Source organism: Pan paniscus, chromosome 5 (genome assembly GCF_029289425.2).
Source record: "Pan paniscus chromosome 5, NHGRI_mPanPan1-v2.0_pri, whole genome shotgun sequence".
Taxonomy (NCBI): domain Eukaryota; kingdom Metazoa; phylum Chordata; class Mammalia; order Primates; family Hominidae; genus Pan; species Pan paniscus.
This window is the reverse complement of record NC_073254.2, coordinates 154056336-154344693: the sequence shown is the minus strand read 5'-3', so window position 1 is coordinate 154344693 and position 288358 is coordinate 154056336. Positions and strand designations below refer to the sequence as shown.

The window sequence follows — 288358 nt, the reverse complement described above, 5'->3', positions numbered from 1 at the left end:
CTACGAGCCAAGGAGTGCCAAGGGTTGTCGGGAGCCACCAGAAGCTGTTGGAGGAGACCAGGGTGGATTCCTCTCTAGAGCCGTCAGAGGGAGCATGGCCCTGCCCAACGCCTTGATACCAGGCTTTCAGCCTTCCAGCACCATAAGAGAATACATTTCGGTTATTTTCAGCCACTTTGTTAAAACAGCCCTAGGGAACTAATACAACTGGTGAAATTAAAGAACTCTCAGGATCTCACTCTAGAGCTTACTTCTCACAGCTCCACATCACAGCCAAATAGCCTTTTTAACGATCCAGATTCCATATCTTGTCAATCAGTTAAAAAATAATAATAATTTTAAAAAGGTCCAGAAAGTGTTCAGCACTTTCCCACGGGTACTATCCCACCACCTGGAGTGCCCCATCGCTACCCACCCACCACTACATGTCCAGAGCTCCCTCCTTCTGAGCCCGGTGGAGAAGGCATCCCACAGAACACTACCTGATCCCCCAAATCAGACATAATTTTACTGTCTTCAGAAATCTCGCAGCACTTTCTTTGTATTTCACATTGCCCATTTCTACTTCGAATTAGTCATGTTTATCTGTAGCTTAATCTGGGAGAGTGGTCAGATCTTATACATTTTTATATTGACCACAGTACCTGGGATCAGTGCCTTAAATGAAGTTGTTACCTAGTACATGCTATTGAGGCAATCAATGTCTATTTTGCTGGCTTGCCTGTTCCTTGAGAATGAATAAGTAACCATAATCTAATTGTTTACATATGTATATATATATACACCAGTTTATTAGGGAACAATGGCAAAAGTGGAGAAAGCAGACCTTTATACTACAAAGTCTAAATGGAGATACACACACACACACCCCCGAAATACACAGTACATGTGTTTAAATTGATATAAAATATATCCCTAAATAATATGGTTCTTACTAAAAGGTAACAATACATCAATTTTTTATTAACCACAGTACTGCTTTTCTGAAAATCTCAAAGGACTAAGAGGAATGAGGTGAATAGAAGGTTTGAAGACAGTAGTTTCAGACTCCCACTGGAGTGGGCATGCTGAGAGGCAAGGCAGCCTGATTCCCTCTTGCAGTGGAAACATGTCCATATCACCCTATCATGAAATTCACTGCTGCATGGCTCCAGTCATTCTTGCCCTACTGAGAGCAGCAGAGTGAGAGATCACGAGGAGCCCGCTGCCTACTTCACCCGTGTCCTGGGGCCTCCATGGGAGCCACACAGGGACTGCCTCCCTCTCTCATTTCCTTGCCTGACACACTCTACTTTTTCTTTGTTTTTTTTTCTTTCTTCAATTTTTTTTTTTTTTTTTGAGATGGAGTCTTGTTCTGTTGCCCAGGCTGGAGGGCAGTGGCATGATCTCAGCTCACTGCAACCTCCACCTCCTGGGTTCAAGCAATTCTCCTGCCTCAGCCTCCCAAGTAGCTGGGACTACAGGTGCACACCACCACGCCTGGCTAATTTTTTTTTTTTTGTATTTTAGTAGAGAAAGGGTTTCACCATGTTGCCCAGGCTGGTCTCGAACTCCTGAGCTCAGGCAATCTGCCTGCCTTGGCCTCCCAAAGTTCTGGGATTACAGGCATGAGCCACTGTGCTGGGCCCACACTTCTACTTTCAATGGAGAGAAACATCTAGGCAAAGGGACATTCAGATATAAGTCAGGAGAAACTCACCACACCATCAGCTTAGCTAATCAGCGAGTCTAACTAGTAGGCTCAATTTATCTGGTTTCTGTGATTCAGATAAAGTTCCCTGTATGATTGTGCAAGATGGATTTTCATTCTGGAAATGACAATTTAGTTGTTGTGGGATGTGTTGTCGAAGTCCACTAGCTTTTGCCCTTGGGAGTGTCAGATGCCCTTGAGAAGCTATGGCCTATGGCACAGGTAATGAAGGCTCCTGTAGCTACTCAGAAAGCAGAGCCTACCCTGCTGCTAGGGAGAGGACCAGGGCAGCGTGAGAGCTTTAAAAGCCCCCTCAGGTCCTCCTGTTCTACGACTCAACCAACCAATGAAAGAGATTGCCTTCAGAGGGACCTGGGTCAGTTGACCCTGGCTGACGCAGAAGCTCATTTTTACCCTGGCTGATGTAGAAGGCTCTGAAGGAGAAATGAACAGATCTTCATTGCTTCGTACAAGGAAAATTTTGCCTATTGTCTAAAGGCCAGAAAGTCAAAGCATACATGGGAACACAGATAATTTAAATGAGATAATCTAAAGTATAAGTCTAATTAAATTAAATAAACCCAATCCCATGCACTTTCATTCTAAAACTCTATATCCATTAAATCCAATTACTTCCCCCGGTGGCTTTGGCTTTAAATGGATGTTAGCAATGATCACACTGGATGCCTGCTCTCTGCCAACCTCCAACAGCTTTTATGGCAAAGGTGCAGTTATTAAGTGATTGCAGCTGCCAAATGCAAGTGCCCCGGTTCCACAGGACAAGGTACAGGGGCAGGCTATAGATAAGGACACCATCTAAATGAATGCCTTTTAGAACAGAGTTTCTTTGTTCTTTTTGCACTCTTATTCCCCTTGTCCCTCACCCTCCAGAAAAGGTGTATTCCTTGGGCTCTCCAAGAAGTTCACAACTTTCTCTCATAAATTATTTACATTTATCCTCCACCAACATCAGAATCTAGCGATCGAACTCACACACTCATTACATGAAATTGAAGAGAGACAGCAGTCATTAGACACAAAGGTCTCACTACAGCTCTCCTCGCAGCTGAAGGTGTTCAATGAACCTGCCCTCCATCAAATGGAACCTGGTGGAATCATTATCCGAGGCAGTCACTGTCCGCAAAAGCCAAACCAGTCTCATCCTTGCCTGCTCTCGCTCTCATGAAAGTTATTAACTTAGCCGGGTGTGGTGGCAGGTGCCTGTAATTCCAGCTACTCTGGAGGCTGAGGTAGGAGAATTGTTTGAACCCAGGAGGCGGAGGTTGCAATGAGCCGAGATTGCCCCACTGCACTCCAGCCTGGACAATGGAGTGAGACTCTGTCTCAAAAAAAAAGAAAGAAAGAAAGAAAGAAAGTTATTAGTTTTATCAAGTTATTAGCTTTATTTTATTAAAGGATATAAACATATGTGGCAAGACAGAGGTTTCACAGCTTCAACTGGTTCTGTGGGCATAGATTTGCTGCAGACTAAAGTCCCCAAAATCAATTAAATGTAACCTAACTACAAAGATATCACAGCTGATGTTGTTATACTTGTTGGATTTCATAGAGGCCAAATCCTGTAAAGCTTTGAGGTTAGAAATTTTATGAACAAATTGCTTTCTCTAAGCAATTTTGCTGACTGAATTTCCTGTTGAATTCTGCTAGTGAAAAATATGAATATATAAATTTGGGGGCTGGGTGCAGTGGTTCATGCCTGTAATCCCAGCACTTTGGAAAGCCGAGGTGGTCAGGAGTTCGAGACCACCCTGGGCAACGTGGAGAAACCCCATCTCTACTAAAAATACAAAAATTAGCCAGGCGTGGTGATGGGCACCTGTAATCCCAGCTACTCAGGAGGCCAAGGCAGGAGAATTGCTTGAACCTGGGAAGTGGAAATCACAGTGAGCCAAGATCACACCACTGCACTCCAGTCTGGGCAACAGAGCTAGACTTTGTCTCAAAAAAACAAAAACAAAAACAAGTGTGTGGAGGGGATTGTTATTACTGTGTCACCGTAGTGTGATGGAAAATCTGGAATTTTACTTGTGTCACCTAAGTTGTGGAATGTAGTCAAATCTCCCAAAAATCTCAAGACAAGAGTAATGCCTGTACAAGCTCTTCAACTATTAGGATACTGTCAAATCAAATAGTTTTCTTTGTTGATGGTGGTGGATGGTTTGATTGAATTGACTTTTATAAGTCTTATATCATAAAGCAAGTGGTGGTTCTCACTTTTGGCTACACTTTGAATCACTGGGAGATTGGAAAAATATGATGCCCTGGCCCCACCCCAGACCAATTAATTTGAACTCTCTCTAGTGGTGGAGTCTGGGTGTTGGAATTTCTCAAAGGTCCCCAGATGACTATAATACTCAGCCTGGGTTAAAAACTACCTGTCTGGGCCGGGTTTGGTGGCTCAAGCCTGTAATCCCAGCACTTTGGGAGGCCGAGGCAGGCAGATTATGAGGTCAGGAGATCGAGACCATCCTGGCTAACACGGTGAAACCCCGTCTCTACTAAAAATACAAAAAAATTAGCCGGGCGTGGTGGCGGGCGCCTGTAGTCCCAGCTACTCAGGAGGCTGAGGCAGGAGAATGGCGTGAACCCAGGAGGTGGAGCTTGCAGTGAGCTAAGATGGCGCCACTGCACTCCAGCCTGGGCAACAGAGCAAGACTCCGTCTCAAAAAAAAAAAAAAATTACCAGTCTGTAGCCTGAAATGCAAATTTAAGAGGGGTTATATGTGAAAAACAGGAAAAAAAGCATAATTAACTGAACTGACCTCTATTTTAGGTACTTCAAATAAATTCCTAGATATCCAAGTCCCCAAATCAATATTTTTGGGAACAAAAAGAGAGCCAAAGCATTTTATTTGTGCAGACTATGTGGTGGCAGAGTAAACTCTTTATAGAGCTAAGTGAGGCCTTCTATTTCAAGAAGACAATAGGCATTCCCTTATTCAGTTTTCTCCTTCTAATGTTTGTTAGAGCTCAACAGATCAGTGGGAATTAGGAGACTCTGGTGAGGTGGTTAAGACCATCCCTTGACTTGAGATGGCTCCACTTGCAGAAGCTCCACCATTTTGGGCAAGGTAATAGTTACAAATGAGGGCTTCATCTGCTTCCAGGAAAGGGTTGAATAGCATCCACAGGATTTAGCTGAGGAGTTGCCGTTATTTCATATTTTAAGAGAACTCCTTTTAAAATTAATCTTATTAATCACTACAGTTATAAAAGTTGATTTTGAGAAATGATAAGACAACTAAAAGTTTAAGTAACATTATTGATGTATGTGTAACATCTCATTGTAATAGTATAGTCAGCCCTCTGTATCCAGAAGTTTTGCATCCAAAGATTCAACCAACTAAAGATCAAAAATATTTTAAAAACAATAACAACAATAAAAAGTAACAATACAACAAAAAATACAAATAGAAAATATGAAAACTATTTACATAGCATTTACATTATATTAGGTATAATCTGGAGACTATTTAAAGTGTATTGGAGGATGGTGTATGTTATATGCAAATACTATGTCATTTTATATAAGGGACTTGAGCATCTGCAGATTTTGGTTTGGGAGGAGGCCCTAGAACCAATTTCCTCACTGATACCAAGGGACTACTGTATTTTCTTGAGCAACTCCAACTTTACTGAATGGCACTCTCAGATAGGCAATAGGCCCTATTCAGGCCCAAACTCCAAAAGGCATTGACTCTCTAACTCTAGGGTGCATCAGAATCACCTGTTGAATTTGAAGCTGCATTTTAGAGGCATACCCCAGGTATCCTTGATGGAGTAGACAGTCCTCAGATTCCTGTTTTAGAAACCCATAAAGGAACATTGGGCATTTTGAGCACAAGGGCAACGACTACAAATATCAGTTATCTCTGTAAATGATCTCCTAAAAATGAATAGAATTCTTTGTCAGGACTTTATTATTAATATTAATAATATGGCCAGGTGCGGCGGCTCATGCCTATAATCCCAGCACTTTGGGAGGCAAAGGTGGGTAGATCACCTGAGGTCAGTAGTTCGAGACCAGCCTGACCAACTTGGTGAAACCCCGTCTCTACTAAAATAATAATAACAATAATAATAATACATTTCTGAGGCATCATAGCCCAGCTTAAGTCTCTAAGGGAAACAGTAGGAAAACCATTATCTTCAACCGAGGAATGCCTACAAGCCCCTTCCTTCATTACTATAAATTCCTTTCTGTGTTGTCCATCTCCCCATCAATCCCCCAATCAAGTGTTCCATGTCTGCCTCCTTTGGCTATTAGATAAGAAATTATAACAATATGCAGTATCATTAGAGTTTTCCTTTAACTGTTTCATTAACTGACATATGAGTCACAAACACATTGTTAGACATTTTGTAATTTGCATTTAAAAACCCATGTCTACATATATAGTAGTTTAATGAAGTTTTTTTTTTTTTAATTATTATCATGGTTGCCTTGAAGTGTTGCTTTTGTGGAGCCAAGTAGAGTGCACTTTCTGATGGCTTGAACATATGGACACTAATACAAATATTCGTGCATTGATTGCTTGTCAAGTTAGAGATTTGACTAAATGTTTCATCTGACATCTGAAGGAACTCTATAGACCCGGAACTGCAGAAGTCCGGGACCTGACTGTAGAAAAGATCAGGAGGTAAAGAAAAGCTCATGATGATAAAGAAAGGTTACTTGTAAAGTCGAGAGACCTAAACAGGATGTTAAGGGTGCTCCAGAAACCAAAAAAGCTGTTTTTTCCTAATGAAGAGGGAATAAAATGGGGTCCATGAAAGCCACTCAGGGGTCACTAGCAGGACAGGAGGAAGCCTGTTTCCCTCAGCACATCCCTGACAAGTGGATCTGAGGGAAATAGGTTTGGAAGATCAAGAAATAAAGAAAGAGTTGATCTACAGATAGAGATAGAGATGTGAGAGAAAGGGAGAGAGAGAGAAGGACAGTTGGTAGATAAAATAAAGATTCTAGAGCGAGACAGCTAAACCGATTACATTTTATTCTGGGCACTAACAGTCATATGATGCAGGGACTTGAAATAAGGCATGAAAAGCTTAAGCAATTTGCCCAAGGTCCTACTGAGCTGCAATTCTAATAAGCCAGGCGATCTGACTCCAGAGACTACTTGCGTAGCCACTCTGCTTTAGGACTGAGGAAAAGATAGCTCACAGAGCAGTAATGCACTATTATGTGCCATATTATGGTACCCCTGCTATCAAACTTATCATCATACCAGGGCACAAATAAATGGAGAGGATTTAAAAATAGTGATAGGCTAGTTTTTAAAAAATGTATAGATTGGTAGGATCTAGCAGCTATTAATTAAACAAACAAAATAAAACAAAACAAAAAGCCTTCTTCCTGCATCCCAATAATTTCAAAGAAGGGAACAGGCCAAGGTGGTGGCTCACGCCTGTAGTGCCAACACTTTGGGAGGCTGAGGAGGGTGGATCGCTTGAGTTCAGGAGTTGGAGACCAGCCTGGGCAACATGGCAAAACCTTGTTTCTATAAAAAATACAAAAAAAAATTAGCTGGGCATGGTGGCCCGTACCTGCAAGGGTTGCTTGAGCTTGGGAGGTGGAGATTGCAGTGAGCCAAGATCTCACCACTGCACTCCAGCCTGGGCAACAGAGTGAGACCTTGTCTTGAAAAATAAAAAAATAAGGGAACAGATATCAAACCACGAAGTGATGATGCTTTGTTTACCCAGACATCATCAAGACAGTTAAAACTGGACAGTTAAACATTTATCATATTCTATGATGAATGAATACTAACAGATCATGTTTGTTTATTCTAAATCAGTAACCCATGGAGCTGATTTATGTGATTTTTTTCTTAACATTTTATTATAGAAATTTTCAAATATACAGCAAGTTTAAAATAATTTTTCATCAAACCTCTGGTATACTCAGCACCTAGGTTTCCAATGCTGATTTATCCAGCACAGACCTTGGGAACAGCATGATTGATCCTCAGCTTCATCTCTGAGTCATCTCATTGTGCCCAGCATGATGCTTGTTATTAGTTGAGTCATTTGGATGGACGCTGACAATTTACTATGCCTTAGGCAGAGAGATAAGTGAAGAGCAACTGATCAAGTATAGAATCCAAAGAAACAAAACAAAGAATCCTTTGAATGCTGTGCATGTTATTACTAGTAAGCTCTCTATGCATACTTATGATCAACAGTCACCTGGTGGTACAAGTTTTGAAAAGAGATCAAGGTTATAACATTTGCACATCAAGCTAAGATTTCTTAGAACTCTTTTTCTCCTTTACTTTCACTCTTTCTCTTGCTTTTAGCTCACACTGGGTAATGGAATGGAACTCACATGGTGGATAAAGGGACATTAGCTTACACATGTATTGGCCAAATAATCCCAGTGCACTTGAACTTTTATTTCAATAATACTGTATTAATTCATTCTGACTTTGCTATAAAGAAATGCCTGAGACTGGGTAATTTATAAAGAAAAGAGGTTTAATTGGCTCATGTTTCCATAAGCTGTACAGGAAGCATGGCAGCATCTGCTTGGCTTCTGGGGAGGCCTCAGGAAACTTACAATCATGGTGGAAAGCAAACGGGGAGTCAGCACTTCATATGGCTGGAGCAAAAGGAAGAGAGAGCAGCGGGGAGGTGCCACACACTCTTAAACAACCAGATCTCATGAGAACTCTATCATAAGAACAGCATCAAAAGGAGAAATCTGCTCCCATGATTCAATCACCTCCCACCAAGCCCCACCTCCAACACTGGGGATTACAATTCGACATGAGATTTGGGTGGGACACAGATCCAAACCATATCAAACATTCCCCACTTGCAGCAGCCATTTGAACATAGAGGCCATATTTATAGACATCTCAGCCTCCTCTCTTTGGAGGTTGACATGATCAACCTCACTGGGTTACTAGATATATTGCCAGGATGACACATACTGTGGACCATGGTTCTGAGAACCGTTGCCTGTCATTCAGTGTGATTATTGGCTAGGCATAGATAAGGATTGTTATAAGTTGAATTGTGCCCCCCTCACCAAAAATATGTGTTGAAGTCCTAACCCCTCATTCCTTAGAATGTGGCCTTATTTGGAAATAGAGTCTTTGTAGATTTAAACAAGTTAAGATGAGGTCAATTGAGTGGATTCTAATCCAATATGACTGGTATCCTTATAAAAAGGGGAAATTGGGATGCAAACACAGACCAGCAGATAAGGAGAATGCCATGGGAAGGTAAAGGCAGAGATCGGGGGATGCATCGGCAACTACCAGAAGTTAGGAGAGGCTTGGAACAGATTCTCCCTTACAGCCTCCGAAGGAACCAACCCAGCTGACACCTTGATCTCAGATTCCTAGCCTCCAGAACTGTGAATCAATACATTTTTCTTGTTTAAACCACCCAATCTGTGATACTTTTTTGTTGTTGTTACAGTAGCCCTAGCAAACAAATATGGGGATGTTGGCAGGAGCTCGAAGAAAATCACCTTTGAGGATATCACACATGAGGCTAAAAGCAGCAGTGAGGAAAATAATCAATTAGAGAAAATCTAATTGTACAAATTTCCTTCCAACTGATGAACCCGCATTCTGAAGATCCGCTTTAGAATGAAAAATGTTAAAAATACATTTTAAAGTGAGCTTTAGAGACCATATGCAATAAGTGCATCTTTTTGTTTGTTTGTTTGTTTTACCTCTTTAGCATTTGAATGTGGCTTATTTCTGTTTTAGCTGAACAGGTGAATATGCAATGTTTTCTCTGCTGGGAGGATTAATCTATCAGATCTGAGAAGGCTCCAGATCTGGATGGAGGCAAGAGGTAACAGGTGTCTCACAGATGTTTGTCTCTTTTATTCTTCACGTTCTTTGTTTCCTTCAACAAATATTGATTGAAGGCTTGTTAAGTGCCTGGCACTTTTCTAGGTACTGGGGATAGGAGACAACATCCTCTCTCTTACAGCCTACGTTCTGGCCAGGTAGACAAGCAATGACAATTATACAATGATAGACAGTGGTAAATGCTATGAAGAAGTTAATCAGGGTAAGGTGATGGAGACAGGATCTGCTCTTTTATAAACAGCATAGTGAGAAATGGCCCCTCAAAAGAGGAGATGTTCAGTGAGAAGAAAATGAGGAAGCAAGGATAGTCAAGAATCTAAAGGAAAAGTATGTTAGTCAGGGGAAATAATATAGAAAACAAACATAATATAGAAGAGAACTTCTGTGATTAGGGAACAACAGCAAGTCCGGTGTGACTAGAGTTGAGTGAGCCGGACAGGGGAGGTAAGAGATGAATTCAGAGAAACTGACAGGGGCCTGATCATGCAGGAGTTTGGAATTTGTTCTGAGTATGATGTGAAACCATTAGAGGGCTTTATTTGTTTTACAAGTTTATTTTTATTGAGACAGAGTTTCACTCTTTTTGCCCAGACTGGAGTGCAATGGCGCAATCTCTGCTCACTGCAACCTCCGCCTCCCGGGTTCAAGTGATTCTCCTACCTCAGCCTACCGAGTAGCTGGGATTACAAGTACCCACCATCATGCCTGGCTAATTTTTGTATTTTTAGTAGAGACGGGGTTTCACCATGTTGATCAGGCTGGTCTCGAACTACTGACCTCAAGTGATCCACCCGCCTCAGCCTCCCAAAGTGCTGGGATTACAGGCGTGAGCCACCGTGCCTGGTCTGTTTTACAATTTTAAAAGATTGCTCTAGCTGCTTATCCAAATAATTTATTTCAAGTTACAAGATATCAGTTTAGAGGTTTTTTTCAATATTCTAGGTGAGAGATGATGGATTCTGGCACTAGGGTAGTAGAAGTGTAGGTGGTTGACTGAAGTCAAGGTAATTTAAAAAGTCAACAGGAGTTGTTTATAAATTGGATGAGGAGAATGATGAGGAAAAGATAAGAGTCAAGGATAACAACTAAGTTTGCAGTTGAGCAACTAGGTGAATAGTGGTGGCATTTACTGACATGGGAAGGCCTGAAGGAGAAGCAGACCCAAGATAATGGAATTAGGGTTTATTTTGGAAAGAAAGGCTCTAGAAGCTTTCCTGTATTCATGGAAAACTCCACCCAAGATGCATCTAAAAGGACCAGCACTAGCAAACAGACAGGCTACCCCAAGAGACTGGAGCCACGTCCCAAAACTTTCAAGTCTTCTCATTAGCTCCTCCAAGCTTTTTATTTTTTGCTGCTTCTAAATTGCTAAAAGTGGGTAATTATTTGCAAATGTTAAAGTGCATCCCAAGAATAAGAATTACTACTCCATACACCAAACTCTTCAAACTACTCATCCATTGGACCATAAACTACATTACCTGAGCATCAGGCTTATACTGAGTAATCTACAAAGCAGTAGAGTCTATTCTTTACAGACTCTCATATGCATTTATCTTATTTAATCATCACAAGACTCCAGTGTGAATAGACAGATGGAGAAACTGAGGCCAGGGAGTTAAGTCACTTCTCAAATTCACATAGACCCACAGATAGATATCCTGTGGAGCTAATGAAAGTCAAACATCAGGGCTGTCTTCTTGCATGGGCTTCTTCTAAGATCCTGGAAAGGGAAGAGGCCCACCAATGTGTTCATATCATCATAAAGTTTTCATAAAATCTGAAAGAGTGAGACATTCTATTCTCAATTTATGATTAAATCACAATTGGTAAATATTATTTTTCTTTCCACTCCGATTTCCCCCGCATCAGATTTCTCTTCATGTTGATGGCCTTGAGCATTTTAAGGAGCCAGCCAATAAAGTGTTAATTTGAAGGTAAGGTCGTTTTATAAGATCCATTTAAGTGGCCCAAAGTCACTTATATGTATAGTTATACCCTGTGACCCTTTCTGTGCCAACTCCTCTGGCTTCTACACAAGATTGTAGGGCTACAGGTAGTCCTATAGCATCTGGCACCAGAAGTGTAAGGATATGGGAAGTGGCAAAGAAACAAGGTTTTACTGACTTCTCATTCCATGCCATTTCCTGTAAAAAAACATTACCAAATCATTATCTTTTGAAGAGGCATTAAGGAGTATGCAGCCAAAAATGTCGGGAAAGAGTATTATAGAAGTGTGTCACTGGGGGCAATGGCTCATACCTATAATTCCAGCACTTTGGGAGGCTGAGGTGGGTGGCTCACTTGAGGTCAGGAGTTCAAAACCAGCCTGGCCAACATGGTGAAACCCTGTCTCTACTAAAAATACAAAAACTAGCAGGGTGTGGTGGCACATACCTGTAATCCCAGCTACTCGTGAGGCTGAGGTGGTAGGATCGCTTGAACGCACGAGGCAGAGGTTGCAGTGAGCCAAGATAGCACTACTGCACTCCAGCCTGGGCGACAAGAGTGAAACTCCGTCTCAAAAATAAATATTAAATAATAATAATAAATATAAATATAAAAAAAAAATTAAAAATAAAAAAAGAAGTATGTCAGGCAGTTGCCTAATAAAAGTGTTGTGTTGTTTTTATGGATTTTGTGATATACATGCCGTTTGCCAACTTTAAAAAAATTGTATTTCTTTTCTCATTTTAAACAGATATTCCATTTCAAATCTAATTTTGTACTTCTAATTTACATTCTTTTTCTTAAAGAAGACCTTCCCCAAGTGGTATAAGCCCTCACAATACTTGCAAAGAAACGAATTCTACCTCCTACTTGGACAAACCTTGCAGCCTTTCAGATCTACCCAGTCCATTTATATCATGTTAGAACCAGAAATTACAGTGAAGAATCTGAGTGGTAATTTCCACTAAGAGTAGGCCTTTTCTTTTTCTTAATGATTTATCCATGTTGAACATTTTGATGCCATAAAAAGATTGAGAAATTCTCCCTTCCCTACCCACAAACCACCACCCCAGTAGTTTTCCCTTTCACAAACGCCTCTTCATTTCCTGATTCTGGCCTGGACTTGAAGCAAAGGTACCTGAGTCCAGCCAGAAACACTGTTATTACAATAGTTTTGGCCTAATAGGGGCAGGAAATACCAACACCCTTATGTGAGCTCTTCCCCAATGGAGAGCCAACCTAAATGCATACACTTAGGGCCCTTGCATAATTCAGACGATGCTCAGATAAGAGCTGGACATTTGGAAACACTTTTCCTCCTAAGCGTCTGAGGTCACTGGGTAGATAAGGAATTCTCATGATGAAATTATGAAATAAGAGACTGTAGTAACATTTTTTAAAATGTGAGTCCTTGAAGAACAACACAACAAATAATATTCTCTTAGAAATATTGTTCCAAATACTGACTTTGTCAAACATATAGAAAAAAATTAAGGTATTCAGCAAAAACAGAAAAGATTCAGGTCGCCTTACTTAAGAAAAAGCATCAGATTTATGGCCGGGCGCAGTGGATCATGCCTGTAATCCCAGCACTTTGGGAGGCCGAGGCAGGCGGATCACGAGGTCAGGAGATCGAGACCATCCTGGCTAACACGGTGAAACCCCGTCTCTACTAAAAATACAAAAAATTAGCCGGGCATGGTGGCAGGTGGCTGTAGTCCCAGCTACTCGGGAGGCTGAGGCAGGAGAACGGCATGAACCCGGAAGGAGGAGCTTGCAGTGAGCTGAGATCGCGCCACTGCACTCCAGCCTGGGCAAAAGAGCGAGACTCCATCTCAAAAAAAAAAAAGAAAAAAGAAAAAAGAAAAAGCATCGGATTTATTATCCAGTCCTTACATAATTATGTTTACTTCCGTCCCTGTCTCCCAAGTAAAACAAAATAGAGTTCCTTTTTCTGGTTAGTATTATAAAGAAGAAATCAAAAAAGGGGGAGAGAGAAAGAGAGAAATTACCCATGCAAACTACCTGATCCCCCCTCAAAGACCATGAGCCAATTCATAAAGTACATACAACATCCCGCAATGCTATGCACCTTTTTTTCAGTTAACCATGTTAATGACAAACTGAAGTCCCCAGTATCTGTGTTATAAAGTCTGAAACTTAATCCTGCTTTTCAACATTACCTTAAATACCCAACGATGCAGGTGTTTATAAGCTCCCTCTTACTTCCACCTTAGGCAATTTTGAAATCTTGATTGTTGTTTGCACTATTTGACATAGTTGTTTTGTAGTTCTGTTTACTGTACTAGTAAATATCATTCTGGTGAAACAAACATTTCAGAATTTGAATTGGCCTTGTTGTGACCTGCCTAATGAATCATGCTGGGTTCCCAGCATTGACACATGGCTATTTCCCTCATTAATTGGGGAACCATGTTTACATGAATTCAAGTACATGCCTGGGCTGGGCTGTTGGAACTGCTTCAGGGAAGAGCACTAAGGCAAGACTTGTAGGTAGTTTAGACTCCCTCCTAGAAGTCTAAATGGTAGTGGGGGGAAGGAGTATGGTATAGGATTTTCAAAACCACTCCCTCCACAGGAAGCCAGTGCCTTTTCTCCTTGTATGATTAGTTCTGAGTATAATTTCATGACTTCTACTTGCTTAACTCCCAAATATTTTGGAGTTGATGTGTCTACCATTGGGGATGGTCACAGAGCAGACAGTGGGATTGGCCAGAGGGATGCCTGGTGACCAGAGGTGGCCCAGCTATTGTCCCTCTCCTGCAAAGTTCCTTGTGCAGAGTAAGAACCCAGCTCCATGTCTGTGAATAGATGATTGACTGAATAAACGAAGGAACACACTAAAGAATGAGCGAAATAGAATAAGGAGTTAAACTTTGTGGGCAATGAGGCCCTGCCAATTCCAGAGGCTCACTTAGACAAGAGCCTGCTAATCCTAATGGCATCTTGGTGTGTGATCAGGCCCCAACAAATAAGCCAGGTCAGAAGTAAAGAAGGGCATTTATCTTCTTGATTATATTATGGTTAAATCAATACAACTATCAGTGACCATCAGTTCTACTGAACATTATATGATTCATTTCATAATTTATGACCCCTGGCTGCTGTTCCTCCACCTTCCTGCTACCTACCTTTCATCCTTTTGACGATTCATTCCAATCTCCTCCCAAGTTAAAAGGGTTAGGGAGGGGTTTTTAAACCAGTTTTTATCTTCATTAGAAACTCTTATGAAAATGAGACCAGGAAATGGAGGGGGTAGGGTATCAGGGGAAATTCAGCCAGATATTGGGCAAAATTCACCCCCGATATTTCACGTAGGTTCTTTTCTATTTTCCCTAAGCATCGGCTGGTTTGAGAAATAAAGGGACAGAGTACAAAAGAGAGAAATTTTAAAGCTGGGCATCCGGGGGAGACATCACATGTCAGTAGGTTCTGTGATGCCCCCTGAGCTGTAAAACCAGCGAGTTTTTATTAGTGATTTTCAAAAGGGGAGGGAGTGTACGAATAGGGTGTGGGTCACAGAGATCATGTGCTTCACAAGGTAATAGAATATCACAAGGCAAATGGAGGCAGGGCGAGATCGCAGGACCACAGGACTGGAGCGAAATTAAAATTGCTAATGAAGTTTCAGGCACCATTGTCATTGATAACATCTTATCAGGAGACAGGGTTTGAAAGCAACCGGTCTGACCAAAATTTATAAGGTGGGAATTTCCTCATCCTAATAAGCCTGGGAGTGCTATGGGAGACTGGGGCTTATTTCATCCCTACAGTCTCGACCACAGAAGATGGTCACACTCAAGGGGGCCATTTTAAAGGCCCACCCTCAGGGACACATTCTCTTTCTCAGGGATGTTCCTTGCTGAGAAAAAGAATTCAGTGATATTTCTCCCATTTGCTTTTGAAAGAAGAGGAATATGGCTCTGTCCCACCCGGCTCACAAGCGGTCAGAGTTTAAGGTTATCTCTTTTATTCCCTGAACACTGCTGTTATCCTGTTCTTTTTTCAAGGTGCCCAGATTTCATATTGTTCAAACACACATGCTCTACAATTTGTGCAGTTAACGCAACTGTCACAGGGTCCTGAGGCAACATACATCCTCCTCAGCTGACAGGACTAAGAGATTAAAGTAAAGACAGGCATAGGAAATCACAAGGGTGGATTGGGGAAGTGATAAGTGTCCATGAAATCTTCACAATTTATGTTTAGAGATTGCAGTAAAGACAGGCATAAGAAATTATAAAAGTATTAATATGGGGAACTAATAAATGTCCATGAAATCTTCACAATCCACATTCTTCTGCCATGGCTTCTAGCCAGTCCCTCCGTTTGGGGTCCCTGACTTCCTGCAACAGTAGGGAAAGGCAGTGGTAAAGAAAAGAGGTTGTATTAGAAAAATCTCGTCATTTCGAAGACTGTGTGGTAGATAGAGCTCCCTCTCCCCTCTCCCCTCTCCCCTCCCCCCTCTCCCCTCCCCCCTCTCCCCTCTCCCCTCTCCCCTCTCCCCTCTCCCCTCTCCCCTCTTTCCACGGTCTCCCTCTGATGCCGAGCTGAAGCTGGACGGTACTGCTGCCATCTCAGCTCACTGCAACCTCCCTGCCCGATTCTGCCTCAGCCTGCCGAGTGCCTGCGATTGCAGGCGCGCGCCACCACGCCTGACTGGTTTTCGTATTTTTTTGGTGGAGACGGGGTTTCGATGTGTCGGCTGGGCTGGTCTCCAGCTCCTAACCACGAGTGATCCGCCAGCCTCGGCCTCCCGAGGTGCCGGGATTGCAGACAGAGTCTCGTTCACTCAGTGCTCAATGTTGCCCAGGCTGGAGTGCAGTGGCGTGATCTCGGCTCGCTACAACCACCTCCCAGCCGCATGCCTTGGCCTCCCTAAGTGCCGAGATTGCAGCCTCTGCCTGGCAGCCACCCCGTCTGGGAAGTGAGGAGCGTCTCCGCCTGACCGCCCATCGTCTGGGATGTGAGGAGCCCCTCTGCCTGGCTGCCCAGTCTGGAAAGTGAGGAGCGTCTCTGCCCGGCCGCCATCCCATCTAGGAAGTGAGGAGCGCCTCTTCCCGGCCGCCATCACATCTGGGAAGTGAGGAGCGTCTCTGCCCGGCCGCCCATCGTCTGAGATGTGGGGAGCACCTCTGCCCTGCCGCCCCGTCCGGGATGTGAGGAGCGTCTCTGCCCGGCCGCCCTGTCTGAGAAGTGAGGAGACCCTCCGCCTGGCAACCGCCCCGTCTGAGAAGTGAGGAGCCCCTCCGCCCGGCAGCCACCCCGTCTGAGAAGTGAGGAGCGTCCTCCCTCCTCGTCCGGGAGGGAGGTGGGGGGGTCAGCCCCCCACCCGGCCAGCCGCCCCGTCCGGGAGGTGAGGGGCGCCTCTGCCCGGCCGCCCCTACCGGGAAGTGAGCAGCCCCTCTGCCCGGCCAGCCGCCTTGTCCGGGAGGGAGGTGGGGGGGTCAGCCCCCCGCCTGGCCAGCCGCCCCGTCCGGGAGGCGAGGGGTGCCTCTGCCCGGCCGCCCCTACTGGGAAGTGAGGAGCCCCTCTGCCCGGCCAGCCGCCCTGTCCGGGAGGGAGGTGGGGGGGTCAGCCCCCCGCCCGGCCAGCCGCCCCGTCCGGGAGGGAGGTGGGGGGATCAGCCCCCCGCCCGGCCAGCCGCCCTGTCCAGGAGGTGGGGGGCGCCTCTGCCCGGCCGCCCCTACTGGGAAGTGAGGAGCCCCTCTGCCCGGCCAGCCGCTCTGTCTGGGAGGGAGATGGGGGGGTCAGCCCCCCGCCCAGCCAGCCGCCCCGTCCGGGAGGGAGGTGGGGGGGTCAGCCCCCCGCCCGGCCAGCCGCCCCGTCCGGGAGGGAGGTGGGGGGTCAGCCCCCCGCCCGGCCAGCCGCCCCGTCCGGGAAGGAGGTGGGGGGGGTCAGCCCCCCGCCCGGCCAGCCGCCCCGTCCGAGAGGTGAGGGGCGCTTCTGCCCAGCTGCCCCTACTGGGAAGTGAGGAGCTCCTCTGCCTGGCCACCACCCCATCTGGGAGGTGTACTCAACAGCTCATTGAGAACTGGCCATGAAGACAATGGCGGTTTTGTGGAATAGAAAGGGGGGAAAGGTGGGGAAAAGATTGAGAAATCGGATGGTTGCCGTGTCTGTGTAGAAAGAGGTAGACATGGGAGACTTTTCATTTTGTTCTGTACTAAGAAAAATTCTTCTGCCTTGGGATCCTGTTGATCTGTGACCTTACCCCCAACCCTGTGCTCTCTGAAACATGTGCTGTATCCACTCAGGGTTGAATGGATTAAGGGCGGTGCAAGATGTGCTTTGTTAAACAGATGCTTGAAGGCAGCATGTTCGTTAAGAGTCATCACCACTCCCTAATCTCAAGTACCCAGGGACACAAACACTGCGGAAGGCTGCAGGGTCCTCTGCCTAGGAAAACCAGAGAACTTTGTTCACTTGTTTATCTGCTGACCTTCCCTCCACTATTGTCCTGTGACCCTGCCAAATCCCCCTCTGCAAGAAACACCCAAGAATGATCAATAAAAAAGAAAAAAAAAAAAAAGAAAAATCTCTATGCCTACAGAGGTTACTCTTCCTGGAAGTGAGAAAAGAAGATACAAAAGATTCCAACAAGGAGCTTCCAGTAAATGAAACAAGAACATATTTCCCAGAAAACTGGATAAAACTGCATTACCGAATACCCTGGACTAGAGAAAGCTTAGATGTTCCTCGTGGCATCTCTCACTTGGTCTGGAAGTATTATCTTTAGTTAGGGGTATTTCCTTAACTAATAAAGCCTAGCATTGCTGTTAAAGAAAAAAAAAAAAAAAAAAAAGAATTTGCGTCAGCCACCCCAACCTTCAGCAACCACCATACTGATGAGTCAGCAGCCATCAACATCAAAGATAAGACCCTCTACCAGCAAAAAGATTATGACTCACTGAAGGGTCAGATAATTGTTAGCATTCATTAGCAATAAAATATTCTTTAATGAAGGTACTTTTTTATGCATATGCTATTGTACACTTAATAAACTATAGTATAGTAAAAACATAATTTTTATATGCACTGGAAAAAAAAAAAAAGAAAAGAGGTTGTAAAGCAATTTTGATGTAGCTGTGAATTTCGGGTTGTCATAGGGCAACTTCTCTCTAGATGCCAAGTTAATTTAAAATAGAAGAAGTGGCCAGGTATGATGGCTCACACCTGAACTCCCAGGAACTTGGGAGGCAGAAGAATACTTGAGCTCAGGAGTTCAAGACCAGCTTAGGTAACATGGCAAAAGCTCGTCTCTGCAAAAAATACAAAAATTAGCCAGCTGTAGTGTCATGCACCTGTAGTCCTAGCTACTCTGGGAGGCTGAGGTAGAAGGATTGCTTGAGCCCAGGAGGCAGAGGTTCCATCAAGCCATGATTGCACCACTGTGCTCCTGCCTGGGTGATAGAGCAAGACCCTGTCTCAAAAAGGAAAGAAAAAGAAAATAGAAGAAGTAAGGAATATACAATTCATTTACCTTCTTTAATAAACCTAGAGTTTATCCATCAGTCAGGCTCAACTTGGTTATAATCTCAATCCTACTAAACCTGTTGGTGGGATGGGATGGGGGGATGATGGGAGGAAAATGGAACTCACTTTATTACAAATGAATAACAAAACCACACCAAAGAGGTGGGGAAGAAAAGAATTAACCTGAATTAGGAAATAGAATTTTGTCTATATACTAAATGGTTAAAGACAAAAGAACTGTACATAAACATTATACTCGGCTGGGCGTGATGGCTCATGCCTGTAATCCCAGCACTTTGGGAGGCTGAGGTGGGCAGATCACTTGAGGTCAAGAGTTTGAGACCAGCCTGACCAACATGAGGAAACTCCATCTCTACTAAAAAATACAAAATTAGCTGGGTGTGGTGGTGGGCACCTGTAATCCCAGCTACTTGGGAGGCTGAGGCAGGAGAATCACTTGAACCTGGAAGGCAGAGGTTACAGTGAGCTGAGATCGAGCCATTGCACTCCAGCCTGGATGACAAGAGTGAAACTCCATCTCAAAAATTAAATAAATAAATAAATATTATACTCAAGTAAATTTGTGTCTTTCATGGGTATGAGTTAGCACTTCTGAAACTATTTTATATCTATACTAGGATTGAACAAAAGTAAACCTATTGTAGATAAAGAAGACTAGGTTTCTCACTGTGACACAAAGGAGTTACAAATTAGGAAAGAGGAGAGGAGGCTAGAATGAACCCTGTAGATCAGAAACAGGTATCAGAATCAGGATGAACTGGTGGATTTTAGTGTGTGTGAGTATGCACAGATGGACTATTGTAGCAGTGATGACCTACGGCCCAACTCCCTTACTCCACATCTTTTTTGGAGGACTCATCTAGAATCCTCAGACAGAGAAGAAAAACCTATTTTGTCAATGTTTTTAAAGGAAGTAGATACCAGGCTCACACGGAGAAATGCTATTCCAGGCGGGGCCGGCGAGGCACAGGGACTGGAACAGAACTGCACAAAGGAAGAGGGAAGCTGGAAAATACCAATCACAGATAGGAAGGACTCTGTTCCCAAGATATCTTCATCCAGCAAGCATGATCTAGGCACTGCAAGCTGCATTTGCTGCATTTCAACTCTCACAAACTGTCATAAGTTTAGAGACTACAGCTTAATTTTAGGACATACTCTTGGTCTGTCAAACTTGTGTAAAGAGAAAAGGTCTCCTATTTAAAATTTGTGGGAGAAGAGCAAACCTCAACGTTGAGGTCACATTTAAGCCATTTTTGAACTAATGAATGATCAAGATGAAAAGCACAGCTATTCGAAGCAGATCTCAAAAAAGGAAGGGTCTCCTGTTTAAAATTTGTGGGAGAAGAGCAAACCTCAATGTTTAGGCCACAATTTAAGCCATTTTTGAATTAATGAATGATCAAGATGAAAAGCACAGCTATTCAGAAGCAGATCTCAGAGATTCCTCACACGGAAACTCACAAGCAAGCAAGTTACTTTCTCCAGGGAACTTTCCCATCTATTAGCCACTTGAACATCTTAAATGAGAGATTAGTCAAACAAAGAGCCTCAATACCACATAGAGTGACTCACTCCTGGTTCCACAGAGTCTCTGAGGGGCTGACAAGCAATCCACTCCTCTGTTCCAAAGAAGAACTTATTTATGTGTGAGTTCAAGAAGAGAAGAGAACTTCACATCAAACTGAGACTCGAATTAGAGAATGGGCAGATACCCAAAGACCTACATTGATGGAGAGTGTGATGGCAGCTGCTCCCTGCAACTGGAGAACCATTATTTCTCTGACCTAGGATTTTCTCATTTCTGACTTACAACTGTGAGAAGTTCCTACTTTACAAAGTCTCCCTGTCCTGTAACTTCTCAATCTGACTTACAGCTCCAAAAGACCACAAGGGTTTAAATCAGACTTTAATGTGTTTCTTCCCTTTGCCTGACTGTGGTTAAGCTGTCTGAGAGGTTGACAACAGAAATATAATGGGAATTCAAAAGATATAATCACATCTAAATTGCAGGGTCAAAGACTTAGCCAGGAGCTAAAGTGATTGTGCACAGCCCTGTTTTAGATCTCAAAGCTGCAGACCTAGGGAGAGCATCACTACTTACAAAGTTTACCCTACAGTACAGCTGGGAGTTCAGATTTTTGAAATGTATTGATGAATTAATTTCAATGAAATACATGGAAATTTATTGAGTATAGAATAATTGCTAAACTTAAAATCTAGGATTCATTCACCCAAAAATATTGACTGATTATAATGTATCAGACTCTGTCTAGTTGCTAGGGAAAGAGAGACAAATCAAAAGGTGAGCCTTGTTTCCAACAAGCTTATGAATTAGAAGAGGACACATAAATAAAATGAACCAATGATCTGATACAACACAACATGTGAGAAGGACGCAGAGCAGCTTAAAGGGAGAGCTTTTAACCCTGGGGGTGTCAGGAGTGGTTAAGAAACGGCCCTGCAGAAACTGACATCTGAGCCGGTTCTCAGGGAGAAATAGCAGTCACCAGGCAGCCTTTGGGGGAGGGAGAGTGGAGGGAGGGGAAGCCACAAGGCTTTCTTGGAAGCAAAGAAAACAGCAGGTGCAAAAGAGGCATGAAATAATATCTTGTCCTATAAACTTGCAGTCAGTGTTACTGACGAGTTGGATGGGAAAGCAACAACAGGCAGCAAAGAGATGCCTGGGGTAATGGGAGTAGGTGCAGCTGGAGGGCTAGGAGCTGGCCAGGGCCCCCTGTGTCACACCAACTCTCATGCTCAACCTTGATTCAGCAGGCAGTGGGAGGCCAGGAAGAGGCTTTCAGAAGAGCTATGATCAGACTTGCGTTTTGGAGGGATGTCTCTGGGTGAAAAACAAAACGAAAAAACTATGCTGATAGCGTGTAGCTTTTATAGTCTGGTTAGAAGTGTCTCTCACCAGTATTTTTTTTAGTCCTCTAAGTCATATTTAAGAGCATTAGCCTGTCTTCTGATCCTTTGTGCCCTATGCCAATTGCTATATGATGTCTTTTATTCCCCCAAACACAATCAGCAGCACTGACATGGAGTGGAAGGGGGAAGTTTTAGGCTGCCACCAGCTCCAACCCCTTTTTACTTGCTTCTTCAGCTACCCCAAGTAATCATTTCTTCTAAATAAAGCTATTGTGCTTGCTCTTCAGGGGCAGCTTCAAGACAAAGTTCTGAGCCCCCTTTCCAGCCATGAGCAGCTCTAAGTCCCTTCAGCAGAGTATACAAATCCGGGAGCATCCACTGACTATCAGCAAACGACTCTTAGACTTACAGATAATTGTTAGGTTCTTCAAGAAAGCAGAGGTTTCATAACGTTCTTGTGTAAGGCCCTAAAGGAAACTTCTCATCAGAACCCCACTAGTCTACAATGATTGGGAGAGGCCTCCGCAGGTGGAACCTATGAAGAAAGTCTCCATTCTTCAACAATTAGGACCATTACTCCTGAAATTGGCAAAAAATGGTTTGGCCATTGGCTATATCCTCAGCTGAATTCCACAAGAGTCATTTCAGGTATGAGCTGCCACATAATCATATTCTATCTGAAAAGCCAAAAGTATAAAACGCAGTGTTGATGATTATCTGAAAAACTAGAATGAATTTCCTGTAGTGCTTTCAAACATAAAACTAATAGCTATTCATAAGTGCCTTTCTTTGTTATATACCTTTTATTTATTTATTTATTTTTGAGACAGAGTCTTACTCTGTCACCCAGGCTGGAGTGCGGTGGCGAGGTCTCTGCTTACTGCAACCACTGCCCCCTGGGTTCAAGTGATTCTCGTGCCTCAGCCTCCCAAGTAGCTAGGATTACAGACGTGAGCCCCACACTTGGCTAATTTTTGTATTTTTAGTAGAGATGGGGTTTTACCATGTTGGCCAGGCTGGTCTCGAACTCCTGACCTCAAGTGATCCACCCGCCTCAGCCTCCCAAAGTGTGAGGATTACAGGCATGAGCCACCGTGCCCAGCCTGTTATATACCTTTAAAATAATTTTGGTTAGCTATAATATCACTTCTATTTATTTTTTGAGACTGTAAATACCTTATGTCTCTTTACCTTTTCTTTCCTTCTTTCTTATTTATTTTTTCACTTTTATTTTCTGCTTAGCTGTTACCAAATGGTAGATTATTAATAAAAAGTTAAAATGACTTTCTTTTTTGAAAAAATTAGTAACAATTATGCAAAGTAAACAGGCCCCTCCCTTTTTCTCATTTCACTCATAGTGTTGCAGATTTAGCAAATAAAAATACAGGCCCAGTTAAATTTTAATTTCAGACAAATGACAAATAATACTTTGGTATAAAATATATATCCCATGCAATGTTTAGGACATACTTACATTTTTAAAAATTCTTGTTTTTACCTGAAATTCAAATTTAACTGGAGATTCTATATTTTATTTGGTAACTCATTGAAAAGGACCTTAGCTTTATTATTATTTTCATTTTTTATTCTCAATGACTCTATGTATAAGATGGAAAAGGACCTTTGTTTTATTTCACAATATTTTGGTTAGAGTATCTGGCCAGAAAAAAAAATTTCTACTCAGCTTTATAGAATAAAGTATGGAAATTTTTTATTAAAAATAATGACAGTGGAATATTTGGTGGCCATTGCAAAAGATGTTTTGTGGTAAGTGTATCTTAAAATAGAAAAATGCACATTAAGTAAACAGAGGAGAATGCACATATATAATATGTGCTATTATTGTATATAATAGTATATAGACTATATATGTAGTACTATTACTACTATATAAACTATATTATAATTATATACTATATTATGCTATATAGTAATACTATTAGTATTCCTAGCATAAAGATGAAAAATTTAAAGCCCCAAGCAGATTTTTATGCCTGCTAAATATTATATATTCATACATGTAAACAGTATGTTACCAAAAAGCAACACAAAGAAAAAAGACTAGAAGAAAATATAAGCTGTAACACTTATTATTTTGTATAGGCATATAATGATTTTCAAAATCTTCTTCTTATGTTTTCTATATTTTCCATAAGGCATCCATTGCTTTTCAAATATAACAATAATACAATTTAAATGAAAAAATTGTCTAATTGGAAAACTCATTTCACATATTTTAATGCCATTGGTCCCTGCCCACACCACACATTATGAAGATAGTTTCCTGGGGTTGTGTCATTCCAAGCTGTTTCTTTTTTTTTTTTTTTTTTTTTTTTTGAGATAAGAGTCTCATTCTGCTGCCCAGGCTGAAGTGCAGTGACTTGATTTCAGCCACTGCAACCTCTGCCTCCTGGGTTCAAGAGACTCTCCTGCCTCAGCCTCCCAAGTAGCTGGGATTACAGGTGACTGCCACCAGGCCTGGCTAATTTTTGTATTTTTAATAGAGACTGGGTTTCAACTTGTTGCCCAGGCTGGTCTCGAACTCCTGACCTCAAGTGATCCACTTGGCCTCCCAAAGTGCTGGGATTACAGGCATGAGCAACTGCACCCAGTCTCATTCTGAGTTTTGACTCCGCCAGATCTTCACTGGGCAGATATAGGCCTCTGTCTTTTACTTTTTTTTTTTTAACAGGGTCTCACTGTCGCTTAGGCTAGAGTGCAGTGGGCATGATCACAGCTCACTGCAGCTTCAACTTTCTGGACTCAAGTGATCCTCCCACCTCAGCCTCCCAAGTAGATAGGACCACAGGCATGTGCCACTATGCCCAGGTAACTTTTTTATCTTTAGTAGAGATAAGGTCTCACTATGTTGCCCAGGCTGGTCTCAAACTCCTGGGCCCGAGTGATCCTCCTGCCTCGGCCTCCCAAAGTGCTGGGATTACAGGAATGATCCACTTTGCCCGGTCTGGGCCTCTATCTTTTAAATTGAGGCTCTCTCTTTGTAATCAATCAGCTAATTCAATTCCATGCTCTTAGTGGTCACTACACATTCCAAAGTTCTCTCAAACAAGACCTGCTGCAGGAGATGAAATAGAAAACCTATCAGCCTAAAAAGAAAAACAACAACAACGATGGAGTTCTTGTGGCTTTTTGTAGACATTCCATTAGATAGAGCAATGCTGGCTTTACAGCCAGCAAGGAAAAGTACAAGCAATTTATTCATGCCTCTAGCTCATCTCCTCAGCGTGTTCTGAAGAATCATTCAGCCTTCAGAGACTCATAGACTCATCCACGGTGAGGTCATTATGTTGATGTTGGCGCACAGGGAGCCGATTTTGTCAGCATGTATTGGAGAAAGGGCCTCAGAAGGGCATGGGGCAGGCTCCAAGCTTAACCATGAGCGGAGATGGTTTCAGTGGCTCTTATGTCATCGCTAATAAGAGAGTTATTTTTACAGAAGACTGTCACTAGCAAAACGTAAGCTGCCTTTTACTTTAAAGGAAAGGTGCCAGCTTCTAAGCTCATCCTTTAATTACCTTGTACGTAACAGAAGAGGTTGTTAGTGTAGTGAACACGCCAGAACAGGGATGTGGAAGCCAAGTGTTCTCTATTCCAGCTATGGAAAGTTCAATGGCAGGTGTGGTCTGAAGCCAACCAGAGGATGCAGGAGATTGGAGAAGAGCTCTCCTTCCATTCAGGCTCACGGCAAAGCATGTTGCCTTCTTTCTTTTGCAAAATAACCACCGGATACTTCTCAGAGAGATGCTACGGAGATGCTTCAGCCTTGAACACCAGTGAGTCACGGTTTGTACAACTCAAGGGTGCTGCCAGCCCGCCTCTGCTCTCCCTCACAGTTTTTGTTTTCTTGGTATGATAATTAGTTGTTGGCTCCATGAATGTGTCTCCCAAGGAAGAAAAATGTGGGCACCTGTTATTTCTGGAATGAGTGTTCTATGCGTTCTATTGAGGTGAGCTATTCACTCAGAGTCCAAGAGGCGGCTGGCATATGGTCACCTAACACAGAGCTCCACTGCACTCACACTACGTGTTCACCAGACCAAGAGGAGGGAATGTGATTTTCACCTCCCACCTCCTGTCTTCTGTTGAGTTAAACAGAGTACAAGCTCTCTGGGTGGGTTGGGGGAGACTGGGGGAAGGACTTTTAGAGTTAGCAAAATCTTTAAAAAAAATACCAACGCCTGGGCCTTACTCCAGAGCCATGAGGCCAGCTGGGGCACTGGTGTTCTTTCTAAGTTCCCTAAGTACTTTCAATGAACAGCCAAGGTTGAGAAGCACTGAACTTGTCCATCAAGGTCCTTCCAAATGAAACAGAGCCCGGAGAGGCTGACAAATTGCCCCAGGGCTCCATGGCTTGTTAGCTAGTGTGCGTTTATCTGTGTGTCTGTCTTCTCACAGACTATGAAATCCTTGAGCACCTGAACCATGATGTTGATATTTAAATTCACGGGGCCTCCAGCTATAAATGTTTGATGAGGGCAAAAAGCTAGGAAGGAAAGGAGAACCAACATCTCTTTTTCCCTTGCTCCACAAAATCTCCCCAAGGACAATTATTGCTAACATAAACTTACTGTGAACTTTTTTAACCCCAAAACTAGTCATTAAATATCAGATTCCCAAAACATATGACCCATTCATTTCTGGAAAAATTGCATGAGTCAGAAAGGCCCCCAAATCCCAAGCCCAAAGACTTTACCCTAATTAATCCAGCTGTTTTAAGCTAAGCGCTTGACCTTGCTCACTACCTCATGCCTCACTAAGCTCTCATTTTGAGGAGTCTCATTTATTTCCCTAGTTACACTTGACACTTTCAAATTAATAGGCTGCTCAAAATGGCGTGTCTTCCTTTGGTATTAAGACTCCGAAGTGAAGGAAAGAATTATGGGAAGTGCATGCTGTGACTAAGGAGACAGAGGCCTAGAACCTGAGGTATTGCCGGGGCCTCAGCACAGAGTTCTAGAATGTTATGTGACTTTTCTGGTTCTATCCACCATCAAGTAAGCATCTTTCACCTGCTAGTCAGGTGGAATTCAAGTCAAATCCAGCCAATGTAGTGTGGTGTAGGGGCTCAGAATCAGAGCCATAGAACTGTTTGCAGCAGATAACTCAGTGCCCGGCCCATGTCCCCTCGCCCTGGCCACTCAGTGCATGCAGACCACCATTCCAAATGCCCAACTCTCCACATCTGCATTCCTTCACCTGAGAGCTGTCTCTGGACCCAATGTCCCCACCCAGGCAGCAGACTGGAAGTGCCAGACAATAAATATCCCCACCCCACCCCTACCGTGGCCTTCAAACCAGAACTAAACAGGAACTGGGCTTCCTGTGCCCTTTCCTTGCTGGTGTTTCGTAAGTTAATCCCCCAAATAATTGAATCCTTGTGTAATGATCTGCTCTGGGGAAACCCAAGGAAGACACTGTGGCCCGTCAATATACAGACATTTGAGTTTTGATATTTTGTTTATTTTTGAGACAGAGTCTCACTCTATTGCCCCAAGCTGGAATGCAGTGGTGCAATTACAGCTCACTGCAGCCTTAACCTCCCAGCCTCAAGTGATCCTCCCACCTCAGCCTCCTGAGCAGCTGGGACTACACCTGTGTGCCACTACACCTGGCTAATGTTTTTATTTTTTGTAGACACAGGACCTCCCTAGGTTGCAAGGGCTGTTCTCAAACTCCTGGCTTCAAGCCATCCTCCTGCCTCAGCCTCCCAAAGTGTTGGGATTACAGACATTACAGGGATGAGCCACAATGCCCAGCCTGATAGTTGATTTTAGAAAAGCCAGTTAACCTCTCTGACAGTGGCTGTCCTAGAGTATAAAATAAGGAAAGAATTTTGAAGTCCCACGTCTTCATAACAGCACGCAAAGGGCTGCATCACATGGCTGCCAATGCCCTCCCTCACTGACCCGCCTTTCTCCCTGGCCTCGCCTCCAAGTGTGCCTCTCCCCTACACTCCTCTCCAGCCACAGGAGTTCCTTTGAATTCTTGGAACATGCCCCATTCCCACTTGCCTTTGGGACTCACTCACGCTGTCCGTCTGCCTGGAACACGCTTCCTCCTTCTGCTTGCTTGGCTCAGTCTTACATATCCTCCAGCTCTCAGCTTAAATATCAGTTCCTGTAGGGAAGCCTTTTCTGTCACCCAGTCTAGGATTGCACTCATTATATGCTCCCAAATATAGTGCTCCCTTCATGGTGCTTGGTATGCCTAGTGCAATTCTCGTTTACTTTCCTGAGTCCATCTCATTTTCCAAGAATTGTCACCACTGGTCTTTATACTCCTGGAAGGCATGAACCCAATTTATTGTCTTGCTCTCTGCTGCATCTCTGATAGCCAGCCCAATGCCTTGCCATAATTGTTGAAACAAAATGCATGCTTATCTATTGAAAAAAAAATTTTTTTTTGAGATGGAGTTTCACTCTTGTTGCCCAGGCCGGAGTGCAATGGTGCCATCTCGGCTCACCACAACCTCTGCTTCCCAGGTTCAAGGGATTCTCCTGCCTCAGCCCCCTGAGTAGCTGGGATTACAGGCATGTGCCACCACGCCCAGCTAATTTTGTATTTTTAGTAGAGACGGGATTTCACCATGTTGGTCAGGCTGGTCTTGAACTCCCAACCTCAGGTGATCCTCCTGCCTCAGCCTCCCAAAGTGCTGAGATTACAGGCGTGAGCCACCTCGCCCAGCCTATTGAAAATTTGAGTTGGAGAATAAAAGGATTTTGGAATAAAAATTAAAACAAAGCTTCCCATCATAGGCTCCGCCTTATGTAGCTTGTACCTGTGGCAAAATACGGAGTTGTCTTCTATCAGTTCTTCTGCTTGAAGCCCAGGGAAAAGAGTGTATGTAAAAGATGTGCTTCCCTGTGGCTGAGAGCAGCTTTATCTTTTTATCCTAGTCTGGGCTATCATTTTTATTTTTATTTTTATTTTTATTATATTAGAGATGGAGTTTCACTACGTTAATGTTGTCCAGGTTGGCCTCGAACCCCTGGCTCAAGTAATCCTCCTGCCTCAGCCTCCTGAGTAGCTGGGACTACAGGGATGTGCCACCACACCCGGCTTATCATTTCTAACATGAAAATTTAAAAGTTAAATTTTAAATTTAACTGCGTTAAAGTAATCTAACCCAGTAACATGAAAATGTGAAGTTGGGCTGGGCACAGTGGCTTATGCCTGCAATCCCAGCACTTTGGAAGGCTGAGGCGAGCAGATAGCTTGAGCCTGGCAGTTCAAGACCAGCCTGAGCAACATGGCAAAACCCTGTCTCTACCAAAAAAAAATATATATATACAAAAATTAGCCTGGTATGGTGATGCACACCTGTGGTCCTAACTACTCCGGAGGCCAAAGTGGGAGTATCACTTGAGCACTGGAGACAGAGGTTGTAGTGAGCCAGATTGCACCACTGCACTCCAGCCTGGGTGACAGAATGAGACCTTGTCTCAAAAATTGAAAAAAAAAAAATGTGGAGTTGGAATTTGGAGAAGAAAGGTTAGTAGTTGGCCAAGCACAGTGGCTAATGCCTGTAATCCCAGCACTTTAGGAAGCTGAGGCAGGAGGATCACCTGAGGCCAAGAGTTTGAGACAAGCCTGGGCAACACAGCGAGACCCTACAAAAAATTTGAAAAATTAGCCAGGTGTGGTGATGTGCACCTGTAGTCCTAGTTGCTCAGGAGCCCAGCAGGTCAAGACTGCAGTGGGCCATAATTTCACCACTACACTCCAGCCTGAGTGACAGTGCCCAAGACCCCATCCCTCATAAAAGAAATAAAAATTAAAAATTAAAATTAAATTTAAAGGCTGGGTGCTGTGGCTCACGTCTATAATCCCAGCCCTTTGGGAGGCCGAGGTGGGCGGATCATTTAAGGTCAGGAGTTCAAGACCAGCCTGGCCAACATGGTGAAACCCTGTCTCTACTAAAAATACAAAAAAATGAGCCAGACACGGTGGCACGTGCCTGTAATCCCAGCTACTTGGGAGGCTGAGGCAGGAGAATTGCTTGAACCCAGAAGGTGGAGGTTGCAGTGAGCAGAGATCGCACCACTGCACTCCAGCCTGGGTAACAGAGTGAGACCCTGTCTCTAAATAAATAAATAAATAAATAAATTTTCTTAAAAGGGAAAAAAAATATTTTTAAACTCTTTAATGAACAGTTACCAGCAAACATTGTATGTAAGCAAGGTTTGCAAGCAGAAGCTACCATTTGTCAGCTGGTAAGGTCAATGCAACCTTCCTAGGTGATGGCCTTTCTGACATTCACTCCTTTACGCTTAAGGGTGTAATGGGCTTTATCTCAATAATCCCTAGATCCTCTGGGGATAGGGCTATGTTCATTTTTAAATTTTTTTATGTTTATTTTTATAATTTTTTAAATTTTGAGATGGGAGTCTTGCTACGTTGCCCAGGCTGGTCTCGAACTCCTGGCCTGAAGTGATCTGTCCTCTTTGGCCTCCCAAAGTGCTGGGATTACAGGCATGAGCCACCATGCCCAGCCAACGGATGAGGCTATGTTCAAAGTCACTCTCTCAGCCTTTTCTGACCACCAACAGACCCAAAGTCCACATTTCTTAGCACGGCATAGATGCCTTCTGGGGCCTAATTTTGCCTACCTTTCTCTCCCAGCTCGTCTTCCTCCATAGTCTGCCTCAGACTTTCCTTGTGTATTTATTTGCAGGCATAATGTCATTTCACGTCTCTGTGACGTTGTCCTTCCTATTCACCCAACCACAGAACTCTTCCCCACCCTTCCGTCAATTTTGCTTGCCAACTCCCATTCATCCTCTGAGACTCAACCCAAGCCCCAGGGCAGGCTTCTCTGAACGTCCAGATTTGGAAGCTCCTCTCTGGTTCCCACTGCCTCTGCTTTCTCATCAGCACAACATTCATGTGTTGAAAACATTCATTTGCTACGCCCCACCTACTCCATCCTGAACCACTCTCTAAGCTTTTAGAGGACAGGATCCATGTCTTCGTCTCATTAATGCCAAGCACAGTGCCTGTTACTATTCAATAAATGCTTGCTCAAATATATTATTTTGGTATTATCTAGCCCTGCTTGACTACCAGCAGACACACTTTCAATAAGTAACTGATGATTAATTTACTAAGAGATCATAATAAAAAAGTTTTTGCCAAATGCTCTTTATTTTAAGTACGTTCAATAAATTTGCACAGATTGGAAAAAGGAAATGTCTTGGCTTAAAAAATTTTCTCTATGATGTGCACTGGTCTTTCATTTTGAATGCCGTTTTCGCAGACAGCAGGCCTGATATGGAATACCTGGGCGAAGGGCACGCTTTCCAGGCATTGCACTACAAATCCTAACTTCTTTCTCACGTATGCGAATGTGTGGCAAGTATGTATGTTGATAATTCCTAAGAAGTCTGTATTCTATTTTAATCAAACTGAATAGGAGTAGTCCTTTGTTAAAATGAATGAAATCTGCAGTTAGGCACTGGAATTCATTTCCAAGGGAGGGGTTCTCCAAGAAGGCTTGCTCCAACTCCACCCTGGCGCCTGCCCTAAGGGCGCCTGCCCTAAGAGCGCCTGCCCAAGGCCAATGTGTCCACACCCCGGCCAGGAAAGGGTTGGGTCCCCTTCAAGGTTCAGCTGCAGCCCCTGGGGACAGGAGGCTACGACACCATTGGGCTAGTCCCAGGCTCTCTGCACAGCTTGAGGTTGGGTTTCTGGATCTCTGACGTTTTCAAACCTGGCACACTCTCCACATCCCCTGTAAACCGTAATACTACTATTTAGTGAGCTGTGATCAGACAGTTGCTGCACATTTGCATAATACCTACCCTCCTTGCACAGGTGGAGTAACTGAAACAATTTTTGAAATGATTTTCCCAAAGATGGTGCATAGCCATCCTGGGGTAACACCCGGAGGAGCTGATTCCAGACCTGCACAGGTGATGGGCGATGTATTAAAGCTGTGCTAATCATTATAGATTTTAAGTTTTTCACATATATCACCTCGTTTTATACCCACCAAACCCCTATTAAGAAAAAGGCGTCCTCCTCTTACTGATGAGCAAATTGAGACAGAGAGACAAAGTGAAGGCTGCAGAGGGGCATGGCCAGTAACCATGTAGTGGGGTGGGGACAGAAACCCATGTCTTGTCTTGATTCAGAACTCTGTCTACCCCTTCTCTCTCTCTCTGTCTCTCTCACTCTCTCTCTCTCTCTCTCTCTCACGCACACGTGCAGACACACACATAGAAATGCTTCGCTCCTGGGGAAAAAGGGAAGGGACAGGTAGGAAGAGAATCTGTGAAGAACCAGAAGTGTGATTTACATAAGACAAGTTTTTCATAAATATGCCAGGCACCATAAGAAATAAATTATAAAATCAGGCCGGATGCAGCAGCTCATGCCTGTAATCCCAGCACTTTGAGAGGTCAAGGTGCGCAGATCAATTGAGGCCAGGAGTTTGAGACCAGCCTGGCCAACATGGTGAAACCCTGTCTCTGCTAAAAATACAAAAATCAGGCCAGGCTTGGTGGCTCATGCCTGTAATCCCAGCTACTCAGCAGGCTGAGGCAGGAGAATTACTTGAATCTGGGAGGCAGAGGTTGCAGTGAGCTGAAATGGTGCCACTGCACTCCAGCCTGTGGGACAGAGTGCGACTCTGTCTCAAAAAAGAAAAGAAAATAAAGAAATTGTAAAATCACTCACTGATATTTGCATTACCAACTGAAGAGTCTGATAGGCCCCTAAGTTGGCTCACCGTAAAGATGGCTGAGTTTTCCCTTCTTTTCTATCCTAGTTTGCTCTCAAGTACAGACTACAAATATGATAAGACAAATGTGTTTGCAATTTTAAGCCATGCACAATGGTTTGCACCCGTAATCCCAGCTACGTGGGGGTCCAGGAGTTCCAGGCTATGTGAGCTATGATCCTGCCACTGCACTCCAGCCTGGGTGACAGAGCAAGACCCTGTCTCTTAATAAATAAAATAAAATATGTTTGCAATTTTAGCTCCATGAATAAAAGCATTCAAACTGAATTCTCCACTAACACCAGAAATTTGGCCTTAAATGAAGACTTACTGTCTCTTGCTGTGAAGTATGATATAATGTCTTAGATATATGAAGATCTCAAATGTCCACTTAGTTGAAGGCCCAACCGTTATTGTACTGTAGTAATAAGAGTGAGGCTGAGGAAAGAGTTTGAAGATAGCTCTTGTGAAATGAGCTACTGGTCTCATGAGACCTTTGCAGGAAGTGAAGTGCATAAGGAATGACTAAACCCTGCATAGAAAATGTTACCTTCATCCATGAAACAACATGGTTGGTTCCTATCACTCGCCCTAATGTGATAGCTGTTCGTCCTGGATTAACATCACGTTGATTAATGGTGCCAGTTAAAAGTCAAGGCATGCTGAGTGTTGACCCCATGGAAGAATGCAAAGCTATGTATATTTAATAAGGGGCATTAGAAAGGGCGCAGGACACTGAAAAGAGTTTTCTTGACACTCTTGGTAATTAAGGATTTACATCAGCAGGAGGTCAAGTCATGACAATTTCAGTCTTAATTTGTCAATAGGCAATCACAAATTGTAGTCACTGACTGCTTCACCACCAACTTCCTAGGTGGCAGTTGGCACATCCCTTTTCAGTATTAGAGAAACTGCCAATCAGGCTGGAATGACGTAGTACTCTATTTTCAAAGAAGAACATAATACATAGAAAAAAATTAGGTCAATATTTAGCTTCAGCATCTTCTGGCAGAAAATAATCTTAAACATAGAGGGGATGTATATTTACCTTAACCAAAGGCTCGTCATGTGTCATTTGCTGTTACAAATCGATCAGCCTTTATGTGCCATAAAGTAGCTCAGGGTCTTTGTCCCTGCCATCACCCTGTGGAGCTTTTCCCCAGTTATCCACATGGCTCATGCCATGGTCCTTCAGGCCTTCACTCACAGTCACCTTTCCAGAGGAGCCTTCTCTCCACCAACTGTAGCACTACCCATGCTGCTTTCTCATTTTCTTTTCTCCATAACCTACTCTGCTTATTTTGTTTCTTATCTTGCTCTCCTCACTAAACCATAAGCACCACGAGAGCAGGGATTTTTATCTTTGTTCCCCACTACTAAATTTCTGCTCATAGATGAATTCCTAATACATAGTTAGTCATTCAGTAAATATGTGTTGGACAGATGGATGGATGGATGGATGGATGGATGGATGGATGGATGATCACTGAAGCCAGGAATACTCTCAATTGGCTGGAATCTGACACTACAGATCCAGCAGCAAATAAAGGACAAGCATATTTCTCAATTCTTCTTTCTCTGCTTGCTGGCATCTATTAAACCATCCTCTGCACAAGCCAATCCTACCATTTCAATCCTGAATCCCTGTGTTGGTCATATCACTACATGGTAATTTCTTCACTTATCTAGGACAGCCATATGGTGATGATCCTTTGGGGAAATCCTTAAAGAATAGCATTATCTGATTTGGTAAAAGAGATTAAAGTGGTTACCAAAGATGTGTCTACATGCAATCTGAAGCCTTTACATGTGGTTGAACATAGTATCTGCCCTGCTGGGCCAAACTCTGCAGGTGGGTTAATAGTTCAATTATCAGTGGCACTTTTTATGTACTTAAGAACTATTCAAATTGGGCCATTCTGGCCAGGTGTGGTGACTGATGCCTGTAATCCCAGCATTTTGGGAGGCTGAGGTGGGTGGATCACTTGAGGTCAGGAGTTTGAGACCAGCCTGGCTAACATGGCAAAACCCCATCTCTACTAAAAATACAAAAATTAGCTGGGTGTGGTGGTGCATGCCTATAGTCCCAGCTACTCAGGAGGCTGAGGCATAAGAATCACTTGAACCTGGGAGGAAGAGGTTGCAGTGAGCCAAAATTGCGCCACCACACTCCAGCCTGGGCTACAGAGCAAGACTCTGTCAAAAAAAAAAAAAGGCCCATTCTAAATATATTTGATACTAGTTCTTTCTGTATGTACGTACCTAGGGACAGTGTGGCCATCAATGTCCTCACTCACAGGGGAATTCCCAATTGGTTGTATTGGGTCTTACTTTGAACAGAGGTTCCTGCAGGACACCACTCATCCTCATAAGATGTTCATGACCCCCTCACTCTATTGGAAGTGAGGTAGACTATGGACTTGCAGGAGTTTAGCACCCAAACATGGTAAGCAATCACAGGCAATGAGTAGGTGGGGAAAAAATGAGCCATTATTCAAAGGTTGTCAGAGAGTGGCTCCTGTAGGCCCTTATTAGACAAAAACCTGTGTCAAATCTGCTTCTGCTCAGCTCCCTGGTTCTGGAGGTGGAGTATCCCTCTTTTGCTCCCCATCCTTCTCCAGCTCTGTCCTCTGCAGTCCCAGTGACCCACCAGCCCTCTCCTCTCCCTTCTCCAGACCCAGTTTTTTTTGTTTGTTTGTTTTTGTCTTTGTTTTCTCTCTTTTGAGAAGGAGTTTCACTCTTGTTGCCCAAGCTAGAGTGCAATGGCGCGATCTCGGCTCACCGCAACCTCCGCCTCCCGGGTTCAAGTGATTCTCCTGCCTCAGCCTCCCAAAGTAGCTGGGATTACAGGCATGTGCCACCATGCCTGGCTAATTTTTTGTATTTTTATTAGAGACGGGGTTTCTCCGTGTTGGGCAGGCTGGCCTTGAACTCCTGACCTCAGGTGATCTGCCCGCCTCGGTCTCCCAAAGTGCTGGGATTATAATAAGCGTGAGCCATCATGCCTGGCCAGGCCCAATTTTATTTAAACTATGAGGTAAATTCTGCTCCATGAACCCTAAATGTTCCCGCTTAGGATGGTGTTTTCTTCTTCTTTTTTTAAATTATTTTATTAAGGAGCAACCCAGTTAGCTGATAGGACAGTGTTTTCTATGAGCCTTTGTTTCTGCTTCACTGTAGCTGCAGGAAGAGGAAATGGCACACCTAGAAAATGCACAAATTAATATTTCAAAATATAGTACTTCCCCATGCTTAATAAAATCATCCACATCCTTTACTCTGAGACCCATTTCTTCCTTGAGTTCTGCTCACTCTGCTCCAATACATGCCGGTCATTTACTCCATAGAATCACTTTGTCTGCAACATTCATTTGTCTCCATGTACTTGATCACCCCTGGCCTTGCTATAGTTTTTGTTTATTCCTTTTTAATGTATTTTTAATTAAGGTTTTGTTTAGTGTTTCTAACTATGTTATCAGCTCCTTCAGAACAAAGAACATCTCTAAAAATACTTTAGAAGCTACTGTGCCTTATACACAGTAAAAATATGCTGATTGATTGAGTCCCATTCTGGAAGAATCTGTGAGGTATACCTGACTAAGGGATGAGAAAAACTAATCAAAATGGATTACATGGTGGTTAATTTTATGTGTCACGTGACTGGGCCACGGGGTGCCAGATATTTGATCGAATGTTACTCTAAGTGTGTACATGAAGGTGTCTCTGATTGAATAAGGTATATTACCCTCTCCAGCGTGGGCGGGCCTCATCCAATCAGCTGAAAGCCTGAAAAGTACAAAAAAGGCTGAAGTGCTTGCAAGTAAGAGGGAATTTCCTCCTGCCTGCCTGTTTTCAGAACTGAACTGGGGCCGAATGCAATGGCTCCCACCCATAATCCCAGCAATTTGGGAGGCCTAGGCAGGCGTATCACTTGAGCCCAGGAGTTCAAGACCAGCCTGGCCAACAGGGTGAAACCCTATGTCTATATAAAAAGAAATTAAAAAAAAAAACTGAACTGGAACAGTCTTTTCCTGGGTCTTGAGCCTGCCGGCATTCAGACTGGAACTCTACCATCAGCTCTCCTAGGTCTGCAGTTTGCCAACTGTAGATCTAGAGTCTTGTAAGCCTCCATAATTGGGTGAGCCAATTCTGTATAATAAATCTATATCTATGTCTATGTCCATATCTTTATCTATGTTTTTCTCCTATTAGTTCTCTTTCTCTGGAGAACCCTAATGTACACAAAAGTTTATATTTAAAAGAACTTTCCTATCCTGAGTATTATCTTTGTTGCTTTTTTAAAAAAATATTTATATATTATATTTTTTTCCTTCGAGCACACCCTGATATTATTTTGTTTTATTTTGTAATGTTTTTATTGTTTTTTAAAATTTTTCTGGGTACATAACAGGTGTATATATTTATGGGGTACATTAGATGTTTTGATACAGGCATGCAATGTGAAGTAAGCCTGAGTATTATCTTTGGAGGTCCAGATACAAAATGTAAGGTAGGAATTACACAACCTAAAGAAACAAAGAGGCAAAGTTCGAGAAGAAAGTTGACACTGATGATGATTTTGTTTTTTTGAGACGGGTTTTCATTCCTGTCACCCAGGCTGAAGTGCAGTGGCATGATCTCGACTCACTGCAACCTCTGCCTCCTGGGTTCAAGTGATTCTCTGGCCTCAGCCTCCTGAGTAGCTGTGATTGCAGGCATGCACCACCACACTCAGCTAATTTTTGTATTTTTAATAGAGATGGGGTTTCACTATAGTAGCCAGGCTGGTCTTGAACTCTTGGCCTCAAGTGATCCTCCCACCTTGGCCTCCCAGAGTGCTGGAATTAGAGGTGTGAGCCACCGTGTCGAGCCTGATGATGATGATAATAAAGATTTGACAATTCGCTATGTTCCAGATATTGTTCTAAATCCTTTACACATTTGAGCTCATTTAATCCATACAATAAATAGTCTATATGATCTACATTCATGTTGAGAACGTTCATGTGTAGCATAACTGAATGTACTTACTATGAATAGTGTTGAGCAAAATAAAAATTGAAAGATAAACTTTTCGAGTGTAATTTTCCTATTAAAGGCCTTAATACTCACCTGGGGGAAACAGCCTATTGCATGATATTAAAGGCATTTGCATTTTGTTGTAGTGTTCTAAAGCTCTCCATTGCTGAAGAAAAGGATTTCCACTCAATTAAATCATGAAGCAGAAGATTATGCAGTTTGAATCTCAAGATGTAAAAGGTCTGAAGAGACTGCATATAGGTAAGAACTAATTGAAAATAAGAAGAAGGCCTGTGCTATGATATACGTTGATACAGTGGCAGTCAGGTTATTTCTTTTCCTTTGTTCCTTTGTTCCTTTGTGTGTTTGCCCTGAATGATACAACTTATTTTCAATAGAAATAAATCATGCATCCTCAAGTTGGATGTGGCTAACTGGGTGTAGAGGGTTTTGGTCCATGAGTAGCACACAGTCTAACATCTGCTGTTACACTTTGTTTACTTAGAATATAAATTAAATTCCTGAGCTGGTACACAAGCCAGTGTATAGACAGCAGGCTAAATTTGTTACGGTTGAAAAAAGTGAAACATGGTGTATCTTCAAAAAAGTTATTAAGATGTAAATTTGGGTAGAATAAAGCCTAGTGTATTGATTAGTAAATGTTGTTATTTAATCTGATTTTTTCAGTAAATTTCAGTTGATGCAGTTTAAGGGCTCAATGGAATAAAAAGAAATGGAAGGAAGTAGTATTAAATTCTCAGCCTACTTCGGTTGTTAATTTCCTTTTAGCTCAGGGAAAATATAATAACCTCTAGGTGGTTCATTTTATTCTATATTTGAAAAATAGAGGCCCTGCATGGTGGCTCATGCCCATAATCCCAGCACTTTGAGAGGCTGAAGCAGGAGGATCACTTGAAGCCAGCAATTCAAGGCCAGCCTGGGCAACATAGCAAGATCTCATCTCTATTAAAAAGTAAAAAACAAAATTCTCTAACAATTCAAGCATTTTAAAAAAGTTAAAAATAAAAGAAACAAACAAAAAAATTAGCTTTGTGTGGTGGCACACATTTATGGTCCCAGCTACTGCAGAGGCTGAGGAGAGAGGGTAGCAGGAACCCAGGAGTCTGAGGCTGCAGTGAGCTAGGACCGTGCCACTGCCCTTCAGCCTGGGCAACAGAATGAGACTCTGTCTTTTTTTTTTTGAGATGCAGTTTCGCTCTTTTAGCCTGGGCTGGAGTGCAATGGTGTGATCTTGGCTCACTGCAACCTCTGCCTCTGGGGCTTAAGCGATTCTCATGCCTCAGCCTCCCGAGTAACTAGGGCTACAGGCTTGCGCCACCACACCCGGCTAATTTTTTGTATTTTTAGTAGAGACAGGGTTTCACCACATTGTCCAGGCTGGTCTCGAACTCCTGACCTCAGGTGATCTACCCGCCTCGGCCTCCTGAAGTGCTGGGATTACAGGCGTGAGCCACCACGCCTGGCCTACCCTGTCTTATAGTAATAGCATTATGGTGAATTATGGTGTTTCATTTTCCAAGTGAGCCTTTGGTGATTAGATCATTTGATAAAGCCATGGAGTTCATTAGGATGAGTGTACCTCCAAAACCCATCTGAGCCCCCTTGCCTTCACTGAATATGTACCCCAACATATTCACACTGATCGCCACAAGGTAGGCTGATAAAAGAGCATAAACAGAGTGGCATGTGGTTGATGCTCATAAAATAGTTGTTGAATGAACTTTGTTCATTTTATTTTTTGAGACAGGCTCTCACTTTGCCACCCAGGCTGAATGCAGTGGCGTGATCATAGCTTACTGCAGCCTTGATCTCCTGGGCTCAAGCAATCCTGCTTTCTCACTTCCAAGTAGCTAGGACTATAGGCACACACTACCCGACTAATTTTGTTTCTTTGTTTTGTAGAGACAGGATGTTGTCATGTTGCCCAGGCTGGTCTCCAACTCCTGGCCTGAAGTAATGGCCCTGCCTTGGCCTCCCAAAGTGCTGGAATTACAGGGGTAAACCACCATGTCCATGAATGTTGGTTAAAATTGCAATCTCCAATGTCACATTTTTAGCTGGGTGTGGTGGCACGCACCCTTAGTCCCAGCTCCTTGGGAGGCTGAGGCAGGAGAATCACTTGAACCCGGGAAGCGGAGGTTGCATTGAGCTGAAATCATGCCACTGTGCTCCAGCCTGGGCAATAAAGAAAGACCCTGTCTCAAAAAAAAAAAAAAAAAAAAAAATTAACATTACATTTGGCAGTAGTCAGTGATAACCGTCATTGCTTTTTAGCTAAATTTGGTTCTTTTACATTATAGAATATATCTGAGTATAAAACAATAGGAATCTGAATGAAACTAAAAATAGTCATTTAACATGTGTAACTGATCTGAATGGTTCCATGACACTTGAAGTGTGATAAATGCTGTTCAATTACCAGACACACACACACACACACACGCACACACACACGCACAGGCTTCCAGGCCTAGAGGAAACCCACATCCAGGCTTCACTGCATAGCAGAGCTGCCCATTTTGCACCACCTGGGACCTAGACTTGAGAAAACCACAGCCTGTTTGAAATTGGCTCCCAAGAGCCTAACAATTTCTTTCTTTCTGCTGTCTTTTTGGTGGGGAACTTAAAAGAAAAAGCTGTTAGATATCCCTGGAGGCAATGGAGAGCCTAGAAGAGGACTCAAAAGGCTCCATCTAGCCCACAGATGGCTTTTTTAATAGCGTTTAAAGTTTTAAAAATTGGGACATTTTACGCAAATATATGGTTTTGCAACTTCTCTTGAAATGTCAGAGAATCTGGCATCCCTGGACCAATATTCCATTAGGCAATACTTGGAGCTGTTTTGCAGCCACCCTTTTCAAAGGTCCCCATTTACCTCGGTTTCTTACAGCGCCTAACTGTCTCATTCATTTCCTTTACTCATCCAGCCCTTAACAAGTGTTTTGTTTTGTTTTGTTTTGTTTTGTTTTGTTTTGTTTTTGAAACTGAGTCTCACTCTGTCTCCCAGGCTGGAGTCCAGTTGCACGATCTCGGCTCACTGCAACCTCTGCCTCCCAGGTTCAAGTGATTCCACTGCCTCAGCCTCCTGAGTAGCTGGGATTACAGGCACCTGACACCACACCCGGCTAATTTTTGTATCTGTAGTAGAGATGGGGTTTCACCATGTTGGTCAGGCTGGACAAGTTTTAAATTGCTGACCCAAGCCTAGACATTGGCGGTGAGAGTGGGAGTTCCATAACAGTGAGAAAAACCTCAAAAGTGTCAATTAATTTATCAGTGTGATTGTAGCATCAGTTCCTACAATGTCTAGTATATTTGCACTCACAACTGCCCTCTCTTTCAATTTCCCATAGTAAGAAGCAAATAATTGCATATAATTTATTATGGGTTTGGCATTGTTTCAAAATTCATATATTAACTCATTTCAGTCTCCAGAACAACCCTATAAAGTAGGTACTTTTTTAATCTCCATTTTCAGATGAGGAAACTCAGGGGCAAAAGTTAAGTAACTTGACCAAGATCACATTGCTAGTAAGTAGCAGGGCCAGGAATTGATTCTATATAGTCTGACTCTAGAGTCTTGGCTTTTAGCCACAACAGTATGCTTCCATGTTACATATGCATTCAGGGTTAAAAATTCAATTATTGGCCAGGCATGCTAACCCATGCCTGTAATCCCAGTACTTTCGGAGGCCGAGGTGGGAGGATCGCTTGAACCCTGGAGTTTGAGACCAGTCTGGGCAACATAGTGAGACTCTGGCTCTACAAAAAAAAAAAAAATTAATTTAATTCTTCAAAATATCTCTCCATGTCTATGAAAAGTACTCCAGATACCCAAAGCTGAACTGGTTTCTCCTCCTCAGGGCTCCCAGACACTCTGTGCTTACTGCCACCACAACACTCATCACATAGCCCTGAAATTGCCAGCCAGACTTGCAGTCTAACTCTTAAGCAAGGAGAATATCTTATTCACCAGCATGTGGTATGTAGCACACATCCAGTGTTTATTGAATGGCAAAGTAAAGTGTGTGCTTTTTCACTCTTGTATTGCTACCCTCTTGGACCAAATGGTCATCATGTCAAAATTGGACCAATTAACAGGATATTGAATGGTCTCATTGCCTCTGGACTTTCATCTTTCCAAAGCAAATTCTCCGCAAATGCAGATAATAATAGCTTGTTCTCAAAGATGTAAAAATGTAATGAAAAAATGCTTATAGAGTGCCTAACCCAGGTGAGTGCCTGGCACTTAAAAGTAATTAGCAATATAGTGCTTACTCTTGTAGGTAATACTGGAATATTTCATTCAAAATCTTTTATATGGAGTCACCCCCAGACCCAACTTAAACTCCTGCCTGCAGCCCTGTACATGTGACTCCTTTCTCATCTTCAACCTGTGTTCCTCCATCTGGCATAAATGAGACAGTACCAAAAACCACAGAATAAGTGGGTTTTGGCTCCCCAGGAGGAGAAGTTATACTTAAGGACTTGGGGTGCACTGTGAAGGGGGAACATTATTATATGTTAATGCTTATGAGCATACATTACGGAGTCTACTGCAAAATTTCCAATAATTTTTCAAAAGATAAAACATAAGACTTAAAGCATTCTTACTTGCAGATGACTACTCCAGGTTAATACCCTCAGACTTCTCTAGAAACTAGGTCAACTGCCCTATGAAAGTACTGTCTGGCACCCAACAGATGCTCAAAACCCTTACTGCCTGCCAAGCTCTGCGTCACTGGTTTCAATGAGAACTTCCTCTGTGCATGTTTTCAAGTAAGAATAAGAACAATAATAATAGCAATAGCCAACCCTTACTGATCTTCTCCAGTGTACCACGCTCCCTGCTAGGCAACTTATATATGTTATGTCTTAATTTTCTAACAATTCAGAGACATAGGTACAACTATTATCTCCTCTTTATAGATGGAAAACAGGCTTGGAAGGCTCAAATAACATCCCAATTCACATAGCGTAGCTGTCTTCTGGTGAAGAGAGATTCAGACCCCAGACTGAATCTTTTTGCCATTAGGCCACATTGCCTCCAGTCCTATAACCCACTGTTTCATTATTATTCTTTTTATTAAAAAGAAGTTTGTCTCTGCCATGAGGAAAGGATATTTCGCTATTATTCTCCTGTTTATTTAAATATACATGTTGAATCCTTGAGATAAAGAGGTGAAACCCTCATATCCTTAATTTAGACTATTTCTCCTTCCTCACCCACACATTGATGGTATACATCTAGTAGACTAAGTAAATACGGCTTAGCATATATACCATTAAAAACAGAAGAAAGTTTTAGTTCAGATCCTTCCTTTTTCCTGAAGACTTCATGTTTGTGCACTATCTAGAATGCCTTGCAAGAAAACATAAATTTATTTAATTAAGTTATTATTTTTATTATATAAAAGTATCATTTTTATATAAAATAAAAATTTTATATAAAATAAAAATTATCATTTTTATTATATGAAAATAATATATTTATTATTTTATTATTTTATTTATTATTATTTTTGAGACAGGGGCTTGCTCTGTTGCCCAGGCTGAAATGCAGTGGCACCATCTCAGCTTACTGCAACCTCTGCCTCTGGGGTTCAAGTGATTCTCCTGCTTCAGCCTCCCAAGTAGCTGGGACTACAGGCATGCACAACCATGCCTGGATAATTTTTTGTATTTTTAGTAAAGACAGGGTTTCGCCAGGTTGGCCATGCTGGTCTCGAACTTCTGACCTTGTAATCCGCCTGGCTTGGCCTCCCAAAATGCTGAGATTACAGGCATGAGTCACCGCGCCTAGCCCAAAACATAAATTTATATTACATTTTAAAAGCCTTTCAATAGTCCATTTCATTATAAAAATGGTACACACTGGGTAAAAATAAGAGTATTCCAGCATAAATACACTTTAAGCCCTTTCAGAAAGGCTGAAATATTGGCACTCTGTTCCACTAAAGCTGACAAGGAATACTAAGCAGCACTCTCTAGCAAAACCCTATACTAAATATTAAAAAAGTATTATAAAGTGATAGGCTAGATAAGCAATAAGTATGTTTAAATATAGATAAATAAATAAAAGAATTTTATAAGAACATTTGGTCTCCACCCACCCCATTCAATAGCTTCTGTCCAATTGTGAAGTCTGTACCTCAGTGACAGGAGAGTGTGAAAAGTAAAGCGAAATCAAATAGGAAACACAGTCACTTCAATGGGCTTAACTATTTACAATATCTGACTTTTCACAATTCAAACAATTCTGGGTTTCCTACATCTTTCCAAAGTAACCAGCTTCTATTCAGAATGTGCTATTTTATATACATACATACATATATATATATATATATATATATTTTTTTTTTTTTTTTTTTTTTTTTTTTTGAGACAGAGGCTTTCTTTGTCTCCCAGGCTGGAGTACAGTGGTGCAATCTCAGCTCACTGCAACCTCTGTCTCCCCGGTTCAAGTGATTCTCCTGCCTCAGCCTCCTGAGTAGCTGGGATTACAGGTGCGTGCCACCACGCCCAGCTAATTTTTGTATTTTTAGTAGAGACAGGGTTTCACCATGTTGGCCAGGATGGTCTTGAACTCCTGACCTCGTGATCCACCTGCCTCGGCCTCCCAAAGTGCTGGGATTACAGGCGTGAGCCGCTGCACCCAGCCAGAATATGCTGAATATGGAATTATTTTTCTGGTTCCATATGGAAAAGTTTAAATTTTTTATTCAATTTTTTGTAGGTCTCTTTACTTTAGGAACTGATGGAAAGTTTCATGAAAATCTTATGATGCAACTTCAAATTTTTCTAATCATTAGCAGATCCTTTTTAGATAAGTTTATCTCTTGATTAAGAGGGTTACTTTATAGGGAGAGGCTACTTGACTGATATTGCAATCAGTAATGGAAAAGAAAAAGTAAAAGAACAGTCACGAAAAAGAGTAGCTACAATCTCTTATGCAGATTTTGTATGTTTAGACTACTATAAAAATAAGCACTGAAAAATTAGTCAGAACCTAAAGAAGTGTGATAGACACTTAGTCCTGAACTCAGTGCCTAAGGAATAATTGAATTCCCAACAAATACTGGTTGTTCTATGGATTCATGAGTACGTTTTACCATATTTTCTATTTTATTCTGTGTAGATTTCATGTATATCTGTGATTGGCTAAATTTAGAATGGAAATGTCATTCACTATGATGTAACCTTGAGCAAGTCGGTCTCTCTCTGTGGGCCTCAATTCCATCATCTATAGAATGAAGGATTTGGGTGAGAATATCTTCAAGTTCCTTCCAGCTCTGCTACATTCTACAATTCTAGATACTGACTGTGGTCAAATACTGCTCTTTGTAAATTTCCTAGCACAAGGCATGGTGCCTAAAATTTATGAAATACACAATCAAGGATAAATGAATAGAAGCTTTCAAAGGAGGAAGTAAAATACCTGGTGAAAATGAGACGGTTTAGGTGCCTAGCTAAGCTATAGGATGTTAAATGTTTTTCAGCTTTACTGTAAGACATGCTTGTTGTGGTAAATGCATTATAGAAACTTAGAAAAAGAATGAGGCTGGACATGGTGGCTCACGTCTGTAACCCCAGTACTTTGGGAGGCTGAGGTGGGAAGATCACTTGCACTCAAGACTTTGAGACCAGCCTGGGCAACATAGGGAGATTCTGTCTCTACAAAAATTTGTGTTTTTTTTAATCAGCCTGACATAGTGTCTGTAGTCCCAGCTACTCAGGAGATTGAGGTGGGAGGATCTTTTGAGCCCAGGAGGTTGAGGCTGGAGTGAGCCATAATTGCACCACCGCACTCCAGCCTGGGAAACAGAGTGAGGCGCTGTCTAAAAAAAGGAAGAAAGAAAGATAGAGATAGAGATAGAGACAGAGAGAGAGAGAGACAGAGAGAGAGAAAGAGAGAGAAAGAAAGAAAGAAAAGAAAGGAAGAAGAAAAGAAATAGACTTCCCCATCTACCTCCTTCTGTAGTAACTAGTTTTATATTTGGTGATATATAACCTTCCATTTCTTTCTCTATGCTCATACAAAATAAAATGTTGTGTTTTTTTTTGGGGGGGGTGTTTTTTGTTTGTTTGGTTTAGTTTGGTTTTTGTTTTGTTTTTTTGAGACAGGATCTGGGTGTGTTGCCAAGGCTGGAGTGCAGTGGTGCAATTACAGCTCACTGCAACCTTGGTCTCCCAGGCTCAAGTGAGCCTCCCATCTCAGCCTCCTGAGTAGCTGGCACCACAAGCGCACTCTACCATGACTAGCTAATTATTGCATTTGGTGTAAAGATGGGGTTTCACCAATGTGGCCCAGGCTACTCTGAAACCCCTGGGCTCAAGTGATCCACCCACCTCGGCCTCCCAAAGTGCTAGGATTATAGGCATGAGCCACTGTGCCCGGCAACAAAATGTTTTTTCTTTAGAAAACATTAGGATATGTTTTTAAGTTGACAACATATTATGAAAATGTTTAAATTCATACTTTTTGATAGCTGCAAGATATTCTTTAGTATAGTTATACAATGTGTTAAACCATGACCTTATTTTCCCAAATTCTTGCTGTTCCAACCAATCCTATAGTAAGTATTCTTATACTATATTATTCCTAGTATTTCTATAGAGTCATGCATACTGGTGTTCATATTTTCAATTTATTCTTGAAAGTAAAGTTACCAGGTCAGTGGATAGGCACATTGTAATTTTATATAATATTGTTTGATTATTTTCAAAAATATTTCTACTACCTCCAACTATATGCAGAAATACTGCAGAGTTTTGCATGTTTTGAATGCATAACTATTTAATATTTTCCAGTCCAATAAGTGAAAAATGGTATCTCACCATTTTAAATTGCATTTTACTAACCACCAGAAATTTTAGTATCTCTGTATATATTTATTTGTGTACGTTTTTGTTATTCTGCATTATGCCTTTACTGATTTGCTTTTTATATCTTAAGCATATTTTCTATTAAGCTAGCTGTCTTTTTCTTATACATTTATAGGAGTTTTTTTGTATGGTAGTTATATCGATCCTCTGTCCCATGGGTTGACAGAGATTTTGAAAACTTTTCCCAATTATTATTTACTGAAAAAGCAATATAACAATATTCACTTTTGACGTGGAGATTAAGAGTGCCTTAGTACCAGAAATAGTTCCACATGATAAAATGACTGCTATGGACTGAATTATGTCCCCAAAATTCATATGTTAAAGCCCTAACCCTGAAATGTGGTGGTACTTAGAAATGAGGACTTTGAGAATTAGGCTTAGATGAGGTCCTGAAGGTGGGGTCTTTAAACTAGGATTAGTGCCCTTATAAGAAGAAACACACTCTCTCTCTCCCTGCCATGTGAGGACACAGTGAGAAGACAGCCAAATACAAGCCAGGAAGAAAGCCCTTACCAGAAGCCAACCATGCTGACACCTTGAAATTGGACTTCAGCCTCCAAAAACTGTAAGAAAATAAATTTCTGCTCTTTAAACTATCCATGCTATAGTATTTTGTTATGGTAGCACAAGCTTACTAAGACAATAAGATTCAAAACTCAGTGATTATATTGCCTACAAGAGAGCAGCACCTCTCAGCTTCTTCGCCAATTATTTATTTCAATTTGAATGCTTTCAATCTAAACTATTAGCCATTTACTAACCCAGTATGTCTTTTGGCATCCCCGTACTCTCATGTGTTGAGCATGAACCGTGTTCCCAGGAATGAGGAATGGGGTATGGGGGAGATATAGATGAGTGGATAGGTAGACAGATAGATAGATGATAGATAGATAGATAGATAGATAGATAGATAGATAGATAGATAGACGGACAGATAGATAGGATAGGATAGATATAATCTGCGTAATGAACTACCTTAAACTTTTTTTTTCTTTTTGAGACAGAATCTCTCTCTGTCACCCAGGCTGGAGTGCAGTGGCCCAATCTTGGCTCACTGCAAGCTCCAGCTCCCAGGTTCAAGTGATTCTCCTGCCTCAGTCTCCCAAGTAGTTGTGATTACTGGTGCCTGCCACCACGCCCTGCTAATTTTTGTATTTTTAGTAGAGATAGGGTTTCACCATGTTGTCCAGGCTGGTCTTGAACTCCTGACCTCAGGTGATCCACACGCCTCGGCCTCCCAAAGTGCTGGGATTACAGGTGTGAGCTGCCGCGCCCAGCCTCAAACTTGGTAACATAAAACAACACCAAGTTATTAGGCTCACAGAATCTATTTCTACTTCACAAAGTCTGGAACTCCAGGTGAAAAATCTCAAACAGTTGGGATGACTCAAATATTTCAAGGCTAGAATCATTGGAAGGTTTTCTACTCATGTATCTGGTGCCTGGGCTGGCATGACTCAAAAGTTGGATTCAGCAGAGACCGCCAACCCATCAACCAAATGCCTACTCCTGACCTCTTCATGTGACTTGGGCTTCCTCACATCATGGTGGTTTCTGGATAGCCAAACTTCTTACATAGTAACTCAGGACTCTAAGTGAGAATGTTTTAGTGAATAAGGCACAAACAACATGGCATTTTGTAACCTAGCCTCAGAAGTCACACAGCATCACTTCCACTGTACTGGATTAGCTGAAGTGGATAAGCCCACACAGATTCAAGGGGAGAAGACACAAACTTCTGTCAACGGGAGCAGAATTAAAGAATTTACAGCCATGTTTTAAAACTGTCACATATAAATATGTGAATAGACATAGTTATACGTTCACATATGTGTGTATATTAATTCCTTTTGAAATTCCCTTTAATTCTCACAACAAACTAATTATTAAGAAGTATTTTATGATTTTGTTTATTTTAGCTTGCTCAGGATCACATAGCTAGTAAGCAGGAGAGGTAGGTTTCAAATCCATTTATACTAAACAATAGTGACTTGATGGGAGAGACCCCATTAGTTCTAATGCTCTTTATTGCCACTCTAATAAATTTTGAGTTCATACTATATTTAGGATATCTAATTTCCCTTGAAAACAAAGTGGGCCAGATGAGATGAAATTGTGCTCAATTTAAATAAGCTTATTTTACAAAACAGATAAACCTCAGGTAGACTTTGAGAGAGTTTCAAATAGAGGACAATCATGTTCAGGAACCAATTCACCTGAAGGCGCAGCATTTTCTAGAATAGCAGCATGTGAGGCTCCTGGGTGGGTTCTTTGTCTCTTTGCTGGGGTGGCTGCTGCTACTAGACGTATCTGCCCAGCTCACGCTCCCTTCTCTGCAAGCCTCAGCTGATTTGAATTATCAGAGAAATTGACTCAGCTCTTTGTTTCATGGTGCACATGGAGAGATAGCCAAAGATCATGCCTGCAGAGTGGAGAAAACAGGACTCCAGCTACTAATTTCTCCCTAGCTTCTTTCAATCAATACCAATCACAATAGCCTATTCCATCATGTACATATAGCCTGGTGAGACGGTTGACAGGAGCAACCTGCCCACGTCATGTTTCATTTGTGCTGTACATAGAGAAGTAATTGACGAACACCTTTTGGACAAGTCAAGTTAAAAATATAACCTTCTGCCCTATCAGTTAAGAGATCATTTGAACCTAATCTCAAAGGTTGAATGTTGAAAGAAAAAAGAGAGGAGTAACTAATAACACCCCCAAAAATGCATCTTACAAAAAGGCTATAAAATTCACTCCATCTGTAGTTTCTACTTCATTTCTCAAGGTCATTCTCAAGGCAGTCCAATTCATAGATGATAACGACCTTAGCAGGATGTTCTGCTGACCTACTCTATTCAAACTGCATGTGTACCTATATGTGTGTGTTTCTGCACGAGAATGCATGTCCGTATGTTTTCTAGGTCTCTAGCAGTGAGATTTACACAATGACAAAGTCTTGCTGATTTACACAATGACAGTCTTGCTGCAACACTGAAAATTCCCTGACTGACGAGACAAGAAATCACTATAATAAGGAAGGTCAGATCAAAAGGGAATTTAAAGGAATAGATTTTCTTTAAAATAAACAATCTTTGCAGGTTCTAATTCCTTTGTATGATTTAAGCAAGGGAATAGAAATAACTGTGCAGATGTGAAATCTGGGAAAGCTGTAAAATTCATTGTTGATGTTGAATGAATTATCACTAATATTCAAATGAGCAATTACTAACAAATTGATTTGTCCCCTTGGGCTACATGTTGTCACATTGCCATAAGAAAGAGAGGATTTCTTTATAGCTTTGTGTCAGAAAAGGTTATGTCATAAACATCTTTGACACCATTTTACCATATAGAGCCAAGGAGGGAAAAAAGAGAGAGAGTGTGTGTGGGTGCCTGCGTGGGTGAAGGGGCCCAGGTGAAAAGCGAGTAACAGAGACATAGGGAGGTGGCATGCATTTTTAATCAGCTGCTACTGTTTCTCTTGAACTGAGGAACTAAATTTTCTAATTACATCAAAAACGTTTCAGGTAAGAGAGATAAATAAAATCCAGTTTTAGATGATCTGGCTAAAACCATATTTCTGGAAAAAAATGGAATGCCTTACATATGGATTAAATAGTATCATTAGATGAAATTTGCCAGGACAAATGCAGTTTGTTTCATTGGTTTGTTCTTTTTCTTGTAAGTGTAATGACCAGAACATACCTCATATTCAATAAGGTGTCAAATCAATTAACGCTGGAAATATTGCTTGACTTTTTGCCAATTAAAATAATAAAATAGTTGATAAATGCTGACTCTGTAAGAAAACTGTATATCTATAAATTGCCCTGTTTTTGCTAACATAGTGAAAATGGAAACAAACCACAAGTATGGAACACTTTAAGTCTTATTTAGTCTCTTATAGACAAAAAGGAGCATAATCCTTTGCTTCTTGCATCTTTTTGAAAAATTCTATGAATCAATTCTGGTATTGATTTTTTTTTAACAGATGGAGTCTCCAGGGTGGAGTTCAGTTCAGTGGCACGATCATAGCTCACTGCATCCTTGAACTCCTGGGGCTCAATTGATCCTCCTGCTTCAGCTGCTTAAGTAGCTGGGAAGGCAGGTACGCATCATTATGTCTTGCTAATTTTTAAAAATTCTGTAGAGATAGAGTCTCACTATGTTGCCCAGGCTGGTCTTGAAACTCCTGATCTCAAGCAATCTTCCCACCTCAGCCTCCCAAAGTGCTGGGATTATAGGCATGAGCCACCATGTCTGGCCTTTTGATTATTTTTGTTTCTATATAATTATTTCTTTCAAAGAAAACTATATAATGAACTGTTTTAGGGTTTTCATAATGTAACATTTCCTCTGATATACGCATACATTAAGTGAAAAAAGATCTAATTTGGTAAAACCAAAAAATTTCAAATTTTTTTAAAAAGGGACTTTTGGCCAGGCTTGGTGGCTCACACCTATAATCCCGGAACTTTAGGAGGCCAAGGCGGTCAGATCACTTGAGTTCAGGAGTTTGAGACCAGCCTGGGCAACATGGTGAAACCCCATCTCTACAAAAACCACAAAAATTAGCTGGGCATGGTGACACGCACCTGTAGTCCCAGCTACTCGGGAGGCAGAGGAGGAAGGATCGCTTGAGCCCAGGAGGTTGAGGCTGCAGTGAGTCATGATCACACCACTGCATTCCAGCCTGGGTGACAGAGAGAGACCCTTTCTCAAAAAAGCAAATAAAATAAAATTAAAAAGGGTCTTTTGCATGTACAAAAACAAACCCATAATCCCCAGCAGGGTTTCCTAATTCTTCATTAAATACATCACTACCACTGTGGCTGGAGTTTTAAGCATATGATCGAGTCACTCAGGCCAAAAAGGAATGTAAAACATTTCTCATGAGGTGATGTATTTTTATCCCTTTCTCCTTAGGGACATTTGTCACTAAACAGATACTTCATTGTTTGTTATCTTTTGTGTATTCTGGGGTGCTATCGAAAAAAATTACATTCCATTCAACAACTAAATGTATCACACAAAAACACTTTAATCTATGGGAAGATAGACTTTCTAAAAAGTATTACAGTGGCATATGCCTCTTGCTTTAGTGAAACAAAGAAATGTAGAGTTATTTATTATTTTGCAAAACCCTTTCAAATATAATTTGGTACTGACAATTCCTTTAGGAGGTAGGTGAAGAAGCATTTTATTATTATTATTTTACAGATGAAGAAACTGAGGCTTAGTGCGTTGAGGGAACTTGTTGAAGTTTGCACAATTAGGGAATGGAAGTGAGGTAGAAGATGTTCCAAATCAATACAGCAGTCTTTCCACCCCAGGTACATATTGGTAGTTAGTCCTACCTAGCTACTTTATTTTATTCTTTGTGTGACAGCCTAAACAATATTGTTGGGAGGAAAAGTAGGTATACCACAAAAAAAATCAAATAGAGGTTCAAGGGATTCTTTTTATTTGTTTGTTTGTTTATTTATTTATTTATTTTGAGAGAGTCTTGCTCTGTTGCCCAGGCTAAAGTGCAGTGGAACAACCATGGCTCACTGCAGCCTCAACTTCCCAGGGTCAAGCAATCCTTCCACCTAAGCCTCCTGAACAGCTGGACCACAGGCACGCATCACCACACCACCTATTTTTTTTCCTTTTTGTAGAAATGGGGCCTTGCTATGTTGCCAGGCTGGTCTCAGACTCCTGGGCTCAAGTTATCCTCCTGCCTCGGACTCCCAAAGTGTTAGCATTATAGGCATGAGCCACTGTGCCTGGCCCAAGGGATTCTTTTTAACATTGGGATTTTCCATCAAAAAGAAGTGTCATCCCAGGGCTACAGTGTCATTGAGGCTTAAAGAGGAAATGGTGAGGAGTGAGGTCATTTGCTCTTACTGGAGCTCAGCATATTGGCTATCATGGGAGAGAGCTTAATGACTGAAGAATCTTAAAGGTATTTAATGATTCCTGCAAATGGTCTGGTGCCAGGGTCACTGATGTCAGCTATACTTACTTTTTTATTTAATTCATTTGAAAACCATTTGTTGAGTGCTAGCATGGCCCAGGCACTCCGCTGTGTGCTGGTGCTACAAAAATAAATAAGTATGTTTTATGGGAACAAGAAGTAAGTTAATTAATTAAATTAAGTTTGATTTATAAACAAGATGTTGCATGAGTCCAGAGTTTTTTTTTTATTATAGCAGCAGCCTGTGCTCCTTTATAGGTATCAACAGTGGACCTGTCAAAGGAAACATTTAGTAAACAGTAGTCACTCTGGGCTTACCTGAGGGCAGCTTTACTTATGAAAATAGAGGTCAGAGTGAGATGAAAGATGCCTTCTTTTCCTGAATAACCAACACAGTGCAGTTAATGCATTTCTCTATTATTGCACCAACCAAAAGATAGTCCAAAATAATTGGCTGTCAGATATAGTCAGAATCCCTGCCCTATACTTCTCTTCCTTCATCTGACTGACCTACTCATTCTTTAAGGCCATGCACTAACATCATCCCTTTAGGTAAATTTCCTGGACCTCTCTTACCCATCCAGCCCCACCCTTCCCCCCTCCAAATTAAGGCAGGGTTGATGCATACACACCACACACACACACACACACACACACACATACACACACACAGAGTAGTATGCTCTTATCCATGGGGGATACATTCCAAGACCCCCCCATGGATGCGTGAAGCTTCAGATAGTACCAAACTCCATATACATTATGTTTTTTCCTATACATACATACCTATAATAAAGTTTAATTTATAAATCAAGCACAGTAAGAGATTAACAACAATAGTAGAATAATTTTAACAATGTACGATAATAAAAATGATGTGACTGTGGTCTCTCTCTGTGTCTCTAAAAGTATCGTATTGTACTCACTGATTTTCAGACCATGGTTGACCTTAGGTAACTGAAACTGTGGAAGGTAAAACCTCAGATAAGGGAGGACTACTGTATATAGTATTCTTACCACACTGTATATTTCTCTACTAGGCTGTGAGTTCCTTGGTGACAAAAACCAGTGACACTTACATGCACTGGACCTTCCATAGGATCTAGCATAGACCAAGTGACAGTGGCAGCATCTTCAAGAGGTGGCATGGAGTGAGGGAAGAGATAGCATTTAGCTTGTCTTCTCCTCCCTCATAATCTCTATTAACCATCCGCCTGCACCCCAAATGAACGTACATCCTACATGAAACCAGGGTATTAGTCTGTTCTCACACTGCTAATAAAGACATAGTGAGATGGGTAATTTATACAGGAAAGAGGTTTAATTGACTCACAGTTCAGCATGGCTGGGGAGGCCTCAGGGAACTTACAATCAGAGCAGAAGGGGAAGCAAACATGTTCTTCTTCACATGGCATCAGGAAGGGGAAGTGCTGAGCAAAAGGGAGAAAAGCCCCTTATAAAACCATCAGATCTCATGAGAAATCACTCACTGTGGGAACTACAATTCAAGATGAGATTTGGGTGGGGACACAGCCAAATGATATCAACCAGTATGCATGCTAGGCCAATGTGGGATTAAGCAAAGCCCCAGCACCTCCTTCCTAGCAGAGTGCTTAAAGGTCTCCTCCTGTATATTACTCAAATTCAATAAATGTCTGTTAAAACACTTTTGGGGGGGTGGCAATGGGACGAAAAAGAAAGAACTTGAATGACCATCATTTTTTAAAATGAGGTCCATTGAGGTATAATTTACATGCAGCAAAAGTTTCCCTTTTCCTATATAAAGTTTGATGAGTTCTGACAAATGCATAGTTATGTAACCACCACCATCATCATGATAGACAACACTTCCATCGTCTCAAAATAATTCCCTTTGAACTCCCATAATTTTAAATGTACTCTTTAGAAGAACCACAAAAACTTATCAATGTTGTAGATTACATAACATATACTTGCATCTTGGACAACTTAACATATCTCTCCAAAATGAATAGTTTGTTTTCCCTTGGTTATCATGCCATCATTTAGTTGTATTGCATTTTCTTTTTGGAAACCTCAAGGCATTTAGCAAACAGGATTTCATGTTTATTCCCAAATTCTCTGGCCCAACTGTAGAGATTTATAGTCCAATTCAATGAAACCCATGCATTTCTTTCCCAGTTTAACCTGATGTTTCTCTTCTTACCAGAGACTTCCATGTAAATACTTTAACAATGTTAGGTGTGTTATATATAATGAGGTCATAATCAGTTTCAAATTAGCATTGCGCCTTTCACTTATTTATCAATTATATTCCCTTGTGATGACTATGAAAAGGCTCCACAACCTGAGGACACTTGTCAGAGTTAGATTTATTAATGGAATGAAATAGCAAATAATGAATGACTAAATAAATGAATGAGTGAATGAATGAATGAGTGGCTGCCTCCATTTTACGGATGAGGCAGTGTCCGAAAGGCACAGTGAGGTCAGGTGATGGCAGAAAGCCACACACCGATGTTGATGGCTTTCTGCCAGGTCAGATGCCAAGTTTATTTTCTTTGCTTTCTTGCTTTACTATAAACTAATCTTTAAAATCATTCCCATAAAATATCAACATTAAAGAATAAAAATGGAAAAATAAGCCACATACAATTAAATGGCTTTTTTAAAAGGAGCTCAGTGTGCAAAGGATAACATGAGTAAGGATTTTTTGGGAAATTTTTCACCTAATAGGAAGAATGCTTTACTCTTTTATTTATCAAACCTTCCTCATCATTAAATGGATTCAGTAGTACTTTTTGGTAATAACTCGTGTGTGTGTATGTGTGTAATAAAATACTTTGTATATGTTCATTGTGTTCTTTTTTTAATAAGCTGTTTTAGTGAAAAAGACACAATTACCGTCACCATTGCCCACTATATAATGACAAGTAGGGGAGGGGAGGCTAAAAGAGCTTCTACATAGTGAGAGATCTTCCATTGTTATACCTACGCTTGCACTTTGTTTCATTTTCTTCCACGTTTGGACAGGTCGAGATTAAATGTGATTACATTTCTGTTGAGAGGCTTTTATTCAGAAACAGGATTCAAAAGAATGTCAATAAGCATAAAATAAAAACGGTGTGCAATTTATATGAAACTCTGATTTAAATGGTCCTAACCAAAAAAAAAAAAAAAGAAAGAAAGAAAGAAAAGAAGCTATTTAAAGTAGCCCTCCCAAGGGGAGTCAACTGCTCTTCAGTGCGCCCTGAGCCGGCTGTGCCTTCTCTCCATCCGCTGCTCAGATATTCATGAATCGTTGCTTCTTCCAGCCTCGCCTTCTCTCTCCCTCTGCCTTTCTGGCGCGGTTCTCCATCCCTCCCTCTGGGTTCTGCTCTTTCTTACTCCTTCTCTCAGCTGCTTAACTACAGCTCCCACTGGAACTTGCACAATCAAAAACAACTCTCCTCTCTCAAGCCGCCTCCAGGAGCGCATCACCTGGAGAAGAGCGACTCGCTCCCCGCGCCGGCCGCCGAAGAGCAGCCAGGTAGCTGGGGGCGGGGAGGCGTACCCTTCTCCCGCTCGGTAAGAGCCACAGCATCTCCCCGGAGATTGGCCGTATCCCACCGTCCGGCCCCCAGGGTCCTGCAGCGGTGATGCATATGTTTCGGAGCAATGATGGAAGGAGAAAAGCCGCTGTCGGTGGCAACTGAAAGTGGGGAGAGGTTGCTGCAGTAGCTGGTGCTGCAGAATGCGCGAGTGAAGAACTGAGCCCCGCTAGATTCTCCATCCCGCTCAGTCTTCATTAACTGTCTGCAGGAGGTAAACCGGGGAAACAGATATGCACTAACCAGGCGGGTGCCAACCTGGATCTATAACTGTGAATTCCCCACGGTGGAAAATGGTAAACAAAGACATGAATGGATTCCCAGTCAAGAAATGCTCAGCCTTCCAATTTTTTAAGAAGCGGGTAAGGACAGGTTTTGCTTATTTCTTTTGTTTTCTGTGCTTCTCTTAAATGCTTTTGAATGTTTGCCTGAAGTAAGCCTGAGGTTTTGTTGCTAAACCCTTAATGTAAGCCGTGCTTCTGATAGCAGTGGTAAAGCTGAGAACTATACCTGACTTGATTAGAATTTGTTGGAGGAGGGGCAGGGGGCTATGAAGAGTTGCATTGGGAGGAGGGGGTTGGGCTGAGATGCCTTAAACGGGTTTGAGCTGGGAATGGGGATTTTTCTCTCTCAAGCCACAACAAAGATTACAAGGCAGTCGCAAAGAGAACTGGCTTGAGTACAATTATGGCTAGTAATTTAGTCAGGGGCTAATTTAGCAGCTTCCTCTCTCTTATCTTTGAAGGGTTCAACTTTTCTACACCTTTCATCCACTCAGTCTCAAGTGATGCATTATCATCTTCATTCGTCAGAAGCAGCAGCTTCTGGTTTCCCAAATCCATTCAGCCAATAATTTGCTGTGTCTTTATCTGTGGTATAAATAGCAAAGGACTAGAATGACCTTTTACAGAAATGATGGAATCCAGCATTTAAAATTGTCTATTTTAAGTTGCCTCAATTTTTGCTTTTGCTTAGAATAACTGCTTTTTTTTTTTTTTTTTTTTTTTTTTTTTTTTTTTTTTGGGGAGAGAGCAGTGGGAGGTCTGTATTTGAGTGATAATTCAGGGTTATGTTGCTGTATGCATTTATTTCTTAAACTCCTTATTCTTCAACTCAAAGTATGAATAATGTTGCACTGGTTGTAGGTGAGAAAAAAGGATTTTTTTGCATGTATATTTCACAATAAACTCAGTTCACTGGGATGGCCACACTGGTGGTCTGTGTAAATCTGCAAATTTATACACAAGTGGGAGGTAAGAAATGAATGATTGTTAAAGGAATGACACTGACACTCTTAAGGACAGTGTTTCCTAAGCAATGTAAGAGAAGGAACATCCTCCAGTCCGCAGTTGCCCCATCCTATTTAATACCCTAGGGCAATTCCACCAAAATGGTTCTCTCCATTCATTCCTCCTTCCCTTCATTCAGGTCCTTTCTGTGCCACTCCTGAAACACAGCCCTTCAGTTAACTCATCCGCAGAACACAGTGAATTTCAGGGTGGGCTGGACTATCTCCCTGCACCAAATGGGCAAGCTGGGAAGGCAAGGCTAGAAATGCAGGCAACATGTCAGGCCCAGCTAGAGGGCCAGCGAAGGCTCCCAAGCACCCTTGACTGAGTTCTCATCAGTAAAGCAAAATCTTTCTCCAAATCTGTGGGCCAAAGCATATGCATTCAAACCAAAATGAAACCAACCTGTCCTGGCCCCTGCTCTTGGAGTCGGAGTACCATGTGAAATCTCACTAGTGAGCTGCAAGCTAAGTGAAAGCAAGTCAGTGCAACTTCACAGAGCTCCACAAGGCTTCTTAGTTTTTCTCTGTAGCTAAAATATTTCTTTCCAAGGGAAGAGCCCTTTATGAAAATTAATTTTCTTTCTTTCTTCTTATTTTTTTTAGAGACAGGGTCTTGCTATATTGCCCAGGGTGGTCTTGACCTTTTGGGCTCAAGTGGTCCTCCTGCCTCAGCCTCCCAAATTGCTGGGATTACAGATGTCCACCACCAGGCCCAGCCCTAATTTCAATAATAAACAAATGTTTTGCTAATTTTAAAAATGCCATAGCCCATTATCCAGTATTTAAACTCTATTGTCTTTTAATTACTGTATTTATTTCATGGTATTGGGGATATTCTAAAACTCCTCAGTCAGATGTTCTTAAGCAATGTAGATTTAAGTTACATAAATTTTAAATTGTCTTTTATTTTCTTTGTTATCAAAATGTACTAATAGAAATACTAATTTGCCATTTGGTTTTGTTTTGCTTAAAAGCAAGTTTACCAATAGACTTCAGTTGGTGACTCTGCAGACCTTGAATTTTGCAGAGAACCACCCAGGGTACTGATGTCTTATCTGAGTACATGCAGAAAGAAGTTTCTACCAAGATAACTGGCAGGCAGCTTCATCTACCTTCTAACCTGGGTCTATCAGTTGCTGGAGACAGGATCAGACATCTCTCCTGCCCCTGCGCTCTCCTTACTCCTCAAGGACAGTTAACTAAGTAGAAGGTGACCTTGTATCAAGTCATTGAATGCCCCAGGGATAAATTCTTTGATTCTTGTCTACTTTGGTTTATTCCACAAATTCTGTATTCTAAATGTTTATTTCTGCTTGTACATGACTTTGCTTTTTTTGTTTGTTTTTAATTAAACAATATGTAAATACATCTATAAAACATTAAAACAATAAGAAGGTATATCCCACCTCCTCTCCAATCTTTCTCCCTTTCCCAGATGTAGTAACTGTTACCATACTGATGTTTATACTTTCCAAACTTTTACTTCACATACACATTCATATACTATAATGCCTTTGTTTGCAGTTCAGAATAATTCATTTTCTTATATTCTATTGTTGAAGTTCCACACATTTCTGCATATTTTATTTTTAACCTAGCTAGACAGTCTTACAAAGTGAACCTTTGTCCATAGCCCACATTAAACTATGAATAGATTTTGGAAAAAAAAAAAAACATAGGGTCTATTAGGGCTAATTAAAAAGAATGATTTTTGATTGCAGGAGGCTTAAACAGTGCTTCCTATGCTTCTGAGACATTCCAGAGGGAGCATAAGAAACTAAAGGAGAATATAGGTTATCTGCCCTTGTAGCTGTCTGTCAGTCACTATTTATTAGAGCGGACTATGTTCTAGGTAGGAATGCTTTACATGTATTAGCTCATTTAATATTCACAGTAACCCTATAAGGTAAGAAACATTATTAAATGTGCAAAGTGTGACTTAGAGAGATTAAACCATTCGCCCAAGGTCACATAACTAAAAAGTAGCAGAGCTAAAATTTAAACCTTGTTCAACTCAAAGCTTGTATACGTAATCCAGACTTTTTGATTTCAGACCACTCTCCCCTTCTTTTCTTTTAGTTTCCACAACAGACTCTTCCGTCCCCGTACCCCCCTCCCCCGACCAAGTGAAATCTTTATGCCACTACCAAAAACCTATAAAGGCGGCCAAGCGTCTTCCAGCTCCTTTCTAGTCCTTAATACTGACAGTAATGAGAGGCAGCCCTGGGGAACCCAGATTCTAGGAACATAATCTGAAGAAAGGCAGTCCGGATGCTAGTTCTACAAAATCCTTTGGATTTATGCTTTTCATCCTCATATTTTAAAAGCTCAACTAAAGCAGCTTAATTTCATTTAGCAGAGAATTGCTGAACTAAACTGGATAAGAGTTCTACTTTCATTCTTTAAGTGTTCATGATAAATTAGCATTAGATGTATATGGATTATATTTTACTCTTAAGAGTCTCCAAAAATTCAGTTAAGATGAATGGAAAAATGTCCTTGTCAGTTTTATTCTCCCAATCCAAGAGTTTTAAAAGTTATCAGTCCAGCTAAAGGTAATCCATTTTCATGGATTTAAAGATTTGTTCTGTTTGTGGCTCAGATTCTTACATAATGACTTAGAAAACACAAACAAATGACATTGTCTCCAACTCGATAATCCTTTTTGGAAATACACAAGGTATGTGAAAAAAAACTTCCATAGCCATGATTACATTACCTTTTGTAAAATTCGAAAGACTATCTAAAGCTGCAGAATTTTGGATGTGGAATGAACCTCAGAAATTCTCCCTCTGACTTCCCTCTTTCAAAGATGAGGAAACTGAGTACCTGCGGTAAATCACCTGTCAAGTTAGAATGAGGTTAAGCCAGGACTCATGTTTTGGATTTTCACTTCCAGATCTCGTGTGCTTTCCTCTTTGCTAAGTTCTCAACATCAGACTAGTCAAGTCTTTCATGCCTCATTCATTCATTTTTCAACAAATAGAGTAGGAACAAAATAACCATGTTTTATCTTCATGAAACTAACGGCTAGTGACTACCAACTTTGACAAGACCGTTCCATTTTGACTCTGTATTTTTGTTGTTGTTATTTTTGTTTGTTTGTTTGGTTGGTTGGTTGGTTGCAGAGACAAGGTCTCACTATGTTGCCCTGGCTGGTCTCGAGTTTCTGGGCTCAAGGGAGCATCCCAAAGTGTTGACATTTCAGGTGTGAGCCACCCACTGTGCCCAGCCTTGACTCTATATTTTATGATTACATGCATTTGAACAATTCCTTGCATTATTCTTTAATAACAGTAGCTTTTCTAATAACTATGACTTAAATGGCATTAATATTGCTGGGCATGGTTCTAAGAGCTTTAAGTACATTACACATTTAAATCATCATACACAGGCTGGGCGCGTTGGCTCACGCCTGTAATGCCAGAACTTTGGGAGGGTTAGGCAGGCAGATCACTTAAAGTCAGGAGTTTGAGACCAACCTGGCCAACGTGGTGAAACCCTGTCTCTACTAAAAATACAAAAATGAGCCAGGTGTGATGGCAGGTGCCTATAATCCCAGCTACTCAGGAGGCTGAGGCAGGAGAATCGCTTGAACCAGGGAGGCGGAGGTTGCAGTGAGCCGAGATCTCACCACTGCACTCCAGCTGGGATGACAGAGTGAGACTCCATCTCAAGGAAAAAAAAAAAAATTATCATATATAAAAATACCTGAGATAGGTACTTTTATTATTGTGATTTCATAGAGGTATACAGAAGTTGAAGAACTTGCCCCAAGTCACATAGCTAGTTAGTGACAGGATCAGGGTTTGGATCCCAGCACCAGGCTCCAGGGCCTGTGTCCTTAATCTCTATACATCCCGAATGCCTGTCAACATTAAATAATCCAGGGTGAAGTTCAGAGAAGTGAAATGATATGACTTCTCTGGTCTCCTCCTTTCTCTAATAACAGCGGGAACAAAGGAAAGGTTTTTAGTCTGGTTACAATGTTTACTCTAGCAGAGCTGAGAAGTTAAATTAAGCTCCTCTGAAGTGCTTATTCTTCACAAGTGTTTCATAAACAGCATCCCTTTACATTTGTTTTCCTTTTACTGTTCTATTTTGCCTGCTTAAAGTATCCAAATTGGAATAACAAAGGCCCTTTTCTTATGGGAAACTTTCGATGTCTTCTCAGAGGGATAACATTATTGAGCAGCACCGTTCAAAGCACTTTACTCAGGTAACTCTCCCAATCCTTCATTATGCCCATTTTATAGCCAAGGAAACTGAGGGTCAGAGGTTAACTAATTTGTTAAAGATCGTAGACCTAGGAAGAGGTATAGCCAGAATTCAAATTCAGGTAGTTCGTTTACCAGCAGCAGTCTTTCCATTTGCGTCACTGGAGTGCACTGCGATGATGCCAATACTGTTGCAGGATTGGCTCTACCGAATTGGAAACTACTTGTGAAGACAACCCAAAGAGGTGTTTTGTTGTTGTTGTTGTTGATGTTGTTATAGCCTTAGCTATGAAGAGGTAGATTCTCCAAGTGACTACTGAGAGCGGTAGGAATGCTTTCTAACAAATCTGAAGTCTGCTTTAGATTTTTTCAAGACATATTTGATCATACTTCCCGGAACATGGCGGAGACTCCAGTGGCTGCTACTGTGCTTTCTTCGGAATGGCTAAAATCTAAGCTGTTTGAGTTCCTCTTGAGCCTGCGCCCACAACACAGCACACGGTCCCAGTGACACTGCACTGTTACATTAGTACTGCTTATTCCTCTGTAGCTCCCACAGGGCAGGAAGGTTTTTTGTTTTGTTGTTTTTTCATACAGTCTCACTCTGTCACCCAGGCTGGAGTGCAGTGGCACCATCTCATCTCACTGCAACCTCTGGCTTCTAGGTTCAAGCAGTTCTCCTGCCTCAGCCTCCTGAGTAGCAGGGATTACAGGTATGCAGCACCATGCACAGCTAATTTTTTTGTATTTTTTTTTAGTAGAGACGGGGTTTCACCATGTTGGCCAGGCTGGTTTCCAACTCCTGACCTCAGGTGATCCACAAGCCTTGGCCTCCCAAAGTGCTGGGATTACAAGCATGAGCCACAACAACTGGCTGGAAGGTCTTTAAGGACAGAAAACCAGTTACCTTGTTCACTGTATCCCCTACTTGTCAAAACATATTTGTTGAATAAAAGAATGCATAAAATAAAAGAACAAATCCTTCTATTACTTGCCCCTAAGTCATTGCCCTCTTCTCCTTCCTCCTCCTTCTTCCTTTAAACAGGCTTTGGTGGCTCAGAAATCTAATGCATTTTATTTCTCTCTATGTTTAGATATGGATTAGATATAAATTAAGACTGAAATGTAACCTAAATCTGGCTCAAAGACAAGCTGTCACTTCCCCTTCAGAGCTGGTGGGTACTTAGGGAAGCTTGACCTCAGCTTATTTGCTGATCCAATGCCCATAACACACCTTCTCTTCTATGATACTTTTCTTGTCAGGCCAAACAAGACAGACGTAGCAGTGATTCACTAATCTCCTTTTATTTTGCATTAATATCAATTACTAACTTCAATAATATATAGTAGGCTGGGCACAGTGGCTCACACCTTTAATCCCAGCACTTTGGGAGGCCAAGGCAGGCAGATCACCTGAGGTCAGGAGTTTGAGGCCAGCCTGGCCAACATGGTGAAATCCCGTCTCTACTAAAAATACAAAAATTAGCTGGGAGTGGTGGTGGGCACCTGTAATCCCAGCTTCTCAGGAGGCCTAGGCAGGAGAGTCACTTGAACCTGGGAGGCGGAGGTGGCAGTGAGCCAAGATCACGCCATTGCACTCCAGGATAACACAGTGAGACAGCATCTCAAAAAACAAACAAACAAACAAAAACTATATAGTATCTGCATTATGTATCCTCCCAACTAGAATCCTAAAAATGTCTTCCAATTATTACTTATCCTTACTTTTCAGCATGGTCTTAGGAGCCACAGAGTGTGAGTAAGACGGATGCCTTTGGCACTTTGACCACTAAGTCTTAGAGAGTTTGGATGAGGGAGTTCAGCAGTCTAGGTTTGGCAGTGCTGGGGAATTAGTCTCAGTACCGCAGAATGTGGATGATGAGCCATTTTCGTTAGATAGATATTTTGCCTCCCCAGCAGCTCTCAAGAAAATCCTGAGATAGGCTCTTAGCTACAGTGCTTGGGAGGGATTTTGAATGGAAAGTGTAGCTGAGTTCCTTGAAATTCTGCACCATTTTTTAAAGGGCTGGTGCTGAAATGCGGGTGCCATATGTAACACTGGAGTAAGAGATATTCTGAGCTCACCCATATTTTATGATCTGTAAGTGCTTAACAAGGTAAAGCAAAACCAAAATGAGGGGGCAGGAGTGAGGAACGTGGGGGGTGGAGCCATCAAAATGCATGTTGGAGATTTCCGAATATGAAAGCATAAAGGCAGGAACAGTAATGGGAATTGGATCAATAGAAAAGTTTAATTAGTAATTTAGGTCAAGCTAAAGATAGTTCGCTAGAGCAAATATTGTAGAAGCATATTTTTAAAGTGTGATTTTTTTTTACATACTAGTTAATTTTTTTTAGAAATAAGTCCAAAAATAAGGGTAAATATCAACATTCCTAACATTGGCAGAAAAGACTCCTGACTTATGAGTGGGATGCTGTTTCCTGCCTGCTAAGGAAAGCTAGGATTCCTAGCTTGTCAGCTTGTTTGAGCGTGAAATCATTGACTCCTCACCAACCTGGGGATGAAGATTTTTATCCATTCTACGGGGCTCAAGAAAGTTCAGCTCGCAGGGTAAAAAGAGTCTTCGAAGAGCTTTAACTGAAGGGATACGCAGTGTCTCTATAGAGATCCACATCCTCTGTAATGGGAAAGCAGGTGGTTCTGGACCTCACTCTCAGTGAATCCTTCTGGCCCAGAAATAAGGACAGCAGCAGTGACCTACCCTGGTCCTTGGTCTAAGAGCAGGCTTACCCAGCAAGTGGCCAGGTTTCTCTGGCAAACTGCACAGTGATGCTGGCAAATTTATAAAAGACCATGTGGGAAAGTGGAGGAGAAGGAGGTGGAGGAGGTGAAGGAGGTGGAGGAGGAGGAGGACAGGAAAAGCAGACAGTAAGGCAAGTTCGGTGCTGCGTTGGCATCCTCCTGCAGCTGCCATGGCATGTGGAGAAAGGATTATTATTATAGTTTATTTACTCTCACATCTATTTCTCTGCAGCATTCTGAAATGACATTGTAAGTATTTACAACAAAGGGAAATGAAAATCAAAGATGTAACTAGAGCAGTAGAGGAATCTTCTATTTGGTAGTTCGAGGTGCCAAAATATTACTCTAATTGCTTTCTAGAGCCTGCTGTGACATTTTTCGGAGAAGAATTCACTTAGCTACTTCTGTAACATTAGGGTAACCTTGGCCTCTTTTTCCCTCCTAGGTCAGGGCATTCACCCAAAACGCCATTTGCTTCGGGAAATGACTGGTCATGTGGTTCTTCCACTTTCTCTCTCCTGTCTCTCTCTCTCTCTCCCTCTCTCTCTCTCTCTCTCTGTTGTCTCTGGAGGATAAGCTTACAGCAAGGCAAAAGAGAAAAGCATGAAGTGAAATATTCCTAGGCTTGCCAGGCACGGTAGCAAACGCCTGTAATCCTAGCACTTTGGAAGGCTGAGGCGGGTGGATCACCTGAGGTCAGGAGTTTGAGACCAGCCTGGCCAACATGGTGAAATCTTGTCTCTACTAAAAATACAAAAATTAGCAGGGTGTGGTGGCGTGCACCTGTAATCCCAGCTACTCAGGAGGCTGAGGCAGGAGGATCACTTGAACCCGGGGGGTGGAGGTTGCAGTGAGCTGAGAGGGCACCACTTCACGCCAGGCTGGGTGACAGAGAGAGACTCTGTCTCAAAAAAAAGAGAAGAAACATTCCTAGGATTGTGCCCATAGAAAACAAAGGATTCTTGTTCTAACCCAGTGGTTTAAGGAACATCTTGCTATCTCTGAGTTTGTTAGAGTGACATCAGCCAGTTTGAAAGGCCTTGGTAGCTCAAAGATTTTAGTCTCTAGAAATAGTAAGGTGAAAAAAGAAAAGTCCCCCAAATTGTTAAAACATAGTTAGACTCAAGTCCCTGTAGGACACAAAATTAAAATATGCCAGAGGGGAAAAAAATGAAAGTTAATAGTTTGAGAATTAAAAATAAATCGGAATATGTATTTATAATGTTTATTACTCAGAAATGTGATCTTTCCCATAGAATGATCTTTCCGAAAGCAGCTGAATTTTCTTTGAACTCTGAATCTTTCTGGGCCAGTATTTATTTAGGTTGTACTGTAAAAAAAATTACAGGAAAAAAACGATGAGTACATAGCTTCCGGTGTGGTTTAAAAGATTGGGGTAAGGCTGTGGAGGGGTAGTATAAAAATAAAGACATTAAAAAAGAATCCTCTTCACAGCCTCACATAGCTTCTCTGAAACCTAGAATATACACGTGCTGGGTGCAGGACCTTGTCTGCCTTGTTCACAGCTCTGTCTGTGTGCCTGGTGCATAGTAGACGCTCAATAATATATGCTTGATGAATCAATAAAAACAATTTAATCAAGGGGCTTGGGGAAGAGCTACCATGTGTAATTATGATATCATTACTTGGTGGAATAGAGAGAGTATTGATGAAGAGAAGAATTTAAAGAAAATCTTGGAGTGATTTTAACTGCTTCCAGGTATTCACGGGTTCCACATCTGTGGATTCAACCAACTGCAGGTCAAATATTTGGGAAAAAAAGAGGATGGTTTCATCTGTACTGAACACGTACATACCTTTCTTCTTGTCATTCTTCCCTAAGCAATACAGTACAACAACTATTTACATAGCATTTATATTGTATTTGCTATCATAAGCAATCTAGAGATCATTTTAAATGTTAGGGAGTGTATGCATTGGCTATATGCAAATGCGATGCCATTTTATATCAGGGGCTTGAGCATCTATGGATTTTGGGATCTGCAGGGGTCCTGGAATCAATCCCCCGCAGAGACTGAGGGACAATTGTAGTAACAATCTGTAAATGAATTTCTACAACGAACGTCAATATAATTGCTTTCTCCTTCAACCACTTGCCTTCAGAGATTAAATGTTACGTAGAAACAACCAGGACTTGGCACTCATTGTATACAGGGCCTTAGTTATCAGCTTTGGCAAAACAGTCATATCTAATTTATTTGTCTATTAGTCAGCTTTTACGTAAAAGGGCCCACACCTTCTCTACGTTGTCACTAATAAGTTGGTGAAGCCATTGCTAATTATTATTCATCTGGTGCAAAGCAAACACATTAAATCAGGCAATTGAGATTAACCCTTCAGAACTGATCTCTATCAGATGGAATTTCAGAATGTATAATTTTTTTTTCATCTAGTACCTTGGCAGTTATGTCTTGCATTATACATTTCATTCTTTTACAAAACTCAGAGCAATGCAAATTTCTAATGTGTCTTCATTTCTAAAGTTAATATCCTTTGAAATAACAGATTCAGAATTTATTTCAGAATTAGTGTTGAAATCACCCCCCCCCTTTTATTTCTTTGTATTCTCATCATCAACAGCCAACATGAATTGAGCACTTTGATGTGTCAGGTTTTAAGGTGGGAAAGAGAAAATAAGAAATCATAAGCTTCCAGGTCTAGCTCAGTGGCTAACATCTGTAATCCCAGCACTTTGGGAGGCTGAGGCGAGTGGATTCGAGACCAGCTGGGGAACATGGCAAAACCCCATCTCTACAAAAAATTAAAAAATTAGCCAGGTGTGGTGGTGAGTGCCTGTAGTCCCAGCTACTCAGGAGGCTGAGGTGCCAGGATCACTTGAACCCAGAAGGTGGAGGTTGCAGTGAGCCATGATGCCACCACTGTACTCCAGCCTGGGAGATAGAGTGAGACCCTGTCTCAAAAGGAAAAAAGAAATCACAAGCTTCCTTCACTCCCCAACTCCCTTCCCCAGAAACTTGGATTGTGTCCCTCCATAACATGCTCATTATAGCTCCTTGTGTGTTTTTTCTTTTTTTTTTTTGAAACAGAGTCTCACTCTGTTGCCCAGGCTGGAGTGCAGTGTTGCGATCTCGGCTCACTGCAACCTCCGCCTCCGGGGTTCAAGCGATTCTTCTGCCTCAGCCTCCTGAGTAGCTGGCATTACAGGCATGCACCACCATGCCCAACTAATTTTTGTATTTTTAGTAGAAATGGGGTTTCACCATGTTGGCCAGGCAGGTCTCGAACTCTTGACCTCAGGTGATCCACCCACCTCGGCCTCCCAAAGTGCTGAGATTACAGGCACTTTGAGCCACCGCGTCCGGCCTTGTGCTATTTTTTATGGCACCCGTCAGTTTGCAATTGCATATTGGTAAAGCTTTTTAATGAATGCCTTCAGCATTAATTAATGTCCTCCTGGACTATGAGCTCTATGAGGACAAGGACTTTCCTTCTCTTTTACATACAATTAAACCCTCAGGACCTGGCCCCTGGGGGGTTATCAATAAGTATATGTTGAAACAGAAAGCCAAAAGATGGTGAAATGCCTAAGGTCTATGGAGGAGAAAGAGGGGAGTTAATCTGAAAACTCATATAGAAATTGAAAGTTCTTTGCATTTTATTCTGTTTGGTTTATGTTAAAGTTCCATCATGTGCTAGACATGATGGCTCATCCCTGTAATTCCAGCACTTTGGGAGGCTGAGGTGGGAGGATCACTTGAGTCCAGGAGGTGGAGGCTGCAGTGAGCCATAGTCACACCACTGCACTCTAGCCTGGGCAACAGAACAAAACCCCATCTCTGAAAAAAACAGTAAAATACATTGAATAAATTTTTTTAAATTCCATCATCTGAGACACATCTGTATTGTAAATAACTTTTTTTTTTTTTTTTTTTTGAGACAGGGTCTCGCTCTGTCACCCAGACTGGGGTGCAGTGGTGCAATCATGGCTCACTGCAATCTCTGCTTCCTGGGTTCAAGTGATTCTTTTGCCTCAGCCACCCAAGTAGCTGGGACTATAAACACACACCACCACGCTGGGCTAATTTTTAATTTTTGTATTTTTAGTAGAAACCGGGTTTTCTTTTCTTCTTTTTTTTTTTTTTTTTTTTTTTGAGATGAAGTCTCACTCTGTTGCCCAGGCTGGCTGGAGTGCAGTGGGCGCGATTTTGGTTCACTGCAACCTCCGTCTCTGGGGTTCAAGTGATTCTTGTGCCTCAGCCTCCAGAGTAGGTGGGCCTACAAGCACCAGCCACCATGCCCAGCTAATTTTTGTATTTTTAGTGGAGACGGGGGTTTCACCATGTTGACCAGGCTGGTCTCAAACTCCTGACCTCAGGTGAGCCACCCGTCTTGGCCTCCCAAAGTGTTTTGGGATTGCAGGTGTGAGCAACCGTGCCTGGTTAAATATCATCTCTTCTGAAGTCATTGCCTTCTCTATCATTCACTGTTCCCTGTAAAGGGATCCATGTAGTAAAGTGCTCTTAATAATTTAGTAGTAGGTTAAAGATTTTTCTTTTCTGAAGGAAATCACATTTAGCATGATATAATCTCTTAGGTTTGCCTCAGTTGCCAGGAAACTCAAAGGTAAATTTAAATATAAATTTCAGTGAACAAATTGGACAAATCTTTAGAAATAACTTCTTAGTCACTGAATTTGGTTTTAATCTTGTGTTTTTATTTTCACTCTCCTCTTATGTGTTTTTCATTGTAAACTGCCTTTTTTTTTCTCTTTGTTCTTTCCTTTTCTTTCTCTTTCTCTCACTCTCTCTTTCTCTCTCTCTCTCTCTCTTTGAGACAGGATCTTGCTCTGTCCCCCAGACTGGAGAGTAGTGGTGTGATGATTGCTCACTTTAACCTTGAACTTCAAGACTCAAGTGATCCTCCCTATTGCCCAGGCTGGAATGCAGTGGTGCAATCTCCACTCACTGCAACCTCCGCCTCCCAGATACAAGCGATTCTCCTGCCTCAGTCTGCCACCGCACCCGGCTGACTTTTATATCTTTAGTAGAGACGTGGTTTCACCTAGTTGGCCCTGCTGGTCTCAAACTCCTGACCTCGAGTGATCCTCCCACCTCAGCCTCCCAAAGTGCTGGGATTACAGGCGTGAGCATCCGCACCCAGCCTGTATTTCTTTCAAATTGTGTCCAACGCTACTAAATTTATGTTACTATTATTGCAAAGCAAACTACCCAGAATTTGATGAGCAAAAGCCACTGTCATTTATTTACTCATGATTCTGTGGATTAGGAATTCAGTGTCACTCATTTGGAGGGTTCTGCTCCCTGTGACGTTGGCTGAGTCTTTCCTTGGCTGCATTCAGCTGGTGGTTGAGCTGAGCCAGAAAGTCCGAGAAAGCTTCTTGTTTGGTGTCAGTGCATCTCTATTGGCCTCTTTCTCTCTCCACATAGCTTGGGCGTCCTCACAGTAACATGTTCTTAAGATAGACTTAGATGGCTGCCGGCTTCTAACAGGGAGTGCTTCAAGAGAGCCTGTGGAAGCTGACGATCTCATAAGGCCGAGTCCTGGATGTCATATAGTGTGACTTCTGCTGCATTTTATTAATCAAAAACAAAACAAAACAAAACAAAACAAAACAAAACAAAACAAAACGTCATAGGGCCAGCCCAGATTCAAGGGGAAGGAAAATAAACTTCACCTCTCAATATGAAGAGTGGCAAAGAGAAACTGTGTCAAAGTTTCTTTCTTTTCTTTTCTTTTCTTTTTTTTTTTCTTGGAGACAGAATCGTGCTGTGTCGCTCAGGCTGGAGTCCAGTGGCTGGATCATAGCTCACTGCAGCCTCAGCCTCCTTGGCTCAAGTCATGGTCCCACCTCAGCCTCTCGAGTAGCTAGGACAACAGGCACCCAGCACTACTACACCTGGCTAAAACTTTCTATTTCACTAAAATATAAAATAATTTTTCAAATTGTATCCAACTGTACTGAATTTATCTATGATCTTTTTTTTTTAATCTGAATATTTACAGGAGAAGAACATTAAGGACTCCTAATACGAGATCAGACAAACAGTGTTGGCCTCTTAACTAAATTGTTTCCGAGCATGGTAACATCGGGCAAGGCATTTAATATTCTAAGCCTTAACTATCTTTTTTTTTCTTTTTTCTTTTTGAGACAGAGTCTTGCTCTGTCACCCAGGCTGGAGTGCAGTGGCGCCATCTTGGCTCACTGCAAGCTCCGCCTCCCAGGTTCACGCCATTCTCCTGCCTCAGCCTCCTGAGTAGCTGGGATTACAGGCGCCTGCCACCACGCCCCGCTAATTTTCGGTATTTTTAGTAGAGATGGGGTGTCACCGCGTTAGCCAGGATGGACTCGATCTCCTGACCTCGTGATCCGCCCACCTCAGCCTCCCAAAGTGCTGGGATTATAGGCGTGAGCCACTGTGCCTGGCCTCTAAGTCTTAACTTTCTAAGGCTTATCTGTAAAATGGATTTAATAATAATACCTCAGGCTGGGCACGGTGGCTCATGCCTGTAATCCTGACACTTTGGGAGGCTGAAGTGGGTGGATCACTTGAGGTTAGAATTTCGAGATCAGCCTGGTCAACATGGTGAAACCCTTTCTCGACTAAAAACATAAAAATTAGCCAGGCATGATAGCGCGCACCTGTAGTCTCAGCTAGTGGGGAGGCTGAGGCAGGAGAATCGCTTGAACCCGGGAGGTGGAGGTTGCAGTGAGCCAAGATCACCCCACTACACTCCAGCCTGGGCGACAGAGTGAGACTCTGTCTCAAAATAATAAAATAATAATAATAATAACAATAATACCTCAAAGAACTGTTATGAGGATTAAATGACCTAACGCATGTAAAGTATTTAGCCCCAATGCCTGGTACGCACTAAGCACTCAAAATATGTTAGATATTATCAAGACAGACCTCAAAATTATGACCTACCTCTATAGCTTACTTTTCTGAACGTTTTGTTGTGGTGTAAGTTGTGATTTTACTGATGAGTCGGTCTGAAGACAAGCTGCTATGAAACCTCTGTGCTCTGGGATTTTATTGATTAAAGGTCATTTCTCAAAAGACCTGCACATCATCAACAGGTTGATTCTCTCATTTAGTTATTTAGTTGTTTCTATAGGCTTAGGAAGTAGTGAACATAATTAATTTATCTTCTATAGATAGTTGTCCCTGGAGCACTGCAATGGTCTAGCTTCAGTGTTAAAAAGGTATTTCATTTGCGCAGGATCTCATTAAATCAAATGACACCAAATTACTCTGCTTTTTTAGTTACATATGCACAAGGCACTGAGGGACAAAAAGATATCGAAATACTTATGTCCAATGTATAATTAGTTATTGATGAGTTTTGACCTAATTTAATCAATTTAATGTTAAATTTTGTTTTCTAATCTGTCTTACATAAAGACTTAAAATCCATTTGAAATTCAAAATCATAATCCATGTAACTCATCAACACTCTGATTAATCTTTAGAATCTCTTTACTATTCCCCATTCACTAAAATATTTCTCATTAAGGCCTCAAAAACTTGGAGGGCATTCCATCCTTCTGTTTTCTTTACTATCAAGCTCTTTTGTTTTGTATTTCTTTTGCCTTCTTGACACTTATCCATCCATATCTTAACTTTCCCTTTCAGTTTACCAGAGCAGTGGTGGCTCATGCCAATAATCCCAGTGCTTTGGGAGGTAAAGATGGGAGGATTGCTTGAGCCCAGGAGTTCAAGACCAGCCTGGGCAACACAGCAAGACCCTCAGGTCTCCAGGAAATAATAATAAAAAAAATAGCCAGGCTGGTGGCACATTCCTGTATTCCCAGTTACTCAGGAGGCTGAGGTGGGAAGATCGCTTGAGCCCAGAAGGTTGAGGTTGCAGTGAGCCATGATCACACCACTACACTCCAGCCTGGACAACAGAGTAAGACCCTGTCTCAAAAAGAAAAGAGAAGAGAAGGGAAGAGAAGAGAAGAGAAGAGAAAAGAGAAGAGAAGAGAGAAAAGAGAAAAGAGAAGAGAAGAAAAGGTGGTCCTTCCTGTGGACCGCTCCTCCTTGGAATACTCAGTTGTGGCTTCTGTGGCCCAGCACTCCAGCCTCTCCTCCTACTTGTGGGTGATTTCTTAGTTTCCTTTCAGGCCTTCCTGCTCTGTCTTACCAATAATGTGGGAATGGCTCAAACTCAGTCCTTGGCTCACCAGCCTCTGAACATCTTTTTGCCCTTTCCCTCTTACTGTAGTTCTCCATCTTTCTCACTTTCCCATCCACTCTCCCTCCTCCTCCACACACAGGTTCATTCATTCCTGTGCTTTAAATGTAATCTGTTATTCAGAAACTTAGTTGCCTGAATGCCAGACCTCTGTTCCCAATTGTTTACTAAACATTCCCATTGAAATGTCTCACACACATCTTGAGCTAGTCCTGTTCAAAACCCAACTCTTGATTTTTCTTCCTATTTTTCTCTATTTCAGTAAATGATACTACTACATAACTCATTTGTGAGAGTGAGAAATCTAGAAATTATTTCTCTTTCTTTTCTCCCAACGTCAGTGCAATTCATCAGCATATTCTACTGTGTTTACTTCCAAAATACATTTCTTGGCCAGGCGCGGTGGCTCACGCCTGTAATCCCACCACTTTGGGAGGCCGAGGCGGGTAGATCACCCGAGGTCAGGAGTTCAAGACCAGCCTAGCCAAGATGGTGAAACCCCCCTCTCTACTAAAAATACAAAAATTAGCCGGATGTGGTGGCGCATGCCTGTAATCCCAGCTACTCGGGAGACTGAGGCAGGAGAATTGCTTGAACCCAGGAGGTGGAGGTTGCAGTGAGCCGAGATCATGCCATTGCACTCCAGCCTGGGCAACAGAGCGAGACTCCATCTCCAAAAAAAAAAAAAAAAAACCAAACATTTATTTTTAACTCCTTTCTCTTTATCTCCAGGGCCTATCCCTTGGTGCAAGCCACCACCATCTTTCTTTCTTTCTTTTTTTTTTTGAGACAGAGTCTTGCGCTGTTGCCCAGGCTGGAGTGCAGTGGCGTGATCTAGGCTCACTGCAACCTCCGCCTCCCGGGTTCATGCCATTCTCCTGCCACAGCCTCCCGAGTAGCTAGGACTACAGGCGCCCGCCACACACCTGGCTAATTTTTTTGAATTTTTAGTAGAGTCAGGGTTTCACCATGTTAGCCAGGATGGTCTTAATCTTCTGACCTCGTGATCTGCCCGTCTCGGCCTCCCAAAGTGCTGGGATTACAGGCGTGAGCCACTGCGCCCCGCCTGCCACCACCATCTTTCACCTTAACTCATCTCTCCCCATCTTCTTTCTCCCTGCCTTTCCCTCCTTAACATCCCCATGAAAAAATTACAGCACTTTAGACAAATTAACATCTTTCTCATAGTAATAAGGTTTTCCTGAGAGAAGAAGGCATTGAGAGAGAAAAGTACTTCCCTAGAGTCACATAGAGAAATGGCAAATATGATGTTAGAAGCCAGGTTCCTTTTTTAGTGGCAATAAACTCTCTTATTTTCTCAGTTATCTGCTGTGTGTTTTTTTTTCTCTCTCTCTCTTTTGGACTTACTTTCTTTTTTTGAATTAAAAAAGCATTTTATTTTGTGAAGAACTGAGGTATTTGGACCTTCTTGAGTATAGGTGATGCTAACATGCTTTAGTTTAAATTTCATTATCCGACTCCTCCAAACTCAGGGCAAAAAAAAAAAAAAAAAAAAAGTCACAGGGATTGGAAAAGCTACCAGAGGCTCTAAAACCCTGTCAGGAGGAAATGCCTAAACTAGAATGAACAGGCATATCCAAACATTGAGTATTTCCACATTGGAAATCTTTTTTTTTAAGTGGTTTACTAAGCCAGAGTTTAATAATTATGCTAATGAGCATACTTGTTATGAGTTTTACTGTATGTCAGCCAACCACTCTGCATAGTTTTCAAAGTCCTCCCTGTTCTGCACACATCAGCATACCTTGCCTCACTCCCTTCACTCCTTGGCATAACTCCCCACCTCTGATCTCTCAGGAAGCTTGTTTTGCTCACAATTTCACCCTTACTCCACACTTAGCTAAATTCTGCATGTTTCCAGAGCCAGCTTTTGTTCCATGTGATCTATGACACTTACTCAGCTATTATTTTTTTGTTTTGTTTGTTTTGTTTGAGATAAGGTCTAGCTCTGCTGCCGAGACTAGAAGGCAGTGGCACAATCACAGCTCACCGCATCCTCGACCTCACTGGCTCAAGCGATCCTTGCACCTCAGCCTCCAGAGTAGCTGGAACTATAGGCATGAGCTGCCATGCCTGGCTTTTTTTTTTTTTTTTTTTTTTGTAATTTTTTTGTAAGGATGAGGTTTCCCTGGGTTATCCTGGCTGCCAGCTACTGTGAATTGCACAGATTGCTTTCTTTAAATGCAATTAAATTAAGAGCTGAGAGCTGGGTGCTGTGGCTCACACCTGTAATCCCAGCACTTTGGCAGGTCAAGGCAGGTGTATCACGAGGTCAGGAGATTGAGACCATTCTGGCCAGCATGGTGAAACCCCTTCTCTACTAAAAATACAAAAATTAGCTGGGCATGGTAGTGCATGCCTGTAATCCCAGCTACTCAGGAGGCTGAGGCAGGAGAATCACATGAACCCAGGAGGTAGAGGTTGCAGTGAGCCGAGATTGAGCCACTGCACTCCAGCCTGGGCGACAGAGAGAGACTCCATCTCAAATAAATAAATAAATAAGAGCTGAATGCTATCAAGAAGCAGCTTCTTCACTCCTTCTGGAATCTCTGCCTGGTTCAGCCCACCTGCCTCCACTCCTGCCTCCACCATGTCCATCAGGGTGACCCAGAAGTCCTACAAGTTGTCCATCTCTGGCCCCCGGGCCTTCAGCAGCCGCTCCTACACGAGTGGGCCCAGTACCTGCATCAGCTCCTCAAGCTCCTCCTGAGTGGGCAGCAGCAGCTTCCAGGGTAGCCTGGGTGGAGGCTATGGTGGGGCCAGCGGCATGGGAGGCATCACTGCCGTCACAGTCAACCAGAGCCTGCTGAGCCCACTTAATCTGGAGGTGGATCCCAACATCCAGGCCTGCACACCCAAAAGAAGGGGAAGATCAAGACCCTCAGCAACAAGTTTGCCTCCTTCATAGGCAAGGTACGGTCCCTGGAGCAGCAGAACAAGATGCTGGAGACCAAGTGGAGCCTCCTGCAGCAGCAGAAGACAGCTTGGAGCAACATGGACAACATGTTCGAGAGCTACTTCAACAACCTTAGGCGGCAGCTGGAGACTCGGGGCCAGGAGAAGCTGAAGCTGGAGGCAGAGCTTGGCAACATGCAGGGGCTGGTGAGGATGAGATCAATAAGCGTACAGAGATGGAGAATGAATCTGTCCTCATCAAGAAGGATGTGGATGAAGCTTACATGAACAAGGTAGAGCTGGAGTCTCACCTGGAAGGGCTGACTGATGAGATCAACTTCCTGAGGCAGCTGTATGAAGAGATCGGGAGCTGCAGTCCCAGATCTCGGATAGGTCTGTGATGCTGTCCATGGACAACAGCCGCTCCCCGGACATGGACGGCATCATCACTGAGGTCAAGGCGCAGTACGAGGAGATCGCCAACCGCAGCCGGAGTGAGGCTGAGAGCATGTACCAGATCAAATATGAGGAGCTGCAGATGCTGGCTGGGAAGCACGGGGACGACCTGCAGCACACAAAGACTGAGATCTAGGCCGGGCGCAGTGGCTCACGCCTGTAATCCCAGCACTTTGGGAGGCCGAGGCGGACTGATCACGAGGTCAGAAGTTCAAGACCAGCCTGACCAACAGGGTGAAACCCTGTCTCTACTAAAAATACAAAAATTAGCCTGGGGTGGTGGCGCACGCCTGTAATTGCAGCTACTCAGGAGACTGAGGCAGGAGAATCCCTTGAACCTGGGAGGCGGAGCTTGCAGTGAGCTGAGATCGTGCCACTGCACTCCAGCCTGGGCGACAGAGCGAGACTCTGTCTCAAAAACAAGACAGAGATCTCCAAGATGAACCGGAACATCAGCTGGCTCCAGGCTGAGACTGAGGGTCTCAAAGGCCAGAGGGCTTCCCTGGAGACTGCCATCGCAGATGCCGAGCAGCATGGGGAGCTGGCTGTTAAGGATGCCAACGCCAAGCTGTCTGAGCTGGAGGCTGCCCTGCAGCGGGCCTAGCAGGACATGGCGCGATAGCTGCGTGTGTACCAGGAGCTGATGAATGTCAAGCTGGCCCTGGACATTGAGATCGCAACCTACAGGAAGCTGCTGGAGGGCTAGAAATGCCGGCTGGAGTCTGGGATACAGAATGTGAGTATCCGTACGAAGACCACCAGCGGCTATGCAGGTGGTCTGTGCTCAGCCTATGGGGGCCTCACAAGTCCCAGCCTCAGCTACGGCCTGAACTCTAGCTCCTTCAGCCACATCAGCTCCACCAGGGCTGTGGTTGTGAAGAAGATCGAGACCCGCAATGGGAAGCTGGTGTCCAAGTCCTCTGATGTCCTGCCCGAGTGAACAGCCACGGCAGCCCCTCCCAGCCTGCCCCTCTTGCGGCTGCCCCAGAGCCCAGGAGGGAGGCCCCTGTGCAGGGTAGGACAGGGAACAGGAGACCCACCTGAGGCTCAGCCCTAGCCCTCAGCCCACGTGCGGGGAAGTTTACTGCTTGGGGACCCCCCCCCTTGCCCATGCCTCCAGCTACAAAACAATTCAACTGCTTTTTTTTTTTTTGGTCCAAAATAAAACCTCAGCTAGCTCTGCCAAAAAAAAAAGAGCTGAATGCTTCTTCAACTCTTAGTAAATACTGATTTCTACAATAATTATCCTTTACTGATTGATTATAATGAACAAGTAGCATTTCCAAAACACTTAATTGACAAAATGGGCCAGGCATGGTGTGGTTCACGCCTGTAATCTCAGCACTTTAGGAGGCTGAGGCAAGAGGATTGCTTGAGTCCGGGAGTTCAAGACCAGCTTGGGCAACAAAGTGAGATCCTGGTGTTGGCAGTGTAGTGGTGAGCATAGCTGCCTTCCAAAGTGAGATCCTGTCTCTACAAAAAATGAAAAAGTTAGCTGAGCACAGCAGCATTGGATGCCTGTAGTCCTAACTACTTGGAAGGCTGAAGTGAGAGGATTGCTTGAACCAGAAGTTGGATGCTGCAGTGAGCTAAAATTGCCCCACTGCACTCCAGCCCGGCCAACACAGCAATATCTCGCCTATAAAAACAATAATATGATAAACAAAATGAAAAATTTACAAAATGTCCAATGATCATCTCTCCCTTGTGACTCACAACTCAGGAATGCTGGTGTCCTTAGCCTTGCTTCACCAGTGAGGATACTGGTCATGAGGAAGCATAAGTAACTTCCCCATGGTCACACAGATAAGAAGACTCACGTTGACTGATGACATTTGAGATTCTCTTCCCATTACATCACATGACTTCTCTGGCAACTACTGTGGTTTTTCGCTGAGCATTCTATGCTGACCATCTGTTACAGCAGGAACTTGAGAAAATTGAAGTGAACTTCTTTGTTCTCATGCTTACATTCAGATTCTTCATCCTAGGAGTAAAAGAGAATCCACTTTTAATTCTACCTTCTAAATTGCCATGGGTTCCCACTCCCATGTCCTTACTGACTCTCTGCATTGCCATTTCCCAAGCTCAGGCCACCTTGAACCTTACCTGGAGAACTGCCACCATCTTTTTAATGGCCTCTTGCTACTGTCCTGCTCCTGGCCTCCTGCAACTATTCCCCATAGAATCCTCCAGGTTGCCATCTATAGGGCTTTTTTTTTTTTTCTGAGATGGAGTCTCACTCTGTTGTCTAGGCTAGAGTGCAGTGGCACGATCTCAGCTCACTGCAACCTCCATGTCCCAGGTTCAAGTGATCCTCCTGCCTCAGTCCCCCAGTAGCTGGGATTACAGGCACGCACCACCATGCCCAGCTAATTTTTGTATTTTTAGTAGAGACAAGGTTTTGCCATGATGGCCAGGCTTGTCTCGAACTCCTGACCTCAGGTTATCCACCTGCCTTGGCGTCCCAAAGTGCTGGGATTACAGGTTTGAGCCACCACACCTGGTCCTAGAAGGGCTTTCTAAAATACAAGTGGGACCTTGATATCCCTGTGCTTAAAATACGTCAGTGGTTTATCGTGACTCTCAAAACAGAGCCCTAATTCCTTACCCTTATATTTATATAGCTGAGATGGGGCCCTGGCTCAGCTCTCTGCCCCCTCGTCTCTTCTTCTTTCTCCTGCTTCTCCTTCCTCATCCATTGGACTCCATTCTCCAACCATGCAGAATAGCTTACTCTTCCCCAACTGCACTATCCAGCTACCCAGCCAAGGGCTCTTAACCCAGCATCCAGACATCCCTTGGGGGGCAGGAGAATGTCAATGGAGGAAATTCAGAACTTGGATGAAAAAAAAATTACATATTCATTTTCACTCATCTCTAGCTGAAATCTAGTCTCTCCAATTATAAATGTAGCCAAAAACCACAGTCGTTTTACCAGGACCTGCAATTTTGTCACTAATAAAAATCATAGATATTTTCATGTCATATGACAGTTGTTCAAGGCACCATATCGTTTATGCTCATCATTACTGAGAAATTTACAGTAATTATTAGCTTTCCTCTAGACTTTGTTAACTAACACATTAATAAAGATTCACTGGCTGGGCGTGGTAGCTCACGCCTGTATTCCCAGCACTTTGGGAGGCCAAGGGGGGAGGATCAGGAGTTCGAGACCAGCCTGGTCAACATGGTGAAACCCCGTCTCTACTAAAAATACAAAAATTAGCTGGTTGGGGGGGTGGTGCACGTCTGTAATCCCAGCTACTCAGGGGGCTGAGCCAGGAGAATCACTTGAACCCTGGAGGTGAGAGTTGCAGTGAGCCAAGATAATGCCATTGCACTCCAGCCTGGGTGACAAAGTGAGCCTCCATTTCAAAAATAAAATAAAATAAACACAAATTTATAAGTAAAATACTTGGTCACAAAAGGACAAATGCTGTATAATTCAATTTACATGAGGTACTTAGAGTAGTCCCATTTATAGACAGAAAGTAGAATGGTCCTTGCCAGGGACTAGGGAAGAAGGGGGATGAGGAATTACTATTTCATGGGTATGGAGCTTCAGTTTGGGAAGATGAAAACAGTTTTGGAGACTGGATAGCGGTGATGGTTGCTCAACAACGTCATTGTACTAATGTGACCAAACTGCACACTTAAAAATGGCTAAAGTGGTAAATTTTATGTGATGTGTATTTCATCACAATTAAAAAAAAATACAGCACAGTATATTAGATGGGAAATGTGCTGAAGAAAAATAAAGACAGGAAGGTGAGTAGGAAGAACCAAGGGATCAGAGGCCAAGATAGGCTTCACTGCCAAAGGGTTCTTTGCTATTGTTTTTGCTCAGGACCTGAGCTATCTGCACAGCCACATGTTCAGAAAAACTTGCAACATGACCTGAATCTTCATCTGATTGTCAGTGGGTGCAAAAGTGAACCTTTTCTCATGTGTGTTGCTAAAATCCTAAAAACCGAATGCCTTTCATTCACCTAGCACCTTCTGGATGTACACAGGTGAAATCCTCAAGAGGAATAATGGGATGTCAAATTGTTACTGGGATGGGGCCATTTATCTTTCCATTTGTCTGCATTTTAGTTTGACATGAGCACTTTTCTGCCATGCGTCATCAAGGAATTATGAGGCCATTTGAGGAGGTGAAATGACTAGTTTTTGAAAATCAGATAATTATATCTGATTTATGTCTTCAGTGTCTCCATAAATCATCTTAATATTCAGGCTTCCTTGAGTTTGGCCTTATACTATTAACTTTTTCCTAACTCACGAAAGATAACCAATGTGGATTCCAAGTCTGCTTGCTTTTAGTAAGTGGTCTGATTTCTGTTCTTTTTGACATTTAGGTAGAAGATAGAAGTTCTTATTAAAGTAAATATTATCAAATCTTGAGGTTTAAAGGTTTGATATCAAAGTTTTATCTACACAATGTCAAAACCTGTTTGTAAAGTGAAACTTCTATCTAATCAAGGCTGTATGAATGTCAATCATACAGCCTAGGTGTTTTTGCTTGTTTTTCTTTTTAATAGTAGTTTGGCAAATAAATAAACACAGATCTAACTCTCTCATTTGCCTCTAACCTTAAGTTTTTACCATTTGGGGACATTGACCAGCAAAGCCTCTTGAAATATTAAGTCTAATACTCCTTTGCAATGTTATCTTGGTAAGTTGTAACTATTTAAGACATTTTTTGAAGTATACAAATTGTTTTCAATGTAATAGTGAGATTTGTACAGCTTATTAGAAACTGGCAAATTATGAGCCATTTTACATTATCTAGATCCTAAAGTACAGATTGCAGGAGCTTAATTCTTCAGAACTTAAAAATATTCTCTCCCTCTTCGTGTCTTTTATGACACACAGATGAAAACAGGGAGTTTATCTGAAAGCACAGTCTGGAAACAAGAGAGTTATCCAATTATGAAGATGATATACGATTTAGGGAATCACCTTCCGTGCCCATGGTGCTGTCATTTAATTTCCCTCTTTTGTCTTTTTTTATTCTGTCAAGTGAGAACTCTGACATTTTGATCATTGGGAAGATGTATCAGTAGTACTTCCAACCTTCTTTAAAAGACAGAAATATTTAAGTGACTGTTCAAGTCAGAATTCTTGATAGCGTAAGTGACTAGCTTAAGTGTTTTAAGGTCAGTCACGTCTACTGCCAAAAGCTTTTTACTGCCATTTCTTTCCTATTCAAATGCATTTTGGATCCTTTTCATCTTTTTCTCTCGCTTTTCTGTATCTACTTAATCTAATGTTTGTAAAATAATTCCTTCTCCTAGAACATATAACCTATTCCTGGGCTTCATTTTCTTTTTTTTTGAGACAGTCTCACTTTGTCACCCAGGCTGGAGTGCAGTGGCGCAATCTCGGCTCACTGCAGCCTCTGCCTCCCGGGTTCAAGCTATTCTCCTGTGTCAGCCTCCCGAGTAGCTGGGATTACAGGCGCCAGCCACCACCCCCAGCTAGTTTTTGTATTTTTAGCAGAGACGGGGTTTCACCATGTTGGCCAGGCTGGTCTTGAACTCCTGACTTCAGGTGATCCACCCGCCTCGGCCTCCCAGAGTTTTGGGATTACAGGCGTGAGCCACCACGCCCGGCCCCCTGGGCTTCATTTCAAAACAAATTCCATTTGTGCAGAGTAATGAAGTCTTTGAGGTTTCACTAAAGGAACTTCTCTGGGTGTCACTTTCCTCATCTGTAAAACGAGTCTCACTTTCTTTGTCTATAAAATGGCAAAAGTTTGCTTCACCTCTAAGAGTGTACAATTTCTACAAAATGATTTGTTGTCTTGCCATAATATGTGTCAAAAAACAAAATTTCAAAAAATCTAGTGTTTTTTTGTTTTTTTGAGAGAGAGTCTTGCTCTGTCACCCAGGTTGGAGTGCAACGGTGCGATCTCAGTTCACTGTAACCTCCGCCTCCTGGGTTCAAGGCTTGTCCCTCAGCCTCCTGAATAGCTGGGATTAAAGGCACGTGCCACCATGCCTGGCTATTTTTTGTATGTGTATTTTTAGTAGAGACAGAGTTTCACCATGTTGGTCAGGCTGGTCTCGAACTCCTGACCTCAAGTGATCTGCCTGTCTTGGCCTCCCAAAGTTGTTGGATTACAGGCGTGACCCATCGTGCCTGGCCGCAAATGTAGTTTAAAGATTTCAGTTGGCTTTATTGCAATTTTAGAATCAGGCAACAGTTCATCCCATAAAATAGAATAAGTGTTCCAATCAGCTAAGCAAAGGGGATTAGCTTTATATAGACAGAGGAGGCCTGAAGAAAGAAACAAAGAACAAAGAGTTATTCGTCATTTTAAGGCTACTTTCCTTGTGAGGCAGAACAGGGAGACAGAACAATAGAAAAACAACTGATTAACATTAGGTGTCTTTAGGCCACTTTTCTTGCATAAGGATCAAAGCAAAGAAGGCTTTATTATCATGCCAACTGAAGACTGAAACTGGGCTATGTGGGATATTGGCTGTTATCTCTCTTTGGATTTCTCGTAAGGTCAGATAACAACTTAGTTTGGGTTTGCTGATGTGGAACTGTAGCATAGGTGACTCCATTTTGATTTTTAGTCCGGTCTGTTGGGGCCTTGTGCAGGAGCTTAGTTCAACAGCCTCCTGTAATTTTTATTTTAAGTGTGTAACTAATGCCTACATCCACCGCTCTCCTACAGTAAGGGGGCCTGATTGATTCTCCTCTGGACTCCTTCAGAGGGCTCCTAACAGGGCGCTTCACTGCCTACCTTTCACTCCAAATCATCCCACACGTGGCTGAGCTGCAGCTCAGTATCTAATATGCAAGTCCTATTAAGATGTAGATTAGAGGCATGGACCTGGTTTGCTCACTGAATTCATTGCAAACCCTTAATGTGGCACCCAAGGCCCGCAGCAACAAGCCCTCAAGCAACCTTTCCTGCCTTCTCATCTTCTTCTTCCCTACCTGCCTCTCAAATCACTCATCCATTCACTTCAATATATTTTTTGAGGACTGAATATGTGCTGAGCCCTCTGCTAGGTGCTGGAAACAATGATGGGCCAAACCAGATAAGTTCCAGGCAGGGCCCTGCACATGTAAAGCCCTGGATGGGAAGACATGAGTAGTTTATAGGAGGTGGCCCAGAGACTTCTGTGGCTCAAGCAGAGAGCCTGAAAATAGGGAATATGTTTGAACAGCAAAGTAGAAAATAAACTAGCTAGGACTTCGCAGGCCTCCTTAAGAAGTTCTGTCATTATCTGAGGCACAATGAGAAGCTCCATGTATTGAACAGAGCTGCAGCGCCCTGCCATTTTCCTCCCCTAAGTTATTGCTTCTACAGGTCCTTCACTGTGAACTACACTCTTCATTTTTTCTGTCTCTGCTTGCTCAACTCACAACCATTATTTGGAACATTAATTTCAAGTGCCATCTCTTCCATGGAAAATGTCCTCCTCATCCCAAACCAAATGGAGCTTGTATTGCTGTCATTTGTCTTTTTTTTTTTTTTGACAGAAAATCACAGATTTATTGAAACAAAAGTACACTCCACAGAGTGGGAGTAGGCTCCAACAAGTCTTTCTCTTTTCTTTTCTTTTCTTTTTTTTTTAGAGGCAGGGTCTTGCTCTGTCACTCAGGCTGGAGTGTAGTGGCAAGATCATAGCTCAGTGCAGCCTCGAACTCCTGCGCTCAAACAATCCTCCCACCTCAGCCTCCTGAGTAGCTAGGACTACAGATGTATGCCAACATGCATAGCTAATTTTTTTTTTTTTTTTTTTTTTTTTGAGAAGGAGCTTTGCTCTTGTTGCCCAGGCTGGAGTGCAATGGCGTGGTCTCGGCTCACTGTAACCTCCCCCTCACGGGTTCAAACAATCCTCCTGCCTCAGCCTCCTGAGTAGTGGGATTACAAGTGCCTGCCACCACGCCCAGCTAATTTTTCTATTTTTTTAGTAGAGATGGGGTTTCATCATGTTGGTAAGGCTGGTCTTGAACTCTTGATCTCATGTGATCCACCCACCTCAGCCTCCCAAAGTGCTGGGATTACAAGCGTGAACCACTGCACCCGGCCACATAGCTACTTTTTTATTTTTTGTAGAGACAGAGGTCTCACTGTGTTGCCCAGGCTGGTCTTGAACTCCTGTGCTCAAGTGATCCGCTCGCCTCAGCCTCTGTGTGTCTTTTTCTCTGCTACATATGAGACCTATAGGGTCTGATGTGGTAGCCACCAGCTACATGTGACTATTGAGCACCTGAATTGTGGCTAGTCTGAATCGAGATGTACTTTAGATGTAAAATACATACCAGATTTTAAACACAGTATGGAAAAAAAAAGAGAATATAAAATATTTCATTAATAATTTTATATTAAGTACAATTTAGAATGATAATGTTGGGGGGTACATTGAGTTAAATAAAGTATATGATTGAAATTAATTTCATGTTTCTTTTTACTTCACTTAATGTGTCCATTAGAACATTTACAATTGTGTCTGTGGTTTATATTCTATTCCTATTGGACTGCACTCCTCTAGACTATACACTTCCTGAGTAGTAAAGGCTTATCCAATTATTCATCTGTTTATCCCCCAGGGAACACTAGCTTGTTCATAGTGGAAGAATCAATGAATATTGTTTAAATTCATTGCCAATTAAAAGAAATACTTTGCAATTTTAGTACACTACCTCCTTTCCACCTGAAATGTGCAGCCGAACTCCACAGTGAAAATGGGTAGACAAGGGAGACAGAGTTTTTTCCAGCCCCTATGAAGGCTAAAGGTATGGAACATGTGGTGTGGTCATGGAGGACACAGCAAGCCAAGACTGCTGATTCAGACAGGTTTCTCTATTTCCAAAACAAGAACTTTTATTGCAGAGTATGGAGGGAGCATTTGGACAAGAGGATCTTTGTGGTTTCTCACTGTATCTGTGGAAAAAATCTGAGGTTAAGGTTTAAATTAAACTGACATTTAAAAGAGGCTTTGTAGGCTCTTACTATGTGTGTGTTAGCATCTGTTGCTATAGCTAAACTGACACTGATTATTACGAATGATGCTTTATGAGTGATGGAATAAAAATGTGGTTTCCTGCTTATGGACATTTCCTGGTGTTGGTTTCATCCTCTTTAATGATGAGATCAAGACCAGGGAAAATTACTAAGAGTATAGAAAACGTATCACAAAGAAAATATTATTAGGATACCAAGCATTTCTGAGATGGAAAAAAAAAGTATTTAGAACTTCCGAATACCGCCTCTGTAATTTTATGAATTGTTTTGTTTCTGCTGGCTTCTGGTTTTGCAATCAGTTCTCCTTATGATTCACAGAGGCTCCCTCATGACTACCTTCACATGTGTTCCCCTTTTTGTTCAGAGACCTCTGAGGATGAACCAATGTATTTCTCATCATAAAATGGTTGAAGACATCTCTTTGCCCATTAGAAAGCCTAATTTCAAGGATTTTATGTTTTACCCTTGGAAAAGATGTTTAGGTTTAAACAGGCTTTTTCTCCAGGCTTATTTTCTACTGATCTCACAAAAGAGCTTCTGCTTCAACCAGACCTGTCTCCTCACTGTTCCTTGAAATGCCGCTAGTTCTCTGTGTTTATTGCAACCTCTATCCTGCTACTGACCAAGGGTTCTCTCTGAATGTTTTACATTCAGACTCCACTTAAAAACTTGTCAGATTGCTACTGAAGTTTAAGTATGGAAAGAATTCTTGTAGTAGCCCTTCCCATAGGGCAATATCTCTTTTTACCATAACCAAGTTGCTCCTGTTTTAGCTTAGGCTAAACTTAATTTGCCTTCATTTTCCCCAGCTGTAAGAAGGGTCTTGGTAAACACTAACCTTCCGGTCTGAGTCATGTTTAGCCCTCATGATCTGAAGACATCCCAAGAGATCTCGTCTTAGTTTATGTTCCTTATCATTTTATCTATTAGAGTCACATCTTAGGTTAGGTAAGGAGATGGCATCTTTGTGTAAGACAAAATAACAAACATGAAAAGCTATGTTTACTCATTTCTGCTTGCCAACAAAGTAACTTCACAAAGCTCCTGACTCTGTGACAACATACAGCTCTCCGAAAGATACTTTAACAACAAAACAAAATAGAGCACAGGGTCCCCTATGTCTCTTGCATAGTACAAAATTACTTTCCATAAAAAAACTCTAATACATGTAAATACAAAAACACACAATTCATCTTAAAATGTACAAATTGATATTCTAACTTTATTAAGTCATTATCACATTTTCCAATCTACAACTCACTTTAATACTATTAAATATATACTATTATACACAACCTATACTATCCTTATAGTAGTCTTATTAAAATATAATATTAAATATAAAAAACCAAATCACAGTAAATAAAAAATAAATACAATCCAAAACATATTTTCCAATAAATAGACAAATATACACACTAGGCCCAATACTCATTCCTTACTCCTACAACTCAAAATTACCAATCTTCCTTAAAAAAAAAAAAAGCCTTCCTATCTATATAAACAATTATTAATCTTATAAATACAACCAGACAATTAATTTATAACAAAAAACTTTATAGGACAAAATAACAAACATAAAAAAACTATATTTATTCATTTCTACTTGCCAACATAATTTTACAAAACTCCTGACTCTATAACATATAATTCTCCAAGGCTGGGAGTGGTGGCTCATGCCTGTAATCCCAGCTATCTGGGAGCCCGAGGCAGGTGGATCATTTGAGGTCACAAATTTGAGACCAGTCTGGCCAACATGGTGAAACCCCATCTCTACCAAAAACACAAAAATTAGCTGGGCATGGTGGCATGTGCCTGAAGTCCCAACTACTTGGGAGGCTGAGGCTAGAAAATTGCTTGAACCCAGAAGGAGGGGTAGCAGTGAGCCAAGATGGTACCACTGTGAGACTCCGTCTCAAAAAACAAACAAAAAAAAAACTTCTCCAAGAAAATACTGTAGAGACAAAACAAAATAAGACATACAACTCCCAAATGCCCCCAACCTCTCTTTACCTAAATCACTATATTCCTTAAAAAATAAAAAGCCCTAGTCCTTGTCTTTTCCTACACACAAAATAATGTCTAACAAAATTAATAATTATACTTCTATAACCTATAACCAGATAACTAAATATACTCTTTTTTAAAAATTTGTGTTTTTAGGCCAGGCACAGTGGCTCACGCCTGTAATCCCAGCACTTTGGGAGGCTGAGGCGGGTGGATCACAAGGTCAGGAGATTGAGACCATCCTGGCTAACACGGTGAAACCCCGTCTCTACTAAAAAATACAAAAAAATTAGCCAGGCATCGTGTCCCAGCCTGTAGTCCCAGCTAATCTGGAGGCTGAGGCAGGAGAATGGCGTGAACCCGGGAGGCGGAGCTTGCAGTGAGCCGAGATCGCGCCACTGCACTCAGCGAGACTCCATCTCAAAAAAAAAAAAAAAAAAAAAATTGTATTTTGTTTTTAGACAAGGTCTTGCTCTGTGCTCTGTCACCCAAGTTGGAGTGCAGTGGCAATCACGGCTTACTGCAGCCTTAATCTCCCAGGCTCAGGAGGTCCTCCTACCTCAGCCTCCCAAGCAGCTGGGACTACAGGTGTGCACCACCATGCCCAGCTAATTATTTTATTTTTTGTAGAGACAGGCCTCCTAAAGTGTTGGGATTACAGGCATGAGCCACGAGGCGCAGCCCAAATATACTCTTACATTCAAACCTTAATATAATTCTACTTTAATATAACTTCTAAACAAATCTAATACAATTTTATACATACTAAACCTCCACCACCTGTATATAAATAGATTAAAATATTAGCCCAAACAGGTTACTAACGAAACCTCTCTACAAACTACTTCCAGACTGTAGTCATCAGTCTATAGCCTGCAATAAGACTTCTAAAGAAAACTCACTTTAATTCTTTAAAAACTTATTTTTGTTTGGTTTGGTTTTAGTCAACACTTTTCACAAGAAAATTACTGGTGAAGTGGGACAGTCCACCTTGGAAGGCAAACTCTTCAGCAACTCCGTCCTCTCAGCCAATACCAGTCAGTTGTTCCTAACATTTGTTTCCCAGCAAATTTTATCTTTTTATCCCTTAAAAAAAATACTGACCTTTAGCACAAGTTAATGGTCTCTTGTTTTACAGACATCTTTATCCTTACAGAATAGATGTGTTACAAGGAAACGAAAACTGAAAGAAAAAAAATACCCCATCAAAAAGTCAACAAAGGACATGAATAGACAATTCTCGAAAGGAGATATACAAACAGCCAGCAAACATATGAAAAAAATGCTCAGCATCACTAATTATCAGGGAAATGCAAATTAAAACCACAATTAGATACCACTTTACTCCTGCAAGAATGACCATTATGAAAAAGTAAAAAAAAAAAAATTGATGCTGGTGCGGATGTGGTGAAAAGGGACCACCTTTTTTTTTTTTTTTTTTTTTTTTGAGGCAGAGTCTCACTCTGTCGCCCAGGCTGGAGTGCAGTGGCAGGATCTCAGCTCGCTGCAACCTCTGCCTTCCTGGTTCAAGTGATTTTCCTGCCTCAGCCTCCTAAGTAGCTGGGACTACAGGCATGCACCACCATGCTTGGCTAATTTTTTGTATTTTTAGTAAAGATGGGGTTTCAACATATTAGCCAGGCTGGTCTTGAACTCCTGACCTCATGCAATCTGCTCACCTCGGCCTTCCAAAGTGCTGGGATTACAGGCGTGAGCCACCGAGCCCAGCCAAAAGGGAGCACTTTTACACTGCTGGTGGGAATGTAAACTAGTGCAACCACTATGGAAAACAGTAGAGAAATTCCTTAAAGAACTATAAGTAGAACTACCATTTGATTCAGCAATCCGACTACTGGGTCTCTACCCAAAAGAAAAGAAGTCATTACACGAAAAAGACACATGAACATGCATATTTATAGCAGCACAATTCGCAATTGTAAAGATACAGAACCATCCTAACTGCCCATCAGCCAATGAGTGGATTAAAAAAATGTGATATACACACACCAAGGAATACTACTCAGCCATAACAAAGAACAAAATAATGTCTTTTGCCACAACTTGGGTGTAGCTGGAGGCCATTATTCTAAGTGAAATAACTCGGAAATGGAAAACCAAATATTGGCTGGGTGTGGTGGCTCACGCCTGTAATCTCAGAACTTTGGGAGGCCAAGGCAGGCAGATCACCTGAGGTCAGGAGTTCGAGACCAACCTGGCCTGTTGGTGAAACCCTGTCTCAACTAAAAATACAAAAATTAACTAGGTGTAGTGGTGTGCACCTGTAGTCCCAGCTACTTAGGAGGCTGAGGCAGGAGAATCGCTTGAACCTAGGAGGTGGGGTGGCAGTGAACTGAGATCATGCCATTGTACTCCAGCCTGGGAGATAGAGTGAGACTCTATCTCAAAAAAAAAAAAAAGAAAGAAAGAAAAAGCCAAATATCATATGTTCTCACTTCTAAGTGTGAGCTAAGCTCTGAGTATGTAAATGCATAAGACTGATGTGATAGGCCGGCTGCAGTGGCTCAGGCCTTTAATCCCAGCATTTTGAGAGGCCAAGGAGGTGGGCAGATGGCTTGAGGTCTGGAGTTTGAGACCACCCTGTTCAACATGATGAAACCCTGTCTCTACTAAAAATACAAAAATTAGCCAGGCGTGGTGGTGTGCACCTGTAGTCCCAGCTACCTGGGAGGCTGAGACAGGAGAATTGCTTGAACCTGGGAGGCGGAGGTTGCAGTGAGCCGAGATTGAGCCACTGCACTGCAGCCTGGGTGACAGAGTGAGACTCCATCTCGAAAACAAACAAATAAACAAAAAGAATATTTGAACATATAAAGGAACGGATTGGCACTGATAAAATAGCATAATGCCCCAGATGAACACCAAACTGGAAATAAAATTGTAAAGAGATAAAGAGCTATAAGGAAGGGACTCATTTAATGCCTGAAACCCAAAATGCATTGTTTTGGCACTTAAAAGAGTGAAAGATTGGTCAGGCTTTTTTTTTTTTTTTTTTTTTTTTTTTTTTTTTGGTGGTGGCAGGGGACAGCGTCTTGTTCTGTTGCCCAGGCTGGAGTGCAGTGCTGCGATCATGGCTCATTGCAGCCTCAACTTCACTGCAGCCTTGACCTTCTGGGCTCAAGAGATCCTCCCACCTCGGCCTCCTGAGTACCTGGGACTGCAGGTGTTTGCCACCATGCCTGGCTAATTTTTATTTTTTGTAGAGACAAGGTCTCACTGTATTGCCCAAGCTGATCTCAAACTCCCAGGCTCAAATGATCCTCCCACCTTGGCCTCCCAAAGTGCTGGGATTACAGGCGTGAGTCACTGTGCCTGGCCAGACTTCTTTGATATGTCCTCTGTAGGGCAGCTGCCTTCTTCATATGTATATGTATTTATGTTTTTTTTTTTTTAAACTCTGCCACTGAGGCTGCAGTCCAGTGGCGTGATCTTCACTCACCGCAACCTCCACCCTCTGGGTTCAAGCAATTCTCTCACCTCAGCCTCCTGAGTAACTGGGATTACAGGCACGTGCCACCACGCCCAGCTAATTTTTGTATTTTTAGTAGAGACAGGGTTTCACCATGTTGGCCAGGCTGATCTTGAACTCCTGACCTCAAGTGATCTACCCGCCTCAGCCTCCCAAAGTGCTAGGATTACAGGTGTGAGCCACCGCACCCAGCCTGTATATATGTATGTTTAAGGCTAGTTAGGTGAAGCAGCGGGAGTGGAGAAGGAACAAAGAAATCTGTAATTGGTTGTGATCAATCAGTTGTAAACACCATTGCACTTGGACCGGCTCAGTTGCCTTCTTTAAACAAAAGACCCATTTAAGTTTTGGTACATGGGAAGCCCAAATATGTCTTCCCGTTACCTCCATCCATTGGCTCATCTTTCACATAGCAGCTATTCAAATATTCAAAAACTGTTGTCCTGGCCTTTCTGAGTTTTTATCTCTATCTTTCTAGTGTGATCTCTGTATCAGTTAGGGTTCTCCAGAGAAATAGAATCATTAGATGATATATATGAAGAGATTTATTTCAATGAATTGGCTCATGCAGCTGTAGAGATGGCAAGTCTGAAATCTGTGGGGCAGGCCAGAAGTCTTAGGCTGCAGTCTTGAGGCATAATTTATTATTCCTCAGGAAAACCTCAGCTTTACTCTTAATGCTTTTCAATTGATTAGATAAGGACCACCCAAATTACCAAAGATAAACTCTTTTATTTTATTTTATTTTTTGAGATGGAGTCTCACTCTGTTGCCCAGGCTGGAGTGCGGTGGTGTGATCTCAGCTCACTGCAACCTCCACCTCCCAGGTTCAAGTGATTCTCCTGCCTCAGACGCCCGAGTAGCTGGAATTACAGGTGTGCACCACCATGCCCGGCTAATTTTTTGTATTTTTATAGAGAGGGGGTTTCACCATTTTGGCCAGGCTGGTCTCGAACTCCTGACCTCAAGTGATCTGCCCTCCTTGGCCTCCCAAGTGCTGGGACTACAGGCATGAGCCAGCATGCTCACTGATAAACTCTTTTAGAAGTTAACTGATTGTAAAGCTGACACACAAATTAACCATTTCAATCTCCTTCACTGTTCTATCTGCTCTTAGAGCGTTCCTAGTTTGTCAATACCCCTATTACAATCAGAAGAACACATGCCACTGCACTCCAGCTTGAGTGACAGAGTGAGACCCTGTCTCAAAATAAATAAATAAATAAAATTAAATAAAATCAGAACAAGTCTAGAGCCAGTACTCCAGATCTGACTCAACACGACAGAGGTCAGGGTATCACCTCTGTTTTTCTGGCCTCAATGCTTCTACTGATATAACCTACCCAAGTAGTCCAGAAAATGGATTATACATTTCCTATAAGGCTTAGAGGGAATTTAAAACTCCAGGAATTTTCCACTTGAACTGCTTTTAAACCAGTCTCTCTCATCCCACAAGGAGAAAATTGAGTGGGCCTATCATGGCTCAAATGCAAACAAACATAAGTATATAGTTAAGTATATAAGTATATAGTTAAACCTTATTAGGCACGTGAGCAACTCTCCTAGTCCAGTTCTGGTTATAGCATATCAGAATTGGACCAGGCTTGGTGGCTTGCGCCTGATCCCGGAGGCCGAGACGGGAGGATCATTTAAGACCACGAATTTGAAACCACCCTGGGCAACATAGTGAGACCCCCATCTCTACAAAAAATTTAAAAGTTAGCTGGGTGTGGTGGTGCACCTGTAGTCCCAGCTACTCAGTAGGCTAAGATGGGAGGGTCATTTGAGCCATGGGGTTCAAGGCTGCAGTGAGCTGTGATTACGCCACTGCACTCCTGCCTGGGAGACCGACTGAGACTCTGTCTCTAAAAAAAAAAAAAAAGAACAAATTGGTAGCCAGTTTTATCTTTGGAAAGCTAACTGTGAATAATTACAACATTAAGTAACTCATATATGTATTTTTCTTTTAAATGCTTGCAGAGGATTCAGATGCCTGTCTTTTACTACCACCTACTCATCCTTACCACTTGTTACATAGATATACTCAGTACTCTTAATGGATGAGAAAATAGATTTAGAGATTAAGTTAGTTGCTCAAGACCACACATCTAATAGGTGGTAGAAACAACACTTGAAATCAGATCTTCTAACAGTACTAAAATACTAAGATAAACACTAAAATGACCAAAAACTAAGCTATGAACGGGTAGGTGGATAAGAAAGTTGGAATGGGGACTTTAAAACATGGTTATAATCCAGATTCCAGGAAGCTTGAACAGATGAGGGTGTGAAATTTCCAAAGATTGGATCTGGTATTTTGTTTCTGGTTTTTTTGGAGATGGAGTTTCGCTCGTCACCCAGGCTGGAGTGCAATGGTGCGATCTTGGCTCACTGCAACCTCTGCCTTTCGGGTTTAAGTGATTCTCCTGCCTCAGCCCTCAAGTAGCTGGGGTTACTGGTGCACACCACCACGCCCAGCTAATTTTTTTGTATTTTTAGTAGAGATGGGGTTTCACCATGTTGGCCAGGCTGGCCTTGAACTCCTGACCTAAGGTGATCCGCCTGCCTTGGCCTCCCAAAGTGCTGGGATTACAGGTGTGAGCCACTGCACCTGGCCTGGATCTGCTATTTCATTCAGACCTCGCAGGGTGACAGGCACACACTTTCAATTAATACAACAAATATGTGTTGAACAGTGTCATGCATGCAAGATACTGTGCTTGGCATTACAAGCAACATAAAGATGTCCAGTGAAATATTTATCCATAAAGAATCCATAAAGAATTTACAATCTAGTGAGGAACACAAATGAAGAAGCTAAATTGGCCAGGCGAGGCGGCTCATGCCTGTAATCTCAGTACATTGGGAAGCCAAGGTGGGAGAATCGCTTGAGCCCGGTAGTTTGAGACTAGCCTGGGCAATATAGTGAGACCTTGTCTTTACAAAAAAATTAAAAAATATATATATTTTAAAAATAAGCTAAATTACCACCACAAAGCATCTATTCACTCCTTTACTCATCTATTTATTCAACAAATACTTAGGAATTTCTGTTTGCCTTCAAGACAGCCATGAGTAAGATAGGTAATCAAATGGTACTAGGAAGTATACCCTATGTGGAAGATATGTCCTTATACAGAGAAAAGGCACTTTGAAGATGGAATGGGCCAGGAAGAAACAACTTTTTTTTTTTTTTTTGAGACAGTGTCTCATTCTGCCTGTTGCCCAGGCTGGAGTGCAATGGCATGATCGTGGCTCACTGCAGCCTCAACCTCCTGGGCTCAAGCAATCCTTCCACCTCAGCCTTCTGAGTGTCTGGGACTACAGGTGTGCATCACTATTCTCAGCTATATTTTTTTATCTTATTGTAGAGATGAGATCTCACTATGTTGCCCCGGCTGGTTTCGAACTCTTGGCCTCAAGAAATCCCTCCACCTCAACCTCCCAAAGTACTGGGATTAGATTGCAGGCATAAGCCACCACACCCAGCTTTTCCCAACAGTAGGCTTTCTAAGCAAAGCTAAGTGTTTATATTTTACTTACCAGACTGTAATATAGTGCTTACTGCACACCTGCTCATTTCAAATTCGTATGTAGAACCAATCAATACCTGATTCTTTTTGAGTGCTGGTTTTATAATAAAAGAATGGCAAAAAGCATAATAATCAGAAGTTCCTGTAAATCACCTATCCTTGTAAAATTTCATATATGAAATTCTCCCATATAGCAGAATGACTTGCTATTTTTTGGGGGGAGGGGATTAATGAGGGCCATATTAATGTAATGCATTTTGGGTTATATACTACATTTCCACTTTCTTTCTTTAACAAGTCAGTTCATTGATATCTATTAAAAGAATACAGCATATCTGTAGGGTGTGGTATCACCAAGGATAATGTTGCAAGAATGTTTCTTTGATTTTTACTCTTGCCTTTATTTTATTTATTTATTTATTTATTTTGAGACAGGATCTCACTCTATTGCCCACGTTGGAGTGCAGTGGCACCATCTCAGCTCACTGCAATCTCTACCTCCCGGGTTCAAGTGATTCTTGTGCCTCAGCCTCCCGAGTAGCTGGAACTACAGGCACGCACCACCACGTCCAGCTAATTTTTGTATTTTTAATAAAGACAGGGTTTCACCATGTTGGCCAGGCTAGTCTTGAACTCCTGACCTCAAGTGATCCACCCATGTAGGCTTCCCAAAGTGCTGAGACTACATGCATGAGCCACTGCTCCCAGCCAGTAACCTTGAACTTCTGAGTTTAAGTGATCTTCCTGCCTCAACCTCCTTAGTAGCTAGGACTCCAGGTGCATACCACCACATCCAGTTAATTTTTTCTGTAGAAAGGAAGTCTCACTACCTTGCCTACACTTTTTAAATTATTTTGATTATTTAAATGTAGCTGTCCTGAAATGCATCCTTTTTCCTTCTCTATTTACACAGATTCATGTTAACAGTCATTTTCCTCTGTCTCAATTGTACGGAGGTCACAGCCAGTTTTCCTTTCCTCTTTGGTTTTTTTTTTCTTGTGCTTCTGATTCTATGGTTGAAAACTGAGCCTTTTTTAATTCCAGCAATTTCCATAGGATCTTTGAACATTTCCAATTTATTCTCAATACATTCTTTTATCTTCCATAATTTCAGAACCTCACACAATCCTTGGACATAATAGGTACTTCATAGATATCTTTTTGTTAGCTTCGACTGTCCTCCTGTTTTCAGGGAACAATTAAACCTTAACATTTTCTTCATTTATAAAACATGAAGTGAGAAAAAAAAATAGAATACAGAAATAGAAACCATTACCAATACAGCACAAGCATAATTTGGAGGAAAGCTGTTTTTGTATAAAACTGAAATTGAGTGTACTGTGCAATTTCTTTTATAAGAGGACTCAACGAACAAGCAGTAACATCAGAGAGTGGTAATAAGACCCCAGTTTGGATGTTAATCATCTTACCTTTCATTTACCACTTTCGATTTAATTAAGCAATGTACAGCGCTCTAATAATGAGACTTTCATTCAGTCTTTATCTTTGTGTTTTAAATAGATTTTTAAACAACTGCCCTTAAGGGCATAAAATTATCTTAAAAGCCTTGTGGATTTTTTGCGTTTGTTTATTTATCTAATGGAAGAAATGCAAAGTTATGGAAGAATGTGATTGGAATGTCAGGCAGGGAAGGGCAAATATCATTTGATCATTTGTTCATTCAACAAACTTGTGCTGAGTGCTGCACACCATAGAAACAGAGAGTTCCAAGTCACAGTAGCAGGACTTCAGGGAACGAAGAGCTTTGAATCTGTGACACAGCCAGAAAGAACTTCTTGGATGCTCCAAGATCATCATTTTACAGATAAGCGCCTTCAAGTTCACATGAATTCAGTGTCCTGCTCAAGGTAGTTACGAAGCTAGAACTGGAATCCAATTTTCTTAATTCAGTTTACTATTCATTTCTGTAGAAAACCCTTTTTATATCTTAGATTTTCTTCTTTGTTCAGTAAATTGTGAGGAAATCCAAATCACTTGTAAATTGACTGCTTAACCTCAGAATAATAGAAAAAACAATATTATACTTGCTGTTTAGTAACCCTTTCTGCTCCACACTTAACCTTATTCTTACCCATAGAAACCTATTTAATTCATAATATACCTAGGTTATTACGGAGTTTAAGAGCTATATGGTGTTATTTTAGATGTGGGGGACTTAGGAGAGTGGAGAAAGGAAGAAAGGAAGATGTCTTTGAGGAACAATACTGTAGAGAGCTCCAAGTGAGGCTGTAGGATGGCATTTCCACTCTGTCCTACAGAGCTCCAAGTGAGGCTGTAGGATGGCATTTCCACTCTGTCCTACAGAGCTCCAAGTGAGGCTGTGATACCTCCTCCCATTGCCCAAAAAACCCAGGTCTGCCCACCTCTCACACCTGCCTGAGTGCCCACCTCTCACACCTCCAGGACCCTGGTCATTTCGTGCTCCATTTAGCCTTCCCTGCCCTTCATCTAGGTCACATAGAGCTTGAAAATAAAATTTAAAAATGTTAAAAGCCACTGGTAAGACTACATTTTAATTTTTATTTCCTTTTTTTGTTGGTTCGGTTTTTGTTTGTTGGTTGGTTTGTTTTTTCGAGACGGATTCTTGCTGTGTCACCCAGGCTGGAGTGCAGTGGTGCGATCTCAGCTCACCACAACTTCCACCTCCCAGGTTCAAGCAATTCTTCTGCCTCAGCCTCCCGAGTAGCTGGGATTAAAGGCACCCACTACCACACCAGCTAATTTTTGTAGTTTTAGTAGAGATGCCTGCCTTGGCCTCCTCCCAAAGTGCTGGGGTTACAGGCGTGAGCCACTGCACCTCACCCTGGGTTTTTTTGTTTTTGTTTTTGTTTTTGTTTTTGTGGGTTTTTTTGAGACAAGAGTCTCTTGCCAGGCTGGAGTGCAGTGGCACAATCACAGTTCACTGCAGCCTCAACCTCCTGGGCTCAAGCACTCCTCCCACCTCAGCATCCTGAGTAGCTGGGATTACAGGCACACACCACCATGCTTGGCTAATTTGTATTTTTTGTAGTGATGGGGTTTTACCATGTTGCCCAGGCTAGTCTAGAACACCTGAGCTCAAACTATCCACCCACCTCAGCCTTCCAAAGTGCTGGGATTATAGGTGTGAGCCACCATGCACAGCTGAGCCTGCATTTTTAAAGCTGTCCTGTGTTACCCGGGTTTGGAGACCCCTGGAATAAGCACTGTCTCCAGAGGGGGCCTCAATCTGTGGGGTCCATCTAATCTGTGGACAGTGCTTATTCCTCTAACCTAGGAAGCTTTTCCCCTGGGCCCAATTCATTTAGAAGATAGCAAATCTGATCAGATCATGCTAACATTTAGAATCCTTCAGCGTACCCTCCCTGTGAGTTAAGGATAACATTTCAGTATCCAAACATTCAAGTCATTTGATGTCTGACCCACTTAGCTTTCTGGCTTTTCTGGCTTGCCACACATACTCACCCCAAGGTTGGCCCTCTCTATGAGCATGCTTTGAAACATGCTTTCCTCTCTCTCCAAAATGCTGCATCTCACCTATCCCCATCACAGCCCGGTCCTACTTGTCCCCAGAGATGAACTCATGCTCGCTTTAACACTGTCTTCCAATGGTTGATTTCCTTGTTGGGCTTTCCTGCAAGGCTCTGAGTTCCTAAAGACAGAATTGCCTCTTATTTGTCATTCCCTGTGCCTTGAAAAATACCTAGCATGGAGCCAATCAGCAACCATTTCTTCAGCATTGCATGTATGTTGGGAGTTGTGCTAAGCTCTGGGGATGTAATAGTGAGTCTCTTTCCTTGCGAGCTTCAACACAAAGTGAACACAGACAGAAAATAGAGTGGGAATAGGCTACGAAGAGGGAACACACAGAAGAAATTATAAATGTCCCACTACTGAATATATGAGAGAAAATAATATCTCAGTCCTTGTGAAACTCACATTCTAATAAGGGAAATACACAAGCAAAGCAATGAATGTGTGCTCCGACTTAAACAAATGAATACCCAAATGGATGAAAGAATGGGTAAGAAGCCAGACAATGGCTTTCCCAAGTTTGTGACTTAGAGCAGGAGTTTCCAGGTGGACAAGGCTGGTCAAGGGAATGAAAGACTCAGGAGACCAATCTTTAAGAGAACTGCAAAGTAAATGATATAATGGAGGTCTGGATGCATTCCGGGCACAATAGAAGATAGGCGTCTAGACCCTAGGAGACTTGGTCTCCCAGGCCAAGATATTTAGATTTTACCATTTAGATGAGCGTTTTTCAATTTGTGTGGCACCCATTAGTGGGTCATGAAATCAGTTCAATAGATTGCAATCAGCATTTTGAAAGAATAGAATAGGAGATGTCAGTGCATTTCATGTAAAAAGGATAGGTTTTAGTGGGGAACCAATTGTTTCAGTCATATGGGCTTTCTTATAATACATCAATCCCGATGAAACAGGTTTGAAAGCCACTGCTGCTAGAGATGAGGAACCAAACTGAAGAGTTTAAAGCTAGGTAGCAACAAGACAGCTTTTGCATTTGGAAAGATGCTGTGGTATCAGTGAGGTTAAGATTAAAAAGGGAGGCTGGACACAGTGGGTCACACCTGTAATCCCAACACTTTGGGAGGCCAAGGTGGGCAGATCACTTGAGGCCAGGAGTTTAAGACCAGTGTGGGCAACATAGTGACACTCCACCTCTACAATCGACTGATCAATCAATTTAAATAACAAATTATTTTATTTTATTTACTTATTTTTTTAAGAGATGAGGTGAGCCAATGCACCCAGCCACAGATTATTTTTATTTTTTAAAAAAAGATGGCCAGGCGCTGTGGCTCACGCCTGTAATACCAGCACTTTGGGAGGCCAAGGTGGGTGGACACCTTGAACCTTGAACCTGAGTTCAAGACTAACTTGGTCAACATGGTGAAACCCCGTCTCTATTAAAATACAAAAATTAGCAGGGCATGGTGGTGCGGGCCTGTAATCCCAGTTACTTGGAGGCTGAGGTGAAAGATTCACTTGAACCTGGAAGGCAGAGGCTGCAGTGAGCCAAGATTGCGCCACTGCACTCCAGCCTGGGTGACAGAGTGAGACTCCATCTCAAAAGAAAAGAAAAGAAAAGAAAAGAAAAGAAAAGAAAAGAAAAGACTAAAAGGGCAATACCATTTAAGGAATGGCTTTAGGAATCGAGAAGATACAAGCTGAGTCTCTCTTATCCAAAATGCTTGGAACCAGAAGTATTTCAGATTTGGGTTTTTTTTTTCAGATTTTGGAATACTTGCATTATAATTACTGGTTGAGCATCTTTAATCTGAAAATCCAAAAAGCTCCAATGAGTATTTTCTTTGAACATCTTGTCCACACTCAAAGAGCTTCAGATGTCGAAGCATTTCAGATTTTGGATTTTTAGATTTAAGATGCTCAACCTGTACTTGGATGGAGAAGAGGATATAGTCTTGAGAGCTAAATGTAGATTTGATTATTGTTTCCTCCTTTCCATTCCCAAAGCTACTATTCTTGTTTGGCCCTTACCTTTCTTTTCTAATCCATTCCTGACTCTCATCTAGCTCCTTTGATCTTGACCATCTTAAATCCGTCCTTCATACTGCATTGAAAAACACATTTGAGGCTGGGCACGGTGGCTCACGCCTGTAATCCTAGCACTTTGGGAGGCCGAGGTGGTGGATCACCTGAGATCGGGAGTTCAAGATCAGCCTGGATAACATGGTGAAACCCCATCTCTACTAAAAATACAAAAAATTAGCCGGGTGTGGTGGCAGGCACCTGTAATCCCAGCTACTTGGGAGGCTGAGGCAGGAGAATCTCTTGAACCTGGGAGGCGGAGGTTGCAGTGAGCCAAGATCGCACCACTGCACTCCAGCCTGGGTTACAGAGTGAGACTCTGTCTCAAAAAAAAAAGAAAAAGAAAAACACATTTGACCATCCTACTCTCCTGCTTAAAATACTTCAGTGAGCTGGGTGCAGCGGCTCATGCTTGTAACCCCAGCTCTTCGGAAGGCTAAGGCAGGAGAATCACTGGAGCCCAGGAGGTCAAGATCAGCCTGGGCAACACAGCGAGACCCCATCCCTAAATAGTAAGTAAATAAATAAATAAAAATAAATACTTCAGGGTCCCCTCATTGCCCCATGACCTAAACTTTCTATCCAGCTTTAGTTCTTGCCTCTCCTTTTTGGAGCTTGTTTTCTATTCATCTCAGCAGATTCTTGCCTCTGTATTTGGGCTTCTGCCATCCCCTCTACTAGAAATATCTTTCCCATTTCTCTTCACCTGGCTTCCTTTAACTCAGCTTTTAAGATTCAACTTAACCATCACTTCCACCGGAAAGCCTTCCCTGATTTTTCCCGACTGGACCAAGTACCCTCCATCTTTTCTCCAATGGCCCTTTGTATAAAACTCTTTCCATGGAATGAAGCCATAACCATAATAGCAAATATTTGTGAAGGATTCACCTGGTGTCAAGCACTGGGCTTACCTGCATCATCTCATTTAGTCCTCACAAAACCCTAGTAAAGTAGGCATAATTATTATCTCCATTTTACAAGGGCAGAAACTGAGCTCTGGGGAGGGTAGACCTGCTGTGATAAACCGCAGTCTCATGTATCAGCCCCTCTGAAATGCAAGCATCCTCTTTCGATGGTCAACATTAAATTTCTTTCTGTCCCAACCACATAATGCCAGGCAAATAGTTGTTGAACCTTTGTGAAAGCTTTTAAATGCTGCAGAGTATATGCAAATGAAGTAAGCACAGAGAAATGTCTATTGGATTTGGCAATGAGGTTTATTGGCATCTTTGTGCAAGCTTCATTTTATGAAATGAGACTTTTGTTATTATGTTCTTCCCTTTAGTCCTTGCAAATATTAAGCAATCCATAAATACCATTTAATGAACAAATTGCCATTTAATGAGCAAATGGGTTGAGGAGAAAATGTGAGATGAGGAAATGGAGATTATTTTTTCATGAAGCTCGGCTAAGAGAGAAGAGTTGGGTGGTGGTGAAAGGTGGCTGCGGGAAAAAGGAAGAGTTTGTGGGTGTAAAGAGGATGTTTTGCTTGCAGTCTGTTCGCTAGCTTTTAGAGGTATTGCAAGAACAAGGTGTTTAATATGCTGAGAGACAGTAGCCTAGAGAGAGAGAGACAGTTAAAAAAACAACAACAACACTGGAATGAGGCCAGGCGCAGTGGCTTATGCCTGTAATCCCAGCACTCTGGGAGGCCAAGGTGGGCAGATAACCTGAGGTCAGAAGTTTGAGACCAGCCTGGTCAACATGGTGAAACCCTATCTCTACTAAAAATACAAAAAAAAAATTAGCTGGTCATGGTGGTGCACACTTGTGATCCCAGCTACTCAGGAGACCGAGGCAGGAGAATTCCTTGAACCCAGGAACGGGAGGTTGCGGTGAGCTGAGATCATACTACTGCACTCCAGCCTGGGCAACAGAGCAAGAGTCCGTCTCAAGAAAAAAAAAAAAAGGCTGGGGACGGTGGCTCATGCCTGTAATCCCAGCACTTTGGGAGGTCGAGGCAGGCACATTGCCTGAGGTCAGGATTTCGAGACCAGCCTGGTCAACATGGTGAAACCCTGTCTCTACTAAAAATACAAAACTCAGCTGGGTGTGGTGGTGTGTGCCTGTAGTCCTAGTTACTTGGGAGGCTGAGGCAGGAGAATTGCTTGAACCTGGGAGGTGGAGGTCGCAGTGAGCCAAGATCGCATCACTGCACTCCAGCCTAGGCAACAGAGCAAGACTCCAGCTCAAAAAAACAAACAAACAGAAAAACACTGGAATGAGAACTTACATGAATACAAAGAAGGAAACAACAGATACTGGGGTCTACTGGAGGGTGAAGAGTTGGGGGAGGGAGAAGAGCACAAAAGATAACTATTGGGTACTAGGCTTAATTCCTGGGTGATGAAATAATCTGTACAACAAATCCAGGTGTCATGAGCTTACCTGTGTAACAAACCTTCACATGTACCCTTGAACCTAAAATAAACAAACAAACAAAAAAAACACTGGAAAAGGGGATTTCTTGGAGGAAAGAGGGGAGGAAGTTGTTTCCAAAGCTCAGTGGATTTTGACGGACAGGATGGCCAGGTTCTTCCCCACTGATTACACCAGCATTTCTATTTTCCCTGAGCCTTAATTTCCAAAAGCAAATAACATACACTGTCCCGTAGAGATAGTACCTAAAATAATTTTCCTACTTTCTCTTTTTAAAACAATTTTTTATGTCTAAAAAAAATGTATATATCGAGGAAAGACAAATTCAAACGAAAAGGATGAGTCCCACAATTTTTTTTTTTTTTTCGAGACAGAGTTTCGCTCTGCAGACTGGAGTCTAGTGGTGTAATCTCGGCTCACTGCAACCTCCGCCACCTAGGTTCAAGTGATTCTCCTGCCTCAGTCTCCCAAGTAGCTGGAATTACAGGCATGTGCCCCCGCGCCTGACTAATTTTTGTATTTTTAGTAGAGATGGAGTTTCACTATATGTCGGCCAGGCTGGTCTCAAACTCCTGACCTTAGGTGATCTGCGTGCCTCGGCCTCCCAAAGCACTGGGACGACAGGCATGAGCCACCGCACCTGGCCGAGTCCCACAATTTAAAGAAATGAGAAAAACTTCACCTCTATTTCCAAAGAAAAACGTATGTTGATGAATTCCTGCACTTTATCTATTTAACACTTGGCAGTGTAGGGTGGGGTGGGGTGGGACAGGGTGGGGTGGATTCCTCAATGGGGAGGTTGAGGAGGGAGACTTTATACTTACTGAGCTAGAAGAACAGGCAAACACTGTCCTCTGAAGAGACGGAGCTGGGGTGCTGCCTGCTGTGAGCAGCAACATTAAATAGGGTACATGGACGCATCGCGTTTCCGTTTTCCCACTTCCCCAGAGTCGTCCCCACCACTCCATCCTCTGGACTAGGCCTGGAGACACAGGTTGGGCCCTGAGAATCTAGAAGAGGATGCAACTAGGTCAAGGTGAGAGGAAAGGACTGGGAGATCCCAAGGACAACAGCATAGAAGGTCAGGGAATTCTAAAAGTCACTCCATCTTCTCAGGGTGCCTGCTCCGGGATAGGTCTTGCTTGTTAAAGAGAATAATATTTAAATAGAAAATCTGTATTACCTTGATGGAGGATGTTAGCAAAACTTGTTGAGATCTGTAAGTAAATATTAAAAGCAATCAAGAGATTCCTATTTTTATTACCTAGTTTATTTGTAAGCCCATACACTAGCCTCTGGATTTTTTTTTTTTTTCCTAAGGCCTAAGAAGCTATTCTCACGCTTATGATCCAGTTGGAAAGATGACATAGGCTTAACATCAAGACCAGTTAGCATAAAAGTCCTGTTGTTTTATACAAGCAATAAACACTACAAACACTAGAGAAAAGACAGTAATTGGCCTGGTGCGGTGGCTCACACCTGTAATCCCAACAGGCTTGGGATTGGGAGGCCAAGGTGGACGGATCACCTGAGGTCGGGAGTTCGAGATCAGCCTGACGAACATGGAGAAACCCTGTCTCTACTAAAAATACAAAAGTAGCTGGATGTGGTGACACACGTCTGTAATCCCAGCTACTCGGGAGGCTGAAGCAGGAGAATTGCTTGAACCTGGGAGGCGGAGGTTGCAGTGAGCTGAGATCGCGCCATTGCACTCCAGCCTGGTCAACAAAAGTAAAACTCCGTCTCAAAAAAAAAAAAAAGAGAGAAAAGACAGATACATGATGATGACATATAGCTGGGGTGAAGATATCTGATTAATATTACTGAATATTACAGCACTGTTATATTTTAGGAGACATGCTATGAAGCAGCTTCAGGCTCCAGTGTCAGTGTGAGATGAATTTGCTTCCAGGAGCCTTCTCCTAAATTATGCTCATGCCATAACCAACCTGCTAGCATGCACCCTCTGGGAGAGGCATAGGCATGCAGGTCTCTTACTTTCTCTCTCTCTCTCTCTTTTTTTTTTTTTTTTTTTTTTTTTGAGACAGAGTCTCACTCTTTCATCCAGGCTGGAGTGCAGTGGCACGATCTTGGCTCACTGCCACCTCCGGCTCCCGGGTTCAAGCAATTCTCCTGCCTCAGCCTCCCTAGTAGCTGGGATTACAGGTGGACGCCATCATGGTGGCTAATTTTTGTGTTTTCAGTAGAGACGGGGTTTCGCCATGTTGGCCAGCCTGGTCTTTAACACCTGACCTCAAATGATCCACCTGCCTCGGCCTCCACCTCACCTGGCCTCCCTTTTTATAATCTATTGAATTATCCAAGTAATTTCACTAGAAAACTGGGCTGACTCTCTCGAAATTGAAAGTTATGGAGGCGTCAAGTAAGCAAAGTCAGTTCTCTATAATTTAAAAAAAAAAATGCCTGTTTGGAAATTACAGAAGTTGTGTCCAACTTCAAGCTCTCTTGGCTTTTTAAGAGAGTCAGCTCTTCCCCCTAAAAGGACGGGGGCCAATGAGAGTAGGTGTTGCCATCTGAGTTCACAACTAAGTACCTAAACGCTCTATAATTTTCCTGTATCGGTTGATATCATTATCAGCTAAACTATTTTAAATTAATAGTAATATCTGTTTGCTCTTAGATAATAGGAAAAAACCACAAGTGGAAAATCCCTAGAAGCCAGCCAATCTCTTTAATCACATCTGGCAATTTTCTAGACTGAGGGATTATTGCTTTTGGATGGCTTTTTTTTTTTTTTCCAAATAAAGACATTAATAAATCCAAGGTGGACTGGATTTAGCAAAGAATTTGGTTGAATATTTTGTTTACCCACTGTTCACTCAGTTTCTGTCTAGTTAAATGAAGGGCCTTACTGGTTCACCCCGGTATCTGTAGAGGTAGTTGCTTCTAAAAGTCTGGTGTGGTTTGGAGAACAGTCTCCTATAAACCCCAAGTGAGGGAATTTTTTTTTTTTTTTTTGAGACGGAGTCTCGCTCTGTCGCCCAGGCTGGAGTGCAGTGGCGTGATCTCAGCTCACTGCAAGCTCCGCCTCCCGGGTTCACGCCATTCTCCTGCTTCAGCCTCCCGAGTAGCTGGGACTACAGGCACCCTCCACTACGCCCGGCAATTTTTTTTGCATTTTTAGTAGAGACGGGGTTTCACCGTGTTAGCCAGGATGGTCTCGATCTCCTGACCTCGTGATCCGCCCGCCTCCTCCCAAAGTGCTGGGATTACAGGCATGAGCCACAGCGCCCGGCCTGGGAATTCTTGATTTATTCAGGATAAGGAGGATGTCTCACCCCGTCTATGTTTTGTTTACAATGCGCTTCACAAACAGTTGTGTAGCTCTGAATAAAACTAGGGCCCAGGTGGCCCAGGAGGCCCAGGAGCCCAGGCTGCCGCTCGCATCCGGGCATTCATGTTTCTCGCACACACAGCTGCTGCAGCTCTCCTCCAGCCATTGTTATGAAGGGCTCCCAAAGCCACTCACAGTCAGCTACTCCCTCCAGCAAAGCAATCCGCAGCCTGAGGAAACACAATGGGCCAGTTGTAGCTTGAATTCCCCGAGGGGCCATGGGAGGATTTCTCTACTCAGCAGTTTTGAAGGGCACCTTGCCTAACTCCTGTGCATTCACTGGGTCGGTCCAGCCACTCTCTCAAGAGCAAGCAAACATCGTAAACTCTGTCCTTAATTGGGCCTGTAAAAATCACTTGTGAGGCTGCAAAGCTGGTGAAAAGTGTCAAGGAGTCATAAAGAAGGGACACGTTGAAGCCAGTATAAGGACTAAGCCAATGGAGACAAAACCTTTTTAAGACAAAGCATGCAGTAAAATTCAGCAACAGTCCGGTTAGAAATGTGTTGCTGGATTCATTTTTTTAAGTAACACTTTTTCTTTGATGCTTCTGGAGAAAGGGAGTATTTCTCCATATCCCTTGCTACATTCTGTGTGGACAGAGAGGGAGTATCCGATAGTATCCTGGCTCATACTGTTTAAAATTGAGCCCTCCACCCGCAATGATCCTGATCATTCATATGCTTTATTTTCCTTCTTACTTATAGTTTACTTATTTTATTAAATAAATAGTATGTCCCTTTAATAATTTTATTCTGGCCAGGTGTAGTGGCTCATGTCTGTAATCCCAGAGCTTTGGGAGGCCAAGGCAGGAGGATCACTTGAGACCAGGAGTTCAAGACCAGCCTGGGCAACATAATGAGACACCGTCTCTCCAAAAAATAAATAGCCGAACGTGGTGGCGCGCATCTGTAGTCCCACGTAACTGGGAGGCTGAGGCGAGAGGATAGCTTGAGCCTAGGAGCTCTTGGTTGAAGTGAGCTATAATCGTGCCACAGCCCTCCAACAAAGGGAATAGAGTGAGACTGTATCTCTGTAAAAAAAACCAACCAAACAAACAGAAAAGTCACTATGAACATATTCAGACTGTAACATATTAAAAAAAAGAAAAAGAAAATATAAAAATAAAAAACAAGAAGAAATAAAAATAACATGAAAAAAGAATATTTAAAAAAAAATTTATTTTGTTGGCCATAACTCAAGCTCTAGAGCGCGGGTGTTCAGGGAGTCAGGGGAGATATACATTTCAAGATACAAAGATTCTTAGTCCAGGCATACAACTTACAAATATATTTGAATAGATTTATCATCTGTTTAAATCCTGTTCACAGTAACCCTAAAGTTAAATCTACTTGGCAAAAGAGACATTGAAAGTAAGCCAGAGTAAAAAGATTGATTTTAAACTACAACGTTGGAGACAAAGCAGGAACAGTTACCAGACTTCAAGCCCAAAACTATCTGAATAAGAATAATAAAAAACATTATCCATCTCTAATGAAATTGAACACTTTTTAGACTGATCAAAAACACATTTAGTACTAACATTAAGAAGATACATTCTATTGGAGTCTCAAACTTTTAAAGTTTCATTTAGACTTCCATTAATGAATCAGCAAAACATTCTTAATATACCTACTAACATGCTTAAGGGGCCCTATAGTGACAGAAATATTTAAGGAAATCCAAAATTTTAACTTTAGGATAGTAAACTCAAAAAGATATTTTATTTTTTTTGAGACAGAGTCTCCTTCTTTCACCCAGGCTGGAATGCAGTGCCATGATCTCAGGCTCACTGCAACCTCTGCCTCCGAGGTTCAAGCCGTTCTCCTGCTTCAGCCTCTGGAGCAGCTGGGGTTACGGGTGTGCACCACCACGCCCAGCTAATTTTTGTATTTTTAGGAGAGTCAGGGTTTCACCATGTTGGTCAGGCTGGTCTTGAACTCCTGAGATCAGGTGATCCACACGCCTCAGCCTCCCAAAGTGCTGGGATTACAGGTGTGAGCCACCACAACCGGCCTCACAAAGATATTTTAAATGGCTATTGAAAAGAGTACATATAGGCCAGGTGCAGTTGCTCACGCCGGTATTACCAGCCCTTTGGGAGGCTGAGGTGGGTGGATCACCCGAGATCAGGAGTTCAAGACCGGCCTGGCCAACATAGCAAAACCCCGTCTCTACTAAAAATACAAAAATTAGCTGGGCGTGGGGGCACGTGCCTGTAATTCCAGCCACTCAGGAGGCTGAGGGAGGAGAATCACTTGAACCAGGGAGGAGGAGGCTGCAGTGAGCCGAGATCGCGCCACTGCACTCCAGCCTGGGTGACAATCAGAGACTCCATCTCAATAAATATAAATAAATGAATAAAGAAATAAATAAATAAAGCAATTAAAAGACACTTGTGGCTGGATGTGGTAGCTCACGCCTGTAATCCCAGCATTTTGGGAGGCTGAGCTGGGAGGGGAACACTTGAGCCCAGGAATTCTAACCAGCTTGGCTTGACCAACATGGTGAGGCTCTATTTTTTAAAGAAATGTATATATATATACATTTATAATTCTGATAAAATATTATTCTTTTAAAAGTTAAAGTACGAAGAGTTGTAAAAACAGATAAAACACCTATGATACTAACAATAAACACAGCAGTTTCTATTTTGCCTCTTAACTCTCCTACTTTATGTCTATAGTGTTTCTGTGTATATATATACACACATATATAAAATATATATGTATATATATAAAATATATATGTATATATAAAATATATGTGTGTATATATAAAATATATATGTGTGTATATATATATATATATTTTGTTTGTTTGTTTGTTTTTTGAGACGGTTTTCACTCTTGTTGCCCAGGCTGGAGTGCAATGGCATGATCTTGGTTCACCACAACCTCCACCTCCAGGGGTCAAGCGATTCTCCTGCCTCAGCCTCCTGAGTAGCTGGGATTACAGGTGCCCAACACTACACCCAGCTAATTTTTGTGTTTTTTGTAGAGATGGGGTTTTGTCATGTTGACCAGGCTGGTCTTGAACTCCTGGGCTCAGGTGATCTGCCTGCCTCGACCTCCCAAAGTGCTGGGATTACAGGCGTGAGCCACTGCACCCGGCCTATAGTTAGTACATATGTTTTTACATTTGTGATTATAGCAATTAAACAGTTTTGTATTTGGCTTTTCTCATATAATTATGTTCTAAATATTTTTCATATTTTCACAGTCTTCATAATACTTATTTTTAGTGATAGCAAAATATTCTATCAAGTAATATAACAAATTGCTTAAACATTATTGCTATTGCAATTTTAGTTTATCCTCAGTGTTTTTTAAAAAGTTAATTGCAGGCTGGGCATGGTGGCTCACACTCGTAATCCCAACACTTTGGGAAGCCAAAGTGGGAGGATCGCCTAAGGCCAGGAGTTTAAGACCAGTCTGGGCAATATAGCAAGACCCTGTCTCTACAAAACAATTTTAAAATAATTAGCCAGTCATGGTGGTGCACGCCTGTAGTCCCAGCTACTTGGGAGGGCTGAGGTGGGAGGATCGCTTGAGCCTAGGAGGTTAAGGCTGCAGTGAGCTGTCATCGTGCCACTGCACTCCAATCTGGGGAACAAAACAAGACCCTTTAACAACAACAACAACAACAAAATAATAATAATAATAATTGTAGCATCACTAACTAAAATTCAGTACTGTGATTTTACTTCTTTGTCCTTTTGCTATAGGCTAATTTCACTAATTGGTTGAATATAAAAGAATCCTCAGGAGTTTTGAAGAGCATGAAAGTGAAATAGTAAATCAAAATAAATTTCAAGCACCAGTGACCATAAGTCTTAACAACACTTCAGTGCTTCTTAGAAAATTGCATGCTCATGGCCAGGCGCAGTGGCTCAAGCCTGTAATACCAGCACTATGGGAGGCCAAGGTGGGCGGATCATGAGGTCAGGAGATCGAGACCATCCTGGCTAACACGATGAAACCCAGTCTCTACTAAAAATACAAAAAATTAGCCAGGCGTGGTGGCAGGCGCCTGTAGTCCCAGCTACTCGGGAGGCTGAGGCAGGAGAATGGCGTGAACCCAGGAGGCAGAGCTTGCAGTGAGCTGAGATCGCGCCACTGTACTCCAGCCAGGGGCAACAGAGCGAGACTCTGTCTCAAAAAAAAAAAAAAAAAAGAAAGAAAAGAAAATTGCATGTTTATAAACTCTGGATTCAAGGTGCCTGGATCCCGCCTTTACTCCATAACAACACTGTGCCCTGGGGAAATTTGCTTCACATCTCTATGCCTTTGTTTTTCCATCTGTATAATGGGATTGAAAATAGTACCTTTCTTATAAAACTTTTCTGAGGACTAATTAATTAATTTTTTATTCTTCATTTACTTATTTATTTTCTTTTGTAGAGATGGGGTTTTGCTATGTTGGCTAGGCTGGTCCCAAAATCCTGGCCTCAAGTGACCTGCCTGCCTTAGCCTCCCAAAGTTTAAAGTGCTGGGATTACAGGTGTGAGCCACCTCACCCTGCCTGTTCTGAGGATTAAAAACTATACACATCAAACACTTTAAAAAGTGCCTTGCATTTTTGAAATGCTGTATAAATACCATGCCTGTTAATATAAGAATAGCTTTATACTTCTTTCTGTATCTTACAGGGATTTTACAAGCAAGCAAGACAAGTGGTGAGTTTTAGAACTTTAAAAACAAACTTGAGCTAATTTCTTAGCCAGAAGCAATTTCTTTTATAATCAAAGTTGTGCAGTAGTATATATGGGCCGGATTCAGTGGCTCATGCCTGTAATCCCAACACTTTGGGAGGCGGGAGGATCACTTGAGCCCAGGAGTTTGATACCAGCCTGCACAACTTAGTGAGACCTCATCTCTACAAAAAAAAAAAAAAAAATTAGTAGTGTGATGGTGCAAGCCTGTGGTCTCAGCTACTCCAGAGGCTGAGGTGAGAGGATTGCTTGAGCCCAGCAGTTCAAGACTGCAGTGAGTCATGATTAGGCCACTGCATTCCATCCTGGGTGACAGAGAAGATCCTGTCTCAATAACAATAATAATAGTGAATATGTATTTGCTTAGCAATGGATTAGATTGTAAACTATGAGATTAGTATTTTCCCTTGTAAGAATAACTAGTAATTCACCTTAGAAATGTGTGAACTAAATTTCTGTCATCATAATCATAATAATAAGGGTCAAAGTAAAATAGTCACTGTCTATTGGGCACCAAACATGTGCCAGGCAAAGTACTTGAACATTGTAAAACATGGTAGCATTTTCACAGCTTGGGAGGAAATATTATTACCTGAATCTTACAAATGAGGAGACAGGCTGGGCACAGTGACTTATACCTGTGATCCCAACACTTTAAGAGGCAAAAGGATCTTTTTCTTTAAAAAAAAAAAAAAGTTATTTTTTTCATAGAGACAAAGTTTCGCTATTTTGCCCAGGCTGGTCTCAAACTCCTGGGCTAAAGCAGTCCTCCTGCCTTGGCCTCCCAAAGTGCTATTTAGATATAAACCATCTCGCCTGGCCAGGGTAATTGTTTTTGTTTGTTTTTGGGTTTTGAGGGTTTGTTGTTGTTGTGTTGTTGTTGTGGTTGGAGACAGTCTTGCTCTGTCACCCAGGCTGGAGTGCAGCGGGGCGATCTCAGCTCACTGCAACCTCCGCTTCCCAGGTTCAAGCGATTCTCCCAAGCAGCTGAGATTATAGGCGTGTACCACCAGGCCTGGCTAATTTTGGTATTTTTAGTAGAGATGGGGTTTCATCATGTTGGCCAGGCTGGTCCAGGAGGATCTTTTAACGCCAAGACCAGCCTGGGCAACATAGTGAAACCCCCCTATCTCTAAAAAGAAAAAAATTCTAACCCCACTGGAAGCAGCAGGAAAAAGAAAAGAAAAAAATAATGTGAAAAAAAAAATGCGGAGACAGACTGAGCCAGACGAAATGACCAGCCATGTAATTCATACTCTAGGAAAGAGACTGAACAGCATTGACCAATTCGAATTGTGTTGAGTTTGAAAGACAGACAGGTTGTGAGACTGAGTTCTCCTTTCATGAGCTCCCATCCCACCAGAGTTCCCACCAAATCCCCAATAAACATCAAAGGGAGTCAAACACATTTGTTTTTTCTTTCCTTTTGCACATTGCAGGTACGAAGATGGATCAAGAGCCCAATGGTCAGTGTGGACAAGCATCAGAGTCCCAGCCTGAAGTACACCGGCTCCTCCATTGTGCACATCCCTCCAGGGGAGCCAGACTTCGAGTCTTCCTTGTGTCAAACATGCCTGGGTGAACATGCTTTCCAAAGAGGGGTTCTCCCTCAGGAGAACGAGTCATGTTCATGGGAAACTCAATCCGAGTGTGAAGTAAGTTCATGTTCGCTCTGGATCTATTCTCCTGGAAAAATTCTGGGCCTTTGTTTTTCTTGTATTTCTGCCATAGTATACCCAAAAAATAATTTTTTAATGCATATTTATAAAGCTTCTGAGGAAGACCTAGAATTGTGGACTTTGTTAGCTCATCATATTATTTTTTAAAAGTAGGCTTTATATTTTAGAGCAGTTTAAAGTTCACAGCAACATTGAGCAGAAGGTACAGAGATTACCCATATACGCTTGTCCCCATGCACGTATAACCTAATTTGCCATCAACGTTCCCTAGCAGAGTTTTATGTTAGAGTTCACTCTTGGTGTTATACATTCTATGGGTTTGGACTAATGTATAATAACATGCATCCACCATTACAGTATCATACAGTTAAGTTTCACTGCCCTAAAAATCCTCTGCCCTCCACTATTCATCCCCTCCTTACCCTGACCCCTAGCAACCACTGATCTTTTTACTGTCTCCATAGATTTGCCTTTTCCAGAATGTCATCTAGCTGAATCATGCAGTATGTTGTATTAATGTTTTACGTGGGTCCAAGACTGATACAGCAATGTGTTGGTAAACTGGCAATTCCTCAGAAGTGGTTTGATCACACAGGAGATCAAGTCTTAGATGATACAACAATTGTAATAGTCATCTACATGTTCGTAGCTTCCATTGAAATATTTAGTTCAACATGATTTGATCCATTTACAGAGCACTATATATACTTTTCATTATTTTTCTCAAGCTCATATATACTCACATTTTTGCTAAGACTTATTTTCCCTGCTACTCCAAGAGTTGTATTTTAAAAATTTTGTTAATCCAAGAAAACCAGATAACTGATTCATCTTGCAGTTTCTAAGATTTCAAAAATTTAAGATTATATTTTTAACTGATAACTTAATTAGGCCCATATTTATTTTGATTTTTAAAACCATTATATAAAATGCTTATATTATTTTTACCATCATACTGACATAAAAATACAATATTTAGAAGATAGAACATGTTATTACAAAGTACAGTTAATTGTAAGTGATCTTCCAAGTCAGTGCATCATAGAATGATAAACGTTAATAATCGCTCACCTTTTTTTTTTTTTTAGCAAGGTAACCATTTTCCAGAGATAAAATAATCATTTAGCTGCTAAAAGAAAAGACTGAAGACATTGAATCTGAGTTCCTTTTCACTCTGAGTTATCACGCAATGTCGCTGAATCTGTTTCATATTTATTTGTCTACTTTCGTTTTTTTTTTTTTTTTTGAGTTTCACTCTTGTTGCCCAGACTGGAGTGCAATGGCAGGATATCGGCTCACTGCAACCTCCGCTTCCTGAGTTCAAGTAATTCTTCTGCCTCAGCCTCCCGAGTAGCTGGGATTACAGTCACCCAACACCACGCCTGGCTAATTTTTGTATTTTTAATAGAAACAGGGTTTCTCTATGTTGGTCAGGCTGGTGTCAAACTCCCAACCTCAGGTAATCCACCTGCGTCAGCTTCCCAAATTGCTGGGATTACAGGCATGAGCCACCACGCCGGCCCTTTTTTGGGGAGGGGGTGGGGGTCGGGGACAGGGAGACAGGGGGACAGAGTCTTGCTCTGAAACCCTGACTTGAGTGCAGTAGTGCAATCATAACTCACTGTTACCTCAAACTCCTAGGTTCAAGTGATCCTCCCACCTCAACCCCCCCAAGTAAATAAGACCACAGGCATACGCCAACAAACCTGGCTAATTAAAAAAAAGAAAATTTTTGTAGAGACAGGGTGTTGTTATACTGACCAGGCTGGTCTTGAACTCCTGGTCTCAAGTGATCCTCCCAAAATGCTGGGATTATAGGTATAAGGCACAATGCCCAGCCTACCTGTCTACTTTCTACAGTTATTGGAAAAATCAAATGAGATTGATATGAAATGTTTCATAATCTATAGAATGCCATGCAAATATAAATCTTTATTGCTCATGTTTGCTGATTTACATATTAGCTAAGCCTGTGACTCTGTAACACTATATTAGACTTCCATAACTGGGTTAGCACTTTGCTGATCCATGAACGTTTGTCATGGTGCATTTGCTTTTTAGCCAGATGCTGGTTCAACTCTAGGTTTGTCATGAAAAACAATAAAGACGCTAAATGCAAGAGCATCTATTTATCGCTCCTGATGCAAGGGATAGAGTCAACTTTTTATCTAAAGGGCCAGATAGTAAATATTTTAGCCTTTGCCTAAAATACAGTCCCTAACTTCTATTTAGCTCTGCCCTTCTAGGGAAAGCAGCCATAGATAATATGTAAATGAATGGACACAGCTCTCCCAGGTTGGAGTGCAGTGGCGAGATCTCAGCTCACTGCAACCTCCACCTCCCAGGTTCAAGCAATTCTCCTGCCTCAGCCTCCTGAGTAGCCGGGATTACAGGCATCTGACACCACACCCGGGTAATTTTTTTTTTTTTTTAGTAGAGATGGGGTTTCACCATGTTGGCCAGGCTGGTCTTGAACTCCGGACCTCAAGTGATCTGCCTGCCTCAGCCTCCCAAAATGCTGGTATTACAGGCCTGAGCCACTGCGCCCAGCCTGAGTTTGCCAATTTCTTAGACTCTAAAGAACTATTTATGACTTAGAAGCAGAGAGAGGGTTCTACATATCCTATACAGAGCACACATGCCTAGTGCTAAATGTTTACTTGAGGGCCTACTCTATGTCCCATTTGATAGGAGCTGGGTTTAAATCAATGCACAGTGAAATTCCACACAAAAGGAAACAATAAACGAAGAGCTGAAAGGAATTTAAAGCAACATTGTGATTTACCCTTTTCCTTTATCTCAGATAGCAGGTAAATCATTCTCCAATTTGCAATCGATTACCTGGTTCTCAGACTTTGCTGGCTTTTTCCTAAGGTTATCACAAATCAAAATGACACATACTTTATTTTATTACTTTTTTTTTTGAGACAAGGTTTTGCTCTACTGCCCAGGCTAGAGTGCAGTGGTGCAATCATGGCTCACTGCAGCCTCGACCTCCAGGGCTCAAGCAGTGCTCCCACCTCAGCCTCCCAAGTAGCTGGGACTACACGCCCCATGCACCACTATGCCCAGCTAATTTTATTTTATTTTATTTTATTTTTAGTGGAGACAGGTTGGTATCAAACTTCTGGGTTCAAGAGATCTGCCCCCCCTTGGGTGTTGGGATTACAGGCCTAAGCCTTTTTATTTATTTTATTTTATTTTTGAGATGGAGTCTCGCCCTGTCACCCAGGCTGGAAAGCACAGTGGCGTGATCTCGGCTTACTAGAATCTCTGCCTCCCAGGTTCAAGTGATTCTCCTGCCTCAGCCTCCTAAGTAGCTGGGATTACAGGCACCCGCCACCACGCCTGGCGAATTTTTGTGTTTTTAGTAGAGACAGAGTTTCACCATGTTGGCAAGGCTATTCTCAAACTTCTGACCTCAGGTGATTCGCCTGCCTCGGCCTCCCAAAGTGCTGGCATTACAGGTGTGAGCCACCGTGCCAGGTGGGTTTTTTTTATTATTATTATTTTAATCGTTAAAATATACATCAGCAGGGCACAGTGGCTCATGTCTGTAACCCCAGGGAAGCCAAGGGGGGCGGATGGCTTGAGCCCAGGAGTTTGAGACCAACTTGTCTCTACAAATAAATAAAATAAAATTAGCTGAGCATGGTGGTGGATGCCTGTGTTCCTAGCCACTTGGGAGGCTGAGGTAGGAGCATTGCTTGAGCCCAGGAATGAGGAGGGTGCAGTGAACCAAGATGGCACCACAGCACTCCAGCCTGGGTAACAGAGCCAGACCCTGTCTCAAAAAAAAAAAAAATCTATATTTTGTGTTTTTATAGGGATGAAATGATGAAATGATGAAATAAATCATTGAAAAGGCAACTCTGTCCTTTTAGAAAGTGAAGTTGCAAGGTGAGAAGGTAGAGAGGCTGTGAGATGCAGAAGCCGGTAGTAAAGACCCCAGGTTGTTTTCCTGACATCTCCTGATGCAGATTATTTTAGGCAAATCATTAATTCATTTGTCCTGCTCAGTGTTCTCTCCTATAAAAATTGAGGTAATATGTACTCACCGTCAGGTTTCTTTCCAGTAGTTTTTTAGTAGTTAGTAGATGAGATTGTATTTTAAAAACTCTTTTGTAAACGTAAATTGATGTGCATGTGCTGGAGTCAGGTGACCCATATTCTTGTGCCAGCTCTGCCACAGGTCAATGGAGGAATTCAGGCAAGCCACAAAACCTCTCAAACATCATATGATAGGCCTCAGCTAGTTAACCCTGAATCCCTTTTTCGTCTGAGATCCTATGCTTGGCATTTAATGACCTATAAGTGAAAATAAACAAGAAAAAAAGGGGGGTAAAAGGAAAAGTACAATAAAATTAAACTCTGTATTCTATGTGTAAAGATAAAATATAGAAAACGAGGTAAGAATGTTTTAAATAAAATAAGAAGGCAAATTAAGTGCAAGTCTTTTATGAATTAATTGTGGGTTTTTTGTTTTGTTTTGTTTGTTGGGTTTTTTTGAGATGAAGTTTAGCTGTTGTTGCCCAGGCCGGGGTGCAATGGCGCGATCTCAGCTCACAGCAACCTCTGCCTCCTGGGTTCAAGTGATTCTCCTGCCTCAGCCTTGCGAATAGCTGGCATTACAGGCATGCGCCACCATGCCTGGACAGGGCTTCTCCATGTTGGTCAGGCTGGTCTCGAACTCCCGACCTCAGGTGATCTGCCTGCCTCGGCCTCCCAAAGTGCGGGTATTACAGGCATGAGCCACCACGCCCAGCGAAGCCTACAGCACCTGGTATTCCCAGACAGTCTCCCATCCAAGTACCAGCCAGGTCCGATCCTGCTTAGCTTCTGAGATCAGGCGTGTTCAGGGTGGTATGGCCGTAGACACGGGCTGTGGGTTGCTTTGTTGTTGTCGTTGTTGTTGTTGTTGTTGTTTTCAACTTTAAAACTAGCACATTATAAATGCTATGTTTAATGGTCACAAATTGCTAAGAGTTACATTGCACTTAGTTTGTGCCAGGCCTTGCCAATAGCCCAGTTAGTGGCCTTGAAACATGTTTTACCCATGGAAGAAACAAGGGTATTCATAATGCCAATGAATCACCCAGAAGTACAGCAATATTGTGATATCCCGAGGAGTGCTGTCTGAAATGGACTGCTTATAAATTAAACAAACCTTCCTGGGAATGAGGTGGGAAAGATGATAACTTAGAGCTGTGTAAGCTGTTACTAAATAATGCATGCTAGTGGAACACAAGTTGTAGTATTCAGCCTGAAACCAACTTATAGGCCACAAAGAGATGGAGACCAAAAGTAGTTTTTCGAGAGGTGTATGCTGACTAAACGTATTCACAAACTCTACTCTGTATTGTATCTCTCACGGCACCTTTAGTATCTAGATCAACCAAGCTGGAAGGAAAGGAAAGTTTTGAAGTGGAGGCGGAGAAGGAAATCTGGTGTTAAGGAAAACATAGGATCGTATCAAGATGGCAGCCTGACCATGTAATGTCATCTCTACTTTCTGCCTTAAATGACACACACACACACAGACACACACACACTTTAGCTTATAATTGTGCTAGAAGACAAAGTATACCATTGTGTAGATAAGGGATAATTAAGTATCTCTGAAAAAGAGAAGGCAGGTAGGATGATCAGGTTGATGTGGAAACCATAGTCCAAAATGATCATAGCAAAAGCTGGGGACATTGTAAACTACGTTTATAAAAGGATCTGGCAATTTGGAAAATAATAATGTTCCAGGTAAAGTCTAATACAAGGAAAGTAGTTTTAGCAATATAAATGTCAGACAAAATACAAAAAAAAATGAAAAAGGACCAAAGAGGAATATTTCATGTTGAAGAAAAATATCTACCAAGAAGATAAAACATTCACAAATCTTCATGCACTTAACATAACATGGAAATATTTAAAGAAATAACTAACAGAAATAGAAAGAAAAATGGGCAAATTCTGTCAGAGAGGGACATTTTTCTCATACTTCCTAGTAATAGCCAACTCAAGAAGACTGAAGGCAGGGCACAGTGGCTCACGCCTGTAATCCCAGCACTTTTGGAGGTCGAGGAGGGCGATCACCTGAGGTCAGGAGTTCAAGACCAGCCCGGTCAACATGGTGAAACCCTGTCTCTACTAAAAATACAAAAATTAGCCAGGTGTGGTGGCGGGCGCCTGTAATCCCAGCTACTTGGAAGACTGAGGCAGGAGAATCGCTTGAACCTGGGGGGTGGTGGAGGTTGTAGTGACCCGGGATCATGCCATTGTACTCCAGCCTAGGTGACAAGAGCGAGGCTCCGTCTCAAAAAAAAATAAAAAATAAAAAATAAATCAAAATCTCTTGCCTTTGTTTGTTTTTGAGACAGAGTCTCACTCTGTCACCCAGGCTAGAGTGCACTGACGTGATGTTGGTTCACTGCAACTTGAACTCCTGGCCTCAAGTGATCCACCCACCTCAGCCTCCCAAAGTGCTGGGATTATAGGCATGAACCACTGAGCCCAGCTGGGAATCTCTTACCTTTTAATTTAGCAAATCCATGTCTCCACATCTACCCCAGATAAATACTTGCTTATGTGATAACTGAGATAGGTACAATAATATCCATTGCAATGTTGGAAATGGTGAAAAAATGGAAACATCAGGAGATAACAAAATTATAAACTTTTAGAGCATTATTAATTATGACATATCCATACCATAGAACACTATACAGTGATTAAAAACAAAGAGATTTGTAGCTGGGCGCGGTGGCTCACGCCTGTAATACCAGCACTTTGGGAGGCCGAGGCAGGTGGATCACCTAAGGTCAGAGTTTGAGACCAGCCTGGCCAACATGGTGAAACCCTGTCTCTACTAAAAATACAAAAAATTAGCCAGGAGTGGTGGCGCATGCCTGCAATCTCAGCTACTCGGGAGGTTGAGGCTGGAGAATTGCTTGAACCCGGGAGGCGGAGGTTGCAGTGAGCCGAGATGGCGCCACTGCACTCTAACCTGGGCAACAAGAGCAAAACTCTGTCTCAAAAAAGAAAAAAAAAATGAGATTTGTATATATTGACATATCCCATGGTATATTATGCTAGAAAAGCAAGTTGAAGATGAACATGTGTATAACATTATCACATTTTTTAAACTTTGTATTTCTTTCTTCTTGTCTGTATATATGTGTGTTTATCTATGAGTGTGAGTATATATGTGTGGGTAAATGTAAATTAAAAGACGTGGAAGTATGTATATCAAATGACAATGGTGATTACCACCTTCCAGGGATTAGAACTGGCCAGTGATTAGGTGGAGGAGATGAGTCAAGGAGGACATTAGCTTTCTTTATATCGTTTAAATGTTTCAATCCCATATTAATCTATTACTTGTGTGTTTGGGGAAAACACCATACTCACCAGGAGCCTCACTCGTAGAAAGTGAACAGGTACAACTCCACCCTATTGATAGGAAGCCAGGAAGCATCACAAATATGATTTTGCACCATGAGACCATTCCATTGCCACAAATAAAGGCACTTGGAGGAAAATGGAAAACACAATATTTATGCTCCCACAGCACTTTGTACTTCTGCCTGTCAATCAGTTTGCTCTGCCCTGTGTGATATGTGTGTGCATGTCCATGTATTCTCTAAGCTCCTTGCAGTTGTGAATCGAATGTGTTCATTTTCTTATCTCCTCCCGGGACCTTGCACACATGTGCTAAAGTTAGTGTGCTCTTTTTTCTTTTTGCCTTTATTAGCTAAAATTGATACTTTGTTGATGCATTTTTTTTTAAAAAAAAAAAAAAAAAAAAGGAGAGACTAGGACAGAAAAGGAGAGACTAGGACAGAAAACTCTGTAGCCCATGCTGGCTGTAAATCATGCACATTCCAGAGGCGCTGCATGCCAGGGACTGATTCTCATTAAGTTTGCCCTCTCACATGGGATACATTTGGCTGAGCAAGGATTTCCTCAGAGTCCGCTGTCCGTCTTTCAATTGAAGGCAGCTTGAAAGGTGCTTAGTCAGCGACCAAATGCTGAAGCCAAGGCACTGTGTGCTGTTTTAAAGGCCTAGTGAAGCCAGAGTCCTCTGGAAGGATCCATGCGATTTGAAGTTATTAGCCACGGTGCTACAAACAGAAGAATTAACACTGAGTTGTTGACATAATTAAATATAAGGTTACTGCCTCTTTTTCCTCCTTTACAAAGGAGGAAGACAGTAAATTACAAAGACAATAATAGAGGGGCACTGTAGAAAAATTTTTTTATATTTTTGAGACAAGGTCTCACTCTGTTGCCCAGGCTGGAGTGCAGTGGCACAATCAGGGCTCACTGCAGCCTCGATTTCCTGGGCTCAAGCAATCCTCAGCCCTCCAAGTAGCTGGGACTACAGGCTTTCACCACCATGCCCAGCTAATTGTTTTTTTTCTTTTTTAAATTTTAGTAGAGACAAGGTCTCGCTGTTGCCCAGTCTGGTTTCGAACTCCTGAGCTCAGCTGGGCGCGGTGGCTCACGTCTGTAATCCCAGCTCTCAGGGAGGCAAGAGGCGGGACGATAGCTTGAGCCCAGGAGTTCGAGACCTGCCTGGGCAATATAGCGAGACCCCGTTCTCCACAAAAAGAAAAAAAAAAAAAAGAAAAACAGAAGACGAAATCCTGAGCTCAAGTGATGCTCTGCTTCAGCCTAGAAAGCACTTTTAATTAAGCTGGCTTCATACAATTCTGGGATGGATTCTGACCCATGTCTCTTGTTCAGCATTTCAAATGTCTTACTCCATCTGTTAGGCTCAAGAAGGTGTATTCTTACCTTTATATTTCTTCTCAAAATTGTTGAGCTGTCCCTTTGAAGCCCAGAAGGCTTGGAAGTAAAATAATCAGCTAGGAATAGTTTCCATACTGACATACTTTTATATTGTCTTGAGTTTTTCTGATCTTTCTTAAAAAGATGCTATAAAAAAATACTTAAATCAGCCAGATGGCTTTATAGATTTCTGGTTTCTTTTAATTTATATCAAAAAAAATTTTATATAGGCTTATGGGGATTAAAATAACAGTACTTCAAATTGCTCATTTCTCCCAGTTTTTTGCTCTTGGCATGATGTATTATGGTCTCTGGAGAGAGGTGTCTGGTGATTCCTAAGCTTATCACCCACAATAGTCCTTATTTTTCACTAAATTTTCAACCATGTTATCCTTGAGAAAGCACATAAAACAAATGATCAGACTAAATAAACTTAGATGAATTATTTCTATGTAGATTTAAATTACCTTACAATCCTGTCTGTGGATTTTTTTTTTTTTTTTTTTTGAGGTGGAATCTCACTCTGTTGCCCAGGCTGGAGAGCAGTGGCGCAATCAATTTTTTTTTAAATCTGAGTCTCGGTTGTTAAATTTACAAAAATGAACCAGATTTGTTTCTTGTGCTAACAGAGAGAATATCTACGTTAGCTGAAAGCTAAAATCAGCACACTCTCCCAAAAAGATCCTGATCAAGCCCTTGTTCCCAAGAGAAGAATTTCATGTGAAAGAGTTCGAATATAACTGGCTTACTGTCTGTGCAACGCGCACATTGTGTGAGCAGCCAGAGAGCCTGATAACCAGGAAGCTAAATCCTTCTCCTCCAGGAGTACTTCCATGTTTCCAATCCTGTTTCCTGGGGCTCCTAGAGCCAGGAGGTCACCCCTGTTCGAGTCACTGCTGACCTCTCTTCCAGGGGTGAGGATCAGGAATCTAAAGATTTATATCTCAGGATTTAAGAGTGTGGAAAGAGATAGCATGGACTCCCTTTCTCTTCTCTAAGAATCAACCAAACAATAGCTTTACCTACCACGAAGTACATAGTTCTGCTGTATTTAGAAACATAATTTAGCTGGGCATGGTGGCTCACGCCTGTTATCGCAACACTTTGGGAGACAGAGGTGGGAGGATCGCTTGAGCCCAGAAGTTCAAGACCAGCCTGGGTCACACAGAAAGACTCCCATCACTACAGAAAATTTTAAAAATTAGCCAGGCGTGATGGCACCCGCCTGTAGTCCCAGCTACTCGGGAGGCTGAGATGGAAGGATTGCTTGAGCCTGGGAGATTGAGGATGCAGTGAACAATGATTGCACCACTGCACTCCAGCCTGGGTGACAGAGTGAAACCTCATCTCTAAATAAATAAATTTTAAACAGAGAGACACAATTCAAGTCACAAAAATTAAGTTTCAGGGTCAGGACTTGGGGGTAAAGCAAGTTTCTGGCTGCACTCGTAGCTCACTTGATTTTTATTTCATAAGCTCTCCAGGGAATCATAGCCCACCAGTGTGCCGCGTTCCCAGTGATGAGTCTGGAAGGGAATAAGGGACTCCATCCAGGCTATTTAGGACATAAAATATTCTAGGAAAACTACTCCCTGTCCTCTCCTGGAAATCTCTAGCCAGCAGTTACACTTACCCTTGGGGTTGAGCATATTTTGTTGGCTTTTGTTGTATGTAACCAAATCTTTCCTGCTTCTAATTAAATTTATTCCTTTAGTAAAATCCTTCCCAGAAACCATATGGCTATTTTCCACTAAAATAATATCCTGTTTTAGTAGTTTTGAGACTTTTAAAATTTTAAAAGAAGACTTTGTATGAACTACTAAAAATCTATAAGCAGGAACAAAATTTAAGGGATAAGCAAAGTTTAACTGCATGCCAATTCATTTTTTTTGCAGTTATTTCTCTTTTTCCTCAAAGTTTATCATTATACATATATTTTTCTTGGGTTGTTAATTGAAATGATAGAATTTAATTTACCAAGTAACATCCCTGTAGTGAAAACTACTCTATAAAGAACAAATTAAACAAAAATATGAAGATTCTAAGGGCTGGGTGCAATGGCTCACACCTGTAATCCCAGAACTTTGGGAGCCCAAGGCAGGATGATTGCTTGAGCCCAGGAACCCAAAACTAGCCTGGGCAACATAGTGAGACCCTGTCTCTACAAAAAATACGATGAAATAAATTAGCCGTGTATAGTAGTGCACACCTATAGTCCCAGCTACCTGAGAGGCTGAGGCAGGACAGCTTGAGCCCAGGAGGTCAAGTCTGCAGTGAGCCATGATCTTGCCACTGCACTGCAGCCTGAACAACAGAGTGAGACCCTGTTTCAAACAAAAATTTTTAAGGGTTAAAAAAAATGCGGGAAAGATTTAGTGATAATTTCTTAAAACCGTATAATTTAATCCTAAAGTTTACCTTTGGGGACCTGAAAAGACTCTTCTTACAAATCTTCTACAGAAAAGGGAAATACAAACCATTAATATCACCTTGATATTTCTTATTCACATATAGTAAATTGCTTCTGGTTCATTCTACTTATACAAAGAGCCTTGGATAAACACCTAAATGTGCTGAGACACACATTTGTCCATAGTGTTCAGGATAAATAAATCTTTCTATTTTTACTTGTCATTGATGTTAGATCCCCTTGTCTTTTTGACCTAGTAAATAAATCAAACTATTTTTAGGCAAGATTCAAGCAAAACTCAATTTGTGTGACATCATCTCTTGAAAAAATCATCACAATCAACTGAAATGCACTGGTATTATATAAGTGACTCAGCTCTGTTCCGTAAGAAAACCACGCTTTTCTTATCGACCTTGAGTAGCAGACAGTGATATAAGAGCATATTAAAACCCTCTTTAAGGTCAAGCCAAATTCCACAGCTTGCTATCTATCATTTTAGTTTGCTTTTCCAATGTTCATTGGCCTTGAGAGTTGTAAATACACAAGTCTGTCCTCGATTCACTTTTCTCTTTTACTCTGGTGAGTATTTCCTGTTGTTTTCCTTTTGACTTGATTTTAAAACGACCATTTCAGGGGATTCATCTAGATTTCTATGTGAGAAAAAAAAATTCAGGAACTTGGCATCTCTGGCTGGGTTTGATGAGTAGCAGATAGGTAGCTCTCTAGTTAAGTAACGTGGGGAGCAGAGGTTATAGGTCTTTGTAGATTAGAAAACGTTAAATGCATTAACTTGGTGGTAACAAAAAAGAAAGAAAGAAATTGATGACCATTACGGTTCTCTTCTTGGCTTAGAATTGCATGTATCAGCAGCCCTGAGTTATTTTTAAAACAAGCAAATCTGACACCAGCATGAAAGCAGACCTTTCAGGTAGTGACCACCTATGTAACAGGGTTACAGATACCAGAATGCTGAATCCTCTCCCAGCACACAGCAAAGCCTTGGTTTATTCTCTCAGCTGGTGTTTATTGAGAGTTTCTATCATAAGCTTGGCAGTAAGCACCCTAGGCTGTGTTTCCAGGACAGGGGGAAAATCCAAGCAACCACGCAGTTACAACACACTGTGACAAGTGCTAGAAGAGGGGGAGATAGAGACTACACATAAGAGGGTTCCCATAGCTGACAATGTAGGGGCCAGTGAAGGCTTCTCAGCAGAAGAGAAATCTAAGCTAAGAAGTGAAGGATGAGTAAGTTAGTAAGGTAAGGAAGGGCGGGGAAGAGAAGCCCAGACAGATGGGACAAATAACCAAAGGCCTGGAGGCCTGGAATGACATGGTAAATTTGGAGCAAGGAAAATATAGCTCAACTGGGAAACAGAATTCGGGTTATTAAGGGTTTTCACAAGGCATTTAAAATAATTTCTATATATCATCTTCAGGAGATGAGGATCTGTTTCATGTTTCAATCACAAAAGTGGTATCAGTAGGAATAAAGAATAGACGAGAGAGAGTTGAATTCCAGAGATTTTTTCTGCGGGAGGTTTATGGTTTTGGATTAAGGTTTCTGACTCTGACCTTGTTAAGGATAAATATGCTTGAGATTTCGTACAATACGCTTGATTCTTCTTCTGCAAAAAAGACGAGGATTCCAGGTTTGGGAAAGCATAATATTAACTCAGGAGCTCTCATTACTGACATGAGAAAAATGATTAAAAAGAGGAGCCTGAAACCACGAACAGTCTTGGTTATTTACCAAGTTTGTTCTTGTGGAGGAAAAAAATAAAATTAAGATTTGAGAGAACTGAAAAGCTTCAGAGAATAGTAGCTGAAGGGAGAGGGGGATAAAAAGAAAGGGAGAGGAAGCACTTTGGATGTGAGGCAATGGATTACAAGCTGTAGTTCATTTTGTAGTTCATTTAACTTCAGAACTCTTAATCTCTTGATGAGGGAGAGCCTACCTGGATCAGAGTTAGGGAGTTCTCTCTGTTGAGATTGGTTGTATATGAGGAGACAAAACCTGTAAATAAGGCCAAGGCAGGTAGTTTGAGACCAGCCTGGCCAACATGGTGAAACCCTGCCTCTACTAAAAATATAAAAACTATCTGGGCGTCGTGGCGCATGACTGTAATCCCAGCTACTGGGGAGGCTGAGGCAGGAGAACCTCTTGAACCCAGGAGGCCCAGGTTGCAGTGAGCTGGGATTTCACTACTGTACTCCAGCCTGGGCGACAGAGGGACTCTCCATCTAAAAAAAAAAAAAAAAAAAAAAAAAAAGGCGGAGGAGAGCAGGTGTTTCTAAGATGCTTCTGCATGTGTGTCATCTGTCTCTGTATGGGAAGATGACATTATTGACCTTGTATCAATGTTAACTGTGGTTTGAGCTACATTTTGCTAGCACTAAAGACTGGATTTGTACTGATCTGTTTGTACTCCCTTGCCTAATTTGGCTGAAGACTACTAATAGAACAGATTTTCAGTAAACTTGGGAAGTTAATCTAACTGACCTTCCTTGGGCTTTAACAAGGGCCCTTTGCCTTTTGGCACATTGCTTTAATCAACTACACTAATCAGACCCAAGGCTCATGATACACACGAGGGAAAAAAATAGCTTATGTGAACAAGTGTTTTTTTCTGAGTGATTTTTAGCCACTGAAGAACGCAAAAGTTCCAATTTTCTTCATAATTGAAATCATAACAGCTGTGAGAACTTGGCTGTTTATCAAAGATGCAAGCAGAAGTCATAGGCTTTATTTCATGGATTAAATCTAAAAGCTGTATATATTTTCATGATGTTGCATAATGGATTGGTAATGGTTATTATGAATGATAATACTTATTTAGACAAGTCAGAGAGACCAAGTACAAAAGATGTTTAAAGCAAAAATGGCATAGACTGTTTTGCAAATGCACAGGCTGAAATTATCTATAATTTTAGTGAATGGCATAAATTGTATGACATAGAGTTGGCTCTGGCTTCCATTTTCATGGCAAGGCCAGCTTGTAAATCAGTGACAATGACTCATGGGTCTCAGGCATGGTACATCAATCTAGCACCTGCTTTCCCAATCGGTCAAGTTACATTCATATCCAAACACGAATAACCGTATTATTAACCTCAGCCACCAAAATTAATCTTTCAGTATTGAGAGGATGTGCAAGTTCAAACTCATAGGGTTTATTTCCTCCTTGTGACATATACTGTGCACTTAATTTGTAAAAACAGTGCTATTCCTTCCTGTTCAGCATCTCAGAAGTGGTGAATGCCATTTTGAGTTCTGTGTTTGTGGCTTTGTGGAGGGCCATATATAGGTAAATTTTACGGGAGGCCCCCACAGGTGTGACTTTGAACTGAGGCCATGTGACAAGCAGCAGCCTGCTACTCTAACCTCATCCTGGGGAAATCCAGGCTTCACAGTTGCTACACAGGATGTTTCATCAAAAGAGGGATTTTCCCCCTCTGCTCTGGAAGACTTTGTTTCCTTCCCCTTCCTCAACTTTACCAAAGTATTCTGAAAATAGTTAACAATTTTTCCTGTCTTGGGTGACTTTATTGGGGGTGGAATGGTGGCGGGGAAGGATAAGGAATGGGTTAAGGGGAAGTTGAGCACTGGGGCATAGAAGGGACAGTAAGAACAAGACCCCTCAATACTTTGTCAGCCCATCATGTCTCTGGGCATATTACTTGCTATTACCTAATATTAAAAAAAAATAAATAAATCACTGGCCCTACTACGCATCAAGCATGGTTTTGGTGTTAGATCTTAGTTCAAAGTCCAGCTTTGACATTTGCCAGCTGTGTCTTTAAGTTTCCCATTTATAAAATGAATCATAATATGAACTTGGCCAGGCACAGTGGCTCCCAGCACTTAGGGAGTTGGAGGCGAGTGGGTCACCTGAGGTCAGGAGTTTGAGACCAGCCTAGCCAACATGGTGAAACCCCGTCTCTACTAAAAATACAAAAATTAGCTGGGTGTGGTGGCAGGCACCTGTAATCCCAGCTACTCAGGAGGCTGAGGCAGGAGAATTGCTTGAACCCGGTAGGTGGAGTTTGCAGTGAGCCGAGATCACACCACTGCACTCCAGCCTGGGGTATAGAGCAAGACTCTGTCTCAAATAAATAAATAAATACAAATACAAATACAAACTTAACAGGGTTGCTGAGAGGTTCAAGTGAGAGAATGTATGAACATTTACTTCGTTTATCTCTGCTTCTGTCCTCCCCCATCTTCACCCTTTTTTCCCAAGCCTAAAAGGAATCAAACAAGGGCCAGGTGTGGTGGTTCACACCTGTAATCCCAGCACTTTGGGAGGTTGAGGTGGGCAGATCACCTGAGGTCAGGAGTTCGAGACCAGCCCTAACAACATGGTGAAACCCCTTCTCTACTAAAAAAAAAAAAAAAAATACAAAAATTAGCCAGGCGGGGTGGCACATGCCTGTAATCCCAGCTACTTGGGAGGCTGAGGCAGGAGAATCACTTGAACCTGGGAGGCAGAGGTTGCAGTGAGCCGAGATAGTGCTATTGTACTCCAGCCTGGGCAACAAGAGTGAAACTCCATCTCAAAAAAAAAAAAAAGAAAAAAAAGAAAAGAAACAAGCCTCAACCATGAAGATCATATGATGATTCTGAACTATGTATAAGGTGTCCAAACTACTACTACCCTTTACGTGGTCATTTGTGTTCATTGGACACCATCACCAAACTTATTAATCCAAGCCTGTTCATTAAATATTTTTGTTCAGCAAAAAGAAGTAAAAAAGGCAGTAGAGATTTCAAAGCAACTACATCATTAGATGAGCTTGTGCCAGTGTAACTCTTATAGAACAAGTGAGAACAAGTCAAGGTACTTATTTCTTTGCTTAGCTGTTAAGACTTGTTTTTGTATTTCTTTTACCTTCTTTTGGTACAGATGAGGTCTCACTATGTTGCCTGGGCTGGTCTGGAACTCCTGGGCTCAAGCTATCCACTTGCCTCAACCTCCCAAAGTTCTGGGATTATAGGCATGAGCCACTAGTCCTGGCCATTTTAAAATATTTTTTGTAGAGACAAGGTCTATACTATGTTGCCCAGGCTGGTCCCAAAATCCTGGGCTCAATAATCCACCCACTTTGGCCTCCCAAAGCACTGGGATAACAGGCATTAGCCACCATGCCCAGCCCATTTTCATATTTCTTTAGCTAAACTAGCAGGAAAAGTGAAGTAAAAATCTTCAAGTTTGCCCTTCTCTAGGACAAAATTTTTAGATTTTTAGCCCTGATTCTGAAGGTTTTATTTCCCCTGAATATCTATTGTTGACAAAACCTTAAAAATACTATTTGTCTAATCTAGACTGTAACCTGAAATATTCTCACAGAAAAATAATTCTGGCATTTTCTCCCATTGAACTGCAGCCCTCTCTAAGGCATCTCAAGCAACTGTGTCTTTATCTTTAATTCTAAGACATAGTCACTGCCTGGAAAGCTAAACTATTACAGCCTACAGTGTAAATAAACCACAGGGCTTGGCATGGTGCCTCACACCTTTAGTCCAAGATATTCTGAGGCAAGAGGATCCCTTGAGTACAGGAGTTCCAGACCAGCATGGGCAACATAGCAAGACCTCATCTCTAAACAAAAAACAAACTACAGGTCCTAGAGGTTTTTAAAACTATTGTTTAAGGCAGGGCATGGTGGCTCATGCCTGTAATCCCAGCACTTTGGGAGGCCGAGGCGGGTGGATCACCTGAGGTCAGGAGTTCAAGACCAGCCTGGCCAACATGGCGAAACCCCGTCTCTACTAAAAATACAAAAATTAGCTGGGCATGGTGGTGGGTGCCTGTAATCCCAGCCACTCAGGAGGCTGAGGCAGGAGAATCACTTGAACCTGGGAGGCAGAGGTTGCAGTGAGCCAAGATTGCGCCATTGCACTCCAGCCTGGGCGACAAGAGTGAAACTCCATCTCAAAAAATAAATAAGATTCCCGGGCAAGATGGCCGAATAGGAACAGCTCTGGTCTGCAGCTCCCAGCAAGACCAATGCAGAAGGCGAGTGATTTCTGCATTTCCAACTGAGGTACCTGGTTCATCTCACTGGTACTGGTTAGACAGTGGATGCAGCCCATGGAGGGCGAGCAGAAGCAGGTGGGGGGCGTTGCTTTACCCGGGAAGTGCAAGGAGGTCGGGGAACTCTCTCCCGTAGCCAAGGGAAGCCATGAGGGACTATGCCATGAGGGACGGTGCTATCCAGCCCAGATACTATGCTTTTCCCAATCCTTTATACCCAAAGGATTATAAATCATTCTACTATAAAGACACATGCACACATAGGTTTATTGCAGCACTATTCACAATAGCAAAGACTTGGAACCAACCCAAATGCCCATCAATGTTAGACTGGATAAAGAAAATGTGGCACATATACATCATGGAATACTATGCAGCCATAAAAAAGGAGTTCTTATCCTTTGCAGGGACATGGATGAAGCTAGAAATGATCGTTCTCAGCAAACTAACACAGGAACAGAAAACCAAACACTGCATGTTCTCACTCATAAATGGTAGTTGAACAATGAGAACATATGGGTACAGGGAGAGGAACATCACACACCAGGGCCTGTCAGGGGGTGGGGTGGGAGGGATGGCATTAGGAGAAATACCTAATGTAGATGATGGGTTGATGGATGCAGCAAATCACCATGGCACGTGTATGCCTATGTAACAAACCTGCATGTTCTGCACATGTGTCCCAGGACTTGAAGTATAATTTTAAAAATAAATAAAATAAATAAATAAATATTATTAAAATAAATAAATAAAACTATTGTTTAGAGTTTTCTGAACTTTGGTTTTATTATTTTTCAACTTTGTCACATCAAGACTTAATTCTCCATCTATATAGATAAAAATGCAATGGAACTTAAAAACCACAAACAACAATTATCCATAGATTGATGAGCAACATCTAGAGCTTCCTGGGAATAAGTCAGGCAGTATAATTCATTAGTGCAGAGTTAATGAGTCATGCAGGTTGGAAAATTGGTAACAATTTAATTTCATCAAGGATAATACTTTAAAACTGCACGTTATGGCCGGGTGCGGTGGCTCGTGCCTGTAATCCCAGCACTTTGGGAGGCCAAGGCAAGCAGATCACCTGAGGTCAGGAGTTCGAGACCAGCCTGACCAACATGGAGAAACCCCGTCTCTACTGAAAATACAAACTTAGCCGAGCATGTTGCCACATGCCTGTAATCCCAGCTACTTAGGAGGCTGAGGCAGGGGAATCGCTTGAACCCAGGAGGCGGAGGTTGCAGTGAACTGAGATCGTGCCATTGCACTCCAGCCTGGGCAACAAGAGGGAAACTCCATCTAAAACAAATAATAATAAATAAATAGATAAATAAATAAAAAATAAATACAACTGGAATTTACAATGAAAATGTTTCCAAAGGACATAATGAATTGTCCCCATTATACTTTCACCATTTATGTTTAATATACTTCCATCTCAGACAATTTAGAAATAAAACTGAACCATCAGTATATTAAAGATGGAATATATTTTTTATTTTCTTATTAATTCATTATCATTGATTCTATATTTTCTATAACCAAAGGCATAAGCTAAATAGGTAAAAGTATTGACAACATTTTAAAGTATTTTTATTTGGAAGACATGAGAATCATTCTAAGATGTGTTTTGGGTGTTTTGTTTGTTTTTTAACCATTAGTCGAAATATCTATTTTTATTTTCTTATTAATTCATTATCATTGATTCTATATTTTCTATAACCAAAGGCATAAGCTAAATAGGTAAAAGTATTGACAACATTTTAAAGTATTTTTATTTGGAAGACATGAGAATCATTCTAAGATGTGTTTTGGGTGTTTTGTTTGTTTTTTAACCATTAGTTGAAATATCTATTCAGATTGTCAGTACAATCTAGTTCACACTCAAGGACAGATTACTGTTTTGAAAATTTTAAAAATTCTAGGATGGGCACAGTGGCTCACGCCTGTAATCCCAACACTTGGGGAAGCCAAGGAGGGAGGATTGTTTGAGGCCAGGAGTTCAAGACCAGCCTGGGCAACATAGCAAGACCCCATTTCTAAAAAAAAAAAAATTAAATTTAAATTAAAAAAATTTAAAATTCTAAATGTCTGAAGGACTATAAAGCAACAGTGGGTAAATTTCACATGTTCAAAACAGCTCTGCTACTGGCCCAAGTTGCCCATTTCCCTCACTCTTATTCCTAATTCTTTTTTTTTTTTGAGATGGAGTCTCACTCTGTTGCCCAAGCTGGAGTGCAATGGCGTGATCTCAGCTCGCTGCAACCTCCGCCTCCCAGGTTCAAGCGATTCTCCTTCCTCAACCTCCCGAGTAGCTGGGATTACAGGCATGTGCCACCACACTTGGCTAATTTTTTGTTTTTTTAGTAGAGACAGGGTTTTGCCATGTTGGCCAGGCTGGTCTTGAACTCCTGACCTCAGGTGATCTGCCCACCTTGACCTCCCAAAGTGCTGGGATTACAGGCGTGAGCCACCGCGCCCAGCCTTATTCCTAATTTCAAAATTCCTAGTTGCTCCCTTTCTTCCCTCTGCGGTTCATGAGCACCAGCACATTGGTCATTGCTTCCACTTGCTCAATCCCTTCATGCAGTTTTAACCTCACTTGTCTCTGGCCTATCTTGTTTCTCACTTAGCCACATTAATCCCTTCTCTCCCTTTCCTCTGGGACTCTTGACAGTAAACACCATTCAGTCATTAAGCTTTCCTCAAAATCCTCCCTCTGCCCTCCCATCTTGTGACACAGGATTGTAACTTCATATAATAAAACAAGGCTGGGCACAGTGGCTCATGCCTGTAATCCCAGCACTTTGGGAGGCCGAGGTGGGCGGATCACGAGGTCAGGAGATCGAGACCATCCTGGCTAACGCGGTGAAACGCCGTCTCTACTAAAAATACAAAAAATTAGCTGGGTGTGGTGGCGGGCGCCTGTAGTCCCAGCTACTCGGGAGGCTGAGGCAGGAGAATGGCCTGAACCCGGGAGGCAGAGCTTGCAGTGAGCCGAGATTGTCCCACTGCACTCCAGCCTGGGTGACAGAGCGAGACTCCATCTCAAAAAATAAATAAATAAAAAAACAAGTTTGTTGGCTACATGTGATTTCAATCTAGGAAGACAGACTTCGTAGAGCCTGCATTTGGGTGTGCACTCTACAAATTCCGAGGAGGGAGAGGCTCAGCATTCCCCAGATAGATCAGACCAAAAGCATCTTTGGGCTGGGCAGGGTGGTTCATACCAGCATTTTGGGAGGCCTAGGTGGCAGGATCACCTGAGGCCTAGAGTTTGAGACCAGCCTGGAAAACAAAGCGAGACTCCATCTCTAAAAAGAAAAAAACATCTTCAGAGCCTGGGTCCATTGACCCACACCTGTAATCCCAGCACTTTGGGAGGCCAAGGCAGCAGATCACTTGAGCTCAGGAGTTCAAGAGAAGCCTGGGCAACATGGTGAAACCCTATCTCTACAGAAAATATAAAAAATAGCCGGATGTGGTAGTGGATGCCTGTAGTCCCAGCTACTCAGGAGGCTTAGGTGGTCGAATTGCTTGAGCCAGGGAGTCTGAGACTGCAGCGAGCCGAGATCATGCCACTGCACTCCAGTCTGAGTGACAGAACTGGACCCTGTCTCAAAAAAAGAAAAAAAGAAAAGAAACATCTTCAGGAAAGTGCTGCCTTAATTGAGATTTGATTTTCTACTAAAGATGAAACATTTTCTCTGATGCCCTCAAGCAGAAAGGGCTTCTTCTCCAGTCTTGTCTGGCTCAGAGCCAAGAGTTCGGCGGGCACTAACTTGACTTTCAAGAACTTCGCCAACTTTGCTCAACCACACCCACCCTTCCTCTGCCCTCACTGTCATCATCTACTAACCTCGAAGACACTTCCTTTAATCTTGGTGCCTGATGTAATCGTTTTTCTCTCTACTTGTTCACAAACAACCATTCTGGGGAATTTCAATATTTGTTCTCATTATTCAGCTAACAAGAATAACAGTACTAGGAATAATGACAACTAATATATCATTTTTGAATGTCTACTGTGCACCAATAAGTATCTTCAGCACTTGACATGCATTATCTCATTTAATTTCCACAACTACTGTATGTAAGAGATAGCATTATTTCCAATTTGCTGATGAGGAAAATACATTATTTAACAAGTCCAGGAATATACAGGATATTCAGCGGCAGAGTCAGGATTCCGAACAATATTTAACTGACCAAAATGCCTTTCCCTACATTATATTTTTAGACTCTTTCACTATACATCTCTAGCTCCATTCCTCCATAAATCTACTGACATGGTTATTTATTGGATCTTACAATTATCCTAAATTCCTCCTCCTGTAGGTGTTTAAACTCTCCAGTTCCCTCTTTTTTTTTTTTTTTTTTTTTTTTTTTTGAGATGGAGTCTCATTCTGTCGCCCAGGCTGGAGTGCAGTGGCGTGATCTCAGCTCACTGCAATCTCTGCCTCCCAGGTTCAAGCAATTCTCCTGCCTCAGCCTCCCCAGTAGCTGGGACTATAGGTGTCGGTCACCATCCCTGTCTAATTTTGGTATTTTTGGTAAAGACAGGGTTTCACCATGTTGGCCAGGCTGGTCTTGAACTCCTGGCCTCAAGTGATCCGCACACCATGGCCCCCCAATGTGCTGGGATTACAGGCGTGAGCCACTGCGCCTGGCCTGCAGTTCCCTCCTGACTAGGGCTTTCTGTCCTCTGATGTCCTCGCTTCCCATCTCTGTCATGCTCTCCTCCCTCTCATGACCTTCAATCATTTCTCTTATCCACTGCCTCACCATCATGGTCTGCTGAAGCTGCATGTTTGCCTTCATCTACTTGAGAGTCCTGCAGTGTGTTTAATGTGGGGCAGACCCAACATGCTGTGCATAATTTGCAGATAGGTTAGAGCAAAGATAACACTGGCTTAATTTGCTTGCAAGATGATAAAACACATTTACAAATGAGAGGTCATCTTTGAGTGCAACCTTGTCCCCTCAATGATCCAATGCCATCAAGCAACATGCAGGGGCCACCTTCAAATGTCTGCTGTCATCCCTTGTTCTTTGGTCATCCATTCTTTTGGTGCTACAGTATTTTCTGTAAAATCACAAGCTGATGGGATGTTAGAACTAAAAAGGGCCATAAAATGTGTGTAGCCCAATCTCTTAATTTTACAGATAAAGAACTGAGGCCTAGAAGAGCCCATAGGCTGATACTATCTACATCAGTTGCTGAAAGGTTAGACAGAGGTAGCAGAATTTGCTGACGCCCTTTCAAAAAGGGATTTATTTCACAAATATATCTCTGACTGCGTCTTATCTGCCAGGTTGTTATGGTTTTAGATCCAGGTCAGCTAGTGAGCACTTTGTGCACATAATGGATTTCTCTTGATCACTCACCAGTTGAGAAGGTGGTGTATTTTCAGAGGGAAGTGGGGCCAGCTGCTTTTCATAGCAGCACAATGAGGTTCTTTCTGTTGGGTGGGACACTTTGTCCAGACTTCCTTTGCACCAGATGGCTGTCCTTCAAATGCCCAAAAGCTCCTGGGATCATTAGGATTCCAGATGTGCTTGCTACTGTTGGTCTGAGGTAATGGGACAGCAGCTCTCTTCTTGCCAAGTATGCGTTCAGCTGTTAGACTGTTCTGAAATGCTGTTTAGCATGCTTCTAATATATTTGACCATTTTCATCTTCAATTCTGATTCACAAAATAGGCATTATGAAGTATTTTAGAATATTTACAGTTTAATAGTTAAACCCTACGATATGGATAGTGTGTTCTGAAAAATAGATTGGTGGCCGTCTGAGACGATCTAATTCTCAAGTCCCACAGTTCATGGCATCTCCTTTCTTAATACATTGAACTTGTTCTGAATCCGATTATACTCTCCATTTTGCAGAGTAACTCATTTTCTGTTAGTCAGTAGAATGCACTTTGATATTAGGAAAAAAATGTTTTTACTTTAATGTGTTCCACATTGGAGACCCTTATTAAGGCTGGTATGCCTTATTTCCCAGTTGTACTAATTAAAAGCACTAATTATTTCCATGCTTGTATGTCAGAACCATCTTTTGATGCATGAAAGTTTCGAGAGAATTAAAAAAAAAAACACTGACTTTGGGAATCATGTGAGAGAATTAATATTCTTTAGTTCCAATTAAAAAAAGAGTTTTATGTCAGTTCATTAGACTTTAGCCCCTACTTCTTTGATTTCAAGTCTGTCCTGAATTTCTGCCGTGTGGAGAGCAGTTGCCAGAATCCCCTTTCTTTATACAGCAGTTACTGTAATTAATGCTGAAAAGGGACTTACCTCATTCCTGATGCTAATAGGCCTCTTAAAAGCACTTTTTATATCTGATCCTTGTCATTTATGAGGGAGTTAAACTAGATTTCCAGGATCCTTCCTACATCTAAAGTCATTGATTCTCCACGACCTTATGGTCACTTTTCTAATGCATAAATCAACCCATTTCTTGCTCTCTTGAGAAATAATCCAGGTGTATTTAGTCAGGAAATCGGTTGTTTACTTTTCTGATGCAAAAGGTGGGAAAATGGAAGAAAAGATTATCTTTCCAGCTGGAAGTCAATCTTTTCCCAGAGATACAGATAATCTCTTTTAAAAATTTCTGAACTCTGGAACAATTATACTCTAAAAAAAGAATTATTAAGTCATACAAACTGAGGGAATCATAATATTGGGGAATAAGATGTTTTTTACACACTTTTTCTGGTATAAAATTTTGTGACTCATATGAATTATTTAGAGTATATTATTCTCAAGGACAAGTTTATTCTAATTTAAATCCTATGGGCTTGCAAATAAATAACTTACTTGTTCTCTTCTATTGCTTGAGAGAAGAGAATATTTTGGTGGAAAGCTATTTCAGTGAAGCCAGACTATGCAATAGGACGGAAAAAACAAAGCTACAAAAGAAAAGCACTTTCCTAAAAAACTGTATGTAACTGAAATTGAGTTTATTTTATGAAAATATTATTTATTTATTAGTTTTTCAGACAGAGCCTCACTGTCACTCAGGCTGGAGTGCAGTGGCACGATCTTGGCTCACTGCAACCTCTGCCTTCCCGGGTTCAAGCAATTCTCCTCCCTCTGCCTCCTGAGTAGCTGGGATCACAGGCGCATGCCACCACGCCTGGCTAATTTTTTGTATTTTTCATAAAGATGGGGTTTCACCATGTTGGCCAGGCTGGTCTCAAACTCCTGACCTCAAGTGATCTGCCTGCCTTGGCCTCCCAAAGTGCTGGGATTACAGGCATGAGCCACTGTGTCCAGCGTTATTTTATGAAAATAAACCAGTGAAAATTAATTTCAGGCCAGGCACAGTGGCTCATGACTGTAATCTTAGCACGTTGGGAGGCCAGAGTGGGTAGATCACCTGGGCTCAGGAGTTTGAGACCAGCCTGGGCAACATGGTGAAATCCTGTCTCTACCAAAAATGCAAAAAAATTAGCCAGGCATAGTGGCCTGTGCCAGTAGTCCTAGCTGTTTGGGAGGCTAAGGTAGGAGGATTGCTTGAGCCCCAGAGGCAGAGGTTGCAGTGAGCTGAGATCGCGCCACTGCATTCCAAACTGGGTGACGGAGTGAGACCCCATCTCAAAAAAAAAAAAAAAAAAGAAAAGAAAATTAATTTCAAAAGTGGAATGTATTCACCCAACAATGTGTTCATTTATAAATAATACAGCAGCAACCTTGGGGATGATTGTTGTGGATGTTTTGATGTTTGGATATAATGTTAGTGGGAGACACAGGAAAATTTAAAATAGCAGTGATGGCTTCTATCTGAATCCCATTAGCACTTGCGAGTTCATAGCCTCTTGATTTTTTGAGAAGGGGAGAATTGGAGCTCAACAGATAGCAAACCATTTCATTCTGCAATTAGTCTGTCTAAAGAAAAAGGCTTTAACATTCAATGCTAGAATAAGGCTATTTTAGACATTTGAATTGCTGGCAAGACACCCCAAATTAGTCATCCCTTAATGGTTGTGTGTGGGTCTGTGTGTGTGTGTGTTTAAAATTCATTATTTATTTATTTATTTTTGAGATAGAGTCTCGGTCTGTCATCCAGGCTGGAGTGCAGTGGGGCGATTGTGGTTCTTTGCAGCCTCAACCTCACAGACTCAGGCGATCCTCCCATCTCAGCCTCCCAAGTAGCTGGGGCTACAGGCACGTGTCACCATGCCCAGCTAATTTTTGTATTTTTTGTAGAGACGGAGTTTCGCCATCTTGCCCAGGCTGGTCTTGAACTCCTGGGCTCAAGCAATTCGCCCACCTCAGCTTCCCAAAAGTGCTTACAGGCGTGATCTACCAGCCTCCCTTAATGTTTTTTAAAACCACTTATTTAGGGCTATTGGTGAAAACAACAAATGAAGCATAGAGGCAATTACAGGAAGAGAAAGTACCCAATATTATGTAAAATGTGTTAGTACTGAGTCATATGTAAATTTGCGTTTAACTTCCTCACTCTTAAATTCTAGTTCCTGGAATCCCCCTCCTTCATAACTGACTCACAGTCTATTTTGGGACAAACCTGCCAATACTGCAATCCCTTTACTGTACATTAAAATGTATACAGAAAAGTCAAGAACTAATAGAATCATCAAACAATACCAACTAAGGGACCTCACCCACATGTGCTCACAGTGGAGCATGTGGCCTCAAAATCAGGGCTGACCTAAACTCTCCATGGTTGGAGTCACGTTTCCTAAGGCTGTGTTTGAAAAAAAAAAATTAGTTAATTAGAAATACCTTGTTCACAGTTTAATGCTTGATCTTGTTCCTTATCTAAAATATCTATGGCCAGGTGCGGCGGCTCACACCTATAATCCCAGCACTTTGGGAGACCGAGGAGGGGGGATCACCTGAGGTCAGGAGTTTGAGACCAGCCTGGCCAAAATGGTGAAACCCCTTCTCTACTAAAAATACAAAAAATATTAGCCAGGCATGGTGGTGCACGCCTGTAGTCCCAGCTACTCAAGAGGCTGAGGCAGGAGAATCACTTGAACCCTGGAGGTGGAGGTTGCAGTGAGCCGAGATCGTGCCATTGCACTGCAGCCTGGGCAACAGGAGGGAAACTGTCTCAAAAATAAATAAATAAATAAATAAATAAATAAAATATCTATTTTTTCCACTTCCTCCTTGTCAAAACTTCTCTAAATTTTTAATAATAAATTTTATTATTTTAAAGTAATCTCATTATTTTTTTCTAAACAGGGTTTGAAGTTACATTTTCATCTTGATTCTAGTTGCTTCCTCCCCCCGCTTTCTTTACTATGTTCCAGTAATTTGATTCAGAGTTGGCATTAACTCCCTGAATTCAGGAAGATATTCCCCAAGGACCTGAATCTTAGCCCTGGAAGCGATGTGAAAGCTTACATAGCACATCTCTCACCTTCAGTCAGAGCCATACAAAGAAGCTGCTATCTTATCATTCATGGCTTTAGAAAAAGACTGCTCAACCTCCGCCTGCATCTTATTTTGACATTTAGTTAGCTTTACTGTGTCGAACAAAGCCGTTATGCTACACACCAAGCCTGTTTCCCTTGTTTAATACTCAGCGATGATAACCAACCCTGTCTGTATATAAAGCTCTCTATAAATTCGTAGACTGTCTTCTTCAATTGTCATTTGGTCTTCTCTTTAAGAAAATTAATTATGTCTTGTTTGCCTCTCCTCATTGGTCTTTTTTTCCAATACTTGACTCATTTTGCCATCCTTGGAGCTGTCTTCTAAATAATTTCCAAGTTTTCCAATTAGTCTTATTTATTTATCTATTTATAAGACGGAGTTTCACTCTTGTTGCCCAGAATGGAATGCAATGGCGCAATCTCAACTCACTGCAACCTCCACCTCCCAGGTTCAAGCGATTCTCCTGCCTCAGCCTCCTGAGTAGCTGGGATTACAGGCATGCATCACCACACCTGGCTAATTTTGTATTTTTAGTGGAGATGGGGTTTCACCATGTTGGCTAGACTGGTCTCAAACTCTTGACCTCAGGTGATCCACCCGCCCCGGCCTCCCAAATACTGGGATTACAGGCATGAGCCACCACACCCGGCCCTCCAATTAGTCTTTAAACGTGAATTCCAGAAGTTCACATTTCTGAGCACCATTAATTTGAGATCACTTAACAGCTCCTTCACATCATACTCTCATTACACTTATTATTTTTAAGTTGGTCTTTTTGTCTCTCTTTCTAGTTACAAGCTAGAAATGTATTGGTTTTTTATTTGTATTTTATTTTCTCTTTTTTGAAATAGAGGCTTGCTCTCTTGCCCAGGCTGGAGTGCAGTGGCACGATCTTGGCTCACTGCAGCCTCTGTCTCTGGGGTTCAAGCGATTCTCCTGCCTCAGCCTCCGGAGTAGTTGGGATTACAGGCACATGCCACCACACCTGGCTAATTTTTTGTATTTTTAGTAGAGATGGGGTTTCACCATGTTGGCCAGGCTAATCTTGAACTTCTGATCACTCAGGTGATCTGCCTGCCTCGGCCTCCCAGAGTGATGGAATCATAGGCGTGAGCCACCACTCTTGGCCAGAAATACATTGGTTTTTTAAAATGTTCTATTATTAAAACAATTTTTTCTTGCTTAAATTTGGACTTGTTTTGAATGCAACTGCTTGGTTTCAGAAAAGGGTGTCTATAAAGAATAAAGGTTATTTTACTATGACACTGATGTATTTCTCTAAATTCAAAGATGAATTTATAGAAATTTATAACTACAACTAAAATAGGTTTTTGTTCCTCTATTTAATATTTTTTTCTAATATTTTTCCTCTGTTTAATCTTGGATGGATTTTCCAGTTCTGTGTTTTTCCAGCAAATTTCTGGCCAAAAAAAAAAAAAGAATCAGAATCTAGTAGAATAACCATGCCAATTCAGTTTGGCATCAGTGTGATTAGGAACAAATTTAGAGTCTTTAGGAATGTTTTGGCCTATTTCTGCATGAATTATATTTAAATCCCATATTTATTGCTTTTTTCTTCTTTTTCTTTTTGGAAAGCAGGGTGAAAATGATTACAACATATGCAAGTATGCAATTTCGAGTTCGTTAATACCTCTATGAGGGTTCAGGCCTTCAAAATGGTAGCTGAAGATAACCGTGTCTGGCATATTCAGTATTGGTCTTTGAGAAGTTCAACATAGTGCTGCCCTGGCATGTGGATTTTCATTTACTTTGGGAGAAAGTTATTGGGGAAACTAGTCAATAGAAATAATGATTGATGCTCATGGGACCTAAAGGAGAATCCTCAGAAGGGAACTTTGACACTACCTGTTCCTCTTTACCCAGTGACGCAACATGAACCATCTCTTGAACTAGTATGAGAGAGCTTTATTTTTGCAAAAGTCCAGAGAAACTCAACCAGAACACCAAATTAGAATTGAAGACTATAAGTGCGATACAAATGCATTCATCACTAGTTTTACAGTGAAAGAAGTATGAGAAAGCGGCCTCAAATGCACATCTTTCTTTTTTAATAATAATACAATGTTTTCTAATCATGAAACTCATCTCTCTACTCCATTTCCTAAACATTCACAAAGCTATTCTTTTTATACTAAAGTATAGAGATAGAGGGTTAAAAAATGAAAACATAAAGTATGTAGATAGATAAACTTAGAGATATAGATGCTAGATAAATTTTAAATTATGGATATAATATTTAAATGTTATTAAAAATTGAAGAAATAGAAAACAAGAGCATCCGTACTCCCACTACATTAACATAATAAACATTGTTTCCTACATTGACTTATCTGTTCTATACACAGCTGAAATACATTTTTTTTTTTTTTTTGAGGTGGAGTCTCACTCTGTCGCCCAGGCTGGAGTGCAGTGGTGCAATCTCGGCTCACTGCAACCTCTGCCTCCCGGGTTCAAGTAATTTTCCCTGCCTCATTCTCCCAGGTAGCTGGGATTACCAGCCCCCACAACCACACCCAGCTAATTTTTGTATTTTTAGCAGAGACGAGTTTTCGCCATGTTGGCCAGGCTGGTCTCGAACTCCTGGACTCAATTGATCTGCCCACCTCGGCCTCCCAAAGTGCTGGGATTACAGGTGTCAGCCACCGCACCCAACCTGAAATACAGTTTTTATTGTGATTTATTTATTTCTTTCCTTCCTTCCCTCCCTCCCTCCTTCCTTCTTTCCTTTCTTTCTTTCTTTCTCTTTCTTTCTTTCTTTCTTTCTCTCTTTCTCTCTCTCTCTCTTTCTTTCTCTTTCTTTCTTTCTCTTTCTCTCTTTCTCTCTCTCTCTTTCTTTCTTTTTCTTTCTTTCTTTCTTTCTTTTTCTTTCTTTCTTTTTCTTCTTTCTTTTTTTGAGACAGAGTCTTGCTCTATCGCCCAGGCTAGAGTACAATGGTGAGATCCTGACTCACTGCAACCTCTGCCTCCCAGGTTCAAGTGATTCTCCTGCCTCAGCCTCCCGAATAGCTGCGATTACAGGCACTTGCCACCATGCCTGGCTAATTTTTGTAATTTACTAGAGATGGGGTTTCACCATCTTGGCCAGGCTGGTCCGAACTCTCGACCTCGTGCTCCACCTGCCTCAGCCTCCCAAAGTGCTGGGATTATAGGCGTGAGCCACCGCGCCCAGCTGTATCGTGATTTCTTTTATTTAACTTAATATAGGTAATGTTTCTCCATAGTTTTTTTTTTTTTTTTTTTTTTGAGATGAAGTCTCACTCTGTCACCCAGGCTGGAGTGCAGTGGCAAAATCTTGGCTCACTGCAACCTCCACCTCCCAGGTTCAAGCAATTCTCCTGCCTCAACCTCCTGGGTAGCTGGATTACAGGCTTCTGCCACCACGCCTGGCTAATTTTTGTATTTTTAGTAGAGACAGGGTTTCACCATGTTGGCCAGGCTGGTCTTCAACTCCTGACCTCAGGTGATCTACCTGCCTTGGCCTCCCAAAGTGCTGGGATTACAGGTGTGAGCCACCACACCCGGCCTCCCATACTATTAAAAACATTTTATAGATACCATGTAAATAGCGGATATGCCATACTTTACTCAACCATTTCTGCATTAAGTACCAGTGTTTTGCAATTATAAATAGTGTCAAGATGGCTTTGTGCATATAGATTTATGAATTATTTATTTGAGATAAATTACCTAAAGTGAGACAAATGGGATAAAAATATTGAGCATTTAAAGCTCCTAAAATATTTTGTGATAGCTTTCAGAAAATGTTTTAAAAATTAAAATACAGTGAGCAACCTATGAGCATACCAGCATTACCGAACCCTTGCCAGCATTGAATATTGCCATTTAAAAAATTAGTTCTGTGTAATTATTATGAATATCATTTTATTTTCACACATGCATATTCTAACCAAATAGCATTATTGCTAACTCTCTTTTTACAGGGTGGAGAAAGAAATATATGTATTATTTATATATGTGGACAAAGCATTTTCTACTTTAGGTTTTCAATGAGTAGCTTGGATCATTGAGGAATGTAGTAATAAGCCACTACACAGTCCCAAGTTATCTTTTGGGGTTTTGGTTTATTTTTTTTAATACAGATTCTCACTCTGTCATGGAGACTGGCATGCAGTAATGCAATCACAGTTTACTGCAGCCTTAACCTCCCCAGCTCAAGCAATCCTTCCACCTTAACCTCTTGAGTAACTGGGACCACAGGCGTGTACCACTACTCCTGGCTAATTTATTTCATTTCATTTCATTTTTTTGAGTCAGAGTCTTTCTCTGTTCCCCAGGCTGGAGTGCAGTGGTGTGATCTTGGCTCACTACAGCCTCTGCCTCCCAGGTTCAAGTGATTCTCCTGCCTTGGCCTCCCGAGTAGCTGGAATTACAGGCACGTGCCACCACGCCCAGCTAATTTTTGTATTTTTAGTAGAGACAGGGTTTCACCATGTTAGCCAGGCTGGTCTGGAACTCCTGACTTCAAGTGATTTGCCTGCCTCGGCCTCCCAAAGTGCTGGGATTACAGGCATGAGCCACTGCTCTCAGCCTAATTTATTTTATTTGTAGAGATGGATGATACGATTAGGCTTTTTGTTCCCACCTGAACAGAAAGCCTAATCTCCTCCTGAATTGTAATCCCCATAATCCCCACATGGCAAGGAGAGACCAGGTGGAGGTAACTGAATCATGGGGGGGTGGTTTTCCCTCTGCTCTTTTGATGATAGTGAGTGAATTCTCACCACAGCTGATGGTTATGTAAGAGACTCTTTCCCCTTTCTCGGCACTTCTTCCGGCCGCCTTGTGAGGAAGGCATCTTGCTTCCCCTTCGCCTCCTGACATGATTGTGAATTTCCTGAGGCCTCCCCAGCCGTGATGAACTGTGAGTCAATTAAAACTCTTTCCTTTATAAATTACCCAGTCTCAGGCTGTTCTTTATAGCAGTATGAAAGCTGACTAACACAATGGGGTCTGACTATGTTGCCCAGACTGGTCTCAAACTCTTGGGCTCACGTAATCCTACTGCCTCAGCCTCCCAAAATGCTGGAATTACAGGTGTGAGGTGCCGTGTGTGGCTCTAAATTTTGATCTGCCTCAATAATCTTTGAGGCTAATTTTTCATAGCATCAAGGGGTAAAGCCTAACTCTTCTCCAGGAGAGTTACATAAACTGCTGTGTTCTGAGCTGCTGTGCTCCAGTCTTTCTCAGCATCTAATTATTGTAAGGTCAAGTCCTGTTAATTACCACCCAGCTGTATATCAAATTCTTATGCCTTGAGCTGATTTATTTTATTTTTTGCATATAGGCTTTTTAGTGGCTTTAAGTTGAGAACAAAGTGTTAATAAAAGAAAGATTAAGCTTAGAAAGAAATTCCAAAAATTCTAAACAAGATGTTTTCTTTTTAAGGAAAAAAAAAAGATGTTTTCTTTTCTTTTTACCTGATTTTTCCATTCCTGACCCTGGGGCCTCATTCTGGCTATTCTCTACAGAAAATAAAGACCAGAGATGTACATGTGAGCACCTGGGCACACACACAAACAAAGAGGAACTCACCGCAGATATATTCATGTATATGCATGCGCATTTTCTGAAAGAACCCACCTGAAACTGCTGGTGGTGGTTAATGAAGCACGGGGGCAGATCTTTTCTTCCCTGGCCACTTCTTTGATAATCAGGAATTACCTTTCCCCTCAAAAATTGATTTTGTATAAAAATGGATCACTTCCATGAGTGTTCAGAAAATATATTCATTCATTTCCTTTAAGACACTAAGCACATGTGACCAATCTAAATGGAATTGTCACATTTGTGTGGTTATGGAGTAAATGGAACAAGGAGATGACTTTAGCAGCTGTTTAAGTAATAAACTGTTTAGATCCATTTTCCTTTATGCATCTGGGTGCTACAGGCTTATACTTTTTTAATTTCTTAAAATTCTTTATTTTTATTTCAAATACCTTTGCCACTTAATCCAGGATACAGGCTTATTCTTGTTAAGTTTAACGGGAAGGGAAAGGGACGTTTACAGACCAAGTCAAGATGACGAACAAGAACAATATATGTGCGACAAAGCCTTGCTGTAAATCTCCTCCCTAGTATCTCTCTTCTGCAGGCCCAGTAATTTGTAGCAAGAAAACTACAAGACCCCCGCTGGGCGCGGTGGCTCACGCCTGTAATCCCAGCACTTTGGGAGGCCAAGGCGGGTGGATCACGAGGTCAGGAGATCGAGACCACGGTGAAACCCCGTCTCTACTAAAAATACAAAACATTAGCTGGGCGCGGTGGCGGGCGCCAGTAGTCCCAGCTACTCGGGAGGCTGAGGCAGGAGAATGGCGTGAACCCGGAAGGCGGAGCTTGCAGTGAACGGAGATCGCGCCACTGCAGTCCCACCTGGGTGAAAGAGCGAGACTCCGTCTCAAAAAAAAAAAAAAAAGAACTACAAGACCTGAATTTTCTTTCCTTTTATAAACAGCATTTGAAATTCTCCATGGGGGATCTTGGGGTACATTAAAAATAAGGTATCATAAGCAAACACCCGTATCTGTTTACATAGGATCCACTTCTGCCTTTGCGCAGAGCCCAGTAATAACTTGATATACAAGTAAAAAGCATGTCTATCATTCACTCACTTAACAAGTCTCCACTGATCGACTACTATGGCCAATATTCCTATACTATTATGCTAAGGCACAAAAAATTGGCTTCTGAATAACTCAGGACACAGTCCCTTCTACAGTTTGCAGTCTGGGGATATCTAAGTTATAAATAATAAGCATTAGAAATACTTGTTTATTCAAGAAGTATATTCTTTTGCCTTCTCTATTCCCCTCTTACCTTTTTTCAATGTTATGTTCTAGAAATGAAAATTTACTTCTAACTAATATTAACCATAGCTTTGTGGAAAGGTTTCCTATTTTATCATCTCTATTTTCCCACAAAAAAATTCATAATAAAAACAGTACTATGTACTGTCTGGGAAGAAAGCAAATACTGATGCTATCAAGAATGAATTCCGGTCAGGTGCAGTGGCTTATGCCAGTAATCCCAGCACTTTGGGAGGCCGAGGCGGGTGGATCACCTGAGGTCAGGAGTTCGAGACCAGCCTGGCCAACATGGTGAAAACCCATCTCTACAAAAATACAAAAATTAGCTGGGCATGCTGGCAGGCACCTGTAATCCCAGCTACTCGGGAGGCTGAGGCAGGGAGAATTGCTTGAGCCCAGGAGGTGGAGGTTGCAGTGAGCTGAGATCGTGCCACTGCATTCTAGCCTGGGTGACAGACCAAGACTCTCCGTCTCCAAAAAAAAAAAAAAAAAAAAAAAAAGAATGAACTCCATTTAGTCTTCTATTTCAAAGAGGTTACTAAGGCAGTAATAAATACTAGAGTTAAAAGAAATATATTTAAAGTATAGTTTTCAAATAAGATTTATTACTCATTTACTATATGTGTTTTAGTTGTTACCTGGTTCATTTTGCTTTTAGTACGTGCATATTTTGAGTCAATGTGATGAAGTGATTAAAAGCTAACTGCATTTACTTTTCCCAGTTATTTCAGTTTCCTCAACTGTAAAATGGGGATGGTGACAATTATAACTTCCTCATAGGGATGTTGTGAGCATAAAGTGAGCAAGTAAATGTAAAGCACTTTAGGACAACATGCTTTTCCTTCTTGGCTTTAGGTGTAATCTTTTGTTTCAGCCAGCTTCAGTTTGTATATCTGCCTTAAAAGCTTTTCCAGCAATTCCCTCCACTTTTCTGTCCTGAGTGAGTGACAGGCACCTTGCATTAGTCCTTCAGATAGCTCCAGATAGTTTAGAAAAGACATACATGCCACAGCCAGGCACGGTGGCCCATGCCTGTAATCCCAGCACTTTGGGAGGCCAAGCGGGTGGATCACCTGAGGTCAGGAGTTCAAGACTAGCCTGGCCAAGATGGTGAAACCCTATCTCTACTAAAAATACAAAAATTAGCCAGGCATAGTAGTGGACGCCTGTAATCCCAGCTACTCAGGAGGCTGAGGCAGGAGAATCACTTGAATCTGGGAGGCGGAGGTTGCAGTGAGTCGAGATTGTGCCACTGTACTCCAGCCTGGGTGACAGAGTGAGTGAGACTCCATCTCAAAAAAATAAATAAATAAAGACATACATGCCAGAGTCAGGGACCAGGGACCAGCCATGGAGGCTAACTCCTAAGACTACCACTAAGCTGGGCAGGAGGTGGGGAAAGAGCAAGTGAAAACACCACAATGCTTTCCTACTTATTTTAAAATGTCTTCTTAGGGGCTGAGTGAGGTGGCTCCCACCTGTAATCCCAGCATTCTGGGAGGCCAAAGTGTGAGGATGGCTTGAGGCCAGGAGTTCAAGGCCAGCCTGGGCAACATAGCAAGACCCCATCTCTACAAAAAATAAAAACAAATTAGCCAAGCATGGTGGCATGAGCCTGCAGTCCCAGCTACTCAGGAGGCTGAAGTGGGAGGATCACTTGAGCCCAGGAGCTGGAGTCTAGGCTGGACAACATAACAAGACCTCATCTCTTATTTTTTATTTATTTATTTTTATTTTCATTTTTTTTTTGAGACAGAGTCTCACTCTGTCACCCAGGCTTGAGTGCAGTGGCACAATCATGGCTCACTGCAGCCTCAACTTCCGAGGCTTAGGCGATCTCCCACCTCAGCTTCCCAGGTAGCTGGGACTACAGGTGCGTACCACCACACCTAGCTAACTATTTGTACTTTTTTTGTAGAGACAAGGTTTCACCATGTTGCCCAGACTGGTCTCAAACTCCAGGCAATCCACAGCCTTGGCCTCCCAAAGTGTTAGGATTATAGCATGCGCCACTGCACTCGGCCCCGTCTCTATTTAAAAAAACAAAAACAAAATAAAAATCTTTAAAAGTAAAAGAAAAAAAAAACACCTTTTTGGATGAGGGGGGCAGGATTCAGCATTTGCTTGGTTGCTATAAACTTTTGACTGTTTTCCAGATTTTAACAGATTTGGTTTAACAGTTTATGCTTACTTTCTGATGTTTTGGTTTGGGTATAGGAGCTTGGAGCTTCCTATTGCACCATTTTGTTGATATCACCTTCCTTGATAAGATTGTTCTCTTTTTTCTTCTTCCTTCCTTCCTTCCTTTCCTTTCTTTCTTTTTGAGACAGGGTCTCGCTCTGTCACCCAGGCTAGAGTGCAGTGGCAAGTGGCAGGATTTTGGCTCACTGCAGCCTCAGCCTCCCCGGGCTTAGGTGATTGATCCTCCCACTTCAGCCTCCCGAGTAATTGGGACTACAGGCATGTGCCACTGTGCACAGCTAATTTGGGTGTTTTTTTGTTTTTTTTTTTTGTTTTTTTTTGTTTTTGTTTTTTTGGTAGAGATGGAGTTTTGCCATGTTGCCCAGCCTGGTCTCAAACTCCTGGGCTCAAGCCATCCTCCCACCTCAGCCTCCCAAAGTACTGGGATTACAGGTCACCATGCCTGGCCCACTTTCTTTTTACTTATTTATTTTTTTCTTTTACTCCTGGCAAGCAGGAATAAAAGACTGGATAAGATTTTAAAGGCTAACTTGTCCATGACTCCCCTTCCCCACAGAAATGGGACTACTGAGAGCACTCAGTCCTTCTGAGGATCAGCTGAGATAATGACACAATAAATCTGCCTGGCCCATTGTAAATACTCCATTAAAAATATTATTAGTAATTATTATTCTGAACTTTAGTGTGAATTGAAATGCTTGATATTCCAGATCTAGGGAAACCTCAATAGCAGATTGCAGTGGCATTTACTTCCTCTTTTTAGAGACAGTTAATGGTAGCATCATTCTTCCTCAGTGGTACCCTCCTGCCCTCAAATATCTTAAATGTCTGTTTGATCCTTGGCCAGAGTCTGGATCCACAATTATATTTCTTTTCTTTTTTTTTTTTCAAGATGGAGTCTCGCTCTGTCACCCAGGCTGGAGTGCAGTGGTCCGATCTCAGCTCACTGCAGCCTTTGCCTCCCTGGTTCCAGTGATTCTCCTGCCTCAGCCTCCTGAGTAGCTGGGATCACAGGCATGCACCACCACACCAGGCTCATTTTCTGTATCTTTAGTAGAGACAGCGTTTCACCATGTTGGCCAGGCTGGTCTCACACTCCTGACCTCAAGTGATCCACCTGCCTCGGCCTCCCAAAGTGCTGGGATTACCAGCCATGAGCCACCGCATCAGCCCACAATTACATTTTGTAAATATTATAAGATTTCTTTCTTTTTTCTTTTTTTTTTTTTTTTTTGAGATGGAGTCTCCAGGCTGGAATGCAGTGTCACCATCTTGGCTCACTGCAACCTCCACCTCCCAGGTTCAAGCGATTCTCCTGCCTCAGCCCCCGAGTGGCTGCGATTACAGTCATGTGCTACCACGCCTGGCTAATTTTTTGTGTTTTTATAGAGATGGGGTTTCACCATGTTAGCCAGGATAGTCTCGATCTCCTGACCTGGTGATCCACCTGCCTCGACCTGCCAAAGTGCTGGGATTACAGGCGTGAGACACCGCGCCTGGCCATATTATAAAATTTCTAAGGCTAGACCTGGAAAAAGAAACAATAAAATACAAATTCAATTCACGTAAAGAGAAAGGACACTTGCAGTATTTCCCATTGCCCTGTAAAAATAAATAGAATAGAAAATATAGACTGAAAGAAAAGGCAAAAATAAAGCTGCATATGATGCCCTGCCAGAGCACCTAGAGAAAACACATGGAAATGCTGTGGAAAATACCTGCAAAGGGAAGCAACTAATACAGGATCTTCTTGAAACACTCAAAGACTCACATTATTATTCTTAACTTCCCAGAAGTTAAGAACTCAAGTGATCTGGCTGGGATCAGAACCTGCACCTCTTAAAGTTGAATACTTACTAAATCTATCCACTTCTCCACATGTTATATAGATGTTTTTCATTCCCTGGACATTCTCCCACTTATTTCTTCATAGTCCTAATGACCTGCCCACTGAATACCAAAGAGATGTTGGATAAAGAATCATTGTCGAGATGTATGATTAACTTGCCTAAATGCTAACCCAGTTTTGTAGTGAAAACCCTGTATCTCTGCCATCCAAAACTTTGTAAAAGCTGTATTCATGGTGTTTTTGCTTATGCAGAAAAATGCATTTCATATTTGTCAGGTATTGTTTTTAACATGTGTTTCATATCAAATACAAGAAAAGCCAAATGTAATCTTAAAAAAAATATTGGCAAGGTCTGCTAAGAGTGAGTCTTCCAACACATCTGGGAACCTCCATAAAAAATTAACTCAACATTCTGGACTCTTGGGATGGCCAGATTATTAACTGGTTTAGCAGAAGCACTTTCTGTGCAAGCCAAGGCATATAAGAAATATTTAAACTGTAGACCATTAAATACTGTACAGTTAGCCTACTGCATGAGAAAAACAGCAAATGTGTTAATGGAGATGTCTAGTTCCATTCATAACAAAGAAAAGAAACCATGCGTTTGTTAACAATTACACGTAGCAGTCTAGATTCTATGGCTAAAGTGTTAATGGAAGATTGAATATCAGACTTTTTTGCTAAAACAAAGTTAAACATTACAAATTATAGCATAAAGCAAATTATAATCCCATTGGCCTTGAATTTGACTTAGTTCCTGTATAGGAAAGACTAGGAACATTTTTCCTAGAACCTCGCATAAAATCCAAATCCCGATTTCTATTTTTTCCTCTCATGTCAGGTACCTTTTTGGAGGTAAGTCCAAGGAGAAAAACACTAAGGAATATAGTGTCATTTGCAATGAGAGATATTTACAACATTTCTCTTTTCCCCATACAGTCTAGGAGTGGATGTTTGTTCATTGTTTAACCTAGGCCTAAGAATCATTTCTTATATTATCCCTTTTTTTTTTTTGAGACGGAGTTTTGCTCTTGTTGCCCAGGCTTGAGTGCAATGGCACGATCTTGGCTCACCGCAACCTCCGCCTCCCGGGTTCAAGCGATTCTCCTTCCTCAGCCCCCCGAGAAGCTGGGATTACAGGCACGCACCACCACGCCCGGCTAATTTTGTATTTTTAGTAGAGATGAGGTTTCTCCATGTTAGTCAGGCTGGTCTCGAACTCCCAACCTCAGGTGATCCACCCACCTCGGCCTCCCAAAGTGCTGGGATTACAGGCGTGAGCCACTGCGCCCGGCTCTTATATCATCCTTATACAGCATAATGACCCTAAAATAGCTATATTTGGGTTCTTGCCTGTACCCAGTGGATAAACACTGCTCAATTTGTATTACTTTCATTTGGCAGAAGTTGGTTTAAGCAAATTAGAGATTCCTGAGGAGCTTGAAAATACATTGATAACCCAGTCTCCCTACTCCCTTTGGATAGGAACTTAGCACTGTTATTTCATTTTTTAAGTTCCTAATTATAATGGGTAGCTATGATTGAAACTACTGGAAAGAAATATGCTTTTGATGAGGGCAAGAAAACCTGGTCATAGTTTTTGAACAAATCCAAATATTGTATTGAATAGAAGTTAAATATTTGAAAAGAGTTTTGAAGATTATTTTTTCCCAGCCCCATACTATGTTATAGTCATAGACAATAATCTGAAAGATGAAAACAGCCAGTCATTAGAAATTTTTTCTAAAGCCAGGTGTGGTGGCTCACGCCTGTAATCCCAGCACTTTGCGAGGATGAGGCGGGTGGATCACCTGAAGTCAGGAGTTTGAGACTAGCCTGGCCAACATGAGGAAACCCCATCTCTACTAAAAATACAAAAATTAGCCAGGCGTGGTGGTGGGCACCTGTAATCCCAGCTACTTGGGAGGCTGAGGCAGGAGAATTGCTTGAACCTGGGAGGCAGAGGTTGCAGTGAGCTGAGATTGCGCCATTGCACTCCAGCCTGGGCAACAAGAGTGAAACTCCGTCTCAAAAAAAAAAAAAAAAAGCAATTTTTTCTAATGAGTACATTTGGTAGTAGACCACAGCCTAAACAGGTTTCTACATCTTTATGCAAAGAAAAAAATGGCATTGAAATGCAATGTCAGAAGTCACAGCCTGGCTGCTAGGTTGGGAATAGCTTTTTTCATTCACCTCCAGGCATTTAAAGAGGCACCCCCTACTCTGAGGTAACCCCACCGTGGCATGTTATTGCCCCAACACCAGGAATTCAGGAGGATTAAAGCACTAGAAGAAATGAAGATACATGTGTTAAAACACAACATTTTGGCAGAATAATTATCTCCTTTAATTCTAGTAGCTCAAGTACAGTGGGATTTATGATTCACATTTTTTATTATTTAGGGATAAGTAACGAAAATTTATTGAATGCCAGCCGGGCGTGGTAGCTCACACCTGTAATCCTAGCACTTTGGGAGGCCAAGCTGGGTGGATCACTTGAGGCCAGGAGATTGAGACCAACCTGGCCGACATGGTGAAACCCTGTCTCTACAAAAAACACAAAAATTAGCCAGGTGTGGTGGCCCACACCTGTAATCCCAGCTACTCAGGAGGCTGAGGTACGAGAATTGCTTGAACCCAACAGTCAGAGGCTGCAGTGAGCACAGATTGTGCCTCTGCACTCCAGCCTAGGCGAGAGACTGAGACTCCCTCTCAAGAAAAAAAAAAAAAAAAATTATATGTGCGAAGCACCCTTTTAGGACTCATGAAATTTACAAGAGATCATAAACAAAGCAAATTAGAAAATTACTTATTAGGAGGTAAGTGTCATGGAGAAAAATAAAGCAGGAAATGGGAACAAAGTTTCCATTTAAACAAAATGACAAGCAAGCCTTCACTGAGAAGGTGCCAGCTGAGCAGATACCTGAAGGAGATGAGAACTGTGTGGAAGGCTAGGCAAAGAACATTCCAGGGTGAGGGCTCAGTGAGTACAACCCCAGGAAAGAAGTCTTTTTACTTTTGCCATAATTATTTGCATATAGATTATTCAATTGATAAAGCAAACTTTTTCATTTTTTGAGGCGGAGTCTCACTCGGTCACCCAGGCTGGAGATCAGTGGCACAGTCTTGGCTCACTGCAACCTCCACCTCCCAGGTTCAAGCAGTTCTCCCATCTCAGCCTCCCGAGTAGCTGGGATTACAGGAGCCCACCACCACGCCCAGCTAATATTTGTGTTTTTAGTAAAGACAGGGTTTCACCATGTTGGCCAGGCTGGTTTTGAACTCTTGACCTCAGATGATCTGCCTGCCTCGGCCTCCCAAAGTGCTGGGATTACAGGCATGAGCCACTGCGCCTGGCCTGAGCAAACTTTTTTTAATAAAAATTTTTTTTTTTTTTTTTTGAGCCAGAGTCTCACTCTGTTGATCAGGCTGGAGTGCCGTGGCATGATCTTGGCTCACTGCAACCTCTGCCTCCCGGGTTCAAGTGATTCTCCTGCCTCAGCCTCCAGAGTAGCCGAAACTACAGGCGTGGGCCACCATGCCTGACTAATTTTTGTATTTTTAGTAGAGATGGCGTTTTGCCATGTTGGCCAGGCTTCTATCAAAAACTTAAATCTCTCCCGAGAGGAGTATATGACTCCATCTAAGTCATTATACTCCTGTTGACATGTTTGATGGTACAAAATGGATAATAATAACCTTTACCAATTATTAAAACTTAGAGGCCCTAACCCTAACCCTAAACTGAACTCTAACTTTGCCAATTTTTCCAATAAGGAGACTACAGCTAAAAGATATTAACTAATATCCCAGGGGCACATACATAGTCAAGTAAATTTTAAGTTTTACTTAAATTTTCTCTAGGTCTGTCTGACACCAGAGCTCATGCTCTAAACTGCTGTATCTAACTATTTCTACCAACTCCGCTCTAAAATAAATGCAAGGAGGCCTCTCTTAACCACAGTAGATGTACTGTAAATAACATATATAACTTCTATCTGTGTAGCCTTCTGTAAGCCACTTGGCCTCCCTCAGAGTCTGTTTTCCCATCTATTAAATAAGGGAGCTGAACTAAGTCATCTGTTAAATATCTTCTAGCCACAAAATACTATGATTCTGCGATAGATTAACTTTGGCTACTTTAACATAATTTGACTCCTACAAATCAATGATGTGGTCAATAAACATGCATTGATTACCTTTTCTCTGGATCAGGCAAAATCTACAAAACACCATGCCACAAATAATTTTTACTTAATAATTTAATTATATGTGTTTTTCTTTTCTGTATTTTTTTTTTTTTTTTTTTTTTTGAGACAGAGTTTCGATCTTGTTGCCCAGGCTGGAGTGCAATGACGCAATTTCAGCTCACCGCAACCTCTGCCTCCCTCATTCAAGCGATTCTCCTGCCTCAGCCTCCCTAGTAGCTGGGATTACAGGCATGCGCCACTACGCCCGGCTATTTTTATATTTTTAGTAGAGACAGGATTTCTCCATGTTGGTCAGGCTGGTCTCGAACTCCCAACCTCAGGTGATCTGCTCACCTCAGCCTCCCAAAGTGCTGGGATTACAGGCGTGAGATACCGCATCTGGCCAATTATATGTTTTGATATAGAATGCAAACAATCTAGATATCTTGGCCTGGCATAGAATCTCAGGTCGAAACTCCAATGCCTGCAGAGCCAGGTGGGAAATTTAAATAGGCGAAGTGGAAACGGGTGTTCGGACATGGCTCTGTGTCAACTCAAAACAGCCATTTTAGGGCCAGGCACGGTGGCTCATGCCTGTAATCTCAGCACTTTGGGAGGCCAAGGCGGGCGGATCACTTGAAGTCAGGTGTTCAAGACCAGCCTGGCCAACATGATGAAACCCCATCTCTACTAAAAATGCAAAACAAAATAAAAAACCAGAACAGAAAAGAAAATTAGCTGGGCATGGTGGCACGCACCTGTAATCTCAGCTACTCAGGAGGCTAAGGCACAAGAATTGCTTGAACCTGGGAGACCGAGGCTGCAGTGAGCTGAGACCGTGCCACTGCACTCCAGCCTGGGCGACAGAGCAAGACTGTCACAAAAACAAAAAGAAAAACAAAAAAACAGCCATTTTAGTACATTGAAAAGCTGTGTTCCATTGTAACCTAAATGTGTTATGTGTTTTAACTGAAAAATGCAGATGTGCCATCATTGATTCTGGTGATATTATTGAAAAAATTAGGTAAGATGGACTTCCTTAAAGAATCTAAAATTACCACTTATCGCCTCACTCCTTACTCATGTGTCCGTACTTATTGCCTCCATAGCACCCACCTCAACTACCAGCATCAGAAAACAAGTTCTGACCGGGTGCAGTGGCTCACACCTGTAAGAGTGGCTCACACTTTGGGAGGCCAAGGTGGGTGGATCATTTCAGGTTGGAAGTTCAAGACCAGCCTGGCCAATATGGTGAAACCCTGTCTCTACTAAAAATACAAAAATTAGCCAGGCGTGGTGGTGGGTGCCTGTAATCCCAGTTCCTTGGGAGGCTGAGGCAGGAGAATCACTTGAACCGGGGAGTTGGAGGTTGCAGTGAGCCAAGATCACCACTGCACTCCAGCCTGGGCAACAGAGCCAGACTCTCTCAAAAAAAAAAAAGAAAAAAAAAAAGAAAGAAAAGAAAACAAGTTCCATGAGGGCAAGATCTGTCTGTCTGTTTACACCTATGCCCATGGCTCCTAGCACTGTGCCTATTGTATAATAAGTTATCCACAAATATTTATTAAATGAATAACTGAATAAATTTCAAGATTGAGGATAAATTTGAGTTTTAAGAAACCAGTATCCGTTCTCAATTGACATCTTAAAATGTAACTCAAGACATGGACTCCAGCCGTTAATTGGTCCCTAACACAAGTTACGTTACCCTCTGGACCTCGATTGTCTCAACCATAATGCAAGGGGGGAGGTAATAAAAGATCCCCTTCAGGTCCCCAAATCTCTGATCCTCTGAACTCTACTAGTTGTGTAGAATATAGAAAACATTTGATTTAATAGACATTTGACCTGAATATCTTGACCTTGTGTAGACCAGAGTTTAAATTCAAGTGCTTGCTGAGCCAGGCAGGAAACATAAATAAGTGAAGTGGGTTGGGTGGTGAATTGCCTTAAGCTGTTTGCAATTACAAAGGCCAAACTGAAAAATATCGAAATCAAAAAGAATGCAAATGAAATAAAACCACAAAAGGAGGAACATCTGACTGGTTGTTTGGAATCACAATCTCTTGTGGGGTCAAGTATTGTTCCTAGGCCTCATGTTATATAAATGTGATTAATGTTAAGCAATTGAAGAAGGATAAATCATTAGCTTGCAGAGATCAAGATGATAAGACTCCTGATCTCTGACCCTGCATTAATCTCTTGACCAGACTCCTGCTATCCTGGTCCAAACCATCATCTTTATGAGCGTGGCGGTTGATGTACCAAATTTGCAAACTATGGGCATGTTTGCTGTAGTGAGATAATGTGGCCACATTCCATCTTGACTGGTGTGGTGTGAAGTGGAGGACTGTAGCCCAGGGACAAAGGCATGAGAAACCCATTCGACTGTGTGAGTGAAGCCCACCACCCAGGATCCAAAGGCAGTAGTGGTCCGGTGGGTCAGAGATGGAGCAACTGCTCTCAGGAAGCCCTCAGCCAAGCACAGGAACAAGGGCCCACACGCATTCTGCAGGCCTGCCACACTAGTCTGAGCACAGAATGCTGTGCTTCCTCCTGTTGCTGGAGCTCGTGGACAGCTTTGACCCTCTATGACCATCTGCCTGGTCACCAAATTCCAAAGCCATGAAATGTTTTGGATTCCCCCATCTTCCCTAGTTTTCAGTCATTCTTCAAGTCTTGCAAAGCATTCTTCTAGCTGCCCTCCACACCCATCCCTGCCTTTTCACTTTCAGAGCTCCCATGTGAGTTCGTGCTCTGTCAACTCCCTGTTGTTATAGCAGTCCCCTGATCCCCTCAGCTCCTGTATTCTTCAACTCTGGTCTTTCCTGCAAACTGCCAAGCCTTCTGAATTTCCATGGCATGAAGGACACATTGACATTTAAAGCCTTCCACCATGTGGCTTCCAATGATTTCGCCCATGAGTCTTGCACTCCCATGGAATTGTTCAACCAAGTGTTGCCCAAATGTGCCTTGTTGAGTTTTGTTCCCACACCTTTGTTTGTGCTGTCCCACCCAGAGAGGACACCCTTCTACCGCCTCCTCGCCAATCCAAATGGTGCCAGTGTTTTTAAAAGCCTGTTCAGGTTCTACTTCCTCCCTGAAGCCTTGCTCAACAACTTTGCCCATATTATTGCTTCCTTCTTTAAACTCTGACAAAACATTAGCTCTACCGCATACTTCACATTTAGAGGTACATGATATCGGATTCCAGATGTTTTGTTGATGTCTATGTTCTGCTCCTCAATCCAAATACAATGTCTAGGGAGCAATGAGTTAGCAACTAGGGTAGTAGTTTCTTAAAACAAATGCTCAGTAAATACTGTTGAATGTGATAAGCCCATCTAAGACAGTCAATGGAAGAAGACTCTTTTATCTCATAGATACAAAGAACTGAATTCAAAATTACTATTTGCAAGACGGTATTATATCCTATGATACCAGCCAGGGGCCATTTCCTAAAGCCTCACTAAAGCAGTTTGAGAAGCAAGCTGTCACTTCCCTAGAGATAAAGTATTTTTGCTACTTTTGGTCATGCAACTTGAGAGATGAGAAAAACAACTTCCCTGGCTAATAGGAAACAAGCATTTTGAGAATTTCTTTTGTATCTTAGGAAAAACTAATGACTTTAGCACAAACTGCTAAAGTGATCCATGGAATGCCATATGCAAATTATTATAAACCAAAAAGGAATCAGAGACAAACCCATATTTTATATTTTAGTTCTTCTCTATCTTCATCAGAGGTGATTTTAACATTTCAACCTGAGAAAACTGATTTTTTTATAAAAAGAAAAAAAGTTTTAAAAAATTTATGCATACGTGAATATATTTATTTTGTTGAAGAAATGTTCTTTTATTGTTTTTAGAGATGGAGTCTTGCTCTGTCACCCAGGCTAGAGTGCAGTGGCGCGATCTCAACTCACTGCAACCTCCACCTCCTGGGTTCAAGCGATTCTCCTGCCTCATCCTCCCAAGTAGCTGGGATTACAGACATGCGCCACCACGCCTGGCTAATTTTGTATTTTTAGTAGAGACGTAGTTTCTCCATGTTGGTCAGGCTGGTCTCGAACTCCCAGCTTCAGGTGATCCACCTGCCTCAGCCTCCCATAGTGCTGGGATTACAGGCGTGAGCCACCACGCCTGGCCTAATTTTTATATTTTTAGTAGAGACGGGGTTTTGCCATTTTAGTCAGGCTGGTCTGAAACTCCTGACCTCAGGTGATCCGCCCACCTCGGCCTCCCACAGTGCTGGGATTACAGGCATGGTTTATTATACAGTTTACTGTTGTGTATGCTTTAAGCTTTCTATAATATTTTAAAATTGCATACTGTTATTTTGCTGTTCTTATTATATCACGTTTTTGCCCCTCCTCAATCATACTCCCATGGCATATATCCTATTGGAGAAATTCTCCTTGAATCCTTATTCCAGGGAAAGAAAGAAAGAACCAAAGAGCCCATGTGGATTCAGCCAGGAGCCAAACTCCAGGCGCTGGTCACTTCTTTAGCTTCCAACTTCCTGCTAAGCCACAGGTGTTTCATGAGGACATTTTATTTATTTATTTATTTATTATTTATTTATTTATTTATTTATTTATTTTGAGACAGAGTTTTGCTCTTGTCACCCAGGCTGGAATGCTAAGCCACAGGTGTTTCATGAGGACATTTTATTTATTTATTTTGAGACAGAGTTTTGCTCTTGTCACCCAGGCTGGAATGCAATGGCATGATCTCAGCTCATTGCAACCTCCGTCTCCCAGGTTCAAGTGATTCTTCTGCCTCAGCCTTCAGAGTAGCTAGGATTACAGGTGTGCGCCACCACACCCGGCTAATTTTGTATTTTTAGGAGAGACAGGGTTTCACCATGTTGGCCAGGCTGGTCTCAAACTCCTGACCTCAGGAGATCTGCCTGCCTCAACCTCCCAAAGTGCTGGGATTATAGGCGTGACCCCCCATACCCGGCCAAGACTTTATCTGATAATAAATTTTCTCGCTTCTGCAAAGTACCTAAAGCTACAGGAGTTATAGAGCATTGCCTGTAAACAGTTGCAGTATATATAGTTCAAGGATTTCTATAAACTTGTGCTTAAAATTTACTATATGAGCTCTCCGGGTAATTTGCCGCGGATGCTTTGGTTCTTGAGAACCATAAAGAATGGTGTGATACTTGTATGATAATGACACAGAGAACAAGAATTCTTGAAGACCCTGACTTCATCAGGAGCAGCTTCAACGTGGGGAAGATTTTATTGAACAAATAGTGATAATCATTCACAAGTAAATGAGATCTGTAAGAATGGCATTTGCTTCATACGAAAGCCTCAAGGAAACAAGGTAACTGGAGCTTAATGCAGAAAGCTAGCTCGCATATGGCAATTTTCCCAAATAGGTATATAGTTACTGTAGAAAATCAATTAAAACTTTTTGGCATTAAAAAATATTAAAAGTGGCTAAGTCATAAAGCATTCTTTACTCTTATGGTATGTTAGATTTATAGGTGCTTGGGAACATTTTATTTACTTGTATGTGGAAATAATGCTGGCTGTCCTTCCTGAAAGCTGTCCCTCAAAACCAACTCCTTAGTTTTGTGACTATTATCTAACCCTGGCCTGGGAGCTCCCTGAGGACTAGTTCACTTACTGGAAAGGATGTCTTCTGGGGCAGAGTGACCTCAGTAAAAAGACTTAAAATAAGCTCCTCGAGAGCAGTGAAAGAGAAGAGGACTGGTTAACTTGGAAATGGAAAGCTAAGGTGAGACATAATAGCTACTTTCAAATATTTGAGATATTATTTCATAAAAGAGAGAGTAGACCTGTTCTTTGTAATTTAAGAGTGAGTTAAAAACAGGAATCACTGGGCGCGGTGGCTCACGCCTGTAATCCCAGCACTTTGGGAGGCTGAAGCGGGTGGATCACGAGGTCAGGAGATCAAGACCAGCCTGGCTAACATGGTGAAACCCCGTCTCTATTAAAAATACAAAAAATTAGCCGGGCGTGGTGGTGGGCGCCTGTAGTCCCAGCTACTCCGGAGGCTGAGGCAGGAGAATGGCGTGAACCCAGGAGGCGGAGCTTGCAGTGAGCCGAGATCGCACCACTGCACTCCAGCCTGGGCGACAGAGCGAGACTCCGTCCCCCCCCGAAAAAAACAAAAAACAAAAAAACAGGAACCAAAGTTTCAAGGACCCAGATTTCAATTCAACCTGTGAAGAGTTTTCTAACAATTGAAGTAGTACTTCAGTGGAGTAGATAAATCCTGCGAAGGGATTCATACTGAGGCTGCTTAGTCAGGTAGGAGGGAATTTTTTTTTTTTTTTCTTGTAGACGGAATCTCGCTCTCTCGCCAGGCTGGAGTGCAGTGGAGCCATCTCGGCTCACTGCAACCTCAGTCTCCCGGGTTCAAGTGATTCAGTAGGAGGGATATTTTACAGTGCTGCTCAAAATGTAGTCCAGGAAATGTTACTGCTCCACACATTCTTTTTCTTGTTCTTCTTCTTTCTTTTATTTTCTTTTTAATTTATTTTACGTACAAAGAGCTAGCATGGTTTCTTTCACTGGGTGGATGATTTTGGTAATCTATTCAAGGAAGATCACTTAGCCCAACGTAATGAAGTCAACCTCTTACTTTGCATATTGATGGAAAAATTGGCTGCACATAATCTGGGTCAAACCATGCTGGTTGGAGCAGAAGCAACAAGAGCGAGAACCCTGGCCAAATTTTCACTAATGGCTCTTGTAGAGCTGCTATTGCTGCATCTTGCTTTCAGGGTTTCAATGAGGCAAAGAGGCAAGAGGCCTGTCCTTTTTTCTTGAGATTTAAATTTTAATGGCATTTTTTCCTTCAGTCTTACATCTACAATCATGTTTCCTATAAATGAAAAATGTATTACAATTACAAAAAAAAATTCCACTTATAAAATATAGACCACTTACATATTTATGTATCAAATGTCTTCTGTTCCTTTCTGATATACTGACAAAATAGGATGGCAATCTTTTCTAGATTTTGTGTTATTGTGGAAAGAACACATAACATGAGATCTATCCTTTTAACAATTTTTTTTTTTTTTGAGACAGAGTCTCCCTGTCGCCCAGGCTGGAGTGCAGTGGCACAATCTTGGCTCACTGCAACCTCTGCCTCCCAGGTTCAAGCGATTCTCCTGCCTCAGCCTCCTGAGTAGCTGGGATTACAGGCGTGTGCCCCCACACCTGGCTAATTTTTGTATTCTTAGTAGAGACGGGGTTTCACCATGTTGGCCAGGCTGGTCTCAAACTCCTGACCTCAGGCGACCCACCCACCTCAGTCTCCCAAAGTGTGGGATTACAGGCGTGAGCCACCATGCCTGGCCCTTTTAAAAATTTTTTTTTTTTGAGACGGAGTCTCACTCTGTCGCCCAGGCAGGAGTGCCGTGACACAATCTCGGCTCACCTCAACTTCTACCTCCCGGATTTTGCCTCAGCCTCCCGAGTAGCTGGGATTATAGGTGCCCGCCACCATGCCCGGCTAATTTTTGTATTTTTAATAGAGATGGGGTTTCACCATGTTTGCCAGGCTGGTCTCGAACTCCTGACCTCGTGATCCACCCGCCTCGGCCTCCCAAAGTGCTGGGATTACAGGTGTGAGCCACCGCACCTGGCCTTAACAATTTTTCAAGTGCACAATATAGTAATGTTCTCTAGGCACCATGTTGTACAGCAGATCTCTAGAAATTAGTCGTCTTGCCTAAATGAAATTTTATACCCATTGAATAGCAACTCAAGCATTTTCCCATTTGCCCCTCCCTGCAGCCCCTGGAAACCACAATTCTATTCTCTGCTTCTATGTGTTTAGCTATTTTACATACCTTATGTAAGCAGAATCGTGCAATATTTGTTCTTCTGTGACTGGCTAATTTCACTTAGCATAACATCTTCCAGTTTCATCCACGTTGTCACATATGGTATGATTTCTTTCTAAGGCCAAATAATATTCCATTGTATGTATTTACCACACTTCTTTATCAATTTATCCGTCAGTAGACATTTAGGTTGCTTCCTCATCTTGGCTGTTGTGAATAAAGTTGTAATGAACATGGAAGTGAAAATACCTCTTTGAGATCCCAATTTCTCTGATTTCCACATATTCTTTGATACTGGTCCACAAGAGAAGGAGCTTGTACCAGATGGTAAATTCATGCACTGCTTCCTTCGTCAATAGAGCTTCACAGGCCTGGCACGGTGGCTCATGCCTGTAATCCCAGCACTTTGGGAGGCCAATGTGGGTGGATTACCTGAGGTCAGAAGTTCAAGACCAGTCTGACCAACATGGCAAAACCCCATCTCTACTAAAAATACAAAAATTAGCCAGTCGTGGTGGAGCACGTCTGTAATCCCAGCTACTATTGAGGCTGAAGCAGGAGAATCACTTGAACCCGGGAGGCAGAGGTTGCAGTGAGCCGAGATGACACCATTGCACGGTAGCCTGGGCAACAAAGCGAGACTCCATCTCAACAAAGAAAAACAAAAGCCTTGTTATAAAGAGAAAATGTCAGTGAAACTAAACAATGACCTTAGTGTCATTCTTGAGTATTTTGATTATTGTTGCAATGGAAGGAATTTATCCACTAAGTAGTTGATGAAACTATAGAATATTTGCAGTAATCAAATGATCACATTACAAAATATATATAAATGGAAAAGCAGTTTTAACACTAAGATCTATATTTAACTTCATGAGAATATATTGGATTGTTTGTTTGTTTGTTTGTTTGAGACAGAGTCTCGCTTTGTCGTCCAGGCTAGAGTGCAGTGGCACGATCTCAGCTCACTGCGGCCTCTGCCTCCCGGGTTCAAGCGATTCTCCTGCCTCAGGTTCCTGAGTAGCTGGGATTACAGGCATGCGCTGCCATGCCTGACTAATTTTTGTATTTTTAGTAGAGACGGGATTTCAGCATGTTGGCCAGGTTGGTCTCGAACTCCTGACCTCAGCTGATCCGCCCGCCTCGGCCTCCCAAAGTGCTGGGATTACAGGGGTGAGCCACCACGCCTGGCCTGAGAATATATTTGAAAGCTAATATCACAGTAGTATAAAGCTGTCAAAAACATGGATCACTGCTGCTCTGTGGAACTTGTTATGTGAAATCTATTAATTGTATCTGAGTACAACCACTATGGAAAACGGTATGGAGATTCCTTAAAGAACTAAAAGTAGATCTACCATTTGATCCAGCAATTCCACTACTGTGTATCTATCGAGAGGAAAAGAAGTCATATACGAAAAAAACATGTGTGTGTATATATATATGTACACACACACATACATGTATGTATATGCATATATACACATACATGTACGTGTATGCATACACACATACATATATACACATGCATGTGTGTATGTGTGTATATGTATGTGTGTGTGTGTATATCTATATATACACATATATATGTGTATATATATATACGCATACATGGAATACTACCCAGCCAAAAAAGAACAAAATAATAGCATTTGCAGCAACCTGGATGGAATTGGAGACCATTATTCTAAGTGAGGTAACTCAGGAATGGAAAACCAAATATCATATGTTCTCACTCATAAGTGGGAGCTAAGCCATGAGGACGCAAAGGCATAAAGAGGATACAATGGACTCTGGGGACTCAAGGGGAAGGGTGACAGTGGGGCAAGAGATAAAAGACTACACACTGGGTACAGTGTACACTGCTTGGGTGTTGGGTGCACCAAAATCTCGGAGATTACCACTAAAGAACTTATCCATGTAACCATACACCATCTGTTCCCCAAAAATCTATTGAAATTTTTTTAAAAATGAAAAAAGTACCTGACAGAAAATGCTCAATAAATATTATTTATCATTAAAAACATGTATCTGCACTAAGAAGAGCCTCTAAGTGGACTAAATAATACATATTGCATATGTACATGTGCTGCTATTTGAGAATATAAAGATCCTGTTATGATTATAAAATAAGAATGCAGGCCAGGCGCGGTGGTTCACGCTTATAATCCCAGCACTTTGAGAGGCCGAGGTGGGCGGATCATTTGAGGTCAGGAGTTCGAGACCAGCCTGGGCAACATGGTGAAACCCCGTCTCTGCTAAAAATGCAAAAATTAGCCAGGCGTGGTGGCACACGCCTATAATCCCAGCTACTCAGGAGGCTGAGGCAGGAGAATCGCTTGAACTCAGGAGGCAGAAGTTGCAGTGAGCTGAGATTGCACCACTGCACTCCAACCTGAGCAACAGAATAAGACTGTCTCAAACAAACAAAAAAAGCATTTAAAGTGCTACTGAATTAAAAGTAGCTTTTAATTAATATGTATTTTCCCAAGCAATATGTACTAAAAGTATCATTTCTGTTACGTGGAGATTCAAACACTTTTTATGTATTGAGTGTCTACACTGATAAATTTGCTAATAATCCAGGGCCTCTTCATACGGCTGTGCAGTTTGTGCACTGCACATAGCGCTGGGTGAGCTCCAGCGCCCATGTGCTAACCCAGCCATCAGCCCAGTGAAACTGCTTCATGTGTAAGGGGATCAACTGTCCCGGTTTGCCCAGGACTAAAAGGCTTCCCAGGATATGGGACTTTCAGTGCTATACCCAGCACGGTCCTGAGAAAACCACCCTAATTAGAGCACAGACATGCCATATGTACTAGTTTCAGCCTTGGAATCCTTTCTCTAGAACTATAAGCCTAAAATAGCTGAAATGATGAAGCCATTTTTATATCACTTCTTTTCTCTTTATGTTTTAAAGGTGAGAGAGCCATGTAATCATGCCAACATCCTGACCAAGCCCGATCCAAGAACCTTCTGGACTAGTGATGATCCAGGTATTATTGGAAAAATACAACCTGTTTCCTGTTATGTACAGGATACATTCTGTAGTAAAGCTCTACACAAAGGCAAGGTTTGGGGGGAAATATTTTTTTGTTTGTTTGTTTTTTGTTTTTTGTTTTTCTTGAGACAGAGTCTTGCTCTGTTGCCCAGGTTGGAGTGCAGTGGCGCAATCTCAGCTCACTGCAAGCTCCACCTCCCAGGTTCACGCCATTCTCCTGCCTCAGCCTCCCGAGTAGCTGGGACTGTAGGCGCCTGCCACCATGCCCAGCTAATTTTTTTGTATTTTTAGTAGAGATGGTGTTTCACCGTGTCAGCCAGGATGGTCTCGATCTCCTGACCTTGTGATCCGCCCGCCTTGGCCTCCCAAAGTGCTGGGATTACAGGCGTGAGCCACCGCGCCCGGCCTTGTTTATTTATTCTTACCTAACCCAACACTCGAATACACTTTGCAATTAATTTTTTTTTTTTTTTTTCTGGAGACGGAGTCTTGCTCTGTCGCCCAGGCTGGAGTGCGGTGGTGCGATCTCGGCTCACTGCAACCTCCACCTCCAGGGTTCAAGCGATTCTCCTGCTTCAGCCCCCCAAGTAGCTGGGACTACAGGCATGAGCCACCATGCCTGGATAATTTTTGTATTTTTAATGGAGACAGGGTTTCACCATGTTAGCCAGGCTGGTCTCGAACTCCTGACCTCAGGCAATCCGCTGAGCTCGGCTTCCCAAAGTGCTAGGATTACAGGTGTGAGCCACCATACCTAGCCTTGCAATCAATTTTATCCTAAAAGTCCTTTTGTTATATCTTCTTTTCAGTATCTAAAACATATATACTAGATCCCTTTGTCGTTTATAAGTGTGATGATTGGGTTTTCATGTTCCTGTGTGAGATATGCCTCCTTCAAGCCTTGTTATGATGTCCGCACATTACCTGCCTGTCATTTAAAAAAAAAAAAAATATATATATATATATATATATATATATATATATCATCAGGTACAGCTTTGTGGATTGTGAAGCATATTTAAGTGTTGGGAGGAATGAGGAATGAGTCTATTTGCTGGAGTAGAAGACAGAGGAGTTGAATAAAGTGGGCAAACACATGAGTCCAAGTTTGTTTTCTAGGGCAGGGAAGAGATTTGAAAACCTAGGGTGAATCATACTTCAGAATACTTATGGGAGGGCATGTATACTTGCACTATGATATTAGGGCTATACATCTAATCAGAATCAGAGGAATGCCACTTTATGAGATCGGAGAATATGCTTCAGGTTATATGATTAGAAATTACGCTTAGACAAAGAGTAGGGTATGTTCTCATAGCAAATAGAAGACATTTAAAAATTCTTTTTCACAAACACACATGAGCCATGAGGCCTAATTGCACAAAGTAGACACTAGAAATAAAAGGGAAGGTGAAGCAAAAAGGAGCTAAAACAAGAGAGTGATAATAGAGCTTTCACCTTTTCTAATGAAATAGGTCTAATGAAATAGAAAACTCACGCTGATATCTGATATTTGTATTATGCCTCACGCTTTTACAAGGGGTATTCACAGAAATCTAATGTAGTGTTTGCCGCAATCCCTTGAAATAGGAGGGACAGCCCTTTCCTTGTTATGCCTCTATTAGAAATGAAATAATAAGCTGAACAGGTTAGCTGACATATCCAAAGCTCGCAGCCAGAAAATACCAAGGCTAGGAGAATGGAGAGTGGACTGCCCAGTTCTATAGCACGCTTCTTAGGAAGAAGCAGCTCTCCTAGCAGAAACAGCTTGGGCTAAATCTGTGCTATAATCTGTTCTTCATAAAAGGGAGTCAGAGGCTGTGCCTATTAGCAGAAACAGGAGGACTTGAGAAGGAAAGTGAGAAACTCTCTGATGGCTATTTTTTTTTTTTCAAAGACCAGACTTACGGTCTAAACATTATCAATTTCATCTGTCAAAAAATTGTTTTCTGTCTTGTTTTATTATATCTTTTGAAGAAAGAAGAAAAAACATAAAAGTGAATTAGCCTATTTATGCCATCATTTCAGCCCATCAGCAGTGTACCACCACAATAAACAAGCCATCTGCTGGCTAATACTGCTATTAAGATCTACAGCACATGTGTTATGAAGAAGCAATGTAGAATGAAACATTACCAAAGGAACATAAATGATTCTTGATGTTATGTAAAGAAAATGGAAAGGGAGGGAAATCTGTACAGGACAGGTCTAGAAAATGGTGCTTGACCAGCAGCCCTCAGGACTGCTCTATCTATGAAGCAGCTATTCTTTATTCCTTTACTTTCTTAATAAACTTGCTTTCACTGAAAGAGAGAAACAGAGAAAGAAAGAAAGAGAGAAAGAGAGAAACAGAGAAAGAAAGAAAGAAAGAAAGAAAGAAAGAAAGAAAGAAAGAAAGAAAGAAAGAAAGAAAAAGAAAGAAAAGGAGGGAGGGAGGGAAGGAAGGAAGGAAGAAAGAAAAGAAAGAAAGAAAAAGAAAATGTTGCTTGGACACTTTTTGAAGCCTAAATAAATTATGTTACGGGCTGGGCGTGGTGGCTCATGCCTGCAATCCCAGCACTTTGGGGGGCCAAGGTGGGTGGATCACCTGAGGTCAGGAGTTAGAGACCAGCCTGGCCAACATGGTGAAACCCCTTCTCTACTAAAAATACACAAATTAGCTGGGAGGTGTGGCACATGCCTGTAATCCCAGCTACTTGGGAGACTGAGGCGGGAGAATCACTTGAACCCAGGAGGCAGAGGTTGCAGTAAGCCAAGATTGTGCCATTGCATTCCAGCCTGGGCAAAAAGAGTGAAATTCCATCTCAAAAAAAAAAAAAGTTACAAGAAAAACTAATGCAGAACACATAGAGAAATAGGAATAGAAATATTTCAGACTTACTTTTTTTTTTTTTTTTTCCTGAGATGGAGTCTTGCTCTTGTTGCCCAGGCTGGAGTGCAATGGCATGATCTTGGCTCGGCTCACTGCAACCTCTGCCTCCTGGGTTCAAGCAATTCTCCTGCCTCAGCCTCCTGAGTAGCTGGGATTACAGGCACATGCCATCACTCCCAGCTAATTTTTGTATTTTTAGTAGAGACGGGGTTTTGCCATGTTGGTCAGGCTGGTCTCTAACTCCTGACCTCAGGTGATCCACCCACCTCAGCCTCCCAAAGTGCTGGGATTACAGGCATGAGCCACCGTGCCCAACCACACACACATCTTTATGATTATTATTATTTCCTAATGAACTGATCATTTTATCATTAGGAAATTTCCTTCTTTATCTCTGGTAAAAGTCTTTGTTTTAAGTCTATTTCTTCTGATAGATACAGCCAGTCCAATCTTCTAAAGCCTGCTTTTCACATGGCATATTTTTCTTTCCATTTTCTTTCAACCTGTGTCTTATAGTTAAGGTGCTTATCTTATAGACATCATGTGGTTAGATTTTCCTTTTAAAATCCTATCTAATGATCTCTGTTTTTTTTACTTGGGATGTTTAGCCCCTTTATACTTAATGTAATGACACAGTTAGATTTAACTTTACTGTTTTGCTATTTGTTTTCTATATGTCCCTTCTCTTCTTTGTTTGCTTATTCTTCCTTTCCTGACTTCTCTAGGATTATTTGAATAGGTTTTAGAATTTAATATTAATTTACCTGTTGACTTTCTAGTTATCCTCTTTGCATCACATTTTCAGTGGTGCTCTGAAGATTACAATAAATGACTTTATTTTTATTTTTATTTTTTTGAGACAGAGTCTCACTCTGTTGCCCAGGCTGGGGTGCAGTGGCACAATCTTGGCTCTCTGTGACCTCCACCTTCTGGGTTCAAGTAATTCTCCTGTCTCAGCCTCCCAGGTAGTGGGATTACAGGCACGTGCCACCATGCCTGGCTAATTTTTGTATTTTTAGTAGAGACGGGGTTTCAGTATGTTGGCCAGGCTGGCCTCGATCTCTTGACCTCAAGTGATCTGCCCACCTCGGCCTCCCAAAGAGCTGGCATTACAGGCATGAGCCACTGTACCCAGCCGAGAATAAATGACTTTAAATTTTCATAGACCATTGTCAAAATTTGCAAACAATGTAGGTGCATCTACCCCACTCTACCCTCATCTTTTATATTATAGCTGTCATATGTATTATCTATATATGTACTAAACCCTACAGTACAGTGCATTTTTTAAAAAATAAGGGGAAAATTATCTTTTGTTTTTATCCAGATATTTGCCATTTCTGATGTTCTTCATTTCTTCCTGAAAATCTGTTTCTCTCTGGTATCATTTCCCTTTAGCCTGGAAATTTTCCTTTAGGATTTCTTTTTTTTTCATGTTTTTATTATTTTTTTGAGATAGAATCTTGCTCTGCCACCCAGGCTGCAGTGCAGTGGCGAGACCTCAACTCACTGCAACTTCCACCTCCCGGGTATAAGCAATTCTCCTGTCTCCTGTCTCAGCCTCCCGAGTAGCTGGGATTACAGGTGCATGCCACCATGCCCGGCAAATTTTTGTATTTTTAATAGAGACAGGGTTTCACCATGTTGGCCAGGCTGGTCTTGAACTCCTGACCTCAAGTGATCCACTCACCTCAGCCTCACAAAGTGCTGGGATTACAGGAGTGAGCCACCGCGCCTGGCCAGGATTTCTTATAAGTCTTCTGGCAGTGAAATATCTTAGTTTTCTTTTATCTACATGATATGTCTTTATAAATGGAAATACCTTTATTTCATTCTTGAAGGATGTTTTTGCTAGATATGGAATTCTGCGTGGCTACTTTGTTTTTCTTTCTTTCATAACTTTAAAGATATTGGTTCTTGTCTTCTGGCCTGTAGAGTTTCTGATGAGAAGTCAACAATGTTTACATTATTGCTATGCTGAATGTAATGTGTAGTCTTTTACTGGCTGCTCTAATTTTATTTTTATTTTTATTTTTATTTTTTGTCAGTTTGACTATGATGTGCCTAGAGTAGAATCTATATTCTTTAAGATGTAGATCTCTCAGGTTTAGGGAGTTAAATATTCTTCTAGTTCGCTAGTAGTTTTCTCACAGTTTGAAACTAGGTGACGCAATTGTTTCTCCCGTGGTTTCTACACTGCAGCATGCCCTTTCTTCTCCAGCACATCAGCACTTGGAAACTCTTTCTAACTGCCTTGAATTCTGATAAGTGCAAACACAAGCTTGAGCAGCTCCACAGCCATCCATCCACAACACCAAATCTTATGAGCCTGTAAATGGATTCTTTACAAAGGCCATGTTCTAGTCATGGTTGCAGTACGAGTTTTATTACTGTAACTTTTACAAATTCCTGAAGTGATTTTAATAATACAAGAAATAATAGGTCGGGTGCGGTGGCTCACACCTGTAATCCCAGCACTTTGGGAGGCTGAGGCGGGTGGATCACCTGAGATCAGGAGTTCAAGACCAGCCTGGCCAACATGGTGAAACCCCGTCTCTACTAAAAATATAAAAATTAGCAAGGCCTGGTGGTGTCTGCCTGTAATCCCAGCTACTCAGGAGGCTGAGGCAGAAGAATTGCTTGAACCCGGGAGGCAGAGGTTGCAATGAGCCGAGATTGGGCCACTGTACTCCAGCCTGGGCAACAGAGCGAGACTCTATCTCCAAAAAAGAAAAAGAAATAAGGCTGGGTGCGGTGGCTCACGCCTGTAATCCCAGCACCTTGGGAGGCCGAGGCGGGCGGATCATGAGGTCAGGAGATGGAGACCATCCTGGCTAACATGGTGAAACCCTGTCTCTACTAAAAATACAAAAAATTAGCTGGGCATGGTGACGGGCACCTGTAGTCCCAGTTATGCAGGAGGCTGAGGCAGGAGAATGGCGTGAACCCAGGAGGCAGAGGTTGCAGTGAGCCGAGATCGCGCCACTGCACTCCAGCCTGGGGGACAGAGTGAGACTCCATCTCAAAAAAAAAAAAAAAAAAAAGAAAAAGAAAAGAAAAAGAAATAATACAAAAAATGACAATGTTTTCGTCATTTTTTATGGAAAATACATTCCAGTGAATGGAGTATTTTCATTCAAAATCAGTCATCATCAGAGAGTATTTTATTTATTTAATGTAGTGTGTAATCTGTTTTTTGTTTTGTTTTGTTTTTGAGACAAGGTCTCACTCTGTCACCCAGGCTGGAGTGCAGTGGCATGATCTCAGCTCACTGTAGCCTCAGCCTACTGGGCTCAAGTGATCCTCCTGCCTCAGCCCCACAAGAAGCTGGGACTATAAGCACATGCCACCACACCCAGCTAATTTCTTGTATTCTTGTAGAGACGGGGTTTCTCCATGTTGCTCAGGCTGGTCTTGAACTCCTGAGCCCAAGTGATCCACCTGCCTTGGCCTCCCAAAGTGCTTGGATTACAGGTGTGAGCCAGCATCTGGCCTGATACACAGTTTAAATAGAGTTAAATATTAGGGGTAGTTAGTCCACATTGCTTGATAGAAATAGAAGTTAAATAAAAACATGATTTTGTGAAGAATTAAGGAATTACTCAAGGTAGTTTCATTACGTGAAATCTGGTAGAATTGCCTAGATTTTGACATTCACTCTTTTTGTGTGAGTGCCAGACGACAGGACTAGCGTGCTCAGTTGCTATGTGTAGATAGATACTGGTATACAGTTGGAAAAACAAAAGTCATTTTTTAAGTCTTTCTTTTTTATCATTATAACATAAAAGTGGCATATGCTCATCATAGGGAAAAAATGAAAAATAGAGAAAGGAAGAAAATTGATCACCCGTCATCTTACTGCTCACACTTTTGTTCACAGGGCTTAGAATTTCTCATGCATTCCCAGCATTTGTTCAGACAGTAAGCAAACAGGCTGCACAAGTTTAGGTTCTTTCCTGTTATCTTTGTTTTTAGCCTTTGAAACCTGAGTTGTTTGTTTTTGTACACCTTTGTTTTTCAATCGCTGGTCCTGCAGTGGCCTATAATTTCCTCTTGAATGAGAATTTCAAGGTAGAATGAGTTTCTTCATACTTTCAAAATGTGTGTTTTTCCCCAGTACTATTATTGGCAACACAGATAATGTTCTTTGCTTAGAGAAAACCAGATAATGAAGTGGTTAAACAACAAGATTGATTTGCAAGCCATTATTTTAGCTAGACACTGGTTTTGCCAGGTAAGAAGCATAATTCTTTGATGTTCCCCTGGCCTTTTACTTGATGTCCCTTTTTAACAAGACAATTCTACCACTGGGGTTTTTTAAATGTCTAGATTTCTTTCAAACAAAAATTAAAGAGCAAGAATCATTACTGTATAAATTTTTCCCAGAGGAGAAAATTTAAGTTTTCCTTATATTTCCAGGATTATGCATTGTTCATATATATATATATTTTTTTCTACATTTATTTTTCTTTCTTTTTTTAACTTTTGTTTTAGGTTTGGTAGTACATTTGAAGGTTTGTACATAAGTAAACTCTCTTTCTTTCTTTTTTTTTTTTTTTTTTTTTTTTGAGAGAGAGTCTTGCTCTGTCGCCCAGTCTGGAGTGCAGTGACGCAATCTCAGCTCACTGCAACCTCCGCCTTTCAGGTTCAAGCCATTCTTCTGTCTCAGCCTCCTGAGTAGCTGGGATTACAGGCACCCGCCACCACGCCTGGCTAATTTTTGTATTTTTAGTAGAGATCCGGTTTCACCATGTTGACCAGACTGGTCTAGAACTCCTGAGCTCAAGTGATCTGCCTTCCTTGGCCTCCCAAAGTGCTGAGATTACAGGCGTGAGCCACCATGCCGGGCCAGCATAGGTAAGCTCTTGTCACAGGGGTTTGTTGTGCAGACTGTTTCATCACCCAGGTATTAAGTCCATTATCCAATAGTTATCTTTTCTGCTCCTCTTCACCCTCCCATCCTCTATCATCAAGTAAACCCTAGTGTCTGTTGTTTCCGTCTTTGTGTTTCTAAGTTCTCATCATTTAGCTCCTATATGTTTTCTCATAGTTCATCACATTAAAAAAATCAGCTCAAGCTGGGTGTGGTGGCTTGCACGTATGGTCCCAGCTACTAAGGAAGATGAGGCAGAAGGATGGCTTGAGCCCAAGAGTTGGAGGCTGCGGTGAGCCATGATCATGCCATTGCACTCCAGCCTGGGTGACAGAGCGACACCTTGTCTTCAAAATAAGTAAATACAAGAATAAATAAATAAATAAAAATTAGCTCAAATTTCTGGGGACTTAGGAATCACTACTGGTAGCTCATGCCTATAATTCCAGCTACTCAGGAGGCTGAGGCAGGAGGATCACTTGAGGTCAGGAGTAAGACCCTGTTTTCAAAAAAAAAAAAAATAGAAAAAGAGAAAAAGAAGAAAAAAAAATCACTATAAAGTGGTATATCCATATTTACTCAGGAGCAGTCATAGTTTATGTACCAAATGTAGAAATAAAATGATTCATAATTTGAAAACATATGGACTACAGAAATATTTTAGTATTTCAGAGAATATATAAAATGATATCATTGGATTAATACAAGCAGAGGAAGGACTTCAGTACATGAATTTTTTAAAGTAAAGAGAACAATTTCTAGATTTTTTCTTTTGAAAAGCAAAATACTCATATTTATAGCTAGAAAACAATTGCTTGTCTGCCGAAGTATGGCATTATCTAACAAAAGAGAAAAATGTGATAAAAGTTAAACATCATCTGCTTACACAAGAATTTTCCATCTGATACATGTTGGCCAGTATATTCATGGTAGACTTTGCCTCCTGATATTACAGATAAATTATCTAGTAAAAATCTGTGGACACATGAAAATCCTGTAGGTTGACTAACCTTGTTTACTCAGGTCATAACTACAAAGCGGTAGCTATCTCAGTAATAAAATCGTCTTACACATAGTGAAGAATTCCAAAGTCTCATAGTGTCATCAGTGGAAGCAGAGATGAAGCTAGGATTTGAAAAGAACAAGGACACAGTCATAAGAACCTAAATTATCCTTTGGCCTATATCTTGTATACCCTCCACCTCATTAAACAAAAATTCTGTGCAAAGATTGGCTTCCCTAGAGGCCACTTATGTTTCTTGTGGATGTTCACCCATAAATTTGGTCCCCCTGTTAACTGACACTTGGACTATTTTTGCTATTTTATTTTATTTTATTTTATTTTTTATTTTATTTTATATTTTATTTTATTTTAATTTAATTTAATTTTATTTTATTTTATTCTTTGAGATGGAGTCTTGCTTTGTCGCCCAGGCAGTGCTCTCAGTGGCACGATCTCAGTTCACTGCAACCTCCACCTCCCGGGTTCAAGCGATTCTCCTGCCTCTGCCTCCCAAGTAGCTGATATTACGGGCATCCGCCACCATGCCTGGCTAATTTTTGTATTTTTTAGTAGAGATTAAGTTTCACCATGTTGGCCAGGCTGGTCTCAAACTCCTGACCTCAAGTGATCCACCGGCTTCAGCCTCCCAAAGTGCTGGGATTACAGGTGTGAACCACCACGCATGGCCTACTTTTGCTTTTTATGTGTTGAAGCTTGATAAATAATGACCTCAACATGACAATAGCTGCTGATATTCTTGACCTATTAACTGAACTACAGATGGCTGGTCATAACTTTTTATGCCATCAAATGAAGGGCCCCCTTAAGACAATAAAAACATAACACCTTTGGGTAGAGAGAAATGAGAAAAAAAATGTAGAGACAAGTAGTACCACATCTCAAGTTAGAGTCTCCAACTTGCCAGCTATCTTCCACTACTCCCCAAAATAATTTCCTGTACATTAGGGTTTTTGTTGCTGTTGCTGTTGTTGGTTGTTTGAGACAGGGTCTTATTTTGTCACCCAGGCTGGAGTGCGGTGGTGCGATCACGGCTTACTGTGGCCTTGACCTCCCAGGTTCAAGCGATCCTCTTATCTCAGCCCCCCAAGTAGCTGGGACTACAGGCATAAGCTACCACGCCCAGCTAATTTTTTTGTTTTTTGTAGAGATGGGGTTTCACCATGTTGTCCAGGCTGGTCCCAAACTCCTAAGCTCAAGTGATCTGTCCGCCTCAGCCTCCCGAAGTGCTGGGATTACAGGCGTGAGTCACTGCACCCGGCCTTATACATTCAGTTTTTAACAAACTTTCTTGTCCATGGTATATGCACAATCAAATGTGTTGAAAAAATGAATACAATTAACACTGCCCAAAATTAAGGTAGATAGAGATTCATTCTGAAAGTCTTTTTGAAGACTTAATCCATCAGAAAGAGACCCACTCACTCTGTCACTCATATGTGGTTTTTGGCATCCCGTACTTCAACTCGAAGTTTTAAAAATCAATTTCTCTATCTTAGAACAGGTAACCACAATCATTCTCAGCTTCCTGAACCACATCTCTTTTAGTCAACTGACCTCACATCAGAGTTGGCCAGCAGGCCATGCACAGAGCAGCAGGAAACTGCCCGGTAGTGTACAATCTGTTGTGGTTGTGTTGTGAACTCTTGAGTCAGGCCTTCTGAGTTTGCCACAGATTTCAATGCTTACTACCTGTGTGACTTTGGGCAAATTATTATTATTATTTTATTATTATTTTAATTTTTTTTAGGGTAAATTATTATTTTTTCTTTGTTTTCTTTGTTTGAGACAGAGTCTCACTCTGTTGCCCAGGCTGGACTTGAACTCCTGGGCTCAAGTGATCCTCTTGGCCAGGCACGGTGGCTCATACCTGTAATCCCAGCACTTTGGGAGGCCAAGGCAGGTAGCTCACTTGAGCTCAGGAGTTCAAGACCAGCCTGGATAACATAGTGAGACCCCATCTCTTTTTAAATTTAAAAAAAATAAGTGATCCTCCCGCCTCACCCTCCAGAGTAGCTGGGATTACAGTCACGTGCCTGGCTGGGCAAATTATTTAACCCTCTGTCCTTTCATTTCTTATACATGCAAAAATGAAATAGTAATAATAGATTATAGAATTTTGTGGGGATTAAAAAAGATAATGCAGTAAAGGTATTTATAACTGTGTTAACATATAATTAGTGGTCAATTTATGTTAGCTCTTTTTACCTGGAGAAAGAATTATGTCATTTACATGGGATTACATTTATCTAGGATTACACTTTCATGGGATTTACTAACTATGGTTTGAAAGAAGAGTGCATTTTGTTTTATCATTACTGTTACTATTTTATACATTACTGGACCCCAAACTTGTTTTTTCTGCTGAACCATGAAGCTTATAATTTGCTGTATTCCATTATCTGGAGCCCCAGACACAAAACTGATAAGCTTCCTGGAAATAGACATATGGCTAGACTTAAAATCCTCAAATTGGAGCGAACCTTAGTTGCCTAGTCATTTAGATAAAATATTGCATTCTTAAGCTAAGATCTAGAAAGCAAAAAGCACTTTGTTTTGCATGACTTAAACCATCTACAATGGTTTAGACGGTTCCAAGTTCAAGGATGGGTTATTTATTCCAGTGAGTAGGGAAATGTTATTTCTAAACTCTCTGTGTAAAGATACTTAGAGTCATGCTCATCTAGCATCTGAGTTATGTTTGGCAGTGAAAAGTTTGTCAGATCCTATCCTCACAACTGTCCCAGTGCCAAATGTGTGAATGTGTGACTATAGGCTCAGTTTAGCTCAACACAGAGAGGCCCCTCACTCTGCCTTGGATTGTGTAAATGAAGGGTTTAGCTTTCTGAAGCTTTCCAATTGGAGCAAAATCTGTTTCTGCGTTTGTGGAACTTACAATTTTCTCTTTCTCTTTGTTCTGACCAAAATTGCTTGTTATTTCTGCTGTTTTACTAAAGGCTAAACTAACGGTGTTTCACAATAGCTCGTTTTTCTAATTCCTCAGGATTCTTTTAAAACTATTTTCATGCAGTATTTTCATGTGCTTATTTTATCCAAATCATTTATGTCCAAGATCTTTCATTTCCATAGTCCTAAAAGGCATTTTATTATAGCTAAAATGATACCAGGAAATTTTCTCACTTAAAAAATACAAGGAAAATATGAAATGCAACTTCATATTTTAATAAATCTGCTCTCATTATTTTGAATCAAACTCATATGGCAGCAGATCAAAAAGTCTAGTGGATTTTAACTGTAGCAAGAGTTAAAATGTCCTAAATTTTATTAAGTTAGGCATGCTGAAATATTCAGCCTTTAATGGCTTGCTTTTTGCCCAAGAAGTTTATCTCATAATACAGGATACATAATACTGTGGAAAGAAAAACTTGTAGGCCGGGTGCAGTGGTTCACGCCTGTAATCCCAGCACTTTGGGAGGCCGAGGCGGGCGCATCACTTGAGGTAAGGACTTCAAGACCAGCCTGGCCGACATGGTGAAACCTCGTCTCTACCAAAAAGTATAAAAATTAGCCAGGTATGGTGGTGTGCGCCTGTAATCCCAGCTACTCAGGAGACTGAGGCAGGAGAATCACTTGAACCCAGGAGGCGGCGGAGGTTGCAGTGAGCCGAGATCGTGCCACTGCACTCCAGCCTGGGTAACAGAGCGAGACTCCGTCTCAAAAAAAAAAAAGAAAAGAAAAACTTTGGACAAATTGAATTTAACGGCTTATTTGAGCAAAGAATGATTCTCCAATCAAGCAGCCCTCAGAACCAAAGGAGGCTCAGAGAGTTCCACTGCGCAAATAGGTGGACAGGGAGCATTTATAGACAGAACTGGAAGTGAGGTACACAAACAGCTTGACTGGTTAAAGCTCCAAATTTGCCTTATTTGGGCATCGTCTGATCAGTTGGCATCCTGTGATTGGCTGAAGCTCAGTTGCTGTGATTAGCTGAAGTTTGGTTGCTGTGATTGGCTGAGACTTAGCTAGTTGTAACAAAAATATATATAGCATGTCGTTATAACATTGATGAGAAAAGAAAAAAAAGATTTCCAGCTGGGGCCACAGTCTGTGTAAAGTTCACACTTTCTCTTCATGTCTTTGTGGGTTTTCTCCATGTAACTCCACTTTCCTCCCACATCCCAAAGATATGCATGTTGAGGTTCATTGGCATGTTCACATTGTCCCAGTCTGAGTGAGCATGAGTGTGGGTGTGAGTGTGCCTTGAGGATGGGACGGACTCCTGTCCAAGGTTGGTGTCACCTTGTTCCCTGAGCTGCCAGGATAAGCTTGGGTTGTCTACCACCCTCAAGTGGAATCATTGGGTAAATAGTTATCTTAGTTTTTATTAATTTTTCCCCTCCCCTCCCCTCCCTTCTCCTCCCTTCCCCTTCCCTCCCTTCCCCTCCCCTCTCCTCCCCTCCCTTCTCCTCCCCTCCCCTTCCCTCCCCTCCCCTCTCCTCCGGTCCCCTCCCCTCTCCTCCCCTCCCCTCTCCTACCCTCCCTTCTCCCCTCCCCTCTCCTCTCCTTTCTTTTCTTTTTTAACTGTTCCTTGCAGAGCAAGGCTAGCTTAGGCACTGTACCCAGAGTCAGCTATTAATCGATCCAGCCAGGTGACTGAGTGAGAAGATCTCACTCAAAAAAAGAAAATCTAAAACAACAGCAACTTCAGTGTGCAGGAAGGAACATAAGAAAATAAAGAGAGAACAGAACAAAGAAGAAAAACAACAGCAACTCACTCTAAGTACTGTGGAAACAAACTGGAAGTGGGGCTAGAAAAAAAACAAAGGGAGAAGATCCCTGTAGTCCCAGCTACTTGGGAGGCTGAGATGAGATCACCTGGGCAAGACCGGGAATTTATTTCAATGTTCAGTATTTGAAGTGTTTTGGTCTTTATTTAGAAGTTATGTGATGTTTTTATGTCCATAAGTATGCAATAGGAAGTTAATTCCTCATTATATCAATTAGCTTATGGTGAAATTGGTTTCCTTATACTTTATTTCACTTAAAGTTACAATATCTAAGAACCTAGCTACCATTTTTAGTGAGGACTTATAACGTACTCCTAAATTAGGTTTTCAGTTTGTGGACATACTAAGCTGAGCTGCAATCAGGTAGAGATTCAAGGAACAGAGGTGACTTCAGGTCAAATTTAGTTTAAAATATGTAAGACATGATATCAGCTTATATGCCTGACTTAGAGAAAATAAATGGAAAAGAAGATTTTTGAACATATGCCCTTAATAACAAGTGTTTTATTTGGTTAAATGTAAACACAATTTTTAACATTTGAAGAAAAATTATTTTATGACTTTAAAATTGTACATAGTAAGGAAAATAAGCCCATAACTAATAATGAAAACAGGCTATTCCAGGAATGAAATGGCCCTCAAAGAGGTGCAGGTGAAGGGTAGGAAATAAGGGGTTAATAGTGGGTGGCCCAGGAGGGCGCAGTGGCTCCCGCCTGTAATCCCAGCACTTTGGGAGGCCAAGGCAGGCGGGTCATTTGAGGTCGAGTTTCAGACCAGCCTGGCCAACATGGTGAAAATACAAAAGTACAAAAATTAGCCAGGCATGGTGGTGCATGCCTGTAATCCCAGCTACTCGGGAGGCTGAGGTGGGGGAATCGCTTGAACCCAGGAGGCAGAGTTTGCAGTGAGCCAAGATCGTGCCACTGCACTCAAAAGAATGGGGGGGGGGGGATGGATGGAGGTGGGAGGGAGGTAGGGAGACGAAGGTAAAACCAGGGATGCCAGAGGCAAGAATAGTACTATATTTTAGAGCAGAGGGCCCCCAGCGAATTCAAGAGAGTTGATTGAAGTTGATTCTATCTTACTCTAAAACTCCTTTATTTTGTTAAGGTGTAAATTGACAGTAGAAAGAAAATGCAAAGGATTTAGGAAAAGATTAGCTCAGGCTGGGCTGGAGTCGTTAAAGTAGATGTCAGTGAACAATGCAGCTCACGAAATCCTGACCTTTCCTCTTAAATGAGCGTGGCAGTCAGCATTTCCCACTGATTAAAATTTTGGCTCTTAGGCCGGGCATGGTGACCCACGCCTGTAATCCCAGCACTTTGGGAGGCTGAGGTGGGTGGATCACTTGAGGTCAGGAGTTGGAGACCAGCCCGGCCAACATGGCAAAACCCCATCTCTATAAAAATACAAAAATCAGGGCCGGGCGTGGTGGCTCACGCCTGTAATCCCAGCACTTTAGGACGCCAAGGCGGGCGGATCACGAGGTCAGGAGATTGAGACCATTCTGGCCAACATGGTGAAACCCTGTCTCTACTAAAAATACAAAAATTAGCTGGGCATGGTGGCGGGCCCCGTCCCAGCTGCTTGGGAGGCTGAGGCAGGAGCATCCCTTGAAACCGGGAGGTGGAGGTTTCAGTGAGCCGAGGTCACACCACTGCACTGCAGCCTGGTGACAGAGCGAGACTCTGTCTCAAAAAAAAAAAAAAACAAAAATCAGCCGGGCGTGGTGGCGCATGCCTGTAGTCCCAGCTACTCGGGAGGCTGAGGCAGGAGAATCCATTGAACCCAGGAGGCAGAGGTTGCAGTGAGCCGAGATCACGCCACTGCACTCCAGCCTGGGCGACAGACTGAGACTTCGTCTCAAAAAAAAAAAAAAACAAAAAAAAACAAAACACCAAACACTAGGCATAGTGCCTGCCACTTAGTATAATCGTTCAAGAAATGTCAGCTATTATAATAGGTGGACTTAACTGTGGAACTTAAAGAGAACATGTTCGTTTCGCTGATACGTATGTCCTTAGCACCACTGTAGTACCCGCCTTGAGAATGTGTAGAAGAGCTACTCCTTCAAAAACCTTCATGAGGATATTTGATCACAACCTAACGAAGAACTTTAACGATCGATGCTAGTTGGCAGTGGTAGAGATGGTTTGGGAAGTAGAGGTGATTCCAGCGAAAGATTAGAGAAAGACCTTAATAAATGGTTGTCAGGAATATTGTATGGGGGAAGGGGGATGTTCCTGTTTCTTAAGATTTTTTTGCCCTTGGTAAAAAGTCTGCTCTTGATTTTATGAATAGCATAAAATGAGGCTAGTGGTGAAATACCCCAACTTTCGTGTAGACAATAACTTTGAACTTTAAAACAAAGAGGGAGAAAAGCATTGAATATGCTGACTATGAACTGTCCTTTATGCACATAAACACATGAATACTAATAGTGCTAAGGTGAGCAGTGCACAGCATAGCTGTTGGGTTATTTTTAGAAATGGCAAAAATAAAGCCACATGCTTTTACCCAGTCTCTTTGTGAGACAAATAATCAGAAAGCAGTCTGCGAAAATCAGGAAGGATTGCTCTTCGACAAAAACATAATTGGCACATATGAGGAAGATAAGCACCCAGATTCAGTAGTGTCATGTTCTAACAAGGCAACCTGTTTTAGACACTTACTATTATTCCTAGAAGTAATCCAGCTAAGTCTAGTGTGTCTGTTACCATCGTATGCCTCTTTCACATCTTATGTAAATGTACTTTCTAATATTTGTAATGTATGTAATATTAATTATTTAACATTGTTTTTAAGAAGAGATAGAAAAGGAATAGCAGTCCTGAGGGATTTTGCAAGGTCCCTTTCAACCTTTTAAAAACCTATAATCCTCAAGAAAATCAAAGCCCTAAGAAAAGATAATGGGAGGTGGGAAGAGAACAGTGACAAGGGGGGGTTAAAAACTGCGTATGCCAGGAAGCTTGGCGTGGTGGCTCATGCCTATAATCCCAGTACTTTGGGAGGCTGAGGTGGGTGGATTACTTGAGGCCAGGAGTTCAAGACCAGTGTAGCCAATATGGCGAAACCCTGTCTCTACTAAAAATACAAAAATTAGCCATGGCTGGTGGTGCGCACCTGTCATCCCAGCTACTTGGGAGGCTGAGGCAGGAGAATCGCTTGAACCCAGGAGGCGGAGGTTGCAGTGAGCTAAGATCATGCCACTGAACTCCAGCCTGGGTGATACAGCCAGACTCTATCTCAAAAAAAAAAAAAAAAAAAAAAGGAAGGAAGGAAGGAACTATGTATGACAGGGCCCCATTTCTGCTCTTTGATTGTTGTTTTCCCACTATAGAAGGAAAAGTCAAAAGGCCATCAGTTATGAATATAGGAGCAGATTGTAGATATAAAAACAGTACTTAGGGCCAGGTGCAGTGGCTCACGCCTGTAATTCCAGCCCTTTGGGAGGCCAAGGCGGGCCGATCACTTGAGGTCAGGAGTTTAAGACCAGCCTGGCCAACATGGTGAAACCATGTCTCTACTAAAAATACAAAAATTAGCCGGGCATGGTGGCGCGTGCTTGTAATCCCAGCTACTCAGGAGGCTGAGGCAAGAGAATCACTTGAATCCGGAAGGCGGAGGTTGCAGTGAGCTGAGACGGTGCCATTGCACTCCAGCCTGGGTGACAGAGTGAGACTCCGTCTCAAAACAAACAAACAAAAAACAACCAAAAAAAACAGTACTTACAATGTGGTAAAGAGAGAAAAGGGAATACTTCTGCTTTTAAAAAGGAAAGTCAGGGCTTATTAAATACCTTGCTAAACTGGATTTATGTTAGTATATAATAAGGTATATAAACAACACGATTTGAAGAATGAACTTTAACTAGGTCTATTGTGATGATCTGTGCTTGTGCTCTAAGGAATTAGATTTTTAAGCAACACTTTATGAGTTGTGAAATAGAATAATTGTAGATACTAATTGATGGAAATAGTCTTATCTATTTGGCACAATCATTTGCTCTAAATAAGTAGAGAGTACGATGTAATTTTAAGCAAAATTGTATAAACAAATAATAAGTAATATTATAGTAGTAGCTTCTTGAAGTGACCATGTTTATGTAGTTTATAAGGTCAGACATTACGTATGATCCCCATCTTTTGCTCACATCTGTTTCATTTATTCTCTGTAATTTTCTTGTGGTCTTATACAAAAGCTTATTTTCATTCTTTTAGATTCCATTTGTATCTTCTGTGAAATGATGATTAGGGAACAAAGTTGGTGTTATCAGACACACAAAAATATATGTGTATATTTATATATACACACATGCACATGCACACGTACACACACACACACACACACCTGTATAAGAGAGGTAGTTAATATGCAGTATCTGAAATGCTTAGCCCCAAACCATCAAACAATCCTCTGGGGATAACTAATCTTATTTGTTAAAGGGATTCTATAATCACAACTGAGAAACAAATAGTTTTATAAAAAGTGTCTGTAAAAAAAAATTGTCTGGGTTGCGTGAGTGGCTCACACCTGTATCCCAGCATTTTGGGAGACCAGGGTGGGAGGATCACTTGAGTCCAGGAGCTTGAGACCAGCCTGGGCAACATAGGAAATCCCTGTCTCAAAAAAAAAAAAAGAAAAAAAAAGAAATAGCTAGGCATGGTGGCATGTGCCTGTAGCCCCAGATACTCAGGAGGCTGAAATGGGAGGATGACTTGAGCCCAGGAGGTTGAGGCTGCAGTGAGCCATGATCACACCACTGCACTCCAGCCTGGGTGACAAAGCAAGACCCTGACTCAAAAAAAAAAAGTTGGCCAGGCGTGGTGGCTCTGAAATCTACTGTGTGCTAAGGAAATGAAGGTGTGGAATCCTCAGGAAATAAAAATCTTAGTGTTTATTGCTTAGTATGAAGTTGGTGCATTATTGTTTTCATGTCTCTGTGTGAGGTGAAGCCTGTGTGTCATACCCTCATGCTATGGGTAACACCGCTGAATTACTGATGCTATCATACATGTATATATCTCTATATATAAAATCAGAAAATCACACAAGTGGACAGCTGCAGCACAGTGGTCTCTTTCTGGCAGGTCCCTGAAGGACAGTGCTGAAAAGATACCCGCACAGTGAGCAGAACCTCGAGCACCTGGTTGTTCATTTTGCTTGTAAGGAGAAATGGCCAGATATGCGATTATATACCAATTTATGGGCTGTGGCCAATAGTTTGGCTGGATGGTCAGAGACTTGGAAGGAACATGATTGGAAAATTGGTGACAAAGAAATTTGGGGAAGTGATCTGTGAATAGACCTCTCTGAATGAGCAAAAAAAAAAGGTAAAGATATTTGTGTCCACATGAATTCTCAGCAAAGGGTGACCTCAGTAGAGGGGTATTTTAACAATCAAGTGGATAAGATGACCCATTCTGTGGATACCAGACAGCCCCTTTCCCCAACTACCCTTGCATCCAGTGAGCTCATAAAGAAAGTAGCCATGGTGGCAAGGATGGAGGTTATGGATGGACTCAGCAACATGGACGTCCACTCACTAAGGCCAACCTGGCTACAGCCACTGCTGAGTGCCCAATCTGCCAGCAACAGAAATGAACACTGAGCCTCTGATATGGCACCTTTCCTCGGGGTGATCTGCCAGCCACCTGGTCGCAGGCTGATTATACTGGACAGCTTCCATCATGGAAGAAGCAGTGTTTTGTCCTTACTGCAGTAGACACTTATTCTGAATATGGATTTGCCTTCCTTGAACACAATGCTTCTGCCACAACTACCATCCATGGACTCCCAGAATGCCCTATCCCCTGTCATGGTATTCCACACAGACACAGCACTGCTTCTGATCAAGGAATACATTTTATAGCCAAAGAGATGCAGCAATGGGCCCAAGCTCCTGGAATTCACTGGTCTTAACCATGTTTCCCATCATCCTGGAGCAGCTGGGTTAATAGAATGAATGGTGTAATGGCCTTTTGAAGTTACGGTGATGATTTTTTTGCGTGGCTGGTGCAAGGTTCTCCAGAAAGTTGTATATGCTCTGAATCAACATCCAGTATATGGTGCTGCTTCTCCCATAGCCAGGATCCACAGGTCCAGAAATGGAAGGGGTGGAAGGGGTGGAAATGGGAGTGGCACCACTCACTATTCCCCCTAGTGACCCATTGGAAACATTTTTGCTTTCTGTTCCCATGACTTTATGATCTGCAGGCCTGGAGGTCTTAGTTCCAGAGGGAGGAGTGCTTCCGGAGACACAACAATGATTCCATTGAACTGGAAGTTAAGACTACCACCCAGCCACTTTGGGATCCTCATGCCTCTGAATCAAAAAGCTAAGAAGGGACTTATGACGTTGGCTGGAGTAATGGATTCAAAATACTAGGGAGAAATTGGACTACTATTCCACAATGGAGATAAAGAAGTGTATGTCTGCCAGGCGCAGTGGCTCACACCTGAAATCCCAGAACTTTGGGAGGCCGAGGCGAGCAGATCATTTGAGGTTAGGAGTTCGAGACGAGCTTGACCTACATATTGAAACCCCGTCTCTACTAAAATACAAAAATTAGCCGGGCATAGTGGTGGGTGCCTGTAATCCCAGCTACTCGGGAGGCTGAGGCAGGAGAATTGCTTGAACCCAGGAGGCAGAGGTTGCAGTGAGCCGAGATCACACCAATGCACTCCAGCCTGGGTGACACAGTGAGACTGCATCTCAAAAACAAACAAACAAACAAAAAAAACCCCCAGAAGTGTATGTCTGAAATACAGGAGATCCCTTAGGATGTCTCTTAGTATTACCATGTCCTGTGATTAAGGTCAATGAGAAATTACAACAACTCAATCTGAGTAAGTCTGTGAATGGCCCAGACTCTTCAGAAATGTAGGTTTGGGTCGCCTGCCACATAAAGAACCACAATCAACTGAGGTTCTTGTTGAAGGTAAAGGAAATATAGAATGGGTGGTAAAGGAAGGTAGTATAAATACCAGCTATGATCACGTGACCAGTTACAGAAACAAGCACTGCAACTGTGATGAGTATTTCCTCCATTTTGTTAAGAATATGTTGTGCGTCTATGTACATATATTGATATCTTTGTTTTCATTCTTATGTCTTTATCATGTAACACATTTATTGACTTTATATCAGTATTTACAAGATTTATTGACTTTATGTCAGTATTTAAGTATTGTTAATTTTATATCATAGTATTTAAGTTATGGGATATCAGCAGAAGAGTAAACATCACCCAAGGACTTTACCTTGTCTTCTGGGGAAGGGACTGGTATGTTTTCTGTTGTACACAGAACAGGTGCATTATATTAGGTAGTATTATCACTTTGCTATTGTCTTTATTTGGAGATGAAGTGTGATACAAAGAGATGTGTATGGCTGCCAAGTTGAAAGGTGAGAACGTGTGATGGTTAATTTTAAGTGTCAACTTGACTGGATTAAGGAATACGTAGAGAACTGGCAAAGCATTATTTTGGGGTGTGGCCTTAAGGGTGCCTCCAAAGGAGACTGATGCGTGAGTCTGGGTGGACTAAGTAGAAAAGACCCGTCCCCACTAATGCGGGGACAGGGGGGTGTGGGGGGTAGTGTCCAATCGCCTGGGAGCCTAGATAGAACCGTGGGTAGGTCACTCACTCTCCCGGAACTGGGATACATGCTTCTTCTCCGGCCTTCGGACATCAGGTTCTCCAGCCTTTGGCCTTTGGATGCTAGGACTTACACCAGCAGCCCCCGGATTCTCAGTTCTTCAGATTTGGACTGAGCCATGCTAGTGGCTTCCCAGGGTCTCCAGCTCGCAGACAGCCTGCCATGGGATTTCTCAGCTTTCATAATTGTATGAGCCAATTCCCCTAATAAATCTCCTCTCTTCTCTTTCTCTTTCTCCATCTCTTTCTCTGTCTCCCTCTAGATATATCCTATTGGTTTTGTCTCTCCAGAAAACTAACACACACACACACACACACACACACACACTCATAGAGATATGAAAGTGTAGTTTCATATCTTAACTTGGCACTAAGCATTTGTAACACTTGCATATGTGCTGTGGCTTTTGTCATTTCTGACAACCTGATGGCCATTCTGCTATGGCTTTAAAACTACTTTGTCCAGGCTGGGACTGCACAATAGGGGCCCTTTTATCAAGTCCTTATCATTGTGTAGAGAAGGCTATTTTGAGAGGATATAAAGGGATATAAAGTAGAAGGGGGTTGTGCTAAATGTTCATTCAGGCTTTCTGGCAATACAAAAATTATGGAGAACTTCATGGCTGCAAGACAGGAAGAAAACAGTCTATGAGGTGACTGTGTCATCCCCTGGCAGGAAGAAAAGTTCTAAAGTTCTTGAGGAAAGTTGGTTGGATGACAAGAGTAAAACAGGTTACAATGGCATACTTTTCTATAAGCCAAATTCATATGATATCGTCCATAGAGGGGGTTTAATGCAAACCATTATGAAAGCATTTTATTTCTCAAGCACTTCCTGTGGGCTAGGAACTCTCCTGGGCACCAGGGATGATGTAGCAAATAATATAGATAATTATTCCGGCCAGGGTCGGTGGCTTATGCCTATAATCCCAGCACTTTGGGAGGCTTAGGCGTGCGGATCACTGGAGCCCAGGAGTTCGAGACCAGCCTGGCTAACACCGCAAGACCTCATCTCTACAAATAATACAAAATATAAGCCAGGCATGGTGGCACACACCTGTGGTCCCAACTACTAGAGAGGCTGAGGTGGGAAGATTGCTTGAGCCCGGGAGGCAGAGGTTGTGGTGAGCCGTGATTACAGCCCTGCACTCCAGACTGCGGGACAGAACAAGACCCAGTCTTAACCAAACAAACATGATATCCCTATCTCATGGAGACTACTTTCTAGTTGGGTAAATCAACAATAAACCCAGAAAAAGTCACATAGTAAAACTAATATGCAGAAAATTGAAATAGAGTGAATGACAAAGAAAGGTCAGCTGCTGGCTACTTTTGGTCCACTGTGTCACTGTGATTTTTTTTTTTTTTTTTTTTTTTTTGAGATGGAGTCTCACTCTGTCACCCAGGCTGGAGTGCAGTGATGTGATCTCGGCTCACTGCAGCCTCTGCCTCCTGTGTTCAAGCAATTCTCCTGCCTCAGCCTCCCAAGTAGCTGGGACTACAGGCGCGCACCACCACGCCCGGCTAATTTGTGTATTTTTTTTTTTTAAGTAGGGACGGGGTTTCACCATGTTGGCCAGGATGGTCTTGATCTCCTGACCTTGTGATCTGCTCGCCTCAGCCTCCCAAAGTTCTGATATTACAGGCGTGAGCTACTGCTCCCGGCCTGTAAGTGATATTTACTGGGAGATCCGAATGACAAGAAGGAGCCAGCCATGTGAGCCTGAGGAGGAAAGCATTCCAGGTGAAGGGCACAGCAAAGACAAAGTCCCTCGGGCAGACACTAGCTTGGCCTGCAAAGGGAACAGAGAGCACCACAGTGGTACAAACCTGGAGGGAGGGGGAAGGTAGGAGGAGAGGTCAGAGGGGCAGGCAGCGACCTGATTAGAGAATGTTAGGCAGGTGAGAGACACAAATTGTGCTGCCTGGCCTTCAGGGAACTCAAGGTCCAGAGAAACACCTGAGATTTAAATAACTAAGCACACAAATTCCTGACCGAAGGATCCAATGCCGGGGGTGGGGGGTGGGGGTGGGGTGGGGGTGGGGTGGGGACAGGTTCTTCTAAAGGATCAGCTGGGTGTGGTACATTATTATAGGAAACCATGCCAGGAGAGTAGTTCTGGGCCTCCAGAAGTTCCTTCTGGGTTTATTTTTTTTCCCAGACATCATAGAACTGTACAAAATCAGAGCTGCAGAAGACTTTCCAGCACATTCCTCACTTGAAAAACTAGATAATCTAAATGATCAAACGTGCCCAAGGCTGTACTTTAATGACATTAAGGCATAGCGGGGCCTGAGGAAAATCAGAAATGTCTATAAGCTCACCTTTGCTTTTGGGAACGTGCAGTTCCATTTTACAAAATATAGACCACACCCTCCCTGAGTACAGCAACGCTGCCCATCATGACATCCTTGTTAGATTCAGGGCTTAAGACAGTGCCTGTCAAGAACCCATTCACATTAATGGGTACAAAGTACAGCTAGATAGATGGAATAAGTTCTAGCATTCGATATGGCAGTAGGGAAATCAGAGTTAACAATAAGTTATTGTATATTGCCAAACAGTTAAAAGGGAAGAATTAGCATGTTCTCAACACAAAGAAAAAATAAATGTTTGAGATGACGGATATCCCAATTATCCTAATTTCATCATTACACATTGTATACATGTTTCAAAATACCATGTTACCCCAAAATATGTTCATCAACTTATATCAATACAATAAATCAATAAATGAAAGAGGTGCACCACAGAGATCTGAATGATTAAAACTAACAGAGGCCAGGTTCAGCTGGATCTTGTTCCTCTTCTCATTCCTGCAGGATAAGCTTATTGACCTAGAAAAAGCATGATAAGTATGACCGGCCTCTGATCTTCTTTCAATGACTCCACCCTCTCAATAGGTCTATATTTGCCTTCTGTTGTTTCCTCGAGCAAGTAAAAACTTTCTTGAGTTAGTTTTGGTTTGCTCTCCACTTTTTCACACTAAACTTCAGTCTTTGCCGCAAACACTTGGTAAACAAGTCTTTATTCAGTAATCATGGCATTTCGTTTCTTGATACAGCACATTCAGGAGCACTGTCTGTGAGGGAGACTGAATGGAGGAGGGGGAGGTTGGATTATCATTCAGGCCTTTCACGGAATTCCTGTCACATAGGCCTCGCCTTGGCCCAGCAGATTAAGTGGCCCATGCTGTGCAAGTGCCTTACTCACAGCCCGTAATTACTTGATGTATTGTTTTGATTTGTTGGAACCCTTTGCACTGTGCGACAGTGTTGTTTGTACTTGTGATGTGCGTAGGGTGGGGCTGGCAAATATACACAGATCATATTTTCTACTTAAAACTCCAACATGAGAGAGGCGCTTACTAAATTCTTTATTTCCTTTTTTTTTTTTTTTTAGACGGAGTCTCGCTCTGTTGCCCGGGCTGGAGTGCAGTGGCATGATCCCGGCTCACTGCAACCTCTGCCTTCCAGGTTCAAGTGATTTCTGGCTAATTTTTGTATTTTTAGTAGAGACGGGGTTTCACCATGTTGGCCTGCTGGTTTCGAACTCCTGACCTCAAGTGACCCACCCACCTTGGCCTCCCAAAGTGCTAGATTACAGGCATAAGCCATCACACCTGGCCTATTTCCATTATTTTTCATAACTTATATGAGGCAGGTATAACTCTCCCCGCTATACAGATGACAAGATTAAGGGTTAGAGAATACCTTGTCTAAAATCTCACAGGTATGGCTAGGCACGGTGGCTCACACTTGTAATCCCAGCACTTTGGGAGGCTGAGGAGGACAGATCACTTGAGCTCAGGAGTTCGAGATCAGCCTGACCAACATGGTAAAACCCTGTCTCTACTAAAAATACAAAAATTAGTCGGGCGTGGTGGCAGGTGCCTGTAATCCCAGCTACTTGAGAGGCTGAGGCATGAGAATCACTTGAACCTGGGAGGCGGAGGTTGCAGTAAGCCGAGATTGCGCCACTGCACTTCAGCCTGGGTGATGAAGTGAGACTCCATATCAAAACAAAACCAAAAAAAAAAACTCACAGGTAGCAAGCCTCAGTTGTCGCCAACTAGACTGACATCCCCATAACTGGTTTTTCCATTGCTGGTTACTATTACATGTATCTTTTGTTGTTACAACTGGCACACAGAGTTTACAGGAAACAGTCCTTAAGTCCTTAGGGGTGGCCCGAGCTTCTGTTGCCTCCTTCTAGATTGATTATAGGCTCAGAAATGGGAGAGACTTGGGCCGGGCATGGTGGCTTATGCCTGTAATCCCAGCACTTTGGGAGGCTGAGGCAGGTGGATCACTTGAGGTCAGGAATCCGAGACCAGTCTGATCAACATGGTGAATCCCCATCTCTACTAAAAATACAAAAAATTAGCCAGGCATGGTGGCGGGCGCCTGTAGTCCCAGCTACTCAGGAGGCTGAGGCGGGAGAATTGCTTGAACCAGGGAAGCAGAGGGTGCAGTGAGCTGAGATCACGCCACTGCACTCCAGCCTGGGCGACAGAGTAAGACTCCTCCGTCTCAAAAAAAGAAAAAGAAAGAAAGAAAACAAACGGGAGAGACTTGGAGAGAGATTTATACTGAGCAAATCAAAGCTTTCAGGTTTCACTTTAGTTTGACAAAAGATGTCCACCAGAAATCCAGACTCCTTATTTACTATTGGCCCTTTGTAAATAAAGTGGGGGTGAAAGAGAGCCCTTTATATTGCCTTCGTGTCAGTTACACCTTTAATATGTGTGTCTTAGGAAGGATTCTGGCTGCTGGACTTGTGGGGGAAGTAGATGCCCACGTAGGTTTACCTTGGAGAGAATGGAGAGGAGGCCGACCAGGCCAGATATTGCGGGAGGCCTCTCACCCCAAAGCTCTCAGACCTGTTTCTTGTTTGAATGCTTGCCATTTTATCATTGCAAATTAAATTTTTTGAGTTGACAAGTGGCCTTTTGAAATGCAAATGCCTAACAGTAAAGGCAGGCCAAAAATATATGGCTTTCAGTAAGGCCAGGGTCCTTTTTTTTTTTTTGGAGATAGGATCTCACTTTGTTGCCCTGGCGAGAGTGCAGTGGCAAGATCTTGGCTCACTGAAACCTCCAACATCCTGGGCTCAAGCGATTCTCCCACCTTAGCCTCCCATGTAGCTGGGACTACAGGCGTGCCACCATGTATGGATAATTTTTGTATTTTTTGTAGAGACAGGGTCTCACTATGTTGCCCAGGCTGGTCTCAAACTCCTGAGCTCAAGTGATCTTCCTGCTTCAGCTTTCCCAAGTGCTGGGATTAGAGGTGTGAGCCCCTGCACCTGGCCACCACAGTCCTCTTGAGTTTACCAATAGTATTAAATATTGACTTACAAATTTTTCCAATTTACTCTTCTGTCCAGACCAATGTATCATTTTTCATAATCTTATGTAAAGTTCTGTGGACACCATTTTCCAGGTCAATCCTGAGAACCAAAAATAAAGTTGTCACATACATACAATTCCTTACCTATCATATTGCATTCTAGCTGATTTTTTTTTTTTAATCATTGATTGGATTATACTAAATCAGACATTGACAGCATTGCCAAGATGGAGATGGGTAAGTTTTCAGCCTGAGAAAGATCTGTTTGTTTCTTGCTATGTAGATTCTCATTCCTCAGGTGAGGCGCAGTGGCTTATACTTATAATCCCAGCACTTTGGGAAGCTGAGGCAGGAGGATCATTTGAGCCCAGGAGTTTGAGACCAGCCTGGGCAACACAGTGAGACCATGTGTCTACAAAAGATAAAAACATTAACCAGGCATGGTGGCATGTGCCTGTGGTCCCAGCTACTCAGGAGTCCGAGGTGGGAGGATCACTTGAACCCAGGAGGTTGAGGCTGCAGTGAGCTGTGACTGTACCACTGTACTCTAGCCTGGACAACAGAGTGAAACTCTATGTCAAAAACAAAAACAAACAAACAAAAAAAGCTTCTCATTCCTCCCATGTCAAGTATTCCCACTGGCTTCTCTTTAATTTATCCCCTGAATGACATAAAAAATTTACTACCAAATCTTGTTCCTACCCTCCCATCAATTTTCCTATGGGCTCACTTTTTAGAAGGAATGGGTGTAGAATACTATCACCTCTGTCTTGGAAAAAATATAAACCCTGCGATAAATGAAATAATTAGTTTTGTGGGTTTTAATAACTTTTAACACTATGATTAGAGATAGCGTTCTCTTAGTTATCTACTGTATCACATTCTTATCTTTATGCATGTCAAATTTGACAATTATGAATATGGAAGGTAATAATTACTATACAACCTGTGTCTATAAATAGACATTTAAATAACCACCATTGCCAGTGACTTGTCTATAATAGCTATAATGAATAAACTCATTTGTCATCATCATTTTCTGTAAAAAAAAAAAAAAAAGACATGCCTTTGCTGACAACCTTCAACAAAAACTGATCCATTCAGTTTCTCTCTAGAGTAATAATTATGTTTTCTATAATTATAATAATTATGTTTTCTGGTATTTCTATGAGCTTTTTTGAGGGTGTTCCAGGGAAAAGTTTCTGTGAGCATCAAACAATGAATCAAAAAGTATGGGAACTTAAACTCTGCATAGGATTGTTCTAAAATTGATGGTACTTTGAACAATATGAAACAATTATATTGCCTTGTTATCAATGGAAGATAACATACCTGGGGAATCATGACCATTACAGCTGATACATTTAAGAAATGTCTTGAGAGTGAATATGGTTAAGTCCTTATAAAAAATATTTTTCAAAATATTTTCTCTAATATGTTGAGAAATATCAATAATTTATAAGCCTTTTAAAATTAAATGGAAAAAGTCATATCTTTGTGAAGCTCTCAGGTTTTAGCATTTATAGTCCATCAGACTATAGAGTGACAAAGAAATAAAAAAATAAAATAGAAGAGTGAAAATAGAGAAATAAAATAGAAGAGTGAAAAAATTTTTTCTGAAGCATTAAAATGCACATGCACTGGGAAACGTTTAGTTTCAGTGCAAACTTTTCATCCTGGTCAGTCATTCCTACTTGAGGGTTTTGACTGCAGTTTTCCCAGCACCGAGACATAAATGTGAGACAATTCGCTTGGAGGAGTGGGGAGGTAATTAGCCTATCTCCTATCAAGCCGTCTATATTTTCTATGACTGCACAAGGTGTTGTAGAGAAATTCCCTGGACCAATAGAACCTTAGGAGACAAGTGGGGGAAGCCGCGTATATGGAGCAAGTTCTCCCAGAGAACTCGATCGCCCTCTAGGTTGCATTTACAAACAGTTCGGGAGGCTACTCTGACCACTTCGCCACCAGGGAGTATGAGGAAAGGGGCCGGATTCCTCCCAGTAGGAGGACTATCTGGACCAAAGAAAGAGCCTGGCGACAGGAAGGAAGAACAGATCAAGCGTTTGAATAGCAGCTACAGGGCAACCTAATGCCTGTGCAGTGTTAACAGGCGCGCGTCACACACAGCTCCCCCGTCTCCCCCTCTCCGCAAGCACCCCTCCGCCGTGTGTCACCTTCCTGTTCGGAAGTCTTAGTAGGTTGCTGGGACAGAACAGGGGGCGCCTGCTCCACCCATCACGTATCCGGTTGGAAGAAAAGCCAGTCTCAACAACTTGATTCTCTCGGTTAAATGATAAGTTTAGCCGACCACCCGTCTCCAAGTGCTGAACATTAGGGTAGGGGAGGAAGGAGCACATCAGACGTTCCCTTTCTTTTCCAACCACAAATCATACGGTTGCATCTATTCTCTGTTCCGCGTAGAGCCCTCCGACCTGAATGCCACGTTCCTCCCGGAATGCATGCCACAGAGCCTCTGAGAAAATAAATCCTGTGCATGTGTTTTGAATTTTTTCCGGACTGATTTGTGAGAATAATCAGTTAAGTTACATTTCTTGTGTGCGTGCTGGGGGTGTAATAAAGCTAGGACACTGATGACTGTAATTTTCTGAGTGATGTCGCAATGGGGAGAATAAATGGCCCAGTGTTGAACTTTGCAGCTTGCTCCCTTCCTGTACTTAAATTGCCTTGATATAAAGTGGGGTTCATAACAGAACAGGGATAGCCGTCTCTGGCTCGTGCTCTCATGTCATCTCAGAGTTCCAGCTTATCAGAGGCATGTAGCAGGGAGGCTTATTCCAGCCATAACTGGGCTCTACCTCCAGCCTCCAGAAGTAATCCCCAACCTGCATATCCTTGGGCAACCCGAAGAATGAAAGAAGAAGCTATAAAACCCCCTTTGAAAGGTTCGTACTTACCGTACTATATTTTGCAGATGCCTCAGAGGATTTGGGGTTACTTGGCATGGGGAAGGCACATAAGGTGGGGTGTAGGAGAGGGTCTCTGGTTGTAGGTTTCTTAATTTAATGTTTGAAAACAAACATGCAAAAGTCTGTGTGCAGGTTGATGTTTCTGGGCAGCCTGAGCAAAATTTGCTCTCTCAAGACTGAAAGGAACCAGGTGGGAGCAGAGCTAGGCTGGGCTAGGCTAGTTGAATGGTGGGACATGACATATGGGTGGCATTGGCAATAACAAAGTCACATTCTATGAAGATTCCCTGCAAGAGGAAGCAGACATGGGCCAGTTACTGTGATTTGAAATTGCCTAAACATTGCTTTAGGTTGGCATGTCAATTTCAGGTACTAGTAAGTGGTTTTTTTTTTGTTTTTTTGTTTTGTTTGTTTGTTTGTTTTGAGACGGAGTCTTGCTCTGTTGCCAGGCTGGAGTGCAGTGGCGTGATCTCTGCTCACTGCAACCTCCGCCTCCCGGGTTCAAGCAATTCTCCTGCCTCAGCCTCCCGAGTAGCTGGGACTACAGGCGCGCGCCACCACGCCTGGCTAATTTTTCTATTTTCAGTAGAGACGGGGTTTCACCATGTTAGCCAGGATGGTCTCGATCTCCTGACCTCGTGATCCGCCCGCCTCGGCCTCCCAAAGTGCTGGGATTACAGGCGTGAGCCACTGCGCCCGGCCCCAGTAAATGCTTTTTATAAGTGTGGGCACTGAGCAAACTTTCCCAGCCAGACTCCAGGAGAGAGAATGTGTGTTTCCCTTCTCTCGGTTTGGGACTTTTGCAACAAAGCAAACCAAGTAGTTGAGACTAGAGCTCACTTTAGGGCAAGTGGGGGTGGTTTTGCCTGCAAAACAAACCCCTGCCCAAGACCAAGGAAAAGGCGTTTCACATGCTATTCCTGGTTTGACAGCTGGTATTTCGGGACTGTGCCAGATCCAGTAGGCAACTTTAAAATGGCAGAGCCTTTGGTAGCAAGAGGTCATGGCAGGGCAGCCACCGCAGACAGCAACAGCGAGCGCCAGGTACCTGGCCCTGCGAATAGTGGTAACTTGTAACTGTCCGCTCCGGGCCCAGTCGCTGTGCTCGCGGCTTCCCGGCCAGCACTGGCTCACATCCCCGCGCCGGCGGTCAGGCTGCGGCTCCCAGACATCCCCCAGCCGCGGGGTTACTGGAAGGCACCGGCATCGCTGCTCTGCAGAGCCCGGGCCGCCGCCTCCAGCTTCCCTCTCTTCCCTGCCTTCTGCAGCGGAGTCACCCGGCTAATCTTTCAGGATAAAGTCACAGTTTATGTGGGACTCATATAAAGAAAGAGCGAGGTGGCAAAACTAAGAAGCCCTGGGGCAGCCTTGAGTTAAACCCAGGGAGGGTAGGGACGATTTTAAGACCATGTATCATGACCTGCAGGGTTTTCAGGTGGGACAGCGGGAGAGGAGCAGGCCCCACAGAGGAATCGAGGATGCCCGGGTCACGCCAGGTCGGCCCCCGGGCAAAGCTACCCCTCCCTTCGCTTGTTACCTCCTCACGTGTTCTTGGCATGGCAGAGATTAAAAATGCAAGGAAAAAAATTACATGCGGAACGGACAAAATGTTCTCAGAGATTACTTCAGAAAAAAAAAAGTGAAATGCAGATTGTACTTCTTCCTTTAGTGCAGAGACGACTTTTATTTCCGCCCCCTCCCCTCCACATTCCTGACCTCTCCCTCCCCCTTTTCCCTCTTTCTTTCCTTCCTTCCTCCTCTTCCAAGTTCTGGGATTTTTCAGCCTTGCTTGGTTTTGGCCAAAAGCACAAAAAAGGCGTTTTCGGAAGCGACCCGACCGTGCACAAGGGCCATTTGTTTGTTTTGGGACTCGGGGCAGGAAATCTTGCCCGGCCTGAGTCACGGCGGCTCCTTCAAGGAAACGTCAGTGCTCGCCGGTCGCTCTCGTCTGCCGCGCGCCCCGCCGCCCGCTGCCCATGGGGGAGATGCAGGGCGCGCTGGCCAGAGCCCGGCTCGAGTCCCTGCTGCGGCCCCGCCACAAAAAGAGGGCCGAGGCGCAGAAAAGGAGCGAGTCCTTCCTGCTGAGCGGACTGGGTAAGCGCCGCCGCCGGCCCCGCTGGGGGCTTGGCTCACTTCCCCAGAGCGGCTCGGAGGCAGGGGCCGGCTTTCGTCGGAGTTCTCGGGGCCGGGGTCCCGGCGGCGGGAACGGGAGGACCTGGCAGGCGAGGTCGCGCGCGGAGGCCTGCGCCCCAGGGATAAACCCCGGAGGGTGGCGCGCACCGCCGGCTCGGGCTGGGGAGGAGGGTGGGGGTCCGGCCGCAGGACGGCGCCTGGCCAGGGAGAGGGTATCTGCAGGGACAGTGAGCTAAGCCACCGTGGCCGCCGCGCACCCGCCGGGAAGCGCTTCGGCGCTGCGAACCCGGCTTTCTCCGGCGGCGGAATAAATGAGAGAGGTGGAAAACTACCCCGGGCTCTCCGGCCCTCCCCGCCCCCTCCGCCGGCGCGTTCTCTCTCTCCTGCCCCAGGAGCCGATGGAGACTGATAACGGCCCTGCGCCAGGCCGTCCCCGGGCGGTCCTCGCGCCCCCGCCCGGGGCTCGCCCTCTCAATGGGGACAGAACCGCCCGCCGCAGGCAGCGTAGCCGCCAGCAAACCGCGAGGCCGTCGGGGCGGGGCGAGGGGCGAGGCGAAGGGCGGGGCCACTTCTCAGTGTCGCGCAGGCCCCGCCCCCGCGGCGGTGCCTTGTTTATAGGGCCGAGCGCGCGGCCTGGCGCAGCATACGCGGAGCCGGTCTTTGAGCGCTAACGTCTTTCTGTGTCCCCGCGGTGGTGATGACGGTGAAAACTGAGGCTGCTAAGGGCACCCTCACTTACTCCAGGATGAGGGGCATGGTGGCAATTCTCATCGGTGAGTTCAGGAATCTTGTGGGACTTCTGCTCCAGGAGACGCAAAGTGGAAATTTTTTGAAAGTCCCGGATCAGATTAGTGTGTGTGGCGCCGGACGTTATGAAGCCGTCTAAACGTTTCTTTATTTCTCCTCCTTCATCCACAGCTTTCATGAAGCAGAGGAGGATGGGTCTGAACGACTTTATTCAGAAGATTGCCAATAACTCCTATGCATGCAAACAGTAAGTTTGACCGGATTTGAGGAAATAACTAGTATAGTTTGAATTTGCCAGCGGTAAACATTCTCATCACGGCGTTTATCGGGAAGGCGAAGACTTCTTCTGGGGTGGGGATCTCATTTCTCCTTAAATTCTAATATATTTGACACATTTTAAACATTAAAGTTAATTTGCTGATTTGGCTTGAACTGGAGATGTAAGATAAATGGTTCGTGTCGGCCGAATTCACGGCCTTTCTCCATGAGCAACAATCCTTATTTCTGTATTTAATGGGGTTTATTATTTTCTTTAACTGACTAATGTATTGGGGTATTTTCAGTTTAAACAGTGAATTATCCGGGTAGAAGTCGGTAGAGCCAGAAACTCACTTTTGATGTTGGTGTGCCCCCTAGTGGCGAGCTGGATTCTAAATCGTGCCCTTTATTCTCTGCAGCCCTGAAGTTCAGTCCATCTTGAAAATCTCCCAACCTCAGGAGCCTGAGCTTATGAATGCCAACCCTTCTCCTCCAGTAAGTTTTTGTATGTGCCGTGCATCTGTGGAGAACTGTAAGGGAGTCAGTTAGTATTCCTACATTAATGGATTAAAATAGCATTTCTAGAAATTAGTATCAAGGCAGGAATGCTTCATTATGGCATAACAAGTGATATAAATATTTAAGTATTGAGTCAGAGTATTATTTTTTTTCCTGGGCATATTTTACTTCCAAAGTGGTTATTTTAAAAGGCATATTTCATAAAAAGGTTTTATCTGTCTGAAACAACATGATTGTGTGCAGTTTCCATACTCATTTGAAATGTGATGAAATGTAGTTTTGAATGTTTATAGATGTATGGTCATTTGCATCAGTCATTTGTAGATGTAACATTTTCTACATCGTTTATATTATAGATGTCTTCCTTTGAAGCAATGGTATTAAAAGAAATTCTTTTTTTTTTTTTCTAGCCAAGTCCTTCTCAGCAAATCAACCTTGGCCCGTCGTCCAATCCTCATGCTAAACCATCTGACTTTCACTTCTTGAAAGTGATCGGAAAGGGCAGTTTTGGAAAGGTAATTTCAAATCTGAAGATCTTTTGGTACACTTCCTTCGTGTCCTCTTTTACATTCTCCCTGGATGAGGATAGAAAAATGATTTTTTTAAATTGAAATTTCAGGTTCTTCTAGCAAGACACAAGGCAGAAGAAGTGTTCTATGCAGTCAAAGTTTTACAGAAGAAAGCAATCCTGAAAAAGAAAGAGGTATGAGATGTGCTTGATGGGGCTGGCATTGGCGGTAGACACTCCTTGAATAATCTTGATCCTGGAATGTTGGTGCCAAGTTGAAACATGCCACTAAATCTGAATCGTCATTTTCCTAGGAGAAGCATATTATGTCGGAGCGGAATGTTCTGTTGAAGAATGTGAAGCACCCTTTCCTGGTGGGCCTTCACTTCTCTTTCCAGACTGCTGACAAATTGTACTTTGTCCTAGACTACATTAATGGTGGAGAGGTGAGCAGGGGGGATAGAAGTCAACTCTTAGTGTCTCTGCACAGCCTGCTTTGTTTTAGTTTGAGAAAAAAGTTTTCAAAGATTTTTGGTGGGGAGAATGTTACCAGAATTAGCATTTCCTTCAACCTGTCAGGTTTATAGTTAATAGATTACTCGGGGCCACTTCCTGCAGTTGTTCTTTTGCTGTATATGTCAAAACTAATTAAATTCATTTGCAACCCAGAATGACTTTGTTCTGTCTCCCGCAGTTGTTCTACCATCTCCAGAGGGAACGCTGCTTCCTGGAACCACGGGCTCGTTTCTATGCTGCTGAAATAGCCAGTGCCTTGGGCTACCTGCATTCACTGAACATCGTTTATAGGTAAGCCTGAGAGCTCTTCAGGCTACCAGTTTTGGTATAAAGGAGACGGAGCACTGGCTCTTTCATAGGGCCTTAAAATAATTTGTGTTTATGTGCAACTTGGTTGCCTAAAACCAGATCCCCTAGCACGTGAGCTGGCTTGACTTAAGTGCCAAGGGGGAACCAGCCAAGTAGGATTGTGCCTAATCCAGAATAGATGAGCAGAACAAGGGCTTCCTTTTTTCTTCAGTACACAACTACAGTGAACCTAAAATGCCTCTAATACCTTTAGCAATTATCTTTAAGAGGATATCTTATGAAGTGAAATTAACTTGTGCAACTACTTTTCTATTCACTTTTTTACAGAGACTTAAAACCAGAGAATATTTTGCTAGATTCACAGGGACACATTGTCCTTACTGACTTCGGACTCTGCAAGGAGAACATTGAACACAACAGCACAACATCCACCTTCTGTGGCACGCCGGAGGTAGGCGCTGTCTTGGTTTGGTGCCTGGTTTACCCCCGCCTTCCAAGAGAGAGATGTACAATCATGCACTTAACTACCAAAAAGAGTAAACTCCTCTCAGAGACTTCTTAATACAATTCAGTGCAAATAAAATACATTTGCTGTTTGATGTAGCATGAGAAATCCCAAGTCCTTCTGTTCCTTTACTGAAAAGTAGCTGTTTGTAAGTAAGATCTGCATCATAAAAACTTTCTAAATCCCTAAGTAAGAGATATCAAGTGCCCAGCAGTTTCCTAAATGTCAGTACACATAGGTAACCAGTCACCCTCAAAAAGTCCAGCAGTTTTATCAGGAAGGAATCTAAAGATATATATCTTCCAAGCTGGCTCTGGGTCTCTCAGCTTTTTCAAACTAAATGTGTGGTCGTGGGATTGCTTGCTTTCGCAGGTTCTAAACTCTGTTTCCCTGGTCTGTTTTTCAGTATCTCGCACCTGAGGTGCTTCATAAGCAGCCTTATGACAGGACCGTGGACTGGTGGTGCCTGGGAGCCGTCTTGTATGAGATGCTGTATGGCCTGGTGAGTGGCACATTGGGAACCATGGAACACTGCCTGCTCCCTACAATATTGTCTTCACACAGCCCATGCTTGGCCATTGTGTCTTGCCCTTACCAGTACGCTTATCAAAAGCAGCTAAGAGGCATATTGGTTATTTTATATTTCCTAAGAATAATCACTTACCTGGTTCTTTTGTGCATTTCACATTTTACTAGATAGGACCACATTTAACCTGTGTGGTGGTGAAAAACTACCACTTATTAACATCTACCCCCTCACCCTCCACACACACACACAAACACACAGACCGGTTGCAAAGTAGACACTTAAATAGCAAGGGAAAAGAAAGCATTGAGGTGGGGAGAGTTTCTCAAATCGAGCCTAATATTTGTTGCAGTTTATATCTTTTTCTCTACTGGTAATATATGCCATATGAAACTTCCAATTAAGTCTAAAGTAATTGTCCCCTTCTTTCAGCCTCCTTTTTATAGCCGAAACACAGCTGAAATGTATGACAACATTCTGAACAAGCCCCTCCAGTTGAAACCAAATATTACAAATTCCGCAAGACACCTCCTGGAGGGCCTCCTGCAGAAGGACAGGACAAAGCGGCTCGGGGCCAAGGATGACTTCGTGAGTGATGTTTTCCTGTTCTCCTGGGCCAGCTGGGACGTGCACTAGACCTCCCTGCCCTTATTGAATGCACCTGTCTAAATTAATCTTGGGTTTCTTATCAACAGATGGAGATTAAGAGTCATGTCTTCTTCTCCCTAATTAACTGGGATGATCTCATTAATAAGAAGATTACTCCCCCTTTTAACCCAAATGTGGTGAGTATCTGTCTCTCTTCTAAGTATAGAGAAGCCCAAAGGGCATTTATTTTAATTCAGAATTGTCTGGGGGAGGGTTGGAAGGAATACATTGACAGATGTTTTCTCCATAAACCTGTTATTTTACCTACATAAAAAGTACATTTTTGTGTCCCAACAAGGCTCCCATAATTTTTAAACACATTTATCAATTAGAAGCATCAAAAGGCAACAAGTGAACATTATTGTTATGTTTAAACTGTGTGTAGCCTTTTGAGATTTTGTGCTTGAAGTGGGTGATTATGGAAGTTGATATAAGACTTAAACTTGGTATTTAAAACCTGGTCAGGATTTCCCTGTCCTGTGTCTAGTGTGAGTTCTTGACAAGAGTGTTTTTCCCTTCCCGTCACAGAGTGGGCCCAACGACCTGCGGCACTTTGACCCTGAGTTTACCGAAGAGCCTGTCCCCAACTCCATTGGCAAGTCCCCTGACAGCGTCCTCGTCACAGCCAGCGTCAAGGAAGCTGCCGAGGCTTTCCTAGGCTTTTCCTATGCGCCTCCCACGGACTCTTTCCTCTGAACACTGTTAGGGCTTGGTTTTAAAGGATTTTATGTGTGTTTCTGAATGTTTTAGTTAGCCTTTTGGTGGAGCCGCCAGCCGACAGGACATCTTACAAGAGAATTTGCACATCTCTGGAAGCTTAGCAATCTTATTGCACACTGTTCGCTGGAAGCTTTTTGAAGAGCACATTCTCCTCAGTGAGCTCATGAGGTTTTCATTTTTATTCTTCCTTCCAACGTGGTGCTATCTCTGAAACGAGCGTTAGAGTGCCGCCTAGACAGAGGCAGGAGTTTCGTTAGAAAGCGGACGCTGTTCTAAAAAAGGTCTCCTGCAGATCTGTCTGGGCTGTGATGACGAATATTATGAAATGTGCCTTTTCTGAAGAGATTGTGTTAGCTCCAAAGCTTTTCCTATCGCAGTGTTTCAGTTCATTTTCCCTCGTGGATATGCTGTGTGAACCATCGTGTGAGTGTGGTATGCCTGATCACAGATGGATTTTGTTATAAGCATCAATGTGACACTTGCAGGACACTACAACGTGGGACATTGTTTGTTTCTTCCATATTTGGAAGATAAATTTATGTGTAGACTTTTTTGTAAGATATGGTTAATAACTAAAATTTATTGAAATGGTCTTGCAATGACTCGTATTCAGATGCTTAAAGAAAGCATTGCTGCTACAAATATTTCTATTTTTAGAAAGGGTTTTTATGGACCAATGCCCCAGTTGTCAGTCAGAGCCGTTGGTGTTTTTCATTGTTTAAAATGTCACCTGTAAAATGGGCATTATTTATGTTTTTTTTTTTGCATTCCTGATAATTGTATGTATTGTATAAAGAACGTCTGTACATTGGGTTATAACACTAGTATATTTAAACTTACAGGCTTATTTGTAATGTAAACCACCATTTTAATGTACTGTAATTAACATGGTTATAATACGTACAATCCTTCCCTCATCCCATCACACAACTTTTTTTGTGTGTGATAAACTGATTTTGGTTTGCAATAAAACCTTGAAAAATATTTACATATATTGTGTCGTGTTATTTTGTATATTTTGGTTAAGGGGGTAATCATGGGTTAGTTTAAAATTGAAAACCATGAAAATCCTGCTGTAATTTCCTGCTTAGTGGTTTGCTCCCAACCGCAGTGGTTTCTGACTTCAGGGGAGTATAGGATGGTCTTAAAGCCAACCTACATTCCAGGCCTTTTTAGCAGCATTTTATGGTGTCTGTCATTCATAAATCCATCCAAGGAAATCCTTTGCAATTTACTCATCTTGCAAGGATTGCTATGAAGTAATGCTTCCTGTATTTATTACCTGTCCTGTGAAGTTGGACTATTTGTCCTGACATTTGGCTTGTCTTCGGTTACAGGTAATTCTTTCCAGAAATATTTGAAAGCCTACTCTGGGCTCTATTGTGAGTGCTCAGGATATCATAGTGGACAAAGCAGACAACTTCGCCCTTCCACAGCCTGATGAAGAAGGCCAACTTAAAGCAGTTAGTTGAGATGGAAATTGAGAAGTAGTCTGTGAAGTTTAGGAGAATGCCACTCAAGAGGGTGAGAATTTTTTTTTTTTTTTTTTTTTTGAGACATGGTCTTACTCTGTCGCCCAGGCTGGAGTGCAGTGGTGTGATCTTGGTTCACTGCAGCCTCCGCCTCCTGGGTTCATGTGATCCCCCCACCTCAGCCTCCTGAGTAGCTGGGACTACAGGCGTGCACCACCATGCCTGGCTAATTTTTGTATTTTAGTACAGATGGGATTTCACCATGTGGGCCAGGCTGGTCTCGAATCCCTGGCCTCAAGTGATCTGTCTGCCTCGGCTTCCCAAAGTGCTGGGGAGAATGTTTTAAATAAGTGGATATGTTCCCAAAAAGCTGACCTGGCTGGGCATCTGGTTCCTGAGAGTACCTAGAGTTGACCCAGGTCTAGAGTGAGCTCAGTAAAGGGACCCTGAAGGAGCTCATCCCTAGCTTGGACTGAAGCTTCTTGAGCCAGTGTCTACCTAGCACCCTAAGGGCCCAGCAGGCTCTGGGGCTGCGTGGCAGAGCCCACTCCTAGTGCTCACCCCACTGTGATATTATCTGTGGGAGAAAGCGAGGTGGCACCATCCTTGGAGATCTTGAGTCCAAAGGTTTGGACTTTTTCACTCTTCTAGGCCTTCCACACAAATACTTAACAAATAATCAGGGAATCCCCAAACAGTTGATGTTGCTGCTGCCTTAATTGCAAAAGCACCCTGTAGGCCTGCTGCACCCCCGCTACCCTGACCTTCCAGTTCACACAGGGATTTCCCCAAGGGAAAGCTGTGAGCTTTTTTCCTCTTATCCTTGCTCTTGGGTCTCACCTCACTTTGCCTCAGTCCCCCTCTTCTACCCCACAAGGTTTCCAAGGGCCAAACAGGTGTTCAGAGATAACCAAGTTCTTCTCCCTCATAATCTAATGAAGGAAGAAGATGAAAGCGAGTCGATAGCTTTTTGCTCAAGGTGGGCCACCGGTCATGCTCTGCTGTTGACTTACTGCTCTACAGGCATTAGCTACGTGTTCAATTCCCTACCGGGCCCAGTTGACAAATAAGAGTCCAAAGCAAGGCCAGGCGCGGTGGCTCACGCTTGTAATCCCAGCACTTTGGGAGGCCGAGGCGGGCGGATCACGAGGTCAGGAGATTGAGACCATCCTGGCTAACATGGTGAAACCCCGTCTCTACTAAAAATACAAAAAAATTAGCCGGGGGTGGTGGTGGGCGCCTGTAGTCCCAGCTACTTGGGAGGCTGAGGCAGGAGAATGGCGTGAACCTGGGAGGCGGAGCTTGCAGTGAGCCGAGATCGCACCACTGCACTCCAGCCTGGGCGACAGAGTGAGACTCTGTCTCAGAAAAAAAAAAAAAACCATGCATGTATTTTCCTATTAAAGATTGATGCCGGCTCTAACATAGAGACTCATTGCATATTCCCCCTCATTCTCATTCTCAATAACAGTTATGAATTCCTCCTCGAACAAAAAGTGCTTAAATCTCATTTTCATCTGAACACAGTTCAAGTGGGCTTAGGAATCTGCAATCTAATTATAGATAACTCAGATGGGCCAGTCACGAGTTACAAAGCTTTTTTTTATGTTTTGAAGGTAGAATTCTGATTTATTGGATTATAGTCCATCACTTCACATAGAAGATCTGAATTGTGTTTCTCCAGAATTGAAAGGTGCCAGAGGAGACCCAAACATTGTCACCCAGATGGGAGATAAGATCAAGCACAAGTGGGTGGGAAGAGAACAAGGCAAGAACAGGGAAGTCAAGAAAGAACAAGAGATCAATAAACAAATGACAAATATTTACTAAGCACTGTACTGTCAAATAATGTGTGTGCAGAGGTATCTTTTACCTAAGGGAGTGGGGCATATCCCTGCCAGCACATTCCCTGAGCCCCAGCCAGCCTGCCTTTGAGCACGACAATTGATTGGAAAAGGGATAATTGTCTTCTCCATAGCTCTCCAGCCGTAGGTCTACTCGAATATGGGTTTGGGGGAACCAATTCAGCTAAGATTCTCATAAGCTAAAATGTGTCTAAAACCACTGCTACCAAAAAGAATAAGTCAGTCACTGCCCTTACAGAATTTGCCATCCACCTGGGGAGACAGGGCACCTACCCTTAACATGTGACAGGCAGTGAACAAGGGGTAAAGGGAACTTCAGAAGTCCAGAGGCTCTCTGCGGGGTCGGGTGCCTAGAGCAGGCTTCCTAGAGGGGAAGCTCTAAGATTCTTCCTAACCAATTCTAGGAACTCTAATAGGATACAGGCCCTGAGGACCAGATTATAATCGTAATAGCTAATTCTACTGAGCTCTTATTATGTGTCAGACATTGTTCTAAGTTTGTTTTTTTGTTTGTTTGTTTTTGAGACACGATCTCTATTGTCTGGGCTGGAGAACAGTGGTACAATCATGGCTCACTGCAGCCTCAACCTCCTGGACTCAGGTGATCCTCCCACCTCAGCCAACCAAGTAAACAACGTTTTGTTTCTTAATAAGTCTTTTTCAGAGATGTGGTTTCACCATGTTGCCCAGGCTGGTCCTGAGCTCCCTAAGTGCTAGGATAACAGGCGTGAGCCACCATGCCTGGCTGTTCTAAGTATTCTGTAGTCAAGCTGTTTACTCTTCATAACAATACTGTGATGTCAAAAGTGAAGAAACTCGTACAGAACGGTCATTAGCTGGTCAGTAAGTGGTGAGATCAAAAGTCAAATCATGTCAATCTGGCCCAAAAGCCTATGCTTGTAGCCATTACTTTATCCTGCCTCAGAGGTGACAGAAGAGTATAAAAGCAAACAGCTGTGTACTTGTTAGTCATCCATTTATTAATTCACCAGACTTTTATAAAGATACCTTCTAGATGTCATGCTAGGCAAAAAGAGGGGGATGGAGAGGGAGAGGGAGAGAGAGGGAAAATTTGTAATTACAGACACTATCAGTGACTGATGAAGATAAGAAGCAGCTGCAAAAATATACGTTGCAGTGGGAGTATAACTTGCTGCACCATTTTGGAAAACTGCTTGGCAATATCTACTAAAGATGAAGATATCTATAACTTGTGGCCCAATCGTTCTCTTCCACAGTATAGACCCCAAAGACTGCACACATATGCAATAAAAAATTTGCAATAGTGTTCACAGTAATACTATTTATGACAGCCCCAAAATGGGAACCATTCAAAATGTCCACCTATAGGAAAATGAATAAAGAATTTAGTGTGGTTTCATATACTGAAATACTACACAATGAAAATGAGTGAATAATTGCTATATACAACAAGGAATAAATCTCATAAACAAAACCCAGACTGTATGATTTGATTTATATAAAATGTAAAAGCAGGCAAACAGCATGAATTGATTTGGAAGTTAAGTTGTGATTAGCTTTGGGGAGGAAGGCAGAGCTCATAGTTGAGAGGGTGCATAAGGAAGACATCCTACCAGGTGCTGTTAATTTCTTGATCTGATCTTGAGCTTGATCTTGATTTCATCAAGCTATACACTTATGATACATGCATTTTTCTCTGTATGTGTTATATAACAAAAATGTGCATTATAAATATGTGGTATGATGAAAACAGGTGTTTGCGTACATAGGAGTGACACCTTACCCAACTTGGGGGGGCAAGAAATGGGAGTACATTTTTAGGTAGTTTAGGAAAAAGGTGCTTAGGGAGATCTGGAGAATCCAAGTAGGCTGTCTTGGAGAACTGGATCTTGAAAATGAGGCAGAAAGGCCATTCCACATTCAGGCTTGTAGTGGGGGCCGGAGGGGAGGACTTGCATAAGGATAATGAAGGGGACAGTGGCAATAGAAAGGGACCAGACAGACCTAGGGCAGAATCTCAGCTCTATTGACCAGCTTTCTTTCTTTTCTTTGAGACGGGATTTTTCAGTAGAGGCGGGGTTTCGCCATATTGGCCAGGCTGTTCTCAAACTCCTGACCTCAGGTGATCCACCCACCTCAGCCTCCCAAAGTGCTGAGATTACAGGCATGAACTACCGTGCCCGGCTGAAAAAATTTTAAGTAGGGAGATGGACCATGTCTTTCATGTTCTTAATAATCCCATGGGGGAGACGTTTAGCTTTCATCAGATAGCAAAGAGAAGCATTTGAAGGTTTTCCATGAGGAAAGTGAAGTGATTCAAAGAGTGTTTTACTGGCTATCACTAAGAGGTGTGAGAGCAAGAAAGGTTTGAAATTAATATAAAAGCCCCTTAGGAGACTTCTGACAGTCATCCCAGTGGTGGTGGTGAGTAAAGGACAGAGAAGAGATGTTTCCACGTTCCCACGTCAATGAGACTTAGTGAGTTACTGACGATGATGGAAGACGGATGAATGCAAAGCAAAGCACATTTCATGTAATTTACTTCTTTAATGTACTTGACAACTTATTGAAGCAGTTGTCACAGCTGCAATAATAGTTTCTAGGACAAAGGCCGCCCACCAGTTTCTTCAACATCCCCAGTATATAACGAATCAACCAGTCAATAATCAATCAATTTAATTGGCAAGGCAAGACGTTATGCCCTGTAGTCAATCTCTAACCTATCCTGTTAAGTAATTTCTCTCCTCATCCTTCAAAAAGCCCCTAAAATCCAGCCTGGGCAACAAGAGCAAAACTCCATCTCAAAAAAAAAAAGAAAAGAAAGAAAGAAAGAAAAAGCCTCTAAAATCCTATGTAACATTCCTCGAGCTTTGTACTAGGGGTATAGCAATGTTAACAGTTTTCCTGTTGTTAATCAGAACAATACTCCTATTAACAAAAACAACAAACCTGCACATATATTCCCTGAATCTAAAATAAAAATTGAAAAAAAAACTACAAAAAACAAAATAGAAAATAAAAATGCAATCATCCAAATAAATTAAGCCAAATTTGAAAGTATTTAAATGTTTTTCTCATACTGCATGAAAAGTGTTAATTATTCAAACCAAAAATTAGCTTATTGCTTACACCTCACTGTAGCTTGCAAGTGATCTTTTCTAGTCTTTTTTTTTTTTCTTCTTTACATTTTTAATAATTTTTGGTACTGCTGCTCCTTGTGAAGCAGGGTTAATTCATAGGCAGTGTGCCTGCAATCAGCCCTTCCCTAGTCTAATTTGGCCACTGCAAACAAATGTACATGAGAACACATTTAGTTTACATATGTTTACATATGTTTTCTCTGCTTTCCACATGTTTTCTGTGAAAGACTTTATCAGCAAAACTATGAGCAATCATTAAAGGTTTTTGTTTGTTTGTTTTTGTTTTGAGACAGGGTCACCCAGGCTGGAGTACAGTGATGCAATCACAGCTCCCTGCATCCTCTGCCTCCCTGGCTTAAAAAAATCCTCCCACCTCAGCCTCTGGAGTAGTTAGGACTACAGGCATCCATCACCATGCCCCGCTAATTGTTTTTTATTATTTGTAGAGATGGGGTCTTGCTATGTTGCCCAGGCTAATCTCAAACTCCTGAGCTCAAGTAATCCACCCACCTTGGACTCTCAAGGTCCTGGGATTACAGGCGTGAGCCACCTCAGCTGGCCACTCCTTAAAGTTTACTCAGTGTGTGCCTATAACACTGTGTTCAGACAGATATCTTTGTGTATTTGGATGCCTTGGAAACCATGGACTCTGATGGGCAGGGTTCTGTGTTTCTTCTTTTCTGGGTCCTCTGTCCTGTGCTCCACCTAGTAGTGTACCACAGGCGGCATGATGGCAGTGTTATAATGACAACATGCCAAGTACAGACTGTTCACAAGGAAATATACAAGTAGACAAGCACTTCGTGGGAGCAGTAGACCAAGGGTCATCAGCATAAGGATGCAAGTCACTTGACATACACATGCATAAAATAGATGAGTGACTGCCAATTTGTTCACAACACCTAGATGATTCCAACACCATTCTGCTCATTCTCCTTTTCTTGCTACTTTTGATAGACTCTTTTTTTTTTTTTTTTAGATGGTGTCTCGCTCTGTCGCCCAGGCTTGAGTGCAGTCTCGGCTCACTGCAACCTCCACCCCCCAGGTTCAAGCGATTCTCCTGCCTCAGCCTCCTGAGTAGCCAGGATCACAGGTTTGTGCCACCACACCTGGCTAATTTTTGTATTTTTAGTAGAGACGGGGTTTGGCCAGGTTGACCAGGCTGGTCTTCAACTCCTGACCTCAGGTGATCAACCCATCTCAGTCTCCCAAAGTGGTAGGATTACAGACATGAGCCACCGTGCCTGGCCTGATAGTCATAGACTCTTAATGTAGCATTCCACAGGCCAAATTCATTGTCCTCCCTAACACGAATGAACCCGTTTGATTCTAAGTGTGTTACAGTGTTGCCAGCAAAGCTCAGCACATATCTGTCTGTTTCAGCAATCATTAGATAAGTTTATTTAATTAAATCAATTAAAATTTGGCTCAAAATGATCTGGGGTCCAAACTGAAAACTGTGATTATATTTTCCTCTGAAAGATTATTAAAAAAAGAGACAAACAGAAATGATCTGATATTTGAATTAAATCACATGCTACCTAACAATGAACACTTTGGGGTAAATTTAGAGAAAATACAATATTTCAAATCCAATATATATGACAGTTATTTTAAAATAAGGTAAATAAAACAATAATGAAATAAGGAAAAATAAAGAATGTGAATAAAATAATGTTTCCTTAAATTTTCCTTTTATTTATGTATGGATAACACGCTCATGTTTAAAATAAATAAAACAAAATATAACAGGTCAAAAAATGGGTAATAATTTTACAATCGCCCCTTTCAGCCATTCCCAGCTCAATTTCTTCTGGCTGGAGATAACCAATATTAAGCTTTTCTGGTATAAACTTTCAGAAATTTGGTATGCAAGTACAAGCATGAAGGCTTCCAGTAACAGATGTTTCTAAATTAGAATTTAAGGGAATCACTTCTCAGGCTTTTGGCTGAGATTAAGGTAAAATTTTAAAGGAGGGAGAAGAGGAGGGGTCTCGCTGATTTTTTAAAAAAAGTTATCCCCATTGTTCATATTTTTTAAAAGTCCAGAAGTTCACTTGTGTGATTCCAGTGCTTAAAGATTTTTGGAGCAACATTACCCTTACAATGCACGCTGAGTTTTTCATCTGCTGCTGAATGCAGACCCAGGGATTTGCTTTCCTGCTACAGGAAAACAACAATAACAACAACAACAAACAAACAAAAACAAAGCAAACAACAACAACAAAATAAAATTGGTAGATGCATTGAGACACAGCATTGACTTTCAAGGTTGCCCTTTGCAACTACGTACAATTTTTGCCTTACCCCATACAGTCTTTAGAATCTGACATCTCACCTTTCAAAATGCAACTTCACCCTAGCTACAATCTTTGTAAAACAGAGTGGAAACCATCTTGAGTTTCCTGCTACTAAATAGTTCTTCCATGCCTAGGGCATACCTGAATGTTTTCCCAAAACCTTCCTGATTAGGGGGTACTTTCCCTTCCAGCCATTCCTGTGAGTCACTCTCACTGTGAACTATCCTGTCCTTCCAATTTCATAGAGTCATAAAAACGCCAGAATAGGAAAGATCTCTAAGTCCAGGGGTCATAAACTTAATGGCTTCAGGAGCCAGTCCTATAAATCACATTCGAATATGGTAATCAGAGCCATGGGCAATGCATTTTCTCTTAAATGCCCTGAAATTAAAATAATGAAACCCAAAAACAAAACCACTGTCTGGCCAAGTAAAATGAGTCTGTAGCCAGAAACATCTGCAAAATTTCTAGTCTCATCTCATATGCAATTATGTAAAATTCAGTGAGCCCCTCTCCCCCGCCACCCCAGGTTTTGCATTCTCATTCTTTCCTTATCTTTTGGGCAGTAATTTGGCATGGGACGTCGCAAAGTCCATCCCTCCAAGATGATGGTCAATAAAGACTGTCCGCAGCTTCTAATCATATCCACACACCTGGTGGGCCCAACTTCCATCACAATCCCATTACCACTTTCGGAAAGAAAGCAGACAGGCTCTTAGTCATTAACGAGGAGCATTTGATAGGCCCTTTTTAAATAGACCATTCACTCACTCACAAGGGAAAATGGATCACACATTGTTTATAATAATCTGAAGAATTTTCTGTCATTCTGTAAAAGGACAAGGCATCAGCTTGGCTAATTATCCAGAGTTACAATGAACAGGACACCAAGGAAAGGTATGGTGAGGGAGGCAGCATGGTGAATAAGGAGAACCTCTGACTTTTGAAAACTGGCTCCACTTCTTAGTCTCTTCTTTCCCAAATTGGGACTAAAAGCGCTTGTTTTGTACTGCTGAGGATCTGAGGTAACTTACATGCCAGGGACTCAGAAACAATGTTTTGTAACTTCATAAGTAAGAAAGTAACAATGCTTTTAGCACTTGACCCCAGAGCAGGAGTCTGGGACTATTGGGACCTTCTCTGTGCTTCATGACTTAAAATATTGTTTCCTGTGAATTTCTCCTGTTGGACATCTTTAAAAGCACTGAGAACAGCCATGTACCCTCAGACCCCTGGACATGCATACCTTTCCAGCTTCCACAGGCAGACCAAGAAGGTTAAGATATTTAAGTAAATAATCCCATGTCCCGGTTTTACAGCGCTTAAGACGTGAAGCCCATAGGAATCTTTTTTTTTTTTTTTTTTTTCTGAGACAGAGTCTCTCTCTGTGGCCCAGGCTGGAGTGCAGTGGCATGACCTTGGCTCACTGCAAGCTCCGCCTCCTGGGTTCACGCCAGGAGTTCACGTGGGTTCACGCCAGGAGTTCACGCCTGGGTTCACGCCTGCCTCAGCCTCCCCAGTAGCTGGGACTACAGGTGGCCACCACCACGCCCGGCTAATTTTTAGTAGAGACGGGGTTTCACCATGTTAGCCAGGATGGTCTCGATCTCATGACCTCGTGATCCACCCGCCTCGGCCTCCCAAAGTGCCGGGATTACAGGCGATGAGCCACCGTGCCCGGCCAGGAATCTTTTAAAACTTTTTTTTTTTTTTTTTTTTTTTTTTGAGACGGAGTCTCGCTCTGTCGCCCAGGCTGGAGTGCAGTGGCGCGATCTCGGCTCACTGCAAGCTCTGCCTCCCGGGTTCACGCCATTCTCCTGCCTCAGCCTCCCGAGTAGCTGGGACTACAGGCGCCCGCTACCACGCCCGGCTAATTTTTTATATTTTTAGTAGAGACGGGGTTTCACCGTGTTAGCCAGGATGGTCTCGATCTCCTGACCTCGTGATCCGCCCGCCTCGGCCTCCCAAAGTGCTGGGATTACAGGCGTGAGCCACCGCGCCCGGCCTAAAACTTTTTCTAACAGTATCCTTTTGAGAGTTTTGTTATTTGGTAGAAATGAGTTTTTATACACATCTCAAGGTGCTCAACTGTCCCTTGGTACCTGGGGGCAGGATTGGTTCCAGGGTCCCCGCAGATACCAAACCCTGTGAATGCTCAAGTCGCTTATATAAAATGGCTTAGTAGGCCAGGAGCGGTGGCTCACGCCTGTAATCCCAGCACTTTGGGAGGCCAAGGCGGGTGGATCACGAGGTCAGGAGTTTGAGACCAGCCTGACCAACATGGTGAAACCCCGTCTCTACTAAAAATACAAAAATTAGCCGGGTGTGGTGGCGCGTGCCTATAATCCCAGCTACTCGGGAGGCTGAGGCAGGAGAATCGCTTGAACCTGGGGGAGCGGAGATTGCAGTGAGCCGAGATCGAGCCACCGCACTCCAGTCTGGGTGACACAAGGAGACCCTATCTCAAAAAAAAAAAAAAAGGGCTTAGTATTTGTGTATAACCTATGCACACCCTCTCGTATACTTTAAGTCATTTCTAGATTATTTATAATACATAATACAATGTAAATGCTATGTAAATAGTTGTTCTACTGTATTTTAAAATTTGTATTTTTTTTACTGTTGTATTTTTTTTTATTGCCTTTGGGTTTTTGTTTGTTTGTTTGTTTTTTGTTTTTTTTTGAGACGGAGTCTTGCTCTGTCACCCAGGCTGGAGTTCAGTGGCACGATCTTGGCTCACTGCAAGCTCCGCCTCCTGGGTTCACGCCATTCTCCTGCCTCAGCCTCTCGAGTAGCTGGGACTACAGGCGCCCACCACCACGCCCGGCTAATTTTTTGTATTTTTAGTAGAGACCAGGTTTCACCGTGTTAGCCAGGATGGCCTCGATCTCCTGACCTCGTGATCCACTCACCTCAGCCTCCCAAAGTGCTGGGATTACAGGCGTGAGCCACCGTGCCTGGCCTTTGGGTTTTCAATAAATATTTTTCTTTCTTTCTTTCCTTCCTTCCTTCTTTCCCTCCTTCCCTCCCTCCCTCCTTCCTTCTTTCCTTCCTTCCTTTCTTCCTTCCTCCCTCCCTCTCTCTCTCTTTCTTTTTGATGGAGTCTTGCTCTGTTGCCCAGGCTGGAGTCCAATGGCGTAATCTTGGCTCACTGCAAACTCTGCCTCCCAGGTTCAAGTAATTCTCCTGCTTCAGCCACCCGAGTAGCTGGAATTACAGGACCTGACACCATGCCCAGCTAATTTTTGTATTTTTGGTAGAGACAGGGTTTCTACTAAAATAAAAAATAGCCTAAAAGCACATTTGATTTTTGTGCCAGGCAGGTCTCAAAATCCTGACCTCAGGTGATCCACCCCCCCTCGGCCTCCCAAAGTGCTGGGATTACAAGCACCTTGAGATGTGAGCCAACATGTCTGGCCTCAAAAAATATTTTCAATTCATGGTTGGTTGAATCCATGGATGTGGACCCTGTGGATACAGAGGGAGGACTGTAACCGTTTATTTAAATTGATTTTAAAAATGTTTCACATTGGCTGGTCACGGTGGCTCCCGCCTGGAATCCCAGCACTTTGGGAGGCTGAGGTGGGAGGATAGCTTGAGCTTGGGAGTTTGAGACCAGCCTGGGCAACATGGTGAAATCCCATCTCTACCAAAAATACAAAAATTAGCCAGGCTGGCGATGCCCTTGTGTTCCCAGCTACTCAGGAGGCTGAGGTAAGAGGATCGCTTGAGCCTCGGGTGTTGAGTCTGCAGTGACCCTATCTCAATAAATAAATAAGTGAATAAATAAATAACCTACATTCACAGAACACTTCTCTCATGTTGACTCATTTTATCTTCTTATCAGACTAGTAAGACAAAGAGGTTAAAATATTTCTATTCAATATGTTAATACCGAGGCTCTGAAAAGTTCAAATGACTCGACACCTATGGAGAGAGTGGAAGGGCCAGAGTTGGAATCCACTGTTTCTAACACCAGAGCCTTCTCTTCTTCCCAGGCCTCCTTTGAACATCATGGCATATTTACTGAGCGTGAGCAAAGGAGCCACTGCCAGGAATATATAGGCCAGCTATTTTAGTCTCCCTTCCACTGGGATTACTTTTTTTTTTTTTTTTTTTGAGATGGAGTCTCACTCTGTCACCCAGGCTGGAGTGCAATGGCACGATCTCGGCTCACTGTAACTTCCGCCTCCCAGGTTCAAGCGATTCTTGTGCCTCAGCCTCTTGAGTAGCTGGGATTACAGGCGAGCGCCACCACGCCCGGCTAATTTTTGTATTTTTAGTAGAGATGGGGTTTCACCATGTTGGCCAGGCTGGTCTCGAACGCCTGACCTTGTGATCTGCCTGCCTCGGCCTCCCAAAGTGCTGGGATTACAGGCTTGAGCCACTGCGCCCGGCAAGGGATTGCTTTTTTATGAGGCAAAATCTTGAAACTGTAGAAAAGAACCAAAGGTTACCAGTTAATAACTTTGGAACATTTAGTTCAAATATGAATGGGCTGTTTTAAAGTGAATATTTGATTAAAATGTATTACAAATCTGAGAGGCAGCGGCATATATTTAATGGTATCTAAGTCCTGTGTTTAAGGGATAATAATACATACTGTACATTCCTCACAGAGCTATTGTGAGAATCAAGTGAAAAATAGGAACTTTTACATATAAAGAATTACTGTCTAACTTGTTTTATTGTCTGACATCAGGGTAGCAATTTGTGGAATATCAACCTCAGTCTGCAGCGCCACCCAGTGGACACAATGATACATGATACTGCATTTTCTCGGTTTCAGATATAAATATTACCTGTATTATTTACCTGTCTGGTACACACATTCGGTATACTATTTCTTTCACTATTTTTATTTATAAAACTTTTTTGTATGAAGTTTTGCTGATAAGTTTTATTTTCACAAGTCATGACGAAAAAAAGGCCAAATTTTAGGGCAAGAACCCATATTTTACCTGGAATGATCTATCCTACACAGATATCCTTGTCAGAATTTTAACCTGGTGTTTATTTTGTAAACCAGCAGTGATGTTAACACAGGAGAAAAAGGTGAGGGACTTTGTTGGAGAGCTATTTCCTTCTTTATTTCCCCATAACTTGTACTTAAAATTCAGCTTATACCTGACACTTGTTATAGTTCACTCATTCATATACATATCATTGCTTCAATAAAAATCTATTGAGTATTTCTCAGTGTTAGGCACCACGCTTAGTGCTAGGGATACAATGATGAACAAAAAGGAATGTGGTCCTTGGCTTCATGAGGTTTGCAAACCAGGCAGATAGATTAAAAAATAATTAGGTGACTATACAAATATTGGTGCCTCACTTAGCTCAGAAAATGAGAATATTTTATTTTTTTGCAACTCAACAAGATTAGAGTTTGTCCTAATGTATATCTGAGCATTTGGAGGCAGTGGGTTTACAATGTAAAACTTTGAAGCTCTTTTATTTTGTTTACTCTTTGAGACAGGGTCTCCTTCTTTTACCCAGACTGGGGTACGGTGGCATGGTTACAGCTCGCTGCAGCCTCCATCTTACAGAATCAAGTGATCCTCCTACCTCAGCCACCTGAGTAGCTGGGACTACAGGTGCGTGCCACCACACCAGGCTAATTTTTAAAATTTTTTTGTAGAGACAAGATTTCACTATTTTGCCCAGGCTGGTCTTGAACTCCTGAGCTCAAGTGATCCTCCTACCTTGGTTTCTCAAAACGCTAGGATTCCAGGTGTGAGCCACCACAGCCAGCCTGAAACTCTTTTGTTTAAACCTGAAAACACGAAGAAGAGAGACTTCTTCCATGTTACAGCATAACCATACGAAATAGTGAAATTTAGAGTCAGAAACAACAAGATTTGAATTCCACAGTCCCTTACTGCTCTCATGACCTTCAGCAAATGATTGTATCTCCCTGATACAATTATTTGTATCAGGTGCAAATGTAGAAAGCGCAAGTGTAAATGTAGTTTCCAAAAAATCAAGTGCGCTGTTAGGCTGACTGTTTTTTATTTTCTGTAAAATAGAAATTATGTCTAACTTAAAGAGGGAAAGTCTTGACTATTTAAATGTGTGATATACAAGTTATTAATAAATAGTTTGCCTAAATGATCAAAGGCCACGATTTTAAATATATTACTCAAGTTACACTGACTCCCTGAAATGATACTTAAAGTTTAAAACATGAGAAAAACACATAAAAGTGGACCAATAAATAAATAAATAAATAAATAAATAAATAATAAATAAATAGTAGTTTTGAGAACATAGCACATAATACTATTATGTTTGGAGGCCAATACAAGGTATTCACATTTCAAGGACAAGCAGTGACTATCTAAACTCTCATTTAATAGCTCAAAGCATTGGGCTAAGGCAGATGTTATAAATCCAATTGGCTAAGTAAGGGTGTTTTTTGTTTTTGTTTTTGTTTTTGTTTTTTTTGGCAGGGTCTCACTCTGTCACCCAGGCTGGAGTGCAGTGGCACAATCATGGCTCTCTGCAGCCTTGACCTCCCAGGCTCAAGTGAACCCCCCGCCTCAGCCCACCAAGAAACTGGGACTTCAGGTGCATGCCACCACACCTGGAAAATTTTTGTATTTTTCTTTTGGAAATTGGGTTCCACCATGTTGCCCAGGCTGGTCTTGAACTCCTGCGCTCAAGTGATCCACCTGCCTCAGCCCCCAAAGAGCTGGGATTACAGGCATGAGCCATCATGCCTGGCCAGAAGCAAAGATTAATTGGCTATCTTAGGTCTCATGACTAGTTAACAGGACAAATGGAGCTAAAACCCATGACTCTTAATCCTCTGAGTTGTGTCTTTTTAGTTAGACACCATCTAAAAGAAAGGGTATTTCTGATTATCTAAGTGATATTAACAGAAGTGTTTCATCAGTACTTTTGGAAGTCTTGCCATGCAGTCCTTCAGATAATTCCCCTATTACATGTATACAGAGGGAATGTATCAAATGGTGTGCCAGTTTTCTATTCTACTAAACACATACATATTTGTAACCACAACTCAAAATATCTCAGAAGGGAGGGAAAGAATAAACAGTTAGTGTTTGTGGAAACCTGCCTATGTTTAGGCACTGTGGATATATTACATTATTTAATCAGGTAAGTTTTGTTGTCTAGGAGCTGTAGAAGGGACACTGAGACTAGCAAGGACAAATAATTTTTCCATTGAGCTAGTGAATGGCACAGACAGGATTCAATTCAGGTCTTACTGACCCTGGAGGCCCTCATATTTCCATCACTTTCCAGGCAGAAGAATGATTGATGGAATGGAACATGCTCTTCCCAGACCTGAATATATATCATTCTTTACAATATCCAGTCAACTGGGAGTAATAAACTTTATCTGGCATCAGAAAATTGAAGGCTGCTAATGTCAATCTCTTTATTTTTACAGAGGAAGTTAGGAAGGTTAAAATCCTTCTCAGGATATTACTAGAATCAAAGCAAGCCTGTTAATTTTTTTTTTTTTTTTTTTTTTTTTTTTTGAGACAGAGTCTCACTCTGTCTCCCAGGCTGGGGTGCAGTGGTGCGATCATGGCTCACTGCAACCTCTGCCTCACGGGTTCCAGCAATTCTCCTGCCTCAGCCTTCCAAGTAAGTGGGATTACAGGTGCGCGCCACCACGCCCAGCTAATTTTTTGTATTTTTAGTAGAGACAGGGTTTCACCATGTTGGCCAAGCTGGTCTCGAACTCCTGACCTCAAGTGATCCACCCGCCTCGGCCTCCCAAAGTGCTGGGATTACAGGCATGAGCCATTGTGCCCAGCCAAAGCAGGTCTGTTAAACTAAGTGCACATTATTTTATACTGTCTGCTTTGAGGGAAATACATGTTTACTAAGCTTTTATTACTATTTCTTTATTTTAAAGCTTATTGTGACCAAGTCATTTTTCTCTCTGCATCAAAGACTTCTGAGAAGGGCCCACTGGGCATTTCCTTCTTGGCTGATGTTCTCATTGTTTAATATGATCTGGAAAGAATGAACATTGGAAGGCAAAGCTAATCTGGGCAAGAGGTGTCACTCAACCTGGAGATTAATTTTCCAGATGACTTTGCAGCTGAGCTGGCATTCCTGTGTGACAGTGGAAGATTGAAAGCAGGTAATAAGGTTAGTGCAAGGACCACGGCTGCAAGAACACAGGCACACTGTAAAGCAGGAATAGCGCATGGCACTTGCATTCACACACGTGCACATCCTGAGCTCTAACAGCAACTGGGACTTGTCAAAAGGAGCTGCCCTGCATCGTTTCTGCGCCTGCTCAGCCTGTAATTCCTGAGTCTATGTGCCCTTTCAAATGAAAATGCTGTGAAATGGCCCATAAAAGACCACCAGTCTCTGAATTTGCTAGGTGAGGCCTGGTGGGGGCCAGGTTGATTGGCCAGGGTTCTGCAATCAGGGCTGTGTTCTGGGAGAAACTTCTCACTGTGCTGTGCTACGTGAAGCCGGGAGCAAACCCAAGAAGTCCTGTGCTGGGGCCAAGGTCAGAGTCAGAACCAGATAGATAGAAACAACCTTGATCCTGAACATATTTGTTAAGCTCTTTCCTGTCTCAGCGATTTTCCACATGCTGTTCTCTGTTCCTGAGAGGCTGCCTCACCTACTCTTCATGTTTTTGGTGATGATGTGCCCCTTTTCACCCTATTGTGTTAGTCTTTTTTCACACTGCTGATAAAGACATACCCAAGACTGGGAAGAAAAAGAGGTTTAATTGGACTTACAGTTACACATAGCTGGGGAGGCCTCAGAATCGTGGCGGGAGGCAAAAGGCATTTCTTACATGGCGGTGGCAAGAGAAAATAAGGAAGAAGCAAAAGTGGAAACCCCTGATAAACCCATCAGATCTTGTGAGACTTACTCACTATCACGAGAATAGCACAGGAAAGACCAGCCCCCATAATTCAGTTATCTCCCCCTAGGTCTCTCCCACAACACGTGGGAATTCTGGGAGATAAAATTTGAGTTGAGATTTGAATGGGGACACAGCCAAACCATATCATTCTGCCCTTGGCGCCCTTCAAATCTCATGTCCTCACATTTCAAAATCAATCATGCCTTCCCAACAGTCCCCCAAAGTCTTAACTCATTTCAGCGTTAACCCAAAAGTCCACAGTCCAAAGTCTCATCTGAGACAATGCAAGTCCTTTCCACTTATGAGCCTGTAAAATAAAAGAAACAAGCTAGTTACTTCCTAGATACAATGGGAATACAGGTATTTGGCAAATACAACAATTTCAAATGAGAGAAATTCGCCAAAAAAAGGGGTTACAGGGCCCATGCAAATCCAAAATTCAGCAGGGCAGTCAAATTTTAAAGCTCCAAAATGATCTCCTTTGACTCCAGGTCTCATATCCAGGTCATGCTGATGCAAGAGGTGGGTTCCCATGGTCTTGGGCAGCTCTGTCCCTGCGGCTTTGCAGGGTGCAGCTTCCCCCCGCAACTTTCACTGGCTGGCGTTGAGTGCTTGTGGCTTTTCCAGGTGCACAGTGCAAGCTGTTGGTGGATCTACCATTCTGGGGTCTGGAGAGGTGGCCCTCTTCTCGGAGATCCACTAGGCAGTGCCCCAGTAGGGACTCTGTGTGGGGACTCTGACTCCACATTTTCTTTCTGCACTGCCCTAGCAGAGGTTCTCCATGAGGGCCCTGCCCCTGCAGCAAACTTCTGCCTGGGCATCCAGGTGTTTCCATACATGTTCTGAAACCTAGGTGGAGGTTCCCAAACCTCAATTCTTGACCTCTGTGCATCAGCAGGCTTACCACCATGTGGAAGCTGCCAAGGCTTGGGGCTTTCACCCTCTAAACCCACAGCCCTATCTGTACATTGGCCCCTTTCAGCCATGGCTGGAGTGGCTGAGACACAGGACACCAAGTCCCTAGGCTGCACACAGCACGGAGGTCTTGGGCCCAGCCCACAAAACCACGTTTTCCTCCTGGGCCTCTAGGCCTGTGATGGGAGGGGCTGCTGTGAAGGTTTCTGACATGGCCTGGAGACATTTTCCCCATGGTCTTGGGGAGTAACATTAGGCGCCTTGCTACTTATGCAAATTTCTGCAGCCGGCTTGAATTTCTCCCCAGAAAATAGGGTTTTTTTTCTATCACATAGTCAGATTGCAAATTTTCCAAACTTTTATGCTTTGCTTCCCTTATAAACTGAATGCTTTTAACAGCACCCAAGTCACATCATGAATGCTTTACTGCTTAGAAATTTCTTCCGCCAGACACCCTAAATCATCTCTCTCAAGTTCAAAGTTCCACAAATCTCTAGGGCAGGGGCAAAATGCTGCCAGTCTCTTTGCTAAAACATAACAAGAGTCATCTTTACTCCAGTTCCCAACAAGTTCCTCATCTCCATCTGAGACCACGTCAGCCTGGATTTTATTGTCCGTGTCACTGTCAGCATTTTGGCCAAAGTCATTCAACAAGTCTCTAGGAAGTTCCAAACTTTCCCACATTTTCCTGTCTTCTTCTGAGCCCTTTGAACTGTTCCAATCTCTGCCTGTTATCCAGTTCCAAAGTCACTTCCACATTTTCAGGTATCTTTTCAGCAATGTCCTACTCTACTGGTACCAATTTACTGTATTAGTCTGTTTTCACACTGCTGATAAGACATACTGGAGACTGGGAAGAAAAAGAGGTTTAATTGGACTTACAGTTCTACATGGCTGGGGAGGCCCCAGAATCATGGCAGGGGGTGAAAGGCACTTCTTACATGGTGGCAGCAAGAGAAAGTGAGGAAGAAGCTAAAGCAGAAACCCCTGCTAAACCCATCAGATCTTATGAAACTTATTCACTATCACGAGAACAGCACAAGAAAGACCAGCCCCCATGATTCAATTACCTCCCCCTAGGTCTACCCCACAGCACAGTCTGGGAGATTCAATTCAAGTTGAGATTTGAATGGGGACACAGCCAAACCATATCGCCTACCTAAAGTAGCTCCCTTATAAATCATTCTGTCTTTCCAACATGTTTATTTCTTTTATCACACTACACTCTGCAATTATTCACTTACTTATTATTTATCTCATCTTAGAATATCAGCTCCATGCGGGCAGAGTCCTTATTTATCTGTTCTCTCTGTAGCACCTATATGCCTAGCATATAGTAAGTGCTCAATGCATGTTTGTTGAATGCACAAATAACTAATTCACTTGTACAATACATTCCAGACATTTTACTTTATTTATTTTTTTGAGACAGAGTCTCCTTGTGTCACCCAGGCTGGAGTGTGGTGGCAGGATCTCAGCTCACTGCAACCTCTGCCTCCTGGATTCAAGCAATTCTAGTGTGTCAGCCTCCCAAGTAGCTGGGATTACAGGCACCAGCCACCACACCTGGCTAATTTTTGTATTTTAAGTAGAGACGAGGCTTCCCCATGTTGGCCAGGCTGGTCTTGAACTCCTGACCTCAAGTGATCCACCCACTTCAGCCTCCCAAAGTGCTGGGATTACAGGTGTGAGCCACTGCACCCGCCCAATTCCAGATATTTTAAAAATCATCTCTGCATTTGAAAGGAGAGATGCTAATACCTGGATCCATGTTAGCTGATCAGGTAGTCAAAACAAACAAACAAACAAAAAACGTTGATCACCTGACATTAAACCTGACATTAAAACTTAAGACCAGGCCAAGTGCGGTGGCTCACACCTGTAATCCCAGCACCTTGGGAGGCCGAGGCAAGTGGATCACTTGAGGTCAGGAGTTCAAGACCAGCCTGGCCAACATGGTGAAATCCCATCTCTACTAAAAATATAAAAATTAGCTAGACGTGGTGGCAGGTGCCTGTAGTCCCAGCTATTTGGGAGACTGAGGCAGGAGAATGGCTTGAACCTGGGAGATGGAGGTTGCAGTGAGCTGAGATCGCGCCATTGTACTGCAGCCTGGGTGACAGAGCGAGACTTCGTCTCAATAAATAAATAAAATTAAAAAAGAGCTATAACATGTATACAACAGAGTCAGAATTCAAAAAGATTTTTGAAAGAATGAAACCAGATGAAAACTGACAATAAAGTTTCAGATCAAAGTCCGAAGAGTCAACTTCACCACTACAGAATTGCAAAGATTGAGCTTAACAGCACATGCAAACATTATACCACTTAATTGATTGCAAACTCAATGTGAGTCAAGTGCAAATGTTTCCAAAAATCACATTTAAGAGCACATTTCCAAAAATGTGCTCTTAGGCTGACTAGTAGAAGTACTGTGTCCAGAAGAAAAACAGCTCCATCCTTTATTGATGAAGCAACGCCAGGAGAACAAGATTTAGTTTCTGGCAGGATCTTTGAAGAAAGCCATTCCAGTTAACATGAGTAGAATGAGAAAGGTATTGATCAATTTCCATAAGCAAAAACTATGGCTGTCTAGCCTGAGAAAGAGGACTTTTGGGGTGAAATTTAGCTTGAGAGAGGAATGAAGAGGGTATACAGAAACAGAGCGTGGGGTAGCTGTTCATAAATATTTCATGTGAAAGAGGGATCTGCCTTATCCTGCTGTGTTATGTGGCAGGATGAAACTACAGCTGGGTCGAAATCAAAGCCATGCAGATCTTGAAGCAATTGGAGGAGGAAATCTGTAGCACTCCCAATGTCAAACAAAGGAGTGAGATCTTGACAGGTGGAGTGAGCAGGTTATGGCTCTGTAATGACTCTTGGGGCCAGGTTATACTGGGAATTCCTGTATCAGGTAGGGGCCTGGGCAGGTAATCCCTACATTTTCTTTGAGTTCTAAATATTTTATGCTTTCAAGGTCTCTCAGAGATCTGGGGAATAAAATAAAAGTTGCAAGTGTATTTGGGAGTATATAAAAGTGCTTTACAGGCATAACCTACTATTTTTTTCTTTTGCTTTTGTCCTTTTTTTTTTTTTTTTGACATGGGGTCTGGCTCTGTCCTCCAAGCTGCAGTGCAGTATCATAATCTTGGCTCACTGCAACTTCCACCTCCTGGGCTCAAGAGATCCTCCCTCAGCCTCCTGAGTAGCTGGGACTATAGGCGTGCACCACCATGCGTGGCTAATTTTTGTATTATTTTGGTAGGGATGGGGTTTGCCATGCCTTGAACTGGTCTTGAACTCCTGAGCTCAAGCAATTCACCTGCCTCGGCTTCTCAAAGTCCTGGGATTACAGGCGTGAGCCACTGCTCCCGGCCATAACCTATTATTTTTATCTACCATTAAAATGTTACTCCATATACTTTATTACTTAAACATGAGTTTTAGTTCTTTGAAATAGCTAAGAAAGATATCTAAAGTAGGATTATAATAAGAAAATGGAAAAGCTTTTCAATTGATGTTTTTAAATAATCACAGTAAATGATGCCACATTCGTAGTTCACTTGCTTGGAGAGGCTACTTCCAGGGGAGACAAGGAGGCCAAACCCTGCTCTGTTGAAGATCTGACAAGAGTACTGCTCATTTCAGCAGCTGATGTTTCACAGCGGAATCCTCAGGGAAATTAGGACTGAGTTATTTGGGGAAAGCCTCATAACATCCATTTTAAACCAGAATGACAACAACTGCCAGACCAGCCTGGGACACATCCTGGAAATAGACATTCCCACAGCCTTCTTCACTCCAGTCCTCCAACCCCACCAAATTCACAAGTGGGAGGGTAGGGGGTCTCATTATACAGGAGAACTTTCCAATAGTGTGAATTGTGGGTTAATAAACTCTGGAATGTGTTCTGGGGGATGGATGAAGATAAACTCCTTCCTTGGACGGGATCATTAAAATAAATAGGATAGATTCTCATTTGTTGGGGGTGATTTAAGGCAGGCATGGAGGGCTGGACCACTTAGCACCCAGGACGCTCCTACTACTCACACCCATATCTGGGTTGCTCAGGGAAAAGTTACCAAAACCAAGGATCACCCTGCTGTGGTCAAATAAATCACTGCCGACGCAAAGCAGCGTTGATGCTGACATGAGGCAGCTGCTAGACTCAGGTGGAGATCAAGCCCTCTGCATTTTATAGCAGGTGAGTACATGGCAAGTACATCACAGTCTTTCTGGAAGCAGTTCATGCCAGCCCTTGCACAATCCTAAAACTACAGACCAAATGTGCTAAGGTACAACCAAATTCTAGCTAGAAAAAATAAAATGAATTGGCTGGTAACTCTTAGCTGATGGGAACTGATGTGGTTTGTCTGTGTCGCCGCCCAGATCTCATCTTGAATTGTGGTTCCCATAATCCCCATGCGTTGAGGAGGGAGGGACCTTGTGTGAGGTAGTTGAATCATGGGGGTGGTTACCTCCAAGCTGTTCTCCTGATAGTGAGAAGGTTCTCACAAGATCCGAAGGTTTTATAAGGAACTTTTCCCCCCCTTTTACTCCGCACTTCTTCCTGCTGCCATGTGAAGAACAGCGTGTTTGCTTCCCCTTCCGCCATAATTGTAGGTTTCCTGGGGCCTTCCCAGCCCTGCAGAACTGTGATTCAATTAGACCTCTTCCCTTTACAAATTTACAAATTACCCAGTCTTGGGTATGTCCTTATAGCAGAGTGAGAATGGACTAATATAGGGCCCACTCTCCAAATCCAAATCTTCCAAATCCCAGTTTTCTAGGAGTGAACTCCCAGGAATCTAGGATAATCTCTTAGGGTCATGGAGGGGCAGGGCTACCAGATCCTGGACACAGCATTATCGTTTCCAGACCCCTGAAGCGACTGGCCATTGTCCCTCAAGTTCAGTTTTTCTGAGGCCTATTGTGAATGGATTATGTCTGCTTCACACTGAAGGCCCCGGATTTTGGCTTCTTCCACTCTCTTTTCTCCCAGGGGCCCATCAGGAAATCTGGCATCCTCAGTTGTCTGTAATTCTACTCTTTAACTTGCAACAGTCTTATTTTAAGGCATTCAATTAAATGGATATAAGTCTTGTGTTTTCTTTGACGTCAAACCTTTTAACTTTTTTATAGATATATGGACTATTATTTTATTTTGCTTTCCTCCATTTCCAAAAATAGGTAGAGGTTTGATTTTGAACTTTCTGTGACTTAGAAATACAAATGTAAGCAGCATCTAAAATTGTGTTATCTCCATTACATTTGGCACGAATTTTGAGGTCACGTAACCAGTAAAAATGTTATTAGTTTAACTTTTTCAAAAGAAGCGTATTATTGGTCCATTATTCCGGTGAGTAATGCAGAGGCATTTTCGAAACTGTTTTTTTTGTTTAATCCAAGAATGCTGAGTCAATATGGCATCAGTTTACATTTGTTGGTGCTATTATCGTTCCTATTTTACAGCTTGGAAAAGGGAAGATTAAATGTCCTAGAGATAAAGAGCAAATCATCTTCCAAGCCAGATGAGGCCATTGCTGTGGCTCTCAGCAGCTCTATATTACCAACAAGGGCATGCTTCCCCTTTTCCTGGCTACAAATGAACTCCTGCTATTGGTGCAGAACCTGCAGAATGTCAGCTGCTGGGCACGCCCTCTAAGCAAGAAAAGGTCTGAGCTTTAATCCTTCATCACTACAGATTTGCTCTAATTCTAAAATGCATACTCACACTGCTCTGCCTGTGGAGTAGCCATTCTCTATTCCTTTAGCTTCTTAATAAAAAAAATAAAATAAAATGTGTACTCACAGGGACAAGAAGCAGAGGGGAGGGAAAGCCTAATCTATTCACTTCCAAGAGTCATTTAACACAACCAGCCCTGAAGACAAAACATTTATTAGGTCTAGTGGCTCTGATTGTGACACCGGCAGCAACGAAAAAGAGCAAAGAAAGAAATTGTCACCTTTCAGGGAAAGCTTGTGGATAATCTACAGCATGTCTTACCACCCCCTGGACTAGGGTCCCTTCCCAGCGGGGCTAGACGTCGGCTGTTGGTGTATGGGTAAGAAATAAAGACAACTTTCATTCTTACTGTCTACGAAACACAGAGCTAGTAATCGGCTGGAGAAAAAGTAAACAAGGAAATAACATTTATTATCTCCCAGAGGAAAATATGTTGACATTCATCTCCAGCTCAGTGTTTTGGATTGAAGTACTTTGTTCTTTCCCCTTTATGATACAAATCAAAAATTAATTATGTGCTTAAAAGATGTATTGATAGATTGATTGATTGAGACTGGGTATCACTCTGTTACCCAGGCTAGAATGTAGTGGCACAATCATAGCTCACTGCAGCCTCGAACTCCCAGGCTCAAGTGATCCTTCCTTCTCAGCCTCCCAAGTAGTGGTACTACAGGTGTCACCATGCCCAGCTATTATTTCTTATTTTTGGTAAAGATGGGGTTGCACCATGTTGCCCAGGCTGGTCTTGAACTCCTGGCCTCAAACAATCCTCCTGCCTCAGCCTCCCAAAGTGCTGGGATTACAAGCATGAGCCACCATGCCCGGCCTAGAAAATTTATATCTATAGCATAAAAATACTTTAATGTGATTTTTCACTACCAGTCTTTAATCATATAGATAACATGCAAACATATTTTTCTTATAGAAAATTAGGATCACAAGTAAAGCTAAATTCCCTTTGATCATATCTCTAATCTAGTTTCTTTTCCCTCAAAGTAACAAATGGTTATCAATTTTTTGTTAATGTTGGTTGCAGTGGCTCATGCTTGTAATTCCAGCATTTAGGGAGGCAGAGGCAGGAGGACTGCTTGAGCCCAGGAGTTTAAGAGCTGCCTGGACAATATAAGGAGACCCGATTCTCCACAAAAACGAAAAACAAAAACAAAAAAAGTGTAATTTTTTGTTTATGCTTTCAGATATTTTTCTAAGCACCACATCTATTTATGTAGAGTCAAAAAAATACATAGTATTATTTCATGTATTTTTCCACATAAATATTATTATAGCATGTATACCAATTTGCTTTTTACTTCACAATGTGACATGAAGCTTACTCTTTACAATTTCAGTATAGACAATCACATAGGTGTCTTAGTTTGTTTTGCACTGCTATAACAGAATACCACAGACTGGGTAATTTACAAAGAAAATTGATACATATCTTATAGTTCTAGCAGCTGGAAAGTCCAAGAGTCTGCTAACGGCTTTCTGGTTATATTATAACATGATGGGAGGCATTGCACAGTAAGACAGAACATGTGTGTCAGCTCAGCTCCCTCTTCTTCTTTTCTTTTTTTTTTTTAAATTTATTTTTTTGAGACGGAGTCTCGCTCTGTTGCCCAGGCTGGAGTACAATGGTGCAATCTCAGCTCACTGCAACCTCCACCTCCCGATTCTCCTGCCTCAGTCAAGCGATTCTCCTGCCTCAGTCTCCCAAGTAGCTGGGATTACGGGTGCATGCCACCACACCTGACTAATTTTTGTATTTTAGTAGAGACGGGGTTTCGCCACATTGGCCAGACTGGTCTCAAATTCCTGACCTCAGGTGATCCACCAGCCTCAGCCTCCCAGAGTGCTGGGATTATAGGCATGAGCCACCACGCCTGGCCCCCTCTTCCTCTTTTCATAAAGCCGTCAGTCCCATCATGGGACCCCCACCCTGATGACCTTAACTAATCTAATCCTGATTACCTCCTAAAGGCCCTACCTCTAACCAACATATGAATATTGGAATCAAGTTTTCAATACTTGAAATTTGAGGGACCCATTCAACCATAGGGACCCATTCAAACCATAGCAGTAAGAAATATGTCATTGTGTTTTAGCTAAACGTTGATTTATAGACATTTAAGCTGTTACATTTTTCTCTATTATAAACATTGCTGCAAAGGACATCGTTGTACACGGGTGTTCCTCTGTTTCTCTGAGGTGAAGGTTAGAGAGGGAACTGCTAAGTCGTAAGGTATGAATATTCAAAATGTTAATAGTAATAATAATGGTAGTTAATAGTTACTGAGGAAATACTACCTACTTGTGATTCTAAGTGCTTTACATTCACAAACTCTATCAGGAGAGTATTTTATCTTAGACCATTTTACAGATGAGAATACTGAGACACAGTGAGGGTGAGTACCTCACTCCGGGTCACATAACTAGCAACTGGCAGAGCCAGTATTTAGGCCCCAAGCAATTCTAAGACTCGGCTCTTTCTTATCCACAACACTACTGCCTATAGTCCTCATTCTCTTCTAGCTGATTCATATTTGCTACTTACAAGGGGAAATCTACTTACTTGGGGGCTAATCAATCTTACAAAATTGTATGTGCGTTTTTAAAATTTTTAGTTTGAAAAGTTGTTTTCATACTAATGATTGATCATAGCCTGGCCTTAGCAGAACAATTCATATAGCTTGGCAAAAGAAGACAAATTGTTCTATTGTCACCCATGTGAAATAGAATGAGGTAAAAATATGAAAACTTCAAAAAGTTTTCAGAGAAGGGAACCCAAGGCCAGCTGGGCTCTGAGCAAGTCTTTTCTCACTAGAGAGCTTGATCCCCAGTCTTTAAAACCAGGTACTTAATCTATAATATCTTCTCAAACCCATTTTTAATCAAGCTTTTCTGCTTATCCTCTGGGCAGTCCTTGGAAAACTGAAAGAGAGAAGAATCCTCTTTGTATGGCTGTTGTGTGCACCATTCTGCTTTATTTTATTTAACATTTTTGAAACAATCTCAAACTTAAAGGAAAGTTGCAAGTCAGTACCAAAAATTTTTTTTCAGAATTACTTGAGAGCGAGTGACTGGCATGTTGGCCCATCTCCACCAAATACTTTAGTGTACATTTCCTACAAACAAAGCAATTCTCCTTCATAACCATGATAGAACATCAAAATCAGAAAATTAATGCCAATACATTACTATCATCTAATCTTAAGACCTCAAGCAAGTTTTGCCATTTGTCCCTATGTCTTTTTTTTTTTTTTTTTGAGACGGTGTCTCACTCTGTCACCAGGCTTGAGTGCAGTGGCGCAATCTCGGCTCACTGCAACCTCTGCCTCCCAGGTTCAAGTGATTCTCCTGCTTCAGCCTCCTGAGTAGCTGGGACTACAAGCACGCACCACCACGCCCAGCTAATTTTTGTATTTTTAGTAGAGACTGGGTTTCATCATGTTGGCTAGGATGGTCTCGATCTCTTGACCTTGTGATCCACCCACCTCAGCCTCCCAAAGTGCTGGGATTACAGGTGTGAGCCACCGCACCTGGCCCCTGTCCCAACGTCTTTTACAGCAAAAGGATCTGGTTCAGAATCATGTCTTGCATTTAGTTGTTGGTGTCTTGAGTATCCTTCAATCTGGAACAGTTCCTCAGACTTTTCTTGCCTTTCATGATCTTGATGTGTAAGATTTCAGGCCAAATTATTTTTTTATTTTTTGGCGTCCTTTTCTGTGGCGTGAGAGGCCAGTTGTTTTGTAAATATGTGTGAGTTTGATGCTTTTTCTTTTCTCTTTTTTTTTTTTTGAGACAGAGTCTCACTCTGTCTCCCAGGCTGGAGTGCAGTGGCGCTATCTCAGCTCACTGCAACCTCCGCCTCCTGGGTTGAAGCAATTCTCCTGCCTCAGCCTCCTGAGTAGCTGTGCGCCACCATGCCAGGCTAATTTTTGTATTTTTAGTAGAGATGGGGTTTCACCATGTTGGTTAGGCTTGTCTCAAACTCCTGACCTTGTGATCCGTCTGCCTCAACTTCTCAAAGTGCTGGGATTACAGGTGTGAGCCACTGGGCCCGGCCCAAGTCTGATGCTTTTTCTTAATTAAATTCAGATTATACCTCTTTGGCAGAAATATCATATAAATGATATTATATCTCATCATATTCTATTTGGTGACACACAATTTCAAATAGCTTCATTACTAATAATGTCATCTTTGCTCAGTTATTAAGGTAGGTCTGCTAGGGTTCTCCACTATAAAGTTATTATTTTGTATTCCCTATAATTGATAAGTATTGGGGGTACAGAGTTTGAGATTATGTAAACGTCCCATTCCTCATCATACTTTCAATTTATTCTTTCCTCACTCTTTTATTTCAGTTTGTAATTATTGTTTTATTTTATTTAGTATGTTATAGCCTTTCATTATCTTTATTTATTCCTCTTTTTTCTTTTTTTTTTTTTGAGAGGGAGTCTGGCTCTGTCACCTAGGCTGGAGTGCAGTGGCGTGATCTCTGCTCACTGCAACCTCCACCTCCCGGGTTCCAGCGATTCTCCTGCCTCAGCCTCCTGAGTAGCTGTGGCTACAGGCATGCACCACCACGCCTGGCTAATTTTTTATATTTTTAATAGAGATGGGGTTTCACCATGTTGCCCAGGCAGGTCTCGAATGATCCACCCGCCTTGGCCTCGCAAAGTGCTGGGATTACAGGCTTGAGCCATCATGCCCGGCCATCATTATTTATTCTGATGATCACGTTGTCCCAAATTTGATATGTGTGAGTCCCTTCAATCTGATTTCTAGGTACTTTTGATAGGTCTCCATATTCTCTGAGCTTGCTTTGCCTTCTGGCAAAAAAAAAAAAAAAAAAAAAAGATATGTTGATCTAGACCTGGAATCCACCATTATTCCAAGGAGCACTGGTTCCTTTTAGTGGAGAGTGGTATCTAGACACTAAGATTGAGTGCTAGGGGTGCTCATTCCTTCGCTGGGTCTTAGGATGTCAGTGCTCCCAGGATGACTGTCTCTCTTTCTCTCTCTCTCTTTCTCTCTCTCTCTCTCTATATATATATTCTGATACGGAGTCTCACTCTGTTGCCCAGGCTGGCGTGCAGTGGTGCATAGTCTCAGCTAATTGCTACCTCTGCCTCCCAGGTTCAAGCTATTCTCTTGCCTCAGCCTCTTGAGTAGCTGGGATTACAGGCATGTGCCACCACGCCTGGCTAATTTTTGTATTTTTAGTAGAGACGGGGTTTCACCATGTTGGTCAGACTGGTCTCTAACTCCTGACCTCGTGATCTGCCTGCCTCGGCCTCCCAAAGTGCTGGAATTACATGAGTGAGACACTGCGCCTGGCTCCTCTATATTTTTTTATCTATCTACATGAAAATTATGAATTTACACCGACGTTTCTAATTCCAGTTGAATTCATTCTTGTTTTCTCCCAGTCCATAATTATAACTGCTTTTCCAGCAGTGAGAAACCTGCTCTTTTTATCTCTCCCAAATTTATTCATTTGCCATCTCCCTGGATGTAACCTAGGTCCTGTTGCTCCTGCTGTCCCCGTCCCAGGACACCTTCTAATCTCACACAGGCCCTAACACACACACCAAGTGGCCACTTGCTCATAGGGACACCCTGCACACATGATCACACCCTGGGCACATAGGCTCTGACACCCTCCTGTGCATCCCTCCCCCAACCTGTGTAGACACCTGCCTTTTTTAACCTCACCTGATAGCTTTAGACCAAATTATTGGTCTAAATAATTGGACCAATTTGACCAAACAGAGAAGAGAAGGAGGAAGAAGAAGGGTGAGTGTGTCATGTTAAGAATAACTTGGTTTGTCTATTTTGATTTTTGGTTATTCTTTCTCTTTAAATTTTTTTTTTTTTTGGTTATATGAAAAAAGCTGCATTTATTGATTGATTGATTGATTATTTTTTGAGACAGAGTTTTGCTCTGTCACCCAGGCTGGAGTGCCATGGCATGAACTTGGCTCACTGCAACCTCCACATCCCGATGTAGCTGGGATTACAGGCATGTGCCACCACGCCAGGCTAATTTTTGTATTCTTAGTAGAGACAGGGTTTCACCATGTTGGCCAGGCTGGTCTCGAACTACTGATCTCAGGTCGTCCACCCGCCTCGGCCTCCCAAACTGTTGGCATTACAGGCATGAGCCACTGAACCCGGCCAAAAAGCTGCATTTAAATTAGCCACAGCAGCAAATGATCTCTGATAGTTTGAATTAATTCAGTTACATAAATTAATTCTTACATTTTTTGGAGTCATGGATATTTTTTATTTTTGAGATGGAGTTTCGCTCTTCTTGCCCAGGCTGGAGCACAGTGGCACAATCTCAGCTCACTGCAACTTCCACCTCCCAGGTTCAAGTGATTCTCCTGCCTCAGCCTCCCAAGTAGCTTGGATTACAGGTGCCTGCCACCATGCCTGGTTAATTTTTGTATTTTTAGTAGAGATGGGGTTTCGCCATGTTGGCCAGGCTGGTCTCAAACTCCTGATCTCACTGCCCGCCTTGGCCTCCCAAAGTTTTGGGATTACAGGCATGAGCCAATGTGCCCAGCCCAACCTTTTAAAATAGTAATAATAATAACAGTCCCAGGCAGTCCAAACAATCAGAATTCAGTCTATTTTTATCACTGTGGATTTTCAGAACCTTGCTTCCTAATGTCTTATCCTAAACACTTTAGTTTTCCCATGGCAGTAACTTAATCTCCTTTCACCCTGCTTGGTTCCCAGCATTTCCAGGCTTCATTCCGGTCCAAGTATTTATACATGCCACCCCCAGCTTGTTTTCCAGAACTCTGCCTTTGTGTCCCACCGCATAAATACTCTTGTGAAGCCATGAATCTCAGAACATACAGTTGGAATGGTTTATGGAGTGTCTGAGAAATTTAGGTCACTCAATTCCATGATTCACTAGGGAAAGTCAGTAATTCACAGTTTATAAGCTAGAGAGAGTCTATGACATACTGGTTGCCTTTTTTCTCCTCACAGAGAGTCTGTTTTATTAGCTCAAAAAATATATGCCCATGATCCCTGGTACAAAGACATCTGGTCTCTCTGGAGTGTTGCCTGCATCACGGAGAAGAGCTGTGGCCTGGCAGTTCCCCATTCCCAGCATAACGTCCTTGTTATCTTTCAATGCAAAAAAAAAAAAAAAAAAAAAAAAAAAAAGAAAAAAGAAAAGAAAAGAAAAAGAAAACCTTCCAGAAAACCAAAAAGAACAAAAATTCCAATCAAGAGCATCATATGAACTGAGTCTATGCCAAAACTGAGAAAAGAAATTGGAATTGTTACTCTAAGTCACCAGTAACTGAATGTTCAGCTTGAGAGGATGTGGCAATCAGTTCAGTCAGGGCTGCTCATCACTGTGATCTCTCAGGTTTGTAAGTCTAATAGCCAGTTGCAGATGCAAAAATGGAATTAGATTTTTTTTTTTTGAGACTGAGTCTTGCTCTATTGCCGAGGCTGAGGTGCAGTGGCATGATCTCGGCTCACTGCAACTTCTGCCTCCTGGGTTCAAGCCATTCTTCTGCCTCAGCCTCCTGAGTAGATGGGATTACAGGCGCCTGCCATGATTCCCAGCTAATTTTTGTATTTTTACTAGAGATGAGGTTTCACCATGTTGGCCAGGCTAGTCTTGAACTCCTGGCCTCAAGTGATCTGCCTGCCTTGGCCTCCCAAAGTGCTGGGATTACAGGTGTGAGCCACCATGCCCGGCTTTTTTTTTTTTGAGAGACGGAATCTCACTTTGTCACCCAAGCTGGAGTGCAGTGGGGTTATCTTGGCTGGAATTAACATTTTTCTTCCATTATGGAGATATTTCTTTCTGCTGGAAAACACTAAGTGGGGCAGAATCCCGTATATTTTCAAATAACTTGCTGATAAATTTTCTTCAAATGCAAAATGCTTAGAGGAAGAATGATTCCAATGAAAATAACTGGAGCATGCACAAGCTGTGGACGTGTGGCATCTGAGCATGGCAAAGGCGTGCAGCTGTTTGCTGAATTTGCTCTACAAGGCCAGTAGATAGCTCTAGGCAAGGATAAATGTGGGTGCTCTGTGTTGTTCAGTAGAATTGCAAAGCACTGGGTAAGAGAAGACCTTTCAGAGAATGTACTTTGGAAACATTTACTTTGATCAACAATTACTCTATGAAGGGATGAGAAAGAGTGTATTAGTTCATTTTCACGCTGCTGATAAAGACATACTCGAGACTGGGCATGTATAAAAAAAAAGAGGTTTGCATAAATGTCTTCTTTTGAGAAGTGTCTATTCATATCCTTCGTCCACTTTTTGATGGGGTTGTTTATTTTTTTTCTTGTAAATTTGTTTGAGTTCTTTGTAGATTCTGGATATTAGCCCTTTGTCAGATAGGCAGATTGCAAAAATTTTCTCCCATTCTGTAGGTTGCGTGTTCACTCTGATAGTAGTTTCTTTTGCTGTGCAGAAGCTCTTTAGATTAATTAGATCCCATTTGTTGATTTTGGCTTTTGTTGCTATTGCTTTTGGTGTTTTAGACATGAAGTCCTTGCCCATGCAACAGACACATGAAAAAATGCTCATCATCATTGACCAGCAGAGAAATGCAAATCAAAACCACAATAAGATATCATCTCATACCAGTTAGAACGGCGATCATTAAAAAGTTAGGAAACAACAGGTGCTGGAGAGGATGTGGAGAAATAGGAAGAGTTTTACACTGTTGGTGGGACTGTAAACTAGTTCAACCATTGTGGAAGACAGTGTGGCGATTCCTCAGGGATCTAGAACTAGAAATACCATTTGACCAAGCCATCCCATTACTGGGTATATACCCAAAGGAATATAAATCATGCTGCTATAAAGACACATGCACACGTATGTTTATTGCAGCACTATTCACAATAGCAAAGACTTGGAACCAACCCAAATGTCCAATAATGATAGACTGAATTAAGCAAATGTGGCACATATACACCATGGAATACTATGCAGCCATAAAAAATGATGAGTTCATGACCTTTGTAGGGACATGGATGAAGATGGAAACCATCATTCTCAGCAAACTATCGCAAGGACAAAAAACCAAACACTGCATGTCCTCACTCATAGGTGGGAATTGAACAATGAGAACACTTGGACACAGGAAGGGGAACGTCACACACCGGGGCCTGCTGTGGAGTGGGGGGAGGGGGGAGGGATAGCATTAATGTAAATGACGAGTTAATGGGTGCAGCACACCAACATGGCACATGTATAGATATGTAACAAACCTGCACGTTGTGCACATGTACCCTAGAACTTAAAGTATAATAAAAAAATATATCTATATATATATAAAACAAATTACAGCCCTTGGCATATAGAATATACACATCAAATAACAAAAAAAGTGTAACTTAGGCAGGATATTTTAAAAAATTGTTTTTAACAGTGGAATTCACCACGCATGAATAAAGACCAAAATATTAAATTTAAATCAAAAAACAAATCATAATAAAAAGTATATTTTTGTTTCACATAATGAGTTGATTAAACAAGAATACATTTGAAATTAAAAAAAAAGAGGTTTAATGGACTCACGGTTCCACATGGCTGGGGAGGCCTCACGATCATGGTGGAAAGTGAAAGACACATCTTACATTGGCGGCAGGCAAGAGAGAGAATGAGAACCAAGTGAAAGAGGTCTCCCCTTATAAAACCATCAGATTTCGTGAGACTTGTTCACTACCAGGAGAACAGGATGGGGGAAACTGCCCCCATGGTTCAGCTGTCTCCCACTGGGTTCCTTCCACAACATGTGGGAATTATGGGAGCTACAATTCAGGATGAGATTTGGGTGGGGACACAGCCAAACCATATCAAAGAGTGTCCCTTTCCATGTTTTGGGGAGCAAGAAGGAGAAATGGGAAGAAGGGAGCACTGATCAGGTCAGGGCTGGATGAAGGAAATGTCACCCTGGGGTGAGAAAAGTGCCTGGCCCTCAGGGATGTTGAGGGTAATTTTGTGCCACCAAGTGAGAACAGTCACAGGGTCTTTGAGCTAAGATTACTTTTTAAATTGGCTTCTTCACCTCAAAGGGAATTCCATTAAATTCAATTCTTCCAGTGCTTCCTGATGTTAGATATGAGTTCTAAATTTTTCTTCAAAGAATCAATATGTCAGTATGTTCAATTCTTTGCCTTCTACTTTTAAACTTAACTTCCTCATAAAGCAACCTTTTTCGATTACCTGCCCCACCCTGACTCATTCTGATTACCTGCCCCACCCTGACTCATTCCAATTACCTACTCCACCCTGACTCATTCCAATTACCTACTCCACCCTGACTCATTCCAATTACCTGCTCTGTCATAACCATTTTTCCCACCAAATCATTCACCCTGTCACTCTCTTTAAATTAGTCAGTCGGAATTAGTTTAGCCTGTGCGGTCTAACCCTAGCCAATAGGGGAACGACACAGCAGCAGGGGCCACTTGCGTCAGGGATAAGAACCCCTTCCCCTCCCTTGTCGAGGTGTGCGCTCACTATTGCTCCATCTGTAAAGGCGCACCCTTCTATCGAAGTACGTTGCCTTGCTGAGAATTAAAATGAAAATTTCATATTCGAGCGCTATTTAGTTTGTGGCACCGAAACTTTATTTATAACACTGAGTATCTGCTCCCTTTAGGAGACCCTAAAAGACTATTTACTGTTTCCATGGCTTCCCTCTGTAACAGGCCAGTGCATTTTCATGATCCTCCCTCTACTTGCAGCTTCTGAGGACTTTTCTTCAATCCCTTTGACAAGTTTTTAGTATTACTGCAGTAACAAAGTAGACAGCTAATTTCCCACGAGATTATTTAACTGTTCTAAGAGGATTTCACTCCTTGAGTTTTGATGAGACCACATAATTCGTGTAAATCCTCTTAGATTTCCCTTTTAGGCCATTGCTGTTGTACTACCAGCCAGGACAGGAGGCAGCCTCTATGTGCAGGAGATAAACAGCAAGAGATTGAAGTCGGAATATCTGCCAAGATGGCTCCTGAAATGGCATTTGCCTCCTTCTGTAAACAGTGCTAGGTATTTTGTACATAGTAAGTCCACAGCAATGATTTTCAGTTTATTTATTGAAGAATACTGTCTTTAAATTGGACCAAAGGTAAAATTGAGAACTTGCTGATAAATTTTCTTCAAATTTATCCACAATTAAATACAGGTGTGGTGAAGGAGATCATTAAAGCCAGTCTCCTGATTTCATGTGTACAAGGCTGTTCGTCAAAACCTAAACATTTATAGAACCCTTGCATCTTGCTTTGAGACACAATGATGTAGCTCTGGCATATCACAAATATTCTTTAACTTTCTTTTCATTGATTAATGAAGTCAATGAATATCTCATCAAAACTAAGGATTCAAGTAAACAGTTTTTGGCAAGACCAAAATAATTTTCTTCTCCGTTCCAAATGTGTTGTTTACAAGACCTATCCTTTTTTGTTTATAAATGGATCTCCTGACTTTCACATTTTCATTTTCTGATGAATTTATAAAATAATAAGGTCAGATGTGATAAAATATTTCAGAAATTTAATCCACCCTGCTGCACACACAGATTGCAAGGAGTCTAATCCTACCAACTGGCTGGCAGGAAGTGACCCAGTGCAAGAGCTCAAAATGTTTGTTGCTCAGCTGAGTCTACCACTGTCTAAAATCAGCATTAGTATGCCTGGACTGGGGAGGAGTTGGATGTTGCCTTTATACAAAAAGGTGTCAGCATAGTATCCCAGCTGGGACAAGGGGAAGAAAACAAACGTTTATTGCCTGTTATATACTAGGCATTGTTATAGTGTTAAGACATTTCAACTCACAAAAACTTTGAAGGATATGCTATCTATTTATTTTTATTTATTTATTTTTTTCAGTGATGGGATTGCTTTGTTGCCCAGGCTGGAGTGCAGTGGCTATTCACAGGCCCAATCTCACTACTGATCAGCACGGGAATTTTGACCTGCTCCATTTCTGACCTGGGCCGGTTCACCCCTCCTTAGGCAAGCTGGTAGTTCCTTGCTCCCAGGAGGTCACCAAATTGATGCTGACCTTAGTGCAGACACTGATTGGCATAGCGCACTACAGCCCAGACCTCCTTGTCTCAAGCGATCCTCCCACCTCAGCCTCCTGAGTATCTGGGACTACAGGCTTGCACCACCACACCCAGCTGTTTCCTCTATTTTATAGATGAGAAAATGTAGGCTAAGATAAGTTAAGTAACTTGTCCAAGGTCGCAAAACTAATAAATACATGACTTATCCAGGATCGAAACCCAGAAATATTTAGGTTTAGAAATTGTGCTTCTCCCAAGCAGAAACGAAGTACTCCAAAGCAACCCCCCTTTCCTCCTTAAATGACACTCCTATTATAGAATGTGTTGCTAAAGTTATTATTATTATTTGGACAGTTACACTGAGCAACTTGGGATATACCTGTTTCTCTGAGGCTCTACATATTAAAAAGAAATCTCTGGCAGCTCTAAGACAGAATATAAGCTATGCAGAAGCATTATATAAAAGATTAGCCATCTAGGTCTTTCTAATACCTTTTTGACTGAGTTCATTGGTATCAAATCTGATCTCTTTTAATAAATCGCCAGACACTACAACATGAAGTATATCTAAAAGAGAAAAATGAAGGCAAGAGATGAGGTATTTGATAAAAAAGGCAATTTTTAGAAACCAGTAAATTAAGAAACACAAACCAACCGAGCTATTTCTCTTAAGCAGCTGTTTAGTCTTGTGATAGCAGTTGGCTGATGGATGATCTTAGTAATGTTTTTAAAGAATCAGAAATGTGCTGAGCTAGCTTTACAGGTGAACTAGATGTGGTCAAACATGGTTCTAATTCTTAGCTGACTCAGGGAGATTCTACATTGGACCAGTTGTTATAAATGAGATCAGTTTATATTATCACTTGGTGCAAATCTTCATACTGCAAGCTCCCTAGCTTTTTCTTGGAGTTCTCCTCTCCAAACATTTTTGAAGAATTCCCAGGTCTTGTGTGTATCTGTGAGTCAAGCCAGGAATTCTTTGCCTCCTGCTGTGAAATGGACAATTACAATTTCCTATTAAGGCCAGACTCCTTAAAGCAGATGCAAGTTGTGGGAAATTTCCTATTGTCCTCAGCCTTTTTTTTTTTGCTAGGCATGGTGGCTCAGGCCTGAAATCCTGGCTACTCAGGAAGCTGAGGTAGGAGGATCACTTACACCCAGGAGTTTGAGGCTACAGTGAGCTCTAATTGCACCACTGCTCTTGGACAAGTCTGTCTCTTAAAAAATTTTTGTTTTCAACTTACCGTAAATTGCGCGAGTCACACATACAAACACACACACACACACACATACTTACATGTTTCTCTCAATCTAGATGTAGAGGGACCTATTGGTAGAGAGATAGATAGGAATGTATGTATGTATGAATGTGTAAAACCACAACCAAAATCAAGATATGTAATGTTTCAGTGCCTTTGAAGCCTCGCTGGGTTCCTCCCACTCTCTGTGAGCCTGAGTTTAGGTCACCTAGACTGGATCTGCCCCACACACTTGCCACCTCCTACCTAATGTCCTTATTTGTATTGTTCTGCATAGGGCACTCATGATTTCCAACTTGGTCAATGAAAATCAGTATTTGTTGTGTCAGACAGCTCCTCCTTTCTTCATTCTTCTTTTTCACTGTATCAGCAATAATTGTCATTATAGTTTTAAGCAAATTTACAAAAGAAATGTTATTCAATTTAGCGTGTTTAAAATATTATTTGAATTCTACACAACTTCTGATAAAGGGAGTCCTGTAGAAACAGGTTACATGTGTTCTGACCTTTGATGTGATCATGATGGGTGCCTTGTGATGAGAATTGCACTGTGAACTGAGTACAGATTGCTCTTGCGGAGGATGGAGGTGTCTCAGGCCAGGGGCTGATGGCTCAGGCCCTGTCTCAGGATGGGACCATGGGTGAGTCACCAGAGCTTAGAGCTAGGCTTTCAGTCTCATGGGCTCCTTTTCCAAATTCAAGTAACTACCTTAGGTTGAAACATTTTTGGTTAATTAGACTGATGTTCTGTCAAGCTACTGGCATTTCTCTATTTTTGAAACTATAACTGTATTAGTCCATTCTCTCACTGCTATAAAAAACCACCTGAAATTGGGTAATTTATAAAGAAAAGAGGTTTAATTGAGTTACAATTCCACAGGCTGTACAGGAGGCATGGCTGGGGAGGCCTCAGGAAACTTACAATTATGACAGAAGGGTGAAGGGGAAGCAAGCATGTCTTCACATGGCGGCAGGAGAGAGAGAGCGAAGGGGGAAGTGCCACACACTTTGAAACAACCGGATCTCATGAGAACTCACTCACTATCACAAAAACAGCAAGGAGGAAATCCATCTCCACAATCCAATCACTTCCCACCAGACCCCTCCCCCAGCAGGGGGAATTACAATTCAACGTGAGATTTGGGTGGGGACACAGAGCCAAACCATATCAATAACCTTTAGTTTTTTTGGTTGGAATTTGGTTAATTTAGCCATTCATGACATAGTATTGCTTCAGATAAGGATTTCTCCAACTCTGCACTGTGAACATTTGGGGCTGGATGATTGTTATAGGAGGGATCTTGTGCATTGTGGGATATTTGGCAGCATCCCTGGCCTCTATCCATTAGACGCCAGTAACATCTCCAACTGCGACAACCAGAAATGTCTCCAAACTTGCCAAATATTCCTTGGGAGACAAAATTCCCTCCAGCTTGAGATCACCGCTTTACATGGCTAGCTTTGACCAGTTCTCCATCCATCCAGTTTCATTTTGGACAGTCTATATCTTTTAGTCTGAGAGGCAGAAATGAGGGCTGTCCTCTTATGCTCTGTGAACTGGTCTCTCATTATTTGCCATTTGAATTCAAGGCGGAAAAGAACATTAAGTGACCACCACCAACAAAAACATAGATCTTTTAAGTGTTTGTATCTGGATCTGTGATATATACCCAGATATCACAGATCCTTTGTCCATTTTGTGTTGCCATAATTACCTGAGGCTGGACAATTTATAAGGAAAAGAGGTTTAATTGGCCCAAAGAAGCATGGCACCAGCATCTGCTTCTGGTGTGGGTCTCAAGTTGCTTCCACTCATGGTGGAAGGTGAAGGGGAGCTGGCACGTGCAGAGATCACATGGGGAGACAGGAAGCAAGACAGGGAGGAGGTGCCAGGCTCTTTTTAACACCCAACCCTCTTGGGAACTAATAGAGCAAGAACTCACTCACCTCTTCCCACAGAGGAAGCATTAATCTGTTCATGAAGGAGCCACCCCCCAGCAATTTGGGAAGCCGAGGTGGGTGGATCATGAGGTCAGGAGATTGAGACCATCCTGGCTAACACGGTGAAACCCCATCTCTACTAAAAAATACAAAAAATTAGCTGGGCATGGTGGCAAGAGCCTGTAGTCCCAGCTGATCGGGAGGGTGAGGCAGGAGAATTATTTGAACCCGGGAGGCAGAGCTTGCAGTAAGCCAAGATCGCACCGCTGCACTCCAGCCTGGGCGACAGAGCGAGACTCTGTCTCAAAAAAAATAAATAAATAAAATAAAAATAAAATGGAGGAGCCACCCTCATGACCCAAATGCCTCCCATTAGGACCCACTTCAAACACTGGGGATCACATTTCAAAATGAGGTTTAGAGGGGACAAATAGCCAAAGTCTAGCAACCTTATAAATGAAAAACAATAATAAATAATTATATGTGATTTCCTTTAAACACACACACACACACACTGCTTTAACAAAAAGTAAATCAACCAAATATTTCTTAAATTGAGAGTGATTTCCAAATGACAAATATAACTAGTAGTGACAGTAATCCTTGTTTAGCTTCTTGTACTTTCAACACTCAACAAAGTGATACTGTTTTTTGAGGTCACTTTGACTTTAAACTTCGTAACAAACTGAACTAAAATTTATGTGTAAGTTTTCATCTGCTCCTAAAAATACAGCACTTAGACATTTCTGTTGGATTTTGAGTCCTCATAGAACAAGTAAAAGAAGCATCAAGACCACTGCATGGTAGGAAGAACCAATTTTACAGACAAGTTATCTCCTCTGCATAATTTGAGCTGGCAGATGAGGCATCTCTACCCTAATAGTTTTCCTCTAGCTGCCTAAAATTAAATCTTTCCTGCTTCGTTCCTGTAGGTTAACCAGAGAACTCTTTTAAAATATAAATACTACTTAGAGAAATAAAAATGTAAGAGATAAGGTCAGGTGCAGCGGCTCATGCCTGTAATCCCAGCACTTTGGGAGGCCGAGGCAGGCAGATCACTTGAGGCCAGGAGTTTGAGACCAGCCTGGCCAACATTGCAAAACCCCGTCTTTACTAAAAATACAGAAATTAGTCGGGTGTGGTGGCACATGCCTGTAGTCTCAGCTACTCAAGAGGCCAAGGCAGGAGAAGTGCTTGAACCTGGGAGGCGGAGGTTGCAGTGAGCTGAGATGGCACCACTGCACTCCAGTCTGGGTGACAGAGTGAGACCCTGCCTTAAAAAAAAAAAAAAAAAAGACATTGAAGATCTATCTCCCTTTTGGTTTTGGTAAACATGGTTTATAAGCAAGCATTCTCTTTGACAAACTTGGAATAGTTTTACTTCAGTGCATCTAGCTTTGTGTTTTATTGGATTTACCTTTGTATCGTAATATATTTTTACATTGATTCTTCAAGCCCAAGATGCTAAAAAAAAGCAAAAACAAAATATATGTTTGAATTGGTCCCTGAGGAAACTATTTGCAATGATAGATAGAGCCCATTTCTCATATCAGAGTTCAGAAGCCTAATTTTCTGTCCCCATATGTATATGGAGATTCCATCATCTGAAATACATAGTTTCAAAAATATTTACATAATGAAATTTAATATCTAGGTTGTTTTGTGTTATGTGTGGACATTTTTACAGCTTTATAAAGATATATCTCACATACCATAAAACTCCATAAAACTCATGGTTTTAAAGTGTATAATTCAAAGGTTTTCAATGTATTCACAGAGGCATGAATATATTGATGCCAGTATCACCACAATCTAATTTTAGAAAATGTTTATCACTGCAAAAAGGAACCTTGTACTCGAGAGCAGTCATTCCTCATCCCCACCCCCACAGCCTCTGAAAACCACTAATCTAATTTTTGTCTTCATGGATTTACTTATTCTGGGCATCTCCAATAAATGAAATTATGCAATATGCGGGCTTCTTTTACTTAATATGTTTTCAAGGTTCATCCATGTTGTATAATACATGAGTACTTCATTCCTTTATGTCAAAATAATATTCCATTGTGGAATACGGTATGAAACCACATTTTTTTTTTTTTTTTTTTTGAGACGAGGGTCTCTGTTGCCCAGGCTAGAGTGCAGTGGTGTGATCTTGGCTCACCTCAGCATCTATCTCCTAGATTCAAGTGATTCTCCTGCCTCAGCCTCCCAAGTACCTGGGATTACAGGCCTGCACCACCACACCCAGCTAATTTTTGTATTTTTAGTAAAGACGGGGTTTCACCATGTTGGTCAGGCTGGTCTTGAACTCCTGACCTCAGGTGGTCCACTCACTTTGGCCTCCCAAAATGCTGGGATTATAGGCATGAGCCACCACGCCTGGCCAGCTGTGAATTTTTAATAGATTTATGTGTCTGTTTTAAATTAAAATAAGAATAATCAATTAATTTTAAAGTTTTAATTGTATTAAATGATCTCACCAGCAATTACTTTAAACTATTAGCTTATTTCGAACCTTTCCAATGCACTTTTACTGGGGCATGCAGATGTTTTGGAATGTAAGAAGGCTCATACGAAGCATTTGAAAAAAGCTATCAATTATATTTATTATAAAGTAGTACTGCTTTAAGTCTCTTGAAGGAATCTCAAGAAGATTCTTATTCACAATGAAATAATAAATATACATTCTACAGCTTACTCAAACTCCCCCTATCTTAAAGACTGAAAAACTAAGGAAATATGTAGAATTTGCAAAATAACTGTCTTCCATTTATAGTGATCACAGATAATATAATAATATCTTAGCAAATTTTATGACTTAACATATAAATGAGTTTTAAACAACCTTGACAGTCAATAAGATGAAGGTCACTTATAAATATGGAAGGTAGGCCCTCTATAATTTGATGAGGAGGGTTCTAAAAATCTCTCTTCTCTTATATATATTTCACACTGACTTTCCTAAAATGGTCACCATTCATCTTTTCTTTAAAACAATGTACCAAGGTCTGGCACAGTGGCTCACACCTATAATTCCAGTATTTTAGAAGGCCGAGGTAGGAAGATCACTTTACTTAAAGCCGGAAATTCAATCAAGACTAGGCTGGGCAACACAGGGAGATCCTGTCTCGACAAAATAAATACATAAATTAAAAAAATAATGTATTAAAGATTCCTGGTAAAAGTAAACAATTTATCTGTGAGATATAATATGCAACACTATTATCATAATTTATAAGGAATTAATTTATCATATTAGGTAATCACCTGAAGAACTGGCTCAAAGAATGGGTAAACTTTGATGAGGTTTAGAAGATTGGAGAGTTTAGAAAGTCATAGTGAAGAATCTGGGATAAGCAGATGTCAACAAGAGAATCCTTAGCAACGCAGAGGGAGTAGAGGGGAAGCAAGGGAAGACGGAGGAGCCGTGCTGTACCCACATTTGACCCGATCTAGTCTCAAGAATGCAGTCAGTCTCTTTAGAAACTAAATGAAAACCCACATTCAGTACTTTCTTTTTAATTATTTATTTTTAAGTATATAAGCACTAAATGAATATATTTTCGTTATCAAAAGTCAAGCAGTTCAGATGAATTTAAAATTATTCTTAATGATGATCCCTAATCCTAATCTCTCATCAGAGATGGTTACTACTAGCTTGGCATTTATCATTTAGGGTGCATCACATTTATGTTTATATTTCTATCATCTGTAGTATATTATGTTTATCTATGGTTATATGTATATGTAGTTTTTGTTTGTTTTGTTTTGAGACAGTTGCACTCTGTCACCCAGGCTGGAGTGCAGTGGCACAATCTCGGCTCCTCCTGGGTTCAAGCAATTCTCCTGCCTCAGTCTCCCTAGTAGCTGATATTACAGGCACCTGCCACCATGCCCAGCTAATTTTTTTTTTATTTTGTATTTTTAGTAGAGGCAGGGTTTCATCATGTTGGCCAGACTGGTCTCGAACTCCTGACCTCAGGTGATCCACCCACCTTAGCCTTCCAAAGTGCTGGAATTACAGGCATGAGCCACCGTGCCAGGCCAAGTACTACTTTTTAAAATTGCACTCTATAATGTTATGAAATTTTTACTACCACCAATAGTGTATGAGAAAGTCCCTTTACAAGTATACTTTCTAACAATAAATATTATCAATTTTTGAATTTTTTTAAATATTATGGGTGACACAGGCATGGTATTTTATTTCATTTCATAGAACTTTTCATAAAAATATATGTTTGGTATCACTCTGATAAGTGGCAAGGTTGAGCATCTTTTATATGTTTGTTCAGCATTTATACCACCTCTTCTGTGAATTGTCTATTCTTATTCTTGTTTTTCTCTTATTTATGGATTATGAGTTCTTTGCTGATTTTGATATTAATCCATTGCCATGCATGGTGGTTCACACCTGTAATCTCAGCACTTTGGGAGGCCAAGGTGGGAGTCCAGGAGTTCGAGACAAGCCTAAGCAACATAACAAGACCCTATGTCTACAAAAATTAGCCAGATATGGTGGCATACACCTGTTGTCCCAGCTACTCCAGAGGCTGAGGTTAGGAGGATCACTTGAGCCTTGGAGGTCAAGGCTGCAGTAAATCATAATTGCACCGCTGCACTGCAGCCTGGGTGACAGAGGGAGACCCTGTCTCTAAATAAATAAATAAATAACATTGATTGTTATATATGTTACAAATATTTCCTCCCAGTCTTCTAGTTGTCTTTTAAACTTATTTGCAATGATGTTATGTAAAAGTTCAGAAATTTGATAAAATGGCACTTATTCACCATTTTTTAAGGCGTTAGCATTTTTATAATGTTTTAGAAGGTCTACTCTTAAGTATATTCTCCTTTTTGTTTTCTTTTAATAGGTTTGTTAAGTCTTTTGATTCATTTGGAATTTTTGTAAATGGTGTGAAATATAGATCTATTTTTTTCAACATGGATTGGCAAATATCTGTTTTTAGAAAATTTATTTAGTTTCATTTTGCTTAATTTTCCTTAAAGGAGAGGAAGGACTTTTTCCTCCCAATATCAGATCAATTAATCTTGAGGAAGTGCTGAGCCTGGCCTGGCTGGATCACATGTCCACCTGGGTGGCCAGGACAGCACAATTCCATGATTGGCAGCTGCCCCAAAGCTCATAGAATCAGTGTATGGGAGAAGTCCTCAAAATAAGGAACAATACTGTTCCCAAAGTCAGATAGGAAAAAACACTGAGTGGGGCTGGGCACAATGGAACATGCCTGTAATCTCAGAACTTTAGGAGGCCAAGACAGGAGGCTCAGTTGAGGCCAGGAGTTCAAGACCAGCCTTGGCAAACATACCAAGACCCCATCTGTACAAGAAAAAAAAAAAAAAAAGTTGGTCAGATAAAAATAATAAATGCTCACCATAGCCCTAAACAATCTCTTTTATCTTCTTGATATCTTTCTTTCTAATCTTTTTGTTTGCATCCATATAGATGAAGATAGTAATAATTTTAATAGGTAGTACTTACAGAGCACTTCTCTGTGCTGGGCTGTGCTCGCTGTTTTGCAGGAGTTCTTTTTAAAGATATGCCTTTGATGAAAAAAACTTCATCAAGCATTTTGAACACAGTTTAGATGTGAGAGAGAAGCTTGGGTTTTAAATTTTTTAAGTTCAAACATCCATTTTTCTAGTTAAAAAGAATGTACCAATCTAATACGCATGAGAGATGCTAATCAGAAAACGTGAAGGGCACAAGCCCACTCTTTGAGATTTTCATTGAAGAAAGTGAACATGTTAAAAAAATTCACTTTATTATTAATTTGCAAAACATATTATTAGTGATAAGCAAACGTTGGCACCCAGGTTAAAAATTTAGCAAAATGATGTTTACAAAAACTGTGTAATGAAACAGAAAAAAGCTTAATGACAACATGCTAAAATTGTTAAAATTCTGAAGTTTGAATTCTGATTCTGTCACCTTGAAGCTGTGAGACTTTTGACTAAGTTACTTAATGTTCCCCAGTTTCCTCAACAGTAAAATAGGGGTAATAACAGTTCCTACCTCACAGCGGTGCTATAGGAATCTCAAGTGAGATAATACACATGAAGTGCTTAGCCCTGCATCCAGCACGTTGTCAGCCATTGTTATTACCACCACCATCATCATCTGTGAGTACAGCAAGCAAAACACTGCTTGGAAAAAAAATCAGAAGGAAATGAACCCATTGGAGACTGGCCAAAGAAGTACTCCTAAAAGCATAGCAAAAGGAATTCCAGAAGTTTACAATAACACAAGGAAGAAATTTACAGTTTGAAAATATAAATATCAGTTTAATAGTTAAGCTAAGTTTTAAATGTAATGCCTTATTTATTAAAGCCTTAAATTTAAGCCTGAAAGTTAGCGACATCTGCTGGAAGAAATGTGAATTATTCAACTCATGTACCAAGCACCTGTCCTAATTCATTCAATTCAATACTTTATTGAGCAGGAATTTGGTATCAAATGCTTTCCTAGATTCTGTGGACAAAGTGATTAATTCCCATGCTCAAGGAATTTAGTCTTTCAGCTCAGGTATAAGCCACCTGTGCTTAAGAAGAAAAAAAGTGGACATTATCACCATGGACCTTTCAATTCTGTTAAAAAAATTAGATCTGTCGGCTGGGTGCAGTGGCTAACACCTGTAATCCCAGCACTTCGGGAGGTTAAGGTGGGTGGATCACAAGGTCAGGAGTTCGAGACCAGCCTGGCCAACATGGTGAAACCCCATTTCTACTAAAAATACAAATATTAGCCAGGCATGGTGGCAGGCTCCTGTAATCCCAGCTGCTCGGGAGGCTGAGGCAGGAGAATCACTTGAAACCGGAAAGTGGAGGTTGCAGTGAGCTGAGATCATGCCACTGCACTCCAGCCTGGGCAACAAGAGTGAAACTCCGTCTCAAAAAAAAAAATTAGATCTACAACCAAGAATAAATTAAGTAGCAATACAAAGCTGGTATATGATCAAATGCTAAAATAAAAACTATCAATAGTAGAGCTGTAAGAGTTTAGGGAGAGACAGGATATAGCAACTAAGGTAACACCTGGAAAGTCATTCAAAGGTGTGATTCCAGAATGTCTTTTAATGACCAGGGGGAGCTCTGAATGTTTTTGAGCAGAGAAGTGATGATAGAACTAGTACAGTCATGTCTCGCTTGACCAAAGGAATATGTTTTGAGAAATGTGTCATTAGGTGATTTCATAGTTGTTTGAACATTATAGAGTGCACTTATACAGACTGATGGTATGGCCTGTTACACACCTGGATTATATGGTATAGCCTGTTCCTCCTAGGCTACAAACCTGTACAGCATGTTACTGTACTGAATACTGTAGGCAATTATAACACAATGGTAAGTATCTGTGTGTCTACACATATCTAAACATAGAAAAAGTACAGCAAAAATACAGAAGAAAAGATAAAAATAATGGTACACTATATAGGGCCCTTACATGAATGGAGCTGGCAGGACTGGAAGTTGCTCTGGGTGAATCAGTGAGTGAGTGGTGAGTGAAGGTGAAAGCCTAGGAATGACATTACCATGCACTAATGTAGACATTATAAACACTGTACACTTAGGCTATACTACATTTATAAAAATATATTTTTCTTCTTCTTCTTTTTTTTTTTTTTTGAGACACAGTCTTGTTCTGTTGCCCAGCAGGCTGGAGTGCAGTGGCCCTATCTCAGCTTACTGCAAACTCCACCTCCTGGGTTCAAGCTATTCTTGTGCCTCAGGCTCCCGAGTAGCTGAGATTACAGAGGTGCACCACCACACCCGGCTAATTTTTGTATTCTTCTTATTTATTTATTTATTTTGAGATGGAGTCTTGCGTTGTCACCTGGGCTGGAGTACAATGGCACAATCTCAGCTCACTGCAACCTCCGCCTCCCGGGTTCAAGCAATTCTCCTGCCTCAGCCTCCTGAGTAGCTGGGATTACAGGTGCTCGCCACCAAGCCCAGCTAATGTTTTTGTATTTTTGGTAGAGATGGGGTTTCACTATGTTGGCCAGGCTAGTCTCGAACTCCTGACCTTGTGAGCCAGCCACCTTGGCCTCCCAAAGTGCTGGGATTATAGGCGTGAGTCACCGCACCTGGCCAATTTCTGTATTTTTAGTAGAAATGGGGTTTCACTATGTTGGCCAGGCTGGTCTCAAACTCCTGACCTGAGGTGATCCGCCTGCCTTGGCCTCGCAAAGTGCTGGGATTACAGGTATGAGCCACTGCACCTGGCCAGAATATATTTTTCTTTCTTCAATTATTTATTATTATTATTATTTCTTCAGTAATAAGTTAACGTTAGCTTACTCATTTTTATTTTATAAAAATTTTAGACTTTTTTGTAGGTAACGCAGCATAAAACACAAACACATTGTATAGTAGTATAAAAATAGTTTCTTTCTTTGTATTTTTATTCTACAAGCTTTTTCTATTTTGAAATTGTTTTATTTTTATTTTTTACTCTTTAAACATTTTATTAAGCACTAAGAAATGAACACACACAATAGCCTAGGCCTAGACAGGGTCAGGATCATTGATGTCACTGTCTTTCATCTCCATATCTTGTCCCACTGGAAGGTCTTCAGGAGCAATAACATGCATGGAGCTACCTTTTTTTTTTTTTTTTTTTTGAGACAGAGTCTTGCTCTGCTGCCCAGGCTGGACTACAATGGCATGATCTTGGCTCACTGCAACCTCCACCTCCCGGGTTCAAGCAATTCTCCTGCCTCAGCCTCCCAAGTAGCTGGGATTACAGGCGTGTGTCACCACACCCAGCTAAATTTTTATATTTTTAGTAGAGGCAGGGTTTCACCATGTTGGCCAGGCTGGTCTCAAACTCCTGACCTCAGGTGATCCACCCACCTCGGCCTTCCAAACTGCTGGGATTACAGGCGTGAGCCACTGCGCCTGGCCTGGAGCTGCCATTTCTTATACCAGTGACTTCTTCTATAATACCTCCTAAAGGACTTGCCTGAAGCTGTTTTATAGTTAACTTTTTTTAAAGTAAGAGTACATTCTAAAATAAAAATAAAAAGTATAGTATAATGAATACATAAACCAGTAACATAGTCATTTGTTATCCTTATCAATCATTATGTACTGAATGTACATAATTGTTGGTACTATATTCTATATGACTGACAGCTCAGTAGGTGTGGCTTTTTTGTTTGTTTGTTTGTTTGAGATGGAGTCTCACTCTGCCACCCGGGCTGGAGTGCAGTGGCACGATCTCGACCCACTGCAAGCTCCGCCTCCCGGGTTCATGCCATTCTCCTGCCTCAGCCTCCCGAGTAGCTGGGACCACAGGCGCCTGCCACCACGCCCGGCTAATTTTTTGTATTTTTAGTAGAGACGGGGTTTCACTGTGTTAGCCAGGATGGTCTTGATCTGCCCGCCTTGGCCTCCCAAAGTGCTGGGATTACAGGCGTGAGCCACCGCGCCCGGCCTCAGTAGGCGTGTTTATACCAGCATAACCACAAACATGTGAGTAATGTGTTGTGCTACAATGTCACTAGGTAATAGGAATTGTTCAGCTCCATTATAATCTTAGGGAACCACTGTTGCATATGAGGTCCGTCATTGACCAAAACAATGCAATATGGCACATGACGGTGTTCTAGGACAATTAGCCTTCTGGCAATCTATAGGATGGATTAGTTTGGGGATAGACTGGAGAAGAGAGACTAATTGGGATGCTGTAATTATGAACAGCTGTGATGATAAGGACCTGGACATAACTGACTCCAAAGTAGTCAGGATCAAAAGTCAACTTGGCAAAAGATATTCTATCAGACTTCTACTTTGTGACATCCACATGAAGATAACAATACATGTTTCTGTAAAATGGACAAATGAGTATGTGTGCCCACAACCAACATTTGCTCCTGCTCTCTGGCAATCTCAGTCACTTCTTTGTGTTTAACTTAGGATGTTATGAAATCGCACTTTTAAATATTTCATTTCCACCTATTGAAAAATTGTCCTTCTAAATATGAAATGAGTTCAAGATATCACAAATATTTGACAAATAACAAGCACTTGTATCTAGTTCCAATCTCACATGGAAGAGAGGTTCAGAACAGAATTTTGATCCCTGTTATAGATTGAATATTTTTTCCCCTCAAAATTCACATGTTGAAATCTAATCTCCAGTGTGATGGTACTTGGAGGTGGGACTTTGGGAGGTAATTAGGTCACAAGGGTGGAACCCTCATGAAGGGGATTAGTGACCTTATAAGGAAAGGCCAATGACTTACCTTTTTTCTTTCCATAATTTGATGATACAGGAAGTCAGTGTCTGCAACCAGGAAGAAGACCCTCACTAGAACCTGCATCTGCTGGCACTCTGATCTTGAACTTCCAGTCACCAGAACTGTGAGAAAGAAACATCTGTTGTTTATAAGTCATTCAGCTGATGGCATTTTGTTATAGTAGCTTGAGTGGCTAAGACAACACCCATGCCACAAATGCAATGGACTCATTTACTCAGTCTGCAGAAACATGAACTGAAATGCTCAAGGAATGTAGTTGTTCTAATTGGTTCAACAGTCTACTTAAATGTGAGCCAAACCTTTCACTTTTTAAACTTATATCATTAATAATTTTCCAAAGGATACTTTTCCTAAATATAGTTTTATGTCCTTGTTATAAAGAAAAGTATACTTTTCTCTTCCCTCAATTTGTTAACTAGCAATACCTCAGGTTATAATAGAGTTGACCATATAACCTACTGTGATGGTTAATTTTAGGTGTTAACTTGACTGGATTAAGGAATGCCTAGAAACTTGTTAAAGTATTATTTATGGGTGTGTCTGTGAGGGAGTTTCCAGAGTAGATTAGCAAGTGAGTCTGAGCGCACTAGGTGGGGAAGACCCACCTTCCATGTGGGCCGGCACCATCCCATCTGCTGGGGGCCCAGAAAGAACAAAACAGGGAAAGGTGAGTATGTCCATCCATTCCATCTGCTGCTGGAGTTGGGATACACTCTTCTTTTCTCCTGTCCTTGGACAACAGCTCCAAGTTCTCTGGCCTTTGGATTTCAGGACTTACACCAGTGACCCCCACGACCCTCAGGTTCTCAGGCCTTTGGCCTTGGACAGAAAGTTACACTACCAGCTTCTTATTTTTGAGGCCTTTGAACTTGGACTGAGCCATATTATCAGAGTCTGGAGACTCTGAGCATCCCAGAGTCTCCAGATTGCAGATGGCCTGCAGTTGGACTTACACTCCATAATTGCATGCACCAATCTCCCCAATAAATCCCCTGTGATAGATCTATATTTTTATTTATTTTTATTTTATTTTTATTTTTGAGATAGGGTCTCACTTTGTAGCCCAGGCTGGAGGGCAGTGGCGCCATCTTGGCTCACTGCAACTTCTGCCTCCTGGGTTGGAGCGATTCTCCTGTCTCAGGCTCCCAAGAAGCTGGGATTACAGGTGCGCACCACCCCGCCTGGCTAATTTTTGTATTTTTAGTAGATAAGGGGTTTCACCATGTTGGCCAGGCTGGTCTCAAACTCCTGACCTGAAGTGATCCACCCGTCTGGGCCTCCCAATGTGCTGGGACTACAGGTGTGAGCCACTGTATCTGGCCAGACATCTATCTATATCATCAGTCTACATCTATAACTATATATTTACATCCTATTGGTTCTGTCCCTCTTGGAGAATCCTAACACACCTATTGTTCAAATTGGGACAATTTTGAGAGTGAAAGGAGGTGGGACAAATGGATGAACTGCAAGAGTCCTCAGATCAGTGGGCAATTGTAATTGTCCTGGTCATGATAGGATTCCCTTGGGGCTCCTCTGATTACATCCACTATAAAGTGCCATATGGGCATCACATCCTCCATTGGTTTGGTTTCTCCTTCCGTTCAATTTGGCCCACTGTTCTTCTAACTGCTTTCCTCTGGCTTTGAGGATTTGCTGTAATACACAACTTCCTGAGCTTAGAAATCTCAAACTGGCCCCTTGACTTTGTATACATCATCAAATCTATGTCAACCATAGAAGAGGAATCTGTTCCTTGCTCTGCTGCCTCAAAAAAACAATCATCATGGGAATCAAATGAGATAACAATAGCATGAAAGTGTTTGAAACCATAAAGTTTTATACAAATAAAGAGATGCTGGTAAGGGCAGTAGAGAAAACGTGAGGATAGGTATGGTTTTCTTGAGTTGCTGTTTAGGTGAGGCAGTTCAGCCTGTTTGTAGGGTGATAGGAGGGAGCTTCTCTGCATTATTCAAGCCAGTGGTGCTCTTAGGATAGTGCGTTAATTATACACTTCCAATTTGCCAGAGGCAGAGGCATATTCAGGCTCAGTTCACAGTCTGTTGTAAGGATGCATTGAGAAGCGAGGGAGATGGGAGGCCTATGAGCAGCTGCACAGCCAGGTTTCCCAGAGAAAGAAGTCATGATGGAGCACACAACAGAGCTCTAGAGGTCTGCCAGCCTCTCTGGAGCCAGATGCAACCCCAGGAGACGTCCCTGTGGAAACCAGTGTCAGCTGCTTCCTTCCCCAGCATTTTGCTTCAGCCCTCACTCCTCAGCCACTTCCACTGTTCCTGTGGTTAGTGACCGCCTCTGCCTCCTCCACTACCCGTGAGTCTTGTTTATTCACAGATTCTGTGCCTCTTGGTCTCTGCTTACAGCAATTCTTTGTGTGCTTAACTTCTGTGTCACTGTGACATTTCTAAATGTCTCTCATTCAGGCGCCTCAAAGGAAGGGCTCTGGTGGGTTATGTCGCCATCTATTACAGAATACTCCTTGGCTAGAGCTCTGGTACCAAGTACTTTTGGAGATTATTGGCTAGATAATAGACAGCTGACTCCTGGTATGTCAGTCATACAAAAAAAAGGGTTACTTATGTGTTAAAAATCTTCAGCTATTTGCTTTAAGGGTGGTCTTGTACAATGGAACTCTAAGCAGTACTATTTCATGTTACATTAATTCATTTTCCTTTAAGACTCTAGTTATATTACTTTATCTCATTTATTTTAAACTTGTAAGCTTTTCATATTTTTAGGTCTTAGCAATTTCATACTCTCAACGTGCACCTCAAATGATCAGTGTATCATCTTTGAATATGACCATCCTTTCTTTATAAAAAAATCTAATTATAATTGATCTTCTACTATACTAAACATTTTATTTATATTCATCTCTCATTTAATTTTCACAACCTAAGTAGAAGGTAGGTATCATTAACCTCATATTGCAGATGAAGAAAGTGAGTCTTACAAAAATTAAATAACTTAAGATTATAGAGTTAGGATTTCAACTCAATTCTGATTCCACAGCTCATGACATTTCCTTTTTTATCATGGTAACTTTCAGGTTTTATGCCCCAGTCTCTTTTTTGTTTTTGTTTCTGTTTTTGTTTTATTTTTTATTTTTATTTTATTTTTTGAGATGGAATTTCCTTCTTGTTGCCCAGGCTGAAGGGCAGTGGTGCAATCTAGGCTCACCACAACCTCTGCCTTCTGGGTTCAAGCGATTCCCCTGTCTCAGCCTCCCAAGTAGCTGGGATTACAAGCATGTGCTGCCATGCCCGGCTAATTTTTTGTATTTTTAGTAGAGACAGGGTTTCTCTATGCTGGTCAGGCTGGTCTCAAACTCCTGACCTCAGGTGATCCGCCTGCCTCAGCCCCCCAAAGTGCTGGCATTACAAGTATGATCCGATCCGCTGTGCCCGGCTTCCAGTCTCTTTTATTTATCTTTTTTTTTCTCTCATGTCTCCTGAGATCTGTGTTTTGTTTTGTTTTGTATTATGATGTCAGAATATATGCAGTGCTGTAATTCTATACAAAAAGTTTCTGAGGTCGGGCACATGTGGCTCATGCCTGTAATCTCAGTACTTTGAGAGGCTGGGGCCGGAGGATCACTTGAGGCCTCAAGTTTGAGACCAGCCTGGACAACATAGCATATAAATAACAACAACAGCAAAATAACCTGAGATCTTGTCTCAGTTTAATACTGTGATAGTTAATCTATGTGATTTTGGCATTTTACTTTTATTTCTCAATTACAATTTTAGTGCAAAAATATAAATTAATTATCTATTTTATCTCCTCCTGTACCACAACCTTTAGCTTATTTCCTCTTTACCCTATAGGGACAGCTTGGTGAATACTTCCAGGGAAAATTCTGCTTGAATTCCGCTGGTGGCATGCCCATAAGCATTTCCAGATCTGAAGGCGCTTGCGCCTTTCCTAGTACTCTACTGTCCACAGGGCCACAAGAGTCTCAACTGCTGGATATTGTCCAAGTCCTCGTCATTGCAGCTGTGATGGCTACACTGCTAGGCCTGGCTCGGAGGCACAAAGCCGGTTTTTTATTTGACCACAGAAAGGTCATCCCAACACTGAATTTTATCACCCCTTGGGGAGATGCTAACATAGGAGTCAAAATAGCGAAGGTTTAAGGTGAGAGGCGCGCTCCCGGTTAACAGGTATCCGTGGTCATTCTTCTGAATCTCTAGAAATCGGACTCAGGCGCTCCTCTCATTGGGGCTCCCCGCAGGCGACTGCATTTGCTGCGCGGCGCGGCCAGGCGTGTCCTTAGCGCCGGCACCGTCGCCCTCAGCATCCCACAGCGCGCAGCGCAGCCACCGCTCTTCTCTCCCACCTGCTCCGTGCAGAAGGGAAGAGGAGCCAGTCGAGCTGGAGGTCCAGCCAGCCCTTGGCCTCCAAGCAGGAAAAGGACAGCGCTGAGAAGCGAGGTGGGGGCATCTCCACTTCCGAAAGAGCCCAGCACGTGCCAACACCTAAGACCCTGGGCGACCGAAAGGAAGCAAACCCCAGGATGCTGCCATAGCTCCGGAGGGAAACCACCATAGCTCCAGGAGGGAAACCAAGGGGCCGGCCCAAAACACTGGGAAGGAGGAAGAGGGGGCATCTCTCGGGAGTCCTCCCGGGAGGAGCCGCTTCCTTCTGGGTCCGGACAGTTTTGCTCACCCCCATTGCCCCTGTCCTTCCCCCAGGCCACCGTCACCTGCACCGCCCACCTGCGTCCTCACCACCGCGGCAGGGCCCCTGTTGGCCCAGTGACAGCAGTGTTCCTCTGGCTTCAGTTCCCAGCCACGCACACACTTGCCCTCCTGGACGAGGGTAACAGCCCACTTCACGCTGCTGCACCTGCTGCGGCCCCACTCCCTTGTTGGTGGGGACTTTGCTTTCTGGGTTTCTGCTTTGGGGGCTCCTTCTCGGCTCCTCCACTGTTTCCTCTGACTTCCCAGAGGGCTCCCCGGCCATAAAAGAGGCCCAAGCCCCATCTCATTCTGGCATGTCCCACTCTATTGTCCTGGAGGCAGCACCTGTGGCCATTGGAGGGGGTGCGTGGCTCCCAGAATGCCCCCAGCCAACCTGTGTCTTTGTCACCACGTGGGGCTCACACATCCATCTTTCATCTTCCCCCACCTTTCCTAGTTCCTGAACCAGGTTGGACAGCTCCCTTTGTAGTACAGGAAGGCAGGCAGGGTTTGAGACCCCCTACCCCATTTTCACAGGGGCCCCAGCTCCCTTACCCTCAGCCTGGGCTCTGAGTACACATTGCAGTGATGGAGATGTAGAGTCACAGGTTGTCCAGGTGAGGCCCAGGTTCCCTGTGGCAGCCACCTGAGGCGGCCTGGGGTTGATCACCCAACCCTACCTGTTTCCACCACTTGGTCTATTTCCCCCTCCTCAGACAGGACACTAATAACAAGGAGCTTGCCCTGCCGGCTCCCAACCCTCCGGCTCTTCCCTACCCTACAGGGTTCTGGTTCCATCATTTCCTCTGTTCACAAACTATCACTGGACAGTTGTGTTGTCTCTTGTTCAATGTTCCATTCTTCAGCATCTATCATTGCTGCTGCTCCCAGCACCAAATGTTCATCCTCTGCCTCCTGCTCTGCACACATTCCCCTCCCTCAAGATAGCCTCCATGAGACTGGGGGTCTGCAGCTTGGCAGGCAGGCTGGCTGGGTTACTGACTATCCCAGTCCCAGGGAAGATAGGGCCCTGTCTCTAGGATGCTGCAGCAGAGTGAGGAGGGGCACTCAAATTGACCCTAAAGGGTGGAGGGGCCACCTTCTCCCCCTGTTTGGTTGGGGAATGGGTAGTTATTATTTGTCTCAGCCTGGGGCTCTGCCTCTAGCTTCCTACCTGCAGTTACTTAAAAAAGAAAATCCTTTTCTAAAAAAAAAAAGAAAGAAAAAGAAATCTAATTCAAACTGGCCTGAATGGGACAAAAAGGAGAATAAAAAGAGAATTTTTGCTCATGTAATAAGCCATCAGATGGCTTTGCATCAGAGGCTTAAAGAATGTTCTAAAGTCAGTCTCTCTCTAACACTCAGCTCTGCTTCTGGCAGTGTGGGCTTCATTCTTTTTTTTTTTTTTTTTTTTTTTTGAGACAGAGTCTTGCTCTGTCACTCCGGCTGGAGTGCAGTGCAGTGCAGTGGTGTGATCTTGGTTCACTGAAGCCTCCTCCTCCCAGGTTCAAGCAATTCTCGTGCCTCAGCCTCCCGAATAGCTGGGATTACAGGCATACACCACCACGCCAGGCTAATTTTTGTATTTTTAGTAGAGACGGGGTTTCAACATTTTGGCCAGGCTGGTCTCGAACTCCTGACCTCAGGTGATCCACCTGCCTCGGCCTCCCAAAGTGCTGGGATTACAGGCGTGAGCCACTGTGCCCGGCTTGGGCTTCACTCTTAAGCAAAGTATCTCCATGTATGATGAGATTCAGGCTCAGATGTTCTTGGCTGTAGGTCCAGAGAAAGGAGATAACTTCTCTTCTCCAAAATTGAAACAAAAGTCTGGTTTTGATTGGTCTGAATCACTTGCCTAACAGTGAGCAAATTGCTGCAGTTAGATGTTTGGGCTGTTTTGATAGGTGGATTCTGGCACTTCTCTATGCCTCTCTTCTTGTTTTGGAGCATGTTTTAAAGGGGAGAAATGTGCCAAAGAAAACCAGGGGCTTTCTGAAAAGGGGAAAAATTCTGCAGCTTTTTCTATTTGAGACTTTAAGTTATCTCTCAGGGTGGACACAAGGCCTTTGTACACATGACCCCACATGGGAAGAAATCTTGAGGGGAAATTATGACCTGGCTCACATGTAGGACCTGGAGATTTGTGGTTAAGCATTGGCAGCCCCTCTGGACTTCAGGATACGTTGAGGGACAGTGGCTGAGCTGGGGGTTTTATGTTGGAGCCTGTAATGGGTTGAATTGTGTCCCTTTGTCTTAGTCCGTTTTCTGCTGCTGGAACAGAATACCACAGACTGAGTAAATTGTAAAGAAAGTTTATTCAGCTCACAGTCCCGGAAGCTGGGAAGTCCACAGCATGGCACTGGCATTTGGCAAGGGTCACCCCATGGTGGAGGGGTGGAAGGCAGAAGCGAGCACAGGAGAGACAGAGGGGAAACTGAGCAGAAATCATTTTATCAGGAGCTCCCTCCTGCCCATCAAAACAGCCCAAACATCTAACTGCAGCAATTAACTAACTCACTCCTGTGATAGCAGCATTACTGCATCATGAGGTATATTAGTCCGTTCTCACGCTGCTATAAGGAACTGCCCGAGGCTGGGTAATTTATAAAGGAAAGAGGGTTAATTGACTTACAGTTCAGCATGGTTTGGGGAGGCCTCAGGAAACTTACAGTCATGGCAGGAAGTGAAGGGGAAGCAAGGCACCTTTTCACGAGGTGGCAGGAAGGAGAAGTGCTGAGTGAGTGGGGAAGAGCCCCTGATAAAACCATCAGATCTGGGGAGAACTCACTCACTATCACGAGAACAGCATGGGGGAAACCACCCCTACGATTCAATTACCTCTACCTGGTCTCTCCCTTGACATGTGGGGATTATGGGGATTATAATTCAAGATGAGATTTGGGTGGTGACACGAAGCCTAACCATATCATGAGAACAGGGCCCTCATAACCTAATCACTTCTTAGAGGTCCCATGTCTTAATACTGTCATAATGAAAATTAAGCTACCAACACATAAACTTTGGGGCACATATTTAAACCATAGCACCCTTCCTCAGAATTCACGTTTAAATCCTAACTGCAGTACCACAGAATGTGACCTTATTTAGAATAGAGCAGTTGCAGATGTCATTAGTTGAAGTCATACTGGAGTAGCGGGGACCTCTAACCCAATCTGACTGGTATTCTTATAAAAAGAGAAATGCGGAATGAGATATGCACACAGGAAGACTGCCATGTGAATACTGTAATTATGCCGTCATAAGCCAGGGAGCTACCAGGCCTGTAACAGATCCTTCCCTAGAGCATGCAGGCCCTGCTAACACCTTGATTTCTGACTCCTGACCTCCAAAACGATGAGACAATAAATTTCTGTTGCTCTAAGCCATGCAGTTTGTGGTAATTTGTTATGGCAGCCCCGAAAAACTAATACAGAGTCTAGAGTTGGTATGTGACTATGACCTGCGAGAGACTGAGCTTTAGCCATCACTAGGCATCATTGCATTGGGAGATAAAAGTCCTGTGATTAAATGCAAGATAGGCTGGGCATAGTGGCTCACACTTGTAATCTTAGCACTCTGGGAAGCTGAGGCCAAGGCAGGAGGATCTTTTGAGGCCAGGAGTTCAAGACAAGCCTGGACAACATAGTGAAACCCCAGTCTCTACAGAAAAAAAAAAAAAATTAGCTAGGCATGGTGGTGTGCACCTATAGTCACAGCTACTCAGGAGGCTGAGGTGAGAGAATCACTTAAGCCCAGGAGTTTGAGTCTGCGGTCAGTGAGCTATGTTCACTCCACTGCACTTCAGCCTGGGTGACAGAGCAAGACTGTCTTGAATGAATGAATGAATGAATGAATGCAGGATTGGTGCTCAACAGGGACACCATGTGGCAGTTTTAAAACAGCCTTTAGTGCCTGTGGGCTGACCAGCACCACCTAGTGTTTGAAAGATGGATGACTTTTATAATTTAGGAGGAAAGGAGGGGAGGTGATTATATAGGATTGTATGGATCTCAAATCATTAACTGGAGAATTACATATCTTTATCAAATAATTTTTTTTGAGGAAAAGTCTTGCTCTGTTTCCCAGGCTGGAGTGCAATGGCATGATCTTTGCTCACTGCAACCTCCACCTCCCGGGTTCAAGCGATCCTCCTGCCTCAGCGTCCTGAGTAGCTGGGATTACAGGTGTGCGCCACCACACCTGGCTAATTTTTGTATTTTTAGTAGAGATGGGGTTTCACCACATTGGCCAGGCTGGTCTTGAACTGCTGACCTCAAGTAATCCACCTGCCTCAGCCTCCCAAAGTGCTGGGATTACAGGCATGAGCCATTGCGCCTGGCCTCTTTATCAAGTAAATTTTAAATATCCAATATGAAACATTGTTCAAGGTTCTGAGAATACGTCTTTGAATAAGATAGATGAAGTTTCTGCTCTGGTGAAGCTTGAGCAATAGGACCCTGTTTCCCCAGTAAGCTGTATAATAGGTCATGTGCTACATGAGCCCTTCCAACTCCATATAGATCATGGGCCAAGGGAATTATAATAGGCTAGAAAGCCTGAATCAGATTTGAATTTGTTGCAGTTTCTAAAAGTAAAGGCATCAATGTAATGTTTGTCATTTCTCAATGTAGGATGAAGTAAGGAGTTTTCATTCCTGGTTCACACCTTATTATTATTATAATCAATAAACATTTTTAAAGTTTTTGATCTGATTAGGTTATCTATAATTAGTCTAGGCTAGTGGTTCTCAGTAAGGAGCAGCAAAATTTTCTGTGGTCTTTTGTGGTCTTTTTTTTTTTTTTTTTTTTTTCAAGACGGAGTCTCAATCTGTAGCCCAGGCTGGAGTGCAGTGGCACGATCTCGGCTCACTGCAACCTCTGCCTCCCAGGTTCAAGGGATTCTTCCAAGTAGCTGGGATTATAGACACTCACCACCATGCCCAGCTAATTTTGTATTTTTAGTAGAGACAGGACAGGGTTTTGCCATGTTGGCCACGCTCGTCTCAAACTCCTGACCTCAGGTGACTGGCCCACCTCGGCCTCCCAAAGTGCTACTAAAAATACAAAAATTAGCTGCACGTGGTGGCGGGTACAGTGGCATGCGCCTGCAGTCCCAACTGCTTGGGAGACTGAGGCAGGAGAATCTCTTTAGCTCAGAAGGCGGAGGTTGCAGTGACCTGAGATCACACCACTGCACCCCCGCCTGGGTGACAGAGTGAGACTCTGTCTCCAAAAAAAAAAAAAAAAATCTTTTATACCATATTTTTATTGTATCTTTTCTATGTTTAGATATGTGTAGATGCACAAATACTTACCTTTATGTTACAATTGCCTGCAGTATTCATTACAGTAACATGCTGTACAAATTGTAGCTGTGGAGCAATAGACTACCACACACATCTAGTAGACCATCTAGGTTTGTTTAAGTACATTCTATGATGTTTGCACAATGATGAAATCGCCTAATGACACATTTCTCTTAACGCTTCCTGTCGTTAAGCAATGCATGACTGTATTAAAAACTACTGATGCCTTGGTGGCGCGTGCCTGTAATCCCAGCTACTCAAGAGGCTGAGGTAGGGATAATTGCTTGAACTGGTACCTGGGAGGTGGAGGTTGCAGTGAGCCGAGATCACGCCACTGCACTCCAGCCTGGGCCACAAAGCGAGACTCTGTCTCAAAAAAAAATAAACCTACTGACGCCTAGGTCTCATTCCCGCCCCCCACTTCACTCCATCCCAAGGTTCTCATTTAATTAGATTGGAGTGTGGCTTGTGCATCAGAATTTTGAAAGCTCTCCAGCTGATGCTAACTTTTAGCAACATTTGAGAACCATTATTCTAAGCCATGAAAATTCATTCAGTATTTTTCAGTTGTGGTTGACAAGATCAGAATTTGGTGTTAGGAAAATTAATTTGGCAACGATATAAAGAGTGGAATGAAGCCCAAAGAAGTCTCAGAGAGAAGTCACATAGGAGACTAATGCAGTAGAATAAAGTGAGATAATAAGGGCCTAAGGAGAAATAGGTGTACTTGAGAATGCACATGTATTATATAAGTAACAGAACTTCAGTGCTGATTTCAGAGAAGCAAGTTTGATCATCTAATGACCTTGTTGACCAAACAATACTAAAATAACCTGTGCATCTAAATAAGGAGCTGCTTTTCCAATTGATAAGCTGATGCATCTCTTTTGTAAAAAAATATTTTATCAGTATTAATGCATATGTTAAATTTGACATTTCATAATGCAATTCATAGAATCTGCTGTTTGTTTACTATTCCAGAATTTTATTGCTGAGTTCTCAATTTAAATCTACAGGTATTTCTATTATCAGTGATGTGAATTATGATATAATAACTATTGATAATTGATATGGTTTGTCTGTGTCCCTACCCAAATCTCATCTTGAATTCCCATGTGTTGTGGGAGGGACCCAACAGAAAGTGATTGAATCATGAGGGCAGGTCTTTCCCATGCTGTTCTCATGACAGCAAATAAGGCTCATGAGATCTGATAGTTTTATAAAGGGGAGTTTCCCTACACAAGCTCCCTTCTCTTGTCTGCCACCATGTGAGATGTGCCTTTCACCTTCCCCCAGGATTGTGAGGCCTCCCTGGCCACGTGGAACTGTGAGTCTATTAAACCCTTTTCCTGTATAAATTACCCAGTCTCAGGTGTGTCTTTATTAGCAGTGTGAAAATGGACTAATACAATAATCAACAAAATGAGAATTATAGACATAAACTAAATATTGTAATATAATGATAGGCTAATTGCATTATAGCCATTGCTTTTCTTGCTATCGGTTTTTTGTTTGTTTGTTTTTGTTTTTGTTTTTTTTTTTAACATAGGGTCTTGCTCTGGGCTCAGGTGATTCTCTTGCCTCAGCCTTCTGAATAGCTGGGGACCACAGGCATGCACCACTGCACCCACCAATTTTTTTTTTTTTTTTTTTTTGGTAGAGACAGGGTTTCCCCATGTTGCTCAGGCTGGTCTTGAGCTCCTGGGTTCAAGTGATCCTCCTGCCTTGGCCTCCCAAAGTGCTGGAAGAAATTTTATAATTATAAAAATTAACAAGTTAAATTGATTTAAAATTGAAAAAATATTGGGAGGAGAAAATGGGAATTTGTTATTTAGTGGGTATAGAATTTTCTGGGGTTCAAATACCCTCTAGAGGTTTCCCATTGGTTACTTTGTGTACACCCTATGTAAATGAAGTAGTGCCCTGTGATCAGTCTGTTTGGTTGTGGACAGTGACCAATCAATCAGAGGCTGAAGTGAAGTTACAAAGTTATACTCCTATGCAAATGAAGACCTGGCCTGGCGACCAGGCTGATTGGTTGTAGGAGGGGACCAGTCAGAGGTATTTTCAGTTTTTTATCTGCCACACAGAAAAGATGGGGGTTGCAAAGGGAGTAGCCTTTGGGTCTTTTGCTACTTGGGCATGGAAAGTTGGAGTTTTCCTTTTGATTTAGCTCTAGGAAGTAGGCGCGAATCAGCCTTACGTTCCCTGCCTCCAGACCCTTTTCTCCTGCCTCAGAAGGTAGAATGCTAAGCTGGTCCCCAAGGTTGCTGCCCCTTGACGTACACAACCTGTGTAATCCCCTCCTTTTGAGTGTGAGACTGAACTGTAAATATAATAGAATAGTCACTCCCATGGCTAGATTACTGTAGTTGACTTTAAGAAAGGGAGGTTATATTCAGTTGGCCTGACCTAATCAGATGTGCCCTTGAAAAGGGACTGAGCTCTTCCTGGAGACAGAGATTTTAAATGTAAGAGGCCTCTAGCACAAGGAAGATTCTCTATTGCTGCCTTTAAAGACAAAGGTTACTACATGACAAGGGACTCAGAATGGCCCCTCAGAGCTAAGTATCGCCCTGGCTGACAACCAGCAAGAGAACAGGGACCACAGTCCTAAAACTACAAGGAAGTGAGTTCTGCCCATATCCTGAGTGAGACGAAAGAGGACCCTGAACTCCAGGTAAGGATGAGGATGATCCATCCTTGATTTCAGTCTTGTGAGAACCTGAGCAGACAACCCAGCTGCAATGTGCCTGGACTTTTGACCTACACAAAACGGTGAACTGGTAAGTGGTTATTGTTTTAAGTCACTAAACTTGTGGTAATTTGTCATGCAGCAATAGAAAGTTAATTGAGCAATTAGTTTTCATAAGACTTCAATAATAGTCGTGTGTCTTTGAAATTAAAATCTGATTTGAAAAAAACATGAATGCTGCAGAGACTATATAAGGAAAAATATTGGCTGTAACTCAGTGTGTATACACATGACTCAGATTTTAGCAAAACAACATCTAGCACAAAAAGATCATCCAAAAATGTTTTCAGTGTGATATGGGAAATTTTACTCCCTTAGCAGAAACCGTAGCATAATTTTATACGAACATTTATACAGAAACTGAATGTTAATGAAATACAAAACCAAGTGATTCAAGTTATAGAAGGTGGGATAAATAAAATAATTTTGGAGAGTTAGGAAATGCTAAATATTACTTAATCATTTTAGATAAAACTCCTGATGTAAGTAAGCCATATAATTCAGATAATTATGTCTGGATTTGTAGATTCCCAAAATGCAAAAATTTCTAGACTTGAACATTTGGGGGAATTTTGTCCAGTAGATTATAGGGCTGCTAATATGATGCTTTGATACTCTCATAATTGCTTCAAGTTTGGTGATTCACTAGAAGGACTTACAGGCTCAATAGCAGGTTATATTCATGGAGAAGATATCTCACAGCAATGAATACAGAGCAAAACAGCAGGAAAAATATATGTCCTGGTGAAATACAGATAGGCTAGAAAGGGCTTCTGAGTCCTTTCTCATATGAAGCTACAGAGAATGTGCTTTTTCACTCTTAATGAGCTTCATTGACATGTGTGGAGTATATATGCCCCGGAAAGCCATTCAGATCTCAGGGTTGGAGGCTTTTATGGGGTGCTGACCCTACAGGCATATCCTGCAATCAAACCAGCCATTGTAACTGAGACTCAGAACCTTGGCAATGAGAATGGGGGCACCTTATCTATCTTGATGTTTGTGCAAAGCAACCTGACAAGCTGGTATAGCATGGTCCACTGCTCTAGCTGTAAACAACAAAATCATCAATCACTAACATAAAGAACATTCTAAGGGCCACATTCCCAGGGGTTGGCCAAAGGTCAATCTTGGTTCCAGACTCCCTTGAAGGCATGCAAAGAGTAAGCAACCAGATCTGTGATCTCTCTCTCTCTCTCTCTCTGTCCCTCCCTCTGTCAATAGCCCTCTGAATCTGTGGGTTCCACATCCATGGATTCAGTCAACTTAGGATCAGAATTTTTTTTTAGTTGCATCTGTACTGAATATGTACAGACTTCTTGTCATTATTTCCTAACAATTCAGTATAAAAACAACTGCTTACATAGTATTACATTGTATTAGGTATTATAAGTAATCAAGAGATGATTTAAAACACACAGGAGGATATGCACAGGTTATATGTAGATTTTATATCAGGGACTTGAGCTCGGTGGATTTTGGTATCCACAGGAGGTCCTGAAACCAATCCCCCATGGAGAATGAGGGACAACTATGTGTATATATACATTGAAAACAATGCCAGAAATGCAAATAGAAAAACAACAGTTTTCAGTAGGAGATCTTTAAAAAGTATTAATTTTAGTCTACAATGAAATGATGGAATATATGTAAAAACATTTAACAGGGATACATTTAAAAACTTTAAAACACAATTGGAAAGTTAATACAAAATCTCAAGTAGAAGTATGCAATTGCTTTTAGAAAATATTAATGTATTAATAGGCACTAGAATACAAGCAAAAATTATACTTCTGAAAAAAAGTCACCAAATTCATTTTGTCAGTATTAATGGGACATGATATTTTAAGTGAAATTAATGTTATAAACAAAAGAATTCAGTGTACATAATGCCTTTGAAATCATCAAAGGCAAGAAGAAAGTCTTTGAGGAAAAACAAATTGTGTTTATGATATCTAATTGACACCAAATGGCAGTCTATTGATATTAATGCCAACTTGTCTACATAGAAAACACTAGAACTATTATGATTTTTCTCAACACAAAGTCTGTCCCACCTATGAGCCAAAACTAAATGTCAATATCAATTCTTTGTTTACGTTAGATATAACAGCACTATTTTTAAAAGAAAGCGTGGCCGGACGTGTGGTTCACGCCTATAATCCCAGCACTTCGGGAGGCTGAGGCCGGTGGATCACAACGTCAGGAGTTCCAGACCAGCCTGGCCAACATGGTGAAACCCTGCCTCTACTAAAAGTACAAAACTTAGCTGGGCAGGGTGGTGTGCACCTGTAGTCCCAGCTACTTGGGAGGCTGAGGCAGGAGAATTGCTTGAACCTGGGAGGTGGAGGTTGCAGTGAGCCAAGATTGTGCCATTGCACTCCAGCCTGGGCAACAGAGGAAGACTTCATTTCAAAAAAAAAAAAAAAGAAAATGTTACTATATCAAAAGAACATCCTGGTCTCTTCAATGCAAGATGACCAGTGTTATCTGCAGAACTACTATAACTATGTAACTCAAATGACACATTTACAATTTAAATTGACTGTTGACCATAGTAAGGAATTCCATATTGATGGGCACCAACACAGAAGCTTTTCTTAAAACCTATGATAAATCTCATTGGAGTGCAGCATAATTTTGAGGGACAATTTCCCAGATGGATTTTTAAAAACTTTCTTTTAATTTTACAGAATAGATGTAACTTTGCCAAAATTGGTCACCAGTGGAGAATGTGTCTTCTCAAAATTAAAACTTATCAAAAGTGACATAATGTCTATAGTGTCACAAGAATGCCCAATCCAGTAACCATTTTTGAAGGAAAAAGTTATTGGAGCAAGTAAACTGAAACTATCAAAATGAATTTCCTTCCTATAAAAGAAATATCTATAATAATTTTATAAGAAATTGTTATAGTCCAATGACTTTGGGTGCCCCATTACTCCAATTAAAATGTAGACTTTTATGTCAGTTGACTTGGTTGGCATAAAATATACAAGATGACACCATATTTTTGTAACTATTATCATCCCTTCCTCCAAGCGCATGCCCATATCCATGGCAGCTACAGCTTAATTCCTTGATGTGCCTAACCTTCCAAACAAAACGGTGAAGCTTTCTTCAGCAAAATTCCTAGAAAACGAAGAAGTTTAAGAGTAGTTTTGTGCTTATTTAGAGCTAGAGGACAGTGCAGAAAAACATAACTCCCAGAAATCTAAGCCTTATTTATTATCATTATTTTTTTAGACAGAGTCTCACTCTGTCACCAGGCTGGAGTGGAGTGGCGCGATCTCGGCTCACTGCAACCTCCACCTCTCGGGTTCAAGTGATTCCCCTACTTCAGCCTCCTGAGAGCCTTACTTTTTTCTAACAAATATCAGTAGGGGTGGAAAAGTTGCTTTTCTTCTTTCTAGTCTAACATAACAAGCACTACAGATTATCCAGTAACAAAAATATTTAGCACCTCTCCTGACAAAAATAACAGCCAGAGATAGGAATATGGTAACTGGAGAAGGGTGCCATCAATGGAACAGAAATTTCAAAGAATTCCTGGGAAATAGACATCATATGGGCATATATTTATGAAGTGTTCTGTGAAGAGAAGCCACAAACCAAAATAGCTGAGAGAGGGACATGTACACAGACTGGAGCTTTTTTCCTAATGGTGCGCCAGGGATACCCGCAGTTCCCAGCCTCTGTGGACAGCTTTAGGTGTAGCCACAAGGTCATGAAAGAACCCAGCACTGGGTGGTTACCCCAACTCACGCTCCCACTACCCTGAAAGACTGAATTTACTAATGGACAACTGCAAGAATGTATTTAACAATATAATTCAGACCCACAACCTGCAGCATTGTGCCCAGGAAACCAGCCCCCTTATCTACAATAAACAGCCCAGGAAGCCAGCCTGCTGTAAGTCAGACTGGCAGGAAGCCAGATTGCTACCTCCGGTAACCGTCCAGGAAGCTAAACAAGAACTTCTGCCACAACTGGCACAAAATGTCCAGGACTTGGTTAGTAACTGGCAGCTTCCCTAATTTTTGTTCTCACTTCCAACTTAGGACCAACCTGAGAAAGCCAATTATATGCCCCCAACCAATCACATGGGATGCCCCACTTCTCAATAGACACTTTCAGCTTCCCCCTGCCAACAGCCTGCAGTCAGGGTACACCTGAAGCCTTCTCTTTTCCCCTCACTATGAAGCTTTTCTTCTCCTCTGCCTGCCTTGTAGTCTCTGCCAAACATAGGTGATGGTGGCTGACTTCCTTGCTATAGCAAGCTCTGGATAAATAGCTTCTGCTTTTCTCATTTAGTTGGTCTTTGTTTATTTCCACAACCCAGGCTGGGTGCAGTGGCTCACACCTGTAATCCCAACACTTTGGGAGGCCAAAGGGGGAGGATCCCTTGAGTCCTGGAGTTCGAGACCAGCCTGGGCAATGTAGGGGTACTCCACCTCTACAAAACAAACAAACAAAAAATTAGCTGGGTGTGGTGGCATGCACCTGTGCTCCCAGCTGCTTGGGAGGCTGAGGCAGAAGAATTGTTCTAGCCTGGGAGTTTGAGCATGCAGTGAGCCATAATCCCGCCACTGCACTTCAGCCTGGGTAACAGAGCAAAACCCTGTCTCAAAAAAATAAAAAACAAAATAAAACAAAAATAAATAAAAATTAAAACATATTTCCACAACCCCAAAACAGCTCTCAAAGATAAGTGGGTTTCTGCTCTAGAGAGCTCCCACATGGAGGCCAACAGATGCAGATGACAGCCCAAGGTAACTTCCAAGTTGACCACAGGGCCCGGTGGGAATAAAAGTTAAGTTTGCTTCTCCTGAAAATGAAATGCAGCAAAGGCCTCCACTTCAGGAAAGTCTTTCCTTGGCAACAGTGAGGATTTGTTATGGCCTGCTCACTACCCATAAAGGCATCATAGGGTCTGTCTGACTGTCTGCCCAGCTTCTCCTCTCACACAGCTCTGGAGTTGGCTTCTCATTGAGACTGTTCTGTTCTATGATTTATAATTTACATTAAAAAATTTATTGGTATATAATAGCTGTACAGATTTTGGGGGTACATGTGATGTTTTGATACATGTATACAATGTGTAATGATCAAATCAGGGTAATCAGGATAGCTATCACTTCAATTATTTGTATTTTCTTTGTGTTGGGGACATAACAATTCTTATTTTTAGCTATTTTGAAATATACAATAAATTACTGTTAACTATAATTTCCCTACTGTACTATCAATTACCAGACTTATTCCTTCTATCTAAATATATTTTGGTACCCCTTAATCAACTTCTCTTTATCCCTCCCTCCCTCTTTCCTTCCCAGCTTCTGGTAACCACCATTTTACTCTCTACCTCCATGAGATCCAGGATTTAGCTCCCCCATATTAATGAGGATATGCGATATTTGTCTTTCTGTGCCTGGCTTATTTCACTTAACATAATGACCTCCAGTTCTATTCATGTTGTTGCAAATGAAGGATTTTGTTCTTTTTTGTGGCTGAATAATATTCCACTGTCTTTATCCATTCATCTGCTGATGGACACTTGGGTTGATTCCATATCTTGGCTATTGTGAGTAGGGCTGCAATAAACATGCAAGTGCCCACGGGTCTGAGAAACTTGCCAGGCAGCAATCTCGGCTGGGAACCCGACATCAAGCTGATGGATGAGATGGTGATGATCATAGGGGGCAAGATGGAGGCCACAACTTTCAAGTGGTTCATGGAGATGTGTGTCTGTGGCTACCTGGCTGTGCGGTGAGATATCTCTTTGATATACTGATTTCCTTTCTTTTGGATATATATTCAGCAGTGGGATTGATGGATCATATGGTAGGTATAGTTTTAGTTCTTTGAGGAACCTCCATACTGTTTCCCATAATAGCTGCACTACTTTACATCCCCACCAACAGTGTACAAGTGTTCCCCTGTCTCCACATTCTCACCAGCATTTGTCATTTTTTGTCTTTTTGATAATAGTCATTCTAACTAGAATGAGATGATATCTCATTGTGGTTTTGATTTGAGTTTTCCTGATGATTAGTGACACTGAGCATTTTTTATATACTTGGACATTTCTATGACTTCTTTTGAGAAATGTATTTTGCCCATTTTAATAGGATTATTATATTATTATTATTATTATTATTTTGCTATTGAGTTGTTGGAATTCCTTATATATTCCAGTTATTAATTTCTTTTTTTTCTTTTTTTGACGGAGTCTTGCTTTGTTGCCCAGGCTGGAGTGCAGTGATGCGATCTCGGCTTACTGCAAGCTCTGCCTCCCGGGTTCACGCCATTCTCTTGCCTCAGCCTCCTGAGTAGCTGGGACTACAGGCGCCCACCACCATGCCCAGCTAATTTTTTTGTATTTTTAGTAGAGACAGTGTTTCACCATGTTAGCCAGGATGGTCTCGATCTCCTGACCTCGTGATCCACCTGCCTCGGCCTCCCAAAGTGCTGAGATTACAGGCGTGAGCCACCGCACCCGGCCCAGTTATTAATTTCTTGTCAGATGAATAGTTTGCAAATATTTTCTTACTTAAACTTGGACAGTGTGATATATATATATGAAGTGTGAAGGCCCTAGGATAGGTTATTTGACATCTGAAGCATGTTTTCCCTAATCAAGAATACATGCTCCAGAAGTGGTTAGCATTTGAAACATCTAATCAGGCAGCCTCCCTGCAGAGGCTACTCCTACAAGCTTCGGTGATTTCCATCTGCACTATAAGGATTGTTTACCAGCATAAGAGCTGTTAGAATTCATTTTTTAATTGTTGAAATGAATGGTGTTCAAGTTATACGATTTGCTAAAAAATATTATGCAAGAATGGTTGCCCTTGCATGAGCTGGGATATCAGAATCCAATGAGTGCAGCTTCCCATACCTTTCAAATTTCTTGTTCTAGGGCTCCAAAGAAAACCTGATCATGCTACTTTAAAATCTCACCAGGTTAGTTCAATCTTCCTACTAAAATATTGTCACATTCAATGAAGTTTTTATGCAAGGTAGTCACAGAGCTTGTAAAAACAGATTATAAAAGCTATTTGTTTGAGCCATAATTCAACCTGAAACTTGCTTTCATCATAACATATACCTGATAGTAAGGTTGTGTGGGAACACCTCTCACTCTCTACTACCTTTAGTCACTGGAGACTACTGACGTGTCCCAGCAATGATCTGTTTCTAATGGTTGGACTAGCTTAAGCCAGTTTAAATCCAGGGAAAAGGCTTGTTTTGGAAATGTATCTACACAATGTCTGAGAAAATCTATGCTACTTATTTGTATTGATGAAGCACTTTCTTTTTCCTTTCCTTTCTCAGTAGTTTATAATAAGAACTTTCTTAACTTTTGAAAATGAATGGATAACCAGGGTCACCAGGCAATTGAAGAAAACACATTCAATTCAGTAATTCTTTTGGCATTACTATGAGGATTAAGTTAGATAATGTGTGTTAAATGCTTAGTATTTATCACTTAGCACGTACTCTATAAGTGATAATTATTACTTTAGATAATTAAATGTAAAATCTGAGAAAAAGTCAATAGAGCCCCTAAAGTTTCATTTTTTTCAATAATTCTCACACAGACTCAATAAATTTTAGAAAATTCCTCCTATCTGGTAGGCACTGGGAGTATGGTTGTGAAGAACTGGCAAAGACCCCACCTTGATGAAGTAGACATCTTAGGGCAGAGGCATACCACCAACAAATAAATCCATAATATCATGGAGTGACTGGTGCTCCAAATTAACATAGGGCTGAGCTGGTTCAGGGATGGAGTGTAATGGGATGGAGTGAGGAAGGGGATGGCTGCCTTTGTTAGCATGTTTCGGGGAGCCCTGGATGTAGAAGTCACATTTAAGCAGAGGTTCTGAGTGATATGAGGAAGCAAGTCATTGCAACATCTGGGAAGAGCGCTCCAGGTGGGTAAAACAGCAAGTGCGAAGACTAAAGTGGGAATGTTCAGGCAGAGTTAGAAGTCTTGTGAGACTGGGCACAGTGTGGAAGAAGAAGGCCCAAAGAAATAAGGTCATTCCTGCCCGGTTTCTGTGCAGCCTGGAGGCCATTCTAAGGACTTTGGATGGAATCTGAAATATGAGATGGAGACATTGAGGAGTTAGAAGAGAGAAGGCTCATGATCTGGTTGACACTTATCAAAAATGAATTAGAAGACATTTCAGTAGTCCTGGGAAAGAAGATGGCAGCTTGCCTAGGGTATTAGCGGTGGTGGAGATGAAAAAGGTCAGACGAGGGCTGTATTTTGAATGCAGAGCTGTTGAGTTGTCTATGGACTGAGTTTGAGATGTGAGACAAAAAGAGAAGCTAAAGATGGCTTCAACCTGAGTAATGCGATGAAAGGCCATGTGGTTTGCTAAGGATCATCCTTAGTGGGATGAGAGCACCAAGGAGCAGGCTGGGAGGACTTGAAGGCGTGTGATCGTTAAACACTAGTGTTAGATGTGTTGCAGCAGTTCTCTGTAATTAGTCTAAAAGCCCTCATGTAAGAAAAGTGACCATTCAGATTTAACAAGATTGGGATTCAGAAAAGGAGACAATGACTAGAAAATTGGATTCTAATAGAGTTAAGACAGAAACATCTGGTAACAGTTTCCCCACATCTCTGGCACTGGGGAATAGGGGTTATTAATTGAATTGCACTGTGTGTTCATTGTGATTTGTAGCATATGTATGTGACTGAGACACAGATATTAATACGGAAGCATTTCCTCCTGCTCATGACCTTCTGAGGACTTCAAGGGGCCTGCTTTACTCTTGGGCCTTTTTGGTATTGATTAGGGTAATTGATGAAGAGAAGATTTGGCAGCAGCTGAGAAAAGATAGGCAAATTTACACCGGAAAGGGCATGATCCTACAGAAAAAAATTGTAAAGTGAAGAAAGGGGAACAAGAGGCTGAGGGGAGACAAGAAACAGTGTGGGAATGTCACAGTGAATTCCGGCTCAGGGACTATGTGATCTGGGAATGGCTCGGCCATTTGTCTTCTATAATATTCACATTCTAGAAGCTGTTTTTAGTAATTATATGCTGCATTTTTAAAAGCATTATCCATTTTTTATTTGCTTATAGACATATGTTTCAAATCTTGGCACCATAATAAATTGGATTTGTAGAAACATGTGAACATTCAAGATAGAAATACTGCTTTAAAAAGGGTTATAACTTGAAATGACCCTCAATTAAACATATTTTAAGGTCTTAAATAATTTCAAGAAGTAAAAATTAAAACTTTAGTAAAATTTCAGACTTTCCATTATGTTTTGCTATTGTAAGATTATGAAAACAAACAGATTAATATCTTAGAAATCAGAAGTGTTCCAAAATAACCAAGAAGCTTTCTTTCATGTCTACCTTAGGAAAAAATATTAATAATAATAACAACTAATATTCACTGAGCACATATTGTGTGCCAAGCACTGTTCTGAGTATGTCTATTTTATGGATGAGAAAGCAAAGGTACAGAGAGCTTATCAAGGTCACACAGGTAGGAAACAGCACAGCCATGCATATCCGTGCTCTTAGTCTCTGCAGCAAATTGTGAAATTCTTTCAGGAAACCAATTTGAATAAAATTCATAAGAATTTTAGTTCTTAAAGAATTTTAGTTTCTCTTTTGCTTTAGTTAAAATCTCACTAGGTTAGTTAAATTCTGCTACTAAAATATTGTTACATTCAATGAACTTTTTATGCAAGGTAGTCAAACTAAAACAAAAGCTAAAATAAAGCCTCCGCTCTCCATCCATCACTTCATTTTATAAGCTGTTATAGCAACTTCACCAGCAGATGGCAATGTTGGCTTGGAAAAGTCTTGTGAGCCCACTGCAAATGATTCAAGGGCCAGAATTTTCTGGCACTGGAGAAAAAAGGAGCTGCTTAAGGCTTTTTGAAAGAAGATTTTTGTTTTTGTTGATATAATGATACTGTTGCTTTATTATTTTATGACTTCTCTCTAACCTTCAAGCATTAGCGTTAGACTTGTAGCAAAGGAAAATTCTAGAAACCTTAAAATCACAAGATTTCTGAAACAACACTTTGGACTCATTTTATCAGAGACAAACAATGTCTGCATGACAACAGACATTAAGTATGCTTACTTGCCTTTTTTTTTTCTTTCTTTTTTGAGACAGAATCTCGCTCTGATCCCCGCTCCCCCACCACCCGGGTGGAGTGCAGTGGTGTGATGTGGGCTTACTGCAACCTCCGCCTCCTGGGTTCAAGCAATTCTCCTGCCTCAACCTCTTGAGTAGCTGGGATTACAGGTGTGCACCACCACACCCAGCTAATTTTTTATATTTTTGGTAGAGACAGGGTTTTGCCATGTTGGCCAGGCTGGTCTCAAACTCCTGACCTCAAATGATCCGCCCGCCTCGGCCTCCCAAAGTGCTGGGATTACAGGTGTGAGCCACCGCACCTGCCCTCTTACTTGTTTTTCAAAAATGAAGACAACATTTTAAATTGTAGTTACTTAAAAAGAGAAGCAAAACATGTTTTCCCCAGGACTGAAGTACTATAAGATCATAAGATTTAAAAGCTAAAAGGTAATTAGAATTTTAAGCTCATTAATTATATTGCAGTTTCACTGAAGTCGTATAAACACCATAAAATAAGATAAATAAGATCATTTAATAGAAAAAATCCCTTAAATCATTTGTCTTATGTAACGTAAATGTCGTTTGTAAATATTTACTTGCCTGATTTTCCCAAGGTACTTGATTTTCTCGCTCACTCTATGTTTTCCATAGTAGTAGCTAAAATCACTTTTGTAATGAACAAATGTCAGCAATGCCATAAATGCTGAATATTTCAGGGAGTCCTTATATTAAAATTAAAAGAAACTTCTCTAAGCAACTTTGTTGGGGCTCAAGTACTAATTTATATGGAATTATCTGCTATTAGTGCCTGTCACGATTTTTAAAATCATGAACAAGTTTAGACAGGGAATATCTCCTTCAACTTACTAATCTCTTATAAACTGATTATACTCATTTTGAGATTAATCATTCTGAGGTTTTCATTACCTGTGTTGGTGCCACAAAATGATAAACTTGTACTGAGACTTATTAGTTCCAAACACAAATAATAAGAACCAGTAGACAATTTTCCAAAGTGGATGGCTGAAAGTTTGGCTCTGTGTGACTTAATTTGTTCATTTACTCATTCATTCCTAATTTATTTTTTTCAATAAATGCATACCAAGCACTAAGATATTAGGGCTATAGGGTTGATGAAAACTGTTAAAGTCCTGCCTTGAAGGAACTTACTTTCTAAGAGGCTTATAATAAAAGCTCAGTTTATTAACTGTAAGACATACTGTTATAGTGACATTATACTGACTACTGTAAGCAATACTCTTATTTAATCTTCATAATAAATGCATGAGTTTGGGGCTGGGTGTGGTGGCTCATGCCTGCAATCCCAGCACTTTGGGAGGCTGAGGCCAGCAGATCACCTGAGGCCAGGAGTTAGAGACCAGCCTGCGCAACATGGCAAAACCCTGTCTCTACTAAAAAATACAAAAATTACCCGGGCATGGTGGCATGTGCCTGTAGTCCCAGCTACTCAGGAGGCTGAGACAGGAGAATTGCTTGAACCCAGGAGGCAGAGGTTGCAGTGAGCTGAGATTGTACCACTGCACTCCAGCCTGGGAGATAGAGCGAGACTCCATCTCAAAAGAAAAAAAAATAATAATAAAAAAAAGCATATGAGTTTGGTTCTAATTTACATCAAATGAATAAATATCAAGTAACTTGATATCTTACAGCATGATAGTTTTACCTTGGAAATGGGTGTAAAATTTATTTTTTGGTTGCCAAAAAATGCCATTTGGATAATAAGGGATTGTCTATGGTTTAGATGAAAGTGATTTGATCCATCAAAAAAATTTACTGAACAATTACTATGTGCCTAGTACTCTGCTATAAATTAGTTAAGAAATGGAAAATTATTCCCTTCCTATAAGCCACATATATTCTAGTTACATAGCTGTATTCATTTTTATTCCATTATTTAAGATGGCACCCCGTGAGGAGTCTCTGACCCATCCTCTTCCTACTTCTTATTAAAATTCTTGGGAAAAGAGTATCCAACAGAGCCAGTTACACAGGAGGTTGACAAGTGGCAGGCATGGGAGCAATGGTGCAGGGACTCAGGGTTTCAATCTGAGACCTCCTGTTGAAAAAATAAATAAATAAAAAATAAAATTCTGAGGAAAAGAGAAATATATAAAAACTTGCAGCACTGAAAATCAAGACTGGTAATATTCTAGACCCTAAGAGAAATGTTTCTTAACTCTCAGGAATGGCCTGGGTTGAAATGCCCAGGCTGTGCTGTGACACAGGAAACTGAACAGCCTTAATACCTCCCAAACCGTCTGCCCCTGTTCCAGAAATGCAAGGACTGGACTGGAAGGAAAAATGAAAACAAAAAAAACTCAGGCATCTCTTCCTCCCTGCTGTGACTGCAACTCCCAGAAGACAATTGAACTAGTAGAGAATGCATTGAATCTTGGGCTATGTAATCTCCTAAGTAAAGTACTCTAAGCAGAAAGTGCCAGCTCTGGAAGGAATCGCTTTTCATATTCTCTTTGTGTTCAGTGTCAGAGAAATAGTAGAAGAGGTAAAATACAATCCCATTGGTTCCACAGAACAAAGCTAGATGTAAGCAATTGGTTAGCTGCTAGAATTTGGGCTAGGAGCTGAGTATACTAACCTATTAAACAGTTATAGATCTAAAGAGAACATTTAACCCGCATCCAATTGTCAGACAGTAAAACCAAAAACATCATCCACGCTCTGGCAAATTCCAGGTCTGTTAGGTAACCCCTCATGGGACTATGAATAGGCAAAGAAATAAGAAAACATAGTGTATCCATTAGCAAACGATGCATAGCAAGGCATAGGTTTTTCCCCAAGGCCTATCTCATGATCTTAGGGACATACAACAATAAATATTTATTCTTATAAATGTTTGAGTCAGGTAGGGTTTGGTTAATCTAGGCTGGCTCAGTTGAATATATTTCTCCATAGAGGTGAATACTTTCTAACAGTAATCTGTGATACTACACATAAACAAAAAACATGGGAGATTTTGAAAATGTATTACCGAACCAAAGAAGAGATTCCAGACATTGGAACCCCCCCCCCAGCCCCCACCAAAAGCAAGCAAACAAACTAAACCCTCTAAAAAATATATAAAAATGATTATAGAATCCAGAAGAAAAATTGAGAGGTTAGAAAATGCTTTGAAATTTTCGAGAGGATTCAAAATGATATTCCTATGTAAAATAAGACCAGCAAGTTATAAGACAAAAGACTGAACAGATTTCAAAAGTGCACTAAGACAATGAAAGTAGAAAGATTATGAAATATTTTAAATGAATTTCAAAATGCAGAAATCAAATTAAAAATCCACATTTGAAGCAATAAAGAGCAGACTTGAAATTGGATAAAAATCAGTTATGATGTATAAAAGCCTTTTCATAAAGAAGAGAAGATATTAGAGAATAGATATCTATGATATGAAGTTAAGAGTTCCCCAAGAAAAACTCAAGCAGTTGAAAGAGCAAAAACTATACACATTATTGAGGAAAAAAGTTATCTGAGTTGTGTCAATGCCCTCTAGCCAAAGGCTACCGGGAGCACACTGGTAACTAAACAAGGGTGGTTTTATTGACTTTTCATAACAAAGGAGAAGTGAAATACCATACCATGCTGTGTATGGGGAACTGTGGGGCATGTCAGTAGAGGGTGTGAGAGGACTTACATGATTTTGGCTTGTGTTAGGTGATTCTGGGGAGGGTTCAAACAAGTAAGATTTTTCCCCAAGGTTGGTCTCATGATTGGGTATGTATTAGTTTCTCAGGGCTGCTGTAACAAAGTACTACAAACTGAGTGGCTTCAACAACAGAGATTTATTCTCTTAGAGTTCTGGAGGCTGGAAGCCCAAGATCAAGGTGTGGGCAGGGCCATGCCTCTGAAAGTGGTAGGAGAATATCCATCCTAAGCCTCTCTCCCAGCTTCTGGTAGTTCCTTGGTTTGTGTAGCATAACTCCAGCCTTCACATGGTGTTCTTTCTGTGCATATATGTCTGTGTCCAAATTTACCCTCCCTATAATTATGGACACCAGCCATACCGATTTAGGGACCCATCCTATAGACGAACCCATCTCAACTTAACTATTTCTGGTGCAATGACTCTATTTTGAAACAAGGTCACATTCTGCAGTCCTGAGGGTTAGGACTTCAATATATAAACTTGAGGATGAGGGGAAGGGACAGAATTCAGTGTATAACAGGTATCCTAGTGACCTTATCAAGAAAGAGAGAATAGAATGATGTCAAAGCTGTAATTGGTAAAGAAGTTCTCACTTAGCTTAGGGAGATATTCTTTCACTTTCAGGTTAGGGAGAGATTTGGTCATTTTTGTGGTTTGGAGAATGTTTCTGGTTTTGTCGGTGTTCAGGCATGATTACAGTAGAGTGGCCTTCTTATTGTCCTGATCCGTCTTGGTCACAGAATGATGTCTGTGTCTAGTGTCAGTGTTCTGTGAAATTGTTTTTGTTCAACAGAAGAGGACAAAACTTAGCCATGAGTACCATCCGTGAGTACTCGCAAAGCCAAGACCTAATTGATGGGACAGGGCCAGCTTCCTGCTCTCAGGGTTGCTTTTTACATTCTCAGTCACCTACTTTGATCCAGGGCAGATGAAGTCCAAATCACAGGACATGAATATATGGTTTCTAGGCTGAAATTTTGCTGATTAGGAGGCTTTCCAGAGAACATAGTCTCTATTTCTGTATTTGAACTCTTTTTTTTTTTTTTTTTTTTTTTTTTTTTGAGACGGAGTCTCGCTCTGTCGCCCAGGCTGGAGTGCAGTGGCGCGATCTCGGCTCACTGCAAGCTCCGCCTCCCGGGTTCACGCCATTCTCCTGCCTCAGCCTCCCGAGTAGCTGGGACTACAGGCGCCCGCTACCACGCCCGGCTAATTTTTGTATTTTTAGTAGAGACGGGGTTTCACCGTGTTAGCCAGGATGGTCTCGATCTCCTGACCTCGTGATCCGCCCGCCTCGGCCTCCCAAAGTGCTGGGATTACAGGCGTGAGCCACCGCGCCCGGCGTATTTGAACTCTTTAAGACTCCAAATTTCACCCTTTTAGAACTCTCTTTTTTGTTTCCTGTTATCTCAGTAATTGAAAAAAATAAAAATAAAATATAACTCTCCTTTGAGCAGTGTGAAGTTCTTTTTCGTTTCTCCAAAACAAATACCAACCTTACCCTGGTTTCAGAATCACCAATAGAAAGATAAACTAGAAAATGTACTTTCAAAATATATGAGGTGGTCAAACCCTATGTTTCACAGAGAGAGAAAGCCCGATTCCTTTCCATGGAGAGTCAAGGGCAGGGAGCTGCCCTTAGCTGTGCTTAGATGGATATATGGAGCTGCGGAAAGCTGGTTTCATTAAAGAAGTTCTGAATTACAGTGACAGCGAGGACTGTTTCTTTCTTGTGTTTCAGCAAGGGGGAAGGGATAGATTCTGAGTTTGGTCATTGCTGAGAAACTTTTAAATCAAAGCTGTGCAAAGCTCCAGATTTATCAATGGCCAAAGGACATATAAATCTATTCTAAATCAGGGTTTGGGGAATGAATTCTATTTTATTACTAGGTGCTGAATCAGCTGCCTTATCACATTTCTGCTATAGATTGGATAGAAATATTTCTGAAAAAGTCATCTAGTTTGATCAAGAGATTTAAAAACATGGAACATATTATGAACAATCGCAATGTTTAGGATTAAAGGAAACTTATTGTTTCTAGAGTAAATTTTATTGCTTTGTAGATGTATATCTCATATCCTCTTAAAATATGTAACTACTGTGGACTTTACTAAGCTTTAAAATTCAGTTCCCAGGCCTCTTCACTTATGTTGTAGTCCTTTCACATTACTGCTAAGAACCTGGCACCACTTTAGTAAAATGTAAAATGATGGCTTGTCTATCTGTTTAATCCCACCCCTCCTCCACTCCCTCTTCCCCAGGCCTCTAAAGAAGTTCTGTAAAAGGGCTTAGAGAAACCAAACTGCTTCTTAATCCTCTAATATGTATTAAAATAGTTCTGTGCTTAATGAGTTTAAATTCCAAAAAACAAAATAAGGTTCTACAAGTCTTAACTTTAGGCACCTCCTTCTCTTCTGGGCAAACTTTTAACTTCTTTTTTTTTTTTTTTTTGAGATGGGGTCTCACTCTGTGAGGCTGGAGTGAAGTGGCACAATCATGGCTCACTGCAACCTCCGCCTCACAGGCTCCAGCAGTCCTCCCACCTCAGCCTCCCAAGTAGCTGAGACTACAGGCACCCACCACCACACCCAGCTAAAGCTTCTTATCAGTAATTGACACATGGTCAATTCTGATTCTGGGACCAGGATGCACATTCGTTTTGCCATTGGCCTGAGTCAAATACAATTGGGATAGTTAATATTCTGTAGAAATTTTAAAAATCATACGCTATTAATAGCCTAAACCTACACATCAGCAATTTTGTACTTTGCTATGTTTTGGATAGCCTCAGCACTGAAGTAGTGTGGTGCAGCTGAAAGACTATGTCTTTGGTTTCAGTAGGCTTTCCTCCTTCACAGACTCTGTGGCCTTAAATAGCTCTTTACATACTCATGTTTCTCTCCTTTAAAGTGAGGGTGAAAAGGTAGTTTGTTAGAAGCCAATGAGATAATGGATGCCAGACATCAAATATTAGTGTTCTTCTTTTCATTTTCTTCCATTATATAATTATGAGTGCGGTATATTAGTCTTATCACAGAAAACACATATAATGCTCATTGCACTAAGCATTGTGACACACACACACACACACGTATATAAAATTCATTTAAGTAGTCAGAGGTCATACGAAGGAAGAGGATTGAAGAACTCTTTAATTCTCCCTTTCACCAGCTCTCTTCTGCTCTTTCCATCTGCCTCTCTGATATGGTTTGGCTGTGTCCCCACCCAAATCTCATCTTAAATTCCCACATGTTGTGGGAGGAACCCAGTGGGAGGTGATTCAGTCATGGGGGTGGGTCTTTCCTGTGCTGTTCTCATGATATTGAGTAAGTCTCACAAGATCTGATGGTTTGAAAAAGGGGAGTTTCCCTGCACAAGCCTTTTCTCTTGTCTGCCACCGTGAGAGACATGACTTTCACCTTCCACCATAATTGTGAGGCCTCCCCAGCCATATGGAACTGTAAGTCCAATGAACCTCTTTCTTTTGTAAGTTGCCCAGTCTCAGGTATGTCTTTATCAGCACCATGAAAATGGACTAACATACTCTCCATCTTTCTGTCTTAGCTTCTTAGTTTTTCTCTGTTTTCATGCCTTCCCCTTTCTGCTGGAGCTTCCCAACCCTTAGTCTCAACATGGGTCCTTCTGGTCCTATGCATTCTAGGGCCTTGACTTATTCTACTGTGAAGTGATTCTTAAATCTTGGACCTTATGGATTATACATCTTTTTTTTTTTTTAATAGAGTGGACCATAATAAGTTGTCTAGTTTCTTTTAAAAATTTTCAAATAGAGAAATTACAAAAAACAAAAAACTAAGCAACTACTCTCTATCACCACTTTCATGTTTTCTGTTTGTTTGTTTGTTTGCTTCTTTGTTTTTGTTTTGTTTTGAGACAGAGTCTCACCCTGTCGCCCAGGCTGGAGTGCAATGGCGCAATCTCAGCTCACTGCAACCTCCAACTCCTGGGTTCAAGCGATTCTCATGTCTCAGCCTCCCAAGTAGCTGGGACTACAGGCGACTGCCACCATGCCCATCTATTATTTGTATTTTTAGTAGAGATGGGGTTTCACCATATTGGTCAAGCTGGTCTTGAACTCCTGACCTCAAGTGATCAGCCTGTCTAGGCCTCCCAAAGTCCTGGGATTACAGACATGAGCCACTGTGCCCGGCCCAAATTCATGTTTTTAAAAAATGATTCATATTTTAATATCAAAAAATAGTTGGAAGAACCTAATCTCAAAATAAAAGGAAGTCCTTTATATTGAATGATTTACCATTATAAAAAATTCTCTGGATAGCTTTTCTTTTTCTCAGTCTCTTTTAATCTGGTAAAAATTTGAATCCAGAGGCTGGCTTTAAAAATTACTTTCTGTTTTTCTTTATCTTTCTCTTCTTCTTCCTTTTTGTCTTTTTCCCTCACCCCTCTTATCAAAATGTATTTTCCTTGTGCTCTACTTCTTGAAAGCCTGCCTAGTGACAAGAATTAATTTAAAAAGCCAAATTTATGGTGAAAAATAGCGCAAGATGTTACTGTTCCTTTCTAAGTGTTTCTATCTGTTGACTTTTCAGCTCAAATAATAAAGATATTTTGTAAGCTCATGTCACTCAAAATTTCAGAGGTCAGATAGGATTGGTTTGATTTGTAAGTTTTTAAAGATGTTATTAAAGACCCAGCATATCTGCCTCCTCTCATTGTTCTAATCACATAAATCTGGCTCTCCCTCATGCTCATAAGATTGTGGCAAACAGTATCTGAGGGATGTTTCCTCAACCACATCCAGAGAGAAAGCCTGTCCATGGTTATATTTATCATTATATTTTGATGCTGGCCTTTCTGGTAGCAGAACTGTTTTGAAAGCCATAGTGAGCCAAACAGATCTTTCAGCAGGCAGCTGCCTGTACCACCAGAAGTCCCACTTGCAGGGGGAACATTAAGAATTGACTGTTTTGTAATTGGCCAGAGTCCCATCTTTCCAAGACTTCTTTCTGTCAACATATAATTATTGAGTTCCTGCGCTAAGTCTTCAATGAAGCATGAGGGGAAGGACGAGTTAAACTGTATGCTGTATTTCCTCTCCATTATCAATGCTGAATTTTAAACCAAACCACCAAAATGCCTATTATTTAAATTACAAATGCTATTTTATCCTGGGGAGCAGAATAAATTATTGGAATATTTATTCGCATTTAAAAAAAATTTTGTAGGGAACCTGAAGAATGGGATTGTTTTTTCCTCCTTTCACACCCTAAGAAATTAGATTCTGACTCTGTGCTCCCTGACGTCAGGATATTTTTATTGTTGAACTAAAAACAGAAGGTAGAACATGCTCAGAGTAAGCCCTTCCCTGCCTCACCAATCCTCCAGCTTGGCTTTTGTTCCAGGAATAGAGGACCATCAAGGGAGGCCTGTACTGTGGGTGGAGGAGCCAGAACTGACCAGACAAGGATGCAGGAGTATTGGTTCCAGAACCTGAGGAGAAACTGGCATTTAGGGGGTTCATGCTGAGTGGGTCCTTGTGCCCCAAGAGGACCTAAGACCTTCCTTATGAGGTGGCTCGTAACTGATAAAGGAACTGAATACTAATAATGAATATTAATACTAATGTCAAGGGGAGTGTACTTATGTCAAGGGGAGTGTTTCCTGATGTTTCCTCCCACATGGAGGGATCTCCATGAGTCAAACACCTAATCTCTCTCCACCCATAACTGTTGGTCCTCCCAGGCAAGGAGAAGCCACTGCTCTGATGAATAGGTTGGCGGAAGGAACCAGGTCTGCACATCCCAGGTCTATTCCATTCTTCCTTGATCTCTTCTGCTATCAATTCTCCAGGCTCTGCCCTAAGGAACAAGGACTGCAGTTGCAGCCTTGGCTGGGCAGGTGAACCAGTCTATCTCTGGGGTTTGGTATTAGCAAACCATTCAGTCATCCTCCCCAGCCTAGTTTTCTCAGTATCTAAAGTGATATTTTGATCTCCACCTGCACTGTTCCCGCACCTGTCTCTCAATGGGTCCTTAACTCAAGTAGCAGAGAAAAGGAAGTGCCATGTATTGACCCCTTCAGACACCAACAACTAAGGATCATGGCCTTGGACACTGAGGTAACAATTCTTCCTGCCCACTTTGAATAAACCATTCAAGCATTCATTTATTTATTCAACAAATATGAATTGACTGCCCGAGATGTGCTAGGCACAGTTCTCAGCAGTGGAAATATGCCAGATGGGTGTCTCAACCCCAGCAATGATATAGTGAAGACAAGATGCCTTTTATGTGTTTGGGGGGCATCATGTAAGTCCTCAGATCCCTAATGACACTCCCAAAACATGACTGATGTATGTAATTTAGAATAAATAATACAATCGTTTGCACATATAAGTACTGTAGATCAAATTCATAACCACTACTAATAATTTAAATTTATTTAGAAAGGGTAGCTGTTCATTGAGGGAGCTAGAGGGCAGGATAGGAAGGGAAAAGATAGGACCTTTCCTTGAACTATACAGCGGTTATACGAACAACATAAAAATTGATAATCTTTTCACCCACATCTATTCTATCACATGGAGAAAAAAATTCTAACCTCAAGTAAACTGGGTTCAAAATGAGAAAAGTAAAATGTTAAAAACAAAAAAGGCTAAGATACATCACTCTTTTCTCTTCATACAAAAATTTTTAAAGTTATTGCACAGAAAAATAAATTCATATATGTTGATTCAACACTTGTCAGATTTAAAGTAGTCTTTAAATAACTGGATGGCCAAAATACCATATTTCTAAGAAGGCTGTGTATTAGTGTGTTCTCACACTGCTAATAAAGACATACCCAAGACTGGGTAATTTATAAAGGAAAGAGGTTTAATGGACTCACAGTTCCACGTGGCTGGGGAAGCCTCACAATCATGGCAGAAGGCGAATGAGGAGCAAAGTCATGTCTTACATGGTGGCAGGCAAGAGGGCATGTGCCAGGGACCTCCCTTTTATAAAACCATCAGTTCTCATGAGACTTATTCACTATCATGAGAAAAGTATGGGAAATACCTGCTCCCATGATACAATTGCCCCCTACCGCATCCCTTCCACAACATTTGGGAATTATGGGAGCTACAATTCAAGATGAGATTTGGGCAGGGACACAGCTAAACCATATCAGGAATATTAATCGGACAGAATAACAAAAACCCCATAATCTCCTTCAAGATCTTTAAATGATCTATTGCAGTCCCCATACCTTGCTTATTTCGAAAACTCTAAAGGAAAAAGATTTTGAACCACAAAATAATAAAGATTATTATTATTCTCATTTAAATTCCTTTTTTTAGAAACAGGGTCTTGCTCTGTTGCCCAGGCTGGAGTGCAGTGGGACAATCAGAGTTCACTGTAAACCTTGAACTTCTGGGCTCAAGTGATCCTCCCACCTCAGCCTCCAGAGTAGCTGGGACTACAGGCATGCACCACCATGCCCTCCTAATTTTTTTAATTTTTTGTAGAGATGGGGTCTCATTGTGTTGGCCAGACTGGTCTTGAACTCCTAGCCTGTATTAGTCAGGGTTCTCTAGAGGGACAGGACTGATAGGATAGATGTATATATGAAAGAGAGTTTATTAAGGAGTATCGACTCACACAGTCACGAGGTGAAGTTCCACAATAGGCCGTCTGCAAGCTGAGGAGCAGAGAAGCCAGTCCGAGTCCCCAAATCTCAAAAGCAGGGAAGCTAACAGTGCAGCCTTCAGTCTGTGGCAAAGGCCCGAGAGCCCCTGGCAAACCACTGGTGTAGGTCCAAGAGTCCAAAAGCTGAAGAACCTGGAGTCCAGTGATCGAGGGTATGAAGCATCCAGCACTGGAGAAAAATGGAGGCCAGAAGATTTAGCCAGTCTAGTCTTTCCATGTTCTTCTGCCCGCTTTTATTCTAGCTGTGCTGGCAGCTGATTGCATTGTGCCCACCCAGATTGAGGGTGGGTCTGCCTCTCCCAGTCCACTGACTCAAATGTTAATCTCCTTTGGCAACACCCTCACAGACACACCCAGTAACAATACTTTGCATCATTCAATCCAATCAAGTTGACACTTAATATTAACCATCACATGGCCTCAAGTAATTCTCCTGCCTCTGCCTCCCCAGGTGCTGAGATTACAGGTGTGAGCCACCACGCCTAGCTCATTTTTAATTTTTGTCTGTGACTAAAGCCATGCACCAGAAGCATTTAAAAATTATCCATTTTCTTCTCATTTACCATGTTTGCCAAATCCAAATGTGAAATGCAAGAAATAGCTTTAGTTTAGTTAAGATTTTTAAAATACGTGTAAGAAAAAGACATGTTACCATGCCAAATTTCTACCATGCTCTAATCACAGAAAGTTGGATTTAATTTACATAATAGCTATTGCAAAACTTGTTCCTTGGCAAGTAGCTCTGGCTCTCAGCAAAGTCATGAAGTGGGTAAATTCTCTTTTGGTCCACCTAATTCAAACTTCTTTTTTTGGGGGGTGGGGAACAGAGTTTTGCTCTTGCTGCACAAGCTGGAGTGCAATGGTGCAATCTCAGCTCACTGCAACCTCAGCCTCCCAGGTTCAAGCGATTCTCCTGCCTCAGCCTCCTAAATAGCTGGGATTACAGGCACCTGCCACTACACCTGGCTAATTTTTATATTTTTAGTAGAGACAGGGTTTCACCATGTTGGCCATGATTGTCTCAAATTCCTGACCTCAAGTGATCCGCCCGCTTTGGCCTCCCAATGTGCTGGGATTACAGGCGTGAGCCACTGCGTCCGGCCTCCAATTCACACTTCTTAATGCCCAGGCCTCACTCCACCCACTATTCCACTGTGGTCTTCTGATTTCCCTACTAGAAAATTTCAAATTTCGGTAGATAGCTCTCTTAAAAAAAATTAATTTTAAGAATATGCAGATAAGAAATACAAGTGAGCAAAATGAGATATGAGAAGGCTTCAATATAATTCTGCATATACATCTGAATTATGATGTCACATTGGACTATACTTTGTTTACATGTCTGACTCTCACACCGGATTAATAATTCTGTAGCATAGACTCACTCTTGTTCACATTTGAATCTCCCCTCCCTAGCACAGGCCATGACACACAATAGGTGATCAATTTATTTTTGTTAATAATGAATGAAGGTTTATCACATTTGGCAACATATTTGTTGTCCCTATTCATCTAAATTGCTACCTCTAATTCCCATTTCATCTTTTCTCAAAAGGCATTTTGAAATTGGATGAGTGAGCAGAATAGAAATGTGACTTCCATGGAGGGCAAGCAGAAAACAACTTTATTATTTCTCTTCATTGCCCTTTCAAACCTGTTCTATAAAGGTATTTTTTTCTCTGCTTGTTGGATAAAATCCAAAACAGGCCTCAAGAATCTTATAATAACTCTCAGAAGATAAAAAAGACCTTCAGTTCCTTCTAGTCATATCAGCTTTATTTCAATAATCGATATATCTAGTTCCATGTAGAGCAATAAATCCAAACTTAAGTTAAGACTTCTTCCTTACCCAGTTCAGGCCTCCTCTGGGCTGGAAACTTGCAGTGGGAAAGAGGAATGTGGTAGTTTCCTTTCGATTTCCTTGATTTTCTCTTCTTTCCCAGCTGATCTGAGGCCCTAATTGAGGATGGGGTATGGAGGCTCCAAGCTGACTTTTTTCCTTTGAGTGCACTTGTGGGTTCTTCAGAGGTCTCTGTGAGACTTCACATTGCCCAGTTTTCTCATGAGGGACTCATTCTCTAGCTGAACTGTTGTAACAACCCTCACCTTCAGCACCTGACCCTTGTTCCCTTGCCCTGATACTGATGGGATCCCCTCACTCAGCTGCTCTCCTATGTAGGATTCCTTCCAGATGGATCCAGTTACAATCCTCATTGCCCATGTGGTTCATGGCAATCTCAAGCTTTTCTGCCCTCATACATGGCATCAGCTTAGCCTTTTAGCTTTGGCTCCATGCATAAGAGCCAAACACATTACCAACTCTAAGCCACACTCATCAACCTTTCCAAGTGTGTCTCCGAAGCCCTTCTCACTACACTTGGGGTAAAGGTCCCCGAGTCTCTCCCCTCTGCAATGTCTGGGGTTAGGGGGAGAAAAAGACATCAGCTTGCCAATAATTTTTTCAACATGAACTCTTACTCAATCTCAACCTCTTAACCCTTTGGTGGATGTTAGGATGGCAGAGGTTTTTGATCACCTTCTTTGCTAGCTCCATATAGGAGGCTAAGCACTTCACTTGGGAATATGGGAACATTTACCATCTATGATTTTTGACTCAACCTTTGGAGACAGCAGTCAATATCAAGAGCAAAGGTGTCCTATATTAATATCCTATGCAAACACAAAAGGCAGGGTTCATAGTAGCCTATTGTTTCGAACCCAGACTCTTTTAAAAATATAGTGGTTAGGTTTTAGTGCAAAATGCTGAATGAGTATATGTTACCAATAAAGAAATATAGGGTGAAAACAACCACAGCAGGCAATGAATGGACTGGAGATTTTGACTGTTTCTAGAATACGGAAAGAAGATCGTGTAGTATTGAATAAGAAGACAAGCAACCTGAGTGCCTTCAAGAGAAGGCTACAGTGGAGGTGGCAGCTGTTCTCCTGTGCAAGCTCCAGGGACCCCTAAGCTCAGGATTGGCCAAAACAAAAGCAAGAGTAGGCAGCAGGCATTTAAGGCATTAAATGCTAGTGGGTACCTTGACATCTATCTTTTCTAACCCTACATTTATCAAGGAACCAGTTCTACCGTGCTTAGTCCCCAGTGTGGGGACAAAAATGACTCCATTTTGGGTGCTAATCCACCATGTTGACTTCTGACAAGCCCTAGTCTCATGAATGCCTCCTGCTTCCTACTT

At 42.0% G+C, this 288358-nt stretch overlaps 1 protein-coding gene, 1 long non-coding RNA gene, 1 other non-coding gene and 2 pseudogenes across 5 annotated transcripts; 3 read left to right on the top strand and 2 right to left on the bottom strand.

Annotated features, from left to right (window-relative positions):
• The first annotated feature begins 56311 nt into the window (after window positions 1–56311).
• On the top strand, window positions 56312–76080 carry LOC103783159 (keratin, type II cytoskeletal 8-like; annotated as a pseudogene).
• Window positions 56314–202059, top strand: SGK1 (serum/glucocorticoid regulated kinase 1). Of its 3 annotated transcripts, XM_003827681.6 has the most exons (14): window positions 56314–56451; window positions 111417–111632; window positions 164145–164220; window positions 196732–196807; window positions 197238–197313; window positions 197748–197852; window positions 197957–198040; window positions 198160–198291; window positions 198540–198652; window positions 198998–199121; window positions 199582–199677; window positions 200134–200289; window positions 200397–200486; window positions 200878–202059. In XM_003827681.6, the coding sequence occupies exons 1-14, from the start codon at window positions 56383–56385 to the stop codon at window positions 201043–201045; spliced, it is 1581 nt and encodes a 526-aa protein (XP_003827729.1). In that variant the 5' UTR covers window positions 56314–56382; the 3' UTR covers window positions 201046–202059. The 3 variants fall into 3 exon arrangements, with proteins under 3 accessions (XP_003827729.1, XP_008951270.1, XP_008951271.1); XM_008953022.6 differs by lacking the exons at window positions 56314–56451; window positions 111417–111632; window positions 164145–164220 and adding an exon at window positions 195105–195774; XM_008953023.5 differs by lacking the exons at window positions 56314–56451; window positions 111417–111632; window positions 164145–164220 and adding an exon at window positions 196032–196586.
• On the bottom strand, window positions 116425–116533 carry LOC112440238 (5S ribosomal RNA; annotated as a pseudogene).
• LOC112440273 (small nucleolar RNA U13) lies at window positions 165056–165159 on the top strand. Its single transcript, XR_003028448.1, has one exon. It is a non-coding gene; the product is annotated as a small nucleolar RNA U13 (small nucleolar RNA).
• Window positions 202060–215797: 13738 nt separating the features above from the next.
• LOC129398054 (uncharacterized) lies at window positions 215798–285295 on the bottom strand. The gene is made up of 3 exons (XR_008625785.2): window positions 285111–285295; window positions 250912–251027; window positions 215798–219007 (listed from the first exon to the last, which is right to left on the bottom strand). It is a non-coding gene; the product is annotated as an uncharacterized LOC129398054 (long non-coding RNA).
• Between the last annotated feature and the right edge of the window lie 3063 nt (window positions 285296–288358).

Excerpts from the sequence above, each read along its gene's own strand:
- SGK1 (XM_003827681.6), top strand. The coding sequence starts at position 56,383 with ATGGTAAACAAAGACATGAATGGATTCCCAGTCAAGAAATGCTCAGCC. Across the intron at positions 111,633-164,144 it reads AAACTCAATCCGAGTGTGAA|GTGAGAGAGCCATGTAATCA; the intron begins GTAAGTTCATGT and ends TATGTTTTAAAG. Across the intron at positions 199,122-199,581 it reads CCTTCTGTGGCACGCCGGAG|TATCTCGCACCTGAGGTGCT; the intron begins GTAGGCGCTGTC and ends TCTGTTTTTCAG.